The sequence below is a fragment of the Solea senegalensis genome, linkage group LG5, assembly GCF_019176455.1.
Source record: "Solea senegalensis isolate Sse05_10M linkage group LG5, IFAPA_SoseM_1, whole genome shotgun sequence".
Classification (NCBI taxonomy): domain Eukaryota; kingdom Metazoa; phylum Chordata; class Actinopteri; order Pleuronectiformes; family Soleidae; genus Solea; species Solea senegalensis.
Window position 1 is genome coordinate 18,746,938 of NC_058025.1, and position 288,358 is coordinate 19,035,295.

The 288,358-nt window shown below is 40.0% G+C and overlaps 13 protein-coding genes across 17 annotated transcripts; 4 read left to right on the forward strand and 9 right to left on the reverse strand.

Moving 5' to 3' along the window:
• Window positions 1-24,665: 24,665 nt before the first annotated feature.
• On the reverse strand, window positions 24,666-28,760 carry LOC122769840 (ras-related protein Rab-14-like). The gene is made up of 4 exons (XM_044026711.1): window positions 28,640-28,760; window positions 28,124-28,175; window positions 27,126-27,179; window positions 24,666-25,069 (listed from the first exon to the last, which is right to left on the reverse strand). Exons 2-4 carry the CDS (start codon window positions 28,173-28,175, stop codon window positions 24,885-24,887), a joined length of 291 nt encoding a protein of 96 aa, XP_043882646.1. The 5' UTR covers window positions 28,640-28,760; the 3' UTR covers window positions 24,666-24,884.
• Window positions 28,761-29,092: 332 nt separating this feature from the next.
• Window positions 29,093-58,241, reverse strand: si:dkey-220o5.5 (actin filament-associated protein 1-like 2). The gene is made up of 16 exons (XM_044025364.1): window positions 58,131-58,241; window positions 54,282-54,416; window positions 53,977-54,054; window positions 53,763-53,824; window positions 52,167-52,281; window positions 51,846-52,078; window positions 49,929-50,108; window positions 49,095-49,181; window positions 39,580-39,649; window positions 39,233-39,465; window positions 38,110-38,219; window positions 33,173-33,290; window positions 30,895-30,982; window positions 30,169-30,335; window positions 29,856-29,966; window positions 29,093-29,743 (listed from the first exon to the last, which is right to left on the reverse strand). Exons 1-16 carry the CDS (start codon window positions 58,144-58,146, stop codon window positions 29,717-29,719), a joined length of 1,830 nt encoding a protein of 609 aa, XP_043881299.1. The 5' UTR covers window positions 58,147-58,241; the 3' UTR covers window positions 29,093-29,716.
• A 6,227-nt stretch (window positions 58,242-64,468) lies between these two features.
• LOC122769398 (dematin-like) lies at window positions 64,469-104,880 on the reverse strand. Of its 2 annotated transcripts, XM_044025915.1 has the most exons (18): window positions 104,748-104,880; window positions 99,333-99,394; window positions 84,697-84,762; window positions 83,803-83,834; window positions 82,834-82,911; window positions 82,622-82,750; window positions 82,185-82,229; window positions 81,859-82,078; window positions 81,548-81,592; window positions 80,926-81,078; window positions 80,627-80,736; window positions 79,410-79,515; window positions 69,507-69,556; window positions 69,381-69,417; window positions 68,901-68,908; window positions 68,759-68,815; window positions 68,519-68,599; window positions 64,469-64,720 (listed from the first exon to the last, which is right to left on the reverse strand). In XM_044025915.1, the coding sequence occupies exons 4-18, from the start codon at window positions 83,830-83,832 to the stop codon at window positions 64,607-64,609; spliced, it is 1,263 nt and encodes a 420-aa protein (XP_043881850.1). In that variant the 5' UTR covers window positions 83,833-83,834; window positions 84,697-84,762; window positions 99,333-99,394; window positions 104,748-104,880; the 3' UTR covers window positions 64,469-64,606. The 2 variants fall into 2 exon arrangements, with proteins under 2 accessions (XP_043881850.1, XP_043881849.1); XM_044025914.1 differs by lacking the exon at window positions 99,333-99,394.
• Window positions 104,881-107,360: 2,480 nt separating this feature from the next.
• rsph14 (radial spoke head 14 homolog) lies at window positions 107,361-112,743 on the reverse strand. Its single transcript, XM_044026645.1, has 7 exons — window positions 112,485-112,743; window positions 112,176-112,390; window positions 110,105-110,207; window positions 109,519-109,637; window positions 108,698-108,929; window positions 108,435-108,571; window positions 107,361-107,775 (listed from the first exon to the last, which is right to left on the reverse strand). The coding sequence occupies exons 2-7, from the start codon at window positions 112,348-112,350 to the stop codon at window positions 107,489-107,491; spliced, it is 1,053 nt and encodes a 350-aa protein (XP_043882580.1). The 5' UTR covers window positions 112,351-112,390; window positions 112,485-112,743; the 3' UTR covers window positions 107,361-107,488.
• Window positions 112,744-114,420: 1,677 nt separating this feature from the next.
• On the reverse strand, window positions 114,421-120,941 carry srp19 (signal recognition particle 19). The gene is made up of 5 exons (XM_044025204.1): window positions 120,727-120,941; window positions 119,461-119,536; window positions 115,884-115,955; window positions 115,433-115,541; window positions 114,421-115,021 (listed from the first exon to the last, which is right to left on the reverse strand). The coding sequence occupies exons 1-5, from the start codon at window positions 120,762-120,764 to the stop codon at window positions 114,894-114,896; spliced, it is 423 nt and encodes a 140-aa protein (XP_043881139.1). The 5' UTR covers window positions 120,765-120,941; the 3' UTR covers window positions 114,421-114,893.
• Window positions 120,942-123,832: 2,891 nt separating this feature from the next.
• Window positions 123,833-151,030, reverse strand: LOC122769185 (phosphatidylinositol 3-kinase regulatory subunit alpha-like). The gene is made up of 17 exons (XM_044025521.1): window positions 150,229-151,030; window positions 147,660-148,143; window positions 147,113-147,242; window positions 140,565-140,657; window positions 140,192-140,263; window positions 139,822-139,938; window positions 139,528-139,726; window positions 136,593-136,675; window positions 132,250-132,355; window positions 130,952-131,050; window positions 129,854-130,034; window positions 129,641-129,766; window positions 128,024-128,166; window positions 127,541-127,717; window positions 127,298-127,372; window positions 126,542-126,712; window positions 123,833-126,273 (listed from the first exon to the last, which is right to left on the reverse strand). The coding sequence occupies exons 2-17, from the start codon at window positions 147,849-147,851 to the stop codon at window positions 126,084-126,086; spliced, it is 2,154 nt and encodes a 717-aa protein (XP_043881456.1). The 5' UTR covers window positions 147,852-148,143; window positions 150,229-151,030; the 3' UTR covers window positions 123,833-126,083.
• Window positions 151,031-151,262: 232 nt separating this feature from the next.
• Window positions 151,263-154,172, reverse strand: zgc:101664 (uncharacterized protein LOC450064 homolog). Its single transcript, XM_044025522.1, has 3 exons — window positions 153,841-154,172; window positions 152,275-153,025; window positions 151,263-152,041 (listed from the first exon to the last, which is right to left on the reverse strand). Exons 2-3 carry the CDS (start codon window positions 152,932-152,934, stop codon window positions 151,838-151,840), a joined length of 864 nt encoding a protein of 287 aa, XP_043881457.1. The 5' UTR covers window positions 152,935-153,025; window positions 153,841-154,172; the 3' UTR covers window positions 151,263-151,837.
• Window positions 154,173-155,367: 1,195 nt separating this feature from the next.
• LOC122769700 (serine/threonine-protein phosphatase 2A catalytic subunit beta isoform) lies at window positions 155,368-169,299 on the reverse strand. Its single transcript, XM_044026452.1, has 8 exons — window positions 168,867-169,299; window positions 167,034-167,072; window positions 165,534-165,704; window positions 161,281-161,454; window positions 159,174-159,263; window positions 158,865-159,026; window positions 157,784-157,902; window positions 155,368-156,091 (listed from the first exon to the last, which is right to left on the reverse strand). Exons 1-8 carry the CDS (start codon window positions 168,966-168,968, stop codon window positions 156,019-156,021), a joined length of 930 nt encoding a protein of 309 aa, XP_043882387.1. The 5' UTR covers window positions 168,969-169,299; the 3' UTR covers window positions 155,368-156,018.
• A 24,674-nt stretch (window positions 169,300-193,973) lies between these two features.
• Window positions 193,974-197,490, reverse strand: LOC122769690 (L-rhamnose-binding lectin SML-like). The gene is made up of 6 exons (XM_044026430.1): window positions 197,407-197,490; window positions 196,782-196,817; window positions 196,508-196,558; window positions 195,225-195,366; window positions 194,961-195,109; window positions 193,974-194,186 (listed from the first exon to the last, which is right to left on the reverse strand). Exons 1-6 carry the CDS (start codon window positions 197,483-197,485, stop codon window positions 194,158-194,160), a joined length of 486 nt encoding a protein of 161 aa, XP_043882365.1. The 5' UTR covers window positions 197,486-197,490; the 3' UTR covers window positions 193,974-194,157.
• Window positions 197,491-198,816: 1,326 nt separating this feature from the next.
• Window positions 198,817-202,146, forward strand: LOC122769689 (GTPase IMAP family member 4-like). Of its 4 annotated transcripts, none has more exons than XM_044026425.1 (5): window positions 198,817-198,947; window positions 199,575-199,629; window positions 200,007-200,090; window positions 200,285-200,344; window positions 201,096-202,146. In XM_044026425.1, exons 3-5 carry the CDS (start codon window positions 200,075-200,077, stop codon window positions 202,136-202,138), a joined length of 1,119 nt encoding a protein of 372 aa, XP_043882360.1. In that variant the 5' UTR covers window positions 198,817-198,947; window positions 199,575-199,629; window positions 200,007-200,074; the 3' UTR covers window positions 202,139-202,146. The 4 variants fall into 4 exon arrangements, with proteins under 4 accessions (XP_043882360.1, XP_043882362.1, XP_043882364.1 ...); XM_044026427.1 differs by having other exon boundaries at window positions 199,596-199,629; XM_044026429.1 differs by having other exon boundaries at window positions 199,596-199,629; window positions 200,029-200,090.
• A 12,321-nt stretch (window positions 202,147-214,467) lies between these two features.
• Window positions 214,468-219,286, forward strand: LOC122769161 (actin, non-muscle 6.2). The gene is made up of 9 exons (XM_044025484.1): window positions 214,468-214,561; window positions 215,941-216,065; window positions 216,142-216,270; window positions 217,273-217,383; window positions 217,759-217,843; window positions 217,930-218,091; window positions 218,170-218,361; window positions 218,475-218,656; window positions 218,924-219,286. Exons 2-9 carry the CDS (start codon window positions 215,943-215,945, stop codon window positions 219,065-219,067), a joined length of 1,128 nt encoding a protein of 375 aa, XP_043881419.1. The 5' UTR covers window positions 214,468-214,561; window positions 215,941-215,942; the 3' UTR covers window positions 219,068-219,286.
• Window positions 219,287-225,395: 6,109 nt separating this feature from the next.
• On the forward strand, window positions 225,396-228,905 carry LOC122769949 (RING finger protein 225). The gene is made up of 3 exons (XM_044026868.1): window positions 225,396-225,638; window positions 227,084-227,799; window positions 228,065-228,905. The coding sequence occupies exons 2-3, from the start codon at window positions 227,222-227,224 to the stop codon at window positions 228,315-228,317; spliced, it is 831 nt and encodes a 276-aa protein (XP_043882803.1). The 5' UTR covers window positions 225,396-225,638; window positions 227,084-227,221; the 3' UTR covers window positions 228,318-228,905.
• A 54,385-nt stretch (window positions 228,906-283,290) lies between these two features.
• On the forward strand, window positions 283,291-284,327 carry ier3 (immediate early response 3). Its single transcript, XM_044026609.1, has one exon. It carries the CDS (start codon window positions 283,565-283,567, stop codon window positions 284,123-284,125), a length of 561 nt encoding a protein of 186 aa, XP_043882544.1. The 5' UTR covers window positions 283,291-283,564; the 3' UTR covers window positions 284,126-284,327.
• The last annotated feature ends 4,031 nt before the right edge of the window (window positions 284,328-288,358 follow it).

Sequence of the window (288,358 nt, forward strand, 5' to 3'; positions counted from 1 at the left end):
ATGTTTACAAACTTAACAGTTTTTGCATAGGCATCTTCAGCAAGGGCCCATCATCAATCGCCACAAATTTGGTTACGATCGGACCTTCCATCACAAAGTTATAAGAGTTTCGTTGCGTGTAGCGAGAAATTACAAATTTTCGCCAACTTTGCCGGCCCTTTTCTCGTACGCCATGCGATATTTCAACTAACCATAAGCATCGTTAGATCCCCAACTTGTCCACAGTGACCTCACCAAGTTTGAACGTGATCCCATGTAAGCTCTAGGACAAGTTCGTTCAAATACCGATGGTGCGAAATGGCCAAAATCGCCTCTGTTTTGGAGTGCAATCCAAGATGGCGGCCTTCCTGTAGGATTCACAGGGAAGTTGTCATCGACTTTTTTGACCGTCCCCACCTCATGAACATGTGTGCCAAGTTTCGTTCATGTACGTTAAACCCGAGAGCAGATGACCTAATAGAAGTTTTTTGCGTCAGTTTTTAGCCCCGCCCTCTTCCATTTTTTGACGCACATTCCTTGAAACACTGATATACGTAATTTTACACCAGGTCTGATGGGGTTGCAAAATTTGGTGAGTTTTGGGGCATGGGAAAGGCCTCAAAAACGCGATTCATTTGGAGGAATAATAATAATAAGAATAAGAAGAAGAATAATCTTAGCGATTACAATAGGGTTCTTGCGCAACCAAGTTGCTCGAACCCTAAAAAGAATAATCTTAGCGATTATAATAGGGTTCTTGCGCAACCAAGTTGCTCGAACCCTAATAATCTTTACAGTTTCAATAGGGTTCTTGCAACCAAGTTGCTCGAACCCTAACTAGTACCGCAAGCGGTAATCAACGGGTTCGAGCTTGACGGCTCGCGGGTCTCCCTGCGCCCACCTCGCCGTGCGAGTCGTCTAGCTCATCTTCCGTTCATTCACCGCTTGCGGCAGTAGTAATTTTCAGCTTAGACTATTTTCAGCGTCCATGTGCTAAATTAGATGGCACTTCCTGTTTAAAATGGCCGACTTCCTGTTTGGTGAAAGGTGTGTCCGTAAACGTGTTCAGGGACGTTCCTTTGACTCACATATCAAGTTTTGTGAAGATTGGAAAATGTTAGACTTGACTTCCTGTTTCGGGAGTTCTACTTCCTGTAGGGAGGTTATCCTTTACAGCACATATGTCAGAATCAAGGCCCGTGAATGAGTTATGTCTGGCTAGCGGGATGATTTTTAATTACTATTAAAACCGGCTTGCACTATTATGGGCCCTCAGCACCATAATACTACAAATCCCAAGATGCACTGCGAGTGCGATCCCGTGTCATCATTCATGAACAGCATCACAGTCACAGTGGAGGACTAAACATTGCTGTCATTTTTCATCTCCCTCTCACCCAAATAGACAAATAGAAAAGTAGACGGTGAAAACAGGGTTTTCAAGACAGGTGGGAGGCAGAATAATGTTCACCGAAGTAAAAGGAAAGCCTGTGTGTCTTGTGTGTGGAGACAGTGTGTTGTTTTGAAAGAATATAACTCAAGAAGGCACTATGAAACATGCAACTGTTTTGCACTTTTCAAGTTTGCACTAACTTCTAATTTTATTATAAAAGATAGACATTGGTGAGGATCAGAGCAGCACACTGATTTGTTTTGTAACATGCTGTTTCATTTTTGCATTTATCTTGCCATTGAGCTTTGAAGGAAAATAACATTTTGCTGTTCACCTGTTAAAAAGAAGAAGGAAAAACGTTTTCAATTTGTTACTGAAAGAGCCTTGAGAAAATATTGCAACTGATTTTATTTATATTTTGCTTAATTTAATTTAATTTAATTTAATTTAATTTAATTTAATTTAATTTAATTTAATTTAATTTAATTTAATGATTGAGTGCAATATAGTCTGTGGTATTGGTATTGGTTCAATATGTGCAGTAATTGCAAGTTTTAATAAATATTTAATCCTCCACCTGTACCATTTTTTTTATTTTGGCCCCCCGTGTATTTGACTTTGGCATTACTGCTTTACAGACATGTTCCGGACGGGTCTGAGGTCGCACGTATGAAGTTTCAAGTGGATACAACAATCCCAATTAGAGCAGCATGAGAAACTGTAAATGTTAGATTTGATAGATTTGTAGGCAAATGCCTCCATCATGTGGTGAACAATGGTTACTGCATGAACAAACCACTCAGTTGAGGGAATCATTTGCATTTTTGCCAGGCAACACCGTTGAACGATTTGTTATCATATTCAGCAAGCATCATCTACCATGTGTTTTACATGTTTTCATTCATTTTGAGTATGATACAATGAAATTTGTTAAAGTTATAAGGGAAATTGTGAAATTGTATTTTCTGTTACCACCAGAAGGCGCTGTTTTCAAAATGTACAGTTTTTGCATAAGCATCTTCAGCAATATCCCATCATCGATCGTCACGAGTTTTGTTAAGATCTGACCTTCCATCGCAAAGTTATAAGAGTTTGTTGTTGTAGCGAAATACCAGACGTCATATTGTCTGCCGTCAACAGGGGGCACTGTTTTTGAAAGTGAATATTTTCATATAGGCATCTTCAGGGATTGAATATCATCAATCCTAGCAAGTTTGGTTAAGATTGGAATAGTATTCGCAAAGTGGTAGCAGTTTGTTTTTTGTCGCAAATATCTGACTTTGCAGTGTTGTCATAGCAACACTGTTGAACAATTTGTTATCATATTAGGCACGCATCATCTACTATGTGTTTTGAATGTTTTCCTAAATTTTGAGTTTGATACAATGAAATTTGTTAAAGTTATAAGGGAAATTGTGAACTTGTACTTTCTGTTACCACCAGGTGGCGCTGTTTCCAAAATTTACAGTTTTTGCATAGGAATCTTCAGCAAAAGCCCATCATCAATCATCACAAGTTTGGTTAAGATCTGACCTTCAATCGCAAAGTTATAAGAGTTTGTTGTGTGTTGCGAAATACCAGACTTCCTAGTGTTTGCCACCACCAGGAGGCGATGTTTTCAAAATTTACAGTTTTTGCATAGACATCTTTAGCAAGGGCCCATCATCGATCGTCACTAGTTTGGTTAATATCTGACCTTCCATGGCAAAGTTATAAGAGATTGTTGTGTGTTGCGAGGAATCATGATTTTCGCCAACTTTGCCGCCCTTCTTCTTGTTCGCCGTGATACTTAATGAAAAGATTTTGATACCTTTGGATCCTCAACTTGTTCACAGTGACCTCACAAAGTTTCAAGGTGATCCTATGAAAGCTCTATGACAAGTGCGTTCACATACCATTGGTGCGAAATGGCCAAATCTGCAAAAAATTCACTTTCAATCCAAGATGGCGGCTTTCCCGTTCGTTTTAGAGCATAGGCTGCTTTGAATTTTTTGACCGTCCTGACCTAAGGAACGCGTGAGTACCAAGTTTAGTGCATGTACATTAAACGTGCTCCTCAGGAGGACAAGTTTTACGGGTTGTAAGAGTTTCGCCTTTTGTTGTGAAAAATATGAATGAACGCCAACTTTGGCGCCCCCTATCTCAAAACCATGTGACATTTTAAAAAACTTTTAATAACTTTAGATCCTCAACTTATTCACAGTGACCTCACCCAGTTTGAAGGTGATCCCTTTAAAGCTCTATGACAAGTGCGTTCACATACCATTTGTGCGAAATGGCCAAAATCTGCAAAAAATGTACTTTCAATCCAAAATGGCGGCTTTCCTGTTCGTTTTAGAGGTTCGGCTACGCTGACTTTTTTGACCGTCTGGACCTAACGAACGCGTGAGTACCAAGTTTCGTGCATGTACATTCAACGTGTTCCTCAGGAGGACAAGTTTTACGGGTTGTAAGAGTTTTGCCTTTTGTTGTGAAAAATATGAATGAACACCAACTTTGGCGCCCCCTATCTCGTTCACCGAGCGACATTTTAAAAAGCTTTCAGTAACTTATGCTCGGCAACTTGTTCACAGTGACCTCACTAATTTTCAAGGTGATCGCACAAAAACTCTAGGACAAGTTCATTCAAATATCAGGTGTCATAGTGGCTGCTGTCACAAGGGGGCGCTGTTTTTGTAAGTGAATATTTTCATATAGGTGTCTTCAGGGCAGGACTATCATCAATCCTAGCAAGTTTGGTTCAGATTAGACTCAGTTTCGCAAAGTTGTAGCAGTTTGTTTCTTTGTCACAAATATCTGACTTTGCAGTGTTGCTGTGGCAACACCGTTGAACGATTTGTTATCATATTAAGCACGCATCATCAAACATGTGTTTTAAATGTTTTCCCAAATTTTGAGTTTGATACGATTAACTCTGTAAAAGTTATAACCGAAATTGTTTTTTTTTTGTATATTTTGTTACCACAAGGAGGCACTGTGCTCAAAATTTACGTTTTTTTCACAGACTTCTTCAGCAATGGTCCATCATCAACCCTAGGTAATTTGGTTGGGATGTGACCTTCTATCGCAAAGTTATAAGAGTTTTGTTGCCTGTGGCGAAACATCAAAATTTTCACCAACTTTGCCAGCCCCTTACTCTTACGCCATAATACCTATTGAAAAGATTTTGATACCTTTGGATCCTCAACTTGTCCAAAGTGACCTCACCAAGTTTGAAGGTGATCCCATGAAAGATCTAGGACAAATCTGTTCAAATATCATTGGTGGGAAATGGCCAAAATCAGCAAAGCATTTACTTTCAATCCAAGATGGCGGCTTTCCTGTTAGTTTTAGAGCATAGGCTACGCTGACTTTTTTGACCGGCCCGACCTAAGGAACACGGGTACCAAGTTTTGTGCATGTACATTAAACGTGCTCCTCAGGACCACAAGTTTTAGGGGGTGGAGCAGGTTTTTGGCCCGTCCACTTTCACCAGGGGGCGCTGATTTTGACTTGAAATATTTTCACATAGGTTTGTTCAGGGCCAGACTATCAACAATCCTAGCAAGTTTGGCTCAGATTAGCCCAGGATTGGCAAAGTTGTGACAGTTTTTTTTTTTTTGTATTTTCTACCACCACCAGGAGGCGCTGTTTTCAAAATTTATTGTTTTCGGCAATATAGTCGCCTTCAGCAACTCCCCATTATCAATCATAGGAAGTTTGGTTGGGATTGGATCTTCCATCACAAAGTTATAAGAGTTTCGCTTTTTGTTGTGAAAAATAGGAATTTACACCCACTTTGGCGCCCCCTATCTCGTACACCATGAGACATTTTAAAAAACTTTTGATAACTTAAGTTCCTCTACTGGTTCACAGTGACCTGACCAAGTTTAAAGGTGATCGCACAAGAACTCTAGGATTAATTCATTCAAATACCAGAGGTCATATTGTCTCCGTCACCAGGGGGTGCTGTTTTCGAAAGTGAATATTTTCATATAGACGTCTTTAGGGCCGGACTATCATCAATCCTAGCAAGTTTGGTTCAGATTGGACTAGGATTCGCGAAGTTGTAGCAGTTTGTTTTTTTGTCGCAAAAATCCGACTTTGCATCATTACCATGGCAACATCATGTACCTCTACGCCATCATATTGAGCACGCATAGTCTACCTTGTGTTTAGGGTGATTTTTACCAATTTTGAGTTTGATACGATAATCTCTGTAAAAGTTATTCCCTAAATTGTAAAAGTAACTTTTTTTTTTAGATTTTCTGCCACCACCAGGAGGCGATGTTTACAAACTTGACAGTTTTTGCATAGCCATCTTCAGCAAGGGCCCATCATCGATCGCCACAAGTTTGGTTACGATCGGACCTTCCATCACAAAGTTATAAGAGTTTCGTTGCGTGTAGCGAGAAATTACAAATTTTCTCCAACTTTGCCGGCCCTTTTCTCGTACGCCATGCGACATTTCAACTAACCATAAGCATCGTTAGATCCCCAACTTGTCCACAGTGACCTCACCAAGTTTGAACGTGATCCCATGTAAGCTCTGGGACAAGTTCGTTCAAATACCGATGGTGCGAAATGGCCAAAATAGGCCAAAAATGGCCGTTCAACCCAAGATGGCGGCCTTCCTGTAGGATTTACAGCGGCGCCAGCACGACATTTTTGGACCGTCCTGACATGCTTAACACGTGTACCAATTTTCGTGCATGTACGTGAAACACGAGAAAAATCGGCCTGATGAAAGCTGTTTTTCATTTTCGTAAGCCCCGCCCACTTTCAATTTTGAACGCAGTGTCCCCGAACTACTATCAGACGTAAATTTACACCAGGTTTGATGCCCTCGCAAAAATTGGTGAGTTTTCGTGTATGGGAAAGGCCTCAAAAAGGCGATTCATTTAGAGGAATAATAATAATAATAATAAGAATAATCTTCACAGTTTCAATAGGGTTCTTGCAACCAAGTTGCTCGAACCCTAATAAGAATAATCTTCGCAGTTTCAATAGGGTTCTTGCAACCAAGTTGCTCGAACCCTAATAATAAGAATAATCTTCACAGTTTCAATAGGGTTCTTGCAACCAAGTTGCTCGAACCCTAATAATCTTCGCAGTTTCAATAGGGTTCTTGCAACCAAGTTGCTCGAACCCTAATAACTCTTACGATTACAATAGGGTTCTTGCGCAACCTTGTTGCTCGAACCCTAATAATCTTTACAGTTTCAATAGGGTTCTTGCAACCAAGTTGCTCGAACCCTAATAAGAATAAGAATAAGAAGAATAATCTTAGCGATTATAATAGGGTTCTTGCGCAACCAAGTTGCTCGAACCCTAATAAGAAGAATAATCTTAGCGATTACAATAGGGTTCTTGCAACCAGTTGCTCGAACCCTAATAATCTTAGCGATTACAATAGGGTTCTTGCGCAACCAAGTTGCTCGAACCCTAATAATCCTAGCGATTACAATAGGGTTCTTGCAACCAAGTTGCTCGAACCCTAATAATCTTCACAGTTTCAATAGGGTTCTTGCAACCTTGTTGCTCGAACCCTAATAACTCTTACGATTACAATAGGGTTCTTGCAACCTTGTTGCTCGAACCCTAATAATCTTTACAGTTTCAATAGGGTTCTTGCAACCAAGTTGCTCGAACCCTAATAATAATAATAATAATAATAATCCTTCCAGTTTCAAGAGGGTTCTTGCAACCTTGTTGCTCGAACCCTAATAATAATAATCCTTCCAGTTTCAATAGGGTTCTTGCAACCTTGTTGCTCGAACCCTAATAATCCTTCCAGTTTCAATAGGGTTCTTGCAACCTTGTTGCTCGAACCCTAATAATCCTTCCAGTTTCAATAGGGTTCTTGCATCCTTGTTGCTCGAACCCTAATAATCCTTCCAGTTTCAATAGGGTTCTTGCAACCTTGTTGCTCGAACCCTAATTAATTCAAATTTGGCTGGCCTTCAACAATATTTATTGTTTCTCATATGGCCCCTTGTGGAAAATAACTGCCCACCACTGTTCTAGAGAATATTCTGTACAATATTTGTGTAGTGTGTGTATCAATAATAACACATTCATAAAGCAAGTACAGTTGCCTACTACTATGAAGCAAAGAGTAATAAAGCTTGAAAGGGATGTCCGATAATATCAGCCCAATATTAGCCGATTATTGTGATATCGGTTTGTATCGATTTTCTGCCGATAATGAAAACCCGATAAAATAATGCCTGGATTTTGGGAAAAGGTGCGAGTAAATGCTTTGTATACATTGGGGCAAGCTTGAGTAGCAGTAAGCAAAGATAATTGCCTGTCTTCTATAAAATCTTAGAGAAGATTGTGTATTCCCAGCTCACGGACTTTTTAAATGAAGAAAATATTCTTTAACTTTTCCAATCTGGTTTTAAAAATTGCATAGCACAGAAACAACGCTTAAAAGAGTTTTTAATGACATCTTTTTAGCTACAGACTGTGGTCACTGTGTTGTCCTTGTACTTTTAGATTTGACTGCAGCCTTTGATACAGTGGACCATGAAATCCTGATTGCTCGTTTGGAGCAGTGGGTGGGCATCAGTGGCACAGCACTAGAATGGTTCAGATCCTACTTGTCACATCGGACTTTCTGTGTCAGCCTAGATTACTCTGTGTCCTCCACTGTTCCTCTTTCATATGGGGTCCCACAGGGCTCTGTGCCTGGCCCTCTTTTATTTTCTCTCTATCTTTTACCACTTGGTTCTACTCTCAGGAAACATGGCATTTATTTTCATTGCTATGCGGATGACAGCCAGATCTATGTCCTCCTCAAAAAGGCTGATTCCTACTCTGTTAACCCACTGCTAAAGTGCTTACATGACATTAAAGCTTGGATGTCTTTAAATTTTCAGAATTTTAATGAAGAAAAGGCAGAAGTTATGGTCTTTGGTGACCCGCCCCCAAGTTGATTTGTCTTTTCTGGCACAGTATCACAAGTCAATTGTGAACAATCTGGGTGTAAAAATTGACTAGGGCCTTAAATTTGACAGCCAGATTAAAGCTGTGATGAAATGTAGCTTTTTCCAGTTAAGGCAGCTGGCAAAAATCAAACCAGTCCTTCAGAGACAGCAATTTGAAACAGTAATCCACGCCTTTGTGACCACTAGGCTGGATTAATGTAATGCACTTTATATGGGGGTTTGCGGGTCCTCCATTGCGCGCCTTCAACTTGTACAAAATGCTACTGCACATCTTTTAACTGGCACAAGCAAGTATGAGCACATCTCACCTATTTTAGCTTCACTCCACTGGCAGACTGTCCATTTTAGGATTCATTATAAATAGGGATGCACGATATATCGGCATTAATATCGGTATCGGCCGATGTTCGTCATTTTTTAACATATCGGCATCGGTCTGATGAGTAAACAGAGCAATTTTTAACAACCAATGTTTATACCCGTCTAGTTGCCGTTTGTGTACGTGTGGTGGGAGAGGGAGGGGGAGGCTACGCGGCATTTGTTTGGGTACGTGACAGTGACGCAAACACCGCACAGGATTGCGGTGTGTTGAACTGAAGAGGAGAAAAAATGTCAGCGGTGTGGGCGTTTTTCACGGTGTCCAAAGAAGATACTCGAAAAGCAGTGTGCAATAATTGCAAAGCCGAGGTAATGCGAGGAGGGTGCCGCATCAAATCATTCAACACCACAAATCTTATATGTCATTTGAAAAACCGCCACCCTGACATGCACAAACAATGGCAGGAAGCTAACACTGCTAAAGTTAGCCAACAGGCAAACATGAAAGCAGCCGCAGTTGGGAGCCCAATACAACAATTACTTGACCAAACCAAGAAATTTGGCAAGGACAGCTCAAAGGCCAGGTCAATAACAGACAAGATAATGGAAATGATTGCTCTTGACGACCAGCCATTTTCTGTAGTAGAGGACCGAGGGTTCCGGCGGTTGATAGAGCACATCGAACCCCGCTATACCCTGCCAAGTCGGCACTACTTTTCCGACATTTCCCTCCCTGCTTTGCACGAAGTCGTGGCCACGCATATCCATAAATTGTTAGACAATGTGACTGATATTAGCTTCACTACGGATATATGGAGTTCGGACGTAAGTCAGATGAGTATGTTGAGCCTTACTGCTCAGTGGATTGATGCCAACTTTGAGATGCAGAGAGCTGTTTTGCATGCACAAGAGTTTGCAGGATCGCATACGGGGGCTGCTATCGCTAGCGCATTTGACTGCATGTTTGCTCAGTGGAAAATTAAAAAAGACAATGTGCATGTTGTGCTTCGCGACAATGCACGGAATATGCAGAAGGCAATGGACGAATGCGGCGTTAAAAGCCTGGGCTGCATGGCTCATACGCTGCAGCTTGCAGTGCATGATGGAGTGTTAAGCCAGTGAAGCATCTCTGACTGTGTCGCTATTGGAAGGAAAATAGTCGGACATTTTCGCCACTCTCAACTCGCTACCTCTCGGCTGAGAGACATACAGCTAGAGTTAGGCATAAAAACCAAGATGCTGCAACAAGATGTTGCTACCAGATGGAATAGTACATTTTATATGATGAAATGTCTACTGGATCAGAAGCGCGCACTTGGTGTGTATGGAGCAGACTGTCTGTTTGTTTGAGCGCATATCAGTGGGGCCTCGTTGAAAACATGACCACGCTTCTCACTCCGTTTGAACAATTAACGAGGGAGATCAGCTCACATTTAGCTACTACTGCGGACGTGATTCCCTCTGTTGTGGCACTGAAACGTTTGTTGAGCAAGGCAGCTGACACAGACAGTGGGGTACGCACAGCAAAGGACACTTTACTGGAAGCTGTGAACCAGCGATTTGGAAGCGCTTTCTCTGAGCCGCTTTACTACTTGGCAACGATCCTTGACCCCAGGTACAAAGACCGTTATTTTGACACAGTCACCAAGCAAGCAGCGATAAATATGCTCCAGAAGCAAGTGGACAAAATGACACACAGCAACACAGCTATGGAGACACCGGACACAGAAGAACCACAAGAGAAGAAGGGAAGAACTAGCAATGAGGGTGGAAAGTCGCTGCTTGACATGCATGATGAAATTCTGGAGGAACATTCCATCATGGAACTGCAAGCGGGCCTGACAAGCAACCCAAATGTGCAGGTATAGTATTACCAAACCTAGTGTTTTATTCAAATAACGAAGCCTGTTCCTTTGTGTAATGATTTTTATGTTTTTTTATTAATGTGCTGTACATTGACTTACTAAAATGAAAACTAATTGTTATAAAATACCTGCTCAGAGCAAAATTGTAATTTATCAAACATACATAGTAATACACTTGTCTACTTTCCTGTAGGTGCATGGCTATCTGATTGAGCCCCCAATCCCCAGAAATGAGAGCCCACTGCAGTATTGGAAAAACAACATGTCTCGCTTTCCTGCCCTGGCCAAAGCAGCATGCAAGTTCCTTTCAGCTCCATGTACAAGTGTGGACAGCGAACGTCTCTTCTCTGCTGCATCACATATTGTTGATGAGAAGAGAAACAGGATCCAGTGTGAGAAAGCAGAAATGCTTCTCTTAGTCAAAAAAAACCTGCCTTTGCTGCTGAAATAGGCCTAGACTATAATCTGCAGTGTGAGGTGGAAACACTGTTTCAGTGTTTGGGACATTTACTTTGAGTACATTGTGGCCGCTTTAAGTTGGAAAATGTACAAAGACTACCATGTCTTTGTTACAGTTACGTCACAATTGTAATATTTTGATAGATGGGGCTTGAAAGTGACTTGCACTGATTTGCACATTTATAGTGTTTTTTATGTTTGCTTGGTGAAAGCATTGTTTCAGTGTTGGGACATTTACTTGAAAATTACAGTGCAAGTTGGAAAATGTGCACTGACAGGACATGTTTTTGATTTAGCCTTTTTCACAGGCTAAATTTGAGTTTAATGGCAAGTTTCATAAAGTGACTTTGTCAGGATATTATTTTGATTTATGGTCTTGATTGTAATTTAAGATTCATTTTTTCTCACAGTTTTGAGAAACCTTGTAGTTGGTTACTTGTGTTTAGTAACCTTGTTATTTTGAAAATAAAGGAAGACATCCAAAAATTCAGCTTGCATGATTTTCCAGTCTGTACAAAATGTTATCGTCTCAGAAACTTTTTTTAAACATATATCGATATCGGTAAATATCGGTTATCGGCCATAACCGCAATATTAATATCAGATATCGGTATCGGCCAAAACTTTCATATCGGTGCATCCCTAATTATAAAATTACTTTATTTGCTTTTAAAGCCTTAAATGGCTTTGCCCCACTGTACCTCTCTGAGCTGCTGCACCCCTACAAGCCGATTTCTCAGGTCAGCTGACCAACTGCTCCTGACAGTGCCTAAAGCTAGGCTTAAGCGCAGAGGGGACTGAGCATTTGCCATTGCAGCTCCAAAGCTTTGGAATGGTCTGCCGCTGCACATTAGACAGGCTTCCTCTCTGTCTCATTTTAAAACTCTTCTTAAAACTCACCTCTTTTCTTTAGCTTTTAACAGCACTTAGTGTTGACTTTGTGTTTTTATGTGATTGTATCTGTTTTATGTGTACACATGCATATTATTTCTATGTATTTATTTATTTTATCCCTGTTTTATTCTTTGTACAGCACTTTGGAAACCGTGTGTTTGTTTAACTTGTGCTATATAAAAAAAGTGGATTGGATTGGATAATGAGAAAAGGAAATTCAATTGAGAAGGAAGTGCCTTTTATTTTGATAGTCACAGTGTTGCGCAAGACACCACATCCACTTAATACCCAGATCGTCATTAACTGCATGAACACTCTAACTCATGGTGCAAAACACAAAAACGCAAAGTAGCATTAATTTAGTTAAACATGTATGAAAACTACGGTGGCCAAGAAATGCAAATCACAATGCAATTAAGAGAAATAACAACAACATTAAGAGCAACCACGACATTAAGAGAAAGTCGAACTACATTAAGAGAAAGCACAACGACAATAACGAGAAATCACAACAACATTAAGAGAAATCACAACGACAGTAAGAGAAATCAGAACAACGTTAAGAGAAACCATGACATTAAGAGAAAGCACAACGACATTAACTTCAGCAAAATTTTGCCTGTACCCCCTCGGCGACCTTCTTGCCGGTAGTTCACATTGATGTGTTATAAGAACTGGATAGAGCACCGCACCCCCTCTGCCATGAAGACAATTTTGTCATGGTGACCACAAATGCTACTACAACAAAAAAATACTGCAGTCCAAAAAGCAATTTTCCCTTTGACCACAATAATGATAAAAATTATTTATTTTGATTATAAAGCACTTTACATTTCTCTTTTTTTTTTTTTTAAATGTCAAAGTGCTAATAATAAAAGACACACCTGTGAAAGTGTCCACAGGACACCTCGAAACATGGACATTTATATATCTTTATATTCTGTATTTTTAATTCATGTTATTTCATATTTGTAAAACCTTCCTAAAGGCCATAAAAAGCCCCCGTCTTGGACACAGCACTATTCCACAGCATTTATTCATTAGCATTTTATTTTTAACTTAAAGCCCACATAGACCGGAAGCTCCAATTAACGCTGCGTTTGTGTGTGTATCTGCGTCATTACCTCGTTTATGAAACCTAAAGTTTCAGAACAAACAGTTCAGCCACTGCTGAGAAAATAGTGTTGTATTGTTTTCCTGGGCTCTGCGAAGCGGATCGGCACTTCCTTAATTTGATGTCGTCATCAAAAATCCTCACCACTCCTCTCACCACCGTAGCGCCTCCTGGTGCGGGCACTAGTCCGGGCACATCCGGTTGCGTACATTCAACCGCAGAAGAAGAACTACTCTCGTTGTAGCTGCTGAGATGCAGAGCATCCACCGTGCCAGAGGGGGAGCTGTGTATCTGAGAGCTGGCCTATCTATTACGTCACTTCCAGGTACCTGGCCAATCACAGGACAGTGGGAAAGCTCTTGTTGGCTGGCCAATCACAACACAGTCCACATTCTAGGGGTGTGGTTTTGGTCTGAAAGCGCGGCTGACAAGAGTGTCAGTGAGGAGATATTTTGATCGGCTCGTTTGCAGCGATTAGGAGGTTTTTAATCATGAAAACAAGTTCATATATGTAAGTAGACCTCCATAACTAACATACATATGTGGTACAAGCATTCTATGTCACCTTTAATACAGATGTATTAACTATGGAATTAAATTTGCGTCAATATTTTCAAACAACACTTTTCATGATTCAAACAACACTTTTCACGAAGCAAAAAGAATACTGATTTAATAATTCAAAAATATACTATTTTATTGTTTGAAAATACCTTTGTTCTTTGCACTGCCTAACTTGTTCTTTGTGATCCGTAACTTGTTGTGCTCCTGACTTGATGTTTTCCCTCCCTGACTTGATGTTTGCGCTCTCTGAAGTGTTCTTTGTGCCGTGGATTTTTGTTTGCAGGCGGGCCTTAGGAAGCTGTCTGCTGATTGGCTACTGAGTTTTGGAGCGACAGACAAACAAGTTTACATACAACATTTTCCTCACCAGTATATCATTATACAAAGATTATGAACCCAAACACACCACCAAACACTTTCTAACAACATACATTGAAAAACAAGGGAAAATAAATAAATACATAAATAAATGTAAAAAACAAAAAACAAAAGAATATAAAAGAAAAAAACATAATATATAAAGTGGCATACAAAAATATTATACAAGGGGATTTTTACAGGTCTAATAATTGTAAGAAATTATATCAACTAATTGTATGAACATTTAAAAAAATTTTTAAACATCGTTGAAATAAGGGAATCTCTGATTTCAAAGCTAACCATGAGGGGTGCATTTAGCATATCTGCACTTGTGTATATAATACTTTGTTATTAAAATCATGTTATTAATCAAGAATTGATACTTTTTATTTTTAAGGAAGACACCAACTTGAATATTTTGAAATGACCAGAAATCAATGTTTATGGATTTATAGGACAGCAAATCATATAGAGATTTCCATACAGTTTGAATTATTTCACGATCATAAAATAACTGCTTTGTCGTTTCTATATTTGTTTTACATTAGTAACAATTTTGTACCTCAAGATTAAATCTCTTTCAAATAAAGTCTTCTCCGTCGACATCATGGATGTAAATAATTTTAAGTATCTAATGTTTGTCAGATTATCTTTGAGACATTAGCTCTGATCAATTCAGAAGGTTAGTTATTGGTTTAGGTTTAAAGAACTTAGGCTAATAAAAAGGCTAACAATAGCGTTAGCCTAACGCCGTTAGGTGAACTTAGCATTACAAAGCAAAGCCTCGTATTACTCTTAGTTATGTTAGTTAGTATACAGTTGACAGAGCTAATGTCTCAAAGATAATCTGACAAAAGTTAGATACTTACAATTATGTACACGAGTTCCAGACAGACAGACAGACAGCGACGCCGTCAAGCCCGTGGCGACTTCCAGACATTGAGCTGTTCCTCCAAAACTCAGTAGCCAATCCACAGACAGCTTCCTAAGGCCCGCCCGCAAACAAAAATTCATGGCGCAAAGAACACTTCAGGGAGCACAAATATCAAGTCAGGGAGAGCAAACAACAAGTTAGGGAGCACAAAGAACAAATGTATTTTCAAACAATAAAATAGTATATTTTTGAATGATTAAAGGGGACATATTATGCAAAATCAACTTTTTAACCATTTTAATACTGATATTTGGGACTCTGGAGGCCCTACCAGTCGCCAAAGTGTGGAAAAAGAATACTCAGTCATGTTTTCGTGGTTCCGCTTAGTGTAAGTATAGGCGATAAAACGCTCGATGTTGAATTCCCTGCGCTTATGACAGCAGCATGCGTATTTCACCGCGAATGTTACCGCCCCACCAGTAAGTTTACTCCGCGAGCTCCACCTTAGCTCCACCTTGTCCCTGCGAGAGTGCAGGCGAGGGAGGAAGAGCGGTATTATGTCAACGCGAAGGGACAAGTGTGCTGTTGGTGGCTGCACAGTGGAGCACAGTGTTTTACAGAGGATTTTATATATGAAGCTAATGTGCCGGATAAAGTCAGCAAACGTGTGTTCGTATGTTCGCACCACTTCACATCAGACTGCGGCCAGCGGTCGCCGTATTTAGTCAGGGGACGTATTTCACCGACGTACAAACACACAAATTGTTAAGAAAAGATCACACAGAGCTCATAACTGACCATTCTGACACGTCCTAATTAAACATATTTGTTCAGTACGTCCTCCATGACCGGAGCACAGACTCAGTCTGATACAATCACATAAAGCAGCTGTTTATGCAGCTCGCCACTGACGATCAGCGGTGGCTATCAGCGGTGCTGCACTCTCTGTGCAGCGGTGCTACACTCTCTGTGCAGCGGTGCTACACTCTCTGTGCAGCGGTGCTACACTCTCTGTGTAGGTGTACTGATCGCCACCGCTGATCAGCGGTGCTGCACTCTCTGTGTCACCGCTGATCGCCAGCGGCGAGCTGCCTAAACTGCCCGGAGCACCGGGGCTGGTCAGCGGTGGCGGTACAGCACCGCTGATCGCCACCGCTGATCGCCAGCTCACTGGAGCTGGTCAGCGGTGGGGAGGTCTCCGGAGCACAGTCTCCGGTCTGATACAGCAACATGCAGTTTATTCAGCTCGCCGCGCGCCGCTGGCGATCAGCGGTGGCGATCAGCGGTGCTGTTCAAAAGTGTTTTAACTGATTTACAGTTCGGCACTGTTCGGCTCGATCTTTATGTAGGACGTCTCTTCCTGTGACGGCACTCTCGCTGTTTTCTGCGCACGCTGCCATGTTGATATTGTCAGAGAACTAGTGGAGGGACGGGGAGACGAATAGAGCTGTAAAGCGCTGTAAAGAGGACAAATCAGAAACCCCCTGGAAGAAGTGGGTGTGTGTTTGCCTGTGTCTCATTTGCATGTAAAGGGACCATGCACGAAAACCGAGCGTTCTGAAAGGGGCGGGTTTAGCAGGGTTATTGAACTACTATGATTCTTCATCCTTATGGTATTTTGACCAAAGAATGTCACTGACATGTTCATTAGGACACTCGGGAACTATTTTAATGGGGGAAATAGGGTATAATATGTCCACTTTAAATTTAAAACTTTTTTTTTGCTTCTGAAAACGTGTTGCTAGCTTCGTGAAAAGTGTTGTCTGAATCGTGACAAGTGTTGTTTGAATCATGAAAAGTCAGTCAGTCATCATCTAACCGCTTTATCCTCCACCAGAGGGGGTGCTGTGCCAATCTCAGCTACATCGGGCCAATCTCAGCTACATCGGGCGATAGGCGGGGTACACCCTGGACAGTTCGCCAGTCCATCGCAGGGCCACACACAACTAGAGACAAACCACCATTCACTCTCACACTCACTCCTACGGTCAATTTCGAGTGTCCAATTCACCTAATCCCCACACTGCATGTTTTTGGACTGTGGGAGGAAGCCGGAGAACCCGGAGAGAACCCACGCACACACGGGGAGAACATGCAAACTCCATGCAGAAAGGCCCTTGTTCCAACCAGGGCTCGAACCTGGGTCTTCTCGCTGCAAGGCGAGAGTGCCAACCACTACACCACCATGTGTCCCATCATGAAAAGTGTTGTTTGAAAATATAAGTGTTGTTTGAATCATGAAAAGTGTTGTTTGAAAATATTGACACTAACTCCATAATTAACGAGCTGCTGTGTGGATTCATTGAGGAGAGGAGACAGACATCGTGACACTGATGACTGTGTGGACTGTGGAGCTGTGACAGTGTGATTATGTTACATTACATTACATGTCATTTTGCAGATGCTTTTATCCAAAGCGACTTACAATACGTGCATTTCAACATTTGGGTACAAACAAGAGCTAGAAGTAAGTAAGTGCTTCAAGTAAGCCAAACTATAAAGTGCTAGTCATAAGTGTTTTTTTTTTGTCATTGTTGTCTTAGTCGAGGTAGAGTCAAAAGAGATGTGTTTTTAGTCGGCGGCTAAAGATGTGGAGGCTTTCTGCTCTCCGGATGTCAATGGGACGATGCACTGAGATCTGCGGTCACTTCACTGACTCCCAGGGAGGCTGCTTGTCTTATTGTCACTATCGGTTCATAAAGTTACTGTTAAATGTGATGAACACATTAATTAAAGTTGAAGAGTTTTAACACATTGTTATTGTTCCTAATAATATGATCGTGAGTGATGGGAAGTACCGGCTTTTTCATATCTCTTACGATAAAAGTTAATGCCGTTTCTCTTAATGTTGTGATTTCTCTCAGCCACTGTAGAAAACCGTACAACAATAGACGTTCAAGACATGCATCGTACCCGGAAGTGTTCTCGCTTCGCCTGTTTTACCAAGTATGTATCGGGTGGTGACTTGAGCCTACTTTGGAAAGCCGTGTATCCCAGAATGCATTTCGCTGACACATAGCGGCAGAGAAAAGAAATATAAACCTGAAATAAATATTTTTCTGTGTCCTGGAGCGCAGTTTTATGATCACTCGAAGCAAGAAATTAGTAATTTAGAATTCCAAAATGTGGTTTGTGTATTAAGATATAACGTATCTGTAGTTTGGCAGCGACGTCGTCGGAGGTGATCAGCTCCGACTCTCGTTGCACACAATGCCTGGCACAGAGCAGTGTTACCTCGGCTTGTCCTGTTGAAATGATCTGCTGGTTCATACTGTACGTCTACGTCATTAGATACTTGGTGTGAACATTTTGTATTTTGTTTTGAATGTAAAAGTTTTGAACTGACAGTTTTAAACTTTGTATATTATTAATGTTTTATTTATTTTAACTGAATTTAATTAATGTTTGCACTAGGGCTGGGCGATTAATCGATTTTAAATCGAAATCGGATTTTTTTGTTTGCACGATTTAAAAAAATAAAAATCTACTTTTTTCTTTAACTTGGGTAAAAACGTCTACTGCTCTCTCTTGGCTCCTGTCCCCTCCCCTCCGCTCCCCCTCCCCCCACTAGTTTCCAAACAGTATCAACATGGCAGCATGCGTGGAGAGGCACAGAGGCAACGTTAGCCGCTTCATTTGCACACAATACCCCATATGAAATGAAAGGGAAAAAGTTATTCAGGGATGCAGCATTTTTTTTCCTCCCTAGAGGCAGTGAGGCACTTTATTTTACAAAAAGAGAAAGCTAATTTTATTTGCACTTTATAGATTGTGATAGAGATTGTACACATGGGCTGTTTTGGGGCACTGCTGTGAGGTTGAAGGCATGCTGAAATTGGCCTGATAAACAGCTGCCTGGCCTGTTGTAGTAGGTCTGCCACGTTTAAAAAGGGAGCGAGAATGTCAGAAGAACGGCATTGGGCAGGGGTATCGGGAGGATTTTGGAACCTACAGGCATTCGCCAGTGTGTTAATCATGTCCTCATTGTTTAATATGGCTGCAACGAGATTGCGAGCGGTCTGACTCATTGTCACTATGTCACTTCTTGCTGCAGCATCCCTCGTTACACAAGATGGCTGCAGGTGCAGAGACTGGAGGCTGCGTGAAAGTGGACCAGAGTCGGAGACGGGAGATAAGAGCGAGAGGACGACGGCGAGACATGAAGGATAATGAAAAGATATAAGGATGATCCGAAAGAACAGAACGCAGACACAGTCAGATTGTTTTTGAAAGTTGTTGTTTAATTCCTGAGTTTCTTTTGGAAAGCCGCAGTCAGTAAGTAAGAAACAAATTTATCTTAAGTTTCTCCAAATGAAAGAACGGCAATTTGTTATTTTTTGGCGAATGCGATAAGTGCGGTATCTGTGTTTACTTTTATTTTTTATTATTATTACTGTCTTATCTTTCTCCTCTTCTCCTCACTAAAGATGAAGATTTAAAAGCTGAGGGTTAAAAGACTGAATAGAAACTGTACAAAACGCACCGGCCGGGAGCTCCAGAGTTTAATTTGAATGTTGGACAATTCTAGTGAGCTTGGGAGATCAACTGCAGGGGTGATCTTCGCCACTAGGGGGGGCCCTTTCACTAGGAGAGGCTTTACCCCCCACCCGCCAGCAGGGCAAAGGGGGATAAATGTTATTCCCCCAAATGCCTTGGAAGGCCAGGTTTTATTCTATAATATTTGTTTGTTTAACTTAGCTTTGCTATCATATTGTTGATTCTGTTTTATGACATGTGGGGGACAGAGCGATACAATGAGGGGAAGTATAGGGCGCAACATAGAGGTATCAAAATGGTGTCGTTAAATGTTAATGGTATGAACAATCCGATTAAAAGGGGAAAGTTGATGACAAAATTTAGAAAGGAAGTTGCAGGTTATTTTTCTACAAGAAACTCATTTATCAAAACAGGAACATGAAAAACTGAAGAGATTTGGATACAATAACACATTCTACAGTTCATTTAAGCAAACTAATAGGAGAGGGGTGGCTACACTAATTAGAAACTCAGTGAAATTTGAAATAAACAAAGAAATGTATGATAGTGAGGGGAGATAAGCGGTGGTAAAGGGGAAAATGGAAGGTCAAATGGTAACGTTAATTAATGTGTAGCACCCGTGGCCAAGTGGAAAGGGAACTTGACTTGTAACCAGAAGGTCGCCGGTTCAAATCCCCACCCGGCCAAAAAAAGGGCTGGGGTACCCCTGAGCAATGCTCCCCGGGCGCCACTCAGTGTGGCAGCCCACTGCTCCTAATTCTAGGATGGGTCAAAATGCAGAGGAATACTTTCCCTAAGGGGATTAATAATAAAAAAAAATCTAAAACTAACTTTAACCACCAGACAGCGAGAAGGCATTTTTTGTGACAATATTCGATATCATAGCTCTGGAAGTGGAGGGAATTCTAGTCTGTGGGGGGGACTTTAATGTGGTGCTAAATTACGACTTGGACACGACGAGCACAAGGAAAACTAGGACACATATCTCTAGATACATAAACTTACAACTGAAGGAACTGGGACTCACAGACATATGGCGAGACATGCATACACTGGATAGGGACTTCACACATTATTCACATCCGCATTCAAATTATTCAAGGATTGATTATTTTTTTATGACAACAGGTGACAAACACAGAGTAGAAAGCTGTGAAATAGGGGTTACAGACTTGTCAGATCATATACAGTGCGATATACTTGACAGTGAATCTAATAAGTAGAAAGAGGACCACAGTCTGGAGGTTGAATGTTGGCATGTTGAATAATAAGGGATTAGTAGAGGAAAGAAAGAGAGATATAATCAGATACAGGGAGGAAAATGATAATGGGAGGTGGACCCAAATATCCTGTGGGACGCAATGAAGGCGGTGATAAGAGGGAAACTAATAGCGCAAACAGCACTCCTCAAAAGAACCAGGCTGGAACTCTATACCAACCTAACTGGGCAACTAAAGGAACTAGAAAGGCAACATAAAAATACAAATGATCCGGAGACACTTAAGAAAATCAAAGAGATAAGGGGGAAGATAAAATTTTATCAACAGAAGTGGAGAAGAAAACTAGATTTATGAAGCACACATATTATGAAGGTGGATCCAAAGCAAATAGATTATTGGCCAGAAGGATTAGGGTACAACAAGCATTAAACACTGTACATAAGATCAGGAACCCCAAAATCAACAAGCTATTGAGAGAGCCAGAGGAACTAGAAGGGGCATTCAAGGACTACTACAGGACGTTGTATACACAACCAACCTCAACAGGGGAGGAGAGTATGAAGACTTTTCTAGAGGGGCTAGACTTGCCATCTATAGGACAAGCACAGAATAGATTACTGAATTCAGATATTACGGAGAAAGAGACGGGGGAGGCAATTAGTAGAACAAACTTTTCCCATTACTAGAAGCACTCTTTGGGAGGCATGTAAAGCATATTTGAGGGGTCAGGCGATTTCATTTGCTTCCCGGCAGAAAAAAGTGGACACGGAGAGGATGGTGTGGCTTTTAGATCAAATAGTTAGTATTGACACACAATATGCCGCCGCACCTACTCCTTCTCTTTATGACCAACGTCTCAAATTTCAGGCTAAGTTTGATCTCTTGTCAACATCTAAGGTTGAAGCAAAATTGTTAAAAACAAAACAACGTTTTTTTGAAATGGGAGATAAGGCGGGCAAACTCCTTGCCCATCAGGTTAGAACTGCAGCTCTCTCGAGACTAATCCCCAGGATAAAATTGTCATCGGGAAAAGTGGTCACTGACCCCAAATTGGTAAATGATGCGTTTTTGAATTTCTACTCCGACTTGTACACGTCTGAGTACTCACCTGAGGTTTGGAAGAGCCATAACCCCCTGAAGATGCTCTCATATCCTAAAGTTGATAGTAGTCTGTCTGACAAATTAGGCGCACCAATCACTACGGCTGAGGTACAGGAGGCGATTGGACAGCTACAAAGTGGAAAATCCCCAGGCCCTGACGGGTTTGTGGTAGAATTTTACAAAGCATATTCAATCCTAATAACCCCACATTTGGTTAACGTTTATAATGAATCCTTTGATAGCGGCAGTTTGCCACCAACCCTATCGGAAGCTAACATTTCTCTTTTATTAAAAAAAGACAAAGACCCCCTTGAATGTAGCAACTATAGGCCCATTTCACTTCTAAATTTGGAACAAAAGATTCTTGCCAAGGTCCTGGCCTCTCGCTTGCAACAAGCCCTACCAGCCCTAATTTCCACCTCTTATTGATAAGTGTAAGCTTGACCTGGCTTGTTGGTCCTCTCTCCCTATTTGGCAGAGTTAATCTGGTAAAGATGGTGATTCTACCTAAATTTCTCTACCTGTTCCAACATATTCCGATTTTCATCAGACGATCCTTTTTTCAGCAGCTAGATCAGACAATATCATCCTTTCTGTGGTTGAATAAGCCCCCCCGTATTAGAAAAGCTGTATTACAACTCCCCAAAAAGCTGGGCGGTCTTGCTCTACCCAATCCTATTCAATACTATTGGGCATGCAATATTAACAAACTCATTAATTGGATTGACAGAGGAGCTGACATAGGCCCCTCATGGGTCCAGTTAGAGCTGCGGTCCTCAAAGTTTTCCTTACAGTCCCTCCTTACTGCACGACTCCCCCTCAAGATGCATAATATCTCACAGAACCCTATTGTTACCAACTCACTAAAAATTTGGATCCAATTTCGTAAACACTATGGCTTGAATGATCCCTCAACTTTAGCACCGGTTGTTAAAAACCATTTATTCCCGCCCTCCCTGTCAGATTCCACCTTCACTATGTGGCGTAACAAAGGATTATTGCATGTCAAGCACCTTTACAAAGATAACATATTTACTAATTTTACAGAGCTTGCAGCCAGGTTTGAATTACCTCAATCTAATTTTTTCCAGTTTCTTCAGGCCAGGCATTTTGTTAAAACCAACTACCCTCACTTCCCTAACCATCCACCCGGTTCTCAGATTGACTCCTTGCTCACCCTCGATCCTGCACAAAAGCGTTCCATCTCTGTGATCTACAATGCTATTGACTCCCTTAACCCTGACCTAACGACTCGTTTGAAGCGGACCTGGGAGGAGGAGCTGGGAGCTCCAATTTTAGATAATCAATGGGACCAAATCCTTAAGTTAGTTCATACATCCTCTATATGTGTCAGGCTCGGTTTATTACAATGTAAAGTTCTTTTTAGAGTGCATTACACAAATGTCCGGCTGGCAAAGATTTATCCAGACACCAGTGACAGTTGTTATAGATGTAATCAGTCACCTGCTAATCACACACATATGTTTTGGTCCTGCCCGAAACTCACTGGTTTCTGGCGCCAAATTTTTGATACACTTTCAACGGTGCTGGATATGGACCTTAACCCTGAGCCTTGCACGATCCTGTTTGGCTCCCCTCCACTCGCTACACCTCAACTCCCTGCGTCAAAGCGTCAGGTACTGGCCTTTACTACTCTATTGGCCAGACGCCTTATTTTGTTTAAATGGAAACATGTTCTTCCACCTTCACATAATAGCTGGCTTAGAGAGGTCCTAACTCATATCAAGCTTGAGAAGGTTAGATTTTCACTGGCGGGTTCTGATAATGCCTTTAATAAAACCTGGCAGCCCTTCTTGGACTACTTAGATAGAACTATTATTCACCCAGACAGTGACTAGATGCCCCCCCACCTCTTTTATTTTTCCCCCCTTATTTTTATTTACTTATTTATTAATTTCGAATTTTATTCATTTTGATATGTTTGTTGTTTTTTTTTGGTTTTTTTTCTTATTTATTTATGTGGGTGGGAATGGGAAAGGGTTATTAATGGCTCACGGGAGCAGTTCAGATTTAGTTAAGTTGTTGTTGACTTCAACATATGTCGTGTAAGGTTACCAACTGCTAATTTCATTATATGACTTGTTGCATACACTGTATATGTGAACTGTTGTTATATGCAAACAAAAAAACAAATAAAAAGATTTATATAAAAAAAAAAAAAGATGGCTGCAGGCACTGCCGTGAAGTCTGACCTTAGTCATGTTTCATTCCATATATTCAAGGTGTCATTCCATATATTCAGAGTTTCATTCAATATATTCAAAGTTTCATTCCATAAATTCAAGGTTTCATTCCATATATTCAGAGTTTGGTTCGATATATTGAAAGTTTCATTCCATATATTCAAGTTTGATTCAATATATTCAAAGTTTCATTCAATATATTCAAAGATTAATTTCCTGAACAGCATGCCATAGTATATATATATATATATATATATATATATATATATATATATATACATATATGTATATAGACATATGAATACGTGTGTGTATATATATATATATATATATATGTATACATATTTTGAAATACTATTGAGAACTTGATCATTTTTATTTATTTATCTGTATAAACCACTGTATGAGTTGTCCTGCCCTGCCTCTCAAGCGACACCTCACCGCGCCCGTCCCACTATTTCAGATGGACTGAGCTAATCCAACCAATTTGGTGTTTCAAGTCATCAGTTTTACATGCTGTTACATGAAATCAAATCAGCAAAATCGCAAGGGTACCCATATTTTTGCACAGCCAGTTTTTCACATTTGATTTAATTTCATAACACTAAATAAAAAGACAAATCTTTTTCTCACCCCAGTACACGATGTTCGTGGTAAATGAAAGACATACCATTTATCTCTTTTTTTGTGAAAGCAGTCAATTATTATGCAGGCTGAGAGGGGTTCCTAAACTTTTTCATATGACTGTGTACATACACACACACACACATACACACACATATATATATATATATACATATATATGTATATATATGTATACATATATACACACACACACTACACTGCTGTAACATTTCTATTTTCCACATGGTACTGTATAATTTAATAAAAATAATTTAATAATAATATATGCATTTATTAAATGTATTTGACATGTTTTGTGGGAAAAAGGCCTGTATATATCGGCATTGGTTAATATCAGAATCAGAAATTAAGTGTTGAATTATATTGGCATATCGAATATCAGTAAAAAGCCAATATCGGACATCCCTACTTAGAATAGATACATTTAATTTAAAGCCATCACCGACACCACCTAACCTATTTCCTTTAGTACCTGGTGATGTCATAGACCATGAGGGCACCAGCGGCGCCTCTGTAGTACGACCTGGTGACGGCTCTGAAGCGCTCCTGACCAGCAGTGTCCCAGATTTGCAGCTTCACCTTCTGACTATGGACCTCCATGATCCTCGTCCCAAACTCCACCCCGATTGTATGAGGACAGTCCGCCATGACTATACAGATACATGCACACAGTATACATCATTATGACAAAAGACATCAACTCTGACGACACAGGAGGTGAAAAGAATTCATCCACACTGAAAATGTAGCAGAAAAATCTCCATTCATGTGATCAGATGTACTAATGCCCATGCCAGTGTAAACAGAAAGCAGATAGTCTACTCTGCAGTTGGTTGTTTAGTTACAGAAAAGCAGCAGTGGTGAAAAGTGAGAGCAGACCAGGGACAATCCCATCACACCTAATGTACAGCCACACCAAATTTAATCAGGAGGACGACCAAATTTCTAATTCCGTAAAGTGTCTTTCTTTTACATTACATTACATGAATAAATAGTGTCTTTCTTTTGGTTTAATTCTAACTTAGGGCTGGGCGATATCTCGGTATTTTAATACATATTGATATATTTCTACAAGATATAACAAGATATAACACGGGACAATATCGCTTGTATCGACATAATTAATTTTGCATTAAAATGACAATACACAAGCCACAAGTTTGCACCTATTTCTCCTCTCCCTGCGTCCCTACACACACACACACACACACACACACACACGTGTGCGCACACACACGCACGTTGCACCCGTGGGGAGAACCCCAAGAGAGGGTTCAACACCCACACTTTTTCTGCAGTTTTTCCAGTTTTGCACAAACACCTCTCTACAGTCGCTCCGTTTCTGTGCTCGCTGCTGCGGCTGCCTCCTCTCCCCTTCCCTCTCCTGTTGTTGCCTCAAACCTGACACTGGCTTTGGAGTGTGACCGGCTGATGATTGGCTGTTCTGCCTTAAGTCCCGCCTCTCTTGGTGTGTTAGAATTATCGTTCAGCTATTGCTGAGGAGGTGGGAACTAGCTGGTTCATAGTTCACACACTATAGAGTTTTGACTTATTTTCCATTACTGTCAGTCACTTTTGGACATATGGAAACCCGAAGTTGTCAATATTGATACAAAATTCAAAGACATTATTTAATGAATTTATCATATCAACAAGCTGTGTTAAATACCTATGTGAAATAATTGAGAAAATTGTTCAAACCCAATTAAGCATTCATTTTCACAGATACAATTTTTATTTTATTAGTCATGTTTGTTTCAATTTTTATTAAGTCCGTTTTTATTTTTGTACAGTATTGAATTGTTGAATGAATTACTGAATATTTTCGTCATGCAGGAAAGAGATTTGTTTTATTTTCTTTACAAAGAGCATTTTTATTTCAGTGACCTCTGACAATTGGCATGTGGATTAAACTTATAACAGATTGTTTGTTTATTTTTTAAAGGATTTGCCTCTGGAAAACATTTTATCTAATATGATATAATACTTTTGGGGAAACCCCAATTACATCACAGAAAAAATATTGAGCTATATATCAAGTATCGCCATTCAGCTAAGAAATATCAAGATATGACTTTTAGTTCATATTGCCCAGCCCTAGTTCTAATTTTACTGATTTTGAGTCTGCTTTTTACTAATTCCCCCATTATTTTGCATTTAAATGAAAATAAATCATTTTATAGCAAAAACTAATTCACTTCTTCAGTCTTTTAAAATATTGAGTTTTTTTATTTTTAGATAGATTTTAAGATAGGACATTTGATATCTCAGTATATTGGTCATCAAATTGGATTTTCATTGACTGAGGGGTGATTAATTAGTTATGTGGGGAAAAAAGTGTAGATGGCAGAAAGATTTGAAAATCAATGTGGTCATCAAAGCCAATATTGTGGCAAGCCATGAAAAAAAAGTCACTGTATTGGAGGCATTGCTTTTATCCACATACATTACCACTTTTGAGGTAAAAGGTGGAAGTGGTAGCAGAAAGCAGGCATCCAGTCTAATGTGAGAGTTTTGAAAGTGAATCCATCTTTTAGATGACTCACCTGATCTGACTAAAATTTTAATACAGCTTTTCAAATGTTACAAAGCTCTTGCTTGTCTTCAGAGTGAAAATAATTTCATGTTGGGAAAGAAGTACCAGGGGAAAAGCAGACAGAAGTGGAAACCAGCAAAGAAAGAGAAGAGTAATATAAACAAACTCACATTTTTTCTCTGTGAACTGGTGCAGCAGACAAGATTTCCCTACTCCCATATCACCTGGAGAGGAATAAATAATGATAATTATACAGATCAGAAGGATAACACATTTTTAAGTTTAAAATTGAATTTGTAGAATACTGTATTATTATTTAACTACCCGTTTTTATGAATTTCTCTTTGTGAACTTTGATTTTCTTTGGTGGACAAAAACTACACTATTCATGGCCCTAAGCTGCAGTTACCTTTTGTTTTTAGAAGACAATTAATCAAAAAATCGAAATATGGCCTACTGCAACTTTCAGATCGCAGAAGGTGCAATATTATATTTGTTAAAACCAAAATGTATGTCGAAATATAATTTTAGATAAATTATTGTTTTGACCTACACATCTTATTCTACTGACTGAAGGGAACATCGTTGTTCCTCAAAGATCTGCACAAATATCAACATTAATCATTTTGAATATATTTTTGAATGAAAACGAGAATAATGATATAAAAATTACCATTTCCTCTGACATCATGAATCATATCACAATCACAATTCCTGTCAAAATAATCACACTGCCGGGGAAAAAAATAAAGAAGCATAATAGATAATAATAAAAAAAAAAATCATGAAAAATATATTTATCAAAAATAAGCCTTGTGATACATGAGGGATATTACTATCTGCGATGCACAGTTGGTTTGACATAATTCAATGAACTGGTTTAAGTGTATAATAGTTTTTTATTTTGAATATCAAACTTATCAGACTTAATACTGGTGTCTGACAATGGGAACTGATACATTATTTGACAGCCGTTCGTCAAATAATTAGCTCCAACTCAACCACTTGCAATGCTGACTCTGACCCTAAAGCATTTGACTATAATAAAATAAAGGATTATAATGAAATAACACGACTTTCACACAATTATTTTATTTATTACTTATTAACAGAGTAGTAGTGTGGCATTGGTTCGGTTAGTAAAGTAACGGCTGAATCATATACTCACCGATGATGATGTACTTGAAGATATAGGAGTAGTTATAAGGTGCGGCTGTCATCTGGATTATATGAGGTGGAATGGTGGAGGGGGAGACATGGACAAACGTTGTCTTTAAACTAACAATGCAAGCTTAAACAGGAGATCCAAACCCTATCTGTTTGTCTTATGTCCAACATAATGTTCAACAGGACACACAAAGGGAAGCAGATAGGCTAAGCTAACACACAGCTAATGCTATACGCCAAGCTCGGCGTTAACACACAGCGTTAAACACCGTGACAGTCATGAAGAATAAGAACAGCCCTTTTAAGCACGACTATTAACCCTCGTCGTGCAATCGCCATTTCATTGCAAACCTCTAAATTCCGTCTGCTACCATAGCCCCGTGGCTAACCGGCTAAGACTGTGCTTCTGTCTACGCCTAAATGCTAACACCAGGAGGCCACATTCATCAAGGCTCACAACAAACACCGTCACATAATACATCAGGAGGTCAGCGTGCTTTAAACACGGATATTTTACCTTCGGTCCGGGTGTCTATCTTATATGTAACCCGAGTTAAACAGCTGGTTATGCAGATATTTATCTTTATGAGTTGGTTAGCCTGCTGATCCGTCAGGAACCCTTCCCCCGCTTCCGCGATTCTTCTTCAGCGGCTATGAAACAAGTAGATACAAATACGGCGACACTTACAGATTTCGACCGCCACTAAGTGGTTACATTTAAACGAGTAAAAAGGTGATTTATTTTCTTCAAAATTGTAATGTTTTACTGAACGCTAAGATTTATATTTGAAATGTTTAATATAAAAGGTGCACTTTGATACAGTCTGCCTGCAGACCCTTGAAGCTGTGTTTTTCGTTTTATCTTTGTTTGGAATTTGAAAAAGGTTTGCAATATCACTGAAAATACAGACAACTATCAAAGAGAAGTGACACTAGGAACATTTTTAATTAAAATCTGACGATTGTGTTAAGCATTTATTCCAACATCATCAGAAACATTCCCCTGAGATTGTAAAATTCAATCAGTAGAAAAACTATACGAATAAGTGATAGAGATAGACTGATTCAAAGTAATATGTACAGATTACAATAATATGCAGGCCATTACAATATCAATAATGATGTGGGACATAACAAAATAAATTTAAATAAACATGGTTCTTGAAATTCATACCACTGATTAATCACAGAGAAGGAGCAGGGAAAAAGAAACTTTTTCTCAACGCCGCTGTTGAGTTTGTGAGCAAAATATTCTGGTGATACAGAAAGCATGTTGATACTGAACACAAACAGAAAAAAAAAAACCTGAGTACACTGCTCAGCATTCTGCCATATTTGTCTACTGCTGTGTAGGAGAATGGATTTCTGATATCGGGTATCAAAGAGACAGAAAACAAAGACAAACAAAATTAAACTACACCACTGCAAAAAGACACAAAACAACAATTTTACTACAAGGAGACATAAAATGACTACAAAGAGATGTCAAATTACCACAGTGAGACACACAAATAACAACAAAGAAATACACAATTACAAAACACATTTGTAAAGAACACAAAACAGACACAAACAATTAGACAATCAGCTGGTGTCAAGTAGCAGCTTTGGTTTCCCACTCCTGCAAAGACAAATTCCACAGTTATTGAATAATAACAACTAATACATCTACTACTAATAATAATAATAATAGTAATGTTTCAATGTCCAAGCAGGTTCTGTGTTTATCTGACCTTCCTTCTCAGGAAAACCTTCCCATGTTCAATGAACAGTGCAGAGGGAGCTCGTCTCAGAGAGTTTTTAGCTGAGGCCGTCCGTCGCAGCAGAGGATTCAGGAAACCCACCTGTAACAAGATAAAAACAGCACAGACCAGAAAAGTTCAACACAGACAGGCAGAGGTCAGCAAATAGCAGCAGAAGTTTTCGCAGTCTTAATTCATTTTAGTTTATATTTTGTTCATTTATCTGATGGTACTTTGGGATAAGTGTATGACTTAAGAAGAAGTCATATGAAGGGTAGGCGTCCTGCTGTGGCAGCCCTCTCACCTGAGCACGCTCTGTACAGACAGCCAGTGATTGTCTAAAAGAGGTGTGTTTGTTTTGTTTCCCTGCTGATGCAAGGTTAATCTCCGAGCCGGCTCTCAGCTGCACAGGCCTCTTGCCAGTCAGTTCCAGCTTCTGAACATTACGTTCCATCTCACCTGCCTTCCTGTCTGAAGACAGTAACACAAAATCAACCATACAACTGAAGCATGTGAAAGTAAACAAACTCACTTTTTTTATTGTTTTGGTTGACCATTAGCAGTATTACAGAAAAAATTACACGAACATACAATATTTTCACAAAAATCTGTAGAAGGATGGGGTATGGGAAGGAAGAACCCATTTAATTTTGGTCCAGATCTTGATAAGGGGGCAGATACAGGAGTAGGTAACTAAAGGATCAGTAGGTAAACGGTGTAGAAATAAGGACAGCAGCACAGTACATTGAGGCTGTCTGTGCAGTAGTTCAGGAGTTAATGGTTGGGGTTTAATCATCTGGAACAGCCCCCTACAACACTATGGGCAGAGGTTTGGAGTCTGGTAATACCAAGGTTCCATTGTTTGTCTCTAACAAACAATAGAACCTTGGGAGGAAAAGTGAGGCCATGTGTATTTAAAATATTACAAAATGCAAAATATTTTTGTGGTCACTGCTGGCTGAAAAGCTGTCAGTGGTCCTCAGTGTTCATAAATCCACCTGTGTGTTTAGCAGGTGTTTATGTGACTCACTGTGGCAAGTGAAAACTGCATTGCTGTAGGTCACTGAATCTTTGGATGACACAGAGCTGCAGTGAACTGAATCCTGTGACGTTCGGAGCTGCAAGTACAAAGAGAACACCATGTCATCTTTGCCTGTCTTAAATATATTCAAAACTCAGTTGCCCTTCTATTCATTCCTGCTCAGAGACCACACGCTAAAGCTCCAACAAAGACTCTGAAATCCTTCTCATCACTAACCCTTATCCTCCCATAATGCCCCTCCTACCCTGTGCCACCATAGATATATATAAAGGGTAGATGTCTTACGTCGGAGTGTTGGAGTCAGCTCGCTCACACATAACATGTGTTGTAGTGGTACATGGACTTTTTAAATAACCATAACTTGCTCAATTTTCTACCAATTTTCAAACGGTTTGGTTTGATATAAACGTCAGAGATGTAGTTATTATGACACTGCATATTTATGAATAATTATAACCATGGGCTTCAAATAACATTAAACAGAACAGAAAGGTGCAATGAATACATACACACACAAAGTATTTATGTTAAATCAATATATGGGCTACTAAAACTCAGGATACAGAATGGCATGAGATATATGTATACTTTTATAATAGTATACTACTTACTAATATAATATAATACAATTATTTATTTAATAATTATTACTTCTTTAAACTAAACATGTAATAATTCAAACTAGTACCGTGCACCATACTAGTAATTTTCAGTACTAGTTATTTACAGCAGCGTCCCCGCACATGTCGTTCCAAATTTCGGGGGGATAGGGCAACATATGGCAAAGTTATAGGGCACTTCCTGTTTAAAATGGCAGACTTCCTATTCGGTCAAATGTGTGTCCGTAAACGTGTTCAGGGAAGTTCCCTTGTCTTACATATCAAGTTTTGTGCAAATCGGACAATGATAGAGTTTACTTCCTGTTTTGGGCATTTCACTTCCTGTTGGGAGGTCATCTTTTGCAAACATGTTCAGTACAGGTCCCTGGTGTCACATATAAGGTTTCATGCAGATTGGACAACGTATGGCAAAGTTAGAGGGCACTTCCTGTTTAAAATGGCCGACTTCCTGTTCGGTCAACGGTGACTCCGTAAATGTGTTGAGGGAAGGTCCCATAACTCACATATCATGTTGAGGAACATGTTGAGGAACATGTTGGGGTCCCACATACCAAGTTTTAGTTGGATACAACAATCCCTGTGAGAGCAGCATCAAAAACTATAAATGTAATTCTGTCTGCTGTCACTCGGGGGCGCTGTCTTCAGCCATGGCCCATCATCAATCATAGCAAGTTTGGTTTCGGATTGGACCTTCCAAGTTGGCGTCTGATGTCGCCAACTTTTGTGCCCCCATCTCAATTTTGAAGATGATTGCACGAACACTGTAGGATAAATTTGTTCAAATACCATTGGTGTGAATTCGCCAAAATTGCCAAAATATGGCCGTTCAACCCAAGATGGCGGCGTTCCTGTACGACTTACGACAAAGTCCTCATTGACTTTTTGGACCGTCCTGACATGAATAACATGTGTACCAAGTTTCGTTCATGTACATGAAACACGACAAAAAGTCATCTGCTGATTTGCGTTTTTGTAAGCCCCTCTCACATCCAATTTTCAACGCTTTTTCGGCAAAAATCTGTGAGTTTTGGGGTATGGGAAAGGCCTCAAAAATGCGATTCATTTGAAAGAAAAATAATAATAATATAATATTAAGAAGAATTCTTTGCATTTCAATAGGGTTCTATGCACTTTGTGCTCGAACACTAATTATTGGATTATATTAGTAATATTTCTATTAAAATTATTTGAATTATTACATGTTTACATGTTGAATTATTACACTGATTTAACATAAATACCTTGTGTGTGTATGTATTCATTGCACCTTTCTGTTCTGTTTAATGTTATTTGAAGCCCATGGTTATAATTAATTCATAAATATGTAGTGATAATAACTACATATCTGACGTTTATAACAAACCTAACTGTTTGAAAATCGGTAGAAAATTGAGCAAGTTATGGTTATTTAAATAGTCCATGTACCACTACAACACGTTATGGGTGAGCGAGCTGACTGTGGCTAGATGGCCGCCCGAGCGGACGTTCGACTACATTGGCCAGCAGCACGGACGAGACATCTAGCCTTTATATATATCTATGTGTGCCACTACATGCCCTCAACAACCAACACCAACAACAAACCCAGAGAAACAGCAGCCTGTGCTGCCTAACACCAATACCATTGACGTTTTACATATGTATACCATGTGTTCCAGTATGGACGTGTTGGAGTAGACTGGCTGGTCCAGACCATGTCCACTCAGGTGGGAAGGCTCATCCATGTAAGTGTTGGAAGTAGGAAAGCTCCGAGTCTGTAGCCCGCTACAGACAGAAAAATTACAAAAATTACAGAAGGAAAGCAATGTGGACTATTAAATATAAGGTCACTCTCCTCAAAATCTGTTTTAATAAATGATCTACTTTCTGACAATTGTATTGATTTAGTCTGTGTAACTGAAACTTGGTTACATAAAGAAGATTGCGTTAGTCTAAATGAGTCAACTCCACCCACTCATGCTAATACCCATATTCCTAGAAGCTCAGGCTGAGGAGGAGGTGTAGCAGCCATTTTTAATACTAGATTATTAACAATCCCAAACCCAAACCAGGATATTCATCATTTGAAAGCCTTATTCTTAATCTATCTCATCCTAGTTGGAAATCACAGAAACCAATTATGATAGTCACAGTTTATCGTCCACCTGCACCTTATTCAGAGTTCCTATCAGAGTTCTCTGAGTTCTTATCCGAGTTAGTGCTTAAGACAGATAAAATTATAATTGTAGGGGATTTCAACATCCATGTAGATGTTGACCGTGATAGTCTTAACTGCGCATTTAACTCTTTGTTCCATTAGTCACACCCTCGATCTTGTTTTAACTTATGGTATTGATATTGATAACGTAAAAATTGTTCCTCAAAACCCTCTCCTTACTGATCATCTACTCTACTCACATTTAATTGTACAATAATGAATTACAATAACATAAATAAAAAATACATCTACACTTGGTGCCTGTCTGATAATAATATTAATACATTCAAAGAGACAGTGCAACCTTTATTTAACTCTGTGCCATATATCAGTACATCTGAAGGTACCTTTTGTGATTTTACTCCCGCCCTCATAGATAACCTTGCGTACTACATTAGATTGCGTAGATTGAGATGAGCACCATGGTTTAATTCCAATACTCGTACTCTTAAAAAGGCGTCATGTAGATTAGAAAGAAAATGGCCTTCCAATAACCTGGAATAATTTTATATAGCCTGGAAAGATGGTTTTGTAGCTTTAATTGAAGAAAATAAGAATAATCATAGATTTCTTTTCAGCACTGTAGCCAGGCTGACACAGAGCCACAGCTCCACTGAACCATCTATTCCTTTAACACTGAGCAGTGATGACTTTATGAACTTTTTTGTGAATAAAATAACATCAATTAGAGAAAAAATTGATCATCTCCTCCCTCATATTGGGACTGACTCATATTCTAGCACAAGAGCTTTAGAAGCACCAGGTGCACAGTTAGACAGTTTCTCCCCTATAGATCTCCCTGAGTTAACATCATTAGTTTCATCATCCAAGCCATCAACCTGTCAGTTAGATCCTATCCCCACCAAACTGTTTAAAGATGTGTTTCCTTTAATTAACAGCTCTATATTGACTCATATTAATCTATCGTTATTAACTGGATATGTGCCCCAAACATTTAAAATAGCAGTTATTAAACCCCTTCTCAAAAAAGCGACCCTTGACTCAGATATTTTAGCTAATTACCGACCTATATCTAATCTTTAATTTGCTTCTAAAATCTTAGAAAAGGCAGTTGCTAATCAATTATGTGAATATTTGTGCATTAATGGCCTGTTTGAAGATTTTCAGTCCGGTTTTAGATTAAACCATAGCACAGAAACAGCACTAGTTAAAGTTAGTAACGACCTTCTCTTGGCTTCAGATAATGGTCTAGTCTCTTTACTTGTCCTGTTAGATCTTAGTGCTGCATTTGACACCATTGATCATAATATTCTACTGCAGAGAATGGAGCAGACTCTTGGGATCACAGGTGCTGCCCTCTGCTGGTTTAAATCATACTTATCTGATAGATTCCAGTTTGTTCATGTTAATGATAAAGCCTCACTACAAACAAAGGTTAATTGTGGAGTTCCACAAGGCTCAGTGCTTGGGCCTATACTTTTTACCTTATATATGCTTCCTCTAGGGAACATTATTAGAAAGCACAACTGCTCTCCTTGATGTTGTCTATGTACAGTGCCTTGAGATAATGTATGTTATGATTTGGCGCTATACAAATAACATTGAATTGCACTGAATTGAATTGAATGCAGAATATTCAAACTCCTGAAGACTGCAGGGTGCTATACCATAAAGTCAGAGACCACTCATATTATGAGTCTAGTGTGGACCAACTGGTGAGCAGCCTAACTGTCCTTGAAGTAAAGGAAGTTAACTAAAACTAGAAGAAAGAGTTAATAGTTTTGGTGTTTTCACACAGAATTTATTGGTTGAGTAAAGGAATTAAGTTTGAAGCTTACGCTGCCCCTAGGATCAATGGGTAGCCTATGTACAGTAGATAAACAGCTGCTAGAGCTGCAACTAACGATTATTTTCATAATCGATTGATCTGTCGATTATTTTCTTGATTAATCGTTTGGTTCATAAAATATCATAAAACCTTAAAATATGTTGATAGGGAGATGTCACGTGACGTTTAAGATAATGGCTGCTTAACCGAGTGCTCCATCGAGGCATCTTATACATTCATCCGTTTGTCACATATATAGTAGGCATATCCCTACCCAAAACTGGTCTAGGCTTGGGAAGTGCTTGGAAAAAAACGATGAGCAGGCTGAATGGCTCAGTCTGACAGAACCCTAAAAACACCACGGTCATGTCAGTGAGAGCGTGCCTATGTTCCCACAGCCCTATGTTCCCACATTTCTAAGAGTTTTTTCAAAATTAGGCCCTATGTTCATCTGAACCAGAGCAAGTGGAAGGTCAGAGCTCTTGTATCTTCCTCCACAGGGAATGGTTGAAATGAAAATAACAACCTCTAACTCTGTTTCCAGTGCTGTCTTCAGGGGCATTTTCAGAGTCGCAGACAACAACTTGAGGGCGCCAATTGTGGTGGATTACTCGTCGGACTGCCACTTGGAGTACTTGCCTGTAGTGTCCAATGGTTCTCTGTTCCATAAGCACATGAACAAGAGGCAGTACAAAGCCATGATGGTTTCCCAATATGGTAAAACACTGTCTGTATGGTTGAGGGCAACTCCTAAATTTACATGTGGCATACATGTAAATTGTTCTGCATTGTTGCAGCAGAGTCAGATTCTCATTAGTTGCAAACACCAGTATGCCCCAATCATTGTCAGCACGTAGCAAAAAAAGGTCTTTGCCCCATGTTTGGGCCCATGAGCCTGTGACCTCCACTTCATCCGCAGTGGCTGGGATCTCTGGCATTGCCTCAGACCTGGCTCTCTGCATTGCTGAACGGATTGACTGAAACGCTGGTTTTGGTGGTCTATCACCTCCTCCTTGGACTGCCCGGTGATGTCGCACAAATTCTGCATTGTAAACAAATTTTTCAAAAGTTTTCTGTGAAAAAAAAAATCCTTAGAAATGTGGGAACATAGGGCTGTGGGAACATAGGGCTGACTCCATGCCGGGAGCCTGTGCTAGCAACGTTGCTAATTCTCTCAGGTAGTAGACAGCGACCGTGTGTCGGGTAATGTCGCTGAAGATATTCTGTCCTGAAACAAATATCGGATGAGCTTCAGAGCTTGGGAGAAATACGCATAGCCACTTCGTTGATGGAGGAGAAACTAATAACTAGCTCTTGTGAGGTGGAGGGGAGACTTGGCTTTTTGGAGGAGTCTGACAACCACCTGAAGGCTAACCCCCCAGCTACTAAAGACAAGGTGACGACTCTTCGCAAGAGGCTGGATGACATAGAGGACCGGAATATGCACAATAATTTGTGCTTTGTCGGCTTTCCTGAGAGCTTTTCCTGAGATTTAATTTTTTTCTATTTTATTTTTTATAAAGTGTGTTTATATGTGTATTTCATTTTTTATTATTATTTGTTTAACTAATTCTTATTTTATTTATTTATTTTTTCTTTTTCTTATAATTCTAATGTATTCTTTTTCTTACTGTTTTATTTTAGTTGCCTTACTCTGATATTTTGTTCTCAACGCATGCGGCTGTGTATTTTAATTTTGCCCTTATTTGTTTGTTCAAATAAGTATAAATCAATAAGGTTTGAATCATAAAAAAATGTTGATTGGTGTTGGTCAAACCTGGAAATGATGATGTTCTCAAATGTCTTGTTTTGTCCACAAACCACGAACAACTTTTAATGATTTCTTTGTTATCCAGGGTAAGGAAATGAAGAAAATACTCACACCAAGCAACATGCTTAAACAATCGAAAATCTTGTTTTAATCACAAAAAAAGCTTTAAACTGATTAATTGATTGTCAAAATAGTTGTCGATTAATTTAGTAATTGATTAATAATTGATTAATCGATTAATTGTTTCAGCTCTAACAGCTACTAATACTATTGATACCTAACGCAGTGCTTTTCAAAAGTTTTTATACCAAGTACCACCTGAGAAAACATTGAGCTAATGAACTTGCACCATTATCACCAATGTTAAAATACCGTGGTGTAAATAGGCAGAGAAAAGTCAGCTACAGACTTTTCACAGGAGGCAGATTTATTTCCAATAAGATAATTTGCTCTCTCATCATCCTCCTCTTCCTCACATATACTTCAGACACTGGAATAGATAAGGTGGTTCTAATTATTATTATTTAATTTTTTCATCAGTTTCATTTTCAACACACTCCAGTCAAAATTCCTCCGCTCCACTCCGATCCTATCCCTGATATATACAGTAGAAAGGTATTTATGATTTTCCACCAGATGAAGCTTGTGTACCACTGGTGCTACAGGTACCACAGTTTGAGAAACATCTAAAACATCTAAAAAAATACCAGTTTTAAAATGTCCCATAAGAACAAGAAGCTACAGACAAACCAATTCTACATATTTGTCTAAAGAAGGACTGCAATCCTACATCATGGACATATACAGTATGTTTGCAGATTCTCACCTGAGAGCAGCACCTGTATGCTCCAGGGCTTTGTTGTTATGGTGAGTGTGACTGTCAGATCCATCCTGCAGCAGCTTCAACCAGTGCTCCTTTTCCTCTGAACTACTGACCTGAGAAAAAGAGATGGAAAAAGGTACAGGAGAATTAATATATCATCTTAAAGGGGACATATTATGCAAAATCAACTTTTTAACCATTTGAATACTTATATTTGGGACTCACCGACGTACAAACACACACATTTTTAAGAAAAGGTCACATAGAGCTCATAACTGACCATTCTGACACATCCTAATTAAAGATATTTGTTCAGTACGTCCTCCATGACCGGAGCACAGACTCAGTCTGATACAGTCACATACAGCAGCAGTTTATGCAGCGGTGGCGATCAGCGGTGCTGTCCCAAAGTGTTTTTAACTTGCAAGAACAGTGGCTGTTTTCCGCGCACGCTGCCAGGTTGATATTGTCAGAGAACTAGTGGAGGGAGGGGGAGAGGAATGGAGCAGAGGGATCAGGAGCTGAGTGAGTGAACGCTGTAAAAAGGACAAATCAGAAACCCCCTGGAAGAAGTGGGTGTGTGTTTGCCTGTGTCTCATTTGCATATAAAGGGACCATGCACAAAACCAAGCGTTCTGAAAGGGGCGGGTTTAGCAGGGTTATTGAACTGCTATGGTGCTTCATCCTTAAGGTATTTTGACCAAAGCATGTCACAGACATGTTCATTAGGACACCAGGGTACTATTTTAACTTGGGGAAATAGGGTATAATATGTCCCCTTTAAACAAAAACATTCTTAATCTAAAATATTAAATCTCAAAGAATATTAAATGTATATCTCTGAGAACTTCGGGGTGGAGTGGATCAGTGGTTAAGACCGGTCCCTGTGTGTGAAAGACATCATGGTTGCAATGGTTGCAAGTTCGATTCCACCCCTGGCTGATTGTACTCAATTCCATTGTAAGTCGCTTTGGATAAAAGCGTCTGCTAAATGACATGTAATGTAAAATGTAATATTGAGTGATATTTCTCATACAATATTAGTCTTATATAACATATGCAATTTAAAATAAACCCCTCTTTGAAGCTGTACTGTACAAATGTTTGACCAAATGTGTCCTCTCACCTCAAGCATAGCAACCTGGTCAGTGAGCATGCTCAGTGTGATCCTGTAGGAGTGGTCAGTATCAGGCCCGGCTCGCACCTCACACCCTCTGAGCTGGATGGTGTACTGAGGAGATCGCTCCCTCTTTGCCCACCCTCTGTCGTCCTCCTCTTCTCCAAACATGTTGAGTGAACCGGCATCAACACGACACAGTAAACTCTGCCACTGACAGTTCATCAGCACGTTAAGGAAACCTGTCAAGTACAAAGAACGTGGGTCACTGGGGTCACTGTTTACTGCTGAATGACTGACAGCATCTGACAGAAAGAAGAGGGATATCATTAACATATCATATGATGTTTCTGTACCTTTATCTTTGTCGAGGCCGCCGCAAGCTGGAGATTTCTCCTCCTCAGAGTGGCTTTGGACTGTACTAGACTGAAGAAAAAGATCTTATAACGGTCCTCTCTATAACTGGAGAATCCGCAACAGGTTGATGAGGTACAAATCTGCTGTTGTTTGTCTTGTTCAGGAGGTTTTTTATTTTTTATTTTATTTTTTTTTAAACGGGAGTAACGATAATTGTGCTAAAGTCACAAGATAGACTGTTTTTTATTTTTGTTCCTAAAAACAAGCCAAGCAAACCTTGAATTGTGACCTATTTCCAAATTTCACATTTTAAAATGTTTTAGTTTTTGCTCAGATATGTTTATATATGGGCCACACGGTGGTGTAGTGGTTAGCGAGAAGACCCGGGTTCGAGCCTCGGTTGGAACAAGGGCCTTTCTGCATGGAGTTTGCATGTTCTCCCCGTGTGTGCGTGGGTTCTCTCCGGGTAGATAATGACTGACTGACTGATGTTTATATATTGGGTGAAAATTTAAAAAAAAAAATGTCATCAGATTACCTGTAGGTTGTGCTTTAAAAAAATGATATAAGGCACTCTATACTGCACATTCTTATTGCTTCTGTTTATACGTTTTAACACAATAATAGAAAAAAGCAGCCTAAATGTTCTGTGTTTTAACTTTCACTTTCAATGGACAGAGAGGCATCACGTAGGCGTCACACAGACGCTGCATACACGTTGTTGACGGGTGAACTAAGCCTCAAATACTTGACATGAAGACCACGCGTGATTGTTAAGTACAATTCTACATACGTACAGGCACACACTGTGTAGTGTTTGTGGGAATCAAATAGCGAGGGGTCATTCATGCTGTGCCACACAGCGGACGCCTGTGTGCACACTTGTCTCAATGTACACACCAGACCTCAGTTTTAAGGTGGGCCTATGAAATGCATGGGGGGGGGGCACAATTATTAGCCTACAGTACGTATATTTGTTATCATCCTCTACTCTATTTGTGCAGCATGTAATCATCATGTTAAACATAACCAACAGCAATATGACCAGGTATAGCCTACAACCAGCATGTAATTTGTAAATCATAAGGTGCTGGAACGCAAAGTATACATATGACAGCGCAGAGATCATGAGACGGACACAGGTCCCAGAACGCACACAGAAAGCGATGCTGAATAACATGCAAATGCCCACTTACAATGCTGTAGGACTTACAAACCTCTGTTTAAAATAATATCCATGGTATAAATGTTATGTTAAATTTACAATTATTATATGCCCACATCACCACTCGTGGGAACATAGGCGTCAGATACACCGGGGACATGTCTCCAGCACTATTTATGAGCAACAATTTTGACCCCACCACTTCTAAAATTTTAAATCAATTTATCATTAACTCTCGAACTAGCGGAAATACCGAAGTGGTAATTTGAACGTTCATAATTAATTTGCATATAATTTCCATAAGTACAAAGTGAAAATAAATAGATATGTAATGTGAATACAGGTGATGAGGAAGCGAAATGTGAATTCTAATAAGTGAGAAAATGTGGCAATTGATTAATTACAGATAAAAGCCCCTTTTATTTTGTTTTCATTTATAACTCAATAGAAATGAACCATTTCTTTAAACTTAAAACTGTTTAATGCCGCTCCTGTCGAGGCTCGCGCACCACGATGTCTCGGGCTTTTGCGCTCATATGGACAGAACGCAGTTCAGTTGCGAGGTGCACGAAGAAGTTTCTACGTGTCATCAACGCATGTTTTTTATAAAGAACTGAGGCATTTATTGCAGCCAGGTCGAGGATATTACAAAACACTGCCACTGGTCATCGGCATGTGTTTTGCCCTGGTAGACAGTGAGTGATGCGTTATCACTTTTCAACACCTGTGTGGATAACAGCGGGATTTGCGCCTTTATATGCACGGGGGAAGCTCTCTTCTGACAACCAGGCCCATATTTTTTATGTTTTAATGACAAAGAATGCAACATTAGTATTTAACAAGTTATTTATTTAGCTAATATGATAATATAAAATTCAAATTAAAGTATTTTTTTTAAGAGATCTGTGCCTCAAGTCAGGGGGCACAAGCACTCTTGGGGTGTCAATGTAGAAATAATTATTTACTTTATGATGATATATTTTAACAGCTGCTTCGCTTCACAATTCAAGCAGTCCATGTATTACCAAGAGAGACCAATGTGACAGTTTAGGCTATTTCAGTCATATGTGCACACGTTAAGGCGTCTGACTGTGTTGCTTGACTTTAGTGACTTTTGACTTGTCTGTTTAGTTAAGGTGAAAGTTGTTTAAGATATTTTGTCTGCTAGGTCAAAGACAAAGTTGTTATTGTTGCTGTTTTGACCTAGTTTCTATTGAGCCATCACCAGGTGAGAAGTTTCACTGGCTACAGGGGAGTGGCCAACACAGCTGAGTAAGATTTAAACCAGACCCAAACCAGCATTTGTCAGTGTGCATTTGGACTATCTGGGTATCTCATAGGACTATTGGAATTAAGCTAAGTATCACTTCTGTCTGTCTTTCTTATTTGGTTGCTATTTCATTAATTGCTATTTTATCTAACTGTGTTGCTTGACGTTAGTGACTTTTGACTTGTCTGTTTAGTTAAGGTGAAAGTTGTTTAAGATATTTTGTCTGCTAGGTCAAAGAAAAAGTTGTTATTGTTGCTGTTTTGATCTAGTTTCTATTGAGCCATCACCATCACCAGGTGAGAAGTTTCACTGGCTACAGGGGAGTGGCCAACACAGCTGCAATCAATCAGCACCTAATCAGGTGTCTTTTAAAAAGTAGCACCCACTTTGAAGCGGCAACTTCAGCGGCAGACTCCTCAGACGAAGACTCAGGGAGACAAAGACAAAGGAGTCTAAACTGGAGTCAATACTCAGGAAGACAAAGACAAAGGAGTCTAAACCGGAGTCAAGACTCAGGAAGACAAAGACAAAGGAGTCTAAACCGGAGTCTAACAAGGAGGCTAACAAGGCTAAGTACCTGTTTTTTCTACCTTTTCACATATGTGCCTTTTTTCCATTCCTGTTCATGTCTCTTCTCATAGATATTACAAACCTCACAATCACTCACAGCATCACCGTAACCTGTCCTCACTTATCTATCCCACCCGCTCCACACACATCCAACACCTTGTTGCAGGGGGCCTAAGGAATTGCCAGTCAGCTTCCCGCAAGACTGAGTTCATCTCTGGCTTTGCTACTGAGCAATGTCTGGACTTCCTTGCTCTCACTGAGACTTGGATAACACCCTCCAACACAGCCACCCCTGCGGCTCTCTCCTCCGCCCACTCCTTCTCCCACACACCCAGATCCACTGGAAAAGGTGGCGGGACAGGTCTGCTAATCAACCCCAACTGGACTTTCACTCTTTACCCACTGCCACACTTCTCTTCACAGTCGTTTGAATTTCATGCTGTAACTGTAACTCACCCAGTAAAACTCATCATTGTTGTCATCTACCGTCCACCAGGCCCATTGGGACACTTCTTGGAGGAACTAGATGTCCTCCTCTCAAACGTCCCAGAAAATGGTCCACCACTTGTTCTTCTTGGTGATTTCAACATCCAGTCAGAGAAGTCATCCGATCTACTTCTTCTACTTTCATCTCTTTCTCTCTCACTTGCTCCTTCTCCACCAACTCACAGAGCCGGCAACCACCTTGACCTCATCTTCACCAGAAACTGCTCCACCTCCGACCTCAAGGTAACCCCACTTCATGTCTCTGATCATTTCTTCATTTCCTACTCTCTCCCACTCTCCCAATCTGATGATCTCATCTCATCAGATATTGCACTTGTCCGTCGTAACATTCGCTCTCTCTCTCCCTCCTCTCTCTCCTCAACTGTTCTATCAGCACTTCCTTCAGCTGACTCCTTCTCCCTCATGCATCCCAACTCTGCCACAGACACCTTCCTCTCTACTCTGTCCTCCTCTCTTGACTCTCTCTGTCCTCTTACTTCCCGGCGGGTTCTTAAGTCCTCCCCAGCCCCGTGGTTGTCGGACTCAGTGCGTGCTGAGAGAACCACGATTCGGGCAGCAGAAAGAAAATGGAGGAAATCAAAACACCCTGATGACCTGCTTTCCTATCACTCTCTTCTCTCCACCTTCACTGCCTCTATCTCTGCAGCCAAACAATCTTTCTATCAGACTAAAATTCAATCCTCTTTCTCTAACCCCAAAAAACTTTTCTCTATCTTCTCTAACCTCCTTGATCCCCCCACCCCCCCTCCTCCTTCCTCTCTTCTACCAATTCACTTTGTCACTTTTCTCTCCAAAACTCTGGAACGTGCTATCTTTAATCAACTCTCATCCTACCTTCACCTGAACAACCTTCTTGATCCTCTTCAGTCTGGTTTTAAAGCAGGTCACTCGACCGAAACTGCACTTCTTGCTGTCACTGAGCAACTCCACACTGCCAGGGCTGCCTCTCTCTCCTCTGTGCTCATCCTCTTGGACCTATCTGCAGCGTTTGACACAGTTAACCACCAGATCCTTACTTCCTACCTTCAAGAACTAGGTGTCTCAGACTCTGCACTTACCCTACTCGCGTCCTATCTTCAAAACCGAACATACAGAGTAACCTGGAGAGGATCCCTGTCGGAACCCTGTCCTCTAGCTACTGGGGTCCCTCAGGGGTCTGTCTTGGGCCCTCTCCTCTTCTCTCTATACGCCACCTCTCTTGGTTTGGTTATTCACTCTCAAGGTTTTTCCTATCACAGCTACGCCTATGACACCCAACTCATTCTCTCTTTTCCCAGCGCCGACACACAGGTAGCAGAACGGATCTCTGCTTGTCTGACTGACATCTCTCAGTGGATGTCTGACCATCACCTGAAACTCAATCTCGACAACTGAGTTTCTTTTTCTCCCAGGAAAGGGTTCTCCCACCACAGACCTAACCATCACCCTCGACAACTCTGTGGTACCTCCTTCTCATACCGCAAGGAACCTGGGTGTGACACTCGATGACCATCTCTCCCTCACTGCCAACATTGCTGCAACAGCTAGATCTTGCAGATACATGTTGCACAACATCTGAAGGATAAGGCCTCTTCTAACCCAGAAGGCGGCACAGGTTCTGGTCCAGGCTCTTGTCATCTCACGCTTGGATTACTGCAACTCCCTCCTGGCTGGTCTCACTGCGTGTGCTATACGACCTCTGCAACTCATCCAGAATGCAGCAGCTCGACTGGTCTTCAACTTACCAAAATTCTCCCACACTACACCGCTCCTCCGCTCCCTTCACTGGCTTCCTGCAGCTGCTCGCATCCGCTTCAAGAATCTAGTGCTTGTGTTCCACGCTACAAACGGATCCAGTCCAGCCTACATCCAGGACATGATCAAAACCTACACCCCAGCCCGCCCACTCCGCTCTGCATCGGCAAACCGGCTCGCTGCCCCCTCACTGAGAGGATCGCAGAGGCACTCGCAGAACTCGAGACTGTTCACTGTCCTCGCTCCCAAATGGTGGAACGATCTCCCCATCGACATCCGGACAGCTCAAAGCCTCCACATCTTCCGCCGCCAACTAATCGGCGTAGCTGTGATAGGAAAAACCATGAGAGCGAATAACCGAACCAAGAGAGTTGGTGTATAGAGAGAAGAGGAGAGGGCCCAAGACAGAACCCTGAGGGACCCCAGTAGCTAGAGGACAGGGTTCCGACACAAATCCTCTCCAGGTTACTCTATATGTTCGGTTTTGAAGATAGGACGAGAGTAGGGTAAGTGCAGAGCCTGAGACACCTAGTTCTTGAAGGGAGGAAGTAAGGATCTGGTGGTTAACTGTGTCAAACGCTGCAGAAAGGTCCAAGAGGATGAGCACAGAGGAGAGAGAGGCAGCCCTGGCAGTGTGGAGTTGCTCAGTGACAGCAAGAAGTGCAGTTTCGGTCGAGGGATCTGCTTTAAAACCAGACTGAAGAGGATCAAGAAGGTTGTTCCGGTGAAGGTAGGAGGAGAGTTGATTAAAGATAGCGCGCTCCAGAGTTTTGGAGAGAAAAGGAAGAAGAGAGACAGGTCTGTAGTTATTTACTTCAGACGGGTCAAGGGTGGGTTTTTTAAGGAGGGGGGTCACTCTGGTCTCTTTCAGAGAGTCCGGAAAGCAACCAGATGATAGAGATGTGTTAATGAGGTGGGTGAGGAAAGGAAGAGGATCAGAAGCAATTGTCTGAAGAAGGTGAGAGGGGATAGGGTCAAGGGGGCAGGAGGTGGGGCGGGCAGAGGTTATTAGGGAAAGAACTTGATCCTGAGATAGAGGGGAGAAAGAGGATAGAGAAGGAGCTGAATGTGTGGTTGGTAGAGTGGTGAGATCGGGAGGTGGGGTAGAGAAAGAAGAGCGAATGTCATCTACCTTTTTTGTGAAGTAGTTGACAAAGTGAATTGGTAGAAGGGAGGAAGGAGGAGGGGGGGTGGGGGGATCAAGGAGGTTAGAGAAGATAGAGAAAAGTTTTTTGGGGTTAGAGAAAGAGGATTTTCAGAAAGAGGATTCATATCTCTGAAGAAAAACAACATTAAAGATAAAGATTTCTCTGACTTTATATGGGCCTAAAGAAAGCCTAAAATTAAATTAGATATTTTACAACTTTACAACTGGGGGCCACACGGTGGTGTAGTGGTTAGCACTCTCGCCTTGCAGCGAGAAGACCCGGGTTCGAGCCCCGGTTGGAACAAGGGCCTTTCTGCATGGAGTTTGCATGTTCTCCCCGTGGTGGGTTCTCTCCGGGTTCTCCGGCTTCCTCCCACAGTCCAAAAACATGCAATGTGGGGATTAGGTGAATTGGACACTCTAAATTGACCATAGGAATGAGTGTGAGAGTGAATGGTTGTTTGTCTCTAGCTGTGTGTGGCCCTGCGATGGACTGGCGAACTGTCCAGGGTGTACCCCGCCTATCGCCCGATGTAGCTGAGATTGGCACAGCAACCCCCGCGACCCTCTGGTGGAGGATAAAGCGGTTAGATGATGACTGACTGACAACTTTACAACTACCAAAGGAACAAGGATAATGGGACCTCCTCCTCAACATTACAAACTAAACAACCTCAATGCAAGCCAGAATGATCTCAATAACATGTGCAATAAAACCATAAAGACATGTGCAATAAAACCCTGGGCAATACGGGGTAACTGTCGGTGTGTGTGTACCTGTATGTGTGTATATGTATATGTATATATATATGTGTGTGTGTGTGTATGTATATATATATGTGTGTGTATATGTATGTATATATATATATATATATACTGTATGTGTGTATATGTGTATATGTGTATGTATGTATATATATATATATATGTGTGTGTGTTCAGTAGCTACCGTGGGGTTCCAGTCAGGGCCTTCAGTAACAAAAAAAAAACCCAAAAAAACCCACGCCATAGCGCACACGCACACCACTGCGCATCTATAGGCTACTGCATTATTACCACCACATCTTCCGTTAAGTCACTCAGCAACCGCAATTTCACAAGCCACTATATGACACAAAAACAAGCTTCCACATAAGCATAGGCGTCAGCTATGCGGCGGAACACGTCCCCAGCACTATTTATGATCAACAGTTTTGTCCTCACCACTTCTAAAAATTATTATAAATTTATAATTAACACTCGAACTGCCGTAAATCATGTACCTCTTCGGTGTAGGTCTTCCTCTTGAAATAATTTCCTTCTTTTCTCAAAACGATCGCCGTGAAAACTGCACACGAAGGAGATCAGAAACATGATGGATCAGTGGTGTTAATGCAGTCATCATAACTTACTTCAAAACCCGGCAAAGGTTCAAACGTTGTTGATGACAACAGCGGGGGCTAGCGCCAGACACGTCGCTGGGCCTGGGGCGTTCTGTCACTATGCATCACAATTTGATTGGCTGACGACACACGTCAGTCAAAGTTATAACCAAACAGGAAACGGCAGCTTCAACGAAAGGCCAGCAATACTACTAGAGCAGGTCCACGGAGCTATGATGCGTTTAATGACATTCAGGAAAATCCAGCTCTGCTTCACAAAAAAATAGCCATATTCTTTCTGGAAATATAATCATAACATACTGAAAAAGTAATTGACTTCAGATACGTCCAGACACACATTAATTTGATTATTAAAAATAATAAGAATAATAATAATAAAAAAAATACTTTTTGATATTGGGCCACACGGTGGTGTAGTGGTTAGCACTCTCGCCTTGCAGCGAGAAGACCCGGGTTCGAGCCTCGGTTGGAACAAGGGCCTTTCTGCATGGAGTTTGCATGTTCTCCCCGTGTGTGCGTGGGTTCTCTCCGGGTTCTCCGGCTTCCTCCCACAGTCCAAAAACATGCAATGTGGGAATTAGGTAAATTGGACACGCTAAATTGACCATAGGAGTGAGTGTGAGAGTGAATGGTTGTTTGTCTCTAGTTGTGTGTGGCCCTGCGATGGACTGGCGAAATGTCCAGCTACTATCGCCCGATGTAGCTGAGATTGGCACAGCACCCCCCGCGACCCTCTGGTGGAGGATAAAGCGGTTAGATGATGACTGACTGACTGACTTTTTTGATATTGTCAGGGCCAGCAGAGAAGGCCCTGCTGGCTCTGACAGCCCACCACTGTGTGTGTTGTGCGTGTATGTTTATGTGTATACATACATATATATAGCATAGGTCGTTTTTAGTTTTTATTATTCTATATTTTATGGTGTTTGGTACCTGGGGTGTTTCTCTTTCCAGTCTCCTGTAAAGTGTGACTCTAATAACAGTACTGTGCGTGGATGTTGGAGCTGTGGAACCTCCCAAAGGGATTAATAAAGTGGTCTGTCTGTCTGTCTGTCTGTCTGTCAATATGGACAACTGCTCAACCATAAGAAAACGGTGCGTTTTTTTTGCTTATGTTGGGCTGAAACGCTGCTGTGACCAAATTGGGTGGGAGATGAACCTCCTTCAAGACATCTGTGGGAGTCTTTGATATCAGATTACATCTCTCTGGAGAGACTGAGTTTTTGCATTGATGGTCAGAAGGACCTTTTTACAGCAAAGTTTAGCGTGTTTAGTTTAGTGTTAGAATATCTGGGAACTCAGAGTGCGACTGCCTTAAATGCTGGACCTAACAAAGACTTTTTAGATCACTAATGTGGATGTATTTTGGATTTGCTACATATCTCATATAATCTGTATAGAGTATGTACTGTGCTAGACTGTTTTTTTAAATTAAATTAAATTAAATTAAATTAAATTAAATTAAATTAAATTAAATTAAATTAAATTAAATTAAATACTAAATAAATATTTGTACATTGAGACTAGTGTGTGCACAGGCGTCCGCTGTGTTCGCACGTGGCATGACACTTATCACCCATAATCCTTCATTATTTGGTGTACTCGCGATATGTGTGCCTGTACATGTATTTTTCAGTCTTTATGCAGGCGTAGGCGATGCGGTTTAGGCATTTTAGTATAGTGTGCTGGCATAAAATGCCCCCCATACGATTGTGTGTGTGTGTCTGTGTGAGTCTCACCCTGCAGGAGAGCTGCTGCTCTAATTTGATCAAAGATGATGAACGATCAATTTCCACTTCGCCTCCAACACTCACCTCCTCTATAACCTGCATACAGAGCAGCTGATTAACATGAAAATAGACATAAACAGTATTATAACCTGAGGGAGAATATATGAATGTATGAAAATGGTATCTGAAAAAAATAACGGGAAGTGGAAGAAGAACTAATTTGAACTGAAATTTGTGTCACTTTCCACAGTACATAGAGCAGGGGTCTCAAAGTGGCGGCCCGGGGGCCACATGTGGCCCTCCAAACAATATCAACTTGTAACAAGTAATTTCTATATGTTTTTATTTTTAAATGAATAGATTAATTTAGCATCATAAATATGTTTTTTTTATTGTTGCATATTAAAACAACCACAGTGGACCAATGTGCTGTACAGAATAATGGATAAAAGACAGAATTGTTTACCATCTGCTGCCTCCATCATTAAGTTCAAATGTGTCCCCATGAGCTAAAAAAGCAGATTTCCTCTATTTACTTTACAAACCACCATTTCCGGTCAGAAAAGACAGCAAACATATTATAATAATACACAATATTTTTAATATATAAACTTAAGATGGCTACATTTTTATTGCAGTAAAGTATTTCGTTAAGTGGCTAAAATCTGGCAGCCATTATTTCAGTGACAATGAACCTTTGTATATATGTAGGGTTCTCAATGTGGGCACACACAAGGCTACACTATCCCTCTTATTTAATCTTTTTTTTTTATATTGTACTGTATGTTGAACTTTGATCCATGAAAATAAATAAAAGTTTTGGATGTTTTGTGTGCTGCTGACCTTCCTCCATTCGTCGGCCTGCTGGAAGGTACTGTAGCCCAGCACCAGTGTCTCTGAGCCCAGTAGAACCAGTTTGAGCTGGTGCTGGATCTTCCTGTTGCTCTTTGACTTGTAGACAAGCTGGCAGCCAAGCAGGCTCAGCTCCAGGTGTGGTAGCAGGTCTCGGGCACACTTATAACACTGACACAGAAATAAATCATTAATTTGAGTTTTTTTCCAGTGCCATCATGGTTTTTGAAACAACAAGTAACCATGTCTGGAAGAGTGGGGTTTGGTCTGATTGTGAAACCATCCACTGCATGTCTACTTAACCTGCAACCATGCACCTGTTTCTGTTTGTCTATTTTAGTACTCTTCTCTCACTATGAACTGAACTGAGGATAAGTTAAAAAGAGGTTAAAAGCCACTAAACTTAACACAAAAAAACTTATAAATGATGAGGAACTGTATAAAGTACAGCTGTGGTTCCCAGAGTCTGTAAGAGCAGAATGGGAGGCAGAGCCTTCGGTTACCAGGCTCCTCCTCTCCTGTGGAACCAGCTTCAAATTACAGTTCGGGAGGCGGAGCCTCTCTCTGTATTTAAAGTTAGACTTAAAACTTTCCTTTTTGATAAAGCTTATAGTTAGAGCTGGTTCAGGGAAACCTGGACCAGCTCTTAGTTATGCTGCTATAGACCTAGACTGCTGGGGGATTTTCCTGTGGTGCACGCACATTCACTCTCTCACACTCAGGATATGAATATGACTTTTTATATGTCATTAACCTTGTCTCTTTCCCTCCCTAGTTTGTGTCTTTCCTTTCTTCCCTTTCTCTCTCTCTCTCTGTATTCTCATCTTGCAGGATAGTGATAGCCTAAAAATCCAGTTTTTGAGGCTATTGCTATCATACCATTACCATACCATCACCATTATTATTGTGCTATATTTCAGTCGATATCAATATAATTTTTAACAATACTCTCTTCTGTGGCCACACGGTGGTCTAGTGGTTAGCACTTTCGCCTTGCAGCGAGAAGACCCGGGTTCGAGCCCCTGCATGGAGTTTGCATGTTCTCCCCGTGTGTGCGTGGGTTCTCTCCGGGTTCTCCGGCTTCCTCCCACAGTCCAAAAACATGCAATGTGGGGAATAGGTAAATTGGACACTCTAAATTGACCATAGGAGTGAGTGTGAGAGTGAATGGTTGTTTGTCTCTAGTTGTGTGTGGCCCTGCGATGGACTGGCGAACTGTCCAGGGTGTACCCCGCCTATTGCCCGATGTAGCTGAGATTGGCACAGCAACCCCCGCGACCCTCTGGTGGAGGATAAAGCGGTTAGATGATGACTGATGCTTTATAAATTACATTGTATTGCTATAAACATGTAATCATTGACTGTATAAACGTGTAACTTGATACAGTTGTTGTGTATCTGTTCCTGGTCTCTCTCTCTCTTCTGTCTCTACCTCATCTCCCTCTTGTCCTTTCTCTCCCCCCTTTCTGTCCCCCACCTCTCCACTGTCCCCCATTTTCCTTTTATCCCAACCAGTCGAGGCAGATGACCGCACATCTCTGAGCCTGGTTCTGTCAGAGATTTCTTCTTCTGTTAAGAGGGAGTTTTTTTCTCTCCACTGATGCCTGGTGTTTGCTCGTTGTGTGAACTGTTGGGGTTCTCTACTCTCCTTGATGTTGCCCATGTACAGTGCCTTGAGATAATGTATGTTATGATTTGGCGCTATACAAATAAAATTGAATTGAATTGAATTGAAATAGTGACAGCAGTACCGTAAAAAATAGTAAATTGACATGCTTATTTTGCAATAAACTACTTGAACTCTGGATCAAAAAGAGTTAATAAACAAGTGTCACTGCAGGGGGTGCTGCTGTTGAGCAAAAACTACATAGTGTTGGTTTATCACATGTTGATTCACTCAGTCCTCACCAGCAGCATGTTGTTCTTGATGATGAACAGCTGTTTGGTCCACTGTCCCAGCCACTTTCTCCTCCACAGGTAACCACAGAGGCGAGACTCAGGGGCGGGCCTTAGGCATGGCTGAGAGGCACTCCACTGGATGTAGTGAGCTTTGTCCTTTACAAGCTCCTCCCCCTCATTGTCCTCATCGTTGTCCTCATCACCATAGGACTCGTAGTGACTGCTGTCTGATTCCGCCTTCTCTGTAGATGGAGGTTGTTGTTATTATGTTCATCAGAAAAGAGATGAACATTATCTCTCCATGTGTGTACTGCATGTGTGTGTAGATACCAGTGTTTGACATGGTTGTGTCAGCAGGTATGTAGGGTTCTGCCTCCTCATATGTATCTTCATCATCATCTCCTAAACCTCCTGCTGGGAGGGGTGGCACTGTTGGGCCCTGATTCTAAAATGAAAGGAAATGAGGATGAGTATGTGAAGCCACAGTTCTGGATAGTCTGAATGCTGAGGCTCATGAATAATGTAGTACATCTGGCGTTTCTAACCCTAAATTCAGGCCCTTCTAAATGGTCAAATAGTAAATCTAAAGGGATTGTCAGTTTATTTATGCACCCAAATAAGAAAAAATTCAGTTTCTTCACTGTAAATGGAGGTCCAGGGCTGAAAAATTCTAGAGGGGAATCCATTTCCCATTATGCACTAAACATACCTGAGAAAAAATACACAGTCAACTGCTATAAGCTACATCAAACACGGAGTGATGTGGAAACAGGGACATTCAGGGGAAAAACTGTATATGAACAAGATTTTCTAGGAAATCTTCTTGCTGTGTGTGTGTGCGCACGTGTGTGTGTGTCTGTGAGGTCACGTGTTCTGTCAATACATCACGTAGACCAGATGCTAATCAGCTCCCATCACTGACCACTTCCTCTCCTGGCAGAGCTCTCAGCCAATAGGAGGAGAGACAGAGGGGAGCTGACTTGTACATGTAAACACAGTACATCCTGTCACTCCCTCTGTGACACACACACACAGCACATAGTAACTCTGTTGTCTCCTCACAAACCTCAGGACTCAGTCTGTCATTATACTGACCCACATCACAACAGACCAGCTTCCTCCTCCTCCTCCTCCTCCTGTTTTCTTTCTTCTACTTTTCTTTAACCTCTAGAAGAAACTATCATGAGCATGGCCAGATTAACCTCACCAGTGGTGTGGGGGTACAAAACCTGCTTCTGGGCCCCTAATGACTTCCACTGTGACCGCTGTAGTTACTTCCCACCACAAGTGAAATTTGTAAGTAAGTTGTTCACTTACTTTCTAGGGCTTTGAACCATAGTTCGTGGGTTAGGATTAGCCTGGTTTAAGGTTTTAGCCTGTATTAAAAATCTGTGATCTCCACACCACACTTGTCGCTGCAGGGGGTGACTGAGGGGGACCAATGTTAAGAAAGTTTTGGAATTGTAGAATCAAACTCTCACAAAGTGACACTGCTACTTCCCACAGCTGGCTCAAACCAGAATACTGCATGAAGTGTTAAACCTGATCTCCTCCCCCATCATATTGGTTTTCACACATTCAGATTGTATTCTCAAAACATCAGGTGTCCCTGATGATGGTTGTGAGTTGACTATTTCTGGTGCTCACAGGACTGGGCAGTATTAGTAGTAGATTAGTAGTAGTAGTAGTACCACTAATCTGCATGAGCATGCTGTTACTGGGATCTACTATACATACATACATATATATATATGTATGTTATTTAATTTTAGAATACATATATGTATATATATATATATGTATATATATATATATATATATACATATATATGTATTCTAAAATTAAGACACAGATTGCCTTTAAGGTAAAATTTCTGGAAGTGAATGTAAGTCATTGTAATGTCCTCTTTAGACATGATGACTTACTCCATTCTTCAGCCAAATGGAGGAGTCCTGCCTTGAGTTCAGCTCAGGGAAACAAACACCATCTGGAAGAAAAAAATATATGTAAATACTGTAAATTCTGTATGTGTTTTATGAGTATTATGTGTATAGCCCAGGGTCAAGCCAGCTGTATAGCATGTTTTCAGCCAAGAGTACTGACTGTACTGATAAAGTGGGACATCACGTCCCACTTTACCTTTCCCAGGTGAGTCTGCGAGCTTGTTGCAAGGCGATGATGATGGACAGCTCATGATCATGTATTCAGCATCTTCCACTGCAAACACAACAAACACACTCGTCTGCAGCAGTGGATGTAAGGAGTTTTAACAACAGGTACAATTTTTTTTTCTGCAAGGAGCACACATTTTCAGTAGTAGTAGGTGTGATGATAATAGTAGTAGTATTATTAGTCTGTTGCTTTGTCAGTGGTAGTATTAGTAGTAATTTATGTAGCTGCTAGTTCTAGTACGATTAGAGTCGTAGGGCTGGTGGTGGTGTTACCTGGGTTTTCATTAGTCTGCAGTTTGGACAGCAGCTCTGAGATGGATTTCTTCTGAGCCTGAGCAATGTTGCTCAGGTTCTCTGAGTCTAGAGCAGACAGGAAGGACTGCAGATCCAAAATCAATTTGCCCAGCACTACAGAGAGACATGTGGATGGACTGAATTAAAACTGAAAACTGAATTAATTATCAAATTAAATGTACATTTACATTTTAAAAAATAAATTAAAAAAACACATTTAGAGTTAACTTCTCTCTCTCACACACACACACACACTCTCTCTCTCTCTGTCTGAATGCTGACTGTGTTTAAGCTTCAAAAGAATAAAATAGCTGAAATCATTAAAAGGCAATTAAAGGCATTAAAAGACACCTCTCACTTCATATTATTATTTCACTGTCAATACAGATACAAGAAAACTCACATTTTACAACAATATCAAAATGAACACTTGAGGCAGATAAAGAGGTTCGTAAAAATGTTAGCCCAGGTTATAGACAAATATTTAAAAAGATAAAACAATTCAGGATCTCTGATCAGCAAGAGATGGACATAATGCCAAGATCCAAGGATTGAGAAGTCAAGAAGTGACATGTAAGACAAAGAGATCAGATCAGGAATGAATGGTCTATTGGTATCCTTTTTTCATGACAGGCATTATCTGCATGCACATTGTGTAACCGTCAATGCTGTTTGCTCCCAGGTCATAGAAGAACAGGGTTCTTTTTGTCTTAATAATCAGTTTGCATTTGGCAGCTGGGATTAAACTATTGAAGTCAATAGAAAGCTCATCGTAATCACTTCTCACAACTTTTGTATAGACACTTAACTCATGGAAGCTACATTTTAGCAAAAGAAGACTTTAGTTTTGTGGTATTTGTTGTAGAAGAGGTTATGTGGTGAAAACACAGTACACAACCTCAGGATTGAAACATAACAAACAAATGACTGGACCTGGTCTGGTGAAGATTCTCATCACAAGGTCTGACCTTCACATGTTAACTGATGTGACAGGACACACACTGATAAGCAGCCAAATGCTGCTAATGTTTAACACAGCATAAAGACTCTGAGTGTGTGTATTACTTCACATTAAAAAACTCAAGGTCTCTGTACGACAACAGGGAAACGGGAAGCTAATATTTTCATTGATTTGACTGAAAAAAAAGCAACAGGATTGTGCCTGTTTCATGTAATATTTACCCAGTAAAAATATATATTTTATTATCCCCTAAGAGACCATTTACATGATTTAATTCTCTATGATGTCGGTCATGTTTTCGGATGTTGTTTTAACTTCCTTCTGATAAATCGTTTTATTCCTTTTTGTGTTTCAGCTAAGTGACAACTTGTAACATTACCCTTATGTGAATTCCTTTTCCCACTTTAAAGCCTTCAGAATTGCAATTTGGTCAGCGTTATTGTTCATGTTTTGTGAACTGAATTCTGGGAAAACTGTCAAAGCAGATTTGTCTATATTAGCAGCTGTATAGACTACAGAGACTATATGATAGTTCTATTGAGTATTTGCAGGTAAACTGTATCAAACACAGTTTGAGATGACCCACATATCTTGTTTACTGCGTTAATGTACAGTAGCTTATGAGATGTAGATCAGAGAAGGTTTAGTTTGATGTAGAGACCCCAGGTCTACTTTGCTTGGCCCCTGAAATCTCTTATAGCACCCTTGATCATCAAGGACCATTAGGGCGAACCCACCAAGAAGCTGTTAATGAACTCCTCAAACCTTGCTCAACTGTTTGTATTGTGTTACTGTCTATACAATATATATAGACGATATATTCCCATCACTCGTAACAGTTATGACTGACAGGCGACTGGAACAAGACCCGATGTGCTGAAGTGAATGAGCCTCCAAACAGAATGAACACAGGGAGGTGAAATGTAAAAAATGCAGAAAGAAAGAAAAAAAAACCCAAACAGTTAGCAACTGTGTGAAGCTTCATTCACACAGACAGAGTGAGTCCATTCACACACTGAGCTGAGTGGGAGATAGGGGTTAAACATTTCTCATTAACTCTTCTGTGCTGATTTTAACAATCCTGCATCTCTGCTTATGAGTCTGCTGCTGTTTTAAACTGTACATAACTCACACACCCACAACACATCAGAGAAAACAACAGAGAAAGAGGACAGACAGACCACTGCTCGACATACAGAGAACTTATCTGTCCATCAACATTGCTTCCTGTGTGAGGCTTTTATGTTGAAGAAAACACACAGGCGCACACACACACACGCACACAGGCACACACACACACGCACACACACACACACACAAGCACACACGCAGACACACACACACAAGCGCGCACACACACACACAGTGAATAAGACTCACTGACTAATGGCTGACAAATCAATAACAACATCAACAATAACCAAATCAAAACTAAATTTGTGCTGTTTTTTGTTCATTTGCTGTTTGAGTAACTATCATTTAAAAAAGAAAAAAGTTGATGTACTGACATAACATAAACACTTTGAGGGAATATCTCACATCTGAGTCTGAAAACCAGAGTAAAAGAAACATGCGTGCTTGTGTGTTTGTGTGTGTGTGCGTGTGTGTTTCAGGGTGTGGGGCAGCTCTCTCTTTCATCTGCTCATTGTTAAATTTAGTACAGAAACAGAAACATTTACATCACTGAGCTGCTGTTTCCTCAGACTCTAAACCTCATTTGTTTCATTAATTTTTCTTATGCGTCAGTGACTCACACAAGATTCTCAAGCAGTGACAAGGAGCAGGAAGTTTTCCCTCTGTCACATTAGTCACACACACACACACACACACACACACACACAGAAAAATGTAAACAGTATAATACCTCAGTCTCCTGAGAGCAGCCAGAGGAGGAAGTGTAAATGATGAAGAGGAGGAGGAAAGATGGGAGTTTCTGATTGTTATGTTGCTGCAGTTAACATACCATCAGTGTGATAAAGGGTCACTGAGTGTAACTCATTTAACTCACAGATGCTTGTGAGACCTGTCAACAAATTCACGGAAAATCCAGATAGTATATACATATATGTATAGAAAAAACATAGAAAAACAGGGTTTTTTTTATATAAAAAAGTACAGTACAGTCAAATGAGATCTTATGTATCAAGTTGTGAATTACTTGTTTTTTAAAAGTTATTGGATGTATTTCATATATTCCCGTAATTCTAATTCTAGAATAATCATTTAAGAAGATTTTGTCAGTCACAAAAGCTTTAAGATAAATAAAGCAAACATTTTTAATTGAATTTAATTGAATTTAATTTAATTAATATGGTGTGATAACGTAAACGATAAAGTAAAAACAAAATTATGTGCAGAGCAGCTAACAGTAAAAGCATCACAAGATTGAAAGGAAATAAGGTCATTATTATTCCACAGAATAAAAACGATAGTTAAAGGTACATCAATTCAGTAAATCTATTTTCAAGTGTTTTGCAATTCAAAACGAATTCACATTTTCATGTAATGTAAATTATGTTGCATTGTTCGAGACAGAGACACGTTTTGAATTAAAGTATTTTTCCCACATATGAAACATCTGAAAACATTCTTTTTTTTAAATAAATATGATTTTGTGCATTCCATATTTTACAACTTACATAAATGATGCATCAAGAACTATATGAGCCACAATCTGTCAAACTTTTACTTTCACATAATACATCGAGATCATTTTACCTTCTGATAATTCATCAAGGAGTCCCTCGTCTAGAGTCAAATTACTATAAAAACCTGATTTTCTTTCCCATAAAACAGTTTTGTTATTATTTTTGATGTACTACTCCTTTGTGTAGTGCTGCTGCTGAGATCATGAATGAGCTCTCTACCTTTCTGTTTGTCCATGTCTGTCTGTGTTTGGCCTCAGTCACAGCTCCTCTTCAGTCTCATATCTCCACCAAAGATTATGGACCACAAAATCACAGACAGATCTGCTCCTGTTTTCTCCTCACTCTAACTCACAGAGTCCTTGACACTAGAGGGAGGAGAGAGGGGATGGACCAGGACGCTCATTATGCATGAGGGGAGGGAGGCAGGCAGGGAACAATAGCATCCTCTATGAACTCACTCTCCTGCATGAGAGTCCAAAGAGAAGGTCTTGATCCACTGCTGCCTCTAATGGTAAGTGTAAATGTGTTATTTTTCGACTTCAGTGTTTTAGGGGCTTTTGTTTGGGTTAAGCTTAGTGTTAGCTCCTGTTCCCACAAGATAAAAACACATTTTTTCTCTCTGGTCTTTTCAAACTTCAATGTCCACACATTGTAGACTTATGCTGATATAGATTTCATTAGAGGAGTCTTTTGTCTGTTTTACCCTAATCTTCAGTTTCCATAAGATGAAGTGGCAGACATATTCTTAAAATATTGTACAATTAAGCTGGTGTAAATTTTTTTTATCAAATTACACTTCTGTGAAGTTGCTAAAAAATGGTGAATCAGATGAGACGAGCACCATGGTTTAACTCCAATACTCGTGCTCTTAAACAAACGCTACGTAGATTAGAAAGAAAATGGCGTTCCAATAACCTAGAGGAATTTTATATAGCCTGGAATGATAGTTTTTTAGCTTACAAAAAAGCTAGAGCTGCCTATTACTCTTCTTTAATTGAAGAAAATAAGAATAATCATAGATTTCTTTTCAACACTGTAGCCAGGCTGACACAGAGCCTTAGCTCCACTGAACCATCTATTCCTTTAACAATTAGCAGTGATGACTTTATCAACGTCTTTGTGAATAAAATAACATCAATTAGAGAAAAAATTGATCATCTCCTCCCTCATATTGGGACTGACTCATATTCTAGCACAAGAGCTTTAGAAGCACCAGGTGCACAGTTAGACAGTTTCTCCCCTATAGATCTCCCTGAGTTAACATCATTAGTTTCATCATCCAAGCCATCAACCTGTCAGTTAGATCCTATCCCCACCAAACCGTTTAAAGATGTGTTTCCTTTAACTAACAGCTCTATATTGACTCAAATTAATCTATCCTTATTAACTGAATATGTGCCCCAAACATTTAAAACAGCAGTTATTAAACCACTTCTCAAAAAAGTGACCCTTGGCCCAGATATTTTTGCTAATTATCGACCTATATCTAATCTTCCCTTTGTTTCTAAAATCTTAGAAAAGGCAGTTGCTAATCAATTATGTGAATATTTGCACATTAATGGCCTGTTTTCAAGATTTTCAGTCAGGTTTTAGATTAAACCATAGCACAGAAACAGCACTAGTTAAAGTTAGTAATGATCTTCTCTTGGCGTCAGATAATGGTCTAGTTTCTTTACTTGTCCTGTTAGATCTTAGTGCTGCATTTGACACCATTGATCATAATATTCTACTGCAGAGATTGGAGCGGACTCTTGGTATCACAGGTGCTGCCCTCTGCTGGTTTAAATCATACTTATCTGATAGATTCCAGTTTGTTCATCTTAATGATAAAGCCTCACTATAAACAAACGTTAATTGTGGAGTTCCACAAGGCTCAGTGCTTGGGCCTATACTTTTTACCTTATATATGCTTCCTCTAGGGAACATTATTAGAAAGCACAACATACACTTTGATTGTTATGCAGATGACACACAGCTATATTTATCAATGAGGCCGGATGAAATAAATCAGGTTGTTCAACTCCAGGAATGTCTCAGAGACATTAAGTCGTGGATGACCTGTAACTTTCTACTTTTAAACTTTTATACTCGGCCCTAAACACCTCAGAGAAAAACTTTCTGACCACATTGTCACTTTAGATGACATCACCCTGGCTTCCAGTTCCTGTGAGGAACCTTGGAGTTACTTTTGACCAGGAAATGTCATTTGATTCACACATAAAACTAATTTCCAGAACAGCCTTCTTCCACCTGTGGAACATTATGAAAATTAGAAACATTCTGTCTTTACAGAATGCTGAAAAACTAGTTGAAGCTTTTGTTACATCTAGATTAGATTACTGTAACTCCTTATTATCAGGATGTTCCAACAAGTCTGTTAGAACCCTTCAGTTAATTCAAAATGCTGAAGCATGAGTTCTGACAGGAACTAGAAAGAGAGACCATGTAACTCCAGTGTTAGCTTCTCTACACTGGCTCCCCGTACAGTTTAGAATTCAATTTAAAATCCTACTCCTCACGTACTTAATGCACTTAATGGTCAGGCCCCTTCATACCTGAAAGACCTAGTCTTACCCTATCACCCTAACAGACCACTTAGGTCACAAAATACAGGTTTACTTGTGGTTCCCAGAATCTGTAAGAGCTCCTATGGAACCAGCTTCCAATGACAGTTTGGGAGGCGGAGCCTCTCTCTGTATTTAAAGTTAGACTTAAAACTTTCCTTTTTGATAAAGCTTATAGTTAGAGCTGGTTCAGGGAAACCTGGACCAGCTCTTAGTTATGCTGCTATAGACCTAGACTGCTGGGGGATTTTCCTGTGGTACACGCACATTCACTCTCTCACACTCAGCATTTGATTATGACTTTTTATATGTCATTAACCTTGTCTCTTTCTCTCCCTAGTTTGTGTCTTTCCTTCCTTCCCCCTCTCTCTCTCTGTATTCTCATCTTGCAGGTTACAGGATCAAGATCCAGTTTATATATTCAGGCTATCCATATCATCACCATTATTATTGTGCTATAATAAAAAAGTCGATATCATTGACTGTATAAACTTGTAACTTGATACAGTTGTTGTGTATCTGCTCCTGGTCTCGCTCTCTCTTCCGTCTCTACCTCATCTCCTTTCTATCCCCCCTTTCTGTCCCCCACCTCTCCGCTGTCCCCCATTTTCCTTTCACCCCAACCGGTCGACGCAGATGACTGCACATCTCTGAGCCTGGCTCTGTCAGAGATTTCTTCCTGTTAAGAGGGAGTTTTTTCTCTCCACTGATGCCTAGTGTTTGCTCATTGTGTGAACTGTTGGGGTTCTCTGCTCTCCTTGATGTTGTCTATGTACAGTGCCATGAGATAATGTATGTTATGATTTGGCGCTATACAAATAAAATTGAATTGAATTGAATTGAATTGAATTGAATTGAATTGAATTGAATCGAATCGAATCGAATCGAATCGAATCGAATCGAATTGAATTTAAATGATTTTTTCCCCCTTGTGTTTCTGCTGGTTGACATGTTTTCAGTGAGTGCATGTCTGCTGACTTCTGAGCAAATAAACAGCCCAGTCATCTCTGACTAGTGTGTCAGTAACTAACATAAACACACTTAAATGGCGTGAACTATGACTTAGTACTTTGTCTTATTTTTGTTGATCATATGCAGACGTGTGTGAGAGGAAGTTAAACACAGTGTTCTTAAAGCAAAAAAAAGCTCTTTATTGTACCTCCTGCAATCATTCACATCACCATTCATCTGTTACATTACCTGTATCCACATGTGACAACTACACAAGAATTATCATTCAGTGATTCAGTATGTACAGCTGCAGCAGGGTGACTACAGCTGTGTCACTGTCAACTTCATTATATCAAACCATTTAAATAAAGGTTAAAACAAATGTATGTGAGATCTTCATGTAACATAATGCATACAGCAGTTCCATGAGCCTATCAGACATGTCGACAGTGATGTTGCATTGTGACATCAACCTGCAAGAAAAGTCGATGAAAAAAACCTTGAAATGTACAAAACACAGAACAATCTTTGTGTCATCATGGTGTTAGTCACGGCAAAGCCACTTCCGGTCTCTAATACAAAACACAACCAATCAAAGCATGAATCCTCTCAGTGTCTCCAAACAATGTTAGAATCAAGAAATTAAAAGAACAATGTAAATTGTCTCAGCGTAAAATGAATAATGTGCATTTACTCAAAAAAAATCAAATATCCTTTCTTTTTTATTTTTTTCCAGTCTTCTCTTGTTCCACAGATACAGGAAGCATGAGGTGGTAAGGTGTGTGAGGCAGACATGGAGGTGAGAGTGAGCTCATGTCAAACAAAAACAGGGTAAATTACTGTAAGCACATGAGAACTGAATCATCAGATCAAATAAGAGAGTAAATACCAGTGCAGCCTCACTTAAAAGAGGCATACAGTGCTGAAGCAAAGACTTTAGTCATAAGTCAGCAAGTTTGCAAGTCACGGAAAAAATTGCAGAGAAATGAATGAATAAATTAAGTGCAACCAACAGCTTGAATCAAGTGATACAGTACTTTCAGAATTTACCAGGTCATTCAACTTCCTTGTTCACTTTAAGCCCCACGCCTTCCTTTGTCAGGTCTTGCTCAATTGGGGTTTTGCACATACAACGCCTGTCTTCAGTTTCTAATGCATCAACAAACAATAAACGACAACTTTCATGACAGGTAAACACGTCAGGTAAATTATTCACTTCAGTTTAAATGTTTAAATTTTGAGTGAATGATGTGAACTTGGCGTCACCTGGTTCAACCAACAGTAAAACTGCATCTACACATGTCTGTTTTGACTCTGTATGAAACTTCATTGCTTGAAATATTTGCCTCACGTTAGGTCACATCAACAAGTGAAGTCCCTTGAAATGGACAACAAACTCAGTCAGATCCATCTCGTTCCACCTTCACATGAGCTCACAACTGCTTTTACTGCCACAGAGATGCTTGAGACTCTTATAAAGAAGGCATTCATCAATTTATAATGTGACTTTTGCTTAATGGTGATTTCCCATCATTCCTCTTGTATATCCATGGAATTAATTTTAGCCGCTTTCCATTCTTTCACGTTGTTTTTCTTTAAAGTGACAATAGATAATTTGATGATTTTACTTGTCAGAGTTTCAATAACAAGAACATGGTTTTAAAAAATAGCTGCACGTCATTTGGTCGCTAAGCAACACTAGCCAATGCTAAATGTTTGCAACCTGCTAAATGAACAAACCAGAGCCACGTGGAGACAGGGTTCATTGTATAGTGAAGTATAGTGAGTGATTCCAGATACAGCCTCCACCTCTGCTCTGGTTTGATGTTTATTGTCATTTAAGTGTGTGTGTGTGTGTGGCAGTGATCTTTGCTGAACTAGAAAGACATACAAAAGTCTTTGTTAAACTTCTCACTGTCTCTAAAAGAGTATAATAGTTAATAGTTAATAGTTAATTTGCTGTGTTTTGAATTAGCTGCTGTCAGTGACTTACTTATGTTAAAGTCTTATTAAGCTCCAACAGTTGTCATACAAAAGTGCTGTAGTTTGAACGTGGCCTAAATATAGGAGTTACATTGTATCCCACAAAGCTTGATCCATAGGAGCCACAACTCAGAAAACACCAGGTTGGGCATCAGCATATATGCACATGCTGCATCACTTCTTCTAATAAAGAAGTGACGCAGTATTAGCCAGAGTTAGCTTGTAAGCAACTAGGCAACTTATTGTTGGAAAGCTTATAAGTAAAAAAAAATGTGTACTGCAAGTTCTATGGCTTTATTACAGGTTTAACCCAAGTGATAAGTGGTTGTGATGTCGCACGTAACAATGTGAACCCCTGTTCTGAAACCTTGAGTCGAAATTTGCCTCATGTTTTGAAATTTGCAAATGTCACCTCATATGTGCCATACTTTATCATTTAGTTTGCTGTAAAGGAAAAATAATTTACAAAATGTTGAGTGAGTGAGTGAGTAAGACCATTAACTTCTGTTATTGATGTTATACATCAAGTGAGAAGTCTAATTTTCCCTTAGACTTCCATTCAAAGTCACCCCCTGGTGGCTATTTAATATATTCTTATATTCTTAGAAGTCTATGTCCATTTATTTAATATGTGTACGGTTTAACCTGAGTCAGGCCGTACAAGAAAGATAGAAATCATCACTCAAATCATCACATTCCACAGGAGTAGATTCATACTGTTAAAATGCATCATTTGTTATTGGTATCAGATCTGTATTAATAATTATGGTGGCCTGGAAGTGCAAACCAGTATTACAAAATATTACAAATACCAAAACAAATGAGCAAAAGTTAAAACAAATTTACAAAATGCAAAACACTTTTACAAATCCTGAAACAAATTTATAAATGCCACAGTCCTTACAGAAGGGAATGTTTTGCATTTTGTAAATTTGTTTCGGAAAATGTAAACTTGTTTCAAGTTTTATCAATTTGTTTCTGTATTTGTAAATTTGTTTTAGGTTTTGTAATGCTGGTTTGCACTTCCAGGCCACCGTAAATAATGGGCGAAAGACAACATCACTGACAGCAGCTTTAAAATGTCACATGTTTACACTTGTTGTTCAGATGAGGGTGATAATGGTCTGTGATTCTAATAGTTTTGTTCAGAGTCGTGAGGGATGTATGGGAGTGTGGGACATGGAGTCTCAGCAACAGTCAGAAGAGACAGAACTTCTTCTTCAACTCATTCCTCTTCCAGAGAGAGAGGCAGTCGAACTCCTCAATGGACATGCCGAAAATACTGAAGAACTCGTCCTGAGAGAGGAGTCTCTGCAGGGACAAGAGACATATAGAAAAAAGCAGAGAGAGAAATTAATACCATTATTTAATACAGTGAGGAGCATAGAAAAACTGCTCTTTGCTTCTTATAATAATATTTTCCATAATAATAATAATGTGTTCCCAACAAATGTGAAGCTGTTTTCCATGACACATTTAGTGAGGGCTGCATCAAGTTAACACAAACTGCAACTCATGGGCCAGTGCTTAGCGTTAACTACATTAGTGACGTGTGAGGAACAGCTTGAATCAAGTGACACACACATATAGTAGCTACTAGGTAGTCCCCTCATTTTCTGTCCTGTCCTTCATTCTTCATCTGGTAAATGACCTGTATTAATAAAGTGGTTTTCTACTGGGCAGTCCAAGGAAAGAATTTGGGCTTGTTACGGGACGGGCCAGCAGCTGGGGTGCCCTTGAGCAAGGCACCCAACTCCCCCATTGCTCCCTGGGCACAGTTATGTGCTGCCGACTGCTCCTGTACCTGGCTTGTGTGTGTTCACTAGTGGTGTGTGATAAGGATGGGTTGAATGCAGAGGACACATTTGTAGATAGATAGATAGATAGATAGATAGATAGATAGATAGATAGATAGATAGAGTTTCACATTTGTAAAAGCTTCCTAAAGGCCATTAAAAGCCCGGAGAAATCTTATTTTCCAGAGTGATGTCACAGCTTTGTGAACCGTACAATGTGAAAACTTTATGAGAAATGTGATTAAATGAAGGCAATGATGGGTTTTGGGATTATTATATTAACCATAAATTGTAATGATACGTTAGCTTTATTTGTAAACCACCTACAAAAACAGTTAGAAATGTGAACTTTGAAATTTAAAAGTATGTAAAATTTAAAATACAAAGCATAGCAATGAGACCAAAGTCATATTCATGGTTAATATTCAATGGAATTGTTTTTTTTAATCATCATAAAAGCACTTAATGTTGTCATTATTTTACATTACATTACATGTCATTTAGCAGACACTTTTATCCAAAGCGACTTACAACACTTGGACAATAATATATATAATCCCTGAATTCAACATAATTCCTGTAAAAACACATATAAACTAATAGCCATGGTCAATGCAGGTCAGGTCTGGCGAAAATGCAAAATTGACATAGGTCCCAAACCCGTGCATTGCTCAAGGGCTCAATAGTGCCCCCTAAGGTGAAAACAGAGGCAAAATTGAGTTTTACCGAATTTCCCAAAACCTGGTGGAAAGATGTTATAGACCAAGACAAACAAAAAAGTCGATCGTAACCATGGTCTCAACTCAACAGGAAGTCAGCCATTTTGAATTTTAAACTCGTCCGTTCGAGTAGTCTATTCATTCATTTAGAATTTTGGCAGATTTGGTCCTCCATACAACTATTGCTATTGCAATTTATATCTTTAAAGGCAACATAGACAGGAAGCTCCAATTAACGCTGCTGTTGTGTGTATCTGCATCATTACCTCGCTTATGAAACCCTAAAGTTTCAGAACAAACAGTTCAGCCACTGCTGAGAAAATAGGGTTTTATTGTTTTCCTGGTCTCTGCGAAGCGAATCGGCACTTCCGTATGTTGAGGATGTCATCAGTAATCCTCACCACTCCTCTCACCGTTGTCTATGTACAGTGCCTTGAGATAATGTATGTTATGATTTGGCGTTAAACAAATAAAATTTAATTGAATTAAATGAACCATTAAATTGATCATTTGAACCTGACAGACAGACAGACAGACAGACAGACAGGCAGACGACTTTATTAATCCCTTTGGGAGGTTCCCTCTGGGAAATTAACAGCTCCAACATCCACACACAGCACTGTTAAAATTAGTCACACTTTACAGGAGACTGGAAGAGAGAAAACACCCCAGGTACCGAACACCATAAAATATAGAATAAAATATAGAATAAAATACATTAAGATAAAAATAAAAATAAAATTATGGGCCGCACAACCTGGAAATAAACGCGGAAGTCAGAAACTTTTTTGGCATATGTGCTGGGTGAGCAACTCCATAGCAAGGAATGAACAGAGCCAAAAGGGCGGTGCTCTATCCAGTTCTTACATCCATGGTACCACCCCCAGGTATTTGTAGCACTGCACAGTCTCTACCTTCACTCCCACAATGCAGACTGACTGGCATGGTATTTTGATCTCCTGAACAACACCAATTCATTGGTCTTGGTGGTGTTCAGGAGAAGGCAGTTCCTCATGCTCCAGTCAGTGAAGGCCTCCACAAGGCCCCTGTATCCCCCCCTCCTGTCCACTGTGCACACACGCCACAAATGACTAATTCTAAATTCTGTGACAAAGTGATGTGTTGTAAGGATAGAGTTCTAGTTTGCGAAACTGATTAATGGTACATTTATTTTTTAATATTATTAGGGCCAGAGCCACAAATGGCAGGGGCCGGGACGGCTCCTGGCACAAATTTGTGCGAGGAACCTGAAATCCTTCAAATTATTATTATAATTATTATTATATCCGTGGCTTTCCGGTCATTTTTCAAACTCCTGAAACTTGGCATGCAGGCAGAGGCGGATTAACGCAAAGGCAAACTAGGCACGTGCCTAGGGCCCGATTGGCAGGGGGCCCAGACAGAGGGACAATCAAAACCTAAAAATGACTTGGTCCGCGTTTCAAGACGATTTACACTCCTCGTCCTGATGACGCGACGCTGTCAGGGCGTTCTGAGGACAGTCTGCTCCGATCGACAGTCGTGCTGGGAGCAGGCGGGTGGGAGAAGCCGCAGCGAGTGCACATGTCCACGGCGAGGTCCGGGCGGGGGTTCGCTGTAAACCACCTTCGCCCCGAGCCCTTCCAAGCCGATCTAGAGTCGGTCACGACGCACCACCGGCGGAGGAAATTTCATGTCAAACTTATGTGTGACACTGGACTATAGAAATGACTGAAACGTGACTAAAACTAATAAGCGTTAAAACTAAGACTAAATCTAGAATGGCTTCCAAAAACAACACAGTACACCATCCAGAGAAACATCCAGACCAGTGGAAAAAACTGCTGAACAGTCCAGACCAGGAGCTGAATACCAGAAAATGGAAGAGAGGTGATGCTTGTCCATGAAATAAACCTCTTTACCACGACAGCACAGTTTCTCTTACTGCACATATTATTGGTCTTTGTATATTTGACTACTTAGTAAACTATTCAATTTACTCGTAAGCAAAGACTACGCTATGTAAAATGTGAATTAACTTTTATTAGTAACTTTGGTAAGTTTCAGATTTCAATTCATAAATAAAATCGATGGAGGGGGGCCCAAAAAATACAGTCTGCCTAGTATAGTCCATTTATTTAATCCGGCTCTGCATGTAGGTTAGGTCTGGCGAAAATGCAATATTGGCATAGGTCCCAAACCCGTGCCAGAGGGGGAGCTGTGTATCTGAGAACTGGCCTACCAATTATGTCACTTCCAGGTACCTGGCCAATCACAGGAGTGGGAATGCTCTCGTTGGATCGCTAATCACAACAGTCCACGTTCTCGGGGGGATTGATTTTGGTCTGAAACAGCGTGGCTGACGAGAGCGTCAGTGAGGAGATATTTTGATCGGCTCGTTTGCGGCGACTAGGAGGTTTTTATATGTATATATGTATTGATATTATATATATGTAAGTCAACCATAACTAACATATATGTGCGATACAAGCATTCCATGTCACCTTTAAACATAAATAAAGAGAAGTAAAACAAACAGCTGTGTGGAGTATTTTGAATGTTTTCTTGACACTGATCTTAGAGAAAACAACAACACAAACTAAGACAGTGTTTACCTCTAGTCTGGTTCTGTCCACACCAGGTGGCAGTTTGCTTCGTTCTTTGTGGGTCACCACCAGCATTTCATAAGGGTAAATCTGCAGATATTACATGATAGTGAGACAAGTGTTACACTGTGATGAAAAGTGTGATTAAGATGAACTCACCATTTGAACAACATTGATAATAATAATAACAACAACAATGCTAATAATAATAATAACAATAATAAAAAATAAAAAACACATTACTTTTACCTTATTCTCTAACATGCTGGGGAGCGAGTTTCCTCTGTCCATTCTGGAATCACCGTTCTGCAACACACAATACACAACACACATTTAGAGAAAAAACTGATGTAATGTGCAGACAATGTTGACATAAATCATCGTACTGTACCTGCACACCTGTAGGAAGACAGAGAGAAAAAATATATAAATGAATTATTACTTTCCTTAAAATGAAATTATGCAGATTTAAGGTAAATAATCGGCTTAGCTTTTAAGTTCATCCTCATGCAAAAAAATGGAAGCACTGGACTGCCAGTGAAGAAAAATCTAAGTCTGGTGATAATTTTGACTATTTCTGTCAAAATTAACAATTCATTTCTTAATCTATTTTTAACAGGTGACAAAAGCATATACAGTAAAGGAGATTACAAAGATCATCCTTCTTTTTTTTGTGGGGGGGACTTATTAAAAAATGTTTTTGGTGTTTACAACTCACAACATAAATGATTTATTGTTAACTACTGCTAGTAGTAAATAAAATAAGAAGAGGGCTGCATGTAAGGTAAATAATGCATATAAAAAGATTACACCAATAGAAAATGTTTTTTTTTACGCCAAAAATCTTTTGAATTAAATATCTAATCTTTACCTGCAGGAGTTTTTTCAGAGAACTCTGCTAACTGCAGCTGAAAGGACAGAGACATATGGTCATCACTGTGATCACATGACTCTGCTGTGACTGGACAACTGTGTTCAGTGGATGTCTGTTACTCACCCTGGACAAGCCAGAGGTGGGGAAATACACAGACCTGGAGGTGTTGGACCCTGAGAGAGAGGATGAGGTGAACAAAACTGGTTAAATATACACCCACCACACCTGATTCTTACTCTTGCCTTCTTCCTTCAATGATGAGACGTTGTAGGAAACTCAATGCTAGTTGGCTTTCACAACAAAGATCAAATATTTAAATTTCAGAAACACTTTCTTCATCCTGGGCCACACGGTGGTATAGTGGATAGCACTCTCGCCTTGCAGTGAGAAGACCCGGGTTCGAGCCCCGGTTGGAACAAGGGCCTTTCTGCATGGAGTTTGCATGTTCTCCCCGTGTGTGCGTGGGTTCTCTCCGGGTACTCCGGCTTCCTCCCACAGTCCAAAAACATGCAATGTGGGGAATAGATAAATTGGACACTCTAAATTGACCATAGGAGTGAGTGTGAGAGTGAATGGTTGTTTGTCTCTATCTGTGTGTGGCCCTGCGATGGACTGGCGAACTGTCCAGGGTGTACCCCGCCTATCGCCCGATGAAGCTGAGATTGGCACAGCACCCCCCGCGACCCTCTGGTGGAGGATAAAGCGGTTAGATGATGACTGACTGACTGACTTTCTTCATTCTTTGTTCTCCTCCTGCCTCATATCTGCTTCTTCCACATGCATATTTACTCCTGCTCCCTCCATTTTCCTGCCTCCTTTTTGCATCTGCTTCTTTTTTCCATCCTACTTCCATTTTCATATTACCTTGCTCTTGGCTTTTTCATCTTTCCCCTTGCCTTCTGTTCTTTCTTTCCTGTCTCATTTCTCCCACATGATCCTTAATTTTTATGGTTTCATTACCCCTTCATATTTTCTCCCATTTCTGCCTCTGTCTTTCTGCCTTCCTCCTGTAAACTAACAGTATATTCTGTTCATCTGACATTCTGTTCACTGTAGCCGTTCATGGTATGTGATGAATATAGACATGGAATATGGAAACAAATCCAGTGAAACATCAATAAAAACAATCCTGCCTTGTGTGTGTGTGTGTGTGTGTGTGTGTGTGTATATGAATGTAACATGTAACTGTATCCTCCTGTCCAGGAGGAGGCACTGTTGCATTTAGTCACGTGGCCTATAAGGGGCCATTACCTTCCTCTCTTTTTGTTTTTGTTATTGGTACCTGTCACTCACTGAGAGCGACATGTAAAATTGTTCAATAAAAAGTTAGGGCGAACTTGATGACAGAAGAGACAAACGTCCGAACGTATGTTTCATCCACTAGAATGAAACGGACGCAGAAGAAATAAGCCTACCTGTTAACAATATACATATGAACGCAATGACATTGTTATTCACGGACTTCAGAGACAGCTTACATTTATTGAATTTAATGTAAGAGCAGGGTGTTCGCGTTACAGAGCCTCGCTCCATTACACCGGAACTACATTACCTACGTTTGCGAGGTAACGTTAGAATTTTTAGCATTGTAGCTTTGATGTACAACGTTTTAATGTGATAAAATTAATCAACACATCCTGCAAGCTGCCACAGCGGGTGTCAGTCTGAGTCAAGGCTGACACCTGCTGTGAATGCAAAACACCAGTTAACCAGTTAGCCTCTGGTGCTAACTGATTAGCCTCCAGTGCTAAGCACTGCAGGTTGCTCTGGGTGACGCTTGCGCAGAAGTAAATTATTTGTGAATATTATTGCTGCATATCTATGGACACTGATGACATGGTATTTACTTCGTAGACATGCTAAGAAGGAGGAGAATAATGTATATAATATATATATATACATATATATGATACATTTTTAAAATAAAATCCTAATATTGTTTTTTTTTTATTATTATTGTTATTATTAAAAAAGCCTGTCTTGATCCTTGAAATGTTTTCAAGTCACAGCTTGATTTGGTCCAGGAATTATCAGCCTGTTTGGTGTCTTGATACAGTGTACGTGTGCAGGTTTACACACATGTTTAATAAAAGTCTTTGATGATCCCATTTTATCATGTCATTTTATTTTAGTAAGATTTGGTTTATTGGAGTGAGGTAAATTAAACCTATACAGTGTAAATAATTAATGGGCCATTTTGTACAAAAATTGGGCCTCAATGTCAAAAAGGTTAAGAACCCCTGGTCTGATTATTGAAACAGACACTGCTCCTATAGCTCTCTCTTCTTGTAAACTGTTCAACTGCTGTTTTCAGCTGATAATATAAAATTTAAAATCAAAATAACCAGCTGTGTATCACGCAATAGTACTAACTAGTCTTATTTTAATTGTAAAATAGCACTTATTTGAGTGAAGCTGCACATTGTTTCCACGTAAGCATTTCCTTGACCGTGATTGATGCGTAAGCACAGGACCACACATCAGATTCGGCCAAGGACTCCTATTAAACAAAGTATTTGTTCATTCGCTGGCTTTTTAATATGTAATATCAACCCCTAATGGAATGCCATTTTAACGTATGTGAGGTGTGTGTGACACTGTTGCCTTGCCATGGTGTTCTGTGTTGCCAGTTTTGTTGGCACACATCTGCAGTGTGTGACATTACAAAATATACGGCTGAGAGAGAGGATACATGACTGAGTGTAACATAACTGTATCCAAAGTAGAGTTGCAACTAACAATTATATTCATAATTGTTTAATCTCTCCATTTTTGTCTGTATTAAAGGGGACATATTATACCCTATTTCCCCCATTAAAATAGTTCCCTGGTGTCCTAATGAACATGTCAGTGAGAGTGCCGTCACAGGAAGAGACGTCCTACATAAAGATCAAGCCGGACACTGCCCAACTGTAAATCAGTTAAAAACACTTAGGAACAGCACCACTGATTGCCACCGCTAATTGCCAGCGGTGCGCTGAATAAACTGCCGCTGTATGTTACTGTATCAGACCGGTGACTGTGCTCCGGAGCTGGCGATCAGTCACATACAACGGCAGTTTAGGCAGCTCGCCTGCACAGAGAGTGCAGCACCGCTTAAAAGTGCTGCATAAAAGTGCCGCCATATGTGATTGTATCAGACTGAGTCTGTGCTCCGGTCATGGAGGACGTACTGAACAAATATTTTTAATTAGGACGTGTCAGAATGGTCAGTTATGAGCTCTATGTGACCTTTTCTTAACAATGTGTGTGTTTGTACGTTGGTGAAATACGGTCGCTGACTAAATACAGCCACCGCTGGCCGCAGTCTGATGCGAAGTGGTGCGAACACACAAACACACGTTTGCTGACTTTATCCGGCACATTAGCTTCATATATAAAATCCTCTGATGCTGGAAGTTTGTGTAAAACACTGTGCTCCACTGTGCAGCCTCCAACAGCACACTTGTCCCTCCGCGTTGACGTAATACCGCTCTTCCTCCCTCGCCTGCACTCTTGCAGGGACATGGTGGAGCTAAGGTGGAGCTCTCCAAGTAAACTTACTGGTGGGGCGGTAACATTTGCGGTGAAATGCGCATGCAGCCGTCATAAGCGCAGGGAATTCAACATAGTGTTTTATCGCCTATACTTACAATAAGGGGGACCACGAAAACATGACTGAGAATTCTTTTTCCACACTTTGGCGACTGGTAGGGCCTCCAGAGTCCCAAATATAAGTATTAAAATGGTTAAAAAGTTGATTTTGCATAATATGTCCCCTTTAAGCAAACAGAAAATATTGAAAAATGTTGATCGGTGTTCGTCAAACCTGGAAATGATGATGTTCTCAAATGTCTTTTGTCCACAAACCAAAATGATTCACTTTTAATGATTTCTTTGTTATCTGGAGCAAAGGGTTAGGGTTCAATTTAAGAACCTGAAAAATCAAGAAAATTGTTTTAATTCTTAAAAACACTCAAACTGATGATCAAATTATTTGATGATTAACTTAGTAATCGAATAATTGTTTCAGTCCTAATTTATGTCGATAGAAAGAATAATAATTATTAATAATCTGACAGAACATCTTTTTCGTCAATATTTTTAACAGGTGACTCTTTTATTACCCCTGTAGCAGTGATGCTTGGCCAATATCCAAATCCCAAAATGAAAAAAATTGATGTGGATGGTGTTCCACACCTCTGTTTGTTCATAATAATGGACATCAAAGCAGACGAAGACATCACTTACGACTTTGGAGGGCATAATTTGCCATGGCGTGGATATGAACAAGAAAAGCCAGTGGTACAATTTACTTTCATCTAATTCAGTATTTTGTTTAAATGATAAAGTTGATTGCAAAGAATTTCAATATTCTTGTGACCTTGTGTGTCTGCGTTCATGGTTTAAGAGGACATCGATTGGTAGAGAAAGATACACTGGTTTTGAGTAAAATACAGTTTCTCTCACAAGAACATGGCATGATTTCACATGTATATAACCATGTCACATGTAGGTTATGCAGAAATATGCTTCAGAATCAGCTGTTTGACTGTGCCAGAAGAGGTTTGTCATACACTCATAGCCAGAACTTCATATGTATTTGTGACCAAAATCTTTGTATTATTTGGAGGACGGAGGAAGTTGTTGAATGAACATCACTGAACATTACTGTGTATCTGAGGTCATGGTTTAAGAGGTCATGAACTGAAAAAAGTCATGAACTGACATTTAGGACTGAATTTGTTTTAGTTGTATAGTATTTATGACTGTGTCACATATTTGTTATTGTAGAGGTATGCTCCTGTGTCACATAGGTGATGGACACATGTGTTTGTGCAAACTGTAGTGTATCACATAAGAACTTGGGATCACTTGAGCTATTAAGTGTTTGAAAAGATGGACATACTGTACATTACTGCGAGAATGCTAACTTTTCTGTTAATGCTTAGTTGATATTTGCAGTCCAGCCAAATTTTTTCTTTTCCTTCATAAATTATAGATTATACCAGTAAAATGCTGTGTGTTTCCACTTAGTTGAGGCTGTATTAAATTCATTGTTAACTGAATAACTTCTGCAGGGGATTATTCTTGAAGGTAATTTGCCTGCAAAGAGGCCAAGAGGTCGCAATGATGGTAAGATAATACCTTTAAATTGCAGTTACTGTCCAAAACATTAAGAGCACAATTAACTTTTAATTAAATGTTATTTATTACATTTTACATGTAATTTTCAGCATGCAAGACACACAAGTTTGTGCAAGAAGAGATATCGTCATTGGAAAAATGCTCAGTATGCTATGGACCATTTAAGCCCCTTAAGTGGATGGGTCTAAAATATAGAGGTTGGTTAAAATATTCTTACAAATTTTCCTTAATATATTTTGCTATGTCCATTAAAACATATTTAGTTATACATCACAGTATTTGCATACATTTGGCTAGTTGGAAAGTTGTAGCATGATTTGGTAACTTCTCTTTTCTTACGGCATGAGTTAGTGTATCTTTTGTCATTCAATTTTCTTTCTCACAAATGGGTTTTGGTTACTGTGAACCTATACTATGATATCAACACTTAACTTTCAAGAAGACCTGTCAACTGACAAGAAGAATTTTGTGGAGCGGGATTGCTCAGCCAGCCATGAAGAAATGGGCTTGTCAGAATATGAACGGAAGCTGTGCCACTATTTTGAGTGTGTGGAACTACAAGGAATAAGGGGGAGTCCTTACATCTGACATGGTGAATGCCCTCAGTTTGTTGATTGCGAAGAGAAGGGAATGTTGTGTGCCTGAAGACAATCAGTACTTGTTTGCTGTGCTGAATTGTCTCTCTTACTACAGAGGGCATCAGAGTCTCAGAAGGTTGGCAGAAGAATGTGGTGCAAAGAAGCCAGATTATTAGATCCACGCAACTGTAACCACTTCTCAAATCCTAAACTTGAAGAATAATGGACTCGACCAAATAGTTGACTTCTTGGGACATGACATCTCAGTACATAGGCATTTCTACAGACTGTCCGAGCCCACCATACAAAATGTTGCTTCTTGCACTGGAAAAAGGGAACCTTCAAAAACTTAAAGGCAAATTTCTGTTCTTCAATCAAGAAACCAAGAGTTAATGGTAGGGTCTAGTTGGATTTAATGTGCAGGTTGTATGTAATATATGGAGATATAACCTTTGGTCCATATCAGCCCTATATTTTATCTAAACGGTGATACCTAATCAGGTGTCTTTGAAAAAGCAGCACTTACTCTGAAGCGGCAGCTTCAGCGGCAGCCTCCTCAGACGAAGACTCCGGAAGACAAAGACAAAGGAGTCTAAACAGGAGTCTAACGGGGAGGCTAATGAGGCTAAGTACCTGTACCTACAACTGTTACCTACTACTTTTCACATATGTGCGTTTTTTCCATTCCTGTTCAAGTCTCTTCTCATAGATATTACAAACCTCACAATCATTCACAGCACCACCGTAACCTTTCCTCACTTATATATCCCACCCGCTCCACACACATCCAACACCTTGTTGCAGGGGGCCTGTGGAACTGCCAGTCAGCTACCCGCAAGACTGAGTTCATCTCTGGCTTTGCTACTGAGCAATGTCTGGACTTCCTTGCTCTCACAGAGACTTGGATAACACCCTCCAACACAGCCACCCCTGCGGCTCTCTCCTCTGCCCACTCCTTCTCCCACACACCCAGATCCACTGGAAGAGGTGGCGGGACAGGTCTACTTATCAACCCCAACTGGACTTTCACTCTTTTCCCACTGCCTCACTTCTCTTCACAGTCGTTTGAATTTCATGCTGTAACTATAACTCACCCAGTAAAACTCATCATTGTTGTCATCTACCGTCCACCAGGCCCATTGGGACACTTCTTGGAGGAACTAGATGTCCTCCTCTCAAACATCCCTGAAAATGGTCCACCACTTGTTCTTCTTGGTGACTTCAACATCCAGTCAGAGAAGTCATCTGATCTACTTCTACTTCTTTCATCTCTTTCTCTCTCACTTGCTCCTTCTCCACCAACTCACAGAGCTGGCAACCACCTTGACCTCATCTTCACCAGAAACTGCTCCACCTCCGACCTCAAGGTAACCCCACTTCATGTCTCTGATCATTTCTTCATTTCCTACTCTCTCCCACTCTCCCAATCGGATGATCACATCTCATCAGATATTGCACTTGTCCGTCGCAACATTCGCTCTCTCTCTCCCTCCTCTCTCTCCTCAACTGTTCTATCAGCACTTCCTTCAGCTGACTCCTTCTCCCTCATGCATCCCAACTCTGCCACAGACACCTTCCTCTCTACTCTGTCCTCCTCTCTTGACTCTCTCTGTCCTCTTACTTCCCGGCGGGTTCGTAAGTCCTCCCCAGCCCCGTGGTTGTCGGACTCAGTGCGTGCTGAGAGAGCCACGATACGGGCAGCAGAAAGAAAATGGAGGAAATCAAAACACCCTGATGACCTGCTTTCCTATCACTCTCTCCTCTCCACCTTCACTGCCGCTATCTCTGCAGCCAAACAATCTTTCTATCAGACTAAAATTCAATCCTCTTTCTCTAACCCCAAAAAACTTTTCTCTATCTTCTCTAACCTCCTTGATCCCCCCACCCCCCCTCCTCCTTCCTCCCTTCTACCAATTCACTTTGTCAACTACTTCACAAAAAAGGTAGATGACATTCGCTCTTCTTTCTCAACCCCACCTCCTGTTCTCACCACTCCACCAACCACACATTCAGCTCCTTCTCTATCCTCTTTCTCCCCTCTATCTCAGGATCAAGTTCTTTCCCTAATAACCTCTGCCCGCCCCACCTCCTGCCCCCTTGACCCTATCCCCTCTCACCTTCTTCAGTCAATTGCTTCTGATCTTCTTCCTTTCCTCACCCACCTCATTAACACATCTCTGTCATCTGGTTGCTTTCCGGACTCTCTTAAAGAGGCCAGAGTGACCCCCCTCCTTAAAAAACCCACCCTTGACCCGTCTGAAGTAAATAACTACAGACCTGTCTCTCTTCTTCCTTTTCTCTCCAAAACTCTGGAGCGCGCTATCTTTAATCAACTCTCCTCCTACCTTCACCGGAACAACCTTCTTGATCCTCTTCAGTCTGGTTTTAAAGCAGGTCACTCGACCGAAACTGCACTTCTTGCTGTCACTGAGCAACTCCACACTGCCAGGGCTGCCTCTCTCTCCTCTGTGCTCATCCTCCTGGACCTTTCTGCAGCGTTTGACACAGTTAACCACCAGATCCTTACTTCCTCCCTTCAAGAACTAGGTGTCTCAGGCTCTGCACTTACCCTTCTCTCGTCCTATCTTCAAAACCGAACATACAGAGTAACCTGGAGAGGATCCGTGTCGGAACCCTGTCCTCTAGCTACTGGGGTCCCTCAGGGTTCTGTCTTGGGCCCTCTCCTCTTCTCTCTATACACCAACTCTCTTGGTTCGGTTATTCGCTCTCATGGTTTTTCCTATCACAGCTACGCCGATGACACCCAACTCATTCTCTCTTTTCCCAGCTCCGACACACAGGTAGCAGAACGGATCACCGCTTGTCTGACTGACATCTCTCAGTGGATGTCACACTACACCGCTCCTCCGCTCCCTTCACTGGCTTCCTGTAGCTGCTCGCATCCGCTTCAAGACTCTAGTGCTTGCGTTCCATGCTACAAACGGATCCGGTCCAGCCTACATCCAGGACATGATCAAAACCTAGCCCGCCCACTCCGCTCTGCATCGACAAACCGGCTTGCTGCTCCCTCACTGAGAGGATCACAGAGGCACTCGCAGAACTCGAGACTGTTCACTGTCCTAGCTCCCAAATGGTGGAACGATCTCCCCATCGACATCCGGACAGCTGAAAGCCTCCACATCTTCCGACGCCGACTAAAAACACATTTGTTCCGACTCTACCTCGACTAAGACGACAAAAAAAAAAAAAAAAAAAAATATATATATATATTGCACTTATGACTAGCACTTCATAGTTTGTTCTACTTGAAGCTCTTACTTACTTCTAGCTCTTATTTGTACCCAAATGTTTAAATGCACTTTTGTAAGTCGCTTTGGATAAAAGCGTCTGCTAAATGACATGTAATGTAATGTAATGTAATATATATTTTTTAGTTGGTTGATACCAAAAAGAAACAAAACCACGTGGGTTTAATTCAGAGGTCAAACTCACAATCACTACCTCTCATGCTCGCATTGAGAGAGAGGTGTGTGTGTGCATGCTTGCATTGAGTGAGAGAGAAAGCAGAGTGTACCAGTTTTTGATATGAACAGTTATACTGTCCAGCACTTGGTCAATTTGTCAGTTGCACAGAAGCTGCTCAGATTATGCAAATGTTCTTTCAGTTGCATAAATTGATAAATTAATTATCAATAAACATGTTCATGTTTTTCATGTAGTATATTTTGTTCATATTCCATGTTTTTGAAGGGTAATGTGTGGCATACTACAGACATGGTCATAAGATGGTTTTACATAAGTTCTGTCTCCACCTAGTGGTAAGTTTTAAAATGCTAAAAATAACAGTGTTTGTATAGGCCTTGTAATATTTGTCAGTCCTTAGACCCCCAAGAGGCTAGTTTTGTGTGTTGTAAGCAAACTGAACTCCTAAACCACAGTCCTCTTATGGCATATTTCCACCGGCTCTACTCATCTCGCCTTGCCACAGCATGATTAGGTTGCATCTCCACTACAAAAAGTACTCACTGCAGTCATCACTGCACGGCTGAGTGAAACTGCGGTGACTTTGTTTTATATGCCACACACACACACACACTTGAGTGACGAGTGACTTTACACCAGACTAGGTACTATGCTAGTGGAAACGCTACTTAAAACGTGCCGCGAGGTGAGTAGAGCTGGTGGAAATGCGCTATTAGACCACCAAGAGGCTAGATTTGTGTGTCGTAAGCAAACTGAACTCATAAACCCACGTAAGCCATAATTTGTGATTGACCTGGTCATATGTCACATATTGAGTCAAACATGTTGACCTGAGAAATCACATATGCCATATGTGTGTGCGCGCGTGTGTTCTTACCGGAATTTTGGCTGCGATCCGGCAGTGAGCGAGTTTTCCTCCTCAGAGGAGCTGCAGACTTTCCCAACTCCTCCTTCAGAATGATTTTACCCAGATTAGACTGAATCTGGTAGAAAATGAGTTGTTAGAATCATGCTTACAATATTCCCTTAAGGCTTTTTTGCTTTACCTCTTTTATTCACTTTTATAATATATTAATGATATACTTAATGCATCTCCAAATATTAATCTTCAAATGTATGCTGATGATGCTGTAATTTTTATACCTGCAAAGTCTCTCCAAGTTGCAGCTATACTCCTCCCTCCTGCATTAACTACAATGTGTTCGCTTATTTAATCTGCCTGCCAACAAATAAATAGACAAACCCAAAAAAAACTAAAAACTGTGTGTATTCTAACTCACATGTTAGGTGAGGAGGTATTTGAGTATACATGAAAAATGTTGACAACAAGGTCAAATTCCACAGATTTTTAGACAAATCAGGCCCAGACCCATTGACCTCTGCTATAGTGTTTTTCACCTATTGAGTTTTGTGTTATTAACTGGTCATTTAGAGGTGAGTCAACAAAAAGTAATTTGCACAATTTCCTGAGTTTTTGACTGTCTCTTTTATTACAGCCTTGCCCTGCAACCTCTAAAAGAGGAGACTCATAGTAGTATAAACACCAGAGCCACCACCAGAGGGAGCTTTGAGTTGCAATTCAACAATCTGTTGATAATAATAAGAATTACTCACCTTGATTTATGGCTTAAGGCAAACCAGGGCTGAAGTCACATGTAGCTGTTTCTCTTTCTCTGTGTGTATTTTATCTGTGTTTCTAGTGTTAACTTGTTATATTACTTTTTGTGACCTACTTTTTGTGGTGGCTATATTTATACTGTATAATGTTGCCTCCTTTAACTTTCATCTTACATCTTGTATTTAATGATTAAATGTACATTATTATAATGTTAATTACAGTAATGTGTTCTCTTAAACTGAAATAAACCAATGAATAACTACAATGTAGGTATGAGTGTAGATGGTTTGTCTCTATGTCTCCCTGTGATGGACTGGAGACCTGTCCTTTCACCCAATGACAGAACTCTGGGACTGGCACCAACAACCCCCATGTGGAGGATAAAGTGGTAGAAGAGGATGTATGTATGGATGGATGGATGAATGGATTTATAGTTATTACTGAAACAGTTACAAGCTTTGCTGATCATCTCATACCTTGTTGAGTTCTTGTTTCTGGAGAGTTCTGAGTCCCCACAGCTCATCATCCAGCTCCCCATCCTTCCCTACATCTTCATCACTCTGCCCCTTCTTTCCCAACTCCTTCTCTAGAGGAGCAGAGAAAAGAGCAAAGGAAAGTAGGAAGGAAGGAGAACAGTCTGTTTGATCCAGGACTGGAAAATGTGTGGTCAGAATTTAAAAAACAAAACAAATGATTAAAATATAAAAAAATAAAATACAAATAAAAGTGTGTGTGTGTGTGTGTGTGTGTGCGCGCGTGTGCCTGTGTATTGTACCAATCACAGCCAAGGAGGGGGGGCATGGCCAATATTCAGTCTCTATCTTGGAGGGCAAGTTTGGGTCTGGAGGCTGAGCTGCTGGAAACTTAGACGACTCAATGATCAGATCTTCGATGTGTTTCCCCTGAGGTACAGCAGAGGGCGACACATCTGTGGACACACACAAATACACTTTGCAGCCATTTATGGAATTATATGTTACCTTCTTTCAGTTGTAATGGTATAACATTGCCTGAGCATCAGCTGTTTTTTGTTCTGTGTGTTATCTTCTTACTCCGATTATGAAGATCATGTTACTGTTGAGTTATTTTTTTTAATTTTATAACATTGCGACAGAATATTCTCAGTTCTGCCATTAATATGCCATTCACCCATGTGAATGGAGCAATTTGGGGTTAAATGTCCTGCCTAGGGACAGATGGAGATGCAGACTAGAGGAATCCTTGAATTACCCTGGATATCATTTTAAACATTTTAAACAAAAGACTAGACATAATCCTCTGAAAAACTAAAAAACTCCACGTATACACTTTTACCATGTGACATGTAAAAACATACAAATTTCAGATGACATGTGAATAGATACAGCAGCTTAAATCATCAACATAACAAACTGTACCTTTTTTATAGATGGGGGGCTTCTTATAGATGTTGTTACCATTTGCTAAGAAAAAGAAAGAAAGAGAGAAAGAAAATGAGAAGATTGTGTAAACAAAATATTCACTGATCATTTATTTTGAAGACAGCTGCCAACGACAATATCTGTATATTTTTAATATTTCATTATGAATACTCAGCATCCACAACGCATTTTCATCTGGAAATTCTCTTTTTTCCTAATTTAATATTCAAACCTCAAAAGTGATCAAACAAACAACAGCATTAAAGAATGAAACATATATTTCATATTATTTAATAAGCCATATTTACCTGGCCTGTGGAAGTGCTGCATGGTGCTCTTACTACCAGAGGAGTATGTGTTTGATGTGTTTGATGTGTTTGGCGTTTGTGGCGTTTGTGGTGTTTGTGGTGTTTGTGGCGTTTGTGGTGTTGACGGTGTGTGTGAGCTGTATGTTCTGCTGGTCTGGATGGAGGAACCAGGAGAGGAACCTCCAGGCGATCGAGTCTCCAGCCACTCCTTGGACAGGTTCTTGACACACACACAAAAACACAGAGATCAGAGGTCAGTTAGGCAGGAGGGAGGTCAGTGTGTTTCTCAAAGACAGCAGTAGAACATCCATAGTCATTTTTCTTACGTCTGGGGAGGGAGGAGGAGAGATGGACCGTGGTGACAAAGACCTCTGGTGGAAAGAAAAATATACATGTAACTTGAGGTCATATTTTACAGTGTCCATAATTTAATGTAAAATTACATAAAACAGAGAAATGAGGTGAAACTGTTGAAAGTGCCGTCTGGTTTCCTTAAAAGTCGTATGTCAAACCAGATTTCAGTGTGCTCCAGGTTCCACAAAATTTCACAATGACAATGGTGGTTGATGTTAGTATTATAGCTAGGTTTGATGATTGATTTGACCACAGACCGATAACTTAGAATTACAAAACTTCAGCTGTAATTCTGGTCATATGCAAAGGTAGGCAGGTCAGTTAGTTACACACAGGTAAACCATTCTAATCATTCCATGTGGTCTGAGTGAAATGATTGGTTGTGTTTATCACAGTATTGTGATGTCACCTCCAGCGGACTATAGCTGTAGTGTGGCTGGTAGATCATCAGGTCTGGTCTCTCTATATCCAGAATGGCTTTGTCTCTTGGCAAAGCTGCCAAGTCCTTGTAGCCAATAACCCCATCCTCCACTCTGGCCTGAACAAGGGCAGCAGAGATTATAGATTACTGCCTCAAGATTAATCTGAAGGATAATATCTTGATCTGCCTGCGTGTCTCACCACGATAGCAGCAGCAGGGGATCCTGGGATGTTAGACCCTCTCAGCGACAACACACTGCCTGGAGACGTCTGAGTCAGCTGTAAACGCACATAAACAGTCAGAGGTCAACCACAAACTGATTATCAAATAAACAGAGGATTTCCATTGATTTACTCATTATTTCTTCTAAATTTCAACTTACTAAAGTAACTCCCGGTTAAGAGTTTAAAATCTTTTTATTTATCTTTTTAATTATTCACTATTTTGAAAACTTTTATGAAAATTTGATGTGAAAAGAAAGGAGTGATGCAGGCAACTCTGTGAAGCTAAGATGGTAAAGACAAAGTCCAAATTTATTTTGACATTGACTGTAATGTATGAGGTACTGACAGTCTGACACATTTGCTGACATACCACGAACCAGCCTGAGACACGGAGGCTTGTTCTCACCCAGTACATTTACAAGAAATTATAAAAAAAAACATATTATTGTGTTAGACTTTTGAAATATATGTTAACAGGTTAGTCCTGTTGTGATGGTACTAAATCAAATTTCTCAGTCACACCCAGATATTGTAATTGAGAATTAAATGACTTTTATATACTATTGTATTGTATGTCCACTTTCAGCCTGACCACAGTTGAGCTCAAGATGTTCTCTGTGCATGTGTCACATTTCCCACCTCCAGATTCAAACACGAACATAACAGAAGTAGCTGGAACACAGAAGAATCAGACAACAATTGAGGCCGAGGAGACTGATTTTATGCTCTGCCAGCTTAAAGAATTTAATATTTTAAAGTCCATGGTTGATAGTGCTTCTATACTGGGACAAGCCGATGAGCTACAACTTTGTAGTCTGACTTAACTGTGCATGAAAATGTATTGAGTGAGAACATGGCCGCCAGCAGACACACAAAGAATTGCCTTCTCATGCAGTTGAGTTGGTCTTTTTTTAAATATCATGCAAATGCATAAACAATGTTTACCTTTGGCATCATTCTGACTGATTGGTCCATTCCTGAGAGGAAAAACAACCAGATATTAAATACCTCTGTGTGCGTGACACTGAAGACAACCAGGAGGCATTACTGCCTATATCCATCCACCCATCATCTACCGCTTTATCCTCCACTGGGGTCTGGGGTCACTGAGGGTCGCAGGGCGGTGCTGTGTCAAGCTGACATAGGGCGATAGGCGGGTTCATTCTGGACAGTTTGCCTGTCGCAATTTAGAGTGACCAATTTACCTAATTCCCATATTGCATGTTTTTGGAGTCTGGAAGGAAGCTAGAGAACCCAGACAAAATCCACACACACATGGACAAGCAAAGTCCATGCATCCTTGTTCCAACTGGGACTCGAACCTAGGTCTTTTTGCTGCAAAGGCAAGACTGCTAACCACTACACCAACCGTGTGGCCCCATTGCTGACTATATGATGTTGTATATGCAGCAACAACACAACAGTAAACATTGACATTTTACTGGAACAGGAATATTCTACTTAAAGGTAGGTCAGTGAGTGAGTGAGTGAGGAAATGCAACCTTTATGATGCCACCCCCTCCTAAAAATAAATCACGCCCCATGAACAGACCTCTATGTGAGCAATTTTTTTTATGTTGATGTAAACAGTTAATACAGCCCTCAGTGTGCATGGCTCTGCTGCCATCATCAGTTCTGTATTGTCTGGCATGACTGACCGACACAAAGAGATTATTCTAGAGTCAACGGCTTTGTGCAACACACACATACACACACACACATACACACACACACACACACACACACACACACACACACACACACAGATTTGGGAAAACATGCCATCAGAGATGGGAAAAGTCCTGCACATTATCAAAAATTGTGTGTGTGTGTGTTTACCTCTCAGAGAGAAAAAGGGATCATGTCTGTATCTGTTCGTCTTCAGGTCTTCAGCTTGATTAGCAACTGGAAAAAAAAAAATCAAAGATCACAATCAATCCAACATTGAGAAATAAATAAATTAATAAATAAATAAATATGTTTTTTGTACCAGTTTCACCAAAAAACACCAACTGAGTTGACTGATGGTGATAATAATAACAGAATATATTATTATTATTATTATTGTTGTTGTTATTATTATTATTATTATTATCATTATTATTTTTATTTCTTAATTTCCTCATTGTCATCGCTTCAATTTCAAAAAATCCTTTGTTTCAGGAATTTGCTATTTTCTTACGTATTTATGGATGTTCACCAACCTGCAGTAAATACTTTGTCTATTGTTTTAGATGTCCTGGTAATTTGAGACAATCAAACTGTCTCAGTCCCCTCCTGTATTGAGCTTTTCTGCTGTCTGGCGTCATTGTCATTGAATAATTAATAGGTTCATTTGTGAAGGCTTCATTTTTCCGATCAGTACAATGTCATTATATTCAAAGAGGAAATCTTTATTTTTCCTGCAACATCTGAAACATTGAATACACTGGCAGGACACTCACTATAAATACACTGTCCAACCTATGCTCAAACCCGCAACTGTAGTGCTTTAGTTTTATGTTTAATGCAAATGTTGTAAGTTGTTGAAATTGTTGTACTAGACCATGCACTAGTTTCATGAAATATAACTAATAAGGCCATCACACCACCAATCAGAAATTGGAAATTTATCATTACTAAATGATCCAAACTTCATCAAATACTTTGAAAAAGAGTGGTTAATATTTCTGGAAACTAATGACCAGCAACACCACCTCTGGGAGACAAAAGCAGTTATAAGGGGTAGAATAGTCTCGTACTCCTCATTTAAAAAGAAGAAAGAAAACTTAGTGGAAGCAGAACTACAACATAAAATAAAAACATAAGAGACACCTTATGCTGCATCCCAAGATGAGCACTTGTTGAACAATATAAGAAAATTAAAACTCGAATTAAACAAAATAATAGAAAGAAAAACACAGTTCCAACTAGAGAGATTATGGTTAGAAAACTTTGAAAATAGCAATACATCCAGTAGATACCTAGCTAACCAACTTAAATTAAATAAAGAAAAAACAACTATCCACTCCATAAAAGACGGGGTGGTAAACTAACCCATACACCGGAAGAAATAAATAAAAATTTTTGAGATTTCTATAAAAAAATTATATTCATCAAACAATAACGCATCTAGTACAGACATAAACACATTACTACAAAACCTTCTGGTCTACATTAGTACAAACATTCTATAAAACGGTAATAGAAATGAAGGAAAGCTGTATTCTTCCCACATACATAAACACAACACATATCTGTCTCCACCTCAAACCTGAGACTCCTCACTCCCATCCAGCTATCACCCAATCTCATTCAATAAACGCAGATCTCAAAATCATCTGCAAAGCCTTAGCAAGGAGAAAAAAATCACCCCCTTCATAATCCACCCAGACCAGACAGGACTCATTAACAAATAATACGGACAGATAAGTAAATATAATAGACTACTGCGCAATCAATAAACTTAAAGCAGCAGTGGTTTCACTAGATGCAGAAAAAGCATTTGATAGAGTAAACTGGAAATTCCTCCTTGTTACAATGCAAACATTTGGATTCTTCTCCAAGCTTCACCCTCCAGAGAGGCACTAGACAAGGTTGTCCACTCTTTCTGTCACTGTTTGCCATTTTTATTAAACCACTTGCAGCTGCAATTCACGCAAACAAAAATATTACAGGTATTCAAACAACAAAACTCCATCACAAAATAAGCCTCTATGCTGATGATGTATTACTTTTCATCCAAAACTCAAAAAGCACTCACTCTGAAACTATTACACTTCTTAATAAATTTTCAGCCATATCAGATTACTCAATGAATTGGACAAAATCGATTATCCTACCAATCAACCATGACTTCAAATCATCACCATCCAGTCCTCTGAAATCAGGAAACATCAGATATCTGGGTATACATTTCTCCTCCAGGCTGTCAGATCTAGCACAATTAAACCATACTCCACTACTTAAATCAATAGAGGATGACCTCCTACTATGGAATTCCTTACCTACATCACTTATGGGAAGACTTACCAAAAATCAATTACCTTTTTTCAATGATCCCCACTCAGCCTTCACCAATTTGGTTTAAATCTTTAGACTCTGCCATCACTAAATTCCTCTGGAAAACAAACCACCACGCATTAGTTTAAAAACCCTTCAAAAAGCAAAAGCCTGTGGTGGTCTGGAACTTCCAAACTTGCACTATAACTTCCTTGCAAATAAGCTTCAGTATGTCCAAAATGGATTAAACCCAACCTACTGTTGCTAGACATTGAAGAAACACTCTGTAAAGAAATTCAAATCTCCAATCTGTCATTTGTAGGCAAAATCATCAAACTGCATCAGTGCTTTAAAAGCGTAAATATAAATACCTCCCCGTCGGCCTGGTGGGAATTCATTAAACTCTCTGGGTCCTCACATATATGTAAATTTACCCCAATCTGGAATCATCCAGACATCCTGCAAAATAAGATAACATTAAAACTAAAATCATGGCAAGAAAAAGGTACAAGGCACCTGAAACAAATTATCCAACATAACAAATTCATCCCACTTCAGAACAGCAACATGTCTTTTGAATATCTACAAATCAAATCTGTAATCCAGGTGAGGTTAAAAACTAGTAAATTGGATGTAGAACTACCTCCAGTGATCAAACAATTTCTAAAATGTATGTGTCCAAAAACACATGCACTATTAACAGAAAATGATTGCACAATGTCTTTGCCAAGCACAAAATGGGATCATTCAAAATGATAAAAAAAATCCAGACCTACAATGAATATCTTCCACAGAACACACTTCACAAGACAAAGGATGTTCAGAATGGGGTTCTCACAATCAAATACCTGTTCAAACGTCAATAAAAACACAGAAGATTGCTACATGCATGCTATATGGCTATGCACACCTGTGACCTCACAGCATGTCTCGGATGCACCATACCACCTTCCCCCACAATATGCATATTGGGTGATTTAAATCAAATAAATATAGTTTAAATAAGTTTAAGCCAATACAGAACGCACATCTCTATGGAGAGATTGTCTGCTTGCGTAAAAAAACAATTGCTGACTTTGATTTAACCTGGGCACTATATTTCTTAGGGCAGGTGGGTGAATGTGTCTTTTCTGTTTGGTCTGCTGAGCTGGAGTTATCTGGTGGTCTTTGGGGCGTGGATCGGGGTTGACCTGTGGGACGGTAGCGTGGGGGGGCCTCTGCTTGTGGGATCTGTCCTGGACTGGCTTGGGGGTCTGCCCGTCTTCCGTGTCTGGGGGCCCCCCTACCTTGGGCTTCCACCTGTCCCTCCTTGGGATGGAGGGGCGTGCAGTCAGTCACTGGTGGGCGGTGAGGGTGGCTGTGGCAGGTTCTGGCCTGGGTAGTCTGGGGGGACTCCGCTTGCCCCGGTGGTGGGCTGGCACCACCTTGGGATGCTAGCAGGCTCTGGTTGCGGGGGACCTGGGCCTCTGCGATCTGCCTGGGTGTGGGTTGACTCGGCCTCTGTCTGTGGTCTTATCAACACCTGTTCCCTCGGGCTGACCCTGGGTGGGGTGGCCTCTGCCTCGGACTCCTCCGACTGGTCTCTTACGGGGTGGATGCGTAGCTATCCTGGAGGTTGGTGGCTGCAGGTCTCTTCTGCCCTGTGTGACTGCTGGGTGCCCTAGACGCCTGGATCCTTATCGGCCCACTGCTGGGGGTTGGCCGGGCACTGGCTCAGTCCCCCACTGAGATTCCAACCAAATGATAATCCCTGCACATATACACTGATATTTGCGCTCACACACGGACACACACACTCACACACATCCCAATACATTATAAGATAAATCTAAACTGATATGGCTGCTGTAAGCCCGGATACCCTCTCTTTATGTGGTTGCTAACGATTACTATAGAAACTGTACCTGTTTTACAAATGAATGTCATGTTTTGTTTTGTCGAGTATGTTCTGTCAGTTTTATATAATTTCAACCGTTTAATGTTACTAACCTGTTACTAACCTACTAATGTCAGTAAGTCATAAGTTGTTTATGTTTTGTTTTGTTGAGTATGTCCTGTCTGTTTTATATATTTCAATTGTTTCATGCTACTAACCTATATGCTATCATTGATAGTCTACCTCTCTCTCTCTCCCTCTCTCCCTCCCGCTCACTCCCCCATCTTTCCCTCCCATTGTCTTACCACTCCCTGTACCCCTGTCCGGTATGGTTGCCCACACCACATATTCTTAAAACAAATAAATAAAAATAAATATACTGCAGGCCAAGTGTCACGGACTCGCCACAAGGCATGCAGTCAACCACATGTCCTAGGTACTGGGCACTAGGTTAGAGAAATAAATAAAAATTGTTGTACTAAATGTCTATAGAGAAACATTATCTGACCATAGTCACTTTCAATGTCAGTTCTTTGGCCTCCAATTCCAATGTAAGAGACACATTTTTGTCATTTAACTCACACAATGTGTACATTTGTAAAGCTCCTTGAGATAATGCATGTTGTGATTTGGCATGATACAAATAAAATAGATTTGATTTATTTGTTTATTTGACATCATCATCATTATCAACTTTACTGAAGGGTAAAATAAAATGTTTATGTGTTAAGGGGTTAAAATTGTGGTCCTAAAAGGAAACCCTTGCAGGCCAGCAGTCAGCAGCACTGAAGAAAGACACAAATCTCCATGTGCCTCTGGAGAGAGATCAATTACGATCTTATGACTCCTGGTGATCAATAATCTGATCAATAAATGGGGGGAATCAGATCACAACTCACTATGTGCTTTGATTTTCACAAAAATTACCTGAACACTTCAAAGCACATGTTCACAGACACTGGTTTGTATCTGTAGCAAGAGTCTGAAGAATAAACAAACAGACAAACAAACAAACAAGCAAACGGTTATTGAGCTCTTGTTCCTTGTTCTCCTTTTTTCTGTCTGCCTGTGTGACTCTACTGGGACAGGAATGCTGGAAGATATCTGAGGGTTGCTAGGTAACCATACCCACACACCCAATCAGCTAGCAGAAGTGCAGGACAGACAAAAAGTAGGATGTTGCACTAAAATAGACCTCCCACCATCAGACCACTACCACCCTGCTGGTCACCAGTAACTGTCTATCACTTTGCTTCTAACACATTACATTACATTACATGTCATTTAGCAGACGCTTTTATCCAAAGCGACTTACAAAAGTGCATTTAAACATTTGGGTACAAATAAGAGCTAGAAGTAAGTAAGAGCTTCAAGTAGTAACACAACATGCTCAACATAACAACATAAACTCATAATCAACATAACACAACATAGTCAACATTGCACAACATAAGACAACATACTGAACACAACACAACATAGTCAACACTCTACACTCCACCTGGCTGTCATGCCTGACTGTCCCATTCCTCCTATCCTACAGCTACAGTGAATCAGTGGTTTCATGTTGTCATATCTTTTCATGTTGCAAGTTTAAGTCCTTTGGATGTTATATTATTTGTCGCCACCGAAGCAACTGAGTTAATCAGTGGTTTCATGTTGTCATATCTTTTGGGTGAATCACGCCGCATTCACAGTCAGCAGTTTGCTGCATAAAATAAAATGAAATCAAAATAAAAATGTAGCCTAAAGCTAAATCTATTTAGAATTTTGACCTCACTTGTCCATACTGATTTGAAAGACACAATGAGGAAAAAAAAAGAATAATCTGATTTGATATAGGCTCTTGTCAATATATTTTATTTGAAGAATGTATTAATTTATGTGAAACTGTTAATATGAGAGTTTCAAAAGTCTCAGGGACGAGTTCAGGGCCATGTTCATTTCAATGACTGTCAGAGACTGGTTGACTTTTGCAGAGGGTGTCCAGCTTTGTCTTCATATGCAGACACAAACACGTTAATTACCTCATTATTGGAGGAGGTCGTTAGTGCAGGTCACTGCTTTTTAACACAGAGAACACAGAGGCAGGTCCTGAGAACATGCAGACCTTACATTCAGATTTATAACCCCCCCCCACACACACACATGCGCACAAACACATACTGTATACACACACACTGAGGTGATCAGCAGTTTTGTTGGTTCTAATCCAGCAGCTGATAAATGTGGTGGTTTTACTAGAATTGCGGCATGTATCAACCACCAAACTAAATGTGTTCAAGTAACAAGAAAATTTAACTAAACAACTGAACAACCTGTAGAAATGTGTACTATATTCAAGGTAATAGTGTGTTTTATTTGCTTGCCTGTCTCTAAGGACTTTGGATTGGGGGATTTTACCACCAGAATTTACCTCAACAGTCAATGTTTACATGCACAGTTTAATCGATCTAAGGCTGTAGACCGAATTAAACAGGCAATAGGACAACTTGCCAATTCCAAGTATACATGTGGAGGAGAAAATTGATTTGTTTGCCATGTATGTCTGGCTCCACCTCAAATCAGTATCCGGTTGACCTTTACGTCACAGAAAAACAAACAGCGTATGACGAAATGTACTGTTTTCATGGATGGTGAGATGGATCATGCTGTGGTTCTGTATGTTTCGTACCTGCTATACATGTTGATTGTGATACAAATCAGACAGAGCATGACTCTTGTGGTTGTTGTGTTGTCTGAAGTAAGACCACCGTATGATCTGGGAGAGCTTCCAGGTCGAAAGACCGAAAATTTTGGTTCATGGGCCGAATGACAAGTCTGGCTCCAGTCTGACTAAGCGTATGCAAGCAGGAGTAATCGGACTATAAATCACATTATCCAGGTATGTTAGTCTGACTAAGACTAACATAACAAACAATTCTAGTCTGACAAACGTGTTTATATGACATTTAGCAGACCAAATTATTGTCTTAGTCCAACTTTTAACATGCATGTAAACTCACTGATTGTCTGTCATAAAGTTAAAGTCAGTTTTTATTAATCCCCTTAGGGAAGTTATTCCTCTACAATTGACCCATCCTAGAATTAGGAGCAGTGGGTTGCCACACTGAGTAGTGCCCAGGGAGCAATGGGGGTTGGGTACCTTGCTCAGATGTACCCCAGCTCTTTTGGCCAGGTGGGGATTTGAACCAGCAACCCTACAATTATAAGCCAAATAATGTCAAGCAGAAAGTGTTCCAAAATTGATTGTTCCAAATGGGATAGAAACACAACAATGTCATCTGCAAATAGTCCAATCTTATTCTTCATATTATTTATATTAATACCCATAATATTTGGATTGCTCCTAATGGCTATTGCCAGCACAAACAGGAGTGGGGAAAAGGGGTCTTGCCCCTTGCAAGTTTAAATCCTTTGGATGTTATATTATTTGTCGCCACCAAAGCAACTGAGTTATTGTATAATATTTTAATCCAAGTGGAGAAATATTTGTCTAGACCAAAACGAGAAAGCACTTCATGGAGATAGTGATGCTCAACCCAGTCGAAAAGCTTTTTCTGTTTCCAGAGACAGTAGTGCTGTATTTTGGACTCGGCGAACACAATGAAAAGCTTGGCGCCCCTTGACAAACCCATTTTGATCAGGATCAATGAGAAGAGGCAGGTATCTCTCCAGCCTGTGCCAACACTTTCGCTAATATCTTAGCATCAGAATGTATGAGATTGGGCGATATGACTCCCATTTTGTGGGTGGTTTCCCAGGTTTTAATGATACAATTATGAAAGCATTATGCAGGGATGTAGGAAGTGCGCCTGCTTGAAAGCTATCCACCAACATATCGAATAGAAGGGATATTAATTTATCTTTGAAAATTTTATATAAATCTAATGGAAGTCCATCAGGACCAGGAGCCTTTCCCCCTTTCATTTTATCAATAGCGTAAGAAATTACATTTTTTGTAAAGCTCAGCTTTAGCTTCTTCACTAAGTGAAGGGATTTTAATTTGATCAAAAACATTGTGGAGAGATTCAGTGGTTATATTTATTTCAGATAAGTATAAGTGTGAATAATATGACTCAAAGAGATTGTTAATCTTTCGGGGGGTTATCATCTTATCTCCATTTGTATTTATAATCTAATTTATCCTTCTCTCGCATTGCTGTGTTTTTATGTGCCATGCAAGAAGTTTCCCCGCCTTCTCTCCCTGATCATAATAAGTCTGCTTCAGTCTGATCTGTCCTGGAGAGGCTTTATATTGTATTTTGCTTTCAAATCGCAAGTTTTCTTTGTGCCTCACTACTATTGTTTGTTTTTATTTTCAAATCAAGCTCCTTTATGTCATTTTCAAGTTCAAGCATCTGTAAATATTGTTTATTTGATTTATTTTTAGTATATCCTACCATCTGACCTGAATGTAGGCTTTAAAGGCCTCCTATGCTTACTGCTGTGGATGTTTCAGTAGTGTTAAGACGGAAGTAGTCATCAATATTCAAACTGACTAATTCCAAAAACTTAGGGTTCTGTAACCAAAGTGGTTTCAGACACCAAATAGTCTGACCTCTAAGGTCAGCCGAAGCACTAAAGTACACTTAGAGTACTTAAGCAAGATTAAAGCGTGGTCCGATAATAGGATGCCCTTATACAAACATTCTTTAACTTTAGAAATAACTGTACTGGAAATTAGATAATAGTCTATACGGCTGTAGGTATTATGACTAGCAGAGTGACATGAATATTCTTTCTTTATTGGGTTTCTATCTCTCCAAATATCTTTTAAGTTCAAGCATAAACCGATGTATTATCTTCCTGCTTCTTGGGTGAGAGGTATCTGAACCTGAAGAATGTAGTTGAAGTCACCGCCAATTATTATGTCTCTTTATAATGAAGATATTCATAAGAACAGATTATTATAAAAGTTTGGATCATCATTATTGGGTCCATATAGATCAGGGGTGGGACTTCTGCATCCGAACCCAAAACTTCTGGAAGCCAGGTTTAAAGGAATGACACTGAATCGACCCCCTCAGTTCCTTCAGACCGATCAGCCTCAGATTGGACCGTCGATGTCTGTTTTCCAAATCATCCAGTTACAGGGTGAGCTTGTGAACTTTATTTTGAAGGGATGACTCTTTGCTAGCCAGTGAAGAGATGTCGTCTTCAGCTTTGCTGATGAGGGTCTCAGCCGAGGTCAGCCTTTCAAAGAAAACATCTATCTCTTTTATTTCTTGATTGGATATTATGACTTCTCGTATTTGAGTAGAGACGTCCACTCTAGTTAAGTGTATGGCTGCTAAAATGTTAGCCTTGTCATCTACCTGGGCAAGCATTAGCAACCTCCTCTTCCTCTCCATCCAGCGAGGTGCGGTCTGTGCTAGCATCGTTAACGTCGCCAGCTTCATCCGCTTTCCTTGGATTATTTTTACGTGTGTTTGGCATTTTTTAGAGAAATTTGTGATAAAATCAGTTCTGAGGCAAGCGTGGACAAATGAGTGACTCTATTGGCGTTTTTCCACCGGCTCGACACGGCACGATTAGGTTGCATCTCCACTACAAAAAATTATCGACTTCACGTGGGCAGAGTCATCCATGGACGGCTACGTGAAACTGTGGTGACTTTGTTTTGCACGACACACACACACACACACACACACACGAGTGACTAGTGACTTTACACCAGACTTCTGTAGTTGTTGGAGATTAACCCACGTTTTTAGGATTGTAAAGTAGTTTTAACTGATCTACAATTCGGCACTGTTCAGCTTGATTTCTGTCCACACGTCTCTGGAGTACAGCCTCCTACTCCACAGACTACAGCGGCAGCGGTCTGTGATGCCGCTCGTGATTGCCGGAGATGTCCATAAATACACCACTCCACTTTAAAAGACTCCTGTTAAATATAGAGGTTTCCCTGTAGTTGTTGGAGATTAACCCACGTTGATTGTTAAGTAGTAGTAGTGATCACGGTTCGGCGCTGATCGGCTTGATTTCTGTGTGGGAGGTCTCTTCCTGTGACGGGACTCTGGCCAGTCAGACACCGGTAGTCTGACCAATCATCGCATAGTACCTACTTGCCGGAGCAGGTACTAACACTGGGTCAGTTACCCCCGGCAACATACCCTCTCACCCCCCTGTCTCATTAAGGGGAGGTGAGAGGGCTGGTTACTGTTGGCTAATCATCACTGTAGACAGTATCTGGTACTGTAGACCTCATGTGTCAGGTTGTGAAATGTTCCTATCAGAGATCACATCATGATGGAGAATATAGCTGATGTGAATATTTCTGATGCAGCTAGAAACACTTTAACTTCACTGTAGTTTAGAAGTGATTTTTTGAATCTTAATGTTTGACAGCATTTCAGTGACTGTGTTTATATTTACACGTGGAAATATAGTCATGAAATAGCGTTGAGCAAAATGTTTTAATGTAAAATAGAGTCAAAAAAGTGAATCAGTTTGAACACGGACACTTCATTTGGTCTCTATAATCATAGGTCCATAAGTAAACTATCAGTTTGATCCATATTCTCATGTTCAGTTTGTGTCTCATCAGGTTACAGCTGAATAAATATCAAATCAAACGTAACATAATGGTAGGACTGCAGCATTTTAACATCCATTAATGAAATTAAAGTCTGTTAAATGATGAATGAGTGGATTACGCTGTATGTAAAAACACTTAATGTAATAGTGTTCATTTATTGACTCGTCTCTTCCCTCCTGTTTTTGAAGATAAATATCATGGTCGTTGACATGTGTTCATATTTCTGCACACATGGATTAAAATGGAGGCTGTGCTCTTTGTTTACCCATTGCCATGGTGAATCGCAGTATCAGAGCTCCATTGATGATGGCTTTTTTCATTTCTAACGAACACGCTTAACTCAGAGTGAACATACTCAGAGTTGATTGAACTAATGCTGATCAGCTGTTCTGAAACTGAAAACTCAGAGTTTGACAGCTCAGAGTTGGTCAACCTAGAATTAAGGTTTTAACTCAGAGTTTGTTGAACCTGCTTTCTGAAACAGGCTCCAGAGGGGTATTCCAGAAAGCAGGTTCAACACACTCTGAGTCTATCCCTGAACTCTGAGTTGACTTACTCTGAGTCGGGAAACTCTGAGTATCCGGTTCCAGAACAGCTGATCTGAGTTAGTTCAATCAACTCTGAGTATGTTAACCTCGAGGTACGCGCGTGCACAACCACTATAAAAAGCCATCATCAATGGAGCCCCGATACCACGAGTCACCATGACAACCGAGAAAAAAAAAGATCAACTTATTTCAGTGCGAAGGAGTTGGAGATCCTTTTGCTGACCTACGGAGAATATGAGCACATATTTCGCCGCGAATGCAACACAGCTGCAGCAGCGAAGGAGAGAGAGACCGCATGGGAGAAAATTGCTGCCCGAGTCAACGCGTAAGTTTGAATGTACTATTCCATTGACGTAACATTCAACCGTAAGATCGTACCATAGCCTATAGTTATGTATATATGTATATATATGTATGTGTGTGTATATATATATACATATATGTATATGTATATATATATATACGTATACATATACATATACATATACATATATGTGTATATGTTTGTATGTGTGTGTATATGTATGCCTCCTTTTTAACAAATATATATCCACCCACCCAACAGTTGTGGATGGTGTAATCTGCCTGGTTCAGCCTCCGACTGAAACAATTGTTAACCCTGCAGCTGTAAGTATTCCATACTCAGATCTTGCCTCAGATGGTAGTTCAAAGTATTCTGAAACAGTATCTTTTCCTGCATCACAGGAGGAGGAGGAGGAGGAGGATGATGATGAGGAAACGCTGTCTGCTGCCACAGGGAGAGATCCGGAGGGGCCTACTGAAGTGTGTCTTAATATTATGTATAGCTACTGGCACTGCTCTACCCATTCATATTCATTTACATTCTTGAGTGGAATTTGGAGTTTGACATGTACACTGAAGTGATGAGCATAGATAATGGACAAACTAGCACATTCTTGTCCTTCAACAGAACATGGCTGGGCATCACCATGAGGAGGGTCCATCAACTTCTAGAGCACAGCTTGACACAGTGAGATTTTCGGTCAATACCATGTTAAATCTCTATGTAGAACTGCAGGAATTAAATGTCGTCCATATGTTTCCGAGTTGCCGGTAAAAGAGTTGTACAGGGTGCACCTAATGAAAACCATTCAAAAAACCGAGAAAGAAATGGTGTACCTGGACCAGCAAATCAGAAAAACAGACTTGTAAATTCTATTACTTTGAACGCCAGTTGAGGTGGGTGCATTGTGAAACAGGTGAATATGTGAAATATGTTAATAGTTGGAACTATATTACAAATCCTGACTGTTGCTTTTGTACTTTTAGGGAATAAAGAAGAACCAAATCACATGTGAATTTGTCTTTTATTTTTAATCAAAACGTCTAATCTGGGTCGGAAGATTCTCTCACGACGTAATGCATTTCTAATCAATACGGCTTCGATGTCGATTGGATTTCTAATGAATGGGCAATCCATGTCTAACTGCTTTCTTCGTGTGGGAGAAGACAGGTAGAAACTCTGGGTTTCTTATAGTAAACCTGCCAGCGAGCAGGTTATGTTCACAGAGTAAGTTACCGCAGTAACAGACCCAGAGTTTAAGTTACCTCTCTTTCTGGAACGGATAACTCAGAGTTTCCCTCATCTCAGGGTTAACAAACTCAGAGTTCTCACATAACCCGCTTTCTGGAATACCCCTCAGGTGTGCTCTGTGCGGGGCGGGGGGGTTGTGTTCGACAATATATTCACTGCACTATTCATTATATAGTGTAGTCATTTGATATTTTTAATAGAGTTGGTTAGTAATTGTGTTTAATGTGTGTTGGTATGCTTCCCAATTTACACCAAAACAATAAAATGTACTGCTTTTTTAGATAAAAGAGATAAAATTAAATTAAACTTAATTCAAATTTGGCCTGGCCCTCAACAATATGTGTATATATAGTATTGCAATACAATAATCAATAAGCCAGGGCAAATACCGATATTTTAATTAATAAATGAAGGCACTCTAAATTAAAAAGTCCCTGCCAGATTCGATCGTCGCTACTTCATATCTCCTCACAGTGGCGCTGCTCAAATGTTAGAGGGAAACGTGGGCAGAAGTCACCTGGCTGACGAAGAGGGAGTTTACAGTGGGATAATGGAAGAGAAAGCTACATTGAGAGATGCTTCATCCTCATCATAGAATCATTGTATCATGATATTATTGGTATCGTGGGCTGCAACAATTAATTAAATTGTAAATGAATCGCCAACCATTTTTATCATCCATCCAGGCAGGCTGTACATATTATACAGATATTAACTTTCTGCCACTATATGGCTCATCACTCACTGTGACCACGTTGTATTTCAAACTCCTTAACTCATAATTGGAACATGGAAAGTCATTTACAGGACATCATGGTCTCGAAGCTTTCAGAAAATTTAAAGTGAACAGGTCTTTGTGTTTGGTGTCTGACCATGATCAGAAACTCTAAAACTCTGTGTGCTGTGTGTGTGTGTGTGTGTGTTGGAAGGCTGTTATCTCAGCTTGCAGGGTGTGACCACACCCAGTCTGATACAGCAAAGGTAATGGCTGCTGTCACTGGCTGAAAACATAGAATATTATATCTTGTGCGTGAAGTCTTAAACTTGTTTATTATGATTTAGAGAAGCTTCCCTATTTCCCGTCTCATTCCTCCTCACATATTTTTCTTTCCCGTGTTCCCTTTCCTCCACATTTCCTTAGTTTATTCTCCTGTCTCCTTATTTCTCCTTTCACCCTGTAACACCCCCACCCCACACACCTTAATTTTCTCCTTCCCTTCTACTCACATTGTTCCCACTTTCCTTTCTGCTAAATCCCCCACTGTATCCTTCTTCCTACCCTCTGTCTTCCCCCAAGCCCATCTTCCCTTGCTTCCTTCCTCCTTTATTTAGGTTTAAACTGTGTTTGAACACCTCGTCCTCAGAGTTCCTGCTCTGTCTTTAGGTAGAAACTGTTGTTCTGTAATAAAGCTGGTTCATCATCTGTCATATCAGCAAACACAACTTAAAATTCCTGTACTGAAGGAGCTGACGTCAAATGGTCAAGTGGTCACAGAGCTGCAGCACACGCACACACCAGCAGCACCACTGCTGGCAGTGCACATGACCTCATTCCATGGCCCCCTGCTGTACTAAGAGATAAGGGCTGCGGCCTCCACAGGTACACACTGAACCAGATCCACACGGCCGTCATTAATTAAAGGAGTATTCTGCTTTTTTACAACCTGGGGATTAAACAGCTACACTACACTGAGCTGAAATAAGCAGACTGTTATTATTGCCACACAGGATGTTATGTTTTTGATCTGTCTGTTTGTGGGCAGCGTAACTCAAAAAGTTAATGACAGATTTGGATTAAATTCTCTAGGTTATGGCACAAGGAAGAAACTATTAAATTGTGGTAGTGATACAGATACAGCTCATTAAAGAGCTGTATCTGTATCACTACTGTGTTTTCTCTTTGCAATGTTTACAGAAATCTATTTTTCAGAGCATGTTTATTATGAGGAAATACTTTACTGGAGTACTTACTGGAGTCTTGTACTGCTGCACCTTTATGACAGCTACAGGAACCACTTGGGACACAAAGGATTCTGAAAGATGTTAGAATGTCCCATCAAGTACGTTTAGCCCTGATCCCGGTGTGAGTCCTTAATTAGGGGACGTCCACTGATGAGTTTGTAGCTGCTCAGTGACAGCACAGCTGCAATTTCCCATTATAGTACAGTATAAGATACATGGTAAAAGATAATTGACAGAGATCTTGTCCAGATAGTGTCGCCCTACAATATTGAGAACTTGCAGAACTCCACTAAGAATATACAATTTCAAGTTTACAATAATACAGTAATACAATACAAGTTTGACCTGTCTTTGTGTTCAGCGTTGCTTAATACAGTAATAAAAGTGGAATACATAAACATAGACCCAAAAGAATCCAGCTGAGCCTAACATCTTGCAGGCAAACACACTGCCCTATTTGTGCTACAGCAGAGTCTCAGAGGAGCACATTTTATATGTATAACATGAGTCAAGATGACTCACATGTCCATAAATAGAAGGGAGCACCCACACAGCACAGTGAGAGACTGCATGAGTGCAGAAGGATTCCATTAATGAGGATGAACCTGAAACTGAAACCCGGATGTTCTGAAAAATAGATGACAGCTGAAACCTTTATAACCTTGAAATAAAAGTCATTTTTATTCACATGTAGTTTTGTTTTAGCACTCAATCACATGAACCTTGCCACAGAAAGCATCCACACCTGTGCAGGCAAACGACCAATCAGTGATTAAAAACTATTAACCAAACTCATTTTGCTCCATAAACTATAAAAATTCAGGCAACAGTTAGGCAGATGTAGACGTCAGCAAGCTCTTGTTTAATGAGAGAAAAACACACACTAACCCTAACCCAGATCAGCACAGAGAGTGGTGCAGAACTGTTAGACAGAAATCAGAATAATGTATTACCATTTCTAAACATACTATATTTAGTATAATGGAAGACACCATTATAATGTCCTCTTGTTCTCTTTTCCATTAGAGAATGGATGCATAGTCTCTGGTTGTTATAGCCTGTTTCCACTGGCTCGACTTGACTTATTCACCTTACATTAAACTAGTGCTGTCAAACGATTCAAATATTTAATCGCGATTAATCACATTAATGTCATAGTCGCAATTAATGGCATTTTTTCTCATTGTAATGCCCTTATCAACATAGAAAAGTGGATCGGCTTGCTTTATTGAGACAATATCTCTGTCACAGCAATTACAAGATATTGTTATGGCAGAGGTTTAATCTCATCCCTGTATGATTTGCTCATATCCGGGGCTGATGATCTTCAAATCATAAGTTGAGACTGTGGATGGAAGATATAGGTGAAGAAATATCAATACAAGATTGGAATGGGGCATGTATGAATGCTCAGAAACAAACAATTAACAGTAACAGTAAGTAAAAGTAAGTTTAATGAAAGCATCCCCGATACATGTATTAAGTGCAATGATGCAAGAGGGCGATGTACCACTGCATATGGGAATGTGTGAAAATAAATTCCTTCTGGCAAGATATTATTAATATGATTGATCAGATATTAGCTAAGAAGTTATCAATGGACCCCAAGCTTTTTCTTCTGGGTATGTATCCAACTATCCCACAATTACAAAGTAAAGAATCTAGGTTTGTAGATATGTGTATATTACAAGCTAAACGTATCATTTCCCTTAATTGGAAAAATGTTGATGGACCAAGAATTGGAAGGTGGATCAAAGAGATGGCATAAACATGACATTGGAAAAGATGACTTACATTATTAAACGGAAGACATGTTTTTGATGACATCTGGAAACCTTTTATATGTTTTTTAAACACGACGCCAATGTTGGTAACGTGCGACAGCAGGAGAAGGCTATGAGAGAGTAGGTTGTCCATGTGGTGTGATATAATGTCCTAAGAAATGTGTCAATGTTATAACTGGTTTCAATATTTGTTTATTTAGCTGAAGCGAGTGTGTGCATATGTATGTGTGTCTATGTAGTTTTTTTTTACTTATTTATTTATTTATTGATTTTTTTTTAAGTTTATTTTATAATTTTATTGTTTTAACACCTTAGGAGGGGATGGGAGGGAGAACGGGGAGAAACGTTTGCCTTGTTGCATCTAATAGTGTTTGATATGCTGTAATTTGTAAACAAAAAACTAGTAAATACATTTTAAAAAATAAATAACGCATTTAACTGACAGCACTCATTTAAAGCAATCCTTACCTTTCTGGCATGTCTCACAGATCTTATTAAAAATTTGCCCTGCCTGTGATGTCTGACACTCCCTCCTCCCCCAACGCATGCGGTGATAATGTGAGATTAAAAATCAATGGAGTCAGACTTTTATCAAAAATATATGAAAATGAAATAACACCTGGTGGGTTTCTTTTACATTTTAGTGTGCCATATGCTTATTAGAAGCAATTTAAAATTACAAAAGAAAAGTGTAAAAATGCCAGAAAGGTAAGGATAGCTTTAAGCTACATCCACATTATCTGTTTTCATTCAAACACTATCTGAAGGTTTGTGAACCGCTAAAACAGAGCAGTCTGAAAACTCTGCTGGCTCTATTTTAGTTTGAAAACTGCAGGGTTGTGTTATAGTCTGGACCAGGAGAATAGGTACTCAGAGCTGCTTCCTGATTGAGTCTTATCAGTTGTGACTTAACTAACAGCTTTGTAGTTTCATTTTCACCTCATCAGTCAAAAACTAAATCCCTTGCTGACTATTTTCGTTTCTCATAAGTTGTATTTTCGACAGAACTTTCCTGCACAGCCCACCACTCTCCACTTTCCTGGAAGAGAATGGAAAAATACTCTCAGCTTGTGTTCACTCAAATTAACATTAACTACCTTGCAGTGAAACTTACTCTCATCTCAAGGTTTATTTAATATATTTTTTACACCAAATTAGTGTCAACACCTGTTTTTTTTCCAATGTGAGTAAAACTGTATGTAACTGTAACTGAATCATTTAAAAGTGCTGCAGCAGTCTTGTAATGTAACAAAGTACAAATACTTAATTGCTGTACTTACTAACAAAATTCAAGTGTCTGTATTTTCTTTGTAATTTATATTTCCAGCAACTTTTACTTTTACTCCACCACATTTACTAAATAAATGGTGTACCTTTACTTCAATACACTTCCCCTAACTATCTTTATTACTCATTACTACCAAATCAAAGTAGAAGAGCTTTTCTAGTCTTGATGACCACTCAAAGTTATAGCTTTGCCATTCATACCCATGCACTTTTACATTCATACAGCGCATATCCATCTTGCTGCTGGCAGAGCCGCCAAGACCAATCCGGGGGTTAAGTGTCTTGCCCAAGGACACATACTAGCAGGGCCGGCTCTTGGCATAGGCGATATAGGCGGTCGCCTAGAGCGCCATCTGCTGGAGGGGCACCGAGAGCAATCTCGCCTAGGGCACAAAATTAGGTAGAGCCGGCCCTGCATACTAGCAGAGCCTCGAGTGAACCCACAAGCTTCCAGTTGAAAGTAGAAGAACTCACTCTACCACTGACCTACTGTTGCTCAATTCTAACTCCTACTACTTTTACTTCTAAAACTTGAGTACATTTTATGTCAATTACTTTTGATACTTAAGTAGGGTTAGGGTGTCATATACTTTTACTCAAGTAATATTACAAAAGGTGACTTCAACTTATAAGTACATTTCTAGTAAGATACTTTTACTCAAGCATCCCTTGAGGTACTTTATGCAACTATACAAAACTGGTGCTGCCTGAATAGTGCACAATGTAACACTATAAAGATGACAATATAACTTTGTCCACCCAAGTATCATATTTACATTACAGCTGATCAGGTCAAGAGTTTATAAAAACTTGTGTTTGTTACAAAGTGAATGATAACTGTATCTATCCCAAGTGCAGACAAAAAACAGATGTTAATGAGTTTTTGCGACTTGGGTCTATGGACAACAAATCCTCCATGTGACTGTCCTCACATATTTAGGTCCCCACAAGGTGAGAAATACCTGAACCACGCGTACACACACACACACAGCAGGTTCTTTATATTTCCCACAGGACGGAAGTCTATTATTCAGAGCCTTGTTCAGTTCAGTGGGACAAAGACAGAGTTATTACACTTTACATCATGTCTTCAAGCTGTCACACTCTCTGTGTAATGATATTTGAAGCAGAGCACTGTGAGCTCATTAGCAGATGATGCAGATGAGGAAATTAAAGGGAAAGAAACAAACATGTGAGTAAATAGATACTGTATCAGAGTAGGTTCACTGTGCTGATCCTAAATGGCAGGAATTGCATTCTTCTAAAGGATTTCCCTTGTTTAGTGGCTCACAGTAGTCCACTCAAAGACCAATGATCATCCTTAAAGTCAGTTGACGTTTTTTGAAATGTGGCTGCATGAGGCACAAACACATACACCACCCACTTCACTGTGAGCGCCCTCTGTCAGAGACACGCATGCAGCCAATGGGGACACATGGATAAAGTGTTTTTAGACACTTAACAAAAGGCTCACCTGATAAATAAAATATAAGTCGGCTTCAATCTGTGACATCTAAACAATGTGTTTGCTGTTTTATCTTGCAGTTAGAAGTTTGGAAACCACTCACTCTAGACCAAAGTCCATAGAGAATATTAGTGCGTTTAGTTTTAAGTTGGTGAACTGCTGCCTCTTTAATAAGTTTGTGTCACTAAGATTTCAAATATCAGAGTCAAAAAATAATACATTTAAACAATGATGCCCATGGATAGATAGATAGATAGATAGATAGATAGATAGATAGATAGATAGATAGATAGATAGATAGATTGATAGATGTTGTACTGCTGGTGAGCTAGGCAGATTTGAGGTAGTGTTACATAAAACCATCCTCTCCTCCTTAATCCATCCTCCCTCCTCTCCTCCGTGTGCTCACTCCCCTGCAGCCTCTTACATAACATCAGAATATCATCACAAACTGACTGATTCATATCTGCCTGATAATCACACTCTGATAAACCAGCGTGTGCTGAGGCAAAAACAAAAGGATGGATGTAATAAACGCGGGGTAAGGAGGAGGGGGCGGGACAACAGGACACCTCTGTCCCGCTGCGGTGGACCGCAGCTCCGCGGCGAGTAGCTGCGCAGGCTACCCCGGACGACAGGGACCACAGCCGGGGGAGCGACCCGAACCAAAGTCCCGTAAACAATCATCCGCACATTATCCGTAATCCGTCAGCGTGTGAGAGCACACTGTCCAGTTTCACTGCATATCAAGACATCGACCTTCTCTGGAATATCCCTTTAAAAAAGCCCCATAAGTGTATTTGATATGACGTGTTCGGGCTGAATATAATTAGCAATCGATCGATCACATTAAACGGCTGATCAAATAAAGCATCTGCAGGATCCTACCTGTGAGTTGTTACCAGAGTCTGTCACAAACATCCAGCAGCTCCGTAATCAGCTGCTTCCCAGCAGCCACTGAGTGTAAGTGTGTGATAACACAGCGGTGTGTGTGTGTGTGTGTGTGTGTGTGAGAGAGAGAGAGACACACACACACAGTGGGGGCGGGTTGAGTTGAACACGTTAGAGCAGCATTGTAGTAGCATGCGCAGGTATGTGTAATAATTACGTCATTATGACAAGTTGTTTTTATCACTTATTCATTGATTACTGATATACTTCGTTACTTCATAAGCACTGTTGTTGGCGGCTCTGTCTGTGTGCGTCTGCACTTGCTTGAAATATGAGCAACAAAGGCCGACAGACGCTTGCCACTGTACATTGTAGAGTCACCAAAATCACCCTGCACCAAAGTACACAGAGAAAATCTGTGATTTGACTAGTGTTGTACTCAAGACCACCTAAACCAAGACCAAGTCGAGACCAAGACCACACTGTGTCGAGACCAAGACAAGACCAAGACTTTGAGGGGTTGAGACCAAGACAAGACCAAGACCGTAAGCGTCACTTTGCAGAATTTCCACGTTGCGCTGTGTTTTCTTTTGGAGGTATTTTCTTTTGGAGTTGAACAGCCTGATTTATTTCATCTGGCCTCATTGATAAATATAGCTGTGTGTCATCTGCATAACAATGAAAGTGTATGTTATGCTTTCTAATAATCTTCCCGAGAGGAAGCATATATAAGGTAAAAAGTATAGGCCCAAGCACTGAGCCCTGTGGAACTCCACAATTAACTTGTGTTTGTAATGAGGCTTTATCATTGATATGAATTGATATGAACTGAAATCTATCAGATAAGTATGATTTAAACCAGCAGAGGGCAGCACCTGTGATACCAAGAGTCTGCTCCAATCTCTGCAGTAGAATATTATGATCAATGGTGTCAAATGCAGCACTAAGATCTAACAGGACAAGTAAAGAGACTAGACCATTATCTGAAGCCAAGAGAAGATCATTACTAACTTTAACTAGTGCTGTTTCTGTGCTATGGTTTAATCTAAAACCTGACTGAAAATCTTCAAACAGATGAATGGAGTAGTGGAAGGTTGGTGGACGACCACCATGTCCCACTGTGACGTCAGTAAGGAGATGGTGGAGTCATTTTTTGGGCCGGAATCATGGGGAGAGAGCTGGTCGGCCCCTTTAAGGTCCCTGAAGATGTGAAAATGACCTCTGAAAAGTCTGGGGAGTTTCTGACTGACCACTTTCTTCCATCGTACAAAAAGGAGAACCATGCTTTCCGTAACAAAATCATCTTCATGCATGACAATGCACCATGTCATGCTCAGTGTTTGGAATAACTTCTTCAAGTTCATTGTGATCAAAGGCAAGAACGTACATGTAATGTGTCTGTTCTACTGGTAACAAGTTACTTTTATTATAGAGTAATTCAGTTACTAGCTCAGTTACTTTTTGGAACAAGTTGTGAGTAACTATAAGTAATTACTTCCCAACAGTAAAGTATATAATATAACGTTCCCAACACTGGTCATGCTGCAAGGAATACCTCTGCATCATTGGCTGCTATGGGCATAAAAGGTGTGGCCCCCATCCTCCCCTGACCTCAACCCTATTGAGAACTTTTGGAGCATCCTCAAGCAAAAGATCTACGAGGGTGGGAGGCAGTTCACATCCAAACAGCAGCTCTGGGAGGCTATACTAACATTCTGCAAAGAAATTCAAGCAGAAACTCATAAGTTCAATGGATGCAAGAATTGTGAAACTGCTATCAAATAAGGGGTCCTATGTTAAATTGTAACTTGACCTGTTAAGATGTTTTTGATTGAAATAGCTTTTGATTTCAATAAATATACCTCCTAATGCTGCAGATTCAACAAATGACCATTTTCAGTTCTTTACAACCTATACAATGTTTTAAAACTCTGTTGTGCATAATAATTTGGAACAGTGCATTTTAAGTTTTTTTATTTTTGAGGAAAATATTCTAACGGTTAAGGACTTGAAAATAATGCTGACTATCATTTGCGTCGACTATTTGGAAAAATTAGAGAAAAAATATCACTTGCATAATAATTTGGAACGCGCTGTATGTGGATTACTGCAGCAACAATGGTAGTAAATTACACACTTACAAACAAGTGTGTGCAGTGTGGACTTTGCTTGGATAAGATATTAAAGGGATATGTTTTCAAGGCTATTCATATCATACATATCATCACCATTATTATTGTGCTATAATTAAAAGCCGATATCATTGACTGTATAAACTTGTAACTTGACAGTTGTTGTGTATCTGCTCCTGGTCTCTCTCTTCTGTCTCTACCTCATCTCCCTCTTGTCCTTTCTGTCCCCCATTTTCCTTTCATCCCAACTGGTCGAGGCAGATGACCGCACATCTCTGAGCCTGGTTCTGTCAGAGATTTCTTCTTCTGTTAAGAGGGAGTTTTTCCTCTCCACTGATGCCTCGTGTTTGCTCATTGTGTGAACTGTTGGGGTTCTCTGCTCTCCTTGATGTTGTCTATGTACAGTGCCTTGAGATAATGTATGTTATGATTTTGCGCTATACAAATAAAATTGAATTGAATTGAATTAAATGTGTCAGTCTGTTCTTCACATGTCTGTTTAATGCGTCCCTTGACAGCCTCAAACTTGGCAGGTGACTTACTAAGGTCACCTGTGTGTTGTTTCGATAAAGAGGGTATGGGTAGTGTATTATACAGTGTCTTGTCTCACGGTGTCCAGGTAATGACCCTGACAGCAGTTTGAGCAGCCCGCCGGATGTCCTCGTCCTCCTCTGCTGCCTCACTCCTCCTCTCCAGTAGAGGGAGCTGCTCCAGCAGAAGGCAACGGCCGTTTGGAGCTTCAGCCAAAGCGGTCAGAGCTCGCAATGAGTACATGATGAGGGCCTTCATCCTCCTCCTCCTCTCCATGTTGTCCTCTTCCTCTTCCTCTTTCTTCTTGGACACAAGGTCAAGGAGAATAGGGACCACGTCCAGATCGAGACACTGCAGTTTACCTGCAGGAAGAGAAGGTACAGTCATGACATCCATCATCTGAGGACAACCTGATAAGAGCTGAAGATCCGACAGGACCCGACAGGTTCAGGCTTAATTTCGGGCTGAATTCTGTTGGGCCCAGGCCTTGTCGGGCCTAACTTTAACCTAACCTGATGGGTCATGTGGTGCATTTAAAGCACAACTAAACCCCCTCTTTTGCACCTAACTCCATCCAATGTCTGATTTTGAAATATGTCAAGAAGTGGGCAGAGACTTGAGTGAGAGAGAGGAGGGAGAGTGGAGCAGCAAGGGATCATGGTCTGGCAGTGAAATCTGACAGCGAAATACAGCTGTCTAACAAGGTGCTCCGTTCTTCTCAGAGAGCGAAAGGAGACAGTCTGGGACAATGAGCCTTGCACTGGTTAGACTAGAGTGTACCAGTGACGCAAGCATGAACTAAAATAGCCAATGGCAACATTTTAATGTAGTATCTGGTGTTTGACCAAAGAGTGACATAAGGTACTCAACATGTATAATTTCAATACTTTACACTAAACTGTGAAGATTTGCACATGGATCAACAAATAACATTACTACATAAGACACATAGACTGGTTTTCACTTTAAGGTGCATGAAGATAGTCCTTTCACAAACATGAATTCTCTCAGTGGCCTGTACCTGGGGTGGTGATGGCGGTGTACATGATGACTCCTGCAGCGTTGGCCTGAACCTTGACATCTGTGTCCTGCAGCAGACCAACCATGACAGGAAGTACGGCCTCCTCGCACACCCGCCGCTTCCCGTCCTCAGGAACGCTAACCATAAATGAGCATAAGTGCACAAGCAAACAAACAAACAAACCAAAAAAAACAAAACCCAGTAACAAACAACCTCTGTACACTTCCTGCTTTGTAACACACAGACAGCAGGCGGCATTTCACCTGAGTGCCATCATGGCTGCAGCAGCCTCTCTGCGCACGTTCGGGGAGCTGTGTGAGAGTTTGTGTCTCACAAGCGACACAGCATCAAGGGCCAGAGCAGGAAGAGCATCCAGAGAGGAGCAGCAGCTGAGGGTGGAGAGGAGCAGCACCTGCACCTCCTCCTCCTCCTCCTCTTCCTCCTCTTTGAGCTTCATCATTAGTTTAGGAACCAGACACAGGAGAGCATCTGCACCTGCAGGACAACACACCTCAGTGACCTCATACACACAGCCTCATGCTCCGTATGACTTCATCCAGATCAACAGTCATCACTGTGAAAAAGTCCATTCTGAGTAAGAAGAAACATCTCTTAATTTGTGCCCCAGAGAAACACAGAATGAACTAACTAACTAATTAACTAATTAACTAACTAATTAAGTTGCTGAAAATTCTCAGCTTTAGAAAAAACAAGAAAATACATCTGTAATGATTCTGCTCTCTCAATATTGATATTAAGTAACATTTCCACATTGTACTTGCTGTTTTCTTTTATTAATAACTTTTGAGTTATCACAGGGTCGGTATTATTGACAAAATATGTACAAAAATAAGAAGAACTTCAAAAACAACAACCTTTGAATGACAGTTCGCTCACATGCAAATTCAAGACCATTGACCATTGACCTGCGTCTATCTTTTATGTAGCATAATAAATATCTAAAATTACCAATGGGGGTAGTAACTAATTCATTAAAATAAATATTTTTCATGCATTTGTTATTTAAGTTTTGGTGGAAACATTTTCTCTGGTTGAAGAGTAACCTCTACATCAGAGTGTATACCTGCAGGCAGCAGAGCGAGGCGGTTCAACACCTGGTGGACGTTTCTCCTGCAGGATGATGAGTCGTCGTCCAGCAGCTCTGACAGAGGGGGGAGGAGAGAGGAGGAGAGCAGTGCCTGTCTGCAGGAGGTCACAAGAGAAATGTCATGGAATAAAACTAAAGACAGCACTCAGAGTCTGCCATAACTGGATCCATGACTGAATTAGTCACCACCAAAATCAAATAAAGTCTTCCTTGGGGCCATAAACTACATTCACAGACAATTATATCGAAGCTGCAAACAAACAAACAAACAAACAAACAAACAAACAAACAAACAGCCTCTTCTCAGTAACATCTGCAACCAATTGTTGCAGGAATCAAAGTTAAACCACATGCAGGTGGTAACGCAGTATAGCTCTGGTGCACCAATGAACGCGTCATGTCAAATTAAATTACATGAAATGTAATTGATCTTCAACAACAGTCCATAACACGTGACTGCTATGAGACAACATGGAGACAGTGGAGTTAACAGCCGTATAAACTTCTTCCAATGATTTGTGGCAGGCTGTTCATTGACAGGTGCAGCATGAACTGTATGTACCTGCCAATGTTGTGGCCGCTGAGCAGGTGCAGCAGCTCGCACGTTTGTTTTCTAACTGTTGGATCTTTGTCCTTCAACAAACCCTTCAATTGCTCAAGAAAACCTGCAGAGGAAAAGGACATAACTGTCATCACAACATGGAAATCTCAGCTTCCTGGTGAAGTAAAAGTGGAGAATGTGCACCCAGTACAGAGTACAGATTATGGTCTTGATGTGAGTAGATCTTGTCAGAAGCCCTAATATCTTGTTATGGATTTTGGGTACTAGTTTACAGTCTGCACACACTTGTGTACAGTGGATGTGAGAAGTTCAGTGGCATGCACACAGACATTTGGAAATTAAAAGGGCACCTACTGCATACCAGTGGGGCAGGCACTAGTGCAAAAACCCTGCGCAAAAGTGGAAAATGATCAAATAATTTCATTTCCCACATTCACTTAAAGGGGACATATTATGCAAAATCAACTTTTTAACCATTTTAATACTGATATTTGGGACTCTGGGGGCCCTACCAGTCGCCAAAGTGTGGAAAAACAATACTCAGTCATGTTTTCGTGGTTCCGCTTAGTGTAAGTATAGGCGATAAAACGCTCGATGTTGAATTCCCTGCGCTTATGACGTCAGCATGCGCATTTCACCGCGAATGTTACCGCCCCACCAGTACGTTTACTTCGCAAGCTCCACCTTAGCTCCACCTTGTCCCTGCGAGAGTGCAGGCGAGGGAGGAAGAGCGGTATTATGACAACGCGGCGGGACAAGTGTGCTGCACAGTGGAGCACAGTGTTTTACAGAGGATTTTATATATGAAGCTAATGTGCCGGATAAAGTCAGCAATCGTGTGTTCGTGTGTTCGCACCACTTCACATCAGACTGCGACCAGCGGTCGCTGTATTTAGTCAGGGGACGTATTTCACCGACGTACAAACACACAAATTGTTAAGAAAAGATCACATAGAGCTCATAACTGACCATTCTGACACGTCCTAATTAAACATATTTGTTCAGTACGTCCTCCATGACCGGAGCACAGACTCAGTCTGATACAATCACATAAAGCAGCTGTTTATGCAGCTCGCCGCTGACTCTCTGTCAGCGGTGCTGCACTCTCTGTGTCACCGATAGCCTAAACTGCCGCTGGCGATCAGCTGATCGCCACCGCTGATCGCCAGCTCGCCGGAGCACCGGAGCTGGTCAGTGGTGGTGAGGTCTCTGGAGCACAGTCTCCGGTCTGATACAGCAACATACAGTTTATTCAGCGTGCCGCTGGCGATCCGCGGTGGCGCGTTACACGGTGATCGCCAGCTCGCCGGAGCACCGGAGCTGGTCAGCGGTGGTGAGGTCTCCGGAGCACAGTCTCCGGTCTGATACAGCAACATACAGTTTATTCAGCGCGCCGCTGGCGATCCGCGGTGGCGATCAGCGGTGCTGCACTCTCTGTGTCACTGCTGATCTTCTGTTCCTAAGTGTTTTTAACTGATATACAGTTGGACAGTGTTCAGCTCGATCCTTATGTAGGACGTCTCTTCCTGTGACGGCACTCTCGCTGACATGTTGATATTGTCAGAGAGCTAGTGGAGGGAGGGGGAGACGAATAGAGCTGTAAAGCGCTGTAAAGAGGACAAATCAGAAACCCCCTGGAAGAAGTGGGTGTGTGTTTGCCTGTGTCTCATTTGCATATAAAGGGACCATGCACGAAAACCGAGCGTTCTGAAAGGGGCGGGTTTAGCAGGGTTATAGAACTACTATGATTCTTCATCCTTATGGTGTTTTGACCAAAGCATGTCACTGACATGTTCATTAGGACACCAGGGAACTATCTTAATGGGGGAAATAGGGTATAATATGTCCACTTTAAGTGCGCAGATGACCACCCACTCACCCACTCACTCACACTTTCATACAGCGCCCCTATGTGCAGTGCATTTTCTATCACTCCTCTTGCATATCCATTCACACGGAGCAACGTGGGGTTAAGTGTCTGGCCCAAGGACACATCGGGCAAGACGAGACCCCGACGAGAGTGTTTGTGGTTTTCCCGGTGTCTCACTCACTCACTCACTCACTCACTCACCTCCGTTAACGGTCTGGTAGATCCGCTCCGGCTCGTGCATCAGGTCGCAGAGTGAAGCCAAAGCGCGCCGCCTACTATCGCTCTCAGGCCGCTGCAGCTGCTCGAACAGTTGCGGAACAGCTCGACGGCCAAAGGCAACCGGAGCACGGGTCTGGTCCAGCAGAACAGCGTCCATCCCGCGTATTAATAAGTCTATTTATCTCCGGGTTAAAGTGCTTTGACAGATGAACACAAATATAATCGTGAGCGGTAAAACAAGAGAAAACGATGGCGAACACAAACAAACACACTATGTTAATATTTACTTACTGGTATCGCTGAGAACCCTGTCACTCTCCAACATCTGAGCGAAGAAAGAAATGAAACAGACGATAAAAAAGATAAAAGGATAAAATTACGACATCGCATTAGGACAAAACACCAACTTATTTCTGGAGAGAGAATGGTCAGACCCGTGCACCCACTGCTAACCCTAACTCTTAGAAACCCAAACAAAACTCTGTAGCTGTTGCTTAGTAACCACATGATTAGACGACGATGCTGCGTTCTCGGATGGTGGGACTCTACTAGAGCTCGCCAGACCACGTGACCAACACGCAATGCATTCTGAGGGGTAAAGGCAAAATGCCGGTCGATCCAAGCAGTCCGGTTGTTTACTTGTTAACTATTGACGCACACACATGAACACAAACACGAAAAAGCACCCCACTTGTTTGTATGTGTGGCATCAATACACTTCCATAGATAAAACTTCAACAACCTGAACAACTGAAAAGAAGAAGAATTCGGGTCCATAACACACTGTGGACGGGAAACAGGTAACGAGCAGGTAAAGGAGACAGTGACGGGAAGGCCGCCATGAATCATAAAGGATAGGATTATACAGAAAACAAAAAATAAAACAATTTTTGACTTTTATAATCACTAATGTGATCTCCCTAGCGACCCGTTTTTGTGGATGAGGTGTAAAGAATGATAAGAATATCATCCAGGTGGATTTAATGTATCAGTAACAATCTGTATCATCCAGTTTTTTGACTGCGGTCAAGTGAGCCGTCGCTCGTCTTCGCGTGGTCAAGTGAGCCGTCATTCGTATTTTAAGTGCGCCAGTGCAGTCGAACTTGCTGGGAGTCGGCTGAGAATCAGCGCTAGTTTGATACCGGCGCGATCACTTCCGGTTTTCAAAATAAGACGTTACTAATACAAGGGCAATCAATCATGCTGATTTAAAGACATTGGGTCACATTGTCCAGAAGCTATTGAACTAAATATTTTCCCTAATTTATTTATATTTTTACTGTACAATAACAACACATTGGCTCATAAGTTCTGACAATGGTTTACACAATTGATCTCAGGAGCATGCTGACTACTCTCTCACTCATTATCAACTATTTTTACGGTATAATTTTTGAGAAATTAAGCATCAAAGTTGTCTCTTTTTTTACTCTTAATTTTTACTGTACAATAAAATCACTTTGGCCCATAAGTTCTGACAATGGTTGGTACAGTTGACTTCATGGGCATGTTGACTACTCCCTTTGTCATTATCAAACAGTTTTACTGCATCAAAAAGTTGCAGTTGATTTTCAGCCTTTTTCTGAGTAAAAAAAGAGACAACTTTGATGCTTAATATCTCAAAAATTATACAATAAAACTGTTTGATAATGACTGAGGGAGTAGTCAGCATGCCCTTGAGGTCAACTGTGCCAACCATTGTCAGAACTTATGGGCCAAAGTAATTTTATTGTACAGTAAAAATGGATTTTCAGCCTTTTTCTGGGAGCTGCTGATCTACTGCTGCTTGTTTGGCAAGTTTGACAAGTCACAAAATAACACATTTAAACTTACTGATTAAAACAACACAAGATGGTATGACACAAAAAACGAACAAACTTTAATGTTCTGTTGGAAGTGTGTCCAGTGCCACATTTTTAAGATATTTAACGACTTTATTTATGTGTGATATTGACACAATCTTGTTATTGGCTGATGTTGGCTTTAAAATATATTATTGGATATTGGCAAACACACCAAGATCCCCAGATATGACTAATGATTAAAACAGCAGGCAGAATAGACTGCTGCCTCCTTGATGTCTATGCCATATTGTCAGTGAAAAAGAGCCTGGATTACAGGCAAAGTACTGTAGGCATGCCAAGTCAGGGCTGACTGTCATACAACCACACACATAAAACACTAAACAAAACAAAAACAAATAAATACTAGACACAAGAGTCAAAAGTAATACTTAAAAATGTCAAGTTTATTCTGAACTTTTAGAATAAATTCTGGAGACTTAATCCAGGTCCATTAACCACACATGAAAAAACAATATGCAGCAGAGCTCGTTCGGATGTTACTAAAACTACAAAATATGCTCCTGAAAATGTCTTTGCTTAACGTCCATAAGGAAGATCCATTTACTTAAACTCAACTGATATCTTTTGTCAAGGATCCATGACTTTAACAAAATCAAAATGAAGCCGTTTGAGAAATTAAACAGGAACAAAAGCCAATTTCAGATATGACCTCTGGGCGAGACTCTCCAGAGTATCTCGCGACTCCTGTGGACATCAGCATTTACACACATACGGCCCCACCACACAATCTCCAGAGTTTAGTGCATGTCTGAGAGCAGCTTTACGATGCACCTCCACCACTTCACATAAACCTCAAAGCAACACACCTGGGAGTTTTTAACATTGAAAACATTGTCTATTTCTTCTTTTTCTTGCTCTTCTTCCCCCCCTCTCCCTGCTGAGAGCTGGTGTCTGCCCCACCCTTCTGTGTCCGAGTCTTGAGTTTGGGAATCATCTCAGCCACGTAAAACATCACATCTTTACCTGAGGAAAAAAGAAATTTCACCCTTAATGTATCCACTTTGATTAATATTTAATTGATTAATTATTAGAGCAGCAAATAACGATTATTTTCATAATCGATTAATCTGACGATTATTTACTTGATTAATCGTTTGGTCCATAAAATATCAGAAAACCTTAAAAAATGTTGACCGGTGGAAATGATGTTCTCAAATGTCAGAAGAAAATTCTCACATTTAAGAAGCTTCAACAATCGGAAATCTTGTTTTAATCCTGACAAAAGCTTCAAACCGATTAATCGATTTCAAAATAGTTGTCGATTAAATTAGTAATCGATTAATAATAATGTAACAATATGTAACAACCTGATGCCTGAAAGTGTACAAACACAAACATGTACACACACACACACACAGCGTGTGTAGGACTTACGAGAGCTGAACCTGTCCTGACAGAAGTGGCCTTCTTCCTGCTTCAGCTGAACTCTTACACGACCTCTGAACTGGATGTCTCTGTTCCACTCCCTGGGATGCATTTTGTTCTGAACAAATGACAGACATAACAAACTTCATTTATGAAAAAAAAGCAATTTTCTCAAAGATGCTGACTGGAATGAGTTTGGAAACCACTCGTTCTTGCACACAAAACTACATATTAAAAATAGTACATTTTAGCTCACAGAACTTGCAGTGAATCAAATCCTGTGTGCTGTGATGAAAAATCAAAGCTTTTCTCTTTGTACTTAGGTGACTTTTGTGAGTGAGAGGTATCTTCAAGGTTATATCTAATAAATGTATTACATTATAAAATAACCATACGCCATTAGAGATGAAAGAAACGATTTAAATACCTGTATTTAAGACCTAGTGTGTGAGATTTTTACCTCCATGTAGACGTTCAGTCCAGCAGCCGTCAGGACATCTCTGATTTCAGTACAGGACGGATTCTCCACAGCCTGTGATACACAACAGCAGCTACAGGTAAATGGTTTGCTTCTTAAACTGTGTGCTTCTAAAGCGCTTGTGCTAAAAGATGAATCAGTACCACTAGGAGGGAGGAGATGATCCATTTTTTGTCCAATTTATGTTATTTTATTCACAAAGCAGTAAATGGTCTGTATTTATAAAGCGCTTTTCTAGTCTTGATGACCACTCAAAGCTGCTTTACACTACAGTTTTGCCATTCACACCCATTCACTCACACTTTCATACAGTGCATCGATGTGCAGCGCATTTTTTTTCTTCATATCTGTCGCTCATCTTTCATGCGCATTCACATGCTGCCGACACGAAGTTCACAAAGTCATCACTGCTCAGTGTTAAAGGAATAGATGGTTCAGTGGAGCTGTGGCTCTCTGTCAGCCTGGCTAGTGCTATAAAGAAACCAGTGATTATTCTTATTTTCTTCAATTACAGAATAATAATAATAACAGACAGCTCTAGCTTCATGTAGGGCTTTCTTGTATGCGACAAAACCATCTTTCAAGGCTATATGAAATTCTTCTAGATTAGTGGAACGCCATTTTCTTTCTGATCTACATAAAGACCGTGAGTATTGGAGTTAAATCCTGGTGCTTGTCTCTTATGAACCAACTATCAATAAGGTTATCTATGAGGACAGGAGTAAAATCACAATAGGTAACTTCAGATGTACCGACATATGACACTAAAGGTTGGATATATGATATAGTTGCACTGTCTCTTTGAATGTGAATGTATTAATATTAATATGTATATTTACACAGGTGCTGGTCATATAATTAGAATATCATCAAAAAGTTGATTTATGTCAGTAATTCCATTCAAAAAAGTGAAACTTGTATATTATATTCATTCATTCCACTCAGACTGATATATTTCAAGTGTTTATTGCTTTAAATTTTAAAGATTATTACTGACAACTAATGAAAATCCCAAATTTAGTATCTCAGAAAATTAGAATATTACCTAAGACCAATACAAAAAAATGTTTTTTAGAAATGTTGGTCAACTGAAAAGTATGAACATGGGAAGTATGAGCATGTACAGCACTCAACACTTAGTTGGGGCTCCTTTTGCCTGAATTACTGCAGCAATGCGACGTGGCATGGAGTCGATCAGTCTGTGGCACTGCTCAGGTGTTATGAGAGCCCAGGTTGCTCTGATAGTGGCCTTCAAGCTCTTCTGCATTGTTGGGTCTGGCGTATCGCATCTTCCTCTTCACAGTACCCCATAGATTTTCTATGGGGTTAAGGTAAGGCGAGTTTGCTAGCCAATGAAGAACAGGGATACCATGGTCCTTAAACCAGGTACTGGTAGCTTTGGCATCACTGACTGTGGAAACTTTACACTGGACTTCAAGCAAGGTGGATTCTGTGCCTCTCCTCTCTTCCTCCAGACTCTGGGACCTTGATTTCCAAAGGAAATGCAAAATTTACTTTCATCAGAGAACGTTACTTTGGACCACTTAGCAGCAGTCCAGTCCTTTTTGTCTTTAGCCCAGGCGAGATGCTTCTGACGCTGTCTCTTGTTCAAGAGTGGCTTGACACAAGGAATGCGACAGCTGAAACCCATGTCTTGCATACGTCTGTGCGTGGTGGTTCTTGAAGCACTGACTCCAGCTGCAGTCCACTCTTTGTGAATCTCCGCCACATTGTTGAATGGGTTTAGTTTCACAATCCTCTCCAGGGTGCGGTTATCCCTGTTGCTTGTACACTTTTTTCTACCACATCTTTCCCTTCCCTCCATTAATTTGCTTGGACACAGAGCTCTGTGAACAGCCAGCCTCTTTAGCAATGACCCTTTGTGTCTTGCCCTCCTTGTGCAAGGTGTCAATGGTCTACCATGTCAGCAGTCTTCCCCATGATTGCGTAGCCTACAGAACTAGACTGAGAGACCATTTAAAGGCCTTTTTAGGTGTTTTGAGTTAATTAGTTGATTAGAGTGAGGCACCAGGTGTCTTCAATATTGAACCTTTTCACAATATTCAAATTTTCTGAGATACTGAATTTGGGGTTTTCAATAGTTGTCAGCTAAATCATCAAAATTAAAAGCAATAAACACTTGAGATATATCAGTATATGTGGAATGAATGTATACATTATGCAAGTTTCACTTTTTGAATGGAATTACTGACATAAATCAACTTTTTGATGATATTCTAATTATATGACCAGCACCTGTGTGTGTGTGTGTGTGTGTGTGTGTGTGTGTGTGTATATATCTATATATATATATATATATAAATATATATACATATACACACACACACACACACACACACACACCAGATGTAGCAGTATTTTTCCTTTATGTTATTGGGGTTAATTATTGTACAATTAAATGTGAGTAAATGATGATCAGTTAGGAGAGGGCTTTGGGGAGAAATGTTTAAGTTTTAAATGTCAATAACATAAGTTAGTTAGGAACATCTAAGACTATCACTGTCAATATCTATCTACATGGATGTTGAAATCCCCTACAATTATGACAGATTGGCACAAATGCACTTATTGTAAGTCGCTTTGAATAAAAGCGTCTGCTAAATGACATGTAATGGAATGTATTTTGGAGTCCTGGAAACAGTTTTCAACAAAAATAACTTTATGTTTCAATTTGTTATATCTGATTGATCTGGAGGAACAAAGATAAATACTTGCTGAGAATATTACTGGTGGCTTGTAAGAAATCCATAACCAAGAAATGGCTGAAAAGGGAGACTCCTAGTGTAGATGAATAATTGATATAATGCACAACATCTTTGTAACGCAAATTACTACTTTTAATCTGAGAACACAAAAAGAGATATTTATTGAAAATTGGCAAAAGTGGATTACATGTCTACCTTCAGACCAGACTTCAGGTTATTTCTGATTAGACCACCATTAATACTTTTATTGCTTGCTTTCATGTCTGGTGGTGTTTACAAGTCTCTTTATGTACGTCTCTACTTTTCCCCTGATATTATTACACTCATCTATAGGTCTTGGGTTTCTAATAAACTTCACTAAATTTCTATATTAAAGAGCTGCTCCATCCAAAGTGGGATGGACGCTGTCTCTCCTCATGAGACAAGGTTTTCCCCAGAAGACTTGCCAGTATCTATAAAACCAATGTTTTCTGGACACCACTTTGACAGCCAGCGATTGAATGACGACATGCAGCTATACATATCATCACTGTTCACATTGGGCCATAGAAAATGACAGTGTGCAACATTAATTTAGCATACCTACACATAGTCAATATTAACCTTTTGTGACCTCCGATTGGAGTAATCTGGAGTCATTACTGCCTAAATGAATAGTAACTTAACTGAATCTATCTATCGGTTATCTTTAGCCAGCAGTTTCAGATAAGACTATGACACCCACTCTGGCCCTGGGAGCACTGTTATTGCTATTTTCAGATTCTTCAGGATAGAGTCACCAATCACCAGAGTTTCCTTCTCAGTCTGTGTGGTGCTGAGTGAGGAAGAGTCACCTTCTCTGCAGGGATCCTGCGTCCCTCGGCCAGTGTCTTCTTACTGTTGATGTAGATCGGGTAGAGGCAGATAAACCTGAAACATGCAGTGAAGGCAAAGTTTAAGGAGACACTGAAGCGAACAAATCAAAACAATGGGAGAGAGTCAACTGTAAATAACCTGACAGGATACATTACACTAAATGTAAAAGGTGCTGCACAAATATAACCAAGTGTACTCATTCTATAGTTGTCTGTTCCACCATCAAGTGGTGCTGCCCTTATTGTGGCAGCAAGGAGAATCAGGTTCAGTGTGTAAGAAGTAGTGACCTCTAATGGTGAGAGTGCAGATGTAGGACTCCTCCACTCATTCCTCCCTTTCCCAAATGCATCAGATAACCGTGTGACATTTGCAAAGTAAGTAAATGTATTATATATAGATTATTCAGGAGGATATAGCCACACTGGACCTTTAACCAAGCGAAAGCTGTTGCGACTTGGAATGCACCATTATGTTAATAAATTAATGATTTACGCTTTTTAAGTAGGGTGCAAATAGGAAAAATTCAAAATGGCCCGATGTTCCTGTTGAGTTGAGGCCATGGATAATGTCTTTTTGTTCGTCTTGGTCTATAACATCTTCCCACAAAATTCGGTGGAGTTCATTTTTGTCTCCGTGTTCACCTTAGCGGGCGCTTTAGAGCCCTCGAGCAACGCACGGGTCAGGGAACTATGCCAATTTCGCCAGACCTAACCTCAATGCAAAGTTTCAAGATTTAGTATCTTACCTTAACCCCCTCAAAAATGACCGCAAAGCAACGGATATAACAATTTGAAGGATAACAATATTCACGAATTCGTGCCAGTAACCGTTTCGGCCCCTGACTTTCGTGGTCCGGGTCCTAAAAAACGTATGTTTTAATTAATGTGTCTTAACTCAACCCGTACTACGATGGATGTCGTTTGAGAACAATGTGACGTGAGACTGCTGCCTTTTTAACATAAAATACAACATAATCCAGCTAAAACAAGAAATCGGCGGATAATTGGACTTATACACGTCATGCTAACGGGCTTCTCGATACCACACCACATTCTATGCAAGAAATTAGCATTTTAGCATTGTTACCGCAACATAAAAGTGGCACAGCTGTTAGAGAAATTAACCACATTATATAGTAGATGTTTTAGTAGCCAAATATCCTATGTAAGTTTTATAATGCGCGAGGAGGCGGCTAAGCACTTCTAGCTTAGCTTAGCTGACAGGCTAGCTCTAAAGGAACTCACCTCTCCTTGTCGGCGGGGTTCTGCGTCAAATGAGCCATTGTTGGGTTTTATAAAGAAACCAAGTACACCTGGTATTCACAGACTGTATGTTAAGAGTCTTGTTTTTTTTCTTCAGTGTACAGTTTGTGTGGAACACACACAGCCATATGACCGCTTCTCTGACACGTTCACTAATGTTGACAACCAGCTGGAGTTCAGTCTCGGGAACGCGTATGAACTAGCGGAAATGTCTTAATACATTTCCGGTAGGTTGTAAACCTATGCTGCCCTCTAAAGGGTGGCTGAAGTAATGATTCCTGATCTTATTATCAGAATAAGAATCAACTTTATTGGCCAAGTATGTGAACACATACAAGGAATTTGACTCCGATTTTATCCAGCCCACGCTGTACATACATAAACATAATATAACAGACATTTAACTGGGAAGAACAGGGACAAAAAAAGAACAGTAATTTAAATATATATATATGTATGTATACATATATATATATATATATAAAAAATTATATAATATGTATATAAATGTATATACATATATATACTGTATATACATATATATATATATATACATATATATATATTACATTATTTACACAGAGAGACGTTGAGAATATAAAGTGCAAAATAGTGAATACATTTAAAGTCTGTTGCATTTGGAGTCAAGGGGGTTAATAACACTGGGTGACTGATCAGGTGTTCATCAGTGTGACGGCCTGGGGGGAAAAACTGTTCTTATGTCTAGATGTTCTGGTGTACAGTGTTCTGTCACACCTGCCAGAGGGAAGAAGTTCAAACAGATTGTGTCCTGGGTGTGACAGATCTGCAGAGATATTACCTGCCCGTTTCTTGACTCTGGATGTGTTCAAGTTCTGGATGATGGGCAGTTTAACACCAATGATTCTCTCTGCAGTCCTGATGGTCTGATTCAGTCTGTTTCTATCCTGTTTGGTGGCTGATCCAAACCAAACGATGATGGAGGTGCAGACTATTGCCGTGTGGAACTGGATCAGCAGCTCCTGGGGCAGGTTGTACTTCCTGAGCTGATGCAGGAAGTACAGCCTCTGCTGGGCACTTTTTGACTATGGAGTCGATGTTTGGTGCCCACTTTAGGTCCTGGGAGATGATAGATCCTAGAAACCTGAAGGTTTCCACAGCAGACACAGAGTTATTGAGAACGGTGAGGGGGGGGGCAGAGCAGGAGGGCTACTCCTGAAGTCCGCTGTCATGTCCACAGTTTTGAGTGTGTTCAGGTCCAGGTTGTTTTGACCCCACCAGAGGACCAGCTGTTCCACCTCCCGTCTGTATGCAGATTCGTCGCCATCTTGGATGAGGCCGATGACTGTTGTGTCGTCTGCAAACTTCAGGAGTTTGACAGATGGGTCACTGGAGGTGCAGTCATTAGTGTAAAGGGAGAAGAGCAGTACGGAGAGCACACATCCCTGGGTGATGCCAGATTAGATTACAGAAATTAAGATTCAAAAGACATTAGTTAAAGATTTACACTTATTAATAAATGGTCACCCATATCAGATTAGGCTACTCAATAAATTAGACAAAATCAATTATCCTACCAATCAGCCATGGCTTCAAATCATCACCATCCAGTCCTCTGAAATCAGGAAACATCAGATATCATCAGCTATCTGGGTATACATTTTCTCTCCAGGCTGTCAGATCTACCACAATTAAACTATACTCCACTACTAAGAGTAACCACCATAAAAATGATGATCTTAACAAAAATCAATTACATTTTTTCAATGATCCCCACTCAACCTTCACCAATCTGGTTTAAATTACACACATTAGTTTAAAAACCCTCCAAAAAGCAAAAGGTGGTCTGGAACTTCCAGACTTCTACAGTTACTTTCTTGCAGCTTCAGTATATCCAAAAAATAATTTAAAACCCAACCCACTGGACACCCTGTGGCTAGACATTGAGAAACACTCTGTAAAAAATTAAAATCTCCAATCTGCCATTTATAGGCAAAACCATCAAAGGACATGAGTCCTTTAAAAGTGTAAATATAAATACCTCCCTGTCAGCCTGGTGGGAATTTATTAAACTCACTGGGTCCTCACATATTCCATGTAAATGTACCCCAATCTGGAATAATCCAGACATCCTATGGAATAAAACAACATTAAAACTAAAATCATGGCAAGAAAAAGGTATAAGGCACCTGAAACAAATTATCCAAGATAACAAATTCATCCCATTTCAGAACAATATGGCATCAACAGCAACACAGTTTTTGAATATCTACAAATTAAATCAAATTAAATGACGGACACGCATACACATCCCACTACATTATCCCACAACTGATACCCTCTCTTAATGTGGTTGTTAATGATTACTATAGAAACTGTAGCTGTTATACAAATGAATGTCAATCTAATGTATGTTCCGTCTGTTTTGTATAATTTCAATTGTTTAATGTTGCTAACCTATACACTTTCATTGATATCGTTGTGCACCTCTCTCTCTCTATAACCCTAAACCTGACAAAAAAATTGAAGAAACACAAATCTTTTGGCCAATTATCAGTTTTCCGACACAAACCAGTGTGTTGTTGAGGTTCTCGTCCTCACACCACTGCTACCTTGTGAGGGTAAGCTTGTTTCACCAAGACAAATTGTAACAAAAATAACATGTATGTACTGTACTTGCTGACTGGAGATGGAGAGGTTTGACTCATGTGTGTCATGATTTTAAAAAAATGTCTTTAAACTATGCTGTAGGGATGTGGACAATTTACAATGTAACACAAACTTTAATTTCCTGTTGTAAAAGTCCAACAGTGAGAGAAAACACATTATTTTGGAATGAAGCTGACGTAGATTTTCTCAGATCTGGCTGCCATGTTTTCAACTGAGAGCACGCCTCCAAGTCTCAGGCAGGTTTTTCACAGCAGTCAGGTTGTGTCAGGTCCTTTACGAGGACAAAACCTGAAGTATCATTAAAGACTACATGGAGAAGTGACACAGCTGACCTCATCATTCAATCACAAAATCATTAGAACCAAAAACAAAACATACGATTTCACATTTCAGTGAATCATTTCAACAAAATAAGGACAATAAGTTCAGTGGAAAATCCTTCAGATCATTAGAAAACGGTTTTATTTAGAGCTGAAACTTTCCATCACTTCCTTTCCACATTGTCTGATGTTCATGTCATATCTCCATCCCACAATCTACCACATGTTACAGAAAGTAATCTGGAGAAGAATGAGATTGAAATGTTCAGGACATTTACAAACATTTTGTAATGTTGCGATTCTGAAGGATCCACACGTTGAGAAAAAGCTCAGTTTCAAAAAGTGACGGTTTTCACCACATGTCACCATGACAACAGACACCCTGAAATCCTCAAACATTTCTTGTACCAAGTCACTTCTCTTAATATACAAAAAAACAAAAACATTAAGATGAAAAGTTGTGGTTCAGATTTTTATTGTTGCATTGTCCTTATGTCCACTGAAACTTAATCTCAAAAACGTTTGAACACAAACGTCAAAATAGGATCCGTTTCCTGTTTTTTTTTTTTTCTATAAGATTCACATTCACGATCCAACTGACATGGATGTTTGATTACTCAGAACAGACGTAAACTGAAATGAAAGAATAAATGAATCATATGTCCACTCTGCAAAAATTAAAGCAACCCTCTTGTTTGAAATTAAAACTACAATCCCTAAGTCCTAATGAAATCTCAAGATTCAGGAACCTGGAAAACACTGTCTATGGTTTGGATGAAGGTTTTCTCTTTCCTGAAGTGAAATGCAGATTTGTTGATTCACCTTCATTTTAAACCTCGTTCAGAGTCACTCACAGTGTTTTAAATACCACGCTCTCCCTGGATGGTCCACCATTGACTGTATACAACATCATTGTCATCAACAGCACTCTGCTTCAGTTGTCTTTGTCAGCAGCAGCTGAGAAGTGTGCTTAAAGGGTTAACCTCCTTCCAGCTCCCCCTGCTGTACTTTAGTCCAGAACAGAACCACGGTCTGACATGACACTCTGGAACTTTGTCTCTCAAAACCTTAACTTCACCTGGGACATTCAAATTAGTCCTCCAGAGGCATTCAGGGTTAATCTTGCACACCGTAAAAAGAAAGCACCTGGTTTTAGCCTGAGAATGCTACCATTAACACATTTTTAACAACGTGTTCATTGTTAATAAGGTAAAGAAGAAGCTGTTAATATCTGGTTGAGAAAAACAAAAATGAATTATCATCAATGGGTTCCTAGTCATGTTAAAGGCAAATGTGCCAATTTTTCTTTAAAAAATATTTTTTCAACTTTTCCACTGACAACTTGACTTTACTTTAATGTATTATGTTTCAAGCAGTGCCATGTTTAAATGAGACTAAGGATCCATTCATATGCAACATCTAAATGGAGGTGTTTATAACTGAGGCACCAGTGTGGTTACCCTTCAGTCATGTCCTTCATTAAGCAACAAAATGTGAGAACTACTGAGATGACTGAAGTTGCTGTAGCCTCCGTGAATTAATACTAACACATTAAACCAAAGATCTAAACAAAGACCATGGACTATGACCACCACATTTCCCTCACTGCAGAGGACAAAGACCAGTTTGACCCACTTCTTTGGCACCGATTATCAAAAAATGTGCTGACAGTTGCGAACTGCAACAGATACCCACTGCAGTGCATCGCAACAACTTCATTATTGTTTGAGTGTATGTCTTCATTGATGATGTATTTGTGTGCACATAAGATGCTGCATTTGAATGGCTATATCCATAGGCTAGGTCCACTCTACTCTGTTATCATTTAAAACACATTAATCTGATATGCCTACTGTCAATGCCACCCTCGTATTATTAAAGCTCTCAAAATGGACACATTTGTAAACACTGCTGACTGATTTTAGTTTTAACTCCAGGGCTTTGTTTTAGTCTGAACAGCTGTCATTTCAGTCTCACAATGTCATGCCATGTCAGTTCTGCCTTCTGTTTCCACCAACATGTGCATGCCTAGTCTACCTGAATGGTCAGGTGATATAGGTTTCCAGGTGTGTCAGTGTGGACGCAGGTAACCTCCAATACGGAGCTGGAACACCTGCTGAACAGAGATCAGGACTGTGGATGTAGCCTTAATGAAGTTGACAGAAAACATGCGGGCGTGGGAGAGGGGGTTCAACAAGTGTTTCTGTTTCACTGTGATCTTCAAATGTCTTTATGCCATTTTCACACAGAGATTTAAATGCAGCATCAGGTTAGAGAGATGTTTGGGAACATGTGTCAGACCAGGTGTGCAGATGAGGTCTGGCTGCTGGACTATGATAATGGTGTATGTGAAAATGTGCTGGGGCAGGGTTACCGCCTCTGCTGGCTGTAGACGGGGAAGGCCAGCGTGACGTTGAGCGAGTCGTTGTGTTGGACCAGTGATGTGTGCTGATAATGCAGCACCAGCTCCTTTAGGGATCCATAAAGGTTGTAGGGCTCAGCGAAACCAAAGCCAGTGCTCGTCTTGTTGATGACGCAGTGCTTCACCTCCCCATCCACTCTGAGAGAGGAATAGAAACAGAGAGGATAGTAAAGTCATGTAGCTTGCAAAGTCGCTCCACCTTTGGGGTAAAGTTTAATGTGTTATATGTATATTTTACAGTCCATCGAGTCCTGAGTGCCACAAAAAAGCGAGAGAAAATGTGTATTGGTTCCTCCAATTGTTTTTTGCTTTCCCATATGCCAATGAATGCAGCACATACACTGGTGACTCTGGCCAACAGGTTAACATTTTAAACAAACTAAACAGGTCAAGAGGCAAAACTCACACCACAGAGCAGGCGTAGCAGCCCGGTTTGCTGCTGTCTCGGACCAGAAAGGTGCCATCTCGCTTCCCTCGCAGCAGAGACTCGGCCTGACTGCGGTTGATGTTTCCCAGACGCCAGAGACGTTCGTCATGATGGGGGAGGTCTTCCTCATCCTCCACCATACTGTACTCACTGGGGGGAATATCATGTTAGTGCCACCAACATAACCAATTTGAAGGGCTGTTCTAATTTTGAGGTGTGGTACACCCCTTTTCATCACTGTTGTGGAAACTACTTCAAATTTCCTCACATGGGTATTGGTTGGTGTTTACAGCTGAAAGAATGATTTAATAGTAAAACATACAATATTTCCGATATATTAAAAACTTTTATGAGGAGACAATAACTCAGGCCTTTGTATAATAATGAAACGGATTAATGGGGGTGACACTGGTTTGTATACAAGTAAAAGTGTATGGTCTCACTATCACTATTTTTAGGTTTTTTTCAATACAGCATGATGTCCATTTTGTTAACTATGAGCCCATTTTAAGTCAAGTCATAATAAGTTACCCTTAAGCAGGGTGTGATTGAGAGTGGGTGTCATTAGGAGACCTGCTGGCAGTAGGGTCCATCCCTTGTTTATTCCTCAGCTCCTCCTCATCTCCTCCTCATCAAGCAAAACTTACACCTGGCTTTAAAAAACCAAGATGGTGCCAGACTAATGGCAAAACTGCAGCTCACAAAACAATTGTTGACATCACAACACACACTTACTCCTCTGTGGTTTCATTTTTCAGGCCGAGCCACTCGTTCAGTTTCCTCTGACGAACGCCTTTCTGTGTCAGCCACCTGAGAAACACATGCAGCTGAGGTGTTAGTACTGTGTACACCGATATGATACAAGAAAATAAAAAATGTGATAAAAGAGGAAAAAGAGTGAGATCCTGTATATCACACAAACCAACCAAAGCTTGAATGTATATGTTACATATGTTAAAGGGCAAGTATGTGACATACATGAGGTATTGGTCCCTGGTCTTGCGCAGCTGGATAAGGTCTGGTTTGATGCTGTTCATCTTCTTGTCTATCTCCCGGTAGTCAGCGGCCTGTTTTTTCAGATCCACCTCGAGATGATGTTTACTGTCCACGATCTCACTGATTCGAGACTTTAGCTTGTCGTAGTTCTCCATTATTCTGTAATGACGAAGGAGACATGAGTGAAACCGATTATGTTTACACATGAATATTTCAAGCACTGACAAAAATGTATAAAGTGAGTCGATGCATTCTGTCGTAAAGGAACAAAATCAACATCAGTGACTGAAGGAAGGAAGAGAGGCAGAAGGAGTTTGACACAGTTTCACAGACTCCAACAACAACTAGTTCCAGCCCTGGACTAGATTTACCAGCAGGTGGTTTTATTCCTGTAGGCACTGTTGCCACAGCAACAAGACCTCCTTTGCAAAAAAGTCTCTGTCAGTTACTAGGGTAAGAGCCAACCTCTGAATCTCCTTGTCATTGCCCTCTCGACGAAACTTCTCAATGTACTCTTTGCTGAAGCGCTCCTGAGTCTGACACTGCTCCTCAAAGATCTTTATGGTCTCGTTGAATGCCTCAATGGCTGTCCGCTTCATCTGGATCTCCTGAGGGATGAAGAGGAAGGGTGAGAGGAAAACAAACAGGACAAATAGAGAAATAATGCAAATGTGAATAATTAGACATTTATGGCTGAATTGATGAAAAACAAAAGTGTTTTGTTGAAAAATGTTTTATTGATTAAAACATATTCTGGGAGAGTGGAGAAAACTGCTGATACTACATTTCCCAACGTGTGACCTGTGACGACTAAGTGGCGGAGGCTCCACCTTGTGTTATAGACAGAAAACTTAACTTTGTGTCATACCATGTGTTTGTACGCACATGCACAGGAGAGAAAATCAATCAAGACCACGCAGCTAGGGTCCAAGAGACAACAACCCAAGTAGGGATGGGCATAATTAATCAACAATCGATTAATTGATCATTAAGAATTTCATCGATGACGTTAATTTTTTATCGATAAAACTAATGCAGGTTCTGTTGCGTAGTCAGTGGAGATCAGTAGGGTGGCTATTCGAGAACTGAGGGAGACAAGGAGCATGCGTTGTCTGACACAGACGGGGGGAGCGCAAACACTAGAGTCGCAGCCTCCCTGTCCCAGGTCTCTGCTATGACACAACTCCTGTGTACCTGTGCATCGCGGCAACGTCAGTCCCCTTCAGACGCAACGGTTGCGTCTAAACCCAGAGTAGAAATGCGTGGATGAGCTGTAAGGCATCCGCACCCACATCTTAATATCAATAATCCACCCGCAGCAATGTTTTTTTCAACAATTGATACCCGCACCCACCCACCACCTGATCATCATTCATTGTAGTCGCAGTCTGCCTACTAGAGATGTGCGGGGGCGAGTGGATCGTGTGAGAAAAAACAACAACATTTGGATGAATTTCGGACGGGACGCGGTTGAAATAAACAAACAAATAAATAAATAATATGTGGGTAGACTGCAACTACAATGAATGATGATCGGGTCGTGGGCGGGTGCAGATTTTCATTGCATTTTTAATATAGCTATAAATAGTGATTTTTAATATAAAAATGAATTAAATTAATGATTAATGAAAAACGATCGTTAATTCTTGCAGCGATCAATTCAGAAAATTTAAACCCTAAACCCATGTTTCTGTATCTGACCCAACCCAGAGCCTGTTACAGTTAATAAAAACACAGTTCCCGTTGGACAAATTTAACCATGGTCACTGCTTACTGTCCTTCATAACCAACATGTGCATTGTGATTTACTGCTACAACACACATACTGTAGATAAGAAACTCGGTCAACGTCAAAGAAGCAAAAGCAGACCAAATACTGGTTGGACATCTCAACTATGCTCTGCTTCTGTGATGAGGCTGCTCTGTGCATGACTGCCTGGCAGCAGAAAGAGATAAAGTCCCAGAATGCATCATTTATTGCTAATTTAGTGAACAATTGTTACAATGGAATTTGAAAAACATATATAGTGGAATTTTAGGTTGCAATTGCCCACCCTGGTGTATAGTAGTGCTGATGTGTACCTGTGATGTCCTGGTGTACTCTTCATACAGCCTATCGTACTCTCTGTTCTTCTCCTGGTACTGCAGATGATACTCATGGAGCTTCTTACCCACAGCTTCGATGCTGTCCTCCTTCACCACCTGGTCCTGAAGAATGACAACAATGCTTTCAATCAAATGACTCAACAACGAATATAAGAACCCACATTGTGCACTGGGAAAACATGAGTAGACCTGTTGGTGTTTGGAGACTGGGTAAAGCAGTTTGACGTCCAGTTTGGGGTTATACTGGGCCAGAGATTCATGGCGGTAATGGTTGATCAGCTCCACCACTGAGCTGAAGGTCAAAGGGTCAGAAAAACCATACTTCCCCTCCCGATGAAAAATCTTTATCAGCTTGTTGTTGCCTCCTTTCCTGTGAAGTGGCAGAGGACAAATCAGGCCAACTACTTGTGTCTGTAGATAATTCTTTAAAGCAGAGCTGCTCAAAGTGTGGGGTGAGGTTTGTAAAGCAGCTCCTTCTGAAAATAACTGCAACATTTTGTCACATTTAGCTTCAAACAATGTTCGAAAAAGCGGTGTGAATTTTTGAAAGTCACTTTTTAGCACATGTATATATACACACACACACACACACACACACACACACAACACTGTTGATACTGGAGTGGAACCTTAATTAACGTTACTGGTAAATCCTGTGTTTATCCTACTATTTAATTTAAAGAAATATCTGCTGTAAAAAAACGTCTATTATGCCAGGTTTATTCAAGACATGCTTGAGCATTACATACACAAGTTGCATGAGTTAAAGTCATTGACAGCTCGCTAATATATAAGACCAGCTTTAAGTCGCATGACTTCATTCCAGTGATCACAGAATTTGACACAAAAAACAACAGAGCTGGTGGTGCCTGAAACCTTTGCACAGTACTGTGTGTGTATATGTATGTGTGTATATGTATGTATGTAAATATATATACATACATATATATATATATATATACACATATACATATATATATACATATATGTATATATATACACACATATATAAAAATATATCTACACATACATACATACACACACATATGTATATATTATTATATTATATATTTTATTTTCTATATATTTTCTATATGCGCGCTTACACACACTGGTGAAATGAGATAACACAGCAGGAGAAGCTCAGGATAATAAGTGTTGTTTCTTCTACATTCATGACCAGGAGATGTTCTGTGAACACGTATGACTTGACAATCTGCTGGACTTGTCTAATGTGAACAACAAATTCAGAAAGATTCAAGGACCCAGTGTTGCAGAGGTTGTTACCTCAGCGTTAGAGTGTAGTCTCCATGCATCTTAGTGGAGGCATCTCGCACCAGAAATGTACCGTCAGCTGTGTCTCTCAGTTTCTCGTTTACCTCCTCCCTGTTAAACACAAATACATGCAAAAGCATACATCTGGATTTTTGAAATCAAGTCAACAAAAGAACATAACAAAATAAAAAACGTTCAACATGTGCGGAGACCATAGACTGTACATGAAAAAAGTAGACATTCCAGATGGATCCTGAAACCAAAAAGTAAGTGAAAATATATTGAGGAGCCACCAGGTGGCAACCCTGGTGGTTGCAAAAATAAGTTTGAATGGACGTTTACGGGAAATTGACTCTATTTCTTACTTAATAAACAATTGTCTAATGAGTTTATTGTCTTCAACGCAAGTTTCACCTCTTCTTCACACACAATGTCAGATTTGTATATTTAGAGAGTACGGCACTTGGGAGGTTGTTATGAATGAAGTCACAATCTCTTCCCACATGATGGAGACAAATACCAGACCAAAAAAATATCAAGGAAGTTGTTATAGGAATCAATACAAAGTAAGCTGCATAGAAAATTTACACTTGCTGTTTCCTTCTTTTATTTACATATTTTTAATATTTAATTAACCTTGTTTAATTGTTAATCTTCAGCCCTTAACTTGGCTCTACTGATCTGTATGGCCCTTTTCCACAATGCGTGGCGAGGCACAGCACGGCACGGCACAGGTTGCATTTCCACTACAAAAAAGTACCGACTCAACGTGGGCGGAGTCATCATTGCACGGCTGCATGAAACTGTTGTGAATTCGTTTACATGCGATACACACAAACGAGTGACTTGTAACTTGTAAAGCAGTTGTTTGTTGTTTCTACTTGTTCAGTACTTCTGACACAGTCACAGGACTGAAATACAGCGGCAGGTTATGTGATGCTGGTCACGATCAGCAGTGCTGTTGCTAAAATACATCAGACTCCTCTGTTAAATTTTAAGATTTCACCAGTGTGAAATCTTTGTGAACATTTCCCTGGTAATTCTTGGAGATTAACCCACGTTTTTAGGATTGTTACGTCTTTTTAACTCATCTACAGTTCGGCATTGTTCAGCTTGATTTCTGAGGCGAACGTCTCTTCCTGTGGCCGGCAGTCTGACGACGTCATGCATAGTACCTACTTAGCACACTTGGAACCTTGCCAGAGCAGGTGCTAAAAAAAGTACCTGGTACCAGGTACTATGCTAGTGGAAACGCAACTTAACTGTGCCATGGCGAGGCGAGTAGAGCCGGTGGAAACACGCCATGTTACCTGGAAATGTCGCCCCAGTACCACTCAGCATCCTGCAGAGCAATACTGTTGTTAAAGCTACTGGAAGCTGATGAAGTCGATGACTTGACTGGTTTTGGAGGTAAAGCTGAAAGACAGAATCAGAGATGAAAGTAGTAATTAAAACAGAATACAACACTACAAAGACATAGCGTGAAGACACAGAAAGACAAATAACATAAAGAAGACCTTCTATTCTCTTGACATAATCAAATTGGGTTGTTTACTACATTCATTTGAACACTGGAACTGTAACTCTAAATTTTCTGTGGCTCAGAGTTCAGGATGTTGCTGTACATTTGCAACCTTCCATTTAACACAGCAAGGAACACGACATATAACAAGCTGGAGACTAGCTGTAGGCGACCTTCAGTTTGACTTCCAAAGAAGCTTCTTCACCCCCTGTACTTCTAAGTAGCGGTATTCCTTATATGCTTTTAGAATTATTCACCTTTAAACTAATATGTGCATTGTTTAGTTCAACCACTTACTGTCTAAACATTCACACCAAACTGGGTAATGCCCACACTGAACTAATTTACTAATCGTTCTGTTCCTGAGACCCAAGGCCATATTTCTCCTTTCACAGGTGCCTTTAGTGTGCTACACAGATATGTTCATGAGAAATGACTATAAAACTATGTATCTTTCTCTGTGCCTCAGAGCCATTATGACTTGCCTCTGAGGTGTCCATCTTGACTCTCTCTTTGCATACATATACATGCATACATAATGTTCCATTTTTTTTAGTGGTCTATATATAGACCTAAATAAAATGGAAGATGATGATTTTGGTTTGTTGACAAAAGCAAACATTTGAGGATGTCTTCATTTTCATCAATAAAATTATCATCAGCTGCCGGAAACATTTGCAGGACTACACTCTACACTGTGTGTAACTTTACAAAAACAAATGAAGACACACTCAAAGCAAAACGGTCACAGTAAAAACTCCATTTTAAAAAGTGGGACAGCGACGGCCATCTTATCATGTGTGAGTCACACCACGACAGGTGTTGTCCCCTTCTGACAGCTCTGGCTTCAGGTCTAGGCTCCTACCTGGACTCTGCATGTCAATGTAGCAGAGTATTTTCTCCTGTCCTTCTCTCACCAGCTCAGCCTCAGCCCTGCTTCCCACATCACGCTCCATGTCAGCCTCTCTAAACCCTCACCCGCCTCCACAGCTTTTCAGCAGCAGAGCAAAACAAGGACTGTTTCTGTTTGGATCTCATCATCTCCTGCCTTCAGCTGAACTGAATGCTCCAATCCGGCCGCAAAATCACTGACATCATCTCATAGGAAAGAGGTTAGGTTACATTTTCCTCAGAGACCTTTTCTCTCTTTGTGATTATTCTCTTAATTTCTAAGAGACTCTCTACCCCACTGAGACTTGCAGGATTTCTTCTTCTCTCCTTTCTAATCCTTTAACATTAACACCTCAGCTACAGAAAAACACCACTGTTTGTGTTTATCCAACACCAGCAGTCTTCTTCTGGTATTTAAAATAATAGCAACTTTCTCTGTCAGCCTCAGTCCCTCTATCATTCTCTCTTAGCCTCAGTTCAAAGCTCAGGAGAGCAGCTTGGTGATGTATGACATCACTGCTGCCCCAACCAATCCAATAATGGCAGTGATATCACTGAGGTAACATCCCCTCCCCTCCTCTCCTATTCCCTTCTCTGCTGCATTTCTTGCTCTGTGGATGGATGATGTCATTGTTTTAAATCGCCACTCAGTCTGACCGACTGACTAATCAATACACTCAAACTGACACTGAATGACTGAGCAGTAAAATTACTGGTCCTGTCATGTACTGACTGATTGAAAGAAATCAGGCTGTGACAACGTTAATAATTGAATATCTGTCAATCTTTTTTTTGATGAATTGAGAATAAATTGGAAATCCTCATCAATCTTTATCAATTTCTATCAACTGTGCTTTCTGTGTTCAAGATTCAAGATTCAAGATTCAAGATTCAAGTTTTTATTTGTCACATGTGGATGTACAAGTACACCCCCAGTGAAATGACTTTACAACAAGCCCCACTGTGCAAGTGTGCAGCAATAAAATAAAAAGCATAAATAACAAATAAAAAGCACAGCCTCAGGGGAGCAGTCGTGACGGAGTCTGGACTCAACCGCGCAGTGTTCAGTTATATGTGGAGCTCACACCCACTCGTATTAGTTCAGTGACACTTCCTATAAAAGTGTATTTAAACAGGATGATGGTGACCTCAATGTTTTCAAAAAGAAAGAAAGGCATGGCTGCTTTGTGAAATTCCACCATGAACTGAAAAACACTGAAACACTGAGCCTCAGACAGGTGAAGAGTCAGATGAAGCTGTTTTATGTCACAGCAGTCAATGTCAGCAGTCTACAGAGGTCAAAGGTCGCCACCAAAAGGTTTTCTGTCAAAACTTTACGAAACAAAAATAAGGATTATATTTTCTTCGTCACAGTTAACAGAACATTATGAGGGGCCGTCAGAGACATTATTCAGAATTACCATTCAGACACACTAGTGAAATCCTCTCACACACACAACTGAAATGTTATGCTCTCATACACACATATGATATGTTATGCTCTCATACACACATATGAAACACTCTCATACACACATGAAATGTTATGCTCTCATACACACATAAAACACTCTCATACACACATGTTATGCTCTCATAAACACTCTCATACACACATATGAAATGTTATGCTCTCATACACACAAATAAAAGCAGCTCTCATATACACACATGAAGACACACATATGAATACACATATGAAGCTCTCATACACCATATGAAATGTTATGCTCTCATACACACATATGAAATGCTCTCATACACACATATGAACGCTCTCATACACACATATGAAACGCTCTCATACACCCATATGAAGCAGCTCTCATACACCCATATGAAATAATCACACATATGAAATGCTCATACACACTTATGAAATGTTATGCTCTCATACACACATATGAAATGCTCTCATACACACACTCTCATACACACATGAAATGCTACACAATAAGCGCTCTCATACACACATATGAAGCGCTCTCATACACATATGAAACGCTCTCATACACACATAAATGATACACACCACATACACACATGATGATGCTCTCATACACACATATGAAATGTTATGCTCTCATACACAATAAGCGCTCTCATACACACAATAAAGCAGCTCTCATACACACATGAAAGCCTCAACACATAAGCGGCTCTCATACACATATGAAACGCTCTCATACACACATACACACAGCTTCTCAAATGAAGCCTCATACACACATATGAAACGCTCTCATACACATATCATACACATATGAAGCAGCTCTCATACACACATATCTCATACAATGAAGCGCTCTCATACACCCACATATATGAAATGTTATGCTCTCATACACACATATGTTATGCTCTCATATGCATATGCTCTCATACACACAAATGAAGCATACACATACACACATATGAAATGTTATGCTCTCATACACACATATGAAATGCTTACACACAAATGAAACACTCTCATACACACATATGAAATGCTGCTCTCATACACACAAATGAAGCGCTCTCATACACAATGAAGTTATACTCATACACACATATGAAATGCTCTCATACACACATATGAAACACTCTCATACACACATATGAAACGCTCTCATACACACTACTGAGATTTCAGTGTAAACGGAAGGCGGCTCGGAAGAGGAAGTGTAGCGTCTTTGGTGCGCAGATGTCGTGTCAGGAGCTTCCCGGTGGTCTAACAGAAGCTGCCGCTTTACTAAATAACATTTTGGCGTCGGCAGAGACCATTCGAAAATTGTCTAATGCAACAACAAGCGGGCAACAGTTGCACGTTGCCTCAGGTGCCGACACAGTGGAGAGTCGACTTACAGTGCTATCCCATCTCGCGGCCTGCCACAGCCGGCCGCAGCCAGCTGCATGCCCGCTCTACTGCGGTCATGTGAGCCGCCATTCGTTTTTAAGTGCTCCCATGCAGTCGAACTTACAGTGAATGCTGGAAGTCGGCTGAGAATCAGCGCTAGTTGACGAATGACGGACATGACCATCATCTACAACATGTAACAATGAGACACAAAACCAGGGTGATGCTGCGATAGAGGAATAGAAATAGAAATAGAAAATATCCATTCAAGTGACATCAAAACCATTACAGCTAAGATCACTGATAAACACACACTTTCTATTTGCTCACAATGACAACAGAGCTGATCACATTTAACCTGTTAATACAGTTGTACGTTAATGTCTGTGTGTTTATGTTACCTGGTGCAGCCTGGTTCATGTTGAGCTCGCTGGTTATCAGAACCTCCAGGACCTGAACCAGAGGATCAAAACCAGACTCTGGCCTAAAGAGACAAACAGACTCAGTTGGATTCAAGATAAAAGTGTCCTCTCAGGTGGCATTACTTTAAGTCATCAGGAAACATTTCACTGTAGAGTATCATCTCAAGTGGTAAAATAGAAATGCTTTGAGATGGAGGCTCTCTGTCCTTAGCTCCTCCCACCAGATAGGCAGAGGCACAAGCATGAGTATCTGTGGTTATCTCTCAGAAGTCAGAGTCTACCTGAATCTTATGAGTCTACCTGCAAAAGATAGTGTCATCACTGGAAGTGTAAGTGTCATGTTAGCATGATGTAGCATAACATTAGCCACCATCTTCACTTTTATGACGAAAACAGCCGCCAAATGGCACATTTCCACCGGCTACACTCACCTCGCCCGCCTCGCCCCGCCCCTTCACGTCATGGTTTAAGTAGCATTTCCACTAGCATTGTACCTGGTACCAGGTACTATTTTTAGTACCTGCTCCGGCGAGGTTCCAAAAGCGTGCTGAGTAGGTACTATGCGATGATTGATCAGACTGCCAGCCGCTGACTGGTCAGAGTGCTGTCACAGGAAGAGACGTCCCAGACACAAATTAAGCCGAACAGCGCCGAACTGTAAATCACATAAAACTACTTAATCTTAAAAACATAGGTTAAAGATCAAATAGCCCGGAAGTGCCAATTAACACTGCATTTTTGTGTGTATCTGCATCATTACACCGTTTATGAAGCCCTTAAATCCATAACAATCAGTTCAGCCACTGCTGAGAGCGCAGGGTTTGATTGTTTTCCTGAGCTCTACAAAGCGGAATGGCACTTCCATTGACTAATTACGTCACTGGTGAATTTCACCACTCCTCTAAACAGCAGCGGCTCCTAGTCCAGGCACATCGGGTGACATACTTTCAACCGTAGAAGAAGAAGAACTACTCTTGTTGTAGCTGCTGAGCTCCGTACAACCGCTACACTCAGCAGCTACAACAAGAGTAGTTCTTCTTCTTCTATGGTTGAAAGTAGCAATATAAAGCAGGACACAGCACCAAACTTCACCTAAAGGAAGGAGCAGTGCCAGCAATACGTATATAACTGTCTTTGTGTGCTTGTTTTGTTGTTTAGCATTTGCGATAGCTGGCTACAGGCTAAGCTACACGCTACGCTCGTGTTTCATTTGCATGTGTGTTTATCATCTCGGTAACCACAACGTTATCCAAGCTACAGGCGTCCTGCAGCAGTCTTTCACTTGTCACAGTGTCTTCTGACTCTGGCTCAGACTCCGGATCAAATGCATAAGGGATTACGGCATTACTCAATGTTTTGATCATTGCTAGCGGTGCATCTGCCTTTCCAGAGAGCTGAGAGCTGACGTGCTAATTACGTCACTTCCAGGTAACTGGCCAATCACAAGACAGTGGGAAAACTCTCGTTGGCTGGCCAGTCCCAAGACAGTCCGTGTTCTGTGGGTGTGGTTTTGGTCTGAAACAGCATGGCTGACGAGAGCGTCAGTGATGAGACATTTACATCGGCTCGTTTGTAGCAACTAGAACGTTTTTTACATTAGAAACGACTTCATGTTTGTAAGTACACCTCCATATCTCACATATACAGTGGGGCAAAAAAGTATTTAGTCAGCCACCGATTGTGCAAGTTCTCCCACTTAAAATCATAGGTATACTTCAACTATGATAGATGGAACTAGATAGATGGAAATCACATTGTAGGATTTGAAATTATCAATGGTCACAGTTGATTTATTCACACCAAGCTGCTTGCCTATTGTAGATTCACTCTTCCCAGCCTGGTGCAGGTCTACAATTTTGTTCCTGGTGTCCTTCTCCAACTCTTTGGTCTTGGCCATGGTGGAGTTTGGAGTCTGACTGTTTGAGGCTGTGGACAGGTGTCTTTTATACAGATAACAAGTTCAAACAAGTGCCATTAATACAGGTAACGAGTGGAGGACAGAAGAGCTTCATAAAGAAGAAGTTACAGGTCTGTGAGAGCCACAGATCTTGCTTGTTTGTAGGAGACCAAATACTTATTTTCCACCATAATTTACAAATAAATTCTTTAAAAATCCTACAATGTGATTTTCAGGATTTTTCACATTCTGTCTCTTACAGTTGAAGTGTACCTATGATGAAAATGACAGATTCTGTCATCATTTTAAGTGGGAGAACTTCGGTGGCTGACTAAATACTTTTATGCCCCACTGTAAGTGAGATAGAACCATGCTATGGCCGCTTTAATCTCCAACAACTACCAGGGAAAACTCTGTACTTAACAGAGGAGTCTAAGGCGTGTATTTAGGGACAACGCCGGCGATCGGGAGCGGCATCACAGACTGCTGCTACTGTTGTCTGTGGAGTGGGAGGCTGTGCTCCGGAAACGTGTGGAAAGAAATCAAGTCGAACAGCACCAAACTGTAGATCACTTAACACTACTTAACAATCCTAAAAACGTGGGTTAATCTCCAACAACTACTGGAGTCTGGTGTAAAGTCACTAGTCAATCATTTGTGTGCATGTGTCGTGTATAAAAAGGACTGCAGTTTCACTCAGCTGTGCAGGGATGACTCCACCCACGTTAAGTAGGTACTTTTTTGTAGTGGAGAAGCAACCTAATTGTGCCGTGCCGAGGCGAGGCGAGGAGAATAGAGCCGGTGGAAATGCGCCAAAAGAGACAAGTTTTCTGACATATTGCCTGACTTATATGTTGTCTAGTATACAGTACAAACTATACAGGTGAACAGCATTGTTGCCTGCCAGAGGGGTTTAAACTAGCTGTCATGGACTTGCGTGATGACAGCTACTGGAGCTCAAATGGAATAGAAACAACTAATGCAGTAAGCTCTGTATGTTTTGTGCGTCTTACTGACCCTGCCGTCTGTCTGAACAGCAGAGGGCTGAAGCTCTCTGCCAGGTTCCGAGGGCTCAGCTGGTTTCTGGAACCATGAAAACAGACCCGGGCCAGGTGCCGGACGACGCTGAGCAGGGTCAAGCCATACTGGGTGGGACAGGCCGGTGAGCTTGCCACGCCTCGAAGCATCTGGGCGCAGTTCTCCGGGTCTCGGACCTCTACGGACAGAAACAGTGGAACAGAAGTATGAACAAATAGTGATCCAACCATGAAAAAAACAGAATTGTTCGGACATGACATGACTTCTGCTGACCTTGCACTGCAAGGATCATGTCGGCCTGTAGTGAAGATGGGAGGACAGGGCCAGGGAGGTCCAGCAGGAACCGAACCACCCCTTCACAGAGTGATGGCACCTCCAGCTGCTCTGGGTCTGAAAACAAAAACACCCCAGTTTAAAATGAACAGAGAAATGAAGGAACAGAGAGGAGAACCACGTGGAAGATTGAGCTATATAATTATATAATAATTAATCAGTATATAATTATTCTTAGTCATTCTTTACTTTTCATTACTTATTCCATTCCTGGCATCAAGAGCTCTGTGGCAAGAACCTAATTTTTTTGGTAAGTAAGTGGAGCAGGAAACATCAAAATAAAAACTGATTGGTCATTGCTGCTTCTTACCAGTATCTGCCAGCTGCCGGGCATCGAGACCTCCTCCACTCACACTGCGATAAAGACTGGGACTGTCGAGACCTGTAGTATCACAGAGCTTTGATTAAATTCATCCGTATACAAAGTGCAGCATAACAGAGAGGATAAAACATAAGACTACAAAGCAGTGCATGAACACCCAACAGTTGAGCCAGATAAGAGTTCTCAACGAGTCAGGCCGGCTGACAAACCCGACCGGACCCGTGGGTTCCGGCCTGGTTGAGTCCGAAAAAATCTGCGAATGAGGCGGGGGGGCCGGGTTTCCTTTTTTCCACTCAAAAAACTTCTTGCAGGTTGTGTATGTGTATGTGTTCTTATTCACTGTAACACATGAGCTTTGTACCTTTTGTCTCTATGGCCTCCATCAGTCTGCTAAGGAGGGGAGGGGCTGTGTCTGGTGGTCCAAACTGATCTGGGAGATCTGGCAACATGAAGCCTGAGGAAAAAACAAACAACCAGCAAAACAGACTTTATCATTAGAGTTAGGTAAAGATCTGAGTTGCTTTCATTCCTGACTGAGGGCCCGTCCACACGAAAACGGGTGTAGGTGAATACTTCAATTCACTTTAATTCTACGTTTGGCGAGTGCGACGCATGATACGGCATGCTGTGTTATGCGTCAGATGCATGCATAGCACGTTGGTCAACTGGAGTCTGTAAACATGGAGCAACAACATGGAGCGAGTGGAAAAACTCAGTAGTAAAACTTAGCAGTAAATACTTTCTGAGAAGGAAAAGCACAATGCTGCCACACAAGTAAGATGTATTTACTGCGGGCAGAGGCAGAGACACACCAAACCATCTCAATTGGGTTTAGGTCAGGTGACAGTAGAGGCCAGATCATCTGGCACAGCACCCCATCACTCTCCTTCTTGGTCAAATGAAATGAAGGTCCAACTAAATGCAAACCGGATGGGATGGCATGATGCTGCAGGATGCTGTGGTAGCCATGCTGGTTCACTCAGATGAACTTATCCTCAGCAGCAGAGGTGAGGACCGCCTTCCTTTCCTGGGGCGGTCCTCATGTGAGCCAGTTTCGTCATAGCGCTCTATGGTTTTTGCGACTGCACTTCAAAGTTTTTGCAATTTTCCAGACTGACTGGCCTTCATTTCTCAAAGTAATGATGAACTGTCGTTTCTCTTTATTTAGCTGGTTCTTGCCATAATATGGATTCTAACAGTTGTCAAATAGGGCTGTCATCTGTGTACCAACCTGACTTCTGCACAACACAACTGAAGGACCCAACCCCATTAAGAAGGCAAGAAATTCCTCAAATGAACCCTGAACTACATCATGAAGCTCATTGAGAGAAGGCCAAGGGTTTGCAATGATGTCAACAAACCAAAGGGTGGCTACTTTGAGTAAAATATAAAACATCCATCCATCCATTATTTATCACTTTATCCTCCACCGGAGGGTCGAAATATGCCTTGTGATACCCAGCAATAATGATATTTTCACTGGACAACTGTCGGCACGAGTTCTCGTGTGCGGTGGCTGCCAAAGCTTCGCTCACCCGCCATGAAGATGAGGGGACAGCGGGGGCCAGCGAAGGAGAAGTGCGCGACACTGACAACACATGAAAATATGCCACGGAACAACATTGAATGCTGAAAAGTTTGAACTGAACATGAGCTGTCATTACATGGATGGTGACAGACATGCGGTTTAAGGGATAAAATGATGGTCACTGGCGTGAAGCTGCCGATGTGGGCAGAAACTTTATTTTCCGTTCTTTCGGGCTGTTTACATGAGCAGTGATTTTATTTTCTGGACAAAGGTGGATTTTCAGGCTGCTAACGTGAGTAGTGATTTTACTTTCTGAACTGACAGGTGTGTATGCACGTATGTGTAGGCCTATATGCCTTTTTTCGTTATCTCTGCTCCTTTTGCCATGAACAGAAGACAATATGTGCCCCTGATTAAGAGACACTTTTCAGTTATTTCTGTCATGTTTAAGTCCTGTTGGAGGGACATAACATGTCCTTTGTGAATTTCAGTTAGCTTATGTCAAGAATATTAAGATCAACATTTAAATTGAATCAGAGTAATAACTGTATGGGTTTAAAATGAATGTTAAATAAGAATTGCCTTTATAAGTGGTGGGGACAAAATTGTTGATCATAAATAGTGCTGGGGACATGTCCCTTAGTGTATCTGACACCTATGGGTGTTATGGCAATTAATGCGCTGTCAGAAGAGCTGGGTCTTGTTGATATTTGGAGATTATTGAATCCAAATGAAAATGACTTTTTTTTTACATACTCACTCAAGTTATTCTAGGATAGATTACTTGTTATCTGTTATCCCGTAATTTAGTCAGTCAGGTGCTGAATTCTGCGATTGGAAACATAGTACTAGCTGAAAAAAGCTTGAGATGGCATTTAAGCAACTGTATGCTGAACAGGGAAGAAAACTGCAACTTTATTTAATCCAAAATGCAGGAAAATGCAGGGAGCATAATGAAGGCTCTATAGAAGATCATGGGATAATATGGCGTATTATTCAAAGACGATCACTTATCAAGAAAGCAGAGGGTCAAAGAATACTTAAACTAGATCAAGATATGAAAAAGCTTGAAACGCAACACATGGATCAACACAATTCAGATATACTGTATGGCGTAAACTGAAAGAGCTCAAATGTGAATTAAATGACATCCTGAACAGAAAAACCGAATTTGCACTGTTCTGTACTAGAAATATGCCAGAAAAGAGAGAGCTGGTAAAGTACTGGCACATAGAGTAAAACAAATGCAATCTCAGAATATTATTCCTTTGATTTTCGAAACCTAATAACTGGTTGGGCCGCCATTTGCGTTTGCAATAACTTGCAATGAGTCTTTTACAGCGCTGTGGACAAATTTTGGCCCACTCATTTTTGCAGAATTGTTGTAATTCAGCCACATTAGAGCATGAACCGCCTTTAAGGTCATGCCACAGCATCTCAACAGGACTCAGGTCAGGACTTTGACTAGGCCACTCCAAAGTAATTTTGTTTTTCTTTAGCCATTCAGAAGTGGACTTGCAGGTGTGCTTTGGATCATTGTCCTGCTGCAGCACCCAAGTTGGCTGCAGCCTGAGGTCACAAACAGATGGCCGCACATTCTCCTTCAGGATTTTTTGGTAGACAGCAGAATTCATGGTTCCATTTATCACAGCAAGTCTTCCAGCTCCTGAAGCAGCAAAACAGCCCCACACCATCACACTACCACCACATTTGACGGTTGGTATGATGTTCTTTTTCTGAAATGTGGTGTTACTTTTACGCCAGATGTAATGGGACAAACACCTTCCAAAAAGTTCAACGTTTGTCTCGTCAGTCCACAGAGTATTTTCCCAAAAGGCTTGGGGAACATCAAGATGTTGTTTGGCAAAATTGAGAGGAGCCTTAATGTTCTTTTTGCCCAACAGTGGTTTTGGTCTTGGAACTCTGCCATGCAGGCCATTTTTGCCCAGTCTCTTTCTTATGATGGAGTCATGAACACTGACCTTAACTGAGGCAAGTAAGGCCTGCAGTTCTTTAGATGTTGTTCTGGGTTCTTTTGTGACCTCTTAGATTAGTCGTCGCTGCCCTATTGAGGTAATTCTTGTTGGCTGGCCACTCATGGGAAGGTTCCCCGCTGTTCCATATTTTCCCCATTGAATAATGGCCCTCACCGTGGTTCTCTAGAGTCCCAAAGCTTTAGAAAGGTCTTTGTAACCTTTTCCAGACCGATAGATGTCAATTACATTGTTTATCATTTGTTCCTGAATTGCTTTAGATCGCGGCATGATGTCCTCTTTTTTTGGGATCTTTTGGCCGACTTCACTTTGCCTGACAGGTTCTATTTAAGTCGTCTCTTGATTCAATAGGTCTGACAGTAATCAGGCCTGGGTGTGGCAAGTAAAATTTTCCAAAAAATGTGACTAACCACAGTGACCTGATGATTTTACAAAGGGGGCAATTACTTTTTCACATGGGGCCATGTAGGTTTGGATAGTTTTTTTCCCCCGTAATAAATAAAATCATCACTTAAAAACTGCATTTTGTGTTTAACTTGGGTTATCTTTGTCTAATACTTAAATTTGGTTGATAATCTGAAACATTTAAGTGTGACAAACATGCAAAAAAAAAAAGTCAGGAAGGGGGCAAATATATATGTATATATATATATATATATATATATATACACACACACATATATATATATATACACACACATACACACATATATATATATATACACATATATAGATCTATATGTACATATATATATATTAGAACTGCAACTAAAGATAGATTAATCAATTATGAAAACAATCGATTATTTTCTCGATTAATCATTTGGTCCATAAAATATCAGAAAAAATGATTAACTTTTAATGATTTCTTTGTTTTCAGAGCTAAGAAATTAAGAAAATATTCACATTTAAGAAGCTTAAACAATCATGAAAAAAGCTTCAAACAGATTAATCTATTAACAAAATAGTTGTTGATTAATTCAGTAATCGATTAATAATCGATTAATTGTTTCAGCTCTAATATATATATATCTTCCACATGAATCAATAAACTGTATACCTTATACAGTTTATTGATTCAATGGAATCAGATCATATTGGGCAAAGGCAAGGTATCAGGACTGAAAATGTTGGATCGGTGCATCTCTATTTTTGGGAGCTTCCATGTGGATGGAGGCATTTCCTGAAACAATGCCATGTTTACAAGAAACTTTTTCAAAACGGCAAAAAAGACATTTTTCATTTTCCTTTCCTTTCCATGTGGATATGGCCTTAAACACAAGGGGTTTTTTTTTAGCATCAGCTGGTCCTGTTTATTGATTCTGGTCTAATAAACTTCAGAGTAGAGTGGATGTGAGCTGAAACTGTAGTGGTGAGCCTTTAAGTTAAAAGGTGAATATACATTATTTATTTATTACTGAGCAGAGAAGAATAAGGCTGTAAATCTGAGCTACACATACGCCTACATGAAAAGCACAATGTTCTATGACATTTAAGTGCTGCTCATGCATCCAGTGTGTGTGTGGCCCAGGCTTTAGTTAAAAACAACTCCAGGAACTAGGGGCTCAGGGGCTTCACAGCTCTGTACACAAGAGGACCTTTTAATGTGAACGCAGCAGGAAGCAGAGGCAGCTCTGCAGCAGAAAGGCAACGTCAACTGCTGCAACACACACACACATTGGCACTGCATTCTTTTTGTAAACACTCATAAACATAATGCATTCCCTAACCCCTTGCCTTAGCCATCACTGCTAAATGCCTAACCCTTACCCTAAACCAAAGCAAATCCTAGCATAACCCTAAAACCAAGTCTTAAAGCAGAACGTTACAAGTGTGGTCTCTTTATTGCCCTTTTCTCTACAGAACTCCCCATACAGTTTCAAAGTACATATTTTTACGACACCATTATAAACATCCATCCATTCATTCATTGTCTACTGCTTTACCCTTCTGTAAAAACTCACCGTTTCCCCCCTCCCACATGCATTTGTTTTCAACGGACCTGGTGAACACAAACAGTGGAGCCATGTCCATGCCTGTTGACATCTGTTTTGGATGCTTCTGTGCTTTTGAATTATCTTCTTTTTTGCCAGCTCCGCCATAATGAACATCTAAAATAATGCTATCGCTGCCTTCATCTTATAGCCGGTACGTGGCTATGGTGTATGTGTGTAGTGCAATAAAGCAATTTGTGTTTCTAGTGAGACCCGAGACTTTGGGAGACCTCCTGATTCTGAGGACTCCGGGTCGGTGGCCCTAATCTTGAATGGGTAGGTTTTCCACTAACAGATGGTATGGAGGAGTGTGGAGACAGCCCCAATCTGTCCACAACAAGCCATTTAAGCTTCTTAAATGACTGAAGCGGTTAAATTAGGGTAAAAATTCTGCACAGATCTGCTTTAACCCTCAAAAAACACTTTAAAGTTGTGAGGAACTGCCAAAATGTCCTAACATGACAATTGGTCCTCACAGTCTGTTCTAGAGACGTGTACACAAACACAAACACACTTCCTGTGTTTTTGTTAAGGCTGGTGGCAGCATCTGATCTGTTCAGTCAGCAACCACAACATTGCTGTGTGTGTAGGTGTGTGCAAACTCAAAGCATTAAACATATACATACTGTTCTGGTGTTTTCCATCTTGTGGTTAGAGTTTAGTCTGTATATGCAGTACAAAGATGTGCCACCTGGTCACTGGCAATGTTTGAGGACACATTTCAGAAGAGGACTTAAACTTGGTCTGACTATAAACAAAAGCTGTGTCCCCCATTTAAAAAAAGTATTGGGTTAGGGTTATGTGAACCTTCAGGAAATGAAGGTAAATCTATATACTGGCCTCAAAAGTGTGTGTAAGCATGTGTCATTAAACTCATGATGAGGAAGCAGCTGAAGGAAATTGAAGTGTGTGACTCACACAAATCTCGTTTCAGGCTGGTGGCAGCCTGTAAACAGTTTTTACTAAGCACCATCATATTTAAAAGGAGCTAGTGGTCTTAAGAGGTCTCCTTACTATGGTTCGGGGTCTGCCAGCTTGGTTGGTAACACTGCATACAGCACAGATTATGAACTCCCCACCACATTCACTCAGATCCCCTGAACTTTATCATGACTGTACTCGATCCTCGTCATGAAGATCATTAATTGGATGTGGGGTGTACATTGAGAAATGATCCAGGCTGCTGTTTTATTGTATGTGTTACTGTAAACATCATCGAATGCCAATACAGGAGACATCACCCAACCCTGATTCACACAAAGTGCGTAGCAAATGCTTGTCTGGATGCAGGATCATTAATGTTTAATTGCACAGGTGAAAACATCATGACTTCACTTTCTTTTTTCCAAGAAAAAAAAAAGGAGAAAGGGCCATTTTGTCGAACTTAACTCACACTCCGATTCTGAGTCAGTCCTCCCTGATGCTGCAGATGGCGGTCTGGGTGGGCGAGGTTTTGGTGTGGGAGGGGACATTCTCTTTCTGCCAATAAACTCCACGTATGTTCCTGGAAAGTCACCTTTTTCCTGAGGAACATTTCAAGACACAGAGATGTCCAAATATAACTTTTGATAACTTTAAATAGACACATGTTAATCTAGCATTAATTCAGTAGAACCCAGTTAATCCAGGGCTAACATGATCAAACCATGTTTTTCCAAGCTTGATTCAGACCAGCCAAATTAATCTAGGACTAACCTGGTCCAACCAAGTGAATCCCAGACTAATTTGGTGCAACTGCATTAACCAAAGACAGATCCCGCTGAAAACATATTCATGGTCTAGATATTAATGAAGAACTAACCAGGACCATTCACAGCCTAAAACCATCTGACCTAAATAATCCAGAATTAACCAGGTGTGAACATGTTAATAAAGAAAAAACTGGTCCCACTGGTGTTCTCAGGACTGTGCTTAACTGCTTAACTGTTTCAGGGTCCTACCTGAGTGGTCTCATTAAAGCCTGGCAGCCATCCGATCTCTGATGGACGTTCTTCAGCTCCATTAGTGCAGCCAAGTGCAAGCAGTGCTCCTTTACTGACCAACAACATGTCCCCAACATGCAGGTCGATGTCCTCCTCCCGCTCCTTCTTGTAGTCGTACAGTGCACGGTATTGAAATCCCTCTGAGCTCATCCTGACGTTTTGAGTATGTATGGCTTTGCAATAACTATCAGAAACAGTGATGAATAAAAATATTTATATAAAAATAGCTTTTACTTATCCTGAGGGGATCTAAACCAGATAATATCGGCTTCATAAATGTAGCATTTCCAGCTGTTTGTATGTCTCCCCTGTCTCCATGTCGGCTAGTGTCCTGTCATCCATCCAGGCCGAGCCACAGCCGCTCAACCAAAGTATCTTCACCATTCATGAACAGGAGTCTGAGCAGAGGTAGAAGCCACATCTGGCGATGCGATGAATGAACCTGAGAGAGAAGAAATAGCTCAAAGTTTTTACGCAAGGACAAAGGACAAGCTAACAATGTTCAGAGCTTTGGCGCAGCAACAGAGGAAACCTTGGAGAGTCAAAACAACCGGTTGCAGAAATCCAGTCTGGACGAAATGAAGTGATGGATGATAATTTCCAAATCTTTACAGGTGAAGGTATGGTTTCAATGATGCTTAGTCCTTAACTAATAAAAAACACATTTCATGACACTAGAAACCCGAGTTTAGCCTACTGTTTTAGTCACCAGTCACACTGGGGGATCTTGGCATGTTTGCCGATATCTGATAATACTATCAAACATGTAGGTCTAAATGGTTTTTCCTTTCAATGTTCATGCTTGTTCGGACACTGCTGCTAAATCTCTTAATTATGTTGACAATAAGTTGTGTTTATTTCCCATGATGTGGCAAAATGCAAGCTATTAAGCTTGAGGGTTTATGTTTTTGTAATGTCCTTCAGACAGACTAAACCCAGCATTTATTTATAGTCAACTTGACTACTACAATGGTGTGTTTGCACAGCTCTCTCTAGAAGAAAAATGAAGGAAATCATTGACAGCTGTAGCCAAGTCTAAACCAACAGCAAGGGAGGGGATTGTATCAGGTTAATAATTGAATTTCTAATCTAATGCATAAAAAGATATCAAAACAATTGATCAATAATCAAAACAGTTGAAAATATTTTTTTAATTATATTAACTGATTAACTGAAATCGATTAACTGATTATAGCAGCTTTTATCCAACTGCAGCTCAACAACATAAATACCCATCTTAGTGGCATCAAAAACAGAATACCAAAAAAATACCCCAGAAGACGGTTAATAATTGGGGAAAATAATCAATAATCAAATCAGTTGCAGCTCATTTCTTGACCTGATAAATGTCTAACAAATACTGTGCCTAGTTTCTGGAAAATAGCAGTCATTTGAAAACATAATTCTGGACAATCATGGCCATTTATAAATGTAAGAATTATGTAAATCAATCAATTATATGGTGAGTAAATTGTATATCAGAGACGTCAATAAATAAACAGAAAAAAGTATTATTAATCAAACCAATACATTTCTTGTAATGTATGAAAATTAAGTCAATAATATAAAAAACTCCATATCACGAAAAGCAAATATACCAGGATAATGATCAAAATGTAGCAAATATTTATTGAAAAGGGGAACGTCAAATAATTTGACAAAATATTTAAAAGTAGGAATGCTAGCAGTTTCAACGAAATAGAAAAAAAGACAGAAATTCTTGCCGAAAAGACGGAAACATTGAGTTTCACCTGCCCTCATTCTTTTCTAAAAAAAAAGCCTTTTGAATCTTTTGTGTTGTCTTTTTTTAAAACTTGTGCCGAGGAGATATGAAAAAGGCTATTTATTTAATTGGCTTTCGTTTAGTACACACAGACGAAAACAAGGAAAACTGATAACAGACTGAAATGAAATGCAACAGGACTGCTGTTGACCACTACCAACCATTTCCTCCCCAGTCCACAAAAGAGGTGATTTTCTGTGTGATTCTTTCTTCTAAACAGACTCAGTTTCTTGATCAATATTTTCAAAGCCCAGATGTTAAAGATAATACGGTGTTGATGTGACAAAAGATTAATCTTTATTCGTGAAGCCCCAATCAAAATGTAACTTCACGAAATGCTCCTGCTTTGACGCAGGTTGCAGTTGATCATCTTGAATAATAATTATGACTTTGTTGTCGTCATTTTACGACTTTTGTTCTCGGAAGATTACGACTTTATCTTCATAATATTGTGACTTTATTCTCGTAAGACTTAAATAAATAAAAATAAATACACAAACAAATAAATAAATAAATAAATAAATAAAATCTTCACTCCGTCGTAAAAATCAAATCAAGGCTCTTTTTTTAAGTTTTAAGTTTTTTATTTCACCACGAACAGAGCAAACTCCAAAACGTTGTAAACGAGTGTCATAAAAAGCGCTGGCGTAAATCAGACAGTAAATCCTTCCAGGAAACGGGAAACGACAATGCATGCCAACAGTAGCTTAGCCTGCTAGCTTGCCAGTCGCGACAGTGGCTCACCTTTTTAATTCTTTCACCACGAAGATCCTCCGGTACTGTAAAGAGCAGGCGCCATTATACAGCAACGAGCAGTCACGATATCCGGTTGTAATTCCAAATAGAAAACTTCATTGATTTTACCGAATATATCCAAGACAAAGTTTTAAGTGGCTCAACCGTCTGATGTTAGCATAGCAGAAGTGCGTCAAGACGACAAAATACCTCGACGCACTTCCGGTGCGGACTGTCAAAATCAAACGCATTTGTGGCATTAAAATGTCAAACGTTTAAATGAAATATTAGTAATTTAGGTACATTTTCAGACTATTTTGAGGACTAAAAAATAAATATCCATGTTCACCCTAAAGCCAACTTTAACGCCATATTCATCTTGTGAATATACCAACAGTGGCGAGGGAAAGGAATCGGCAAATTCCGGAATTATCTCAAAATATCATGTGCATTATTGATTTATAACGTTTCAAATAAATATTTAATATTTTGCAACAGCTTCTGCAGCTCACATCTGTAGCGTTGAAACGACCCAAACGTGGATTTAAGAGATTATAAAAGATTACAACTAGGCAAGGAGGCACGGCACTGACGTCACATCCGGTGACCGAGATTTCAACGCAGTGCCGTTAAAACAGGAGTTGTGAGGGAGATGAGTGGTGACCGCTCTGCTGTTCCCGTTCACATAGTGAAATGACTAGTGTTTTTACTTGATTTGCGTGTCATTTATTTCTATTTTCACTTGCTCATTCATGCAATCATCTCTCCCTCTGTGAAAATGAATGCAGGGTAAGGGTTAGCTATTCTTCTTAGGACACTGCATTGACTTCCATTCATGTGGACAGCCTAAAACATTATCCCTAACCTTAATTATACTGTCAAATTAGGTTCTATCTCATTAGTACCAGGTCTTGGTCTCCACAAGGACTTCTGGTCCTGACAAGGTGTAACAAATACAAGTGTACACACACACTTCAATAAAAATGCCAAACCTTTTTTTTCATCAGTAGTGACAATATGTCAATCATCTGTTTTCAAAAGTATAAATATTCAAAACCAGTTTTTCTTTAATTTCTCTTTCAGTTCATTAATAAATTAACTCATACAATTCCCATGCAGTTCTGCATTTATTAAAATCAGAAAGACCAATGTAAAAAAGCTATGGAAGTGATTAAAATATATTTTTAATTTTTGTACAATGTGGTGTCTTTAAAATATTTATTTATCTGCTGCTAAACTTAGAGATGTTGAATAAATGTTTGAAGCTTATTATCAGGGTTTATCTGTTGCTCATATTGCAAGCAATTGTGGAAGCACACACACAGACAGACAGAGCCACCAAAAACAATACTTCACCCCCACTCCATGGGGTGAAGTAATAAAAAGACAAGCTAAAGTCCAAGACAGATTTCACATACACAAATCAACTCATTTAAAATGTCACACTTGATTTAGTTTCCTGACTAAACCCGGTTTTGTCCCATCTTAAAGTGATAGTTTAGGTGTTTTTTTTTATGTGTGGTTCTATGAGGTACTGACAAATGCGTTACAATGTGCCTTCACCTACTAAGGTTTTTATGGGTTAGGAAGGCTCCCTAAACAAAAGGTTTGTAAACATCTACATGCTGAGAACATCGCCCCTTCTGGGGACTGAGAGGACAATCTTTCCCGACAGCTGCAGCTCATTCTTCAGGAAATGTCCCACCTGCTCAGAGCAGAGAATATCGCAGAACACCCAGATCTCCGCCTGATCTCTTTGGATGTTGGCGTTGCATGTTGGAAGCCCTGTGCTTCTGACAGAACGATTCAGAGTCCGCCACACCTGTGAGGAGGGGGTGAACAACAGGGAAGAAATGATCAAAATCTAAATAAAAAGCCATGAACCATACTTTTTTATCATTTGTCTAGAATTTATCTAATAACAAACAAAAGCCATGGCATATCCATGAGCTTCAGTTGCCCTTTGTGTTTACTGCTAAATAACCACCTGAAACTAATGATTATTGGTGTTTAATCTGTTGACTTCTTTATTTTCTTTAAGGCTGATTAACTGACCTGTTCAATGTCCCAGGCTGCTCCACAGTTGTGCTCAGCAATAACCCATTTGGCTCTCTGGCGGAGGTGGAGCCTGTGGACTGACACCATGTGCTCAAACTGTTTGGACAGTGACTGGGAGCCTCGGTGCAGGATTCCTCTCTGTGTGAACACATTCCAGGAGCAACTGACAGAAGAGTCTGTGACAGTGACATCATCTTTGACTTGAAGTGGTGTCTTTTCAGGTGACAGTCTGGTGACCCCTCTCTCTGGTTTGTGATGGTTTGGGTTTTCTAAGACACAGCAGGCAGCTTCTCTTCTCTTTACTTTTTCAGGTGGACTTGTTGGCGACACTGAATGTGCATGATCATGGCATGTCCCAGCAACACAGTCGTCACCTTCAGGGTTTTTTAACTGGTTTCCTGCGAGTGCTGTGTTCAACGTTGTGAGAATGCATGGCCTGCTGTGAGACACAAGTGGACTGTCTGAGACCGTGATAAGGGGAGCTGGTTTGGCAGGTCTGATGGGCAGCCGATGGATTGAAGTTGTGAGGGGAAACCAGGATGTAAAGACCGGAGAAGTACGACAAGGAAAAGGCTTGAGAAGCTTCTCTGTCCTCTCTAACAGAGAGCTGAGCTCTTCTGTTGACTCAGGCTGATAGTGCAGAACCACATCCTCCATGCAGACAGACAGGTCAGAGGACTGAATGTACTGCTCTCCTCCTCCCCATCTCCGTCTTCATGGCTACAGCACAGTGAAGGAAGCCAAGTTTCTGTAGAGATGGAAAAACAGTTGCAACACATTTAGTAGTGTTTAGATGTGGTTTGTGGTTCAATGACATCATTAGAAACCCAAATTTCCTGATGAAATTTATCATAATTTAAACTACAAAATTCGGCGGCAAAATTTTGATTTGTAGGATGCAGGAATTGAGCTGGTAATGAGTAATGGTTATGGTAATCAGTGGAGTAACATGTGGGTGGATTGAAGCTTTAAATCTTAGTGAGAAAGAGATTGACTCTTGTAGCTGGCAGGAGAAGAGTTTGTTTAGAGATCTTGGACCTGGACCTCTGAAATCTAAAATGAGAAAAGGTTCTATACAAAGTACAAAACCTAAACTGCGATTGTGTAAAAACCGTAATAGGTATCAAAACATGGATTTAGGTGAGAAATGATTACGTTTTGCATTTTGTAAATTTGTTTTAACTTTTGTTAATTTGTTTTAGTATTTGTAAAAATGTTTTGCACTTTGTAAATTTGTTTCGGAAAATGTAAATGTGTTAATTTGTTTCTGTATTTGTAAATGTATTTAAATTTTTTATTTATTGCAATTCCAGGCCACCGTACGAACCGACTTTACCTCGGTAGTAAAGTCTAGCTTTAAAACACACAGCAACAATATATCAACGGTGATACTGACTCGTTTCACTGTCATACTAGTTTGATTAAAGTCAATCTACAACTACTAGCTTTAGGTTATCGTGTTGGTAAGCTAACGACAGCTAATTTAAACGATGGAAAACAAAGAGTATAACGGTAGTATATAAGTACGATAAATAAATGCACATTACACCACAACACACTCACCTTTAATATCTCAGCTTTCCATGAGCCAAAGCTTAGTGAAACTGTTGTTAGGCGCCTGCCGCGGTCGTTCAACGTTCCAGGACCGCCCGAGTCTTCTTCTTCTTCTTCTAATGCGTTTCCGGCAGGCTTGAAGTACTACGGTACGCTAAGAAGCTAAGAAGTCCGCATCGTTGTATGTTACATGTCTGACAGACAAGAAGAGGTAAAGACTTAACTCATCTGAATACAGCCAGTCACGTCCACACTCCTCTGGCGTGTGTCCATGTGGATTTAACCCTGTGGAAAAATAGCTCTGTTCATTTTCTCTCGTCCATCTTGTTTCGACTGTAATGTCATCCACCTCCACCTCCACCTTGTGGACACATGTAGAAATGTCTTCAACCAACAAACAAACCCATGTATATCGTTATCGTTCGAGTAGAATGTGACTATATATGACATTGCATTTAATGCGAAGGCTTTTTTAAACTGACTTGCTACTTCAAATGCAAAATTGTTGCCTTTATTTATTGTTGACTAATGACAACATGTGGATTCTCCCCGTGTGTGTGGGTTTTCTCTGGGTTATCTGGTTCCCTACCACGGCCCAAGAACATGCAGACTTGGGGATTAAATTAAATTAAATTAAATTAAATTAAATTAAATTAAATTAAATTAAATTAAATTAAATTAAATAAATTGGACACTCTTAATCGACCCTAACTGTGAGTGAGACTGAATGGTTGTTTGTGGCCCTGTGATGGACTGGCGATTTGTCTGGAGGATAAAGTGGTAGAAGATGGATGGATGGATGGAGAACAAGTTGAGTTTTAGAGTTGTAGTTTCTTGAAATTGTGTAACACACTTATCTGTCCCACATTGACAGTTTGTACTAGAAGGAATCCTGTAAAATAAATTGGTGATTGATCTCCTATATCTTCACATGCTGTCATAGCAATCCAACGTCTCAGGTGGTTAGGGTAGTAATTAAAAAAGCAGCCACATAATGACAAATGCTGCATATAACTGACATTGAAACAAAACATCCGTTTGTACACATAGAGAATAGGTATAACTACTTAAATTTAGTTTCTGAAAAATGGAAGAAAAAAAAGTCACCTGATTTTTTTTACACCTGTAACTAATCTACAGACTGCTTGTGTCACCTTGTAAATTGCTGAAAAATCTGACATTTTTGCTCACAGAAAACAGGAGTTGCTTGTCTACTGCTACCCCGTTTGGTGCATTAGTCACTGAGGTAAATGCAAACGAAAGATGTCTTTCAGATAGATGAGTGTTATCGATCACCTTTTTGGAAAATGCTATGTAATTGCAGGAGTAAACAGTGAAAACATCCATAAGACATTGTAGACTTATGCAGGAGGATAATCAATTCTATTAATTGGGCCTTTTTAAGAGCCTAAAACCTGCTTTTCCTGGTGTTCCCACTGGCAGCCATGCTTTCGACTCATACAACCAAATGTCAAAAATCCTGAGCTTCACAACATACTTGAACAGAGCCTCAAAAACAACACAGACGCAGCCCAGTAGTTTGTCAATAGGACATTTTATTTCATACGTCTGTTGATTTATTCAAATTACAGTAATATACTTGCTGAGATGACCACTGGCTGCAGTCTGGACAGCTAAAACTGACAGCTGTACTACTTAAAGCAAACTTCTTTTTTTTAATGTTTCCTCCTTTTTTAAAATGATCTTGCAACAGAAAAAAAGCACATACTGTATATATGCCATGAGATGTGATGAGTGAAAGTGACATCAGGTAGGGTGGGGTCATAGTTGGGTTAAAGAAAAAAACAAACAAAGAAATGAAAAACATGTTGTTAAAGGATCAGAATATGGCACATTTGGTCCACGTTGGTAGTTTTATTATCTCATTTTCAAACATGTAAGAAACAAAAAGAAAGGAAACAGATAATTGCATTTGTACGTGTTTTTCTTCAGAAGCACAGCATTAATGACAGCATATTGAAGACATGACTGTAGAGGGGGCCACTCTTAAAGTTTGTCTTTGTTAAAAATCTGGGATTCATCTGCCAATTGTTTTTATTCTCTCTAGAACAGTTTCATTATCATCACCATCATCAATGTTATTAGTATCTTCTTTACATCCAAAAATGGGAGGTATGTGGAGGTGGTGGAGCATTGTGGATGATTGGTAGGGATGGCTTTGGACATTCACAGGAAGTAGTCGGGAGTGCGTCTGGTCACATGGGGCTCGCCACGGCGTGGAGCCGGGTCAAACTGAAGACTGGAGGCAGAAAGTGTTTAGTTATTAATGAGGCCACTGATGGAAAAAAAGAGCATCAAGTACACAATAACAAGGCTATGTGAAACAGGATACCACATTAGCCATAATCATTCAGGTGTTTGGAATAAACAATAATAATAATAATAATAATATACCTTTAGACCTTTTTTCTTAATGCTTTGGTCAAAATGCCACTGTGCCACTTGTATAACTAAAAATACACTGATGTAAAACTGGGTATACCACCAAGCCTTAGTTTAACACTTAGTAACAGAAAGCACTCGTTTTCAATTTTTTACCCACGTCTCAGTTTCTGGTTGTCCACACTTAAACATGTGTATAGTTCCTGGCCATTTGAGTACCATGTTCATGAAGAAGTAGTTATATTTACAAGAGGTCCCTTGGAGGTTAAAAGAAAATCTCCTTTTCTGTTAAGGTAATCGATAGAATTGGTTGATGGTTGTTTCTACATGTGTCCCATCCTCAGCATTTAGAAAGGTTTTTAACTTGCTGGAACTCCTCCACAGCAGATTTTCTTGTATGCAGTAGTATAAATATGAAGGACCTAAGTGGATGGTTTTTCCTTCACAGGTCTGTCTGACTGTTTTTGACACAATCTGTCAAGAGAGACAGAATGAGTTTGCCGTCTTATATCATGTATCCTCCTCAGATAAACAGTATAGGATGCACCACACCAGCAATCACATCAGTCATCTGCCCTTCAAAGTAACTCGGAGGGCAACATTACAAAATGCTCACATAACTCCTTTGGGAGCACAACTTCCTTCTTAAAGTTTTTCCACCATCCAACGGTTTATCACAGTTTGGTAACAAACAGTTAAAGTGTGTGAGAAAAAAAAATGAGTATACACACGGTACGCATGAAGCTTGTGTCTGTACTGGCCCTAATAGCCCATAGCAAGTGTTTTTCATAATACGGTCTTGCAGTATACGTAAAATTCATACCGCAAAAATAAATAAATACCGGTTTTCGGTATGAACTGGTATATTGCCCAGCAATTCTCGAAATCAACAGGGAAGAGCTGAGAAAGCTTACATCCCAGGCTCACTCTCTCCTCCATCTCTCTATATCCGTTTGGGATCCGTCTGTATAATTCAGTACAAAACCACTGAAAAAAACATAACAATTTAAGAAAAGTAATGGTTTTTAAACAGATCTCACACTCACTCTCTTGCACACACAGGCCCAAGCAAAAAAATTGTTAACTTATCAAAAAAATATTGATAATGTGGGGAGACACTGAACACCCACACACAACACAGCTACGACACCCATGCAAGACATTCTATGTGAACCATGACAAACATGCATACTTTCATAGCATCAAATTGTATCAGAATACAGTCAAATGTCAAAATGCGTGCCTGGTACACAAAATGCATAGAGGTTGGCAGGTATGCACATGTTTACATCCATGTTTACAGAATTAATTTTCAGGGACCTAAAACAGGCAAAAACGCATTAGAAGACGTGCATTTTTGCAGACACCCAGCCACAAACGTACATGGCATTAATGTGATGGCACCTTCTTTACCAGGAAAACGCAGACAAACTAAAACTAATGTAGCTCCCGTGTGCAGAAATGGAACACCAGTTGGTGCGAGGTGCAAAACATTATGTGCTGTTTACAGAATTTTCCATGGATCATTCAGACAAGCCATTGTACTTACAAAGAGTATTTCAGAGTGTCATCCAGTTCCATGATGGCCGCCTGGTTTCCACAGCGGTAGCAGTAGTTTGGAGCACTGAAGATGGTCACCACATTCTTGTCATGGCCCCAGTTGTAGCCCTGAAGAAACAAGCACATGCAAAGTTTGGACCAGAAAACATTTTATGACAAGCTCGGCCTGACTGTGTCAAGGGCTGTCACGATTTGGTTTCATTCACACAGAACAGGATAAAGGGAAGCAACTTTGTTCATCATGTCAAAACGTTGGTGTTTTGGTGCCAGGTTATGGTTGTTATTTGGTCCATAAAACATCAGAAATGTGTAAAAAAAAGAACAAATACACACATATACATACATACATATGTATGTGTGTATATATATATATATATATATATATATATATATATATATACACATACATAAATATGTATGTATATATATATGTATATATATATACATACATACATACATACATACATATGTATACATATATACATACATACATATGTATACATATATACATACACATATATATATATATATATAAAGTTCACGCTACAGTGATATTATATCACTAAAGTAGGGCATTTAAGTAGAAGCATGCAATGGTGATTACCTCATCTTAAACAATTTATTGAAACAAAAGCCAACAACAGTGGTGGGTATACCACAACCAAAAATGGCAATGTCTCAATAACTTGTCATGTGCCCTTGAGCATCAATTACAGCTTGACAATGACCTCTCATGCTGTTCACAAGTCGAGTTATTGTCTGCTGAGGCATGGCATTCCACTCTTCTTGAAGGGTGGCCCTCAGGTCATTGAGGTTCTGGGGTACAGTTACAAGCCTCTACACAGTAACTCAGTGGCCACTTCCATCTGAAAACATCCTGTTTGAAGCCTCACAATGGTGAGGTACCGTTGATCAATTGTTAGGTGTCGTCTTCATCTCATGATGTCAAAATGGGAATGATGAGGACGTTTTGAACATTTTTGAACTCAACCCCCAGGTGTAAATTCTATGTTAACCAAATCTACACACTGTTTCTGCCATATGTATGGCATCTGGTGTGTCTATTTTACCTCCATGACCAGCTGATGGGCACGGGATACCAGGGTGAGGCCATTGGCGTGGTTAAAGGTTTCTGAGATATCCTGTCCGAAGGTGTAACCAGCACCACGAGGAGAGATGCCCCACCCACCACGATCATCGGGGTCTGACCACAGCAGGTCACACATTGGGCCCTAACAGAAAGAAAGAAAGAAAGAAAGAAAGTCACTCCTGTTCCACGGGTACATTTTCACAAATTTCCTTAAGTTTAACACTCGTCTTCAAACAGATATATTCAAAGAACCTTCTCAGAATGCAAATACATCTATATATATGTATACCTCATGTGGGACTTCTTGGAGACGGTCCAGAGCTCGTATGTGATCCAGAGTGTCTATGGAGGGAGACAAACCTCCGTGGAGACAGAAGATCTGAAACAAAATGCAAGAAATGAAGATTCAACCAAAAACACATCTGCAGCTTTTCACCCACAGGTGAACACTTCTGCCTTTGTTGACCAGTTTTCAGAACCAATGTGTGTATATAAACTCAGGTCTACAGAGATTAAACGTGGACCCAATGATCATTTGGGGTAGGGAGATAAAGTACAACATTTAATCACCAATTAAAAACCCCATGTCTGTCCCCCGACCTACTAAAGTAAATCAATCAATATCAAACAGTAGAGTTAGACATTCTAATTTAATAAAGACTACTAAATATAAGGTCACTCTCCTCAAAATCTGTTTTAATAAATTATCTAATTTCTGACGATAGTATTGATTTATTCTGTGTAACTGAAACTTGGTTACATGAAGATTACGTTAATCTAAATGAGTCAACAGATCACTTAGGTCACAAAATACAGGTTTACTTGTGGCTCCCAGAGTCTGTAGGAGCAGAATGGAAGGCAGAGCCTTCAGTTACCAGGCTCCTCTCCTGTGGAACCAGCTCCCAATAACAGTTTGGGAGGCAGACACTCTCTCTGTATTTAAAGTTAGACTTAACTTTCCTTTTTTTCCCTAACCCATGTACAGTGCCTTGAGATAATGTATGTTATGATTTGACACTATACAAATAAAATTGAATTGAATGTATTTTTCTATAGTGATTGCTAGCTGTTTATCAATTTATTATTTTTTTGCTGATACTGCGAGTTCAAAGATCATCCTGCCAGAAGAACTGAAGAAACACGAGATACAGTGACAGCACAAAATCAATGTGACCCCTCCCCCGTGGGTGGTGCAACACTGTCTTAAAAGGGGACATAATATGCAAAATCAACTTTTTAACTATTTTAATACTTATATTTGGGACCCTGGAGGCCCTACCAGTCGCCAAAGTGTGGAAAAAGAATACTCAGTCATGTTTTCGTGGTCCCCCTTAGTGCAAGTATAGGCGATAAAACACTCCATGTTGAATTCTCTGCGCTTATGACGGCAGCATGCGCATTTCACCGCGAATGTTACCGCCCCACCAGTAAGTTTACTTCGAGAGCTCCACCTTAGCTCCACCTTGTCCCTTAAAAATATTTGTTCAGTATGTCCTCCATGACCGGAGCACGGACTCAGTCTGATACAGTCACATACAGCAGCTGTTTCTGTTGCACTTTCTGTGCAGCAGTGCTGCACTCTGTGAAAATCAGTTAAAAACACTTAGGGACAGCACCACTGATTGCCAGCTGCCTAAACTGGCGCTGTGTGTGACTGATCGCCAGCTCCGGAGCATACAGTCACCGGTCTGATACAGTCGCATAGAGTGGCAGTTTATTCAGCTCACCGCGCGCTGCTGGCGATCAGCGGTGCTGTCCCTAAGCGTTTTTAACTGATTTACAGTTCGGCACTGTTTGGCTCCATCCTTATGTAGGACGCCTCTTCCTGTGACGGCACTCTCGCTGTTTTCTGCGCACGCTGCCATGTTGATATTGTCAGAGAACTAGTGGAGGGAGGGGGAGACGAATGGAGCAGAGGGAACAGAAGCTGAGCGAGTGAGCGCTGTAAAGAGGACAAATCAGAAACCCCCTGGAAGAAGTGGGTGTGTGTTTGCCTGTGTCTCATTTGCACATAAAGGGACGATGCACGAAAACCGAGCGTTCTGAAAGGGGCGGGTTTAGCAGGGTTATTGAACTGCTATGATGCTTCATCCTTATGGTATTTTGACCAAAGCATGTCACTGACATGTTCATTAGGACACTAGGGAACTAGTTTAATGGGGGAAATAGAGTATAATATGTCTACTTTAAAATGCAACACGTTGTGAGACTTTGGTCCTTCTGCTTTTAATAGGTGGGAAAATAATAGAAGTACTTGACTACAAACACTAACAAATGCATCTTCATTCCCTGCACCATTACACATCCCAATTCAGAGCAAATTATTCACATGACAAAAGCTTTCAATGCTCTATTTTCATGGTGGATTAACATCATCTATAGCTAGCTCTTCATACCTGTCCATCAACCAGCGCAGTGAGTGGCAAGTAGTCAAACAGGTCTGTGAAATACTTCCAAACATTGGCATTGCCATACTTCCTCAGGCACTCATCATAGAAGCCATAGACCTGTGTGATCTGCCGTGACTCGTGGTTCCCTCGCAGGATGGTGATTCGCTCTGGGAAGCGAACCTGAATAAAAAAAAACAAGATAGTTGAAATTATCAGTTAATTCAATATCTCCATTATACACCACCTCTGTCACTTACCAATTACCAATGTGAAGATTTGCTACTTTTCTTTATCTTGTGTGATCACACAAACAAGTTTGGGTTTAAAATGGTACAACCTAGGGCTGGGCGATATGGACCAAATGTCGTATCCCGATAAAGATTTAGGTTGAATATCGATATACAATATATATCCTGATATTTTTTCCACAAAGTGAGAGCTGTGAAATGAAATGTTCAGTCAAAGCCAAATATGAGTAGTTATTGAAAACTCACTACTCAAACAATGAAATAATGAGAAAAGTACAATATCAACATTTTTTAGTTACCACTATAAATGTCTTTTTAAAATCCAATTACAGACTTTCTTCTCTTACAAAAGAACAAAATACGACAAACCCTACACTGATTTTGTTATTGCACACCACTTGTCACTTTCCTTCTCATACAGCACACTGCAGGAAAATGAAGCTTGCAGTGAGTTTTGTTTTGGGGCTGGAGCTTTGTCGGGGTGTGGACGGCTTGCACCTGTGGCTTCTGCAGAGCGCAGTTTCACACACTATTCATATTGCACTTTGTGCCACGTTTTTAAGTGGTGAAAAAGATTCGTAGCGATTCCACCACTGGCTGCAACGTGCTTATGGCACTCCCTACATATAGCTTGGTTTTGTTGCTCATCTGATGATTTGTATCCAAACCATCTCCTAATGACTGACCTTCTGCTTTTTCTTTTACTAACCAAGAGGCTCTCCTCCGCACACTCCGCAGACATTGTTGCTTTCTCCATGTTTGTTGCCGGAGTGTCTGTTCCTGCCCCTCCCCCCTCCGTGCATGAAAGAGGAGGGGCGGGGGCAGCAGAGCTCTGCTCAGCAGCTTGCCTGGAGCAAGGATCACAGCGCAAATTTGAATTATATCGATATATGCAACATGGTCTAATTCCATATCGCATTTATATCGATATATTGCCCAGCCCTAGTACAACCCACTGTGACATCGTCCATTAGCTTGTGAGCTTTCGTATTTAAGCATCGGTTTAGTATTTTGTCAGGCAACATGGTAACCATGCTTGGATTAGATGGGGTGAAGCTTGACTAAGACTGGGGCCACATTGCATACATGTGTGGCCCCACGACTGCAGGCCTGTGCATGGATCCAACGTCATCGTCAAGTTTGCGGACGACACAGTGATTGGCCAGCAAACACCAGCAAAACAAAAGGAGCTCATTGTGGACTTCAGGAGAGAAAGAAGAAACACGCACAACCCCTTTCACATCAACGGGATGGCTGTTGAACGTGTTTCCAGCTTTAAGTTCCTGGGGACCTACATCACAGAGGACCTCTCCTGGTCCACCAAGAAGGCTCATCAACGTCCTCAGATATTCTGAGGAACATCTACCACTGTGTGATCGAGAGCATCCTGATGAACTGTGTTACAGTCTGGTACGTAAACGGCTCCTTCACAGACCATAAGGCACTATAGAGTGTGGTCAAAATCGCACAGCGCATTCTGCCCCCCAAAGAATGTCTACACTTGTTTATTTATTATGTAGAATGTTCATACCACCTCAATAAGCTATCAACCTGTAAAATATGTCCATAATCTGTAAAATATTCTGTAAATCTGTATATTAGCATTTATCCATATGTCTATTAATATAGCATATTCACTGCACCTTATTTGTATATAGTAATCTGTACACTATATTTATAGCGCTCATTTATATTCATATTTGTTTTTGTTTTTTATTTATAGAGCATCCCACTAGTCCAGCCATCCATATATACCCAACAATTACAAAGGTCTAACCTACTTCTGTACATATATCTATATACACATATATATATACACACACACACATATATATATATATATATATATATACACATATATATATATATATATATACATATATATATATATATATATATATATACATATATATATATATATATATATATATATATATATATATATACACATATATATACATATATATATATATACACACACATACACACACACACACACACACACAGATATATACATATATCACACACTTCTGGTGAGATGCAAAACTCATTTTGTTCCCCCAAACTTGTATTTGAGTAATGACAATAAAGTTGAATCTCATGTCTCATGAATTCACCTAAACCTGCAACCATATACCTATTGGACGGTACTAACTGCTCCAAATGGGGTCATCTTTTGCAAAAATGGAAATCATAAACTCATCAGGAAACCCCCAGGATTAATGCCTTGTAACTGTAACTGCTTGTAAATTAAAATAAAGGATACATTTGGTTTTGGGATTTCATAAAAGATTTTCTGTTCTTCCAAACATAATTTTTTACATATCCAAGGTCTGATGTTTCAAAACCGCACATACTTTGATGAAGGTTATTTGACAATTTCACACAATTCCAATTAATGAATTCACACAATTTTACACTTCGTAACATTCATTGTCATTGGACCATTCAAAACATCCCTACATTTCTAACATTAAATTGCAGGTACAACAATACTTACACCTCTCTCTGAAATCGTTATTGATGCTGACAGTGAATGCAGTCTGCTTACCAAGCAAAAAAAACCCACATATTTTGGACTCGCCATTTATCTCTGACTGTACATCAAATAATTTTACCTTGAGCAGCATGATCCAGTTTTTAGTAGGGATGCACGATATATCGGCATTAATATTGTTATCGGCCGATGTTCGTCATTTTTTAACATATCGGCATCGGTTCAATGAGTAAAACTGCGCCGATTTTAACAACTGATGTTTATACCCGTCTAATTGCTGTTTGTGTATGTGTGTCGGGAAGGGGAGGCCATGCGGCATTTGTTTGGGCATATGACAGCGTCAGTGGCGCAAGCGCAGCACAAGGTGTGTGTGTGTGTGTATGTGTTGAGGAGAGAGAATGTCAGCGGTGTGGGCGATTTTTCAGGGTGTCAATAGAAGATACGCAAAAAGCATTATGCAACACTTGCAAAGTCGAGGTAATGTGAGGAGCGTTCCGCGTCAAGTCATTCAATACCACAAATTTGATTATGTCATTTGAAAAACCGCCACCCTGAAGTACACAAACAATGGCAGGAAGCTAACGCTAGTAACATTAGGCAGCAGACAAAAAGAAAGCAGCGCAGCTGGGACTCGACCAAAGGAAGACATTGGCCAGGGCAATAACGATCAAGGTAATGGAAATGATTGCTCTTGACGACCAGCCGAGGGTTCCGACGGTTGATAGCGCATATTGAACCCCGCAACAACCTGCCAAGTCGGCGCTACTTTTCCGATGTTTTGCAATTGAATAAATATCTGGTTGCCATGAATACTGGCAAGTTTGATAAAGTATTTTAACATGTTTTTTTATTATGGCAGCTCTTGTCAGAGCTTGTCAGGTATTGTTTTTCATATCTGTTGTGTAGTTTTATTGTTAAGGGAAGTGGCGCGGTTGTTGTTGCCGGGAGGAAGGGTTGTTGACTTTATTTACGTACCCAGTATAGACGCCCTTATCTCGGTTACAGTAACTTTGGCAGGGTATTATTTTTATTTATGTTCATGTTTTTATTTTATGATCCAAACTTTCTCACAGGAGTTTAGTGAGTTGAGGGAGTTAAACTGTACTGTAATTTAGTTACACACTTGCTACAAGTGGTAAAGGTTTCTAAAAACCTTTACTTGTAGTTGGTTACTTGTGTCTTATGTGACCTTGTTATTTGGAGGTAAAACATGTTTTGAAAATAAAGGAAGACATTCAAAAATTCAGCTTGCATGATTTTCATTCTGTACAAACTTTTATCATCTCAGAAACTTTTTTTTAAAACATATATCAATATCGGTAGATATCGGTTATCGGCCATAGCAGCAATATTAATATCGGATATCGGAATCGGCGGAAATAGTCATATCGGTGCATCCCTAGTTTTTAGTTCAGGTGGAAAGCACAATTTACTTTCAAAAGAAGATAATCTCTTTTTCTCATGGTAACTGAACACAGATGCAGACTAGCATTCTATAAGAGGGTGGTATTTACCTTTAATGTGACGAGCAGCGTGACCGTCTCCACAGAGTAGTAGCCTCTGTCTACATAGTCTCCCATGAACAGGTAGTTGGTGTCGGGAGACTTGCCTCCAATCTTAAACAACTCCATGAGGTCATGGAATTGACCATGAACGTCGCCACACACCGTCACCGGGCATCGCACCTGAGCAGGGACAAATAACATGGTCAATTGCCTGAAGCAGGACTGCTCTACAAGTAGCATTACAAAGCTGTGCTAATATTTTTTGGGTTTTGTTCTGTTAAATTAAAACATACCAATTTTTGGCTTCAACTGTCCAACTGATCAACACTGGCTCAGAATGTCTACATGTGGCTGGGTTACATTTTTTATTTACTCATTTACTAGAAGATTATAATGTAGTGAAAGCAAAAACGTATACCCAATTAAATCCTACACCTCCACAGTAAAACATACATGGTGAACAATGAGATTGAACACACACTTTTAGTTTACCCGAGTTTGTTGTGTGTGATTGTTCAAATTCTGGAGCCCAAGTGTAGCAGGTGGAAATCTTATTCAGGAACTGGGGCTATTGCTAGGCCTGTCACAATAACAAATTTTGCTGGACGATAAATTGTCCCAGAAAATATTGCGATAAACAATAATGTTGTCGTTCTGAGACTATTTTCATCTAATACAAAGATAATGGCATAATAATGCAGGTACACCTTTTCAAAGATCAATAAACATTTATTTCTAAAGAACATTTAACACTGGAACTGGAAGACATTTTAAATATGTACTGGAATAAAAACCACACACACGACCAAAACAATAAATGAAATGGATGTAAATAAAATTGCACACAAAAAATTAGGGATGTCCCGATGTCACTTCTGATAAAATACTGATATTGCAGCCTTGAGTAATGGCCGATACTGACCCAATACTATATCAGCATAAATCATACATACTTTAATTACTTATTTTGTAGTGTGGAATGTTAGAACAGGCTTGATCAAGTTATATTACTTAAACAGAGAACACCAGTCAGCAACAGTAGGTATGAGAAAAACTGGCCCCATTTATGTAATTGGTTACATAAATGGGGCCAGTTTTTCTCTGTTACATAAATTTTAACCTTCAACATAAGAATATTCAAATTTTGCCATGTTAATTTCATACAGCCTATGGTTAGAGCACCAGTGTTTCACAGGTAACAGTGTGTCTTCAGAGACTCTCTTGGTAGAGAGAGAGAGAGAGAGAGAGAGAGAGAAAATGGAAATTATTGGGGCCAGATTATTATATTACAAATTATCAAGCTCATTTTATATATTGTGTGATTAATTGATTTATTGCGACAGGCCTAGCTATTGCGGTCATTTATTTTTTTGACACTAGCACAATGCTGTATAATTCAAGTTACTGTATTGTTTCTTAATATTTTAAATAATAATCAAAATAACTGATTAAATCATTTTGTTAGCTTTGCAATTGACACAAAAGGGTAAAATCTACAGGGAAACTAACCTCTTGAACGTTGGACTCCTTGGTCAGAATTTCCTTGGCCTGGAGAGGAATCAAACACACATTCTTTATTACATCACAGAATTTTTACAACATTCACTGTGAAAATGCAGCAATAAGGAAAGCCAATATAAGGTCAAATAAAACTTCACACAAGCACTGACAAATGTACATGTTTATTCTGACATTTTCAGACTAAATTTAGAAAACACCCAAACACTAAGTCAGTGAAGTCTGACAGTAAAATAAGGACATTACTTTTGAAGGGAGGTTAAAGTAATTAATACTTTTGAGAGAGTAACTGGCAATTAAAAATGTTTCGAGTGATAAGCTGAAAACTGGGTACAGCTTTACTTGATGAAAAAGGAAAACCGTACTAGCTGACCAGTGAAATAAATTGCATCAACTTTGTTTTTAAGTTGACTTAAAAACTTAAGATGAAAGCATTGTCCTTTCTGGTGTTTGTCATCTCCCACAAGTGTCAGTCTGATGAAAGGTAATGCAACACTTGCTCAAAACTCAAGTCACACAAACAAAGAACGTGGAGCAAGAGGAGAGTGCTCAGGCTAGCTCTAGCCCAACTGACTGTATACTTGCAGTAATAATTTGACTCCCAATTGCATAAATTCTGTGTGGTAGTACAACTTGAAGAAATTAAATGTGCCACAATTTCAGTCAGAGTAACTTAAAGGTCAGCTCTTAGTCAAACTAACAATCCTCCCCCTCCCACCTTTCTGACCTCCTTCATCCTCACACTCCCTCTCATTCTCTCATCCGCTGCCCTCCAACTCACTACACTCTGTCCATCTTTTTTAACATGGGGGTCCAGGGCTTTCAGCCACTCTTTATTGCCTCTTTCTTTTTATTTTATTTAAAAAAAAACATCATATAAACTTACTGATTCAAGACCAACTTGGGTAGGCATGATATTTTACTAGAATAAATAGATATCATCGTTGTTTTGGTCTGTCATTCTTGATCTGTCTCAAGCTCAGGTATTGCATATCAAACCTTTACAAATAAGATGGCCGATATAATATTGATTAAGCTAGACTAGTTAAATCAATTACATGTCATATGAGAGGATGGTTGAACCAATTAGTGCTCACCCGATTATAATTCAGTAATATAGTTCTTTATAACATAAGACTAAACCTCCATCCAAAACAAAGTTTTGAGTCTTTAAATTCATTCAACTCACAAAGAAATTTTCTCATATAACGTAGTGAGAGCACTTAAGAAGTCTTTGATGAAGCTTCGAATACAAATACTTCAAATAAAACCTCAACAGACTTGTTTAACGGAGAAACACTCCAGAAGTGACGCCTGACACCTGGACTCTAAAAGGTTCAAGCAATATTAGGGTTGATCAATAACGACGGGGCGCGGTACAAACATAACCCGTACACATTAATTTGTGGTGCTTTTCATTCTATATGGCGGACTTGTTACAGCAAACAAACATCGATCGAGTCCCAGTTTCTTCAATTTAAATGCATGAAAGTGACTCCGTCTATCTGCTGGCAAAAATGCGGGTTTTCGGCCTTTCTGTTCCGAGAAGTCGGTCGCTGATCCAACTCATCCAAATCAGCGTCGTCTAGAAGGCCCGGACTGTGCCAGAGTCAACACAACATAGTTACTTTGTCGAGTAAGCTTAAGATTAGGTGCTCCGAAACACATATAGCACATGATGACGATGAAAATCGAAATGAAAATAGCTGCCGTGTCCTTGCCTCATAACCAGAGATTAGTCGGGGCCACTTTCGCAACTCAGGCCACACTACGATCGAGGCCGACATAGACGGAATGAAAGACAGGCTGTTGTGATCCACTTACCTTCTCACAAAGTGTCCTGACTTGGTTTTCCGATAGCTGCTTACACTCGTTTAGCTGTTCGACCCATTGGTCTAGTTCTTTAGTAAAAGATTTGTCTTCCATGACAGCCGCGGTAGCTTGCTAAGCTAGCTGTGTTAGCTCCCTGAAAAAACAAGCTGGCCTCTGTCTCAGCGCTAGCCGCGTTAGCTTTTAGCTTGTCGTATTGTTAACCCGATGTAGTCCCGCCAAACCGGTTAGTAAATCAAGGAGAAAACCTAAAATCTACAAGCCCCTTAGTCAACTTCTATCATGATAAATCACATATGTCAAATTACCGACAGTAAAAACCAAGTTATATGGGCCAGGGGAGCCAAAAAGATCGCAGGTCCCCGATGCGGCAGACCGAAAGCGCAGGAGACAGCGGCGTCGCAATGGATAGCCGATTTGGTAAAAGAGCTAGTTTCAATAACATCCGGGCATTTCAGTAGCGCACAGAGTCAGCGCATGGGCGACACCGCGTGGACAAACTGTAAACGGTAAGAGCAGTAAACTCAGCATAGCATTATATCAGGGGTGTCTAACATTTTTGTTCAGGGGCCACATACAGCACAATTTGATCTCAAGGGGGCCGGACCAGTAAAAATAGTACAATAATAGCATAATAACCTATGAACAACAAGTACCCTTTGTTTTTTCTCCTTTGTTTTACATTTACTGAAGGATAATTTTACAAAACATGAAATTTCTTGAGAAATATAAGTGCAATTTCAACAATATCATGCCTAAATTTACTATTTACACAGCACACTGGATCTATAAAGGCACAAACATTTAGTCACGAGTCTGGGGCATTTGACATTACGTTTAGATTAGTGTGAAATTTTAACAAATTCATCCTGTGGGCCGATTGGACCGGTTCTGGCCCCCGGGCTGTATGTTTGACACCCCTGCATTAGATCATCCCAAATTTTTTATAATTTTCTTAATGTAAATATTACCATTTTAGCTCAATAGCTTCCAGGCCATGTGACCTAAAGACACCAAATCAGTGCAGAAACATAGTACTAGCCTACCTAGTCAGGACACACCTCTTTTTATTCCATTTAAATACTTCCCAAATTTTAAATAATTTTCTTAATGTAAATATTAGCATTTTAGCTCAATAGCTTCCAGGCCATGTGACCTAAAGACACCAAATCAGTGCAGAAACATAGTACTAGACTACCTAGTCAGGACACACCTCTTTTTATTCCATTTAAATACTTCCCAAATTTTTTATAATTTTTTTAATGTAAATATTAGCATTTTAGCTCAATAGCTTCCAGGCCATGTGACCTAAAGACACCAAATCAGTGCAGAAACATAGTACTAGCCTGCCTAGTCAGGAAACACTTCTTTTTATTCCATTTAAATACTTCCCAAATTTTTTATAATTTTTTTTAATGTAAATATTAGCATTTTAGCTCAATAGCTTCCAGGCCATGTGTTCCAAAGACACAACATCAGTGCAGAAACATAGTACTAACCTACCTTGTCAGGACACACCTCTTTTTATTCCATTTAAATACTTCCCAAATTTTTAATAATTTTCTTAATGTAAATATTAGCATTTTAGCTCAATAGCTTCCAGGCCATGTGTCCCAAAGACACCAAATTAGTGCAGAAACATAGTACTAGCCTGCCTAGTCAGGACACACCTCTTTTTATTCCAATTCAATACTTCCCAAATTTCTTATAATTTTCTTAATGTAAATATTAGCATTTTAGCTCAATAGCTTCCAGGTCATGTGACCTAAAGACACCAAATTAGTGCAGAAACATAGTACTAGACTGCCTAGTCAGGACACACCTTTTTTTATTCCAATTCAATACTTCCCAACTTTGTTATAATTTTTTTTAATGTAAATATTAGCACTTTAGCTCAATAGCTTCCAGGCCATGTGTCCCAAAGACACAAAATCAGTGCAGAAACATAGTACTAACCTACCTTGTCAGGACATACCTCTTTTTATTCCAATTCAATACTTTCCAAATTTCTAATAATTTTCTTAATGTAAATATTAGCATTTTAGCTCAATAGCTTCCAGGCCATGTGACCTAAAGACACCAAATCAGTGCAGAAACATAGCACTAGCCTACCTAGTCAGGACACACCTCTTTTTATCCCAATTCAATACTTCCCAAATTTTTTATAATTTTCTTAATGTAAATATTAGCATTTTAGCTCAATAGCTTCCAGGCCATGTGACCTAAAGACACCAAATCAGTGCAGAAACATAGTACTAGCCTGCCTAGTCAGGACACACCTCTTTTTATTCCATTTAAATACTTCCCACATTTTTAATAATTTCTTTAATGTAAATATTAGCATTTTAGCTCAATAGCTTCCAGGCCATGTGACCTAAAGACACCAAATCAGTGCAGAAACATAGTACTAGCCTACCTAGTCAGGACACACCTCTTTTTATTCCATTTAAATACTTCCCAAATTTTTTATAATTTTTTTAATGTAAATATTAGCATTTTAGCTCAATAGCTTCCAGGCCATGTGACCTAAAGACACCAAATCAGTGCAGAAACATAGTACTAGACTGCCTAGTCAGGACACACCTGTTTTTATTCCAATTCAATACTTTCCAAATTTCTAATAATTTTCTTAATGTAAATATTAGCATTTTAGCTCAATAGCTTCCAGGCCATGTGACCTAAAGACACCAAATCAGTGCAGAAACATAGCACTAGCCTACCTAGTCAGGACACACCTCTTTTTATCCCAATTCAATACTTCCCAAATTTTTTATAATTTTCTTAATGTAAATATTAGCATTTTAGCTCAATAGCTTCCAGGCCATGTGACCTAAAGACACCAAATCAGTGCAGAAACATAGTACTAGCCTGCCTAGTCAGGACACACCTCTTTTTATTCCATTTAAATACTTCCCACATTTTTAATAATTTTTTTAATGTAAATATTAGCATTTTAGCTCAATAGCTTCCAGGCCATGTGACCTAAAGACACCAAATCAGTGCAGAAACATAGTACTAGACTACCTAGTCAGGACACACCTCTTTTTATTCAATTTAAATACTTCCCAAATTTTTTATAATTTTTTTAATGTAAATATTAGGATTTTAGCTCAATAGCTTCCAGGCCATGTGACCTAAAGACACCAAATCAGTGCAGAAACATAGTACTAGACTGCCTAGTCAGGACACACCTGTTTTTATTCCAATTCAATACTTTCCAAATTTCTAATAATTTTCTTAATGTAAATATTAGCATTTTAGCTCAATAGCTTCCAGGCCATGTGACCTAAAGACACCAAATCAGTGCAGAAACATAGCACTAGCCTACCTAGTCAGGACACACCTCTTTTTATCCCAATTCAATACTTCCCAAATTTTTTATAATTTTCTTAATGTAAATATTAGCATTTTAGCTCAATAGCTTCCAGGCCATGTGACCTAAAGACACCAAATCAGTGCAGAAACATAGTACTAGCCTGCCTAGTCAGGACACACCTCTTTTTATTCCATTTAAATACTTCCCACATTTTTAATAATTTCTTTAATGTAAATATTAGCATTTTAGCTCAATAGCTTCCAGGCCATGTGACCTAAAGACACCAAATCAGTGCAGAAACATAGTACTAGCCTACCTAGTCAGGACACACCTCTTTTTATTCCATTTAAATACTTCCCAAATTTTTTATAATTTTTTTAATGTAAATATTAGCATTTTAGCTCAATAGCTTCCAGGCCATGTGACCTCAAGACACCAAATCAGTGCAGAAACATAGTACTAGACTGCCTAGTCAGGACACACCTGTTTTTATTCCATTTTAGTACCTCGTATATATGTTTTTCTCAATTTCTATGTAAATATTGGCTTTTCAAAAGTAATTTTTTGACGGTCCCTAAATAAGACCACGAAAGTCAAGAGCGATGGGTCGGACTTTGAACAAGCCGTGATCGTACACCTATCTCGGGGTGGAGAGGGATAGTGGTGTCGTTGGATCTGGAGCGAATGTCCGTTGAATATCCAACCTGAAACTGATTTCACCACGGTTGAGAGCTGGCTCATCTATTACGTCACTTCCAGGTACCTGGCCACTCACAGGACAGTGGGAAAGCTCTCGTTGGCTGGCCAATCACAACACAGTCCACATTCTAGGGGTGTGGTTTTGGTCTGAAACAGCGCGGCTGACGAGAGCCTCAGTGAGGAGATATTTTGATCGGCTCGTTTGCAGCGATTAGGAGGTTTTAATCATGAAAACAATTTAATATATGTAAGTAGACCTCCATAACTAACATATATGTGTGATACAAGCATTCTATGTCACCTTTAAAGACCAGTAAATTGGGATTTGTTAATTGGGCAGCCCATGGCCAAAAGGAAAGGGATTGGATTGGACAAATCCTGGGGCAGGTCAAAGGCTGCAGTGCCTCAGAGCAAGGCACCCAATTCCCCATTGCATCTGTACACTACTGTTGTGTAATAAGGATGGATTAATGTGAACAAAAAAAAAATTGTAAGCAACTGTCCAAACTTGGCAGTATACAAATAGGGTGGATTCCATGAAAGAGGATCTGCCCTGCATCTAATGCAAAGGGATCATTGTATGGTCCCGGAAACCCATTATTTCTTAATTTTATTTATTTTTTATTTAATTAAAGAAAACATAATTATACATTTCATGTTTAATTTCAGTTCATAGATCAATCTCCATTAATTGTACACACAGCACTTTTCAGAAAACAAAGTCAGTTGTGTATCTGCTCCTGGACTCTTTCTTTCTTCTGTCTCTACCTCATCTCCCTCTTGTCCTTTCTTTCCCCCACCTCTCCTCTGTCCCTCATTTTCTTTCACCCCAACCGGTCGAGGCAGATGACCGCACATCTCTGAGGCTGGTTCTGTCAGAGATTTCTTCCTGTTAAGAGGGAGTTTTTCCTCTCCACTGATACCTAGTGTTTGCTCATTGTGTGAACTGTTGGGGTTCTCTGCTCTCCTTGATGTTGTCTATGTACAGTGCCTTGAGATAATGTATGTTATGATTTGGCGCTATACAAATAAAACTGAATTGAATTGAATGACCCCAACCTCTGACCACCGCAATTGTAAAATTAAACTTCTGAGGCTCACGTTCACTGCAACCAGTCACAATGGAGAGACTCGGCTGTCCCATTTCCAAGGTGCCTTCAAACTCTTTCAATAAGCCAACAAATCCGTACAACTACTCCTGAGATAATAGAGATCCAATTGGTGTGTAAAACTAATTAAATTATTACTGCTTACAACAAGATTTTGCTTGCACAACAAGATGTGGAGTATTTTTAAACTAATACCTGCTTGATATTCCCTGAAATGCGCACCCACATACAAACTGGAAAAACATCAAAATTAAATACAAGATATCTGTTTTAGCAAGATAAAATTTTTAAATAAATGCTGTAATCAACCACTTCAGTGGCAAGAGACACATTTTCAGGGATAATAAGGTCAAATGATTACTTTGCTCAGATCCAGGTTCTTGTGCTTCAGCTGAGAAGATCAGAGTAAACTTTATGTACACACATACATAATATTGTGCTTATAATTATGTTTTCATGTTTTGAGTTTCATTTCATTCCCCTGCTATAATATATATATATTTTTATTGTGAAAAATGTTGTAATAATGTTCAGATAACCCACTATACAAATTAAATGTATTTGTCTTCTCCCTGTCTAGGGGTCACCACAGCAGATTATCCACATATTTGACTTTGAGATTTTTTTGGCAGGATGTCTATCCTGACAATCCTCCCATTTATTCGGGTTTGGCAATGGCCCTAAGAGTACACTGGATGTGGCACCTTGTGGCTGGGGTCAAAACACTACACATTAGTTTAGAAACCCTTCAAAAAGCAAAAGATTATGGTGGTCTGGAACTTGCAAACTTCCACAACAACTTTCTTGCATATAAGATTCAGTCGAAAAATGGATTAAACCCAATCTACTGGACAGCCAGTGGCTTGACATTGAAGAAAGACTTTAAAATCCCTGATCTGCCATTTATAGGCAAAACCATCAAATTGCATCATTGCTTTAAAAGCATAAATATAAATACCTCCCTGTCAGCCTGGTGGAAATTCATTAAACTCACTGGGTCCTCGCATAGCCCAGGTACATTTACCCCAATCTGGAATAATCCGGACATCCTACAGAATAAACAAAAACTAAAACTCAAATCATGGCAAGAAAAAGGTATAAGGCACCTGGAACAAATCATTCAAGATAACAAATTCATCCCATTTCAGAACTTAGTTGAACAATATGGCATTAACAGCAACACATATTTTTAATATCTACAAATCAAATCTGTAATTCAGGTGAGGTTTAAAACCAGTAAATTGGACCTAGAACTACCTGCAATGATCAAACAATTTCTAAAGCTTATGTCTCCCAAAATGGTGTCTAAAACCATGCACTATTGACTAAAAATGATTCTAATGGGAGACAGACCTATCCATCAACATAGATGAACATTTCTGGTTACAAATATCATCTAATACAGGGGTCACCAACGCGGTGCCCGCGGGCACCAGGTCGCTCGTAAGGACCAGATGAGTCGCCCGCTGGCCTGTTCTAAAAATAGCAGCACTTACCAGTGAGCTTTTATATATATAGATTTATTTATTTAGCTATTCTTGTTTAAATCACACTTACATGTAACTTACAAATGACAATACATATATATATAAACACTTAAAATGTAAAGTGTTTTTTGTGTTTAATATAAATGAACTCTGACCTAGTATAGTTCAAAGGTCAGTATTGTGCGCATGACCAAAACGTAGCGTTTGTTGCGCTCTTACAAACAAGCCAACGTTAGCGGACGCAGCGAATATGAGGAGAAGAGTTACCCCAAAAAATGTCAGAAAAAAGAAAGAAAACATATCATTTTCACGACGAATGGGAGGTAGAGTTTTTTTTTACCACTGTGAGAGGATCCTGCATGTGTTTCATTTGCGGCGCAACTGTGGCAATAGCAAAGCGGCACAATGTGGAGAGACATTTCACTACGTGTCACACAAGCTACCATGCTAACTACCCACCGGGCAGCGCACTGCGCACAGAAAAGGCCCGTGAGTTAAAGGCAGCTTTGTGCAAACAGCAGTCTTTTTTCACTAGACCGGATAAAAACTCCCAAAAAGCAACCGAAGCCTCGTTTACAGCTACGCAATTCTTGATGAAGAAAAAGAAGGCATTTACAGACGGGGAGGTTGTCAAAGAAGCAATGATGATAATTGCTAAAACTGTGCTTGAAGACGAGAAGTATGGAACCGATGTACTCTCCAGTCTCTCCGATGTTCAACTCGGGGCAACTACAATGGTAAGAAGAGTGTCGGCGATGTCTGGGAACTTGACCGACCAGCTGGACCGTGATCTGGCGAGGTGCCGGTGGTTCAGCATCCAGTGTGACGAGTCGGTGGACAGCAGCAGTACGGCGCAGCTGATGGTCTTTATCCGGATGGTGTTTGATGATTTCTCCACAAAAGAAGAACTTCTGACACTACTGCCCCTGAAGACAACTACGAGGGGAGTTGACATTTATAACGCAGTGAAGGAGTTTTTGGTGGAAAAAAAGGTGCCACTGGAAAAGCTGGTATCAGTGACTACGGATGGGGCTCCTGCTATGATCGGCCGACACACAGGATTCGTTGCTCACTGTAAAGCTGACCTAGAGTTCCTAAACTTTCTGCAGTACCACTGCATCATACACCAGCAGGCCTTATGTGCAAAAGTGATCTGCTTTGAGCACGTAATGACTCCCGTCGTAAAGATCATAAACAGCATCCGCTCCAGAGCTAAACAGCACAGAACATTCAAGGTACTTTTGGAGGAGCTGTCAGCTGAATATGGTGACCTGCTACTACACACAGAAATCCGATGGCTCAGCAGGGGACGAATTTTGCAACGTTTTTTTGTCACTTTTGGATGAAATCAAAGAGTTCATGCAGTCCAGAGGTGAGGACACCGTGCTGCTGGAGGACACTGAGTGGATACTTGACCTTGCATTTTTAACGGACATTACTGGAAAACTGAACAGTTTGAACTGTGAGCTGCAAGGCAAAGGTAAAACTGTCGCTGATATGACAAGTGCTTTAAATGCATTTAAAGCTAAGATGAACCTTTTCTCTGTGCATTTACAGAGAAAAAAAGTGCCGCACTTTCCCTCTGTGCAGATGGTGCTGAAAGACAATGCTTCTGCATCTGAGGCTTTTGATAAAGTTGCAGAAAAGTACTCTCAGGTCATAAACAGAGTTGGGCAAGAGTTTGAGAACAGGTTTTGTGACCTGGATCAGCTTGAGCCATGTGTGTCGTTCATTTCTAATCCTTTCATGAACGTGGACATATCATGCATTGCTGAGCAGTTAAGTGCAACATTCAGCCTGGATGCTGAACAGGTGGAGATTGAAATTATAACACTGCAAAATGACCTCCACCTCAAAGCCCACCAGGCTGCACCAAACTTTTGGTGCCTTGTTGACACAGTACAGTGAAAAGTACAGTGGTGTATGCGCAGCAGCTATGAAGGTTGCAAGCCTGTTTGGTTCAACTTATCTTTGTGAATCAGCTTTTTCTGACATGAACTTCATCAAGAACAAACACAGAACACGCCTCACTGATGCACATCTGCAAGACTCACTCAGAGTTGCAGTGTCAAGTTACACACCAGAGTACAACACACTAGTTGACAGCATGCAATGCCAGGCTTCCCACTAACTGACAAAGAAACAGATAACAGATTTGGTGTCCAGTTCAAAGTGTGACATGATTTATTTAAAAATTTGAGAGTTGACTTTTGTATTTTACATGAGTTATTATTTGTACAAACATGGTGCAAAGTAATTCATGATTTGTTAAAAAATGTTAGTGGCTAGCTAGTTAAAATGGGATATTGTGATTTCACAAGACTGTCTTAGAAGTGATCATTTGAAAATGTTCAATTTGAAAAATGTGCACTTAGAGAAAATATAAAAATAAAGTGTTGCATATTGATATTTATCTGTTTCTATATATATTTATTGTGAGAAATCATTGAGATGATCAGTGTTTCCACAAAGATAAATATTAATTATTAATAATAACAGAGTTAAAGGTAAATTGAGCAAATTGGCTATTTCTGGCAATTTATTTAAGTGCGTATCAAACTGGTAGCCCTTCGCATTAATCAGTACCCAAGAAGTAGCTCTTGGTTTCAAAAAGGTTGGTGACCCCTGATCTAATACATTAAAAATAATAAGCAATCCAGACCTACAACTAATACAATACAAAATCTTACACAGAACACACTACACAGGACAAAGGCTGTTCAGAATGAGGTTCTCACTATAGGGCTGGGCGATATACCGGTAGTAAGAGTTATACCAGTATACTTTGAAAGAGATATGTAGTTTAGACAATATCGCCATATCAGTATATTATATATTATTTTTATGTTGCCTTGCGAATGCCATTTAATAAAGCCGACCGCTTCTCTCTGAGCATACAAGCCTAGTTCAGCTGCAAAATCACGCCCCTTGTTCTCCCACCCATGCTACACATCACAACAGACATTTGAACAAAAATGTGGCGGACACAGTGCAGGTAGAGAGTGAGCAGTTGGTGGCTAAGAAAAATAATTTCTTAACCATCTTCGTTACTCGTTAATACAAAATAAAGGTTGAGCTGGTGACATAATGTCTGTTTGTTGTCGCTAGTTTTTAGCGGTACCAGCTGTTAGCCGCTCAGCTGTTAGCCGCAGATTTCGGCTCCAAGTGGGTACACCAGCAGCTTGTTGCTTACCGTGTCCGACACAGAGGCTCTGGTCTCCTGTATCCAGGTTTCTGTTGTACACACCGGAGGGCGGGTTTCATCTACAGTATCAGCTGTGTCAGTTCTCAGCTGTCAGCTGAGTGGCCAACCGGTGACCTAGCGAGCTAACCCGTTTGTTCGAAATATTGTTATAATATCGCATATCACCATTTGAACAAAAAATATTGCAATATCAGTTTTGGTCCATAACGCCCAGCCCTAGTTCTCACAATCAAATATCTTCTCAAACTGCAACGAAAACACAGCAGATAGTTAGATGCATGCTATATGGCTATGAACACCTATGTATTCTGGTGTAGGATATGTGAGGATCTCTCAGCATGTCTCAATTGCAACATACCGCCTACCCCCGCGCTATGCATATTGGGTTTATTTAAATCGAATACATATAGACATGAAAAAATAACACATACTTATCACTAGCCTAAGCATCGCCAAGAAAACTATCCTCCTGAATTGGATAAACAAGGAAAACTTAAGTTTAAACCAATACAGAAATCTAATTTTAGATCACATCTCTATGAAGAGAATATCTGCTTCCATAAAAAAAACAATTAGCTGACTTTGATTTAACCTGGGTACCTCTAATTGATTATATTTCTTAGGGCAGGTGGGTGACTGTGTCTTTTCTGGTCGGTCTGCGGTGCTGCGGGTCGGGGATCCGTGGGGGGGCTGTCTTGTGGTCGGTGTGGGTTAGTGGCCCTGGGGGGCTCTCCCCCTAATTTTATTGCATGTTAGACATTAGGGCCTAGTGAGTGAGAAGCATGTCGACAGCTCCACTGTCTGCCAGCAGTGGAGTGTCCGTGCCACATCTTCCCCCTCCATTTTAACTGCGCACTAGATACCAACATACCCCATATCACACACACATGCACACACCACCAAACCATTCCCTGGTGGGCTGGGGTGGGGGGTGGTGGTCTCCTCGGCAGAGGAGCAGAGGCTTAACACTTTGTTGTGTCCAGTGAGGGTTCTGCAGACCTATGTGAGCAGGACGGCAGATTTCAGAAGAGCTGACCAGCTGTTTGTATGCTGGTCTACTACCCATAAGGGCAAGCCATTGTCCTGCCAGAGGCTGTCTCACTGGATTGTGGAGGCCATTTCTGTGGTGTACAGTTGCAAAGGTTTGCTGCTGCCCCAGGGTTTGTGGCCACTTCCTGGGCTCTATTTAGAGGGGTGTCTGTTCAGGACATTTGCGCTGCAGCAAGCTAGGCGACGTCTCACACTTCTCTGGTCCTTCTTTGGCACAAGTGGTGCTAGATGCTGCTAGCCCAGGTTGGACTGACTTTGTCACTCAATTATTTGTTGTAGTTAGGCTTCGGGAGACATATGCAATCCGGGAGTGGTCCATATCTCCCATAGTGAAACACAGAACGAAGTAAGAAAAAGAAAGAAGGGTTACTCAACCCCGGTTCTTTGATAACAGAGTGAGTTGTCATGTCCAGATTGGACATTGCGAGTGGAGCTGGTGGAAATGTGCCATAACTATCAAATAGTAAAAAGATTAGGGTCAGATCAGATCAGGTTAGAGCAGCCATAATGCTGGTATCTATCTGTAAAACCTGTCAAAAATACACCATTTATACGGGTCGTTTCAAATCTGAGAGCAAAGTCACAATGTTTTGAGCTGCACATGGATGATCACATACTGTTTCAGATCGATCAGACATTTACACCACTACCACAACCTTCGATCTTTGTAAGGGTGCTCTTCTCCTCCACCTCCTCTCCCTCTTTCTTCTTCATGCTCTTGTGGAACTCTGTGATCATAGTTGTCTGGAAGATAAGGATCTTCACATTGCGCACAAACCTTGGCTGTTTCTTCCTCACAAAATCCACCACTGCTTCGACAAGTGCATCTGCGACTGCCAATGGGTCAGTCCCTCCCTGACCTAAAGGGCAGACAGGGACAAGGATCAACATTAGTGTAAGGGTACAGAGTTAATATTAATTCATTCTTTTGGGGGGAAAAAATGGAATACTGCATAGTAAAATCTTTTCTATTTGACTGGGGATTTTGTTTATATTAATGGCATTTGTTTAAAACTCTAGTTGTTTCCTTTAATATTGTGTCCATTGATATAATATGTAAGCAACAATTAATAAGTTATAACTCAGAAAATTAAAATCACATTATTAAATGATATTGGCTAAATATAGATATCGTCGAAAATATATAAAAAAAGATTTATTTTTTTTGCCAGTATCGCCCACCCCTATGAGACAGGCAGGAAAAGGCTCTTGAATGGCAAAGTACAACAGTGAACCCATTTGTTAAAAGCATACTTGTGTCCCCACTGGCATTCATTTTTTTCAATGAGAAGCAATGCTACTTACATAACAGATAAAACCCCACAATATTTATTTAAGTCGCTCCCACCCACCAGAAATAAAGGAGTTGTAATATTGTTACCTGCAGTTTGGTGTGATTGGCTGAGTGATTTCTGAAGTGTTGAGTCGTGGTTAAACGCCTGTGCTTCATGTTGAATTATTCTCTGAGATGTTTGACCTTTGAATTCTCTGGTGAAACACTGACAAACATTTTAACACCATCTGATTTTAACACCATTTTACCATTACATTTCTTTGGATTACTGCACTGGTGTGAAAAGGCCTGGCCATACTTTTATATTTATTATTTTATGTGTTAAAGATTTTGAACACATGTGCAAAAATGTGTCCAAACATTATGAGTCTAACCTGGTCTAACCTTTTCAAAGTCTCAGGATGTTTGTATGAAAAAAACAATTTGATAAGTGATTTGCAGTGATTTTTAAAATGTAACTAAAATTGTAATCATGGACATAAAGCAAAAGCAAAAGCAACTGTAATTTAATTACACATTTTCTTCCAGTAATATAACGGATTACAATTACGTAAATTTTGTAATACATTACGTAACGTCATGACATGTAATTCGTTACTCCCCAACACTGGATGTACGCAAGTTTGAAATCAGCATAAACCTGCATTGCATTGTATGGCTCTGTGGATATTTGTTATTAGATCATACTGTCATGATCTGTCACTTACGTTAAGTATCTTGTTTTGTTTCTCCCTTCACGTTCCATGTCTTGTCTTCCTGTTTTATTTTGAAAGCACTCACCCTTGTCTCTGTTTCAGGTTCCTGTCTACCCCGCCCCCTTCCTTGTCTGTGTGCACCTGATTCCTGATTGTGTCTACCACACCTGCATCCTATCACTCCCTAATCAAGCACTGCTTATATTCCCCTCTGTGTCTTGTCTTGTTGCCAGTCCGTTGTAGTTCATAGCTCATGTTCCAGCACTCTTTTTCACAGCCATAGTCTTGCCTTCTTGTGTTTTTGAACCTTGCCTGCCTTTTTTGACCTTGCCTTTTTGCCTGACGCTTTTGTACCTCTGCCTGATCTCTTGTTGACCTCCCGTGTACCGAACCTCTGCCTGGAATTAAACTCTGTTACTGACTGATTCGTGTTCTGAGTCCTGCATTTCAGTCCCTTGTTCTGCTCAGCCATAGTTCACGACACATACAAATTAATTTCATTCATCCTCCACACGCTGGTGCCAATCCCAGCTGACAGAGGGTGAAAGGTAGGGTACATCAGAAAGGATGTTCTCTGCAGCTGAACTTACTAATAGACATTTACTCTCTTTTTTTCTTTTATCAAAAATGGTTTAGTATGTCAGTTAGTGTAGTGGTTAGCACTCTTGCCTTTACAGCAAGAAGACCTGGGTTTGAGCCCCAGTTGGAACAAGGGCCTTTCTGCATGGAGTTTGCATGTTCTCCCCGTGTGTGCATTTTCTCCGGGTTCTCCGGCTTCCTCCCACAGTTCAAAAACATGCAATATGGGGTAAATTTGTCACTCTAAATTGACCATAGTTATGAATGTGAGAGTGAATGGTTGTTTGTCTCTATGTGTGGCCCTGCGATGGACTGACAAACTGTCCAGGGTGTGACCTCGCCTATCGCCCTATGTCAGCTAAGATTGGCACAGCACCCCCCGCAACCCTAAGGTGGAGGATAAAGCGGTAGATAATGGATGGATGGTTTGGTTTGTCTTATTGGTTACCCTGCTGCACAATGACCAGACTAAGAACAGGTTTTAACAAATGCTCAATTTTTAGAGCGAGAGTGACTCTGGCCGAACAGCTAACTGCAGGCTGCTTCCAGGATTGCTTTGGAAACAGCTCCTTGGTTCAGATTCATGTGCTTGGAGATGATGCTGACAATGACACCAGTCTGCCGATCAAAATGATAGGTCAGGTTGAGATGTTATTTTATCACATAGAATTTTTTTTTAAATAACTGTTTTTTTTTTTTACTTGGATTCATTCTATAGGCAAACATACACAACAACTTCAAATCAAATCAGCATCTGTTTGTTGAGTCTCATCTACAAGTGGGTAAATATATTTTTCACACATTTCCAACGTCACTGATTACCTGAGGTAATCTCTTCATCTCCAATAACCTTTTCTGAGTTAACCATTTTGGGCAAAGATGTATATCAGTGGTGTCGTGTGGTCTACTGGAGTGAGTATACTAATGTCAAAATTAGCTGAAAAGTTGCTGAACATTCAGACAAGTGGTGGAGCCTGGATTATACACCCTAAACCTAACCCTAACCCTCATACACCCGACCTGCCCACTCTCTCTCTGTAACTTATCCAAAGCTTCTCACATGAGCTAACTCAGACATTATCTGTATATATGACGAACTTTCACATATACCGCCCTTCTGGACAATGCCAGTAACTTCCTCAGTGAGGATCTTGAAGCCACTTAGTGACCAAATGATTTCTACTGATGAAAAAAAATCAACAAAAGGAGAAAGCAAACCGACTTTAAATTAGCGTCAGAAACAGACACCATCTCTCACACTATCCTCCTCAACAGATTAATCTCCATTGGTATTTCACACACACCCCTTGACTGGTTTAAATCCTACCTCTCAGGCCGCACTCAGTTCATCCAACTCCAACCCTTCAGTTCCCACCCGTCCCCCGTCACCACTGGTGTGCCCCAGGGCTCTGTCCTGGGGCCCCTTCTCTTCATCATCTACCTCCTTCCTCTTGGCAATATCTTCCGTAAATATAACATTCATTTCCATTGCTATGCGGATGACACCCAGCTCTACCTCTCCAGCAAACCAAATTCCACTCTCCAACCTTCCTCCCTCACTGACTGCTTCACCGAGCTCAAATCTTGGTTCTCCTCCAACTTCCTTAAACTCAACAGTGATAAAACCGAATTCCTTCTAATTGGTACCAAATCAACCCTCTCAAAAACTGACAGTTTTTCCCTCACTGTCGACCACTCCTCTGTCTCCCCCTCCCCCCAGGTTAAGAGTCTGGGTGTCATCCTCGACAGCACATTATCATTCCAATCCCATATCAATAACATCACCCGGTCTGCATACTACCTATGCAATATTAATCGCCTCCGCCCCTCCCTTTCTCCCCACTTCACTGCCATTCTTGTACACAGCCTTGTCACCTCCTGTATCGACTACTGCAACTCCCTTCTCTTTGGTCTACCTCACAAATACCTCCATAAACTCCAACTGGTACAGAACTCTTCAGCTCGAATCATCACCAGAACCCCCTCCATCCACCACATCACCCCTGTTCTGCAGCAACACCACTGGCTCCCAGTCAAACTCTGCATCAATTTCAAAATAGAAATAAAGAAGTAAAGATGAAAAGTTGTGATTTTTGGAACGTTACTGCCAAACTGCCTGAAGCTTCTGTATTTAGCCCTCAGATTAAAGTAGGGTCAACTATTTTGCATTTGTAATTCTCAATACATAACTTTAAGACAAAGATAGGTTAGATTACTCTTCAGCTACTCTAAGCAAATAAAGCAAATGGGGGATTTCAAGGAAATAAAAACCCTTGAAGTATATCCTGATCAACAGTAAACGTTTGTCGTAATTAAACAATGTTTAAGTTGAAGCTGTGACGCTACTTCTGCCCACTTGCTGTGGTTCAGTCATAGTAGGCCCAAGGTCATTGAACACCTGGTTGACAGCTTTGGCCAGGACTCTGACAGTGTTACTGTTGCTATCTACCTGGTCTGCTTGCTTCAGACTTTCTTTAATTCGCGTCTTTACACACAGGGGAAGCTCTCTTCTGTTTCTATTGACTGTGCCAACCAGGCACATATTTTTAATGTTATAATGACAAGTTATTTATTTAGCAAATATGATAATCTAAAATAAAAAATAATAATTTTAAGAGATCTGTGCCTCAAGTGTGTGTGTGTGTGTGGGGGCATAATCATTCTTGGAGGTGGGCCTGGCCCCTCCATGGGTGACGGGTGTGTATGTGATGTATGTTGTGTGTTCTGTGTAGAAAGGTTATTATGGTGTGTTTATATGTATTTGCTAGCAGTTTCAGCTAGCGAGCTAGCTGTCTTTGTCTTCTCTGAGCCATGTAGCCTAGGTCTACATAGGAGTGTGCTATATAGCAATTGTTTCAAGATGTAATCTTGATCTATGGCGTCATTTGTTGATGTATATTTGAGATATTATACAGTAAGATTGGTATATATTTCACAATATGTTATTAGTGTTTCTTGTATTTTATCTTATATATATATATCAATGCTTTACATATTGGTTTGTTTATTATATTCAGTATATAGACCATTTCTATATTGTATAGTTTATGTAATGGCTAAAGTTATGGTTTATAATCTCGTAGTATTATTGAGATATTTATATAATTATGGGGCATTTTATAATTGTACGTTTTGTTCATTGTCCAGTGTCCTAATGTGTGCTAGGCCTATCTGTTGGCATTATTATTGAATTACTTTTCAGAAATAAACATCCAGTGCTTGAGAAAGAACTAATTTCTGTATCTCCATTTCTTTCCAACATTTATATCAAAAACAAGTTTCATGCTACTCTCCTCTCCTCTTTGTCTATTAGCAAACAGTTTGAACTTCTGGCATTGAAACTTCAATTTAAACAAGGACAGTCCCTTACAGTCATAGTCTGTTATATACCCCCCTCAGCCTGCAGTGAGGCTCTAAGTTCCCTAAAAAAGTGTGTCTCAGGGTTAAACTCTGGTGAGCTTGTCTTGGTAGGGGATCTAAACCTTGATTGGTTGTCTTCAGCCGCGGACGGCCTGAAATTTGACTCAATTAATCTAAGTCATTTAATAGGTAGTCCAACTCGGCCTAATGTTAAATGTCCTTCTAGGTCGTCGCTCCTTGATCTAGTAATAACAAATGCCCCCGACAAATATACTGATGTTGGTGTTTTTGGGAACGATCTGAGTGACCATTGTGAAATGCCAAACTCTCCAAAAGTAAACCACAAATTTTACTCAAAAGAGTTTTTAAATATTTTCATGAGCAGGCTTTTTTGCATGATCTGTCTATTGTTCAGTGGAAACGAAGCTCCCCCTTCGATGATCTTGAGTTGGCATGGAGTTTTTTTCATTCCGAATTCTTGAAGATGATAAATAAACATGCTCCATTACAAAAATGTAGGGTTAAGGGGCGAAATAATTCCTGGTTTTCTACTAATATTGGAAAACTCTTCAAAGAAAGAGATCATGCCTGGGTCAGAGCATGAAAAACAAAAAAAGAGGCTGACTGGCAAATGTTTCGTCAGCTCCACAATAAATGTACCTCCCTCATAAAGAAGGCAAAATCTGAATTTTATATATCAGAAACTACCAAAAACTTGAATGATCCCAAGAAATTTTGGAATGTTATGAGAGGTGTTTCTGGTACTACGTCTTTCAGTGAACTGCCACCTTTTTTAGTCAGAGATTCTGTACACCTGACTGACAAATGTGCCATGCCAAATTATTTTGAACATTTGAACACAGCAGGGCACTTGTTTGATTCTTTAAATAGTGATTTTAAAAACACTGTTTTAAATAACAACTCTACTGTTGTAAGCCATCCCCCTGTTGATACATTTTTTCTAAAGCTGGCTGCTGATTCAGTCCTAGGACCAATTTTGTTTTCAATTTATATTAACGATCTGTGTGCAAACTTGTCCAATGCCATTTTTTATGCTGATGATACAGTCATTTATTGCGCTTCACGTTCAATTGCACAAGCATTCATATTTTTGCAATCCACTAGTGCAGACTAATCTGGAGAAATTGAAACTGGTTTTAAATACCTGGGATTTATTATTGATGGGGAGCTATCTTTCATAGTGCATGTTAGAAATTTGGTTTCTAAATTAAGGGTGAAGCTCGGTTTCTTTTATAGAAACAAGTCTTGTTTCTCCCTCAGAGCTCGGCAGGTCCTGATATCAGCGACATTCTTACCAATACTTGACTATGGTGATGTTGTGTACGTGTGTGCCTCTAATAGTTGCCTACAATCTTTGACTCCAGTCTATCATTGTGCTCTGAGGTTCATCACTGGCTGTAGCCGCCTCACCCACCACTGTGAACTGTATGCCAAAGCGTCCATGTCTTCTCTGTCTGAAAGACGCTACACACACTGGATGACTCTGTGTGGTCTATAAGGTTCTTCTCGGCTTGGTTCCTACCTATTTAAGCACTTTTCTTCAGCGGACCAGAAGCCATTATGCCTTAGTTTCCAATGACATTTTGCACTTGTCTGCTTCACGTGTTCGAACCGAAATGGGAAAAAAAGCTTTCAGTTTTTCTGCCCCCTCTGCTTGAAATACCCTCCAAACTGAACTTAAATTGAAAGCTTTTCACTGGGAGCCTACCGCTCCATCTTAAAAGACAGACAACATAAATCCATTGAACAGTGCCTGTGTTCTTAAATTGTTACTGTGACCACAACTCTTGCACTTTATGTTTGTCTAGTTGTACTTTTGTATTTCCATGTTTGTATTGTAGTTGCTGCCTTCCTGTTTTTTATTCAACTATGATGTGTGCTGCTGCCTTTCTTGGCCAGGTCACCCTTGTGAAAGAGATCTTGATCTCAATGGGTCTTTTATCTGGTTAAATAAAGGAGAAATAAAAAAATAAAAAACCCACACAGCCTGTGGGCCTTGTACCTGCCCAGATTCCCCTAGGTCTGAGACCACTTACACTAGCACCTTTGTTGTGATTTACGTTTTGTTTTGCTACAGTGTGAATGTGGACAGCAGAGAAATGATGTAGCCCTTCAAAAGATGATCAATAACATTCTAAAAGACCTTTGAGAGTGTAACTCAAACAGCTGAACTGCTATGGCACAACACATGTTCTGCATTGTAGCCAGTATGCCTAAATGTATTTATTTAATGTTTAAATAAATAAATTAAATGTTTAATACATTTAATGTTCTATATCCAAGCTATTGGGTGTCCAAATAATTTTGGCCTAACATGAAGTGTTCTTGTATCTGTCCAACACTTGAAATCAAGACCTCAGACATACTGTATTTCCTTGACTTTGATTTCACTTAAAAAAATAACAACAGGTTAAACATCAATAATATAGCAATAAAAACCTTTAGGGTCCCCAAAAGAGATGATGGCAGCTTCTTCAATTGGGATCATGGTGATACTGATTGGCAGAACCCAGTTTTTGTCAAAGTACAGCTCCAACATATCTGGAATAGATGTGGACATATTAAACTATTTTCAACTTTTAAAACGTTGTGAGAAAATCATTTGAGAAGGGTGGAACAGTGAAAGCATGTTGAAATACTTCTAAAATCTAGAACAAAGAGCTGCACTGACACATCTGATAACATATGCTATGACAAATTAGACCAATGAAAAACATGATGTCATCATCTTATCTGTGACTCCTCTCCATTGTCCGTCTGATAACCAACAAGGTTAAACATAAACATGAGCTTCAAAATGTACCAAATGTGTCGCTCGTAAATGTGTAAACATTTCATTTAAACTGTACATGATAAAACAAAACAAATCAACAAAAAGGGAATGAAGCAGGTTTAAAAGATCCAGTACCAGATTCAGTTATCATGCTTCACTAAAACCTGATCAAGAAGCTGGTTATCACTTAATTAATTAAACAACATAATCGGAACCATCTATAAGTTTGTTAGTGGGATTGACATTTAATATCTTGTGATCACATAAAAAAAGGACAGAAACAAACAAGAAATAATGATGAGTCATTAAAACCTCAATTACATTACATGTCATTTAGCAGACGCTTTTATCCAAAGCGGCTTACAAAAGTGCATTTAAACATTTGGGTACAAATAAGAGCTAGAGGTAAGTAAGAGCTTCAAGTAGATCAAACTATGAAGTGCTAGTCATAAGTGCGATGTACAAGTTTTTTTTGTTTGTTGTTGTTGTCTTAGTCGAGGTAGAGTCGGAAGAAATGTGTTTTTAGTCGGCGGCGGAAGATGTGGAGGCTTTCAGCTGTCCGGATGTCGATGGGGAGATCGTTCCACCATTTGGGAGCGAGGACAGTGAACAGTCTCGAGTTCTGCGAGTGCCTCTGCGATCCTCTCAGTGAGGGGGCAGCGAGCCGGTTTGCCGATGCAGAGCGGAGTGGGCGGGCTGGGGTGTAGGTTTTGATCATGTCCTGGATGTAGGCTGGACCGGATCCGTTTGTAGCATGGAACGCAAGCACTAGAGTCTTGAAGCGGATGCGAGCAGCTACAGGAAGCCAGTGTAGGGAGCGGAGGAGCGGTATAGTGTGTCAATCTTAATGCCTTCTATCTTGTGGTGAAACAGCATTTTACCTTTAACCACATTGGGATGAAGACCCTCCACTTGGATACTCTTTCCTGATTTCCTGGTTGAGCATTCATTCTTCATTTTCTCAAAGGTCTGAAGTTCTCAGCATCTGCAAAATACTTAAATTACCCCTTTAAACCTCTTTTTTTAAATACACACACAGACTCACACTGTGCCTGGGACCTCTGAACTTCATCAGCCCTCATGTCCATCTCATCTGCATATGGCAGTGTTGGCGCTAAAGCTGCAGACAGAAAAAACGTCTGGCCTCCTGCTGTCAGATAAACATGTTCATCTCTATGAATGCATTCTATCCTTGACCTGTTCTCACTCCACTTTTCTCTGGGAACCAATGTCTGGTAGCAAGCTGTATCCAGCAAGGCTATCTCCCACTGCCCATTTATCAGGACTGGTGCTGTTCTGCCTGCCTTACTCACAGTTGCTATTCTGGCTGAACTTGGAACTGAACCCAGGAGAGCTGGTTTAGTGTGGTTCATGATTGGGCAAAAAATGCTTGGTGTGACCTAAACCATTACAGTGGTAGCACCTGACTTCCTGTTTGACAGAGCTAGGTGGGAGTAAACTGCCTACCACTAGGGAAACCCCTACTTTGTGGCTGACCAGACCCCTGTTCACGCCCATAGGACTTACTTGGATAGGTCTGGTGGTTCTCCCACCCGAATGTGGTGTTCCAGCTCCCTCCTCTGGCCGATATGAAGACCTCGGCCAGGCGAGCTGCATCCTCTGCTGTCTTGGTGTCATGTTCTTTAATCCATATCTGCTCTGGGTGGACCATTCTCAGGAACTGTTCCAGGATAATAGACTCTGATATTTCCAGTTGATTGTCTCTGGGGCTGCAGCTGCATGCTACTCATTGAAATGATTCAGCAGAAAGAATGAAAGAAACTTAGGAGAACATATTAACACAGCTAATGTTTAATCCTGAAACGTATTTAGTATGGACATTAACAAGTAAACATGAGACAAGAGGGTATCTGGACACATGACAGTCAGACCACACGCTTTGCACTATGCATCCTGTATATAACAGGAAGCTTGAGGGTCTGTTCTAGACATGGTGTGTTAAGGAAGTATAGATGTCTCTTGTTTGACTAAATGGTGATATTGTCCAAACTTGATGCAAGTACACGTTGCCCCATGGAAACAGGTGAAAGGTGGGTCTCGGAACATGTGATGCTTACAATGATAATGCTAGATAATCTGTATAAGGTTAGTTTTGATCTTTTGTGGGTCCTGTGGGGGTTTCTTTCATCAACTCATCACGTATTGTTCAAAAGAAGAAGGAAGCATGACTAAAACGACAACAGTAAGAAAGAACGAAAGAAAGAAAAAAAGAATGTGATTAAAAGTGATCATTCTGTAAATAATCCTAACCTTTTGTTCGTCACTTTTATGCACTTCCCTTCCTCATGACACAACTTTGATTGTTTAAAAAAACAAAAATCACACACAAACAAACATAACATCATTTGACATCATCCTCATTCTTCTCTGTTCAACACAACTGTGCAAACTTCCCTGCTCTGCCGTGTTCGGAACGCCACAGTCACGGCGCCGAACGATACCGGAAGAACCCGAGTAGTCCCGAGTGACCCCGAAGCCAGCAAAGTCAGTGAAGTTACGCGGAGTGCTGTGCACGTATTCTTCGGCCGTGACTGTATATTGAATGGAGTCAAATCTGTAGTTGTCCACACCGTTACATTGTGTTCGTCGTGCGTAAATGAGAAGTAAGTTTATACTCACTGTCAAGTATTATGCTGTCTCCTGCTATACCTGGCGTGAACCTGTACCGGCCGCCATGTTCTGATTGTTACTCTCGCGCACGACATTGTAATGTGAGATATATTAACACAGGCTGGTTGATATGTTCAGATTATTTTACATATATGTCCTAGACATATAACGCTTTTCTGATTGTGTGTGTTATACCACGGATGGGTTCTACATCGACCAATATTAATGTTATTACAGTTGCTTGTGATATATTGTCATGATGCGGTCTGAGGCGCCCCCGTGTGGCCAATAGAGAATACTGTTTGTAGTCATCATTCTCGCTGCATTTCTTGTATGTGTGTTTAGTTCACAGCTATGTTACCTTATAATGTACTAATACATTACTGTTCCTTTATTTATATACCTCAGGAAACCACAACAACACATCCTGTACACTGTTACCATTTTGAGAAATAAAGAAGGGTAAAATAAACCTCTGAAGTAGCTGCAGTTTTTCTGACAGAAGCCTGTGTACGCCAGCATCCAAATTAATAATCTACAACAATAATCTGTGGTAGAAAGCAATAGTTCTCAAAGTATGGTTTGAGGACCACTGTGGCCTCTACTGTCAGGGTATGTGATCGGAGTGGAGCTGAGGAACTTTGACTGTAATAATAATAATACATCATATTTATATAGTGCTTTTCTGGACACTCAAAGTCGCTGTACAAACACAAAACAAAGCAAAGGACAGGACTGAAATAAAACAATGGTAAATAGACAGTTAGGTGTAAGCAGACTGTAGTACGTATAAAATGAACCAACCAAACAAACAAAAATATAATAGTAATTTAACAACAAGAGGAGGATGATGATAAAGCAAATGATCTTATTGGGAATACATTTGTCGGGAATAAGCTCGGAGCTGACTTTGCTCCGCCCTTTTACACCACTGTATTTAAACGTTGGTGATAATGATGTTACTTTGTTATTTTCCGTTGTCCATGTCATTTTATTGTGAAATCCCCCTCTTATTTTGAAGTCATTTTCGTCCCTTGTCTGCGTGCTCTTTACTTTTCCCTTCAGCTATTACCCGATCTGTGTCACGTGTGTCTCTCACAGCTGTTCGTTGTTTCCCTGGTCCTCTTTAGTTCATATAACGTCGCCAAATCAGCACGTTGGTTTTAGAGATTAATTGCACGTGTGTGCTTCTGTGACTCTGCTAAACCTGTTCCATGTTGACCTCGCGCTAGTGCTTCTGTCGCTTATTTGAGGATCTTCGTGCCATTTCACCTGTTTGTGTGTGCTCGAGGAAAAATAAAGACTGTTACTTACCACCGTACTGCATCTGGGTTCAGTCCTGTTCGTTGTAATATTACTATTACTATTACTATTGGACCTGTCTTTGGAACATCCTTCCTTCCTTAAATTTAAAAAGCAAACTCAAGACCTACCTTTTTAACCTGGATTTTACCTGACCTTTATTAATTATTTGAACTTTTTTACTACATTTTAAGGTTCAACACTGTTGTGAGAAGTTGTATATTATCCCACGGAGGCTACCATACCGAGGGTCGTTGTTGATGACATCCCAGATATGCGTCAGTTCACCCTGCCGCTGTATTTTAGTCCAGTGAGACGGAAATTGTGCTCTGGGGACGTCTGACACAAGAATCAAGCCAAACCATGCTGAATTAAAAAGATTTAACAATCCTAAAAACGTGGGTAAATCTCCAACAACTACCAGGGAAATGTCTATAATCTCAATATTAATAGGAGTCTGATGTATTCAGCGACAGCACTGCTGATCGTGGCCGGCGAACCCTGCTGCTGTATTTCAGTTCAGTGACTTTATCAGACGAGTCTGTGCTGAGTTATTGAGGAAGTACTGATTCAGTTACACTGAAAGCAACTGCTTTACAAGTCGCTGTAGTAACGTGTGTGTGTCGCGGCAAACAAAGTCATGGCAGTTTCATGCAGCCGTGCATTGAGTAGGTACTTTTTTGGTAGTGGAAAACCAACCTAAACCGTGTCATGCTGTGCTGTGGCGAGGCAAGCTGGGACCATAGTGGAAAAGGGCCATAAGTGTGTGTGCTGTAGAGCAGTTGCGACAATAAACCAGTTATGAATAATATAACTGACGTCTTGCTTCGTATCATGACAAACACAAATTATTTTCTTCTTTTCAAATTATTATGAAATTATTTTGAATTTCTATTATTTTATGTTCATGTTCTAGTTTATTTAATCCTTTGTTGCTTACACTACTTTTATTCTTTTATTTATTTACTTATACTTTTATGATTTACTCATCTATTTCACATTATTTGTTACTACTTACATTTTTAATTTTCTTTTACCTAGATTTTCCTCCTGTTTTTAGTATATCATGCTGTGTTTCCACCATGGTATGGATCAGATTGGTACAGTACGGTTTGTAATGGTAAAGCCCTGGGTAAGTACTTTAGTCTGAAGTGTTTGCCCTCACAGATGTGAGTTCTGTGATAGTTTCCTCACCTCCTTCTCTTCCTTTTCTCATTTCTTCACTTCTCCGTTGTGGTTTTAATTCTTAATACCAGGGTGGTGGGTTGTTTTCCTTAAATATGTTTTTTTTTATCCTGTGAAGCACTTTAAGTTACATTGCTTTGTATGAAACATGCTATACAAAGTGCTGTGCTTAATTTGATGTGTGTTATTATTGTTATTAAAAAAAAACCATTAGTCTTCACTTTGAAGTGAAGATTAAATTCCGATGAAATTATGAAAGTTAAGCAAACTGAACTTTTATAGAATTGTAAAAAAAAGACATCCATTTTGTGTGATATATTGCAGCTATAATGGTTCTTGAGTCTGAGAGGTTTTTCCTTTTTTATTAAGAGAAGAGAACAAAAGAAACCAGGAAGTGTTTCACAAAATGAGCAACATTTATTGATTTCAAACTCTTGTGAATGTAAGCTCACATGTGTTTTATTGATTTTGACACACAATGTCAAACAAGACAATGTAAGACTATGTAACTATGTGTCTAATCTCTGATCCCTGTCAGTCACTGAGTGTAGATTGGTTGGTCTCAGAGTTTTAAAAGCATCAGGCATCAGCAGCGGGTTTGTCTTCACCTGTAGAAGAAACAATAAAAACCACAAGTATCAGACTATAAAGCAGAGTTTAAATGAGTCATGATCCAAATGATTGAAGATGGGTTTCACTTCCTGTCTATAACAAATGCAAGAAAACTTCCTTAATTTACCATCAGAAATGACACAATTACCAAGTAAAACTAGTTAACAGGGTTAACATCTGACTGGATTCATTTTGATTTGTTATTAATAATAGTCATTGTTTAGATGTTTGTTTATTTTAATTGACATAGCTGTTTTGTAATTGTATTCACATTTTTACTTTAACTGACTATTTCTCATGTAATGATTCCTGATGCTGAGAGCCAAAGATGAGATGTTGAAAAGCTTTATTGGAAGCAGCTCAGATCTGAGGAGAACTGAGATGATGCTGAACATGAACAAGTAGATGTTAACAGTTGGGCGTCCTCTGCCAGTCTGCCTGTGAGTCCCAAAGTTAGGATATTTAAAGGTTTTTGGAGGCTTTTCTCTGCTGATTCATAGAGCTGACCTTTGGGAGGAATGCACAGTTGAGTTATCAGTCAGCTAATTTTAGAGGCCAAATAATATGTTTTTCTAATACAATTCCACTTATAATGTCCATTACAGTGTAATGTAATATATTTAGATTGCTTTGGGTCATTGGAAAAACATGAAATGATTGTGACTCTCTGTGAAAGGAGCTCAGGAGAAAGCATGTGATATCAACCTGTGAATCAACTATATTGATCTGGTCTACAGCAGTCTCTGAGGGATGTGTGCGTTTGTACGTACAGTCAGGTTTGAGTGGAGCAGGTGGAGGTGGAGGAGGCGGTTTAGCACAGGTGTAGGACACCTCCAGATACCTGGTCTGCTCCAAACAGTCGTATTCTCCAAACACCCGATCAGTGACAGGGACATTACAGGACCTCTTGTTCCCACAGCTGGAGATACACACAGTAGAACCAGATTTATTTACAGGAGCAGCTAGTTGTTTTTAAGTATTTCATGTGAAAAGACACATTTATTCTTATAATCTGCTTTTTCTTCTGTTCTTACAGATCCTCCACCACCATCTCAGCCCAAGGGAAGGAGCAGTAGTTGTCGGGTCCGTCATCAGGATGGCGTTTTCCTTCCCCACACCTCGTTCCTACACCAACCTTGTACAGGATGTGTTCCAAATTTATCTTACTGCCAACATCTGGAGATGAATGGCATCACACAGTTGGTGAAACAAAAATGATTTTTTTTTATAACATTTGTTATTTCATTACTAATTTTCAACACAAGAGGCTGAAGTACACCACCTTTATATGTGGTAGAAAAGACACACATTCTAAAATATAAGAAAAACAATCATGTGACTAAATGGATGTAGAAAATAATTGAAACTTAAAATGTTCTTCGGATGTTCAGATTCTCAGAGTTCAGATGTTATGATGGGCACAACAGTAATATAGGTAATATTAAATAAGGTGATAAATAAATAAAGTACACAAATCTTAACATTCATACAAAACCAACAAACAAGCAAAGCAAAGCAAAAAAATTAAGTGAAGGACAATAAGTTAAAATTCATGTCTTATCAATGGGAGTTTACATCTGTTTATAACTCAGAATACATAAATGTGCTTCTTGTGTTTAGATTGAAAGGACAAAACAAAATCCAGTGGGGAGAAAACAGGAATATTTATTAATCTTTTTGAGAATGCTCATTAAAAACTTCCATTTTGGGACTGCAGCTCTACATTTTGTCCATTTTGACACATTTATTGTGTTAATTATTTGACTCTCTTTTAGATCCCTTTTCCTTATTCGGTATCTTTGCAAAGTAAGCAGTGGTAGCAGTAAGGCTATGAACATAAAATAAAGAGGCCGGTGAAGGTGCAGAACTGTCTTGCTTGTTTTAGGATATTATGGAATTATTGAACAACAATGACAAAAACCCTACCTACTGTACCTTAAAATATAAAAAATATCCTGTAATATAAATAATTTAAGTCTATACTATACTTTCATTAAATAAGTGTAATGAAAAAGAAATAAAACAAGAAAAGGAAAAAGTCAGTGTGTGAATGGCATCCTATAAGACCTTATGCAGCTTTGGTGCAGGATGTCTCTGATAAGAATGAGGAGGTTTTACGGAGAAGGGTTGTCACAGCCTTTATTTATTATTTTACCAGCTTCTGTGACTAAACCAAAGTTTAAAGCTGTTTCAGGCACAATTATGACGTCATTTTGAAGTTCGAAATGAAGGAAATAAAAAAGTGGATAGATAATGAATGTGTTCAATGATAGAAAAAAAAACAAGATAATGATTGTGTTTCTGTGCTATTTCTTACCACACGACATCTCTGCAGTGTCATTCAGACATGCGTAGATGACCTCTCCCTCTGTGAGAACACACAGTAAAACAAACATCATCATCATCTTTGTCACCATCATACATTTGTGATCAAAGTTTATCTATTTAGATAATTAATATAAAAAGAAACACCTAACAGTAAAGACATTATAGATTGTGGTTGTATGAGGCGCTGTGACATAGTCAGCACTGGCCCCAGCTCCGGGAACCAGTGCCAGGAACCTTTTTAAACAATATCTCCTCCAACTTACCAGTAGCACGAGTGAAATACCAGGCTGCAGCCAGCACTGCAAACACAACGCAAGGTCTGTGTTACTTTCCACCAATTTAATACTCAAACACAAACATGAACAAATGCTGTCAAATCTAATCAGAGGTCCATTGTGTAAAATATAGAATGATATATTGGTCCCCATATATATGTTCATATGCACAATCCCTTTAATAATTGTAGCCTTATAATGGGCAAAGACTTGCTTTGCAGAGGCTACAATCACCTACTGAAATGTGTCAACAGCAGCGTGAACGAATGTGCATTTTACATGTGAGTAATTAAGTAAAAAGATCGATGCCAAACAAAATCAAGCTGCGCACATCCTGTAGAAAATACACATTTTACTAAAAATAGTAAAAGCATCACACGCTATCACCCATAAAGCAACCTGAAATATCAAAACAGCATTAAAATGACAACAATTAAAACACCATAAACAAAAAAAAACACATTGCGACTCAGATTAGGGTGATTCCTATTCAAGCGTCTCACTGAGGAACAGCAGCTTCCCCTACATGTATACATCACTACACAAGCTTATCAATACACAGCACATCAGTCAGTAGTTAATGATGATGTACTGCTGAGTGGCTCATACTCACAGCCAAAGGCAACCAGCCTCAGTGGGACCATCTTATTGTCTCTCAGACTCCTCTCTTCTGTCCTCCACCTGCTGACCATCGGAAAGTGAGAGTGGCATCTGGACATCCAGGTTTTTATATGTTTGTCCTCGCAGCAGACGTGCAGACGTGCAGACGCCTGTCTCCACCCCCCACCCTCCCCCAGCTGCAGGCATGTCGGGGGCCTCCTGCCGCAGATGTGACAAACATGTAAAACCCTGAGACACCTCTGTAAAGCTGCAGGTTTCGGGACCTTTACCACTTTAAGTCCCAGCTGCTCCTCATTCTCCTTCATTTTTCTCATTAAGACGCTCAGAACTTGAAAGGAGAACATCTGGCTCCATGTAGCAGGGGTGGAAACTGGGTCGCTACTGGACCACTTCTACAAAATGTGCATGTTTTAAAGAACCTCTGACCTATGTATCTTACAGAACATAAACGTGCGCAGTAAAGGGACTTGATACAGACTTCTGCTTAGTTGCCTGAAACATGCAAGATCAGTGCATTGTTGGCCCGATCAGGAATGAGGACGTACATATATTACTAAACATCTGCTAAAGGGTCTGCATGACTGAGAATGACACTGAAATGATAGTCACTAAAATGTGTGACAATACGTTTTCCCTTTAAGCTCTTCAAATGTCAAGTTTGCATCACATAACAATTCGAAGCATAAATCCTCATAACTGCGTTAGTCGAACACGGCAAACTGAAAGTGTCCCGACATGCATCTGCCTGTTGCAGAAGTCCAGATGGTGGCTCCAGGCTCATACATACCAGAGTTGACTGCAACAGGTCAGACCTGGGGCCAATATCATCATAGCCTTTCATAACAGTGTGTTAAGGATCCACGCCAAGATCAGATCTAAGAGGAGGTTAAGATTCAGACAATAACATGGATGAGAAGTGATTTTGTTGTCTGTGTGATGTGTTAAATGTGTTAAAAAAGGTCACTGTTCATGTTATTCATTTCTACCTTAAAAAGCATAACATCTGACATATGTGCTTCAAACAAATGTATTTTACTTTATTCATTTTTTATTAATATTCATTTTCTGTATTATAAAATAAAAGACCCACAATCTGAATAAGTAATGGTGTCTTGCTTTTACTCGAGTTAACATTAATGTTAACACATGTGATGTGTGACCAACACATTTTTCACAGGTCCTATAACTTTCCTGCTCTGTTTCAAGTGCTCTCACTCCTTGCCTGGTCTTGCTTGTTTGGGATGTGCACAAACACCACATTTACAAAATAACCTCAGGATATTAACATTGCGCCACATGAATTTTCCAAGACAGTCGACGTCTGTCTTGAGGAAGCAGTTTTGAGTTTGGTGGACCACATTAGCACTTCTCCACACCCACATTCTCTCCTAACTGTTGCCCAATCATCACTTTACTTTCTGTTCAATGTGTGACCAACAAGTCATCCGTTCTGAACACGAAGACAAGGCAGATTAGGATTAGATCGATAATAGTTTAACATCAGTACTGAACCACTTCCTGTCGTGTCCTCGGGTGAGTGTCAGATGTGATTTATACCTGTATATTGTTATTTTAACCAGCTGAGCTGGAAACAGTTGACAGTAATACAGAAACTCGACGTCAGCTTTAGATGAATTACTTTTTTAAAATATATTGAATAAAATAATTATTAGTATATGGTTTATATTTGCAGTGGGGAATAAGTTCATGTTTATTTTATTGGACTATGTAGTATCTATGTGGGTTTGATTGCTTGGTCAGACATTCAGTCAGGCAAGTGTCGAGTGAAGTTTTTTTTTACTTCCTCCTCCCCCATTTCCTTTCTATTCAACTCTCTCTTTTTTTTGGATAACTGTTTGTACGAAGCACTGTTCTATTTTTGAAATAAGCACTGAATCTTGACCTTCCAGTGAAGTTTTTGTGTTGTTGGCTTCAATAATACGGAAACTACATTTTAACTTTAAACTCACTAGTGTTTAAACAGGACAAACCTGTTTCTTATGCACTATAAGTGCGTATCATTTCTTAGTTAAACATCCACCTGATCAAGTAGATGTTTAACTAACCGCAAGCAGATCTGCTGGAAGTTCAAACTCCAACCAGCTTTGTGTCCAGATTTCCTTCTGACAAACGTATTGATCTCTTTCTGCCACGGACCAGCTCTCAACCTGTTTTCTTTAGGAGGCTGACGCTGCACTCCAAATATGAAATTCAGGTGAGGAGCCTCTAAAGAAAACAAATGATGACAAATAACTAAATTCATTTGGTGAAAAAGATCATAGGAAAGGCAGAACAGCAGTGACTTTATGACATAACTTAAATAAATATGAATAACTCTTTCTTTTCACCTCAGTGTTTAGTTTATAGAAAGGTCATATAGATACACAACAAAGTGAATTGCTTTCTCTTGTTGAGTTTGAGAATAATCAACAGGTTAGTGGCTGACCTACAGGTCATGACAATGGCAAATAACTCAGGTAATCTGTCAGGAAAGCTGTTTAAGACCAGTGATGATATTTTAATAGTTATTTCTTTATCATATTTTTGTGAAAATGCTGATATTAAAATATATAGAAACATCTCTGTACTCAGAACAACTTGTGAATGATCACAGTGGAATCTGGTGAATATCTCTCGTGGGTTTCCAGCAGAGTGACAGTATGGCTGGAACATCTGGTGAGTCCAGGCACAAACAAACAAACAATCAAACAAACAAACAAACAAACAAACAATTAAACAAACAAACAAATTGTCTACTGATCCAGTAAAACTTTTTTCTTTTTCACAATAGAACTCATTTACTCTGCTGATATAATGAATCACTTTATCAGATAAATTGATGTATCTGTGTTTTTCTTTTCTTGTTAAAGTGACAGATGATGTGAAACCAAGACAGCGTCGTAGTAGCTTAGACCTCCTGCCACCTAACAGTGAGTTCAACAGAAATCATTTATATACAGTGTGTGTATTTTGAAATTAAAGCTCAGGTCTGTTTTAAAATTAGAAAACATACAATAATACTTTGTTAATTTTGACAACTAAGTTACATTGTAAGGACCTTTGTATAAGGGAGTTTGCATATTCTTCCTGTGTGTGGGTTTTCGCCGTGTTCTCAGGTTTCCTCTCACAGTCCAATACTGTAACATGCAATATGGGGATTGTGCCCGCCGCAACCCTAATGTGCAGGAGAACGTGGTAGAATATAGATGGATGGAAGTTACATTGTCCAGTTACAATCAAAAACTGTTGGAAATAAAGAACCTACATATAATCTAGAAAGAAAATGCTTTAATTGCTTTAAAAGCAGTTCATGTTTTATAACTGGACTGGAGTTTTCACAGTAAGCCAGAGAAGCCAACACTGCTGAAACACAGACAGCAAGCAATAAGGAAAGCAATAAAAAGAGCTTTTATTACAGGGCCGGGGGCGGGATGGGATGATCATTTTTTGCATTTGTCTCTTTTCCACACAATCGGAATTTAATAAAAAACATATAATGCCTTGAACAAGTTGTGCAAAATAAGATTGAAAGTTTGAAAATGTCAATGAAATCTATTCATCTGAAGGTTAGGGGGTGTTTCACAATGACAATTACTTTTTCTGTTGCTGTGTGGTTTTGTTTATTATATTTTTTTTTAAAAATCAGACTAATTTTTCTGACTTTTTATGTTTATTTCTCAGTGTCTGAGCTGAGGCTTGTTCTGCTGGGGAACAACTGGTCTGAGAGGAGTTCAGTGGCGAACTTCATACTTGAAGAGAATGTTTTCAGCTCACAGAGAGAACCAGACAACTGTGAGAAAGTCAGAGGGAAGTTAAAGAAAGAATTTGTTCTCATCAACACCCCCAATCTGCTTCATTCCAACACCTCAGACATGCAAATGAGAGAACATGTAGAACACTGTGCATGTCTCTCTAAGCCTGGACCTCATGTGTTTCTGCTGGTTCTAGATTCTGAAGACTTCACTGAGGAACACAGACTGAGACTCTGCACAGTCCTTGAAATCTTGGGTGATCAATCATTTGCTCGTTCTCTGATTCTGATATCAGGTAAAAACTACAGGAGCCAAATTCCTTTAAAAGACATAATCAGAAAGTGTAGCTACAGATACCTAATGATGGAGAACCTTGAAATGGAAGAGCTGCTAACACGGCTGCGTCAAACACAAACACAAGTAGAAATAATCATGAAAGAGAAAGAAGAAGAGAACTTAAGGAGAGAACACAAGGATATGACAAGAAAAATCACTGAGCTGAAGGGAGAAAATGAAAGGGAGAGAAAACTAAGAGCAAATGAGCAAACCGAAAAAGACAAATGCATCAACAAGGAGCGTGAAGAGAGAAAGAGACAGCGAGAGGAAGATGAAAAGAGATGGAAAAAACAAAAAGAAACTCTGCGAGAAGAGTGTCGGAAAAAAGTGGAAACGTCAGAGAAAAAAGCCCATTTAGAGAGAGAACAGAGGGAAGCTGCTGAGAGGAAACTGGAGCAGTGTAGAAAAGAGATAAAGAAAAGTCAAGACGCCTGGGATAAAGAAAAAAAGGAATTGTGGGAACAAAGACATCAGGACCTAAAACAGCACTTGGAAGTGGAGAAAACCAGATCAATAAAGCTGCACGAGGAGTTCTATCGCAGGAGAAAAACCTGGATCAGTTCCTGTTTTATACTCACATCATTGTCGCTCTCATTGTTATTTTATATTTTCCATCTTAGAGAACAGAAACTGTGATGTCTGTCTACATCAAATTCCAAAAATTCATCATCTGGTTTTCTAATGTTGTTAAAGCGGCTATAAAAACAACTGATTGTTATATTTCGGTCTCCTCCCATCACATGAGGCCCGATGACAATCTCTCCATCTCTGTCACTCTTTGTTAATATTGACACTCTTTGTTATATTGATGCATGTTGTGGGACTGTTGAGGTTTCTTTGTAGTCGCCTCTGCTGGGGTAGCAATCATTCCATACGAAAGGTTGTGTATACAGAGTAGTTGAAGCTGAAGAGCCAATGGGAGTCTATTTCTCAAAGTTATGTATAACATATGTATACGTTAGATGCACTGTGGGAAACTGAGCAGCCATGGTAGAGACTTGTGTTCTCTCTAATTTGCTGTGATACCAGCAGTCACTATGATTCCATGCAACCAAGTTGAGCTATATGGCTGTGGTCGAGGACAACTGTCCTTGTCCTAGTATACAAGTGGGGACACCATGTCAAGTGTCATTTTAAATGGAAACTAAAAACAATGTCATACAAATCATATTTGTATGACATTCTATAACACAGGCTACTGTTACTGGTCTGAAAACATGATTGTTTGTATATAAGAATTCCTGCTTCAGAGTTCACTGTATCGTTGGCTTGTCAACAACATTTATTTTACGACAATTGGAACAAACAATACCTTTTACCAACTGTGTCTATTGAAAATATCAAATTCTATACGCTGCCAGAGCATCAAATTATTCAGTTGAAAAAAATGACACATTTTTGTTATTTCTTGGTTTTGTCCAATAAATTAAACTTTGTAATGTTTTCATGTGGTAAATACTTAAAAAATACTAAATACTGTTATTTGTACTATTGTTTTGCCAAATAAAATCTGTTCAGGTTGTAATATATGTTGTATTACAGAGAGATTATGGTCGTTCTAACCTGATAGTGACAGTAACGCCCTATGAAAGAGAACTTTCACCTGAAGCTAAACTAGTTGTGTTCCAATAAAACAGACTGCATCCACACCCTGAGTGACAATTTTGTACTCAGTCATTTCATGACAGTGTGTGGATGTGATGTAATAACAGATTGTTCCACAAGATGGTATCTGTGTCAATAACAACAACTGTTTTATCAGCCCATTTTATTATAACTCAGAATTTTGCAGGTGGAGAAAAATTGATGATAGCCCAATTAAACCTAATGAAACAAACAAGTTTAAGTTCACAGACTACTGGTTAGATGTTGTGTTGTCTTTGAAGTCGTTTAACTGGCATGTAATGCAACACTGCCACTACATGTTGAACAGAGGTTACTACACCCTCTTTACTTTCGACAACCCCATTTGGTCAGACTGAGGTCACTTCACTACTTTACTATATATTTCGTCAGGTAATTGTTTCCTACAACTGACTGAATGACACATTATTCATGTTACGGGGTCAAAGTTGAAGCTGTTATTCACGTTATGGGGTCGAAGTTGTAATGGTTATTCATGTTCTGGGGCAAAATTACACCCAAGGATGAATTTGTATTATAAGAACTAGATAGACTGCTGCCGGTAGCTGTGGAGGACTATTTCATTATTTTAACATCGTGAGATCAAATCCCACCTCACCCAAACATACGTCTTGAATTTCCTTCATAATATTTTGCTACATTGTGTGTTTATACTTCAAGGGGATTACATCTAGCATTTAAAGACAACCAGAGTGCAGTCAGTCATCATCTAACCGCTTTATCCTCCACCAGAGGGTTGCGGGGGGTGCTGTGCCAATCTCAGCTACATCGGGTGATAGGCGGGGTATCGCAGTCCATCGCAGGGCCACACACAGCTAGAGACAAACAACCATTCACTCTCACACTCACTCCTATGGTCAATTTACCTAATCCCCACATTGCATGTTTTTGGACTGTGGGAGGAAGCCGGAGAACCCTGAGAGAACCCACGCACACACGGGGAGAACATGCAAACTCCATGCAGAAAGGCCCTTGTTCCAACCGGTGCTCGAACTAATAATACTGCCTTTACATGCTGGTTTTTACAGAAGCCCTAACATTTTGTTTAGTTTATTCCGTTTTCCGTGATAACGAGATAACTAATTTGAGATCTCGAGGATCAAGATGAAAGCCTGAATATGGCTCCACAGTTTTTTTAGCTGGATTTCGATATGGATAAAATGTCATATCTCGATATTCATGCCAGATATCTCAATATCGATACGATATGACTACGGGTTCGGTGAAAACCAAGCATTTTTTAGAAAAATAAAAACATCATAATACAAAAGACTGGAAAGTGCAGTTTTATTGATGAGAACTCACTGCCAGTCATCAACATTAACTTAAAGCTACCAATCAATAAATAAAATAATCAAACATTTTGCTGCAGCTCTGCTTTAACAATAAATAACCAATATATGCATCAGCTGGTGGAAGGTGTTTGTCATTGGTTACCTTCAGCTGTCGATCCACAGCAAGCATGAAATAAGGTTTGTGGTTGGCTGGCCGTAGTGGTGCATTCAAGGGCAATCATAAAAATGATGTTTATTGTGACTGCCAGAGCTGTACATGCAGGGCGCGCGCGCGCGGGGGGGAATCTTTATTGTTTATATTGTTGCTTTTTCAATATTAATATCTTGAATGTTCATATCTAGATATCATGGACAATTGTAAGGTCTCAGAAAAACACTGAACCCAAACACACAAATTCAGATACTCCCAAATTAAAATGTATTTAAAGTAACAAAATAACTCAGGCAAAGTCTCAGGCTGGACAAAAGCAGCAGGACGAGAGCAGGGCGTGTGTCGTGAGGGTGAATGAGAATGGGTTATATTTGAAAGGGAGACCGAATGGGAGGCTGATGAGGATAAAGAGGACCAGGTGTGGAAGCTCTGGTGAGGGGAATGAGGTGATTGCAGGGCAGACGGGGGTGGCAAGATCTGCAATGAAAGAAGAGTTAGTAAAGCAGATAAACACACATGATAAACGAAAACAGTCAGGGGCCCATTTCGGAAAGCAGGTTCAACAAACTCTGAGTTAAAACCTTAACTCTAGATTGTCAATACGATACGAGATAGTAGATAGTAGATATGGACATCATTGGAAAGGTGAGGAGCTGTAGTATGTTAATCAGGTGACATATTTGAGGAAGCATATTTGGGGGTAGTGCAATCATCTTTTTGCAATGGTTAATACACCAGTATGTAGAAGCTGAACTGAATTGATATTTTTAAGGATAATATACGATAATTATTCTGATCCATGAATTGTCAAATGTAAAAACAGAGAAATGGTAAAGCAATTATTGTTTCTTGATGATTATAATTTAAATTATAGTTATTTACTTGCATTTCTGAACAGAAAAAATTGTTTTACTGGTTGAATGTTATGTTATCTTCTTTCTATACTTATTTGCCAAATGAATAACAATAACATTTGAATCAATGCAATAAAATGTGGTATGGCTTAAATGTACTTTTAGTGTATACAGTTTCATTTGGTGTGTAGACAATTATTTCATGGAATTCAGTGTATTATACACTTTACTCATGAAGTAATTGACCATTAGAATGAAGTCATTTTATTACTTTGTGTAATAGACTCAAATTTATTTTTTGTTAAGAATCAATTGGATATAAATATACATTGAAGAATAACCAGCAAAGTTTCTTCTCACAATTTATTTAACAAATAAAACAAAATCTACTCAAAGCCAACCAGTTTGCTCATGTGTTGCTCACGTGTTGATGTTTTGAAAGTTCCTTGTTCTTCCTTTCTTGTTTCTAGTTTTCTGAGGAGCATTCATACTATTGAGTTTTCTTTTTGTTGCTTCTTCTTCCTCCTCTTCTTCTTTGAGTTTTCTGGTGGAATTCTCATTTTCGTTGTGTAAACAAATTGTTATTTTTTTTTTTTAAATCACTTCCATCACACCACAGTACCTTCCGTCACGCCAGGGTGTTGTTCTCCAGAGCTGCAGCTGGATGCTTCTCAGGGTCTTTGCATTAGGGGCCAGTGGGGCACGGCCCCACCAGAGGGCGCTGCTGTGCAAGGGTGGATTATAAGCTTTTATAAGTTTTCCTGTATCAAAATTTTTGTTGAGTACAAGCTAATAATACATTCAACTTTGTCCCCAAAGAAATGTCCACAGTTTTCATTTGATAAACGCAATTTCCTCTGCAGACACTTTATGTAGTGTAGTTGTGTGTGAATAGTTGTGCCTGATGCTGCGCCTCCACTGTGGTGGAGTGGATCAGTGGTTAAGACCGGTAACCTGTGTGCGAAAGACATCATGGTCGCAATAGTCGCAAGTTTGACGCCACCCCTGGCTGATTGTACTCAAATCAAGTCGATTTGGATAAAAGCGTCTGCTAAATGACATGTAATGTCATGTAACACTTCACTTTTGGCAGTTCAGGGCCACAGAGTGCTTCTCACTGGCTGATTTGAAGCAAGGGCAGGGACTGCTCGGCTGTTCAACAAGTTATCCTTACTGCTGTTCCAAGGAGGAAACAGCGCCCCCAAAATCCCACTTGTGGTTAACAATATATTACATTCGTAGTGGTAAGGACTACCATAGAGAATACATTACTAATAATAATAATAATGAGAATAATAATATGATAACTTAGCATTGGAAAGTTAATGAAATTAGGGACTACTATCCGCGGTGCTCGTAAGGATGAATACTGAAGTATGCAGGAAAACACAATTTTTTGCCTCCATGATCAAGAGAAAACCTGATTGAGTTTGGACTGATTTTATTAGAACAGAATAAAAGGTTGATGGTGAGAAGCGTCTTCCCTCCCACATTCTTTACATGCTTAGTCTGTCAAGTTGTGTGTGACTAATCAATCACACTTTCGTATAGTCGCTCTATTTTATCTCTTCTCTGTCTTTTACCACTATTTACTGTTTTGGATTTTATGCGCCGTAATCATGTCCGTAGACGTGCAGCGTGATAAGTGTGATGCGTAACATGGAGCAGTCCATTTAGTGCAGACTGGAGGGGGGTGCATGGTTGGCAGAAAGACCGTCAGAACATGAGTAATTCCCTGATTAGACAGCTACTATTGTGAAGAGATTTTTATTAAAACAATAAATATGGGGACAAAATATAAAGAGGGCTTTCTGGGGGCAAATGCCTGGTTTGCCTAATAGTACGGTCCACCTCTGCTGATGGCAATCTACTACAGAGTACCTCAAAAGAATTGAACATGACAATTGTAAGGTCTCAGAAAAACACTGAACCCAAACACACAAATTCAGATACTCCCAAATTAAAATGTATTTAAAGTAACAAAATAACTCAGGCAAAGTCTCAGGCTGGACAAAAGCAGCAGGACGAGAGCAGGGCGTGTGGCGTGAGGGTGAATGAGAATGGGTAGGACCAGGTGTGGAAGCTCTGGTGAGGGGAATGAGGTGATTGCAGGGCAGACGGGGGTGAAAGAAGAGTTAGTAAAGCAGATAAACACACATGATAAACGAAAACAGTCAGGGGCCCATTTCGGAAAGCAGGTTCAACAAACTCTGAGTTAAAACCTTAACTCTAGATTGTCAAACTGAGTTTTGGTTTCAGAACAGCTGATCAGCATTAGTTCAGTTCACTCTGAGTTAAGCGCGTGCGTTGGGAATGAAAAAAGTTATCATCAGTGGAGCTCTGATACTACGATTGACTAGGATTAATGTGCACAGTGTTGGTGAGAACTACGGAGGAGCCAGGGGGTCTCAGCCCCCCTTAATGAGACATAAGCTCCCCTGGAAACATGATTGGTGAGATTTTGGGGGTTTTGTGATTGATGTGATTGTGATGATGTGGTATGTTCTAAGGTCAGAAATTCCATCGGTATCAATAACAACTAACATGGTATACCCATGTTAGTTGTTATTGATACCGATGGAATTGTTAATGATATTAGATGTGATTTAGCCTCACATGGTGGTGCACTGTTAACATTGTTGCCTTACAGTAAGAAGGTCACTGGTCACAAGGGCCTTTATATGTTCTCCCTGTGGGTTCTCTGTGGGTACTCCACTTCCTCCCACTCACTGAAAGCATGCAAAGTTTGTGATTAGCTTTCTCAGACACTGTAAGTATAAATGTTCGAGTGATTATTTGTCTCTATATGACTGGCGACCTGTCCAGGCTGTAGCATCATGGATGGGATTAGTCTGTAAGAAAGTGGGGACTGTAGCTGTGTCACTCTTCAGACGACATTCTCCAAGTGTGTAGTCGCTGTAGTAAATACACATTCAGGTCATGAAATAGGCCACAGGGAAAAGGACACATGGAGTTAGCCAGAATCATAACCACAAAACCAACACAGACAATCCAACAAAGAGATAAAGGGTGACGACGAGACAGGTGAAAGTAATTAGGACAGGGCAGGTCATCTGAAAGGCCAAGCACACACAGGACTAGGGAGTGACATGACAAGACTCACCTCTTGTGAGTATCAAAACAAAACAGGATGCGCATATCCACAAAAAAAAAACCAAAACACAACACCAGTAACGACAAGACAAAACTCAGCAAACTGAAAGTACAAATGATGTCTAGATAAATCAAAACACTAGAAATAAGGTTGTGACAAGATCCCCCATAAAGTCTACACACGGGACATTTACTTAGACTCATAGGCTACTGTATTTACAGTAAATGTATAATATCAGAAAACCTGCCAAACAAACGATGTCTGATTAAATGGAGACATTTCATGGTGAATTGTTTGAAATGTTAACTTGTCATCTATGGGGTCTGAGGACATCATCCAGTCAACAGGTCTCTCCTGTTTTAACACTATTTCTGGTGTTTTGTGGCAGCAGCACTTTGCATCAGTTTCAGATGGTTAAAAGAGCAACTGAGTGACACTCCCACAGCTCCTAAACAGGCCTGAACCAGTCAGAGAATGTGGACAAGGTGATGGGCGATAATCACAGGGTCAGGGTGTGCTGAGACAAACCTCTGCAGCCAAATCACATCAACAAGATCACATCTTCAGTTTACGAAGCATTTTTTTAATTGAGAGGATGTTGTTTGGACCCAAAACGGATTTCTGTAAGCACAGTACATTAAGTGTACTGAATTTGACTTTAAATATTTCACTCTCTCTGTGTAATGTAAGATGAACTCAAGATTTATGAAGTGAAACAACAGCTCCCTTGTCTCCCAGCAGATTTTCTCTATAGACCTTTGGAAAGGGCTGTCTAGTGGCAAAACTATTCTTAAGGTATTATAGACATAATATTTTATTTAGTGAGCCTTTTATTAAACAGATACAATCAGTTTCTCCTGTTGTCACTTCTGGCAGTATACAAAGAGCTCGCCTGCCTGCTCTGTGAAGGGGATGTAATGATTTTTAAATCTGGATTCTGCTGAGGTTGGAAATGGTAATGTACAAATACAAACAGAGGGAACAACAGATAGTTCACCCAGGTGTTGCAGCTTTCATTTGCTCTCTATCTCACATTCACACAGAATCTCTCCTATCAATAAAAAGCCACGTTCTGCAAATATGTCTACAAAATAGATTCAGATCAGTGACACCCCCACCACACCCCTCCCCTGCAGCAGGTATGTCATCTCAATGGATTTACAAGTGAAGTTAAGTCCATACATGGACAGACAGCAAGAGCTTTGGTTTGAAAAGCATGCTAAGGTACTGCCTCCTGGAATTCTGAGTTATCATTGGCTGAAAGTTAAAAACAATACACACACACAAAAAAAAACAGGAAATTATCTGCTGCCTTGTGGGAGAAAAATGTAGCACTGCAAAAGAGGCTGTAACTGGACATACATGTACAGACGTGTCCGTACAGGATCAGAACGTGGATACAATGACAAGGACAGCGATTCAGCACAAGATTTCAAACAGGAAAAGAGGGCCCAGGTTAATCAGCTGGTGAGCGTGGAATAGAACAGGAGACCAACGCCCCTGATGGTTTTGGTGTAAGACTGAGTAACACTCAGCCAATGACCGAGACGGACACATTAGAGAGAAGAGCAACAACTTGAAGATAGAGGGGAAATTATTTCAGGAGGCAAAAAAAGTTCTGGAAAATGTTGAAATGTTTGGGAAAAAAAGAAAAACTCCTCAAGAGTAGTCAGAACAGGCAGGCCATCAAACAGATTATGCAGATTATTATGTGAAGTATGGAGGTGGAAGAAAACAGTGAGGGTGTGTGTGTGTGTGTGTGTGTGTGTGTGTTTGGGGGGAGGGTACATTCCAGTAAACAAACTACACTTAACCAGCTACTCTGAATTCCAAAGTGACAAATAATAAATGCTGCTGATTTTTCCAGAGCTCAGTCTCCTGTTGGTAACACTGACAATGTATAAGTGCCTCATACAAATACACCTTAAAGATCCTCAACTATCCCTTTAAATTACTCAGCTGGGTTCCAGATGTTTTTTGTTTTTGTTTACATTTTACAAAGAATCTCACAGAAGAGAAATAATCAGCTGCAAAGTTTCCTGGATTTCTCTGGAAACTTGAAAGTTCCTTAAAGCACCTGATCAGCCAGAAGAGACGAGATTATAATTTGTAAGTGAACAACAGTGTTAGTCCTGACTGGCAGGATTGACTCGTTGCATTTACACAAAACCAACACTTACAATGTAGTTCCTTCTTATGCATCAGGCCATGTTGTCTCAGGCAGAATGAAAAACCTGTCAAACATCTTTGACAATTACTTTAAAAGCAAACACTTTAATGTCACAGCTTATCTAAATAAGATATTACAGCTTTTTACTGGGCTCCTGGGGCCCACACTGGAATGTGTAAAATATAGATATAGATAGCAATTTTTAAAGGTTAAATGAAATGAAATGAAATGAAATTAAATGAAATGAAGTGAAATGAAATGAAATGTTTATTCATAAAAATGTTTTTCTACAAATATTATGAACATGGAATTGGTCACTCTAAAATGACCATAGGTGTAAATGTGAAGTGAATGGTTGTTTGTCTCAATGTGTGGCCCTGCGATGGACTGGTGACCTGACCAGAGTGTGTGCTACCGCCCCTGTGTCAGCTGAGATTGGCACAGCCCCCCCGCAGGATAAAGCGGTAGATAATGGATGGATATCACTGAGGTACAAAGAGAATGTTATATTGAGTTTGCTTCAAGGACAAAAATTGTCTGAATGTGTGATTTACAGCACAAATTTGGCCAATGGACATTTGAAACACTGTAGAGATTAGATTCTAACTAAGGACTGTTTTGTGACAAAGAGGCCCCATTTTTCAAGGAACATAATGAATTATAATATATGTACTGTATTTCTGTATATGCACAAGAAAAAAATGGTTGGGAACTTTAATGTAAATAATCCGAATTATAAAGCTGCTCCACTGTTACACAAAGAAAATATAATACTTGCATTAAGCACGCTCTGATCTGATACATGCTATAAAGACTTGTATTTTATGTTATAATAATTGTGCTGTACATATTCAAATAAAGACGTAGGTTTATACACAGCCTGGCCAAAAACAAGTGGTCACCTAAAAAAAGGATCACGCACTCATTCTCTGTGACTTTGTTTCGATAAGCTTCTGCAATGTCATAAGATTAATTTCCGTCCAGTGTTGCATTCATTTTGTATTGATGATGGGAGAGTCGGACCACTGCGTAAAGCCTTCTCCAGCACAAGATTCTCAATGGGTTTATGGTCTGGACTCATGTTCTCATGCTCCCTGAAACACTCTTTCACAATTTTGAGCCCGATGAATCCTGGCATTGTCATCTTGGAATATGCCGTGCCATCAGGGAAGCAGAGGAAATCCACTGATGGAATAATCTGGTCATTCAGTATATTCAGGAAGTCAGCTGACCTCATTCTTTGGGCACATGATGTTGTTGAACCTGGACCTGAGCAACTGCCAAGACTACCAACAATAAACGACTACTGTAAAAAATTGGTGACTTTTTTTTGGCCAGGCAGTATATAATTCCATATTATGCATAATATAAACATGAATAATGTGTAATTTAATATTTGGTAAAACATATAAAGAAAAAAATGACATGAATAAACTTAACTTAACATAAATGGTTAACATTTACATAAACAATATGTAAAAATACATTTTAATACTGGACCATTTTTCAACAATCTTTTTGAGCAGAGAGAACATCCCGTCCAAGATTACCATATGTGTTTTGAATGTGTTTTATTTCTGTTTTATATCTATTTTATACTTCAATAAAGTTTTTTTATTTTTTTAAAAACCCAACAACTCTGATGTTTAGCCAATACAAGGAATAATTTGCAGCATGCAGTGAAGAGAGTGGGATATGTTGGCCTGTAAGGGTATCCTTCACAACAAGGCCAAACTCAACCTCAATCCTCTGATGAATGAAACTGAATTGGGACAGTCCTTGTTGCTGCACTGTGATAAATCTGGCTGACAAATGCAGCAGACTGAGGAGAGACGTTTCTATTTCCAGCATTGAGAAGATTTGGCACCTGATGGCATTTAATCACCAAGTTTTACCATCTAGAGCACGGGTGGGCAATTATTTTCCCCAAGGAGCCACATGGGAAACATTAAATATTGTTGAGGGCCGGACCAATGGGCTGAATTAATTCTGCTCAGTATTTATTTTATCTCTTCATAAAAAAACAGTAAATTGTATTGTTTTGGTGTAAATTAGGCAGCATACAAACACACAATAAACAACATTAAGGACAATACGATTTTATTCAATTATAACTAATTGACTCTATTGGAAATATCAAATTGCTACACTATATAATGAATACTATTATACTATACTACTGTATAGTATAGTATAACATTTTGTCACATTTAGCTTCAAACAATGTTTTAAAAAGTGGTGTGAATTTTTTAAAGTCACTTTTTAGCATATTTACAACAATATTTGTTAACTTAGAAATGTATTAAATAGTTCAATCTAAATCTAAATCTTACACCTAAATGTTCAATCTAAATCTAAATCTAAATCTATCTTTTCAAAATGAAAGCAACACAGGTGTATTGCATTTGCAGCATAAATACTTGTCTATTTGTGTTTATGACTGACATACTGCGGGTCGTAGTAGGGATGCCCAAAGTGCCGTATGTGGCCCGCGGGCCGTAAAGTGCCCAGCTCTGATCTAGAGTCAACATTACAGAGATCGCTCAGATTCAGAAACGTCACTGGTCTCAGAAGGACAATTCATCTGGAGCTTCCCACAGACAATCACATGTTCTCCAACACTCATTCATAACATACAGCACATCAAGGCATTGGGCGTCAGACAACCGTGACATCATTGTGTCATAAATTCATTGTGACTATTATCGCTTGTCCCATTCATGTGTATGGGGTTTGTCCTTATAGATATCTACAATTCCAGAAAGCAGATATCGACAATGTCATTCTAACTATCTGACGTCTAAAAAGGACAATGTCGACATCTTCAAATGAAGATAATTAAAGACATCTTGGACTTGAATTATGACTTGTCATAATGACATAATAGCTGAAACTGGAATTAGAGATATCTACAATTCTTTTGCGAATACCTATAAACCCTATACATGAATGGCAAAAGTGACATTATTCTGACTAGTAAAAACCAAATTACAAATATCTGTAACTGTAGTTTGGACTAGTAAGAAAGACGTCACAGATATCAGTAGTGAATGTCCCGTCTACCGATTAAAAGTTTACACAGCTTGTAATACCAATCACAGTTTAGTGAGAAAGGGTTCTGCTGTTGGCAGCTCTACACAGTAATTGCATGTATGTTTATTTCAGCAGTGGTAGCAAATGCAACAAAAAAATGTCTAGAGAGGTAACTTTATGTCAACAGGATGCAGCACCAATACACATCGAAGTCCATAATTATTTAATAATATTATTTAATGAATGCTGCTCACAGACAGAGATGTTGGAAAACAAAACCTCGGTTTCATTAAACACATTAAATGCGATTGTGAAACACTAATCACTTGAGCTCTGCAGGTTTGCAGCTCTGCAGCAGTCACGTGAAGAACCAGTTCTCCACTGATCCACTTCACTTTCCGGTTTTTCCGCTCCTTCGTCTTCAACTGCCTGCAGATAATTTGCATAATTGGCGTGAAACTCTTTTTCTTCTTTTTCACGGAGGGCTTCCGGTTTGAAGGGCCAATCAGAGCCCTCCTCCTGCTCAAGCGGAAACTCTGCGATTCCAGGAAAAAAGAAAAACCCGCGGGGTGTTTTCTTCAGCCAATCAGGGCACAAACTGGCGAACATGCTCACCTGGACCAATCAGGGCATCAGCTGACTGAACGTTACCTTTTAAGGACAACGCTCTGGCCCTGCGACTGCGGATAAAACAGGCTGCTGTTGAGATAGTGACGCCGCATACACCTAACACAGCTGGGGCAGTGGATCACCCGCGAGACTTCACCCACAGACACACCTAAGACTCACCTGCACAGGTAAGAAGACGACGCTGCTGCTGCGAGCTGCTCTCCTTGTTTATACCGGATGTTTTTTTTTAATCTGTGCTGTACTTTGAACCACCATCCTATTTTACTTTCTGAAATGAGGAAAGTTCCAGGGAAATACAGTGTCAGGTTGGGTGTGAGGGGGGAAGAAGAAGAAGAAGAAGAAGAAGCAGAGAAACTGACTGCCTGTGCAGCACACATGAAAATATTTACTTATTTGTCTTCTTTTAACTTTAACTCTGTCAAAACTCTTTAACAAGAGTTTTAAGTTCCAGTGAAAATTAGGACTTTGTTTTTATAGTAACCCCCCCCCAAAAAAAACAACCCAACAAAACTGACTTTTCTTTCTAACATATCTGACTACAGCTGAGTTACTGTTGTGTTAATCAAGTGTGGAAAATCCTGATGGTATAAACTGCTATAATTTTTGGATAACCGGAAGTGAGTTATGCTCTACAAAATACTGGCTCTTGACTCCCTCATAATTGAACACACCTGGGGCTGAAAGTTGAACAGTTTCATAGGACGGAATAAAATATTTCTGCTTTTATAACAAAGTTTGTAAGTGGAGGAAATTGACAAAAAGCCTTTAACTGTGCGTATATCATATTGGGTGAATGGGTGTTGTGTTTTTTTTTTTTTGTGTTTTTTTTATATTGGTATTACAGCCTTGGTGTGATCCGAGTGTCATCCGGTTAGAGTAACTGGCCTTGTTTCTTTGGGTTGGGTCCTTGGCCCGGAAAGTTCTTGAGTTTTGATTGTATGGATAGTGTATGAGCCTTGTAATGCGGATGCAGTTGAAAGTGAAGTCTTCGTTCCTGTTGCATCATAAAGAGTCTTGACGTGTCCTGACTAAACAGGTTTTTGACAATGACTTGAGGCAGTTGATTAGACTTGTTGGCTGGAGGGAGATGATTAAAATGATGTGGAATTGGTTCAGTGATTTATTTTTTTTATTTTTTAAAAAAAAAGATTATGCAACTAGAGGATGTGTTGTGTCATACACTTTAAGTGTGATGTGAAGATTTGAATGTCAAGTTTGTCCTTGTCCTCCTGACTCTTCATATTCTAAAATGCTTTAGAACCTCATATCTAGGGAAGTGATAACTTATTGATCTCCTGATGATGGAGATTCTCAACATTGTGATTTGTTGTGGTGTATTTTCTGATTCCTAAAAAGACTAAGTTTAAGATTAATAATAGTATAGTAAAATTATGATGAATCACTATTTTGACTGTTAATTACTTTTTTTTTTTTTGAACAGTCTAAATGTGTCAAATTTACAATATTAAACTACTTAACATTTTTCTGTCAAACCTGTGTGCATTAAGTTATTTTTTTTTTTTATTCTTTCTTAAATTACCCCTAGAAATGGAAGACGACGTCGCTGCCCTGGTTGTTGACAATGGCTCCGGCATGTGCAAGGCTGGATTTGCCGGTGATGATGCCCCCCGTGCTGTGTTCCCATCCATTGTCGGTCGTCCTAGACACCAGGTAACAACCTGAAGCACCCGTCTGTGCACTTGTAAAACCGTCTGTACAGATGCAGTAAAGTTGTCTGTGTTTGCAGGGTGTGATGGTGGGAATGGGACAGAAGGACAGCTACGTGGGAGATGAGGCCCAGAGCAAGAGAGGCATCCTGACCCTGAAGTACCCCATTGAGCATGGCATTGTCACAAACTGGGACGACATGGAGAAGGTGAGGACATGGCTGTGATGCTCTTCAGGGGAGAGCTTGTCTTCTCATATCTGAGAATCACCACAGGAACTGATTGAAATGAGATCAGGAAGCACTTTGAGATTTCAAATGAGTGACCCACAAGGAAGCCTTTTTCTAGTTTATCTAACACCTGAGCATTGGTCAGGACACCCAGAATGTGCTGCCTGACAAAATACCCTTAAAGGTGACATAGAATGCTTGTATCACACATATGTTAGTTATGGAGGTCTACTTACATATATTAAATTGTTTTCATGATCAAAACCTCCTAATCGCTGAAAACGAGCCGATCAAAATATCTCCTCACTGAGGCTCTCGTCAGCCGCGCTGTTTCAGACCACATCCCTAGAATGTGGACTGTGTTGTGATTGGCCAGCCAACGAGAGCTTTCCCACTGTCCTGTGATTGGCCAGGTACCTGGAAGTGACGTAATAGATAGGCCAGCTCTCAGATACACAGCGCCCCCTCTGGCACGGTGGATGCTCTGCATCTCAGCAGCTACAACGAGAGTAGTTTTTCTTCTTCTGCGGTTGAATGTACGCAACCGGATGTACTAGTGACTAGTGCTGCACCAGGAGGTGCTACGGTGGTGAGGATTTTTGATGACGACATCAAATTAAGGAAGTGCCGATCCGCTTTGCAGAGCCCAGGAAAACAATACAACACTATTTTCTCAGCAACTGTTTGTTCTGAAACTTTAGGGTTTCATAAACGAGGTAATGACGCAGATACACACACAAACGCAGCGTTAATAGGAGCTTCCGGTCTGTGGGCTTTAAATCTTGTAACTGGAGTTTCCACATTACTTGTTGCTTATTTACATCAGCTACTTTTCAACTTATCCAAGCCTGTTGTATGTCTACTACTGAATCATGCATAAACAAAATGTAACCCAAAGTGTTGACATTGAATTAATGGGCAGATAAATGCTTGTTATGTGAACATTGCTGCTGTTCTCTAAACAGACTTCCTATCCCACAGATCTGGCATCACACCTTCTACAACGAGCTCAGAGTTGCTCCTGAGGAGCATCCTGTGCTGCTGACTGAGGCTCCACTTAACCCCAAAGCCAACAGAGAGAAGATGACTCAGGTGAGCAGTGACTGATCGCTTGAGATTGACAGCTGCATCGTCACTGAAACAAATGCAGTGAAACATGTTTTTAAATGGAGTTAATTGCTTTTCTGCACCAGAGACGTTTTTGTCCATTTTCTTAAACTTGGTTATTGGATCTGAGGAAAAGACATTGTGGAAATTCAGATTTTTCCATCAATGTATGAGGAAAGTCCAGCTTGTGTAGCTCATGATACTGTAATGAACATGACTAATTCCATTCATACACATGGAAGGATTGGCAGGCATATCTACTGTGACCATTCAGGATAAGTGCATCATGAACACCTGGATAGCTTGGTTTAGTTTGGTCTTTTTGGAACATCAATGACAAGTGACTTGTATTTGTTTTAGATCATGTTCGAGACCTTCAACTGTCCTGCCATGTATGTGGCCATCCAGGCTGTTCTGTCTCTGTATGCTTCTGGTCGTACCACAGGTGAGAAATCATCCAGAGATGCAAACATTTCTCAAACTCTTGGTTTTCCTTTTTGTCATTTTTTTTTTTTTCCTCTTGTCTTATAGGTATTGTGATGGACTCTGGTGATGGTGTCAGCCATACTGTGCCCATCTATGAGGGCTATGCTCTGCCTCATGCCATCATTCGTCTGGACTTGGCTGGCAGGGATCTGACTGACTACATGATGAAGATCCTCACCGAGCGTGGCTACAGCTTCACTACCACTGGTATTGCTGCTTTACAACCTTTATTATGACTTCAGATTTGTGTGTTTTCTAACAACAAGCTTTTTTTCTGAACTCCAGCTGAGCGTGAGATTGTGCGTGACATCAAGGAGAAGCTCAGCTATGTGGCTCTGGACTTTGAGCAGGAGATGCAGACCGCAGCTTCCTCCTCCTCCCTTGAGAAAAGCTACGAGCTCCCAGACGGACAGGTCATCACAATCGGCAATGAGCGATTCCGCTGCCCTGAGACGCTCTTCCAGCCATCATTCATTGGTTTGTAAATTAGCACATTTTAGATCGCTAAAGACATTTTGTGATGGGTGATTGAACTTGTGAGTATCACAGTTACGTTTTCACCAGACATTTAAACATGTTTGTCTGTCCAGGGATGGAGTCGGCTGGCGTTCATGAGACGACCTACAACAGCATCATGAAGTGTGACGTGGACATCCGTAAGGACCTGTATGCCAACACTGTGCTGTCCGGTGGTACGACCATGTTCCCTGGCATTGCTGACCGTATGCAGAAGGAGATCAGTGCCCTGGCACCACCCACCATGAAAATCAAGGTATGTTTTTGATTAGTGTTTGACTTTTCCCCATTTCCATACAAGACATGGGAATGTTCAGTGTGTGCCACTCAAGTGTGCTGATGGGCACAGTCCCATGATTCCTTGTACAAACATGGGAGGAGTTCTTTCAGCTGTGAGTCTTGGAAGCTTGATGTGGACTGGCAGTTTCGTTTTCCGTGTTTTTTAAATGAGTTGCAGCTGTATCGAACATAAAATGTGCACCATTTTTAATTTATTTATTTTTTCCCCCTCCCTTGCCATCAGATCATTGCTCCCCCAGAGAGAAAGTACTCTGTCTGGATCGGCGGGTCTATCCTGGCCTCCCTCTCCACCTTCCAGCAGATGTGGATCAGCAAACAGGAATATGACGAGTCCGGCCCCTCCATCGTCCACCGCAAGTGCTTCTAGATGTATGGGGCGTTGGCTCAAGTTTAACACGCTGTTCAAGTATTCATCTCCCTGGAAATGTCTCCCAATCTTGCACGAATGGACAAAAAGTAAAATGCTATTGAGAATATCCAGCAACTGATTAGGTGTTTCAGCTTGGTTGTTAAAGGCACTACTCTGCTCTATCTGACCCTGTCACTGTGACCTCAACAATAAAATGCCAAGATATGATTGTTTACAGCTTCTGGTGTTTGTTAGATTTAATGGGATTTACTGTACTTGCATTTTATACTTCTTCTGATGACAGACCGCATGTCCAGTTGTGAGGGAAACAAATGGCTAATGGGCTCATATGGTGATATCTTATAATTCGAACTGAATTCAGTTATAATTGTCTCCAAAGGTCTCTGTAATCAAGGGAAATTAGAACTCAGTTATCCGGGTTCCCTGCAAATTCAATATTTCTATATTGTACACGACCTTAATTGCAAACTTGTATTAAAACAAAAGTTTCACTTTAGAGTTCAGTATGGTGACAACAAAAACCTGTTCAACATTCCAGTAAGGATTCTAATGGGCCACTAACATCTGCCTGAGGGCAGGAGCTAAAACTGTTTCTTTTGAGATACCTGATTTCTGGGCGGTGAAGTTCACAGGGCAGTTTATTTTGTTTGCAGAGATGTTACCATACCACACCGGGACGCTGTTGCACAGGGAAAAAAAAACCTGTGTACTGAAAGAAAGTGTCATCACTTTCTGGCATAATGTTTTGCATGTTTGCCAAGCCAGGCTGAGAAGACACGAACATGTAAAGCGAGGTCTGAATTTGGTGTAATTTATAGTAATGAAGGGCAACCTTTCGTACCAACCTAACAATTTGACTGTTTTATGGACGGGAGATGTGACAAACAATCCCTTTTAGTTTCCACGTCAGCATTTTATGAAAGTTCACAAAATATACAGAACGGATACATGCAAAAATAATTTTACAAGCAAACAAATCAAGTGTTGCCACGCTGTACAAAAGTATTCAATTGCATCAGTTGTCAAAGCTTATTTTTTAGTCCTTCCAGTCATTCCTTTTTTATTAATGTGGAATTTTCCTAAAAATAAAGTTCTACAGAGAAAATCTCTCATTGTCAGCAAAATGTCTTTCTTTCAGCTGAATAATATGACCAGTTTTCCTGAAAATAGTTTTGAACATCCAGAACATTTTAGAATGTGTATAATGATAAAATAAATTAGGAATTGTTTCATTTATGATGAGATCATCAATTTTATTACATTACATTTAGAATGAAACTTGCCATAGGTTAGCAGTTGATCAGCCTTCTAATACCCTCTTCTACCCAATCCTTTTTTTTATTGAATACTCCTGTTATTCCATGTGTAGAAGTTATTTGGTGAAACATTATGCTTGTATAGCATTTCCCATGCCAGCAGAGGTTGCTTATGGAAGTTTGCTAATCTCACAGGTAACTTCAATTTTATAGTCATATTTTAACAGAAATTCAAGACCTCCAATTTTATTAAATATGGATTTAGGTAAAGTGTTCCAAATATTAACCATTTAACTTTGAAAGTGATAAACATTTGAAATGATGTACTTCCAGACTACCATTTCTTCTAGTGTTGCATAGAATGTCTTTCTTTCAGTAATGGCATTTGTTCCTCCAGATGAAATTGTGTAACATGTTTCTTGTATATTTCAGTAGGCATTCCCAGTGATAATGACACATAAACAGCTTGTGATATCCCCTCAGCTTTAGAAAGTAAAACTCCCATTCATTACATTACATTACATGTCATTTAGCAGACATTTTTATCCAAAGCGACTAACAATAAGCGCATTTAAAAATTTGGGAACAACGTGCTTGAAGTAAGTAAGAGCTTCAAGTAAGCCAAACTATAAAGTGCTAGTGCAATGTATAAGCAAGCATTCAATGATAGATCCCTCATCAACCACATATATTTTTTTGCTCCACTATTGGATCAAAGTGATTGTATTTCCCAAAGGAATACCATTTAGTTCACATGCCTTTAGTGGCAATAACACTGACTTCACCTTAGTGAAATCATCAATACATCTGACAGCTTTGATAACCTCATTCTTGTTTGATAGAAATATGTCATCAGCCAGCTGGGCTAATTTAAACTCTCTGTTTAAGACCACAATAACTTGGAACAAATCTTTTTGTACCACAATTACTTGTGTGACAAGAATGAATAAAAAGGGGCTACGTGGACATCCTTGTCTTATTCCACAACAAATATCAAATCTAGGAGTCATACCATAAGCCAGGCCAACAGAGCTATTACATCCTTTATACCAGGGTTAGTCAATTAAATTTAATTCATTCATTTACCCCCCGCGAGGATTAAGCGGCAGATAATGGATGGATGGATTACAATTATTTTATTGAAGTAGCATTGTCATTGTATCAATACATGCACTGTGTGAAGTCAAGGACTCAAACCAAATCAAATGAAGAAAGCTGTAATTCAATGCCATTTAACCAATATTTATTTTCAGTGCAACTTTGGAGGACTATATACAATAATAAATAATAGATAAAACAAATAAGGAAAAATAGATAACGTAAGTAAAAGGAAGGTAAATTGGACAGTCAACTGAGAACTATAAATAATAAGTACTTTCATAACAACAAGAATAATAATAATAATAAGTTAAAAATCAACTATATGTGTGCACAACTTTATTAGCATGTTGCTGGCCAGTAAATGAATGTGTTAAAATTATTTTTGACCGATCATATTTGGCTTTAAGATTCACTTATTTTTGGAGCCTAACTGCCGAATTTAGTGGGTAACTTTTATCAAATGTATTTTTAGGCTTGGTTTCGTAGTGGCGTTTCACATTCCCACTTTTAACCACTGCCCACCGTCTCAGAGCAGATAAGACAAAGCGGCTTCATACGGTGGCCGACAGGGGCAAATGCACAACGACGGAGGAACGAGCTGCATGTTCACTAACGCTGCAGATTGAAAAACAACAACAAAAACACACACAAACACAAACCCCAAAACACACGCAGGATAGAAAACACACACAAAATTCACGTTCATGAATATGCAGCTCGTTTCTCCTCCTGTATGTGTTCTTGGTCGTTGCAGTGTGTTTGCGAACATAAATGTCCATTTGAATTAAAAGCCCGCTTTTCTCTCTCTCATCTTCTCAATCCTTGTATTTCTCTCTTCCTGTCACTGCCACTGTCACAAGACTGCCAGCTGATTTCCGCGCCTCTATTCAATGAAGGCCCCCTACTCTAAGGACATAAGGACAAGTACTTCAAGAAGAGATCCAGAGATGAAGAGCTGTTCAGCAGAACCATCTCACACATCAAGACATCCAGGACCCTCCACATCATGTGTCAAATCCCAGTATTTTGCTGAATCAGTGCTACAGTTCTGTATCCAATCCAATCCAATCCAACTTTATTTGTTAAGCACTTTAAACAAACCACAGCGGACCAAAGTGCTGTACAGAATAAATAAAAGACATAAACGGCTTACAATAAATAAAAAAACATTAAAAAAAACAAACAATTAAATCAAATTCAAATTCAAATAAATAAAATAAATTAAAATCAACGTCTTATGAAGTGTCAAAGGCCAAAGAGAAAAGGTGGGTTTTAAGGAGGGTTTTAAAAACAGACAAAGACGAGGCCTGTCTTATGTGCAGAGGCAGATCATTCCAAAGTTTTGGAGCTGCGACAGTGAAGGCGTGATCCCCTCGGAGGTCCCGCTTTATTTTAGGCACAATCAGGAGCAGCTGATAAGCTGACCTGAGAGAGCAAGCGAGCGCATGAATATGGGTGAAGAAGCTCAGAGAGGTAGGGCGGGGCTAGGCCATTCAGGGATTTAAAAACAAATAAAATCATTTAAAAATCTATCCTGAAGTGGAGTGAGGCTAAAATGGGGGAAATGGCTGTAACCACTGGCAGTTTGTGTGAAATAATTCAATTCAATTCGATTCAATTGTATTTGTATAGCGCCAAATCATAACATACATTATCTCAAGGCACTGTACATAATCAACATGGAGGCATCAGTGGAGATCTCTGACAGAACCAGACTCAAAGATGTGCAGTCATCTGCCTCGACCGGTTGGGGTGAAAGGAAAATGGGGAGACAGAGGAGAGGTGGGGGACAGAATGAAAATGAAAATGAAAACAGACATACAATATCTGAATCTCCTTACAGCAGTAATCCTCTGCAACCACCAGAGGGTGATAGTCACACACAAGTGGCCAACAGCCATTTGGCATGTGGACCAAAATAACACAAGAAACAAAAACCTGTATCTGTGATGTAAGGCTGGACTCACCTGGTGGTGCAGTTGCCATGATGCCACTTGACTGGAGGAGTTTAATTTAACTGAGTTCCACCAAAAAACCTGAAAAATAACAAATAGGTTCACTGACTCTATTTAAAGTCCATGTGATCTACTTAATTAATTAAAAAAACAGATTTTCAGTTGAATTAACTGCAATTGCACCATGAATGTGTTGATTCACACTGTATTTGCAGTGATAAAGCACTTTCTCTTTCTTCTCCCACTGGCACCAAAGGTGTGGTAACATGTTGGTGTTCATACCAGTTTGGCAGTTTGACCTACAGTTCAGGGTTGCATTCAGAATACAAATCAATCATTGATGGCAAATCTTGGCAAAGAAGAACAAGATGATATGTAACTAAATCAGCCAAATGGTTTTTCCCTGAACCCAAGAAAACTGTATCCATTAACTCAGATTTAAGCATGAAATCCCAACCTGAGCCTGTCAAGGCAAGTTCAAAGTAATATTTTGGAATGTAGGTGTGTAGCTCCAAATATAATTTTATATTTAATATCCATGTGCATATTTAAACTGCATGTGAGTACAACAAGTACTGACCATGGTTATGCAGCGACAGGTTAACACAGACTTAAACTACATCAGGTTGTGTGCTGACAAACAAGATTGTCTGTTGAGTTCAGGTTAGCAATGACTCTTGTTCCTGTCTGATGTAAGTGATGCATGAGCATTATGTTCATGTAACCTGTTGATAACTATTTCTTAGCAATGGTGGTCTCACTGATTTACATGGAAGTCCCTAATGATCGGGGGGTTCCAAAAGGGAGTGTTTTGATGTTGTTTCTATGTCTCAATAGTGTTACGTTATTTGGTTTTATTTTGTAGTTGAAAGTTGCTAATTTATTGCAAATTTGTACATCTGCTCTAGTTTTCTAGTTCACTGCCCCTTAATTACGACCCATAATTAAGTAATTAAGGGGCCGTCCACATGCAAACGGATTTAGGTGAACATGCATACTTTTTTTTGCCAGACAGGCGTCCCGTCCACACGGAGACGGCATTTTAGGGGACCTGAAACTGTATTTTTTGAAAATGGCTCAAATGCCGGCCTCACGTTTCTGTGTAGACAGCGAATACAATACTTTAGGGAAACAATGACATCATACGCCCAGCTCTTTCTCTGCTGTCATTCATTGTCTTGTGTTTGGAGATTGTTTGACTGTTACCAACTACTGTCAATGAAAAAGCGTCAAAAAGTAAAGTGTCGTAAAATAAAGAGAAGAGAAAACAAAACCTATTTTTACTTGAATTTACAAAACAGATCAGTTATTGTTCCACAAGTCGACTGCACTGAACATCCACAGCTCGTCTGTGACTCTGTTTATGTGTGCTGTGTGTGTGTGTGTGTGTGTGTGTCCGACTCAGAATTGTGCATTCACATTAAGTATTTTGGTTTATGACAGAAAGTCCCTAGATTTGTCACTAGTCACCTTTTTAAAATAAAAAATAAATTGTCTGGGTCTATAAAGTTGCTAAATATGCGCATGAAAATGGCAAGAACTGTAACATTATTTCCCTTTCTTTCCCCTGGCTTGGTTCATTCTGTCGCCATTAATGTTATGTGTTTTTTTTTTTACTGCCGCTCCAAGGTTACAAAAAACAAAAGTGACACAGGTTTGGTGTAAATAACACAACTATAATTAATGCAATTTATACAGTACAGTTGCACCAATAATACTCTGAGTTGGTGGGAGGGAGGCCCAAACTCAAATTCTGCTTAGGGCTCCATAAAGGCTTGGGCCGGCACTGGAAAGAAAACAAAGAAAGAAAAAAAAAGAATTCTAAAAATGATACTTTGACCAGTAGGAGGTAACTTAATACATTGTCTAGTTGTTTTCCCTGCCTTCATTTATATCCTGTTCTTTTAGAGCTTATTGCTAATAGAAACAACTCAATCGGTGCCAATGAACTGAAGCTGACATCAGCAGTAGCTTGCCAACCGTGTCCATGAACGACTTCTCACCTGGCTCTCATCTAATTAGCATCAGTGTGTTCAGGTGTGTTCAGGTGTGTTGCTCTGCATACACTGTCATTGAGGAGGGCAGCAGGTGATTTGACTGAACCGTTTCCTCGTTTTTATTCACAAACACACTCACTCAAATACCGACTTACTGAAGAAGAAGAAGAGGAAGCAGCGGACAACCGCATGTAAACCTAAGCTCCGGGATGTTGACGATCGCGCACAGTGAAGAATCAAGCAATTACCGTTTTCAATGGTAAGAACATGCGCTCTTGTTGCGCAGAATTTGCGTTTTTATATTTATTGTTTATGTACTCGAACATTTTAGTACTCGAAACATATTTCATACATATTCCAAATCAAGAGAGCCATAACTTTAATTCGGTATGGATATTTTACATGAATGCTGCGCAGAGACGATGAAATAAGCGTTATACAGGTTCCTGTCTTGTACTTGCCTGTTGTAATGGATCACTGAAAAGAATGGCAGCTACTGAATTTAAGAGACGTTCATATTATTATGTTAAAACTGGTTTAGAAACCTATTTCTCTGGAATATTCCAGGTGCTGTGGAAAAACACAACCTTTTTACTCTAGCCTAGATTAATGACTTTTTACATCATTTACTTTTTCAAGGGCTTAAAACGTAACACTTTGTTTTTATTTTTTTTTATACATTTGCCCATAAGATATCATTTTCACAAATAAACCAAACTCACCACACTGCTAACATCTTGTGTCAAACCTTCATCCCCAGGTGGGCTGCTCCTTTTGATCATTTTATCATTTTGATAAAGGAATATTACTTTTATTTAGCTTTTTCTTGAAGTGTTCAGTGGTGTTTGATCTGTAGAAAGCTCTTCAACTCACATGTCACTAACTGTATCCCAACTTGATGTTGACTGCAATGTTTTGGCAGTGTGGGTGCAGCTGCTTTGCATATTACATCAGACAGACGGTATTGTATTGATCTATTGACAAATTGCATGGTCACAACGGGAAATGTCAGTGAAGCACACAGTTGCACAGAGAAACAGGAAGCCATGTTGTTTTGCATGTCATTTGCCTTTTTATAAATAATATGTGAATGCAAATAATGTCAGTCAGATGCAAGACCCTCTTATCATAACACACATGCAAACTTTAAATGAAAAACAAGTGTGATCCTGAGCAGGAATATTTTGTCCTTTTAATGACGCATCCATCAGGTTATTTTGTTTTATCTTTCTTAAAATGGAAAATTCAATGTCTTGTGCAACATTTTTACTTGGCCAACTAGATTTTAGTTTTGTCTTAAAGGTCCAGTGTGTTGGGGGGCATTTTCATTATTTTCCTTTTTATTACCTTTTTAAAATCAAGACCAGTTGTGTTTCCATTACCACCAGAGAATGTCCTCTTCCATGTTGTATGACATGTTCGTTAGCAAAAGGTATTCAGTTGGTTGCAATGTTTTTGTTTGAGACGAAAATGCAAAACAATGACACAAGTATGTGGACAATAAAAGATAAGAATCCTTTTTTTATCCCACATGGGACAAATAAAACTGCAGCATTATGTGATAACACCAAGGAACAGGACTATGCACATATTTATCAGTCACTTTATCCCGTCCAGCCACACTATCACTTGAAGTTGATTTGCACCTGAGTAGAGTGAATTCTGTTCCCTTGCAGTGTATTACTAATGTCTCTTCTTCTGCAGAGTGAGCTTGGACAGCATGTGAGGTTGTAGGAGGAGCTTCATCATTTCATCCCGATCGATCTTCACTACTGAAGGTGCAGCACCCTCCATCTTTGGAGCATCACTTCATCTCCTTGCTACTTCCCATCCCCTTTAGGTATGAATCCTTATGGAGACACAGACCAGGACTCTCATCCACGCGATGATGATGATGATGCTGCTTCGCTTCCCTGTTCAGACCTCGGCCTTGACAATGATACCCATTCTCCATCCTTCTCCAGTTCACCGTGTCCTCCAGTAATTTTGACAGGTCATACCTCCTCTCCTTCAACCCCTCACCTTGCTCCCACCACCACACTGACTTCCTCCCAGGTCTCTGTCATCATTCCGTCACCAGAACTCCACCAATCTCCCCTCCCACCTCAGTTCTTCGAGGACACCTGCCCAGACCTGGAGTGCTCCATCTGCTTCAGTGAATTCAATAATGTCTTCCGCTGTCCCAAGATGCTTCACTGCAAGCACACATTTTGTCTGGAGTGCCTGGCACGCATCAACGTCAAGTCGGCCGAGCCCAGCAACATCCTGTGCCCACTGTGCCGCGGCCTCACCCCGCTGCCCTCCCTGGGTCTGCCCAGGCTACCCACAGACTCCGATGTCCTGTCATACCTGCCGTCCGCCATGCAGAGGGTCTACAGCATCCGCTTCCTCCGCAAAAAAGGGAAGCTGGAAGTCAAAAGGTCAGCACCTTGATGGAAAAATTAGTGTGTTCTTACTGTGACTGTTGTACTTTGTACTTTTTAAAAGTAAAATCTAATCATTGTTTCCCCATCCAATCCAACCAGATCTGGTTGAAATAAATGACATCGCTGTTTCAGATCAGATCGGTGTCAGTGCTGATGAACCTTGTCACATTTTCACACTTCTGAGTTAATCATTTACTTGTTAATCATTCACAGATTTTATGGGTTAATTTGTCTGATGGGATTCTTCAATTGTCTTCAGGTCATCTGGAAGTCACCAGCATTGGAGTCAGAGGACGCAGAGGTCTGCAAACCCTTCTCTGCATGTTGGGCTTCCCAGCCCACCTGTCGAGAGCCACAGTGGGGCAGGTGGCATGGGGGGTGCTCTCTTTAGACTGACAGGCCAACCGGCATGCCGAGCCTTCCTCCTGACATCCGTGGTGATGATGATGTTGCTCCTGACTGGCATCGTCATCTTTCTGCTCACCTACACAAGTGAAAATGACCCACAATAACTGAGTGTGACAGTTGACTGCTAAATTAGTCACCTGCTGCAGCAATACAGCAGCTGTGCTCAGGTACTGCCAGAAGTGGGAAATAGTTGAACCATGTTAAGAAACAGATCTACTCAACTGCTGATGAACAGCATCTCAGATGTCAGCCAGTGGTAACAGGCTGACATCTGTAGGTCATGTCAAGGCAACAGAGCCAAGTAATGTTCCTGTCACTTTGGACCTGGACTGAGGCCCATCAGCATGTCTTATAGACCTGCCAGCAGGTAGCGCTGTCACTGCAGCACTTTAAACAAAAGGACTGAACGTTTGTTATGTTTTAAATCCTGAGTCATGAAAGAGTTGTTTACATCAGCCAGTTTTCTGTTGGGAAACAGGAGCCATGCTGCAGTCTGACAGACATAAACTGTAAAGAACTAGTATACCCACATTAGGGCTCAGCTCAGACGTTTACTAAAAAAACATGTTTGTTCTCTGCTTAAAATATCTTTCAAAATGTCATACATTAAAGACTATGTTACAAATAGAAAGGGAGAAAAATGGGTATTTTATGTCAATACTAATATCCAGTTTTATGTTGTGTTTTAAGGCTCAGACATGTTTTACTGTATAATAAATTTTATATTTTTATGTAACTTATCAATATGTTAAACTTAAATAAATTCCTTTTTTGAATTATAGTTTTGTGTTTTTTTTTGTTTCGTTTGAATGGTCTTAATGAGGTACTGAGTCAAAGTTGATTGTGCTGTGAGCATCCCCTATGCACAGAACAGCCTCTTTACTTGCCATATAAAATCAACATCAGCTCAAGTGTATAATAGCTTTAGAATATGTCTACTTATTTTTTCTCACCATTTGACAGTCTTATTCATGTATAAAGGAGATGCAGTGCAAATGTGTAATTTTGTGACTTTGAAGTCCTTCGTTCTGATTAACCCAAGAGACACAACACTGCCAAACCAGGCATCATTACATCAGGAGAAGGAGGGGGGTAGAGAAAAGCCATCGCTGCTACTCTGACTTGTTACACTAGCAGAAACCACCGTACATGAATTGTGAAAAGGTGAAAGATAGAGGCCCTTTCTCAATACTCAAGTATGCAAGGATGTACGTACGTACTTGAGAAGTACACCTGAGTACATACTTGCCAAGTAAAGGGAGTACACCATGGATGTATTATAAGAACTGTAGAGTGCACCGCCCCCTTGAAGACAATTTTGTCATGGTGGCCACTCCCGGTACTGCAACAAAAAATACTCATGGGCCCAATTTTCCCATTGATCACAATAGTAAAAGAGACACATCGAGACATGGACACAGGCTTTTATAGATCTTTATATTTCACATTTGTAAAACCTCCCTAAAGGCCATAAAAAGCTCAGAAAAATCTGTGAACGAGCACAGCAAAAGCGCGGTCATGTGGCGTCTCGGGAACGGCTAATGTCAGGGAAGCATACGATGTGAAAACTTTATGAGAAATGTGAATAAATGAAGGCAATTAGGAGTTTTCTTTTACATTTTTAAAATATAACGACAAAGCAGGTTTTAGTTATTTATTTAAAAAGTTTCTGACTTCCGCGTTCATTGCCATGATCATCCATCAGCTGTGATACAGCCCAAATTCCTTTATCCAAACAGGTCCCTAAAAACAATGACTTACGATTGGTCAGAACATATCTATTACTCCACAAGGGTGAATTGTGAGGAGTAAAGTTGTGATTAAATAACAATTTCCAGTAAAGGAGAACTTGCTGGTGATAGTCCAAAATAATAGTCATGTTAGCTTCCATAGCATAGTCGTGGTCTCCGGCCTGCTCTACAACATCCAGCATTACCTTTAAACTGCTCCACAATGTTTCCACCAGGTATTATCAGTTTAGCAGGCTTCACTACGTTATTTGTATTCATTTTAAGTAGTGCTGTCTGTTGAACGCGTTATTAACGGCGTTAACGCAAACCCATTTTAAAGGCGGCAAATTTTTTTTGCGAGATTAACATTCTTTTTGGCCTAGCAAACTGTAGTTTTTTTAACATGCTGTTGCAACAATTAGTAATGTTAGAAAAACTACAACACCACACTTTGGGACAAGTTTGATGCAGCCTCCGATTCAAGTTGCCGTTCAACACGCCATCTTGCCGGAAGTCCAGTCAGTAAGTTTTTTGGGATATGCGCTGGGTGAACAACTCCATAGGAATGAACAGAGCCAAAGGGTCGGTGCTCTATCCAGTTCTTATAAAATTGGATTATTGACCCATTTCTGACTCCATATTACATAACTCGGTAAGAAGTGAAGCTTGAGACAGTGAGACTCTCACAGGGCAGCGAGTGCAGTGCATTTTGGGAGTTGTTGTCATTCATCTACATGAGCCAAAAAAAACTTTTTCTGCCTTTCTCGGCCAAGAAAGCACTTGCTTCAAATATTATTTCACATTTCTACTACATAGATGACCGAGTTTTAATAGACATTCATCTTTCCAACGGTGAAATATTCCTTTAAGTGGGTGAGTCTTTTGTAAATTGGCTAAAATCAGTTATGGATAATTCATGAATCATTTATCTAGGAATCTTAAAACCACACAAGTGAAAGGCTCTTCCATACACTACTGCAAACCCTTTACACCAGCAACTGAACGTGCTGCCACACAATGGACCAATCCTGACCAAATGTGTCTAACATTCATACATGATTTGATGGTGCAGACACAGGGAGGTTCCTGATGAGGAATCAAATCCACCACCTTCTTGCTGTGAGGCAACAGTGCTAACCACTAAGTCACTGTGCATCTTTACCATACATAGAAACATCATGAGATAATGTTTACATAACATGGCAAAAATTAGTTTGGAAAAACCTGAGTGTAAACACAATGTTGAGTCAGCAGAGTTTATTTCTTTTTTTAAAATCATGATAAAATCTTGACACGAGCTGCACCTTAAGAATCCAGGAGGTGGAGCTGTGGCATCAACAAATAAAGTAAGTAGAAGAGATGGCTCCTTGGAGAGATCAGAGGATAATCTTTTACAACAATAATATGTTGTAAATAAATAACAACATAAGTCAATTTGTTTTTAAGTAATAGAGTAAGTTTGGTTTATAAATATAAAATATAATAAATGTCTCTAATTCAGTGACAGTTTTGATCCAGAAAGTGAGACTTCCTTCACTGTATTGTGAGTTGATAAAAACTTTTAAAATGATCAGTGACTTTACCCCAAAATAAGGTATAAAATGCCCTTTGTTCCACCGGGGTACTCAGCTACTATGCATGCACAAAGTTTCACCAAACAAACTGCTCAATCCAGAGTTGTGATCCTTCAAATGAGGCATTGGCTTCTCACACCACAGCACTAGAACAAATAGATTTATGTAGTTCTGTCTCTTAGCTTTAAATCGTCCTCTTCCATACTTCCATGCCAAATCTATCAGTCACAAATAAGATGAAACAGTCATGAACCTCAACTGCAGCAACAAGACACAGGATTATCTGGTTTTTGGAGCAGATTATTGGTTTCTGGGAGAAATAGATGAAATATGTGTCATACACCACCATATTTGGTGTAACAGTCTTTTCAATTCAAATTATGTAGAATTTGATCTACAATAACTGTGTGTACATGAGCAGATTTTATTCACCCTGATTAAAATCAATGACTGGAAATTCACTGTTTAAATTGATGTGTATTTTCACTAAACCATTTTGCCATGTACAGAGCTGTCTAATTGTCAAGAAATAGTAATAGAAATAAACTTTATTCTGCCCGTACTGTAAACTAACATCTTTGTTGTGGCTTGTTCTCATCTCGGTGTTTTTAAATCATTTGGATGTTCCTGCAATCCTGAGTTTGTTTTTTGCATGTGAGTTGAATATGAAGTGAACCATGTTTGCAGGGACTCATTTTAACCACAAATCCTGCTTCCTAGTGTAGGCCCCACATTCCAGTTTCACTTTGTAAAACCACAGCGGTGCAGCAGCTCTCATGTCATTTGTACAGAGACAGATTTTTCCTACTGAAGTAGACACAAACAATATTTTTACTTAGACCACATACTTTTGGGTACCTGCATCTTTGCCTGAGTCAAGACTGTTGAGTGGAAATGTGTTGGTTTACAGATATCTATCCATCCATCCATCTTCTACAGCTTTATCCTCCACATGAGGGTTGTGGGGGGTGCTGTGCCAATCTCAGCTGACATGGGGCGATAGGTGGGGTACACCCTGGAGAGTTCCCTAGTCCATCGCAGGGCCACATATAGAGACAAACAACCATTCCAATTCACCAAATCCCCATATTGCATGTTTTTGGACTGAAGCCGGAGAAGCCGTAGAAAACCCACATACACATGGGGAGAACATGCGAACTCCATGCAGAAAGGCTGTGTCTTCTTGCTGCAAAGGCAATAGTGCTAACCACTACACCAACTGTGTGGCCCCATGCAACAGATATCCATCAATTTAAAATTATTATAATTTTTTTTCCCTCAGATTAATTTAAGGCCTTTTTTGAACTGTTACAGAGCAATGGAAATACAGACCTTAAGCGTGTCCAGTACAACCATTCATGCTGTGATTTGTTTACCTGATGTGATCCTGGAACTTGGCTGCAAGCTCACTCCCATCACATCTGATGTGTAATCTAAGTTACATGTGACGTCACTCAACCAGTCATGGTTACAGTTACTGTGTTTACTGACGCTGTTAATTGGGTGCAGGGCCTGTGCTTTCTACTAGAGAACTGATGCATCCCTTATAAGAAAAACATTTGTGACTTACCAACATCCTGGTGACTTTGTCCTTGTGACTTCAAAGAAATGGTTGAGTTTAAAAAGAGGAAATCTGATGAGGACGTCAAATCATCAGAGATTGTTCTGCGCTCACATCAATGTTGTGATGTCTGCGGTGTGACAGTGTGGGCGTGTGTGTGAACATGGGTGTGTTAATAGGTGGCTTTTTGTATGGACACACCTTAAAAACACATGCAGCGTTTACAGAAGCCCATTTCCATGGAGACCAGCCATGTGACTCCCACCCATTATAAGAGCTCACAGGTCTGCCCTCAAGTCTCAGTGTATCGCTCACCATCAGCACCATGCTCATTTAACTCCACAGAGAGACACAAACCAAATGCAAGATTATAAACTGCCTTTGCACTGCTCAAAAAGTGTCTTCACACACCAGTTGAAATTTCAGTATGATGGCACAAATCTATACAGTTGGGTAAAATGTACCCAGATACAGTCCCACCCTGTTTAGTCCCACACACACACACACGTATTACACTCACGCCTTCACTGAAGTTCTGTCATGTTAGCTGTGGCTGAGGCATGACTACACACCACTGAAAGGAACAGTCATAACAAAGAAAATGAGAAAATAAAAATAAAGATGAAACAAACAAGCATAAAATGTGCATGTGTTTGTTGACAATGAAATTAATCAGCAATGAACCGGTTCTGGGTGGGGTTGCATCAATTTGGCATAATAATTACAGTTAAAGTGTTTTGTTCTGCTGACAGCTAGCTGGATCAGGTAGACTTACACCACCAGGTGTAAATATTTACTAATTACTAAGCTCGGCACAGTTAATAGTGAAAGTGGTGCCACCCATTTCAATGTAGGAGTGACTAAAACCAGATCTAGTAAATACTTACTCTATTACTAAGGTTAGTAAAGTGAAAGGTGGTGCAACCAGGCCCAGAAGATTGAAATCATACATTAATGATTAATTTTTAAAAATGAATATCTTTTTTTGTTTGAGAAATAATTTTGAGGTTTGGGAAACACACATCAAGATCCGGTTAACACAGTTTGATGCTGCTTGAACTCCTGCTTAACAGTGACCACTTTTGTCCTAAAATACCTGATTCAAATCTTATACAGTATGTGTAATGTCATATTTATATTGATATGTAAAGCTTCTATCTGATGCTATGTTCTTCAGCCAGGCTGTGATAGTTGGTCAGCTGTATTGTCTGTGACATTCATGGACAACATGTGTTTAGAGAGTGTCCACTTTGTGATTGTCTTTGTTATGTGATTTTGTTAATCAGAGCTTCCATGACATACAGGTGCAGTGGTGCGGATTGCACCACTGTGTGAAGTGTTCGAGAGGAGTCAACCACTACTAGTCTGAGTCTCTATTGGAATATATGGAGTGCTCTGTGTGTGTGTGTGTGTGTTGAATGGAGTTGAAGCAAATGTGCTTGTAAATTGAATCTGTTCTTTTATTTGTTTTCTGTTTGTGTCTTAACTGTGTAACTGTCGAGTGTTTTGTATTTGCTGCTCCCTATCTTGGCCAGGAATCCCTTGAAAAAGAGGTTCTTAATCTCAATGGATTTTTCTGTTTTTTCCAGGGTGTTAATGGCGGAAGGACAATGGAATGGAATAGGTATCTCAACTAAAGTAATTTAGTTATTTGACTAGTGAGGGAAACACATTAGCCGATAGCAAATAGAGCTCTTCATAGGTCCAAAACAAAACAAGAAAAGACCTGCAAATCTTCTACCTGAGTCCCTGCAGAACAGATAAATGTTGGACCCAGTCAGGACACACTGACCTGATCAGTACTGATATTACATCTACATTCTTTAACAAGTGAACACACGAGGTGTCAAAACCAACCTCTGTGTCCTCTTACACATGCAGTGACTCACTTAATTCATCTGTGATTTCAGATTAAACAACTGAATGTTCTCGGTGTATGGATGGATGGAACGCCCTTTCCCTGCGTTAACACTCAAAACAAGATGCATATGTAGATGAACCAGCTTCAGTGGTATTTAAGCACAGCTCAGAGCTCAGCCAGGACACAGTTGTTAATAAGAGAAGCTGGAGGAGTCGCGTTTTTGAGAATGCTGCTGTGTCCAACACAGCGTTGCCTGTGAGTTGAACCTGAGTTCACTGAACCCAGCATACACCTGTGAAAGGATACCTTCAGGTATAGTAAGTCATTTTCATAACTGAGGTTTTTTCTTCTCACACTGTTATAACCTGTGTGGCGTCCTGCACGCTACTTTCACCTCCCACAAATATTTCGCCTGAGGCTGCGGTACTGTACCTTGGCTGTCTCTGTGTAAATGTCTGTTTGTCTTGGCTGTATTTATGTCCTCAGCATCAACCTGGCAGAGTTTAGCCCGAGAGAACGATGGCTTTTTTAAAAAAAAAGGAAAATAATGTGATCTTTGCACGAAAACTGAGCTGAATATTAGATGGATGGAGAGACAAAGTGAAGGTGTGGAGGTCGGGGAGGTGGATTAGCAGAGACTTCCAAAAATGTTTTCATTTAAATCTGAAATTGACACTTTTTTGGATTTAACTTATTATGCTCTTAAAACTGATTGCACAATAAAATGGTGATAGAAAAACCTCTGTGTTTATATTCGTTTCCAATAAGCCACGTTATTCTCCTGGCAACCAGGATGCAACTTTTATTGAATCACTTCCACCAGTTGCTATTTTTTACTTGTTTGTGAAAAACAATTGACCTGGTTGTTTTTGGAAGTGAAACTTACACATATTCAATTCTGTGCATGGCACCCAGCCCTCACTTGGAACCAGCAGGCATGCTCTTATCATGAAAACACAGTAAAAGTTTGGTGCGAAAGACTGAGTGGTTTACAAAAACCAGAACTGTAAGCAAACGTGTTCCTATTAGTTTTACTACTATAATGGCAATCTTAATAAAAGAAAATCTTCTTGTAACTCTAACAGAAACCAAAACCTTTATCGTGAGATGATAAAATATTTTCTAACATTTCTGCGCTTCCTTTTTGCATCATTTTATCCCATAGATCAAACAAATGTAGTTTTTCTTTGTACAACATTTATATTCTAAGTAAAGTCAACTTACTTTTGCAAACAAACTGAACTCAATTGTGTTAAGTTGATTTCACTTCCAAAAGTAAGTTGACTTCACTTGTAACTTGCTTTTACAAGCAAAAGTAAGTTAATGTGACCCTAACCCAAAACTAATGTTGTACATACAAATACAACTCTTATTTGAGCTATGTGATAAAGGATGCAAAAAGTTGCCTTACTTTTTCTCAGTAGATAAAACACAATATATTGTTGTCATGGTGAGCTACTTAAATCCAATATGTCATCTATGTGTTGGTCAACCTGTGCTGGACAAAATGACATAACAACAAAATTAAGAGGGTGAATTCCCTGCAAATAAGTCATAAGTACACTCAGCAAATTGTGTGAGAGTTGCACTAGAGGAAAGGTCAAAGGGTCAACACAATCAAGAGGTCATAAGTCACCAAGATTGACATATTTTAGCTGCCAGTTACTCAATTCATCACATATTTTTCTAAAGGATTTTTAATTATCAATCTTTAAAACAAGACATTTGAAGTTGCATTTTGGGCTTTGGGAAACAGTGATAAAACATTGAAAAAACCAATTCATTGAAAAAAAAAAAAAAAGAGGCAGATTGTACTTTGGACTGTTCAGGTCTTTGGAGGACACATTTGGTTGGCATCCTCCAGAGCTTCTGAAAAACCTCAAAGGTGTATTTCAGTTTGTTAGGGTACCTTAGTTCCAAGACATAGATAAGCTCCATCAGGTAGGTACAAGCATGTGCCACATCAGGGATACCAAAAAGGACCTCTGCTCCCTCAATGGCTATTCCAACTTGCTTGGGGAGATGTTCATCTCTGGCTTTGCTGACCACGAAAATGTTGAGGACATGTGTAGTAAGGGCCTCTTGGGCATCATCATCATCAAAAACCTGTAAAATATACCAGAAAGAATAAAACCCTCTTATATACCAATGTGAACGAGACATACAATATAGCTCTCTTGGCACTCTTTCTCCCCGCATTGTGAGATCAGATTGATATGATTTGGTAGCTTTTGTAACTTCAGAAGACTGTCTACAGGTATCACAGATTTAAATTTAATGCAATTGAAAGACATTTTAAGTAAATATAAGACCCATTGACTAAATTGTCTCATTCAATTTGCTAGTTTAATTTCCAATAAATGGCAATCTTCAAAAATTTAAATAAAATAAAATAAAAAATAAAATAATCTAATTAAAATGTTAGCAGCAGTTCTCAGCAAACTGCAGCACATTCATGTACAAGTTAATAATTAGATGCTAAAATAATAACATTATTAAAGGTTAAAATCATACTACATTTTCCCATTTTCCCATTCAAATAAGACCGTCAAACAGAAATTAAAGGGGACATATTATACCCTATTTCCCCCATTAAAATAGTTCCCTGGTGTCCTAATGAACATGTCAGTGACATGCTTTGGTCAAAATACCATAAGGATGAAGAATCATAGTAGTTCAATAACCCTGCTAAACCCGCCCCTTTCAGAACGCTCGGTTTTCGTGCATGGTCCCTTTATATGCAAATGAGACACAGGCAAACACACACCCACTTCTTCCAAGGGGGTTTCTGATTTGTCCTCTTTACAGCGCTTTACAGCTCTATTCGTCTCCCCCTCCCTCCACTAGCTCTCTGACAATATCAACATGTTAGTGAGAGTGCCGTCACAGGAAGAGACGTCCTACATAAGGATCGAGCCGAACACTGTCCAACTGTAAATCAGTTAAAAACACTTAGGAATAGAAGATCAGCGGTGACACAGAGAGTGCAGCACCGCTGCACAGAGAGTGCAGCACCGCTGATCGCCAGCGGCACGCTGAATAAACTGTATGTTGCTGTATCAGACCGGAGACTGTGCTCCGGAGGTATATGAGGATTACAGCCACATAATCCGAAAGAAGGCAATCAATAAAGCGAGGTATTGTATTGTAAGTCGCTTTGGATAAAAGCGTCTGGTAAATGACATGTAATGTAATGTAAAAGTGACAAAGAAAATTTCAGTATCATCATGTTTTATAAATCCCCCATCAAAGGGACAAAATATATGCAGACAATAATCTACCAATTGATTTCTTGATGGTTTTTGTTTTAAACTAATCAGTTACGGGCCACACGGTGGTGTAGTGGTTAGCACTCTCGCCTTGCAGCGAGAAGACCCGGGTTCGAGCCCCGGTTGGAACAAGGGCCTTTCTGCATGGAGTTTGCATGTTCTCCGTGTGTGTGTGGGTTCTCTCCGGGTTCTCCGGCTTCCTCCCACAGTCCAGGTGACAGTTAGGTAAATTGGACACTCTAAATTGACTGTAGGAGTGAGTGTGAGAGTGAATGGTTGTTTGTCTCTAGTTGTGTGTGGCCCTGCAATGGACTGGCGAACTGTCCAGGGTGTACCCCGCCTATCGCCCAATGTAGCTGAGATTGGCACAGCACCCCCCGCGACCCTCTGGTGGAGGATAAAGCGGTTAGATGATGACTGACTGACTGACTAATCAGTTATGTGGACCTATTAATGCAACCAAACCCTAAAATTAAAAGGAAAATCCCCAAAGAACAAAAAGACGACCCTAATAAGTAACATTCATATGAACATAATTAAAATAGTATTATTGTTTCACTGCAATTTATGTGAAATTCTCCATATTTTATCATTTGGCAGTCCTAGTAGTAATGTTAGAAAGTGATATTCATCACATTTATCAACTGAATGTTATGCAAATCGATTTCTTTCATTTATTTCCTGCATGGCCAATTGTATAGAATTGATATCATTTTCATTTATGCCTGTCATTTTTACATGCTGTATTTGTGCTACTTCTGTATTTTGTCCCACATGCTATATGTTGAATTGTTGTATTTTCATCTTATATTATGTAAAGCACTTTGAATCACTTTGAAGCACTTCAAATCAGGGCCGGCTCTTGGCATAGGCGATATAGGCTGTCGCCTAGAGCGCCATCAAAAAAAATAAAAACATTTTAAAACAATGAAAATAAAAATGATTTTCTATTCCCAGTCGCCCTCATTTGTGTGTTCTCTCTTGAAAATAATAAATATTAACAAATGAATAAACAATAATGTTCCTAAAATGTGGTGCTGCTGAATCACATGACGGGTGACCTCAGGGTCAGAGCAGGGATCAGAGGTCAGGTCACAGACAGGTGAAGCTTTTGTTATTAACGACATGAAAAGGCCGTCCAAGCCCTCGGGAGCGCAAAACCGCAAGAGACGAAAAGAAGAGGAGAAGAGGAAATTACAATATAAAGGTAACATTAGCCTGTACAATTTTTTTAATTGTGCCGTTTTGTGTGAAGACGTTTTATTAGCGCTATTTATTTAAAACAATAAATGTTTTCATATTTCTGCTTGCTAGCTACATCGTGTTTAATGTGAAAATGCGCACTGCATCAGCGCTGTTTATATTTGTGATGAGTTTTCATTAGTTTTCAGAAAAGTAATGAAAACTCATCACAAACATAAACAGCGGTGATGATAACTGTTATCATCTCTGCCTGCCTGGATGTCCAGTCTGATTTGGTATTTTATTTCAGTTTCATCACGTCATCATTATGTTTGAGTGTGTTGAAAATTAATTTTACCATCGTCATCACTAGTATATTAACACCTGTGTGCCCACTGACACAGTTGTGGTGCTGGTGCTTAGTTCTACTATTGTCTTATCACGTTTGATATTGTCTTGAAAATCAGTAGCCAAGTGATGCAAAATGCAAGCTGCAGCAAGTTATTTTTTTTCTTATTATCACTTGTTATGGATTGTAATGTAATACATTTACTCTGTCTGTCTAGATGCACTCAGAAAATATTTGACTTCTGAAACACCTTCTGGAGAGGGGCCTTCTGATGCATCCACAGGGACACCACTCTCTGAAGCATGTAAGTTTATCCAATTGTTTGTGGTCTCTGACACACTACTATGTTATTGTTATTGTTACTGAATGGTAGTAAATCTAATTTTTAAAATTAATTGATTTATTAAGTGAGATTGACACAACAAACTTAATGCAGTGGTGTGGCAGTATGGATGTGCTCTGTTTAAATACAGCTACAAGTGAGGCACCATGCAGCAGCAGCACATCAACCACAGCACCAACCTCTGCAAGTCAGCATGAAGCAGGTGAGTTCTGTAATTAAATGTTGTAGTCACATCACTGAACAATACTACTGTTATTCCTAATTCATGCTTAAGATGTGTTTATTGCCTGATGTCCTGTAATTTGTAAATCATTGTGTGACTTTACTAATACTGAATGATTAAAATTTATATTTGCATATGTGTTTGATTTTCTTGCAGGTGAAGGGACAAGCGCAGCATGCACTGTTTCACAGCCTGAGGATACCATAGATGCTTTTGCTGCAAGGAAGTCCAGACGTGTACAATTTTAGTTGAAGTGAAAGACACGCTGGAAAGAGTTACCTGAAAGTTTGTTGTTGTTGTTCAAATGAAACTGTTGTGATTGTTCTTGTGGTTGCTGTAATTCAATACTTGAAAGTTGTGATTTTTTGCTGTTTGCTGTTGTTGTTCAAATTAAACATGTGTGATTGTTCTTTTGGCTGGTGTAATTTGTGTGTGTGTGTGTAGGCACAAAATTAGGTAGAGCCGGCCCTGCTTCAAATACTACATTTACATTTTTTTAAATGATAATAGGCTACATTTAATCAAAGTATTTTACATGACTCATTACATTTATCATACAATTGATGGTAGATTATTACATGAAGAAATGCAATGTTGGTTATCATTCTATAGGAAATAATCATATGACAGATCTATTGATCGTAAAACAGTTATTTATCTAGAATCATTTAGCAAATCAAGCAATTCAATGGAGACGAGGACCCCTATTACAGTAAGTGAACGCAGGTGACAGCAAATCAATCATCTATCTCCTATCAATCGGAGGCCCTAACCCTTGTTACATCAAATGAATAATTACATTTCCTTTTATTATATTTTTTTTGCTAATTTGTTTAATATTGTATTTATTTTTTATTATATTTTATTTTGGTGATAATGTTTTTAATGTACTCATATATAATTATTAGTCTAAATAATTTCTCTAATACATTTTATTATATAGTTTATGTTTTACATATTATTTTATCATTCCATGACAGTTGTGTTTCTCTGTTTCTGTCTATTGGACATTCTTTGATCATAGATGGTGCTAAGCTTCACTTTTAGCCTGCTACAGACCAGGTTTGCCCGGCAGCTTTAACTTTTATGTTATTTCAATAAATGATGCTTAATTTAATTTATTTTGTTATGTCACATCCAGGTACATGTGCCACTTAACAATAATCTCACCTTATTCTGGTGAGATATGCCTGCTTAAGTTAACAAGGGTTAAGGTCCTGATCTGGCCCTTCCGACAACCACGGGTGCCTTCCGAATGTTCCTGTCATGTGAGGGGTTAACAGACGTGATTTCAATGTGATCGGACACATTAAACACCCGATTTAAAATCATAACTATTAGACATGATTATGACTGAACAGTGTTTGGAGCGCGAGCGTAACAACTGCAATAACCAATGAGAGTGAGTTTACTGGGAAACAGATGTTGCGTACTTTACAAGCCAAGTTGATTCTTCTCAGCCATAACTTCATTCACAGTTTTTTTTTTTGCGTTTCTCAGCACAAAACGCGGCACATACAACAGCTATTAACTGACCCCGTCGAAAGTCTACCTCTATATTCTGAAATCTTGTTAAATCACGTGAGTTTTTGTGACCTTCCATATCACAATTCACAGTATACTGTTGCTTTGTTTTGTTACTTAGGTAAAACCAAACAAAGGATGCTTATGTTTTAAAATAACTGCTTTATCTCTTATTGTCAGTCATAGCTATGTTTCACTGAGCTCATGCCTGCCTTCCCCTGGTTTTGCATGCAACACACCTGACAACATCCAAGTAGCTCATACGACCCCACTTCGGAAAAATCCTGGACTATCCCTTTCGTTAGCCCATTGATCAAGCAGTCTCTGATTTCTCACCTGCACAGCAGTACTAACTTTAAATGTATGATGTCTTCTCTTGAAGCTACATACTATCGAGCTATTTGCTACTTTGCTTGGCTTCAGAAAATATGTCTACTGCAACTGTTGAGCACACCTACACTAAAATCTTTTGACTTCATTTTTAATTCCTGACAATGTCTGCAGGGGTTTGTCATGTGGATAGATCAGCACCAGATTGACAGAACATGACCTGCTGCAGGCAGAGCAGGGGAGAGGCACGTATCAAAATAGCTCCCTAAATCAATCCCATTAACTGTCTGTATGGAGCTATATTAGCTGTTTGTTTCCCAGTTGTCATAGCAGACTGTAATTACACATGTAAACACACACCCACCAGTGCTTATTTAATATTACTTTAATACATTAAATGGCTTCGACCATCAACCCCTCCCCATGTTGGTGTTTTATCCTGTGAATATTTAAATTCAGACATTTTCCTGCTGTAGGAACAAAGTGGGGTTAACTTGACCATGCATGTGCACTTTTCAAGTACATGTTCTTTTCTCAACAGTGAAAAGTAATCGTCCCAGCAACAAGTCCACAGAGAAAATCACAGATTTACGTCACAACACATTGTAAGCTGTTTTTATAACATTAGTATTTGAAGTTGGGCCACACGGTTGGTGTAGTGGTTAGCATAGTTGCCTTTCCAGCAAGAAATACCAGGTCCGAGTTGGAACAAGGGAATTTCTGCATGGAGTTTGCATGTTGTCCCCGTGTGTGCGTGGGTTTTCTCTGGCTTCCTCCCATGGTCCAAAAACAATATGGGGATTAGGTAAATTGTTCACTATAAATTGACCATAGGCATGAATTTGACAGTGAATGTGAATGTCTCTATATGTGGCCTTGCAGTGGACTGGCAAACGGTCCAGGGTGTCAGCTGAGATTGGCACAGCACGCAGCAGTGACTTTTACAAAAACTTAATCTAGCCATTTATTTGGAGCAACCTTTTTATTTAACACAAAAACGTAACTTTTTAAGTTTAATAGTGTCACTGTTTAACGATTGTAAGGCAGAACAACTGTTCCCTGAATTCTGCAGACTGAATTCTGTTTCTTCACCTGCTGACTTGTTTCTTTTTTTTGTCATGACAGTTGTGATGTTAAACAGGCATAACCACTTTGATGCTGCTCTATGGAAACATGTCCATAGAGCAGCATCAAATCTTTGGCCTAAGGATAATGAATGCAGCTGCAGGTGAGAAGCTCCTTGGCTTGCATCTGAAGATGGTAATTGTGTGTGGGTTTGTCTTCATGTTGTTATGACAACTGACGATTGATTACTTTGCAGAAAACAACACAAACCTGGATAAACAGCACAGTATAAGTATAAACAGTCTATATCAGAATCAGAAGAGCTTTATTGCCAAGTACGATTTGCACATATAAGGAATTTGTTCTGGTGTCATTGGCGCATAACAAGCATACAAAATTTTAAAAGGTTAAGTGAACAATATATCTAATTCCACTGGGCCACACTCAAAAAAATTATTTGTTCAATGTACTTAATATAGTTATGTCAACAATTTCCACAAAACTGTCTTGTGTTCAAACTAATTGAATACTACTATTACAGAGGAAACAATTAATGTATGTGAAACCAACAAGACTGTATTAAGTAATTACAATATTATCTGGTCAAGTTAGCCTTAATTGATCAAAAAGTGTTCAGCTAACTAAGCAAGCATTCATTACACTGACCTAACCCACTAATGTAAATGTAACTCAGCTGCATTGAGTAACACTAATTGAACAACTCATTGTAGTTCCAATTTAAGTGACTTGAATAATCATTTCTTACATAGTTTTCATTGTTATCAAGCTAGTGAATTATGTTGGACTTACTAAACCTAGTTATGTCAACAATTTCCACACAATGTAGTTAAGTAAATTCAAATTACAATACCTTAGTTCTGTGAAAAATAGTATTTATTACCAATGGTAACAAATGGTACTACAACCATCACAAACAAACAAATTTAAAAACACAAACTTTGAATTTGCGTGAGTTATACCTTAAAATTGCTCCCTCATATCAAACAAACCATTTCTCAACATGTATAGATTACTTTTGTTTCCCCATTTCTAAATAAAAATGTTTATATTAAAACGTTTTTTTATGCTATAAAATCCTCAATTTTGTTTCCAGTTAAATTTGTATAAAATGCCCAATGAAAACAAAAATGACCTACAAAACCAAAACCAAACCTTAAAGCTATATTCTTTAAGAAGCAGGCAGAATGAATATCACAATGAAACATTAGATACTGATTTTTTTAAGATGAACCATCTACATGAATACGGTGAACACATGTCAAGTAAAAATACTTTCAGCATTGTAGGGGTAAAAAAACAAACAAATCACTGCAGTGTTTTCTAAAGTTAACCCACTAAGGGAAAAAAAAGGAAAAAAAGTAGTTCAACGTACATTTTTTAACAGACAGTACCAAATCTTATGAACTCTGTTAAACATTTAGTGCATCTGATCCACTCATCACTGTTCACAGTTCAACATGCAGATCCAAAAATCAGTTTTCTGCCAGATGGTTTGGGAATCTGTCCTCCAAGTTTCCTCTGTGCTGCTCAGGAGCACGACACTTGTCTAAAACGTTCCTTCAAATAGTTTGTTCTTTAGCACTTCAGCCTTTGTTGAGAGTTTGTTGCCATCTAGTTCCATCACAAGTTTCTGCAGAACCTCAAATGTGTACTTCAGGTTTGTTGGATAGCTCAGGTCCCGTGAGTACATGACGCCAAACAAAACGGCGACTGCATTTGCAATGTTATCAAGGTCATGGAGCACTTCCATACCTTCAATGATTATTCCAACACCTGCCAGGCCATCTTTAGTCTCTGCACCTTCCATCTTTATGGCAAAGATTTCCAGGACTGTCTGGTCCATAGCCTCCTGGTTGTCTTCAACATCCTCAAAAACAGAACAAATGCACCTTCAGTTACAACATACACATCATTTATTATCTATCCAGTCTCCAATTTCCTATTGTTACAGACTACATTTAGTCTTGTCTAGAAGGATGTAGCACCATCCATAAATAATACCCAGACCTGCAAACTCCTCAGAGGAAAAAAAGGTGACAGTGTCCGGCGGCGGCAGGGTGAGGTCAACACCCGCTTTCCACTAAGACGCAGACTAGACACATTTTCAGTTTCTGGAGAGAAAGTACAGTAGAAACCAAAGGCCGAAATACAGTACTTACCATGTACTCTCTTATACGATTTTCAGGGTCTTCATTGAGGTAAACCATTAGTGCTTTCAGTACACAGGCTTTTCTTGTTTCAACAGCTTCATTCTACAGCAGAGAACAAGGGAAGTGTGAGGGCTTATATTGTTATTGCATTGGGCAGCAATTACCACCACAGATAATCATTGTTCAGCCAAACTGGTCAGACTACTAATTTTTACAATGCATTTTTTTTATATTTACAAGCAGCTTTAGATACTTTTTTTGGCATGCTGGAATGTGCATTTATTTGAGGTACATGAATACAAAAAACAAAACTGAAAAAAATGTTTCTCCGATCGTTTCACAAGACCACAACAGTGCGTGCTGCACATTTTTGGTTTTGGAGTGAATGGAGTTACATTATAATGTCAGCTATTTGCATCTCAGCGCCACACTCTGTGGAACATGCACAGATCTGCAGGTAAGCTTCTAACTGTTTGGAGTAGGGATGCACTGATATACCAGCGGCCGGTTTTCAGCCCTACAGTGACCAGCTGGTTGGTCTTCATCATAAAAAATACATAAAATAAAAAGTACCTTATCCAGGTCTACCATGATATTCCTCATTTTCCGCCCTGCTGCTCCTCCTTTACGTTTGAAGATTGTCATCAGCTGTGTAGAATGATGATCCAGCTGTTGCATGAGTAAACTCTGCTTCTACCTACAGACATTTAACAAAGTATAAACATATCAACCAAATACAGCTCAAAGAAAACAATAATCAATTTACTGGACCAACAAAATGTTATTGTGACTTCCTAAGATGAAAACGTTGTCCCATGATCAGGTAGGTATTGTGTGGATCATTCTAAATTAATGCAATATAGGAGTATAACAAGGAAATCCCTTAGTTCCAGTTCCAATGACCACCACATGCTTGCAGTACAACACATTTGACACAATGCTGTTCTGGAAAATTACATCACATGAATAAAGACAGTTCACCTAGCATTTAATAAATGTATAATTATAATTTATAATATACTTAAAATATATTTATAATATACTTACACACAATGCTATATTCCTTTTCAAATGCTGACTCGGCTCTGAGTGAGCAGGGCAGCGGAGCTCCCTCACTCCACCAGCATAAAAAAAAAGTCACTCAACTAGCTTACCATTAGCTGCTGGCATGAAACTAAAATACAAGCTAATGACACTGTTTTTTAACCAAGCTGTTTAAAAAAAATGCCATTAAAACTAAAAAAATTTAATGTTGCATTTGGTGAGATGCTAAACTACAATTCCTGAGTGAAATTGTTATTGTAATGTATGTCTGTCATCTGGCATTTTGTTAATTGGCTAGCTCGTTAGCTAGCTAGCATGAGCTAACATGTTCTCATATATGCTAGATTTTGGCAAGTACAGTAGCACCGGCAATATCACTCTCTAACCATTTACAAATGTTCCAACAACAAAAAAATATACTTACTCAGACAGAGATAGATGTCATTTGATGAAAGCAGGGTAAGACCTTGACCACGAGCATGTTCACCCGCCAATTTGCACACAGCAACACTGGAGTTTGTGGAATCAGCTTCTGAGCATGCGCAGAAACCCATCTAGAACATTCTTAGTGTGATTGTGCAATTCACTTAACAGTGTTATGTTGAATTTACTTAGCTGGCTTCTTTTGCTTTGACAAGTTTTTATTTTAAGTTAGACTTATTAAAGTGGACTTGGTTTTAAAACCAAACACATAAATGTTAATTAAATATAATATAGGATCATTTATTTCATTCAACAACTCACAGAGTTCACTTTTTTGAGTGCATGCAGCTGCATTGCTTCTGAAAACTATTAAAACACTCAACTGTTGAACTGAGTGACACTATTGCGCCTCAGGCACTGATACAAGACGTGCACACTTTTTAATCACGTCACTGAATCACCCCTCACACATGCATCACATCAGTGTATTTAGTTTCAATTAAAATACTCTGCATGGGACAACATTTGCCTGATAATGCTTTTCCACAAAATCAAAAAACATATCCACAATAAAATTAAACCATGGGTCATTCAAAGAAGCTCTTGAAGACCTGAGCTTAACTCAAAGAATTAAAGGAAAGCGAGCTTGTGGCAGCCAGAGAAAACAATTTCTCAATATTTTCCACCTTGGATCTGTGGCAAATTTGGAACTCATGCATGTGTGGCACATGGTAGTTTGTCAAACACTGGATCGGTCAAACTATCAGTCCAAAACCTACAGACCCTTTGTTTACTATAATATATGATAGTGTTTTCCCACTTTATAAACATGATATGTTACAAGTGTGTGCATAAAATACCATGTCTATTATTACTGCCATTTCTGTGAGTTACAAGAAGGTTCCAGAATTCTGTTCAAGACTGTAATATCATTTTATGCATGTGCTATTTGTTAATTCTTAGATGAAAGGCAAGCAAAAGCAGATTTATTGACCCAAAATAGACACAAAAAAAGGGACACCAACATTATCCTCCTGATTTCTAATCTGTCATGACTCAACTACTAGCAGTAAATCAAAGCATTGCTGACACTTTCGGTCTCTAACATTTCCCAATAATTGCCGTTAGTCACAGGATATGTATACCGACAAAAGTGAAGTAAATGACCCATGAACGTGACTGTTATATGGCTGTTAAATATTTCAACTCTAACGAGTGAATATTCTTTCACATACTTTTCACATAATTTGCTTCGATTTTAGTGTGAATATGATATAGGTTTGTTCCGTTACCTTTTGCAAGAACAGAGGTTCAGAGCACAGACTGAAAGAAGCTTCATTCTCCTTTGACAGTGTAGCATCAAAACTATTTAAAGCTGTTATTTATAGGTAATAACAAGTTGCATAATGTTCCTTTCATTTCTGTTTTTACATTTTTCTGTGTGATTTGAGCTTTGGGTCACTGAAACGCTTGAGGAGTTACAATTAATATCTGATTTTTACTAATAAAAGTATGGTGAATCCATAATTAGTCTTCATTTTGAAAGTCTATTGTTTTGAATAGCTGAAGAGGAAATTTGATGTTTAACATTTTATAGATCAAATGATCATAATGTTAACGTCAAATTTAATTTCTCAATAAGAACAAGTGGTTGAATTAAACTGGAATTTTCCTGAAGACAAATGATGGGGCTGATTTTTTTTCAGCAGGTAATAGATGATGTGATCATCGCTCCAGGAAATTTATTTGAATTATTAAGCTATAATAACTGTGCTATTCAGGCTCTAACATGCCTCCGCCTTATGTTTCCTGCGGCCGAACCCTTTTCACTTTCCAACAGGTATGAACCAACACATTGGTATTCTGAGCCCATGTTGGTGCAGGCAACAGACAGCTCCCGCAACATCACACAACATCAAGGACAAGGAGAACCCTAATGAAATACAGTATTCTGGCAGCAGGAGGATGAAATGTTCCCACGTTCTGTTATTAAATGCCTACAAACATCATCTAAAAGTGTCCAAGAGCCATCTAGAATGAGTGCACCTGAGGGTTACTGAAGAACGTCAGACATGCCAAAACCACAACTTACAGGCAATCAAGCCTTCTACATCAAAATGATTTAAGTGTTGGGAAAGACTGACATGGATTCTGTTATAAAAGTAGATAATCAGAGAAACCAGAAGTTCCTTCAGTAGGTGTCTGTTGATCTGTTGAAGTCCAGGTACTGATTTTGGGATATTACATGTTAATAAAGTCTAACTGCACAATAAACAACTTCTCTCAAGTATGGTTAAAATAGGAAAACCAGTGTCTCACTTCTAACACTTAGAAACTCAAAACCATCAAAAAGCTGATTAATAAACCCTCAACTATTTCTATCATCAGAGGAAGGGAAAGGTTGTATTTTCAAACTTTGAAAGGGACGACCAAGGAAGGACACATCAAAGGCAATATGAGTTTTTAAGTTGTTTTTAAATCGAGTGATTTTCAACTAAATACATCCTCAAAATTTTCGCCCATTAGAGGCCATTCACAAAATGACACATTATACACCTGACATCCACCACCTTGGAAAAGCCACGGAGAATAAAAAGGATGCTGCACGTGTTTGTGTAGCTGAGCTGAGCGGTCAAATTCCCAAAAACAGGAAAAAATTTGATTCATGTTACCAAGACTTCCACAAGCACATACTTCAAATATCTTCAACATTTTGTCACATTTAGCTTCAAACAATGTTTGAAAAAGTGGTGTGAATTTTTTCATCTAAATCTAAATGTTAAATCTAAATGCTAAATCTAAATCTAAATGTTATACATACATATAAAGTTTAATGTTAAACCTAAATCTTTCGGTTGAAAATTTAGCTAATATGAAAATTCACACTGCTGGTAAGCAGAAGTACCAAAATATAAGCTCGACAAGGTCATTGGCCTGTTCTGTGTTCCGCTGGCTCAGACATCTCTGTCGTTAGATATCTAAACACTACCTGACCTCTAGAATTCTCAAAATGTGGGCTTCCTTTTTCTGCTCATTAAACACATTTCTTGCAGGTTGTAAATGATACGCTGTTTGTTGTGAATCCTCGTTCACATGTGGTGAAGAGTCAATCTGGTTGCTTGCTTGATGGAGAGCATTTAGATTTAGCATTTAGATTTAACATTTAGATTTAGGATTTAGATTTAGATTTAGATTTAGATTTAGATTTAGATTTATTTACATTTTAGATTTAGATTTAGATTTAGATTTAGCATTTAACATTTAGATTTAGGATTTAGATTTAGATTTAGATTTAGATTTAGCATTTAGATTTAGCATTTAGATTTAGCATTTAGATTTAGCATTTAGATTTAACATTTAGATTTAGATTTAATATTTAGATTTGCGGCCGTAGATGATCAACAGTTTATTTAACAAAGTTAAAAAAAAAAAAGTGTCCGCTCAAGGCACCGAGCTGGAGAATAAACACAGAAAAAGGCAAGGTTAGAATTAACGCTCAGCTCATTCACAGGAATTCACAAGAGTCTTTTCACTGGAGGACTCTCAACCACTGGTTTCAGAAGTGATACATGAAAGACAGGGTGCACCTGCGGGGAGCTTTAGTCAGACGGCACTGGGGTTGATAATGCAGTCGATGATGTACAGACCGATGTATCTGGGAGCCATCTTCCGAGATTCTGTCTGGAGGGAAAGGTCCTGTGATGATAACCTGGCCTGTTGACCCACCTTGTATTCAGGGGTCGATGGCGGTCCGCCATTTGTCAGTTCCTGGCAGCTGTTCTATCCAGGGCAGCTCGGGCTTCCCACCAGACTCTGTGGGCTCGTCTGCACTGGGCTTGCACAGATGGGACAGCAACCTCTGTCTCCTGGCAGGGGAACAAGGGAGGTTGGAAACTGTGAGTGACCATGAACGGGGACAACCCTGTGACAGAACTGACTAGGGAGTTGTGGGCATATTCCACCCAGGCCGGGAGTCGGGACGCCACACAACGCAGCGAGGACTCCAAACCTTGGTTTGCCCGCTCTGTCTGGCCGTTGGACTGTGGGTGGTATCCGGACAAGAGACTGACTGAGGCCCTCAATGCTTGGCAGAAGGCTGTCCATACTTGGGAGGTGAACTGGGGACCTCGGTCTGACACAATGTCCAGGGGAATGCCATGTTGATGGAAAACATGCTGGACCAGCAGGTTGGCAGTTTCTAAGGCTGATGGGGAGTTTGGGAAGAAGGACAAAATGCACTGCTGACAATGGTTAGAATGGTGTTATTACCTTCTGAAGGAGGGAGCGCAGGCAGAGCAGGCAGCAATGAATTCCCTGGTGTCTGCAGCCATTAAGGGCCACCAGAAATGCTGTGAACACCAGGGTGACAGGCCAAATTGGATGAGTGCCCCCACTGAAGTACTGGGGACCTAGCAGATGGTGGAACAAACAGTCGCTTGGGGGGCATCCGTCTGGGGCTTGATGATCCTGGAGGGCCTCCTGAACTGCCTGCTCCACCTCCCACCTTACCGCTCCTACCACACAGGATGGTGGTAGGAGGTTTGTTTCCATCATAGGTTCTTCTTCAGCAGGGGAAAACTGGCGCGAGTGGGCATCTGGCTTCAGATTTTTAGGGCCTGGACGATAGGTGAGTACAAAGTTGAACCTCACTAACAAGAGTGCCCACCGAGCCTGATGGGAGTTCAGAGAAGGTAAGACAGGTTTTTGTGATCTGTCCACACGATGAATGGGTGAACCGCTCCTTCCAACCAGTGCCGCCATTCCTGAAGTGCTAGGACCATTGCCAGCTTCTGCGGGGGTGAGACGACAGGAGAAGAATACACATGGATGAATTTTTTTGTCCGCAGGCAGGCGCTAGGAGAGGACGGCCCCCACCCCTGAATCGGAGGCATCCACCTTAACCACAAACTGAAGGTCAGGATCTGGGGGAATCAACACAGGTGCATTAGAAATCATGGTTTTCAGTTCATCAAATGCATGGTGACCATTCAAAAGCTCTCTTTTAGCTGGGTTAGCTGGGTGAGGGGAGCAGCAATGCGGATATAGTTTCTAATGAACCTTCTGTAATAATTGGTGAAGCCCAAGAACCTTTGCAAATGTTTATGTGTAGCAGGAGTACGCCAACCCTCTACTGCTTTTACCTTGGCTGGGTCTGGTCTAAGCTGCCCCTTCTCCACCACGTAACCTAGAAAAGGTACTGTAGTGACATGAAATTCACATTTTTCAGCTTTGACAAATGGCTTGTTTTCCATCAACCTTCTCAAGACTTCTCTGACATGTTCCTCATACGTGTGTGAAAAAATTAAAATGTCATCAAGATACACGAACACCACTCTGTTCAAAAGTCTCTCAAAACATCATTGACAAGGGCCTGAAAAACAGCAGGTGCGTTTGTCAACCCAAACGGCATTACCAAATACTCAAAATGTCCCAGATGTGAGTTGAAAGCAGTTTTCTACTCATCTCCCTCCCTGATTCTAACAAGGTGATAGGCATTTGTTAGGTCTAGTTTTGTAAAGATTTTTGCAGTGTGAAGAGGTCCAAAGGCTGAGTCGATGAGAGGGAGTGGGTATTTGTTCTTAACTGTTATCTTATTCAACCCTGTGTAGTCTATGCAAGGACGTAGGGTTTTGTCCTTTTTCTCGACAAAGAAAAAACCCACCCCTACTGGGGATGAAGATGGGCGGATGAGACCTGCACCCAGAGAGTCATTGATGTACTTCTCCATGGCTTCTTTCTCAGGCTTACACAGGTTGTAAAGTCTTTTAGTTGGGAGAGGAGATCCTGGGAGCAAGTCTATGGTGCAGTCATAGGGTCGGTGTGGTGGAAGTGAAAGGGTACAGTCTCTGCTGAATACTTCCTGTAAGTCATGATATTCACGGGGAATGTTAGTCAAGTCAATTTCCTCAGGTGGTTCTGGAGCACTGGGGGTTTTCTTGGGAATAGCTGAGTGCAAGCAGTGTGCGTGGCAATAGTTACTCCAACTATGAATGGTTGACGTGGTCCAGGGGGTTGTGTATTTTCAGCGAAGGCAACCCAAGAATTATGAGAGACAATGGGGATTGAATAATGTATAGGTCAATTCCTGGTGATTGCCTGACGAAGTCAACCCTAATGGTGCAGTTCTGTGAGTGACGACTTCCAGCAGACTACTGTCAACTGCCAGGACCTCTTCAGGGGTTTCAAGTTTCAGTGGGAGACCATTGTGCTTAACAAGATTCAAGTCAATGAAGTTGTCATCTGCCCCTCAGTCCACTAGAACCTGAACTGGAATTGACTGTTGTGTCCAGTACAACATACCTTTCACTTGTACCCTTATCTCTATCATCAGGTTGCTTTCCGGACTCCGGAGGCCAGAGTGACCCCCCTCCTTAAAAAACCCACCCTTGACCCATCTGAAGTAAATAACTACAGACCTGTCTCTCTTCTTCCTTTTCTCTCCAAAACTCTGGAGTGTGCTATCTTTAATCAACTCTCCTCCTACCTTCACCGGAACAACCTTCTTGATCCTCTTCAGTCTGGTTTTAAAGCAGGTCACTCAACCGAAACTGCACTTCTTGCTGTCACTGAGCAACTCCACACTGCCAGGGCTGCCTCTCTCTCCTCTGTGCTCTTTCTGCAGCATTTGACACAGTTAACCACCAGATTCTTACTTCCTCCCTTCAAGAACTAGGTGTCTCAGGCTCTGCACTTACCCTACTCTCGTCCTATCTTCAAAACCGAACATACAGAGTAACCTGGAGAGGTCGGAACCCTTTTCTCTAGCTACTGGGGTCCCTCAGGGTTCTGTCTTGGGCCCTCTCCTCTTCTCTCTATACACCAACTCTCTTGGTTCTGTTATTCGCTCTCATGGTTTTTCCTATCACAGCTACGCCGATGACACCCAACTCATTCTCTCTTTTCCCAGCTCCGACACACATGTAGCAGAACGGATCACCGCTTGTCTGACTGACATCTCTCAGTGGATGTCTGACCATCACCTGAAACTCAATCTCGACAAGACTGAATTTCTTTTTTTCTAACCCGCCCACTCCGCTCTGCATCGACAAACTGGCTCGCTGCCCCCTCACTGAGAGGATCACAGAGGCACTTGCAGAACTCGAGACTGTTCACTGTCCTCGCTCCCAAATGGTGGAACGATCTCCCCATCGACATCCGGACAGCTGAAAGCCTCCACATCTTCCGACGCCGACTAAAAACACATTTCTTCTGACTCTACCTCGACTAAGACAAAAAAAAAAAAAAAAACTTGTACATCGCACTTATGACTACATAGTTTGGCTTACTTGAAGCTCTTACTTACTTCTAGCTCTTATTTGTACCCAAATGTTTAAATGCACTTATTGTAAATCGCTTTGGATAAAAGCGTCTGCTAAATGACATGTGATGTAATACATGTAATGTACCCATGCAGAGGAGGTTGTAGTGGAGGAAGTTTGGCTCACCAATGCCCCCCTTTTCACTGATGAGCTCCGCTGTTTGGGTAACCCTCTTCATTTCAGAAAAATGACTAAAATCTGAACACAAATTGGGGCACTGGCCGGGGACTGCTAAGGCACAGGCCGCAGCTTGTCCGGTAAGCAGACTCATTACAAAGGCTACATTGTGTTGCCCGTGGGAATATGATACACAGGACACAATAACTGGGGTTTTATAGCTTTACTCTGGCTTGCAATGGGACAGTCGGCCTGAATCAATAACCCAAAAATCTGAGTGCTGTTATACAGATTTGATATTTAAAATAAAATAAAAATAAAATACAAAACGTCCCAAAATACGGCAGTGGCCAAGGAACTAATCACATAAAATAACGCAATACAAGGTCAGTAATATAACCATTTAACAAACAAAATTTGACATGTATAAAATAGCAAAAAGACACTTACACTACACCAATCGTCGTTCCACGTGTTTGAGTTTTCCTTACTTAACACCGAAATTAGCTGCTAACCGTGGTTGACGCCTAGTGTGTTCACATCCTGATACGTATTTCCATCCATTACCATGTTCGGTCGCTTCACAGGCAGGTAAGTTCCAGTGTACGATATGCTTCACCATGTGTGTATTTTTTACCGTTCGATTCAAGCAACAGTGTCCGTTACCCACTTTGAAGCTCTCAGGCACACATTCACAGACAGAAAAACCACAACAACCCAGAACGCCCTTTGCGGTTAAACCTAACAGGGTTCAATGCTGCCACCCTGTGACCAAAATGTGCATTTCTGTATTTTACAAAAAGATTACATAGAAAAACAGAACAAAATAAGCAAAGAACACATTTAAATCTTACATGGCATCGTACAATAACATCTGGGTTTAATTACCACCCGGCTACACTTAGATTGGTGAAAGAAGTAGGTAACAGCTTGTTGATTAGTGAGCACTGGTGTAAAAACTGAGCACATGTCCCTAAAAAGTACCTGGGAGGGTTGGGGATGTAGGGTTCACATGGCCACAGCGGCAAAACGTTTCTAAGTACTTAATTCAACATAAAGTGTCGGCTGCTGCAGGGGAAGACAAGTACACAAACATAACACAAACTCAACCCAGGCCATAACAAATACATTTCTAAGTTAACAAATGTTGTTGTAAATGCTAAAAAAGTGACTTTCATAAATTCACACCACTTTTTCAAATGCTGTTTGAAGCTAAATGTGACATGTTAAAAAAAATTTCAGCATGTGCTGCTTTATAAACGGCACCCCACGTAGCTATAATCAAGATTTAATTAGATATAATTTCAAAACTTTTTATCCAAGTAATTTCAGGTGACATTATTTCATTATTATTATTTTGAGGATTAAAGAGTGGACTTACATATTGTTGTTAGAAATTGTTGTAGAAATAACGTTTTATTCCTGAAAAATTCTACATGTTCTGCGGGCTAGACATGGATGTATTATAAGAACTGGATAGAGCACCGCCCCTTTGGCTACGTTCATTCCTATGGAGTTGCTCACGCCAAACTTTCTGATTTCCGGGTTGTGTGGCCATAGAGCATGCGCAGTAGTGTTACTCCCATAATGCCTGCGTTCTCGACTCAGTGTCGTGTCCATGAACAGCGAAAGGCATGATGGGTGTACGCTAGTGTTTGCAGACTTCATGATTGACTGATTACTGATTACTTCGTTCTTTAAACCATGGATTTGTAAATAAATGGCAAAACCAGCGATTGTGAATACAGTAAGCTGAAAAGTATAATGACGTAATTATAGGTTAAAATTATCAATTTATTGGTTGATTAGTTTATGTGTTGTCGCCGCCTCCGCCACGTCCATGCTTCAGCTAGCTCACCCCAGCTATTTCACAGGTGACTCAGGCAACTGAACAGACCAGAGTAGCATACGTCATTTCTCACCTTAAAGACAGAGCTGAAGCGTGGGCAATAGCAGAATGGGAAAGGCAAACTAGTATATGCCACTCAGTTAATGACTTCATGGACTCTCTGCGCAAAATATTGCATGTGGCAATATACATGTGGCACCAGGTAGAGAGGCGGCGAGATCATTAATCCATCTACGACAGGGGACACAGCGGGTGGCGACTTCGCCATTCAGTTCCTGACCCTGGTGGTGGACTTGGGCTGGAATGAGCCAGTGCTCATTGACGCCTTCATGCATGATATCAACTCTCGCCTACTCGACCGTCAAATCCCCCTGGACATCCATGATGACCTCGATTCCCTCATCGACCTGGTCATGCGACTCGACAACCACCTTCGTGAATACAACGACGACCGTTGTGCAGGCGTCCTCGCTCCTCATTACCATCAACCCTCCGACTTCAGCCACCGTCTTGAGACTCCGCAAACTGTACACGACACACGCACATCTAGTATTTTTTGTCAGTTTATTCAGTGGAAATTTTTCATGCACATGTGTGATTCTGTGCCACTGTTGAACTCTGCTTATCTGTTCCAGTCAAGTGACTCTCATGTCGATCCTGTGCCTGCATTCATACGTTATTTGAGGATCTTCGTTCCTGTCATGTCCTTTCTCCATTAATTCTTATGTACTGCCTGAGAATGTGACATTAAAATAAAAAGAAATAAGCCAAGAGGTTACCAGATAAGCAAATTGAAAAAAAGACAAACTATTTATTGTCCTTACATTTCCCATTGGTGTCTTCAGTGAGCTGAAAGGTAAGCTCTTCAATTAGTCCAGCAACACTCCTCATGTACTCTATGTGCTGTTTGACTTTGCGAACAACAATGACTTCTTCTTCTTTCAGCAATACCTTGTCAAAAACATTTTTTTTAGCTCCATATCACCATGACCTGCAATAAATTACATAAAGGGTTATCTTACAAACTCCTATAACAATATTGGGACAGAAGATATTTTACATGCATATTTGTTTTTTGTGATTTTGATGGCTGCAGCAAATTTCGAACAAGCTGGGGAAATTTGTTGAAAACTCCAAACCACCTGTTTGGATCATTCCCCTAAACATAATTATTAGTAACAAGTGATAATCTCATCATCATGTCTTATTTATCCACCGAGGTTGTAGCACTGTAAATGTGTGTGGCTGCTCAGATAGTGAGACAGAACATATCACAGACTATCACAGTTATATACAAGTTGTGCTCCAGTAAAACAGCCTGTCAGCTCTGATGAACATGTCTGTGAGCTAAGCAGCAACGAGACCCACAGAGGGGGCAGAGGAGAAGAAGGAGACAGCTTTTAACAGTAGCAGTGCTCCAGCCCCAAGACAACAACTTTAAAGCCCACATAGACCGGAAGCTCCAATTAACGCGGCGTTTGTGTGTGTATCTGCGTCATTACCTCGTTTATGAAACCCTAAAGTTTCAGAACAACAGTTCAGCCACTGCTGAGAAAATAGTGTTGTATTGTTTTCCTGGGCTCTGCGAAGCGGATCGGCACTTCCTTAATTTGATGTCGTCATCAAAAATCCTCACCACTCCTCTCAGCACCTGGTGCGGGCACTAGTCCAGGCACATCCGGTTGCGTACATTCAACCGCAGAAGAAGAAGAACTACTCTCGTTGTAGCTGCTGAGATGCAGAGCATCCACCGTGCCAGAGGGGGAGCTGTGTATCTGAGAGCTGGCCTATCTATTACGTCACTTCCAGGTACCTGGCCAATCACAGGACAGTGGGAAAGCTCTCGTTGGCTGGCCAATCACAACACAGTCCACATTCTAGGGGTGTGGTTTTGGTCTGAAACAGCGGCTGACGAGATTCAGTGAGGAGATATTTTGATCGGCTCGTTTGCAGAGATTAGGAGGTTTTTAATCATGAAAACAAGTTAATATATGTAAGTAGACCTCCATAACTAACATATAAGTGTGATACAAGCATTCTATGTCACCTTTAACAAAAACTAAAGCTGTCTCTCCAAGGGAGATTTACAAGCTTGTAGCAGGCTACGTGGTGATTCTAATGTGGTTGTATCAACTGTGGAAGCCCCAACTTTACGTAAGATTATCAATAAAATCCCTGCTGCTACCGCAACAAAGTTGACCTGGACACGGAGAAAGAACTGAAAAAGTTACATGTGTTTGGAATGAATTTACACCACAGCAATTTGTGGACAACCAACAGTAAGTGTTTTAAGCTGAATCCATAATGTTTCTTTGCAGCACGTGAAAGCTGCCTGGTGAGTGAATGACACTGTTGAGAGAGTCAGCAGACACATAATGCTATAAGGGCTTTCGTGCTTGTTGTAACAAGCTACTTTTAAATATGCCCTAGCACTGCCTTAGCACTTATCAAATGGTTAAAATCATGGGATAGGAAAGCTCATAGTTCAGTGTTTCCTTGATAAAGGGTGGGGGTAGGGACAATGTAGGGGTCTTAAAGTAAGACCCTGGAAACCCAGATCCTTCGGAACATAAAACCTGACTGAACTACTGTTGGGAATAAAAGACCCTGAAAATGTCAGACCATAGGAACATCAGATCTTGGAAACATAGGACTAGAAGACATCATACCTTGGAAATATAGGACCTGGGTATAGGATCTTGATTGGACCATGAAAATATTAGACTTTGGGAGCATATGACCCTAAACCGTCAAACTTGTGGAACATATAGGGTCCTGCTCTCCTTGATGTTGTCTATGTACAGTGCCTTGAGATAATGTAGTTATGATTTGGCGCTATACAAATAAAATTTAATTGAATTGAATTGACACTAGAAACATTGGACCTCTGATGTTGGATGTTAGGGGCATTAAACCCTTGAGACAATAGAACATCTTGGGATCTTGGGAACATCAGATACTGGAACACAGTTAGCTGTCAACATTAATCAGCTCACACTGTTAAGTAAAAATAAGTGTGAATTCCAGTTGCATCAGAAGTCATAAGTCAAATCTGGGAATGAAGTGCACTCCAGTTCCCAAATGACCAGTGGTTAATGTTAACGTTATAGTAAGGTTCACTATCCAGCAAGCGAATCTAGCCCATTTGCCTGCACAATGCAGTAGCAACATGTTCATTGACACTAGTGGGATAGTACTGTGCATACGTCTTATATTGGATAAAAAAAGTGTATTAAAAAACCCTGTAAAAACTAAAACGTCACCATTGAATCATTAACTGAGTGTATAAGGAGTTCAAATGAGTTGATGACTTGAAATTACCTCAGGCAGCATTCCAATTTTCATTTTCTCCTCATAGCTGGGAAATTATGTCCTCCGAGTACAACTGTGAGCATGATAACATTCTAATGTCAGTATTTACAGCTTAAGGCAACATTTTACCTTTGTGCAGCTGTGTATTAAACCAGCTTTAATTCCAAGTGTTTTATAATGTAATCTATTCACACTTAAATGTTAGATGGAACCTAAATCCAGATGGTTAATGGTGAAATTCCCCTTTGACTTCCTCCATAATTATTTATTTTAACAACTGTTTTAGTGACTGTGTCTTGTTCACTTTTGTTTCTTCTTATTCACCTTCAGTGGGTGTGGACAGACTAAATACAAGTATCTAATAAAAATAGACATCAGTGAGGAATTCATCCCCTTTGGCCAGGGCCTGAACGTCTTGACACTCCCTTCCTGAATCACACTCGGATTTGGGATTCTGTGAACTTGCAGTTTTTGGAACTGGAGGGGGTTCAAAGGGTCGTTATATGAATAAGACTTAATTAAAGAAGCAGCAAGTAGGAACAACATTTCAACCTGCTCTGTTTGTTGTTAATTTTAGAGCAGGATTGTCATGGAGATGATCCAGCATCCAGCTTGACTCCAAACATTAACTGGGCTTCTTCCAACTTTCTCTCAATTCAGAAGCATATTTCCAAAGAGTCTTTCAAGGAAAATATGAAATGATGTCTGCTTCTATTAGCAATATTATAGACCTTATCTAGGAGGGTGACCAGGTCCTAAATAATGACGTTGCCCAGTGAGAGTTAAATGGTTTCATAGTGATCCAATACAGACCACCATTATACCCAGGTAGAGCACAGTTGATGAAAGCAGTTTATTGCATATTGTTGGTGTGGATTTCCAGTGCAATGTTTTGAATAGTTTGGTGCCTTGCCATTGAGCCCACTGTCAGCTGGTATTGGATGGATGGATGTTTGTAGCTCTGCATCATTAGAAAGTGGACATTTTCAGACATGTCCCCAGATTTGGGCCAGCAAATTGTCCATTGTCTGGGTCAGGCAGTTCACAACAGCAGGTGAATGTCCAGAACATCCATGCGAGGGGGCACCTGGCATGGGCATGCAGGCCAGCAAAGCACTTGCCAATTCACTTCTAGGGAACATTTCTCCTACTCTGCTCTCTCAGGAACTCACTTGGAATTTTCAATTACAGTCCCCCAGACAATATCTGAAGAATGCCTGGACTTCAGTGCAGGTCCAAAAGCAGCAATTGTCTTCATTGTATAATGGTGAAAGTTGGTGAATCCTGGCCGTTCAGCTCTCCCACAACCATTTACAAATATGTTGCTTCATTCATCCTAGGAAACATTGCCTGTAGACAAAATCCAGTGATTATTTTTGTCACCACAACAAAATTAGACAAACACTTCTTTAAAATAGAGTGATGGGTTGTTGTTAGGCTTCATCTCACCTAATTTCTCTTCCTTGCACGTTATTTTTGCTTGAGTCACCTCAGGCTTCGACCACAGACACTCTCATTGACATTTCTGGAATGTTTTTGAGTCTCTTTGAACGTCTGCATGCACGCAACACACACAGAGACTCTTACTGTATATCATTATTATTACATTAAACTATGAGATGATGTACACCCAGAGCTACTGATCATGACACACTGAGGATAGTATTATTATCATAGATAGTATTATGGCATTATTGATAAAACCATGTTACACAACATCAGTTGAGTGGAAATGGCTTAAGCTGCAGTTTGTGCTAACGACAAGAAACCCAACAAATCTTTGACACTGTTGAAACTGTACCATCCCAGAATTCACATCAACCTAAAATCATCATGAGCCTGATTCTTCACACACACACACACACACACTGATATCCAGAGCTGTGGGATTGTGCCAGTTTGTCTACCATGTTGTGATGTTATATAGTATGTCATAACACAGACAGCAGCTCAAGTAACAATGTAACTCCTTTCAACAATATGCACATTTTTCATTTCTTTCCTATTAACCCTTGTTTGTGAGAGGAGGTGTTTGATTTATTGTTCTGGGATGTTTGATTGTTTCACAACCAGACCCGTTATAAATTAAAACAAAATAGTCAAATTTCTTTCTATACTATACAGTTATATATAAACTTTTTTTATATGTGATATGTTTATATGTGAAACTGAGGAAATGTGAACAGTAAGAAGAGATGAAAAGTTATGGAAATTGTATTGGCAGGAATTTTTTTCTACATTTATTTTTACTTTATTGCTTGAAATCCTCTTCACACCCAGATTGTAATCTATGAATTAATACATTGTGAGGAGGCTGGGCCTGTAAAAACACATAACAATGAAGGGCCCAAACAAAATAATTGGATCATGATCATGATCATGTCATCATGAAAAATGACATGTAATGATGCATCAATCAAACTGCCATCGGCCCCTCAAACTCCCCATGAGACAGTGGCAGAAAAGGCAGAAAAGGTGCCAACGACAGGTGTTGGTCGCAAATGAAATATGTTTTTTGGAAGGCTACTGCCAAGAAAAAGGCTGACAGAGCGATCCCAGACCAGAGTGATCATCGGTTCTGTGTTTGATGGCGACAACTGAAAGCCCAGACAGGGTTGCAAAGTGATGACAAGATGGCCCTGTTTCTACTGGACAGGAAGGTTAACCTTATGTCTTTGAGATTATTTGTCCAAAAAAGTAAGTGTCACCGGAATGTACCGAAAGTTACAGATGCTGCACAGTGCTTGTGAATCCTTGTTTGTGCTCTGGAGGCAGTAGCTTCGGAGTAGAGTTGCCAACTGTCCTGTATTCGCTGGGACGTCCCGTATATTGGGCCTAATTTATTTGTCCCGTACGTGCCCTCTCTTGTCCCGTTTATTGACTGCTACGCTGACCTAACCACTGAATGATACAACAACAACACTTGAGAATCATCATCCAATCACAGTGTGATGATGACAGGTGCTGTCCCACCTCGCACCGGGAGACGAGGTGGGGCAAGTAAATGCGCAAATTCATCAGTTCATTCAATTAAACTACAATGACTAAACCTGCAAAAAAGAAGAGACAGTGCAGCTACAACAAATTATGGTAAGTTAAAAGGACGTGGGGTAAGCCCGTCAGTGGTGATTCAACAAAAGCCTTCTGCACTTTATGTCAAAGGGAATTTTCAGTTGGCCACACACAGATGGTGCACAGATGGAGTCACTTCTATTTTATTCCTCAAAAACTGCTATCATTATGACAAATGCCTTAAAACAATACACTGTGTAACCGAGATAAGGGCGTCTATACTGGGTACATAAATAAACAATCGAAGGATACGAATGGCCGGTGTTGACGCCAACAGCGTCTCACTTTTATTCCACTACCTTTGCACTGTTCCTTGTTCCTTGTACTGACAGTGTTATCAAAGCAATTATAACAATATGGGAAAATATATTGTGAGAAAAGCAAAGATGGCTGACACATCACCACTTCCTTCCACTGTACAAAAATGACACTTGATTTTTATCCAACAGAGGGCAATAGAGGTATTTTGGCCTCAGTAATGGGAGCTGTCATGTGTTCGTCTTTATATACCTTCATTGGCACAGCCTCAATGCAACCACAGTGTGATGTGTAACAGCATGTACACACTTAATCTTTTCTTAGCTTTTGGCATTTTTAGACACTTTGCATTTGGAAGCTGATTTCACATCAAAGCACAGTCTGCCTCGCATGACCTCAGGTGTCATCAGTGGATTTACACAGTTACAGACATGTCATCAGCTCTAGGCTTTTGAGCTAATTTCTACTTGTGAAAGTGTTTTTGTGAAGAAATGTCTCCTCCTGTTGAGCCCCCTTTACTCCTGCAGTTGTGCAGGTTGTGGGTTTTTCATAGTAAACTAATGATACACTGATGCAGCCCAACCTCTGACTTGAGCTTGTTGTGCAGCTGCAGCAGCAATTCTCCCACAGCACTAAAAAAAAACCATAGGGAGAAGGTGGAGGAATTTTCGTGGTGGGGGAGAAGTGGTTTGCGTGCATCTAAAAATAATTTTAACTTACACCAACAATAATTCCAGTGGTGGGCGGGCTCTACCTGGCCAAAGGCAAGCTGACAACACCTACTCCGCACATATTTAAAGAGTGTGTGTGCAGAATTTAGAGCTAGATTGGTGATGGAGATAGACTTCCAGGGGGAGAGGAAGTAATTGACGACAGGCTGACACTGTGACATACAGGCTGAGGCAGTTTGTGTCAAAGAGAGAGATTCTACGACTGAAAGAGACGAGTAAATGCAGCAGCTCGGACTGCAGAGGTGCCTTGAATATTATAGGTGACAGTGTTTAGTCTAAGAGCAGGAGGAAAAAGCACTGCAAGCTCAGCAGTAAAAACAAGGAAGCAAAAACGTGAGAACGTGAAAGGAAACAAGAGAAGGCGATCGTTATATAACAGTAAAGTCGAAGAAGATCCTCAAACATCAATCATGTCCTCATCATCCTCATGCAGACCGGCCCCTGTGGCCCTGGGGCCTTTGGAAACAACCAGTAACCTCTCCAGCACCTCTTTTTCCTCTTCCTCCCTGCATCCCTGTCCTCCACGGTCTCGCCGCTCCCGTCGGGTCCTGTATCCGGCCTTCCGGAGCAAGAGGCCCCTGCCGAGGGAGGCCCCAGACCAGGCATGTCGCTGGCTCCTTTTCCTTTCTGCACTTGTCTTCCTACAAATCTACACGGAGGAGACACACACCTGCACAGGTATGTCTGAATACTCTCAACGACTTACACACTGACTCCTGATCTGAGTGAACTATGTGCAAATGTAATGACAAATGACTGCAGGGTATAGCTTAGCTAAATGCTTACTAAATCCCACAAGTTCTCCACGTATATGAGTGTCATTGTGATTCTGAAGTATTTTCTGCTCAGATTTTAAATGAAATGTCTTCTGATATTGTGTCAGTGTAAACGTGTTATACACTATGTATGTTTTAGCTATTGCTACGTGGCCAACATTAAGAGAACCTAATATAGCTGAAATGTTGTGGCTTTCACTTCAGCTTTTATTTTTATTTATTTTATTTTTTTAATGTAAAACTAATCTCATTCACCATGGTTGTGTAGGTTAAAGGTACCATAAGAATTAATTCTGTACTTCTTCTCTGATTGTAGAGGTCCAGAGCCAGTGCCCAGACCTGTCAGTATATCAACCCCAGGAGGGTGAAGGGAGCATGTGTGCAGCATTGGGGTGGACAGGAGAGGAATCCTGGAGGGTCCAGACTGTGGGAGGAGCATCAGAGGTTCAGTTGGAGTGCGTGGTGGCCTGATGGGGAAAAAGACAGTGTTTAAAAAGAATAACACCACTAGACGATTGTGGAGCCGACTTACGCTGTTGGACTGAGGTTTGAACTCATGAGTCACGGCTCAGCTCCATCAGTGGGTTTGACGTTATCACTGACCACTGACATGAGACCACACACATGTTCTATGCATATTTCTATCAGGAAGAAAACCCACAAAGAACTGTCACAGTGTCCATTAATATGTTGACAACACAATACTCTCACAATAATCTTTGTAAAGGACTGGATTCATACCAGAGTTTCTTCAGCACCAAAATCAACTTCTACTGTGCATCTCTGCAGAAGAAACTATTTAATGTTTGTAAAATTGTGCACTGCAATAATAATACAATGCATATGTGAACTGTATAATATCTGTATTAACTCGTATAAAACTTGTAAAAAGTGTAATAAAGTAGTCATGAAAGTGTATTTATGTGTTTGTGTGTGTAGTGGAAGAAGAAGAAAGTAAGTACTATAGGCATAATTTAGTTTAATGATGCATTCACGCCAAAGCAAAGCAATTAAATACAGTCAGTGCAAAGATACAAATAGAGTCTTCAATAATGCAAATTATGTGACACAACTAATGCAAAGACAAAAAAAGTTGCATCATTTGCATCATCACCTGCTACTAGAACTCTGTGTGGCATTCATGTGGGCTCTAATCTGAGGCGCTGTTAACTTGTGATTTGTGAGGCTGGATACTCGGATGAACTTATCCTCAGCAGCAGAGGTGACTCCTGGTCTTATTTTCCTGGGGCGGTCCTCAGTGAGTCCTCAGTTTCGTCATAGCACTCTATGGTTTTTGCGACTGCACATGGAGGCATATTCAAAGTTTTTGCAATTTTCCGGACTGACTGACCTTCATTTCTCAAAGTAATGATGAACTGTCGATTCTCTTTACTTAGCTGATTGGTTCTTGCCATAATATGAATTCTAACAGTTGTCAAATAGGGCTGTCAGCTTCTTCAAAGAGAAATCCCACATTCCAACATCACTGAGTGAGAGTGTAGGTGCTGATGTGACATGTTGTCACACAGGATTTATGGTTTGTTTCATAGTTTGATAAGTTAATAAATGCATTTCATATAGTGTAGATATGGGATTTAAAAGTTGTGGATGTTAACTACAGAGATAAAATATCATTATTATTTGTTTCTATTGGTTTATTGGTGTCTGACAGAACTGAAGTTTCCAGGTATTAGTTTTCGTACAATGTTGAAGTTTAATGTTTTTATTTGTAATTTTTCTAAATTACTTTTGAGGAGAAGAGAGATTTAAAAGGACATTGGAATTACACACCTCTCTTTATTACAAGCTGCAATAAGGATATTTTGCTGTGTGATGTGTTTAAGTTAGGAAACCTGTTCATTTCAACTGTGTTTACTCATCACTGTAGTTGTCACGGTGAGCAAGGGTGAGGATTACCATCATTGACAAACGTGTTATATTTTCCAAAATATATTTGTTTGATGACTAATGTATATATATACATATGTATATATATATATACATGTATATAGACGTACATCTATATACATATGTATGTATACATACATACGGCAGTCTGACCAATCATCACAAAGTACTAACTCAGCACGCTTTTGGAACCTCGCCTGAGCAGGTACTAAAAATGCTATTGGAAACACTACTTAAACCGTGCCGTGGTGTGACGAGGCGAGTTTTGGAATATAAGTGTGTTTATACCATGGCTGGCAGGGGAAACACACTGCAACGACCCAAAATACATACATCAACAGAAACACGCCGCAAAAACAAAATGAAAAAAATCCCAAAACACCGGCAGGAGAGAAAACACGAGCATATTCAGTAACGGAAGTTCTCCGAGTCTGTGGGGGCGCTCGCTGTCGTGCAGCTCTACGACCAGTGGGTCAAATTATTTGGAAAGAGTAATTAGTTACTGATTACTGCTGCAAGAAAGTAATCCAGTTACTTTACTGATTACTTATTTCCAAAAGTCATTAGTTACTTAAATAATTACTTTACTTAGTTACTTTTCAAAAACACAATGCACAACCTGAATACGATATGAAGCAATAGACCGTTCAGCCTAATTCTATTGTTTCTGCATATTCCAGCATATAAAATTTAATTCAATGAAACAGTGTCTTTTATCTTTCTTATCTTGTCTTTCTTATATTTCTGCATATTCCAGCATATAAAATAAAATTCTTTTTTTGTGTTCAGTTCAGCGGCACTAAGTCCTGTCGCTCTTATGTCTATTTTCATCTGTTTAGCAGGAGAGGGGCCGTCGGAGGTTTGACCGGTGGAATCGGATGCGGTCGCCTCAGCGGTCATGTCAGTGGGGAGATCTGAAGGTTTCTCAATGAGTTTCACATTCCTGTGCTGGCTTGCTAGGTGCTCGCTCAGACTTGAGGTGGAATTAAAAAAGTGTTCAACTGAGGCTAAGGTTTTTTGTCACTTTTTACCGAGTCAAACTCAAAGTAATGTCGCTACTTCAAGCATTAAACACTGCATGGCCGTGGTCTCTCCCATGGGAGGTGCCGTTTGTAAAGAAAATAACTTCAACCTCACCATTTTGTCACATTTGGCTTCAAACAATGTTTGAAAAAGTGGTGTGGATTTTTGAAAGTCACTTTTTTGTGTGTGTTTGTTAACTTAGAAATGTATTTTATAGTTAAATCTAAATATTAAAGGTTACACCTAAATGTTCAATCTAAATGCTAAATATAATATAACAAAATGTTGCAGTTATTTTCAGAAGGAGCCGCTTTACGTCGCAGAAAATAGGTTTAAATGTTCAACAATTTTCTTCAAGTCAGAGACTGTTTTCATTTAATAAAATTTTTGCTTAATGCAATGTGCATAGAGTTAAAAGACTGAAACTAATAAAACGAGTTTTGAAGAAGAGACTTTCATTTGATTCCATTTTATATGAGGGAATATGCAGAAAGAATAGAATTAGGCTGAAAGGTACAGTGTATTCAGGGTGTGCATCATGTTTTTGAAAAGCAACTAAGTAAAGTAATTATTAATGTAACTAATTACTTTTGAAAATAAGTAATCAGTAAAGTAACAGTAATCGAAGTACTGTTTTTGTAATTGTAATCCCTAACTTTACTTGAAAAAAGTAATCAGATTACCCATCATTGGTCCCTATATTAATAGTTTGGAAAAGACTAGTCTAAACACAGCCCACGTTAGTAACCACATGTGCGTGTGTGTATCCTGGAGAAAGAGCAGTGCTCCTCGAGGTAGTGGGGATGACTAAGAGGAGAAAGCAGGTAATCCCTGTTTGAGTTGAAAATAAACACACAAGTCTGACGCTGTCAGAAAACACCCATGACTGGTTATTAGTGTGAGAAAGTTAGTGTGTCTGTACATGTGCTGGTATGTGAATACGTGAGAACACACAGCTGACCACACAGAAATAAAATGAATGCTTAATCCTTAGGAAAGATTAAATAAATAGAGCATAAACAAAAAAAAATCAATCAATCAGTCAATAATAAATAAATTCAATCAATTATTACATTATTATATTATCAATTATTATATTATATTTTAAATAAAAACAATTAATACACATACTCTATGAGTTTGTTTACATACTGTATTATATAATGGCAGCTAGCTTTTATTATCTAACCTTTTGTCTGTATGTTTTTTTATTATTGTTGTGATTGTGTATAATTTTCTACTTACTTTAGACATAAAACCTAAAACGTGTTTGGTATTAATGTAAGGATTGAGTCAGTCTAAAGCTGTTGAGAATGAAGAAGAAGACGTTATCTCACTACAGAGAAGTGTGACTGTCTCATGAGTGTGTGTGAGTGTTTGTGTGCATGTGTGTGCACTTGTTACCTTTTTAGGACTTCTGAAGATCCTTGTCTGCCATATAAACTGACCTTGTTAGGACCAGTAGTCCCCATGAAGACCCAAACCTGGTCCTAATGACACAGAACCTTATTTCTGTTTACGTTTAGGACTAAGATTTGAATTGTGGTTTGGTTATGGTTAAGGTTAGGCACTACTGTATAATGCTGTCAATACAGTGTCTGAAGAGGAATATCTGTGTAAACCTGTGTGTGTCTGTTTGTGTGTGTGTGTACCTGTATTTTCTGGCATGAACTCTTACCTTGTCAAGACCAGTTGTCCTCATGGAGACCAAATCCTGCTAATAATGAGGCCCAGTGTGTGTGTGTGTGTGTGTCAGTGTGTGGGAGAGAGGGAAAGATAAAGAAATATCATATATCATATCATATATGATATATGATATTTCTTTCTAATATTGTTGAGATTCTAATGTGACTCCTGTGAACCCTCCCGTGGTTGTTATTGTTTTGTTTGTGGGAACAATCACCATATAAACAGTTGGGTTGTCATCCACACTGTCACACCTTAGCTTCACTGTGAAACATTATTTTACATCGTTTCCATTTTGGCTGAGTTATGCATGAAAATAAGCAGCATGTTGTCCTGGTAAAAGTAAGATTGCACAACATATGGTCTAAGATGATTATCATTATATGTGATTTTCTGATTAGTGTAATGCTTAATATGTTGTTACCGTCACAATGCTTTTGTTTTCTTTGCTTTTGCATTATTCAGCATGAAGTATGTGTTCACCTCAGACGCTACATTAATATCACCTGAGACAAATGGAGGAAAAAGGATTTTGTGAATGAAGCTGTCAGGGTTATTGTTTGTTGCCACACCACAGCAGAGAATCGAAATCATATTGAATATTACAGAGAAGAGAAACTACTATTTTACTACTGTTACTACTGTTACTCTGGTGATATGGGTTAAAGGAGAGAGTCTCTTTCATGACACGCAATAAATACTTTTGTTGATTTAAGGCGATAAATATGAGAAAATATTGCTGACATTATGTTTTATATTACTTTGTTATGACAAATGTATTACCGCTCCCAACACTGCCAGTTCTGTTTACAACTGACAGCACATTTATTTTCAGGGGATTCATTTATTTATTTTTGTTTGTGTTGTTGCGTATCTTGTGTGACAGAGACTAATGCTAGAACTGTGTAGACATGTGCATCACACTTCTTTTCTCCTAACCAATAAAGGATTTTTGAGTCTTTGTGAGTTATCCACAACCTGACAAGAGCTCAAGTAACTGTTAGAGTCTTGATCCTTTTGTTATAGCATGTCACCATCTGCAAAACGTTTATCTGTCAATCACCTGCACAGTGACATTGTCAGCACCCGCTGAAATGATTTGTAAAATAGGAAAGTAACCCCTGCAGGGAGGAAGCATTCCTGTGCTGCTCATCAGGTTCATTATAGAACAGAAAGTAAACAGGTGAAACCTGATCTCCTCAGGGTTTTTTAATCATCTACCTGAGCCAAAAACAACAGGACATAGTTGCCTCCTGTTAATGTATTTCTGCCCCACTGGTTTGTGTTTCAGTCGCCCTGATGTAACAGTTGTTGGCTTGAAGCCTGATCTGGCTCTGCTTTGTGGAATCTTTCTCAACGTGAGTTTTGCCTCTCACAAAGTAAACGGGAAATCCTCAAGTCACTTGTTCCGTGAATTGAAGAAAGAATACACTTGTAGAAATTTCCCTGAACAGAGATAGAAGACAACGTGATAGTGAATAAAGCAAGTGTATTCTCTATGATCGGCATGATGTTCATTTTGGACGTTGTGATCCCGTTAATGCTGCTCTCACATGTATGTCTCAGCTTCTCTCCTGCTATTTCCCTCTCATCATCTGATGGTTGCACTGTATCGATCTCCTCATCAACTCATTACCCACGTCCGGCTGGCAACCGGCAACAAAAAAGGCTACAGAAGTGAGTGATTATGCCGTGCCATCCAAATAGCAAACAGTCTACTAAAGAACTTTGTATACTCACTTTTCAGCCTGCTGGCAAACTACTCCGACTTTGCTCAGACTCCTGCTGAGCTGTTTCAATCCCTGCTTTCATTGATTAACAGCTACATCCGCCTTCTGCTGTTTTATATATGTATTGTGTGAACAAAGAGAGCAAAGTGGAACCAATTCAAATTCCTTGTTTGTGTGCACAAAAAAAACTGATTCTGATATTGTCTGTTTGTTTTAGCCTGTGTAATTAGTCCTGAGCTGTTGTATAACACTTGGACTGTAACTTTAACAAGTTACCTCCAAGTGTCTGTCATGACTCCAATACCAATGCTTATGATGTGGTTCTGTGTCCTTACCTGTATTTTACTGCTGTGTCTTTATGAAAGGGACCACAGAGGTGGTCTGCTGTATCTGTAATCAGAGACTTTTAAAGAAAGTGTGGAAGTCTCTGGTAGAAAAAGCTGCACACTGACTCCACAAGTCTTTTTTTTTACTCAACTTTAAGGTCATTTCTTTCAAGATGAAATTATTGTTGGACAATTTTAAATAAAAGATGAATTTAAGCCTTAACTTTGTTTGAGTCTGCTCTCTGGCTCAACAGTAAAAGATTGCATCATCTTGATGTAATTGGCTGAGCAAGTTGGAATGGTTACTAAGGGGGGTTGCTTCTCACGTGTTTACAGGAATGGTTCACAGGGAGATGTTAAACTGACCACACATGTGCTGCTTTTCACAGCTCACCCCTACCTCAGCAAACAAAATACACTACTTCCTGGCACTGAGGAACTTGTGACTCCGTGTCAACGTCAGTACTCCACCAGCAGCTCCCTGGGCAGATATCCACGGCATGTCTCATATTGGAAACTACACACACGGGAGATTTTTCATGTCATGCTGCTGCTGTGTGTGTCAGGGTTTTTTCTCCCCAGTCTTCTTGTAACTGCCAGACCTCAACTGGAATATTCCAGAGGTCTGAGTTTGAGGAAGTTTGACCTTTTGAGCGTCCTCACACGAGTAACTGGCATTTATGATTAAACCTGCAGTGAGTAACTTGTGTGTGATTATTCTACCTCTCTTTGATTCATGTATGCCATCAAACTGTCGAATGACTGGGTTTGTTTGAGCAATAGAATTCACGTCTGAAAATGTTCATGCTTTCACACTCCTGTTCACAGACAACTCCCATTACTAGTGCAAAAACAAATCACTTTCTTTTGTCAGAGCAACACACAAGATCTAAATTCCGCTATAATGAGAAACAGAGTCATGTGGAGCTGATAGGCTTAATCAGCATTGCGTGAACTCATTTGACAGTGGTTTGAATGTGAACAATCCAGGAATAATCATGTGATCTGATTCTGGGAGGCATGTGGGCAGAGCAATGGTAAAAGTGGGGTTTACATAGTCATGCACCTCCCCCACCCCCTGTGCTCCCCCTCCTCACTCTGTCACCTGCTGGACGCTGCCTGGTCCAGCACGTAGGCTGGTTCTCATGGCAACAAGCCAGTGACGAGCCAGCACAACCAGTCAAAACCATTTTTGATCAGAATTATTATTCACACAATAGTGACCCACATCACATGGTCACCGTGCTGTTTGTGTGTGTGTGGTGGTTTGGCAGGATCAGAGACAGTTACTGTAACAGGAAAACTCTGGAAGACAGAGAAAATAAACACCATGTAAAATCGAACCACATGACTCGACAGTTTAAAAAAAAAAACAGGATGCGTTTATTTTCTCCACTGAAAGTTGTGACATCATTTACGGTAAAGCTGGATAAAGCGGACAGTGCCGCATCAGAGGGTGAAAGAGGGGGAAGCTGTGACAGCTACAAAGGTCGACTCAGCCGGGAAAGAAACACATGCTGAGCCTAAAACATTAAAGTGCTACTTTAACCTTTTACTGGGGAGGAGCGAGACCTTGCTTACGTCAGAGTGGAATTTAAAAAAACTGTTTTGTCTGATTGTGACTCACCTTCAAAATAACAGACTTAATCTCTTTGGATTGTAACAAACTCACATACTCAAATAGTTTAAGAGCATTTAAAAGTGGAGATCTAAATGAACATTTCATCTGCCTTTTAATGCTGGAATAAACATCATTTTTGTTGTGGTAACAGGGACTGGACCCAAATGCAAGACACAGAACTGAGTAATGCAGTGAAAGTCAATATTTATTTGTGACACGGTGAATAAATGTGCAGGAGGAAGGGGTGCTGGACAATCCCACATGGTTTTGTGACGGTGGCAAGTGAGTAAGTGTCTTTGTTTGGAGACTCCACGTGTAATGGCAGACCCACGTCCAACAGGGAGGTTTGTTCAGGGGACAAAGGACTCACGGCTGGGACAGGAGACACAGACAGGTAGGCAATGTTGTGAGCTCAAGCACAAAGCAGACAGGAACAACAGGTAGGTGAATGGAACAGCTGTCTCGTCTGCCTCTGAGCAGAGGCAGACGAGACAGCTGTTCCAAAAACTTAGAGAGTTATCAAAAAAACAACAACACAGTTACCACATTGTGGAAACTGGACAATCAAGCAACGAGTGGCTGGAAAACCAGAGGCTTTATGGAATGAGTCTGATCGTGGAAATGACTTTCACCTGGTGCAGCCTGCTAGAGAGCGTTAGCCACGCCCACACACAGAGCACACAGACAGGAGAGGAAGAAACAGGAGGAACAGACAGACACGGGAAAACAGACAACCGACAGAGGAGAAGGAGATTTGTCTAAAACTTGTCATCGTAATGTTAAAAATGACTGCAGGTAAGAGTAAGGTTGATTAAAAAAATAAAAAATAAAAAATTACAATCTCAGCATAACAACAGCTCTGAGGAGCAGTGATTTCCTACTGCTGCATCATGACACTGACACAGCAGGAATAGTTAGGGACATGAACATTGTAAACAGCTCTGATCAACCCTCCATCTGACCTCGTAACTTCGGTGAGCAATTTAAGTTGTAGAATGAGAATAAAGATCATTTCCTTTCCTTTCTTAGGCTTCCTGGTCACATGTGCATGTCCATAGTTCCACTCATAATACAAATGTAGTAATCCATTGTATTGCAAAATATTGTTTTACATGGAGCACGCACACAAAGTCCACATGGTGCAGACATGCTGTCAGTTCATATCTTAATTGATATGGGTGGATTATTATGGAAGACCATAGTAAATCTCAGTGGATGAATTTGCAGTTAGTTGTCTGATTCACAGACTAAAATGATATTTGATGAACATGGTGGAACCCAACATGCCAGAAATGTGGCAGGGGTGTGAAGCAATGCACAACAGGAGAAAGCATCATTGACATCAGTCACAATGTTTCTGTGGTTACACTTTAGAATTTTAACGTCAGCCCTTTCAAACTTCAATGACTGTCAACTGAAGAATCTGCACCTAAAATGTCAGAAAAGAAAATTGTCACATTCACCTGGGTGTCATGTTCACTGCATCTACTGCAGAGTCATTCCATTCACACTGCAAACAAAAGTCAAATGTACCAGTGGAAAAAAAGGTTGTGTGCATAATTCTGCATCACTTACGTTGTTGCTCTGCAGACATATGAAAGTATCAGTGACACTGTAAAATCTGAGGAATCCTGTGTTGAAGCTGGAAACCCTGAGGTAATAGTTAGTAGTGTGTCATAGTGAGACTTAGTAGGTACTTGTGTGTAACACCCACTCATACTGTAATTGTTGTTCAAAACACGAAACCTAAAAAATGCAACAACTGTGAACAAAGAGATGTTGTACAATATCCAAAGTTTTCATCAGACATGTAGTTCCGTTTAATTTTCATCTTAACTATTTTATCTTGGCAGATTACCAACAGAAACTAATGATATAAGCACGTACTAATGTTTAAAGAAGCACATACTCTCCTGATTATTAGGTTCCTGAGAAATAATGCAACATGTACGTAAATCCACCTTTACCCTAAACAAATACAGTATTTACACTCTTGAGGTTTTAAACTTTTCTGATTCTATCAACACTTTCTGTACAGAATGAAATATCTGTAACACTTTGGGAAAAAGTTTCATTTGTGACTTATCAACATTTCTAAAGTGACATTGTTCACAAGTATTTGAGTCAGAATTCTAACCAGTTAAGGAGGAGTTTGTGGTAGGAAATGTGTAAGAGAGATCAAGAAGAAACTTTTCTTTTAAAGTTGTGTTGCAAGGACATGGTTGCACCACACTGCATGTGTGTGTAACGGGTGTGACAGCTACGTTGCCGATCTCCTGCAAATCACACACCACTGTTGTAGGATTTTATAGGATTTTTCTTAAAAATAGATAAAATGATGTATTGATTTATATCATAAGAATGTTTTTTATAATCATGTTAAAACTCTTGTTGACAATAAAAAACAGCAGCATGGGTCACTCACACCACATGACCCTGAGATAAATGACAACGTGGCTGCTCCAATCTGTTTACATGGATACTGTTGTATCTCAGTTGTTAATACCTGTGGCCAGCAGGGGGCGGTTCAACACACAAGAGAGACTGTAGGTGAGCACGATGTGTTTTGCTTTGTCTGCAACTCTCTGCATCTACGTATGTAACTGCTGTGTAGATTATAACTACAACCCATAACTAACATTATCATCCTGCCTTTTCACCTGAGGGACAATGAGGTGCCTGAATGAAAAGAACAATGTAGCACAATGCAGTCTGCATGTCTACTTATCTCACTCATGTCTCCCAACACCACCAATACTTTGAATTATCTCTGACAGAAAAGGTTTACTAATATCAGAAAGCGCGATTAGGGAGCCACTCTTATACCAGAAACACTGTGTACTGTCCTGTACAGATCCCTAGACATGACACGGTGGAAAAACTCTAATTTGTGGGCACAAAGTAGTATTTCCTGCTGGTGAAATAGGTATAACGTGTACACAATACTATTAAATGATATTGATATCATTCCAAAGATATTCTCAAAATATTGCATTGCAAGGTGTCATTATTACCAAAGTTAAGTAAAGTTAGAAAGATATTGACTGGTTCGAACTTCCGAGATCAATTACATTTAAACAAAACATTGTTGAAACACATGCGGGACATCATAGTGATGTGGAAAACAGGCTTGATCAAAAAGATCCCTCTTCCATTCGGTGTCAGTGTCAGTGGTGGAAACCTCATCGAAGCTACTTGATGACGACACATCCAAGGTAGAATTAGAATTAATTTTTGCACACACACCAATTACTGCATTTAACCCATCCTTTTTACACACCACACACACACAAGGCTGGGAGCAGGAAGAGTGGGCAGCACAATTATGGAATTACGTACCTATGGGTCGTAATTCCTCCACACGACCCATAGTGTAATTTCGTTGGAGGACAGTCTTGTTGATATGCACGTCTGTTAAAATAAGTCATATGTACCTGTGGTGTGCAGAAATGTGATCCTGGGGACTGGATTGGCACTTTATTTTATTTTCATAGGTATGTGTGTGTGTGTGTGTGTAAGGAAGGTACTCTCCACTTCTTTCAGGACTGTCACTCAAGGTTCCTACTGCAGTGAAGTGTGTGATGTCATGGTACTGACGTGAGCAGGTCTGGATGCTTCACATTCTTCCTGCTGAAGCTCACAGCACAACAAAACAAGCACAGGTATGTTCCTGCTATTTTAAGCTCACAGAGGCCTCAGAAACTCTGCTGTGTTGGGACCGAAACCTGTAGAGACTGTGCAGCACTGTGACACTCAATATAAAGAATGAGCAGTTTCGTTCTCAGTCACTATGATCGGGATCTGTTTGCTAATGAAGTTTGTGAAGAATACAATCAAGTATAATCCAAGCAGCCAAGTTATCTCGTCCAACACTCTACTCTAAATTATATATACATTTGGGAGAAGAATCTTCCTCCCAATAAAGATACTCTTTGAGGAAATTCAGGAGTAATAGAATCAAATGTCTCATATGTCCTTAAAATAATGAGACACTAACAGTCTCATATAAATTCTCACATTTATTTAGCTAATAATAGCATCCACTCAGATCCTATTTTTAGTCAACCCTGCTCAACACAAAGCATTCTTTCTTCTCAGGTGTCACAAACTCTCTGGGGGAAATGTGAGTTCAGGATTAACTGTTGCCTGGAAGTAAAACAAGTTATTTGGAATCATTTTAACCAGTGTAAACATGTTCACCTGTGGGACAGATGTGGGGATCCTCACGGAAGGGAAAATTCCAGTGAAAGAGCTGCGAAATAGACAAAGTTGTCATGACCTCCCTGATGCATAGTTTAGAAGAAGTGCATGAGTCTTGTTCTCTCTCAGATCAATGGATTGATATTATGATTAGATATTATTACGGAATAACTGATCAATAACAAATGTAGGTTATAATTTAAATCACTTCTGCCCCGACACAGAATGGGAGTGTGTATCACGTGTTGAAGCGCAGAAGTTTGCGGATCTAGACTCTGCACAGATTCCAAAGAATTGTTTATTGATAATTGCAGTCATATTAACTGATAATGTCTATTTACTGAAATAAACAATTAGTCACATTTCTTTCATTAAAAATGCATATTGGAGGTGGTTTCAGGTTGTGTTAGAAAATATTGATATTTCACTTGAAATAAAATGGAGAACTTTAGATTTTCTTTTTAATCACTATGTGTCCAAACAGGAAGTTGTGCAAATGAAAAAGGGAACAAATGAGCTGACACACACACATGACAATGGGGGATATTTAGGCTCAGTTATGACATTATGGGATATTTATTATTGTTTGCTGTTATGTGTTTGGGTTGAGTCATTGAACATTAAACATTGTTTGGTCATCACTGATTGAGTGACAGCTTTTTCTGCTTTTTTGTTTCCATTTTGAACTCAAACTTAAAACTCATCATATTTGTATCCGAGTCAGAATCAGCATTTGTTTGTTTGCCTGTTTTAATGCAAGACAGAAATCTTGAAATCATGTCAGGACAGTCCAAAAAGTTGATGAGGGCTTTACTGTAAGGAAGTCCACCATTTTGGATTGAATGCCAAATCGAAGGCGATTTTGCGCCACTGGTATTTGAGCAAACTTTTCCTGGAGTTTTTGTGTGCTCACCTTCAAACTTGGTGAGGTCGCTGTGGACAAGTTGAGGAGGTTACACTGTTGAACGTTTTTTTGTCACATGGTGTAAGATAGGGGGTGGCAAATAATGGGGGCAAAAATTCTCAATTTTTTGCAACAGTTTTGCACACACAAAACTCTTATAACTTTTTGCGATGGAAGGTCCAATCAGAACCAAATTTGCGATGATCGATGATGGGCCAATGCTGAAGACGTCTTGTTTGAAAACATTACCTCCTGCTGGTGATAGAAAATAAACAAAGAAAAGGTGTCTCTACGATTTTGGGAATCCTGGTCTGATCTGAACCAATTTGGGTAGGATTGATGATAGTCCAGCCCTGAAGATGTCTATATGAATGACATCTATGACTTTTTCATGCTGCTCTAATAGGGATTGTTGGATCTACCTAAAACTTGATATGTGAGACCACAGACCCGCCCTGAACAAAAGTCTGCAAAAGACGACCTCCCAACAGGAAGTGGAACGCCCGAAACAGGAAGTACTTTACTGTACATTGACCGATCTGCACGAAACTTGATACGTGAGACATGCAAACTTCCCTGAACACATTTACAACCATAGATATATATATAAAGGCTAGATGTCTGACGGTGGAGTGTCGATAGACCGCAGAGGGTGGCCATCTTGCCACAGTCAGCTCGCTCACCCATACCTTGTGTGTGTGTATGTATTCATTGCACCTTTCTGTTCTGTTTAATGGTATTTGAAGCCCATAGTTATAATATAATATATATTATATTATATATATATATATAATATATAATATATATAATATAATTATAATTATTCATAAATGCAATAACTACATCTCTGATGTTTATAACAAACCAAACTGCTTGAAAATCAGTAGCAATATTGAGCAAGTTATGGTTATTTAAAAAGTCCATGTACCACTACAACACATGTTATGGGTGAGCGAGTTGACTGTGGCCGCCCTGTGTGAACGTTCGACACTCCGCTGTAAGACATCTACCCTTTATATATATCTATGTTTACAACCATGACCATGACCCAACAGGAAGTCGGCCATTTTAAACAGGAAGTTCCCTCTAACTTTGCTGGACATTGACTGATCTGCTCAAAACTTGGAACGGGAGACCAGGAACCCATTCTGATGCTGTTGTTGCACACGTTGCGGTGGCTCCACAACCCGATAAGCGCAGGGGTGGTGCTGAAAAGAACTAGTACTGAAATTAACTAGTAGCTTGCAGTACTAGTTAACCTTGTTCTCTTTCTCCCTACTTTGTGTCTTTCCTTCCTTCTCTCTCTCCCCCTCTCTCTCTGTGTGTCCTCATCTTGCAGGATGCAGGATTATTATTATCATACATATCATCAGCATTATTATTATGCTATAATTAGGGTTCGAGCAACAAGGTTGCATCAATCCTGGTGAAAATTAACGTCTAAAAGTCGTTTGGCGAAAATGCGTGGAAAATTGGAAGTGGGAGGGGCTAAAACGTCACGCAAAAAACTTCTATTAGGTCAACTCATGTCGGGTTTAACGTACGTGAACGAAACTTGGTACACACGTTCATTAGGTGGGGACGGTCAAAAAAGTCGATGGCGACTTTCCCGTGAATCCTACAGGAAGTACACCATCTTGGGTTGATCGGCCATTTTTGGGAGACTTTGGCAAATTCGCACCAATGGTATTTGAACTAACTTGTCCTAGAGTTTTCGTGCGATCACCTTCAAACTCGGTGAGTTCGCTGTGGACCAGTTGAGGAGCATGAGTTATCAAAAGTTTGATAGCACGGCGCACGAGATAGGGGGCGGCAAAGTTCGCGATGATTCTGATGTTTCGCATCAGAAAAACAAATCTCTTATAACTTTGCGATGGAAGGTCCGACCCAGACCAAACTTGCTATGATTGATGATGGACCATGGCTGAAGACGTCTATGCAAAAATGGTCGAGTTTAAAAAAAAGAGCCTCCTTGTGGTGAAAGAAAATACACAAAAAAAATGTTTTTTTACGATTTTGGGAATAACTTTTACACAGATCATCGTACCACACTCAAAATTGGTCAAAACAGTCTAAACACATGGTACATGATGCGTGATGAATATGACGACAAATCGTTTAACGGTGTTGCCATGGAAACAATTCAAAACAAACTGCTACAACTTCGCGAATCCTGGTCCGATCTGAACCAAACTTGCTAGGATTGATGATAGTCCGGCCCTAAAGACGTCTATATGAAAATATTCAATTTCGAAAACAGCGCCCCCTGGTGACATCAGACAATATGACAGCTGGTATTTCAATTAACTCGTCCTAGAGCTTTTGTGCGATCACCTTCAAACTTGGTGAGATGACTGTGGACAAGTTGAGCATCAAAAGTTATCAAAAGCTTTTTAAAATGTTGTATGGCGTACGAGATAGGAGGCGCCAAATTTGGAGATAATTTCGATTTTTTACAAAAGACAATTAAACTCTTATAACTTTGCGATGGAAGGTCTGATCCCAACCAAACTTGCTATAGTTGATGATGGTTAGTTGCTGAAGATGACTATGTTGCTGAAACGGTACATTTTGAAAACAGCGCCTCCTGGTGGTGGTAGAAAATTCTAAAAAAACAAACGTTACAACTTTGCGAATCCTGGTCCCATCTGAACCAAACTTGCTAGGATTGATGATAGTCTGACCCTGAACACGTCTATATGAAAATATTAAATTTCAAATACAGCGCCACCTGGTGACAGCGGACAGAATTACATTTATAGTTTTTGATAATGCTTCAACAGGGATTGTTGTATCCACTTGAAACTTAGTATGTGGGACCCCAGACCCTTCCCCAACATGTCCGTAAAAGGTCAACTCCCTACAGGAGTCGAACGCCCAAAACAGGAAGTAAAGTCTTACATTGTCTGATTGACACAAAACTAGATATGTGAGTTACGGGACCTTCCCTGAATATGTTTATGGAGATGCCGTTGACCGAACAGGAAGTCAGCCATTTTAAACAGGAAGTGCCCTCTAACTTTGCCATACGTTGTCCGATCTGCACAAAACCTTATATGTGACACCAGGGACCTGTCCTGAGCATGTCTGCAAAAGATGACCTCCCAACAGGAAGTGGAATGCCTGAAACAGGAAGTAAACTCTAAGATTGTCCGATCTGCACAAAACTTGATATGTAAGACAAGGGAACTTCCCTGAACAGTTCCCTTGTCTTACACGCATTTGATCAAACAGGAAGTCTGCCATTTTAAACAGGAAGTGCCCTATAACTTTGCCATACATTGCCCGATCCCCCCGAAATTTGGAACGACATGCGCGGGGACGCTGCTGAAAATAACTAGTACTGAAAATAACTAGTACCGCGTGCGGTGAATGAACGGGTAAGAGCTCGAGGCACGCGGGTCGGCTCGAACCCGTTCAGTGCGGTACTAGTTATTTTTAAAGTTGATATCTTAGTTGATATATAGTTGATATATTTTTTATCAACAATTTCTGCTGCTGCTTATATAATTGATATTGTAATTCTATCAACACATCATCACTGATTCAAAACTGTCCTGTATAAACTTATAACATATACAACATATTGTTGTTACATATACAACAATTGTTGTGTATCTGCTCCTGGTCTCTCTTGCTCTTCTGTCTCTACCTCATCTCCCTCTTGTCCTTTCACTCCCCCCTTCTGTCCCACACCTCTCCTCTGTCCCCCATGTTTCCTTTCACCCCAATCGGTCGAGGCAGGCTGGACGAGGCTGCACATCTTTGAGTCTGGTTCTGTCAGAGATTTCTTCCTGTTTTCTCTTCACTGATGCCTAGTGTTTGCTCATTGTGTGAATTGTTGGGTGCTCTCTGTACAGTGCCTTGAAATAATGTATGTTATGATTTGGCTCTATGCAAATAAAATTCAATTGAATTGATAGTAAATGGTCTATATTTATATAGTGCTTTTCTAGTCGATGGCCATTCACTTACACTTTCATACAGCACATCTATGTGCAGCCCATTTTCTATCACTCATCTTTCATACCCATTCACACATAAATGGGTATCAAAACCACGGCCCTCGAGTTGAAAGGCGACTCGCTCTATCACAAAGCTACCGTTGCCCCAAATTGGAGTGGATCTCCTGTCAATCTGACGGATGAGTAGATAGGCAGTCATTTCCTTTTAACATGGGTCCCTATGTAGCCCTGTCCCTGGGGCACACATTCTTCCACAGATATCGCAGGGAGTTTTGTCCAGTGTTGAGGTGAGAGGTAGAAGTTTTTTGCTGCTGTTGACTGTTTGAAGGTCTCAATGCCTTGGTGCCTCCACCTTTCCCTGTCAGCAGCTGTATCCACCCTGTATTGATTGTCGATTGTGTGGGACTGTGGATAGAGAATTTTCAAAATCTGATCCGAGAGTGAACTAGACATCTGCATCTCCTCAAGACTTTGACCAATGATAGGACAGGTCAGAGAGAGAAGGCAACTCTTATATCAACTGCTAATGCTGCAAAGAAATGTAAAAAAGGGGTAAAATAATCTAAAACAGAGTCAAAAAATAAACACAATTCAACTGTGTTTGAGACAGGAGAGATATGTTATGTCATCTATAACATATAATATGTTATAATAATATATAATATACATTAGATGTGTCAGTGTTTACCTGAGGACAGAGAGCTTTTCATGCACAAACATCAGACAAGCAATTGAGAGAGATTCATTTGTGTTAAAAGGTTTCCTGTCAGAGTTCAACATTTCATAACACATCCTGTGATTTCAGAGTGAGGACACAGACAAAGTCCCCACCGAGTCTGTTTCTGCAGTTTTACAACATCTAAATGAAAAAGCAAACATCCCCCTGTAAGAATCCATTGATGTATTCATTTTTAAGAGAAAGGCTGAACTCATGGTTAAATGACTCAGCACAACAATTTACAAAAAGGGAAAAGCAGCGAGGAAATTGACATGCATGTTGGAAAGAAAATCAGCCTTTTGATACTGTCTGATTAAAATCTGGATTCTTGACTGGTGAATTCAATTATTCACCATTTTTTTGTACATCTGTTTTCTAAGTTCAACAACTTTTTTTAATTCATTTCAAAATATCTTTATTATCATAATACTAGGTACAATTAAATTGAAGAGACCGTGTTTGTTTATTATGTTTATGTCAACAGTGCAGTACTCAAATAAAACAGATAATCAATTTATCATTGGGTTGGTTTTTTTTTATTATACAATTAATTAAACTATTTTTCCTTGTATTTTTTCTTGTGATCTTCCATACTTGAACATGTTCAGACTGTGCTGTTGACAGTAAACTGAGCTGTTCCATGTGAACATCATGTGAAGGTGACACTATCAACACACACACAGTATATATATGCATATTTATATATATACATATAATATACATTTTACTTAACATATTCTTTAAATGTTACTTAAGTGTTGAAAAGTAATTCCTGACCATATTTTTGGTCAGGTTAATTTTGTGAGTAAATTAAACTTTTACATGAGGAGAGAATTGTATTTTTTATGTTTCAGAGATTGAACCTCTGGCTGATTTTCTTGGTTATTCATGGTCATGACTTCATCAAAGGTCTGGTGATTCAGCTTCTCTACAGCAGCCTGATCACCAACCATCCATCAAGAACTATGAGCAATAAGGTGCGGCGGCGGTTGAGCTTTAGGGAGTGGTCTGCTCTGAAAGGGCGTTTCTAAAGTAAAAGAAACAAAGGGAACACACACACAACCTGGAGTCGAAGATATAAAATCTGAGTTCGCAGTCGTTTCCCTCATATCTGACTCTCACAGCTCTACACAGGAGAACACACAAAGAGACTAACTTAAGAGAGAGCCACACTCAAGCGCGAGAAAATGTACACACGCTCCAACAGCGTCACCACGACGGTGCAACAAGAGAGATTCGCCTTCTCCCGGATGGCCACGCGCAGCACGGAGCCGGAGGTCTTCACATTTGAGCGGATCCCGGCTCAGGCCACCGCCATGCGCTCCTACGTGCCCATCCGGCCGAAAAAGCGCTGTACCAGGGTCATGTACCCCGCCAAAGTCCGCATGCATCTGCCCCCACCGGAGAAGAGCCAGGCCAAGCGCTGGCTGGTCATCCTGTGCCTGGTGGTGCTGTGGCAGATCTACACCGAGGAGCCGTGCGCCGACGTGACGTTGAGCAGCGCCGACGCGACGGTTTTCCCATTCCAGTCCGCGGAAGAGCAGGCGAGGCAGCTTACACAAGCCAGTGTCAGCTCCGAGCTGCTGACAACCACACAAACCGAGGCATCTGACGAACACACCATCCCCGGCACTGCCTGCCCCACGTCCGGCCAGGAGGTAGAGAGCAGCCGGCACTTCGAGCAGAGCGCCGGGAAAAGCTATATGGTGGCTCTGCTGGTCTACCACAGGTTGGGAAGCGACAACTGAACGTCCCGGGAATGGTCTCAACTGCAAACCACCAGGGATCAAAACTGAACCGAGCTGGTGTCGACCCTGAGCGGTGCGACCATGCATAACGCAGCCGGGAAAAGCGTTCCATGCGCCGGCTTCACCCTGCCAATGGTGCACCTGAGAACAGAGCACGACACGGGGTTTCTGGAACACTTGAAAAGAAAGAAAGAAAGAAAGACGTGAACTCCTGAATTGAAACTTGAATTAAAGAAAACTTGAACTGTCACTGCACTTACAAGCCTGGGGACAAAGTGATGTCACTCATATAGGCTTGAAACTGACGATGTCTATAGCCTACTGTAAATGTGTCATTTAGTTATTTATTCTGTTATTTGCTATTTATTTAATAATAATATTTTTAATAAAAGAAATGTGTAAAAGAAATTCCTGTTTCTGTCATCTGTTTTCTTGGGTATTTTACATCTCATACATATTATGAAACTGAACACAATCATCATTTTAAAAAAAGGAAAAAAGGAAAATATAAATCTGTTTTCTGCTGTTTTAAAAATTATTGGAGGATAATTCTGATTTCTGCAGACTCACAGAAAAACCTTCTGCAGAAACACTTAATGTTCCCCATTTTTCACTGTTTAGTGAATGCAGTAAAATGCTGAGTCATGATGCCTCATCTTGACATTACATTACAGCTTCATCCCATGAGCAACAGCAGAGCTCTGCTGCTCTAATGACGAAAAGTGTCAGACAGTTTGTAAAGGACCATATTCACTGTAACCTCATGGTGTTTCAATGATGTCATGGTGACTGAGGTCTACCGTTCCCTCTGGGCCTCTGGGGAAGCCTGTTGATGTTGATGTTGGAGGTTGCCATGTCACCATGTCACCATCATTAAATACATATACAGCTGAACAGGTATGCAAGCCATGTGTGAGGGTGGGGGTGGGGGGGCGCACTGGGTGTGAAACTGTGTGTTATTTGTAGTGACACTGAAACAAAACTAATATTTTCTAGCCTTTTGTTAGAACAGTCACATGTGGCTGCTGAATCTGATTTCTGCTCATAAAACGTTGATCTGACCATATCGTCTTATTCATATTCTTAATTATTATTGGGGAAGCAATATTCAGAAACGTCTCTACTGTTTCAGGGACTACACCTCAGGGGAGCAAATGAAGTTTGCTTCTTCTAAGCAGTCTCTCCATTCCTATATTCCTTATTATGTTGTATGTTGCCAGCTCCCTGACCACTGTTATAGACACAAGACATTTTCAGACTTAATAAACCCTCTCTTTATTCCCCAACTACCAGATCAGACACTTATTACAGAGCCAATTTTCAGAATTTCTGAAATTGACTCCATTCTCTGTCTGAACCACAATACGAAGAGCTTTATCATGACTTTTTATACAAATAATCTTCAAATGGTCTGGGAGCAGGATTTGGGGATGGATCTGTTAAGCAGAATGTGAAAGACTTTCCTAGGACTAGATCTTTATGTATTTCAAGGAACATATTATAACTTGTGTGTGTGTTTTGTCCTCAACATCTTTAATATATAATAATACAAAAAATATTTTTGTATCTTATTTACATAAACAATACCACATTAGCTCTGGTTGTTTGCAGAGGTGGTTTAGTTTTTGATCACTGTTCTGGACAAAGCTTGTGGCCTGTGGTTGTCTGTTTATTCCTGTGTAGTTGTGTTGTTGTACTGTGAAGGTCACATTCACACAGTTTTCCTCATTCTACTCACAATTTACTCTCTCTACAATCTACTTTTGACATATTTACAGCCGCAGCTGATAACACACACACACACATGGCTGTGGCATGTCTGGTATCTGGTCAGTTCACCATCTGAATCTTCAGGAATGAGCTAATGTTGCTTTTTCCAGGATTTTACAATACTCACTGGCCACTTTATTAGGTACACTTGTTACAACTCCTAGTCAGCCGATCATGTTGCAGTAACGTGATGCATTAGGCCTGACATGGTGAAGACATCCTGCTGAAGTTCAAACCACCAAACAACATGAGAGAGAAATATGATTTAAGAGACTTTAAACATGGTTGTTGGTTTTAGACAAGCTGGTCTGAGTATTTCAGAAATGACTGATCTACTGTGATTTTCACACACAACCACCTCTAAGGTTCACAGAGAACAGCAGTTCTCTGGATGAAAATGCAGGTAAGAAGAGAATGACCAAACTTTAAAGCAGTTGAGATACTGTAATTGGTTGTTATATAATCAGATTTGATGCTCCAGACCTTTGCACAATGATAAACAACACAATCTATTGTCAGTAAATGGGTCAGAACTAGTGTTGTGGTCCATTACACACAACATGAAACAACAGCATGACATCACATATTGTTCATGAAGCTGCAGAGTGTGGAGTTGTTGTTGTTGTTGTTGTTTCATTGACTGTGAATTGTCTAACAAATACGCTCTATCAGTTGTGGTTGAACCACACACACACACACATATCAGGGGTGCAATAGTGTAATATGACAGCTAGAGGTGAGGTCATCAACCAAGTAATCAGGGACTGTGCTCACTCACTCACACACACACACACAGCAGAAACCACAGTGGAAACTCTCCACTTGCGTGACAAATCTTCATATACAAGAAGCTGTTGCTCCAAACACACTTCACCCTCATTACCTCTACAGTGTAAACATGCTCTCTCTCTCTCTCTCTGTCTCTGTCTCTCTCTCTCTCGCTCACACACACAAACACACACACACACACACAAATATACACATAACAGACATAAAGAAATGTATATCCTGGATAAAGAGATCAAGATAGGTGACACATGTATGTCATGCTTTAAGCACAGTATATCATTTCTGCCACTAGAAGACTGTTAATCAGAACAGTAACAAAATACCTACAGTAGTTCCATGACGTCATAAGGCAGTGACGCATCATTGAAATTGTTTTCTGCTGTCTCCTTTAGTTACCCTGCAAGCTTCTGCGGCAGAACATGCAGCAGACGGCAGTGAGGAGCGGGACTCTTTAGTGACAAATACACACAATAATATGAAAAACACCCTGGCTAATTGTACTACCAAATATGTGCTTCCTCACACACACACTGTTTCATAGGGGATTTGCTCCAGAAGTTGTAGCTGAGCTGAGTGGATGACATCATTAAAAGTAGCCAAGGAGTAACAATCCATTACCTCAAATTGACATTAAGGTCAAATAAATAAATATCCAACAAAATATTTCAATTAATGCTGAGATTTTACATGTTTTATTGTTAACTATGAGCTAAAACCTAAAAACTTAATTAACAATGCAAGTTAAAGTCACCTGCTTTGGAGTGGGGAGTGTGTAGTTTACTAGGTAACACAAACTGTCTTATGCACGAGTTATGGTTGCAGTAACAATTATCTATCTTAAAAGACAGAGCGGAAAGCTCCCAGTGAAATAAAAATTTTAGTTCAGTTCGGAGGGTATTCCAGCAGAGGGGGCAGAGAAACTGAAAGCTTTTTTTTCCCATTTCGGCCCGAACGCGGGGAGCAGACAGGTACAAAATGTAATTGGATGATGAATAAGGCATAATGGCTTTTCTTTTAGTTTTCTGAAAAAAGTGCCCAAATAAAAAAAAAGTCATCCAGTGTGTGTAGCGTCTTACATTCAGGGAGGGCATGGAAGCTTTAGCATGCAATTCGCAGTGGTGGATGAGGCGGCTACAACCAGTGATAAACCTCAGAGCACAGTGGTAGACCGGAGTCAAGGACTGTAGGCAGCTGGTTGAAGCACACATTTACACAACATCACCATAATCAAGTAGAGGTAAAAGAAGTAGTCGATATCAGAAGCTTCCTTTTCTTCCATTTGAATAAGAATATCTTGCAAGAGACTGATCCACTATGTCAAATGCCTTGGACAGGTCAATGAACAGGGCATCGCAAAACCTTTTTGAGTCCAGTGCCTCAAACACATCATTTAAAACGTTTATGGCAGCAGTGGCAGTGCTGTGTTGCTTCCTAAAACCTTATGAAGAGAGTTTAGAATGTTGTTGGATTCTGAAAATTCCTTCAATTGATCGCAAACCATCTGATTGGATCCTCTGTGGGCCTTCAGAGATGATGTAACTGCTCACAAAGATACACAGAGCCGTTTTGTTTCCACTGCTCCTCAGGTATCTTCTGTAGTTCTGAATATTTGCGTTAACTGTAATCACATGTGTGGGCCCATCAGTTGCTCCTCTTCTTTGCCTCTCCAGGATC

Coding starts and splice junctions, on each gene's coding strand:
- LOC122769840 (XM_044026711.1), bottom strand. CDS start 28,175: ATGACAGCCGCACCTTATAACTACTCCTATATCTTCAAGTACATCATC. Junction 27,180..28,123: donor CTTCAAGTACATCATCATCG/GTGAGTATATGA, acceptor ATTCCTCTCCAG/GTGATATGGGAGTAGGGAAA. Junction 25,070..27,125: donor CCAGTTCACAGAGAAAAAAT/GTGAGTTTGTTT, acceptor GTATCTGTATAG/TCATGGCGGACTGTCCTCAT.
- si:dkey-220o5.5 (XM_044025364.1), bottom strand. Junction 52,079..52,166: donor CACAACCATGTCAAACACTG/GTATCTACACAC, acceptor CTCCATCTACAG/AGAAGGCGGAATCAGACAGC. Junction 29,744..29,855: donor AGGTTTTCCTGAGAAGGAAG/GTCAGATAAACA, acceptor TTGTCTTTGCAG/GAGTGGGAAACCAAAGCTGC.
- LOC122769398 (XM_044025914.1), bottom strand. CDS start 83,832: ATGGACCAATCAGTCAGAATGATGCCAAAG. Junction 69,557..79,409: donor GGATCGCAGCCAAAATTCCG/GTAAGAACACAC, acceptor CCTCTCTCTCAG/GGTCCAACACCTCCAGGTCT. Junction 69,418..69,506: donor CCACCTCTGGCTTGTCCAGG/GTGAGTAACAGA, acceptor CTGTCCTTTCAG/CTGCAGTTAGCAGAGTTCTC.
- rsph14 (XM_044026645.1), bottom strand. CDS start 112,350: ATGGACGCTGTTCTGCTGGACCAGACCCGTGCTCCGGTTGCCTTTGGC. Junction 110,208..112,175: donor CTACCAGACCGTTAACGGAG/GTGAGTGAGTGA, acceptor TTTCCTCTGCAG/GTTTTCTTGAGCAATTGAAG. Junction 108,930..109,518: donor CCTCGCTCTGCTGCCTGCAG/GTATACACTCTG, acceptor GTTGTCCTGCAG/GTGCAGATGCTCTCCTGTGT.
- srp19 (XM_044025204.1), bottom strand. CDS start 120,764: ATGGCTCATTTGACGCAGAACCCCGCCGACAAGGAGAG. Junction 119,537..120,726: donor AACCCCGCCGACAAGGAGAG/GTGAGTTCCTTT, acceptor TGCATGTTTCAG/GTTTATCTGCCTCTACCCGA. Junction 115,542..115,883: donor GACTGAACGTCTACATGGAG/GTAAAAATCTCA, acceptor TCATTTGTTCAG/AACAAAATGCATCCCAGGGA.
- LOC122769185 (XM_044025521.1), bottom strand. CDS start 147,851: ATGAGCTCAGAGGGATTTCAATACCGTGCACTGTACGACTACAAGAAG. Junction 140,658..147,112: donor GACTGACTCAGAATCGGAGT/GTGAGTTAAGTT, acceptor TTTTTTCCTCAG/GCTTCATGTTGCCAGATCTC. Junction 130,035..130,951: donor GACTACACTCTAACGCTGAG/GTAACAACCTCT, acceptor GCCACTTCACAG/GAAAGGAGGCAACAACAAGC.
- zgc:101664 (XM_044025522.1), bottom strand. CDS start 152,934: ATGGAGGATGTGGTTCTGCACTATCAGCCTGAGTCAACAGAAGAGCTC. Junction 152,042..152,274: donor CAGCCTGGGACATTGAACAG/GTCAGTTAATCA, acceptor CCCTCCTCACAG/GTGTGGCGGACTCTGAATCG.
- LOC122769700 (XM_044026452.1), bottom strand. CDS start 168,968: ATGGAAGACAAATCTTTTACTAAAGAACTAGACCAATGGGTCGAACAG. Junction 165,705..167,033: donor AGGAGTCCAACGTTCAAGAG/GTTAGTTTCCCT, acceptor GTCCCTGCTCAG/GTGCGATGCCCGGTGACGGT. Junction 159,264..161,280: donor CTGCGCTGGTTGATGGACAG/GTATGAAGAGCT, acceptor ATTTTGTTTCAG/ATCTTCTGTCTCCACGGAGG.
- LOC122769690 (XM_044026430.1), bottom strand. CDS start 197,485: ATGGTCAGCAGGTGGAGGACAGAAGAGAGGAGTCTGAGAGACAATAAG. Junction 196,559..196,781: donor GTATTTCACTCGTGCTACTG/GTAAGTTGGAGG, acceptor GTGTTCTCACAG/AGGGAGAGGTCATCTACGCA. Junction 195,110..195,224: donor GAGATGGTGGTGGAGGATCT/GTAAGAACAGAA, acceptor GTGTATCTCCAG/CTGTGGGAACAAGAGGTCCT.
- LOC122769689 (XM_044026425.1), top strand. Junction 200,345..201,095: donor AGACCTCCTGCCACCTAACA/GTGAGTTCAACA, acceptor TTTATTTCTCAG/TGTCTGAGCTGAGGCTTGTT.
- LOC122769161 (XM_044025484.1), top strand. CDS start 215,943: ATGGAAGACGACGTCGCTGCCCTGGTTGTTGACAATGGCTCCGGCATG. Junction 216,271..217,272: donor ACTGGGACGACATGGAGAAG/GTGAGGACATGG, acceptor CCTATCCCACAG/ATCTGGCATCACACCTTCTA. Junction 217,844..217,929: donor TGCTTCTGGTCGTACCACAG/GTGAGAAATCAT, acceptor CTTGTCTTATAG/GTATTGTGATGGACTCTGGT.
- LOC122769949 (XM_044026868.1), top strand. CDS start 227,222: ATGAATCCTTATGGAGACACAGACCAGGACTCTCATCCACGCGATGAT. Junction 227,800..228,064: donor GGGAAGCTGGAAGTCAAAAG/GTCAGCACCTTG, acceptor AATTGTCTTCAG/GTCATCTGGAAGTCACCAGC.
- ier3 (XM_044026609.1), top strand. CDS start 283,565: ATGTACACACGCTCCAACAGCGTCACCACGACGGTGCAACAAGAGAGA.